Raw genomic sequence first — 273,675 nt, 5'->3', positions numbered from 1 at the left:
CAAATCCCATACACAAAAAGATAGATTGGAATAAAAGAACTTGTGTTTGCCTGGCTTATGACTACCAGGCAACCCACAAGTGTTCAGGGAACTGAAAGTGGTGGTGGGAGGGGGCTGTGAACTAAGTGTTGTTCAATCAGTTCTGACATGGCCGAAAGACACAAACGTGTTTGGACTAAGTTCATGATGTCTGTACTGACAGACATCCCAGTTGACAGGAAATCTGGGAGATGGAGGAACAAATTAACCAACATCAAGTGGAAATAATCAAACTGATTCAGATGTGGGCTATTACACAATTCAACTCTTCCAGCCTCACAGGAGGAAGCGGGAGGGAGACCATTTAAGAGAATTCAGACACATAATAATTAGCTGCACTGTGTCATTAGTGATTAGAGCCTGGTTTGAAAACATCAGCTAGAGAGGACATTGAGGGGGAAATTAAGAAAATTTACATATGGACTGTCTCAGTGGATGTCAGGGAATTACTCTTACTTTTTTAGGTGGGATAATATTGTGGTTATGTAGAAGAGGGACTTCCTCTTTTTTAAAAAATATTATTTTAAGAGACTCCTGACAAAATAATTAGCATGTCTTCTCTCTGCCATTGGGAAGCACCATTGTCCTCTGGCCACAGCCAGGCTTACTGCGCTTCCAGGACAAGTACCTGATTATAGTTTAAAAATCTGAGCTGCGCACGGTGGCATAGGGCTGTAATCTCAGCAGCTGGGGAGGCTGAGGTAGGAGGATCATACGTTCAAAGCCAGCCTCAACAACTTAGTGAGACCTTGTCTCAAAATCAAATAAAAAGGACTGCGGCTGTGGCTCCGTGGTTAGGTGCCCCTGAGTTCAATCCCAGGTACAAAAACAAAAATAAAGGTGTTGGTGACGACGTGGAGAACTGAAACCCACACCCTGTGCTGGTGGGAATGTAAAGTGGCGCAGCTGCTGTGGGAACTGTTTTGGCAATTGCTCAAAAAATTAAACATAAAATCACCGTATGACCCACCAAGTCCACTCCAAGGCATCCGGCACAGGGAAGGAAAGCAGGGACCCCAGCAGACATGGGTATTCACAGCAGCGAGATTCAAAAGAGCCAAAGAGAAAACAACCCCGATCCCATGATCCGATGAGCTGATAGTCCCGTTCAGCCTCCAGGGAGGGAAGCAGGCGCCCTGGCATCTCCCGGGTGAAGCAGCATCTTGGGAGACTGTGGCGCTTTTCAGGGCAGATGAGCAGCCCCCGGGAAGAGTCCGGATGGAGGACCATCGCCCTAAGCAGAAGGCATCGGGCAGGATGCTTCTGTGGGGCCAGGTAAGGTGAAGGTTCCTAGAGAGGAAAACAAACCTCAAATAAAGCGAAGACAATGGAAGTAAGAAAAGAAGAGATGACCAGGCGCCGGCCACTCAGGGAGCCAGTGGAAGCCAACTGGGAAGGGCTGGGTGGGGCTGAGGCAGATCTGGGACCACTGGGGGACAGCCAGTCCCTGAAACAGACACTCCTGGTCACAGAAGATGAAGATGCCAAGAACCGCGGGTTCCAGCAGAGACGGGGGCATCTCCAGCCCCAGGAGCCCCCCGCGCCCCTACAGAACTCGGTTCCCACAGACCCAGCTACATCGTCAGGTAGAAAACCACAGCTTGCTTGCACCACGGCTTGGCCCCTGCAGTATCACGTTCCCCACTACTGCATCCTCCCGTGCCTTAATGTACAAAAAGGAACAGGAGCGTGTGCACAAGCACATCACGCTGTTGCTATTAATTTTCTAAATGGCCAATTATTATTATTATTATTCTGAGTACTGGAGATTGAACCCAAGGCCTCGTTCATGTTGGGCAAGTGCTCTACCACAGAGCTACTTCCCCAGCCCTGTTAATTTTATTTTGAGACTAGATCTCCCTTAAGTTGCCCAGGCTGGCCTCAAACTTGTGATCCTCCTGCCTCAGCCTCCCGAGTAGCTGGGACTACAGCGGTGCCCACTGTGCCCAGAGGTGGTAGGTTTTGATGGTCAACAAATGGAAATGGGATGGGGAAAAATACTGGTTCTGTGAAAATAGCCCCTTTACCCATTAGTCAGCTGTTCATTTGACTCTCGTCTTTTTATTTCATAAGTTACTTTGCTCTCACTGTTTTTTTAAAATATTATTTAGATGTCACAGACCTTTATTTTATTCATGTATTTGTATGAGGTGCTGAGAATCAAATCCCATGCCTCATACACGCTAGGCAAGCGCTCTGTCCCTGAGCCCCAGCCCTAGCCACCCCCCACCTCACTGGTTTAACAAAACAACATAAAGGGGCCGGGGTTGTGGCTCAGTGGTACAGCGCTTGCCTAGCATGCAGGAAGCACTGGGTTCGATCCTCAGCACCATGTAAAAATAAAAATAAAAAAATAAAGGTATTGTGTCCATATATAACTAAAAATATTAAAAAAAAAAACATAAAAATGCTTACATCCTTTTTTTGATTGGAGCATTTTGATTTTTTTCAATCATCTTTGTAAAACCAAGGCCACTTGTATAACTCTTTTTCATAGTTGTTACATGAAAGGCAATCTGTTTTTGTTTGTTGGTTTTTGTTCTGCAGTACTAGGGGTCGAACCCAGGAGTGCTTTACCACTGAGCCACATCCCCAGCCCTCTTTATTTTTTAAGACAGAGTCTCACTAAGTTGCCCAGGCTGGCCTCGAATTTGCAGTCCTCCTGCCTCAGCCTCTCAAGTCACCCGGATTACAGGCATGTGACGCTGCACACAGCTCCATTCCGTCTTTAAGTAGAACAAATTACTTTTTTTTTTTTTTTTTTGGTACCAAGGATTGAACTCAGGGGCACTCGACCACTGAGCCACATCCCCAGCCCTCTTTTGTATTTTATTTAGAGACAGGGTCTCACTGAGTTGCTTAGTGCCTCAACTTTGCTGAGGTTGGCTTTGAACTTGCAACCTCCTGCCTCAGCCTCCCAAGCCACTGGGATTACAGGCAGGGACAAATTGCTTTTACAAATAAACTTAGATTTCTCTTCAAGTCAAGTATCTTTTTCTTCTTCTTCATTTTTCTTTCTTTTTTTTTTTTTGTGGAATTACAGTAATTTGTATAAAACAAGAACACTTAGATACATTTGGTTGAATCATATTTTTCTTTGGTTAGTGGAAAATGATAATAGAACATCTAGGGTGTATTTTCTTCCTATGCATAATGACAAAACTATACTACATTGCCTTTAATGCACAGAAAAATAAAATTATTTCCAGTCTTTGGGGCACTTAAGCTACATTCAGTTGTGCAAAGAAAATGTTATTTTTAAAAAATTTGTCTATAATAGATTCTGCTTGTCTCCTGAGCCCCACCCACAGGGTGGCAGAGAAAAAAAAAGCTACATTTCAGTCTAGTACAGAGATCTACTTCAAAAACATCCTTTGAACTGTTAGTTTAGGTTACACAGTCTTCTTTGGGTAAAGGCTTTATTGTCTCTTCCTTCCAAGTGGGCAGTGGCTATGTGACAGGGACTGATGTGGAACAACGGGTGAGGGAGATGGGTATAGACCTTTGCACTCCTTTTGCATTTCCCCAAATTCTCAAGCATCTTCTTGTTTAAACTTTTTTTTTTTTTAAGTAAGGAAGGAGTTGGGCATGGTGGCACATGCCTGGAATCTTAGCCACTAGGGGGGCTGAGGCAGGAGAATAGTAAATTCTAAACCAGCCTCAGCAACTCAGCAAGACCCTGTCTCAAAATTTAAAAAAAAAAAAAAATCAAAAGGACTGGGGATATAACTCAGTGGTAAAGCACCTGGGTTAAATCCCCAGTACCAAAACTTTTAAAAATAAGTAAAAACAGGCTTGGGGGGTGCTGGGGATGTAACTCAGTGGTAGAGCACCCGCCTCGCACGTGTGAAGCACTGGATTCGATCCTCAGCACCACATAAAAATAAATAAAGATATTGTGGCCAACTACAACTAAAAATATGTTTAAAAAAAAACAGGCTTGGGGGCATAGCTCAGTGGCAGAGAGCCCACCTACCATATGCAAGACCCTGGGTTCAATCCCCAGCACTGAAAAAAAAAAAAAAAATTCAGGTTAAGATATCTGATCTCCAGTCATTCCATTTCTCAGATAAGGAAACTGAGGGCTTTGGCTCAGATTCACTCCCAGCTTGGAAAGGTCCTCTGCTAATGCTGAAGAGTGCCCGGAAGTATCTGCACATCCTAACATTCTACAAGGAGGACTCCCTACCCGCTCCAGACCTGCTTGCAAGTTCCATGTGATTAAAAAAAAAAAAAAAAATCTACTCTATCTAGAAAAAGCAGAGAATAAGACCCAGATGTCTTGAACCTGAGCGGGCAGTTTTCCAAGGCCAACCCACTGCTGTCCAATACAGCCTGCTGGGTTAAGAGGAAGGTCAGGTGCACGAGGCTGAATCCATAAACTCACGGAAGCCCAGAGAAGGATGCATGACTAGGAGGAGGAACTCCCTGCTTTTCCCAGACAGGCGTTTCTAGGATGCAGGCCTCTCAGCACCCAAACAAGGAAAGGACATGTGACCACTTGGGACCCTTTGATGAAAGACCCACAGCAATGAGATGTGACGGACACTCCTTTGTCACCACCCCAGCGTCTGTCCCCTACCTTCCTCATTTATCATACTAGAATGTTCCAGGCATTAGAAATTGTGTGACACTGATCTCGCCTCTGGGTGGGGTGGCCACGAATGACTTATGTCCTCAACCTGGGGGCCACAGAGAGAAGCCAGGGGTCCCAGGGTGCATAGGAGAGTAAAGGTATCTTTGTTTTCACCAGAGGCTCACTGAAATGTGTGCTTCTTCTATTGTGAGTATAGGTAGCCAAGCACACTTTAGAGGGATTTGAGTCTTCTCACAGTGGCAGTCACAGATTGTTTATAGTGAATGACAGTCATTGCAGGCTTCCCCAAATGAAGGCAATTATTCGATTTGCTGATAAATATTCATGATCAGAACCTTTTTAAAAATTATTTTTAGTTGTAGATGGACACAATATCTTTCTTTTATTTATTAATTTTTATGTGGTGCTGAGGATGAAACCCAGTGCCTTACACGTGCTAGGCAAGTGCTCTGTCACTGAGCCCCAGCCCCAGCCCCTGTGATCAGAATCTTTTCATCCAATGATCCTGCAGCAGCATCACTACCCAGTGTCAGGCAGCTCTGTGTCCAGTTCAGTCACTGCAGGGATGTCCCATGTCCTAATACTGGACATGTTGTGCCGTCTGGATCCCCCTCCTGTTGTTTGTAGAACAATCAGTAGAAGGAGGTGAGTGGAAGAATACATCATAGTTTAACATTCTTTATTATTATTATTTTGTGCTAGGGATTGAACTCAGGGGTGCTTTACCACTGAGCTACACCCCCAGCCCCTTTTTATTTTGAGACAGGGCCTCACTAAGCGGCTGAGGCTAGTCTCAAACTTACTATCCTCCTGCCTCAGCCTCACAAATCCCTGTAATTAACAGGGAGGCACCACCATACCAAGTCACAGCTTAATATTCTTATTACACCAAAGGAAAACGATGACTACCCTCACTGACATGTCACTATGAAATAAAATTAAAACTTTGACTAACCCATATTTAAATATACTGTCTTATTAGGTAATATGTTAATAAAAACATGCATAGTACTTTACCATCAATTTGTTCATTCATTATTTTCAGACAATTTGTTTCCCTTGGGATCTTATGTATTTTGGCTGGTTTTGTTTGTTTTCTGTTTGTTTGTTTGTTTGGGTACCAGGGATTGAACCCAGAGGGGTTTTAACCACTGAGCCATATCCACAGCCCTTTTTATTTTTATTTTGAAACAGGATCTCACTGAGTTGCTGAGGCTGCCTTTGAACTTGCAATCCTCGAGCTTCAACCTCCCAAATTGCTGGGATTATAGCTGTCCACCACCGCACCCAGCTCGGCCTTATATATTTTGCACATTCTTTTTTTTTTTTCCAGTATTAGGGATGGAACTCGGGTGCACTCATCCACTGAGCCACATCCCCAGCCCTGTTTTGTACTTTGTGTAGAGACGGGGTCTCACTGAATTGCTTAGCACCTCCCTTTTACTGAGGCTGGCTTTGAACTTGCAATCCTCCTGCCTCAGCTTCCCAAATTGCTGGGATTACAGGCCTGCGCCACTGTGCCCAGCTTAAACACATTCTAAGAAAAGGTCTTCAGGCTTCGCCAACTGTCGGAGGCCTAGGGCACCTGGGCTCCTAGCAGGTTCCATGTTTGCCTGAAGGTCTTGGGCTAGCCAGGGTGAGGTGGACGAACCATGTGATGGAGGGTGGGGACCTGGAGGCTGAAATCACAGAAGGGGTTAAGAACTGCTGGCTTCCTCCATCCCCCAGTCTTTAATTTATTTTGTTATTTTATTTCTGCTGGGGTTTGGGGGGAGGGGCTGGGAGGAAGGGTTGTTTGTTTGGTACTAAGGATTGAACCCAGTGATGCTCTACTACTGACCCCCAGCCCTTTTTATTTTTTATTTTGAGAGAGGGTCTTGCCAAGTTGCTTAGGGCCTTGCTAAATTTCCGAGCTTGGCCTTGAACTTTCCATCCTCCTGCCTCAGCCTCCGGAGTCACTGTGATCACAGGGTCACTAGAAGTTCTACAGACTTTTACCTCGATTTTAGACATTTAAATATCTAGAACTCAGTCATTGAATTATTGTGACTATTCGATGATTTAACATGTTCAACACATTTAGAAATGTATTTATTATTATTAGATGCTTAATCCTAAATCCATTTGGAGATGGAGAAACTGAGGTTTAAAAAAAAAAGGAGATAGCTCTGCCAGAGAGGGAGCTGGGTGAGCACGCAGGTGACCGTTCCTCCCAAGCAATCTCTAGTCCTGGGGGGACCCAGTGAGCAATCTCCACACTGTCTGGAGGCCAACAAGGAGGGAGGGGCCCCGGAGAGGGTGTCTGGACTATCACCAATGAGGACACTGAGACTCAGAGGATCCCTGACCCAGCCAAGGTCACACTGCCTGGAAGCAAGTGAACTCAGAATTTGAACCCAATATATCTGAATCCAAACCCATGCTCTCTGAGTCTAAGAGGCAGCACAGCAGACAGTGTAGACCCAGGTGTCACCAGACCCATGTCCAATTCCTAGGCTCGGCCCCTTATGAGCTGCATGCTTTGGGTGAGACCTCCTCTTGCCTTGATTTTCTTGTATAAGAAAATGGGGCCATGAATATTTCTCCCTCGTGGAGTAGGTGGGAGTTGGGTGAGATAGAGCATGGAAAAGGTTGGGTTGAGCCTGTAAGAAGTCCCCGTTAAGTGTGATGTCTCTTTACCTTAGGTCCCCGGCTGCCAAGCTCTGACTACTGAGACTGTAAGTGAGGGCAGAGGCAGGGGATCCCCCACAATCTTCCAGGGGACAGAAGCTGACCTTGTATGTAGGATAGAATTTAAGCTCCTAGCAGGTTCCTGAAGACCTCCTAGCAGGTCTGCCTGAAGATCTTGGCTTAGCCAGGGTGAGGTGGCGTGGGTAGACCAACCATGTGATATAGGGTGGGGACCTACAGACTGAAATCAACCCTGTGGGTGATCAGCAATCTGTCTGCATGATGAAGGCCCAGTTAAAAGTGAACGCCAAGACTTCTGGAAACCTCCACGGTTGAAAATACCCCATGTATATGCTGGCACCTGGACACTGGGAAGGTAACACATCCTGACCTCGGGGACAGGAGAGGGAAGCCCTATGTTTGGTACCTACCCAGACTCTGTGCATGGCTTCCCTTGGCTGATTTTAATCTTCATCCTCGCCCTGTAATAAACCTTACCTGTGAGTACAATCAATTTTGATGAGTTCCATGAATTCCTCTAGAGAACTATGAGCCTGAGGATGGTCCTAAAAACCCCCTGAACTTGCCACTGGTGAAGACAGCAGAGAAGGTGGCTTGTGGACTGTGTTCCCTCTAAACTGGAGACACGGTTAAATCCTTGCACCCCGGCAGGCAGGTGAGCAAATCATGGCTCCTGGTCAAAGTGGAATAACGTTTATTCCAAGCCCTACTCATGTGCTCAAACCCTGCAGCTCCCTGCAAGGTGAGACTCTTGCCAACCCTGTCACAGACAAGAAAGCTGAGGCTCAGAGAAGCAAGGTCCACAGAGAAGCCAGGAAGGGAGCCCAGGCCCGACTATCTCCAAATTCAGGATCTGACCACTGCTGGGCACTGCCCCTCCCGAGAACCCTGCCACCTTCACAAGTCAGGAGGTCACCAACCTGGGACGCCTTAGGGAACTGAACAGAGAAAGGTGAGGGGTTCAAGCCTGTGGCCCCTGAAGTGTTCAGTTTTAACTGAGCAGGGTGGTGAGTGTCCTGGGGACATCCTTTCCCATCAGGGCCCTGAGTGTCCCCGGGACATCATCTCCCATCAGCATCCGGTTCCCAGACTCCTTGGCCTGTGACCCTGCATCAGGACTTACACATGCCGATGTCATCATGGGCGAGCAGGTAGGTCACTTAAATGACAAAGCCCGGGAGAACTGTGGAAGAGCAGCTGGAAATGGGGTGGGGAGAGTGGGGTGGAGAATGTGCTCCACGGCCAGGCTTGGCAACCTTTCTTTCTTCTCTGCCTCTGTCTGTCTCAGTGCTGGGGATGGAACGCAGGCTTCACACATGCTAGGCCAGCGCTCGACCCCTGAGCCACACCCTCAGCCATTCATTACTTGGCAATTTTGCTGGGATTCTTTTTGGGGGGGGCTGTGGGGTACCAGGGATTGAACTCAGAGTGCACTCGACCACCGACCCACATCCCCGGTCCTATTTTGTATTTTATTTAGAGACAGGGTCTCACTGAGTTGCTTAGTGCCTCGCCATTGCTGAGGCTGGCTTTGAACTCGGGATCCTCCTGCCTCAGCCTCCCCAGCCGCTGTGATTACAGGTGTGCGCCACTGCTCCTGGCTTGCTGAGGTTCTTGTTTTAAACACAGCGACAGTCAAACCAGACACATCTTGGGGTCTCTGCCTGTGAATCAAGGACACAGCTCAACTTTGTCTCCTCTGCTGCCTCACCTGTCACCACAGGGCTCCAGCTCCTCAGCCCCCTCACTCTGTGACAGCAGAGGTCTACTCACTGCAGAGACCTGCCACTCCTGCCCCAGCCACCTGTGGCTGCTCCATAATCAACAAATGCTCGTTCAGATGGTGGGTCAGTCAACTAACCTGCCTCCTGCCTTCTCCATCTGTTCTGAGCATCAGGGAAACCGGAAGCAGCTATGGTAGGTTGTCCCACCCCCAGACAATCCACAGCAAAGCGCACAAATGGATACATAGTTACACCCAGTAATAAAGGCCAGACACGGAGTGCACCCAGAGAGGGTCAACAGCCTAGGGGCAGGGCCTCCATCTTCCTCGTCTGTCCTTTCCTGTCCTGGGCACGCAGGCTGTGCTGGGGTGAAAGCTCCTTTTCCAGGTGGAGGACTGGGAAATGCCCAATGAACCCTGGATCCTGTCATCCTTGTTCTCTCCACTTCCTACTGCCTGTCACTCACAGCCACCTCCAGAGGGGCAAAGGGCAGGTGTTCCTGCAGGTAGAGGGAAGGCTAAGGTGACCTCATCTGACTGCCTCACCCTTGGTCTCCGTCCTCCAGGACTGAATGCCAGAGAAAGGAAGGAGCCCTGCTTTCTTTGTCCCCCACTCTGCCCAGCACGGGACCAGCCCTTTACACACGTTCTTACTGACCCGATGACACCCCATGGTGGGTGCTGCTACAGTCCCCTTCTGCAGACGGGGAAACAGACACAGGGAGCACACAGCAGCCGGGGACAAGCCGAGATGAGAACCTGGGGGTCCGGGGTCTGAAGCCCATGACCTGCCTATCACCCAGCCACCTGCCAGAAGCAGCCCAGTGGCTGGCGGCACAAGCACAAAAGAGCAAATGCCATCAGTTGGGACTCAGTTAAATTATAGAATAGTCCACCACGGAGCCCACGCTGCTGCTTGAGGACTCGAGACAAATGCCTTCCACGCTTGTGGGAGGCCATCCTCACACATGATTTGAGTTACCTCCCTGGCTGGGAGAGAGGCGCAACAGTGTCAGAGCCTTCCCCACCCTGTCTCAGGTACGAGGGCTTGTCCATGTAGAGGCGTGCCTGGCCACTTGTGAGCTCACGCACACAAACAGTTAAGTTTTGCTGTGCTTAACAAAACAAGGAGTTCTGTGAGAAAGTATGAACTCTTTGAACTGTGTCCTTGTTTCTATCTTAAGAAGATAAAAGAATGTTTTGCCAAGTGTAAAATTTATATATATATGTGTGTGTGTGTGTGTGTTTGCCTGGGAATAACTAACCACAAGTTAATTGATAAGAAATACGGAGCACTGTGGCCATAAACAAAGTTTTCCTGAGAATGTTTATCCATGCTTATAAGGATTAAGCTGCCAAAAGGATGTTTTTTCTTTCCCCTTGTTTTAATTAACAATGCTGTATAAAAGAAGGAGAGAAAAAAGTAAAGTCGGTGCTCATTTTCTGCTGAATGGGTGTGTGTGCATATGTCTTTCTTAAGCATCTCTGCTGTACCAGGAATTACAGATTGTCAGCGGGTCTGACAGCCACTGACCCGAAGACCAATCGCTGGCCCTGACCTTGCAATGCTGCCTCCCTTGACCTTCATTGGATGGGATTTTCCCTTGAATTTCTTGTTCCCCAATAAAAGTCCACTTCCTGGCGTGTTCTTTCTCTCTCTCTCTCTCTCTCTCCTCTCTCTCGCCTCTTCTGTAAACCTTGACACCACATTGGGTGGCTGAAGGCAGGAGCTAGAAGAAGCCGTCTTGGAGCTGGGAATTAAAGGTAAATGAGAGTATGTCTCTTTAATTTTAAAGCTCACTAGTAATTTTCTTGCATCGAACCTTCTTTTATGAAGCTCACGCACTGGTCACATGGCAGACATGCTCCTCTATTATTTGTACTTTTAAAAATCATAAACATGCATTATATCTAAAATTATTATTTGAGCTTGACTCAATGGTGTATGAGAAATGGGGTATTGGTTCACTTGCCTTGGTTGACTTTCTACCCAATGCCCCAGCCCCCCCCAGCCCCCCCCACCCCCCGCTGGATAGAAAACTCAGCCTCCACCAGGCACCGGCCCCTTCCCAGGGTCACATGTGTCCCCTCAGGATAGTGCAAAAGCCCTGGGATCACAGGGAGCAGCAAGGCCTCATGCTGAGTGTTGGAATTCCGTGTCATTGACACCAATCACATGGGTCACAGCCACTGTCACAGCTCACCAGAACCACAGACCCCTAAGCCATCCTCAGGGCTCGGGCACCAGGGCAGAGCTGGATTGGTTCCAGCCCCCTGAGGCCCTGCTGGCTCCCCCACTCCCAAGGGAGGGTGTGCCCACCCCTGCTCAGACAGCCCACAGCCTCACCCTCCTCCTTGATCACCGAGAACTCCACGGGGCCTGGGAGAAGACACGCCGCCCTCCTAAGTTCCTCAAGCTCCTTCAGGCCTGGCTCTCCTCGCCCTCATCAGGGTCCCCCTGCCCTGCAAGCCCCCTTACCCCACCCCCAACCTCACCTCAACAAACATCCTTTTGTGAAAAACCAAAGTAGAGGAAATATACTTTGCAAGTCCCCCCCCCCCGCTTCCCATTCCACACACCAAGCCAGAAACTTCTTCAAAACTCTTTCTTCTCACCTTCCCCCATTAGTGATCCTGTATGTACATTATATGAACCAATAGAAAAATACATATAAACATACACATTCACATGTGTATGTGGGCAAACTACGCTATTGCTACCTGATAATTTTTTAGTTATAGATGAACACAATATCTTTATTTTTGTGTGGTGCTGGGGACCACATGCCAGGCAAGTGCCCCCACTGAGCCTCAACCCCAGCCCCACTACCTAATCATTTTGAGTGATGGAAACGTTTCTCTTCTGTGCTGTTTTTCTTATCAGCAAAATTAATGGTCATCTCACTAATCAGATCAGTTGGAAATACATTCAGGTGCAAGGGACTTCATACTCAACTAACGGGGGCTGAAGTACACTCGGGCTTGTTCTGCTTGGGTGACAAGTGTAGGGCCAGGCACAGCAGAGCTAGTGCAGCTCCAAGGTGGATCAAGCCTGCAGCCCCTGTTTGTCTAAATTGCCATCCTCGCCATGTTGATTTCTCACCCACAGGTTTGTAGCCTCGTTGTTCAAAAAGGGCTGCTGCAGCTCCAGACATCATTTTGTGTTAAGTAAAGTGGGAGCCAGTTGTGCCTTGTAACAGGAAAGCAGATGCTCCCTGGAAATGTTCCTTAGCATTTCTACTTAGATCTGACTAACCCAACTGTGGTCAGGTGCCCACCTTCAATTCTCAGGGAAGCTACAAAGTGAGGAGTTGGTTTCTCCAGCCTTTATGAGGGAGGCAAGAGAGAAAGGGGTCAGGACTGTCACTTGTTAAGCACAGACTGTACATGAGTACACAGTGCTTTACAGTTTACAAACCAGCTGCTGGTGCCCTTTGATGGAAACCAGAGAGAGCAACTAAGCTGCTCACAGTCACACAGTGAAACAGCAATGAAGAAAAGGCAAGCTGGGCCCGGGGCTCTCCTCAGCACCCTGCTCCACTTGGCTTCCCCACATGGTCTAGGGGCTTAGTGGGCACTCTGCCAGATATCACTCCACCACCCGGGGCCAAGGCCACTACAGGGCAGGCAGGCGCACCCCTGCAATGACAACAGCCCAAGCCTAGGGACAGGGCAGCAGGTGTCCAGAGGCAGAGCCTAGGTCCTCAGAACCAAGGGCAGCTCCTTCCTCACTGTGCCCAGAAGGGGAGCCCAGCAGCCAGGGGCTGGCAGACAAAGGAGCCGGGGTATCACAGCCTCTGCACAGATGGACACAGGAGGAAAGCAGTGCCCAGAAGAGCATGTAGAGGAAGATAGGTGACCGAGAAAGGCGAGGGTCCAGGGAGAAGAGCTGGAGGGAGGATGGGGTGGGGGAGGAGAGAGAGGGCACACGGCAGCCCTGATACTGGGCAGCAGGAAAGGCGGGTGCACCTTCCCAGCCCCAGCGCCACCTCATGGACCACCCAGTCACCGGTGTGTGACCAGTTCCTTGCTGGAGGGAAGAACCAGGGCTGTGGGGATGAGGAAAGTCCTCTGCCCTAGAGGATCAGGCAGCTTCTCCGAGGGGGTGACCCCACACTGAGCTCTTCTGTCTGTCCCCAGCCTCCTGCCCCACCAGGACTGCGCCAGTCCGAGCCTGGCACATAACTCCTACTCGGCACAGGTTTGCTGGATGAATCACTTGGACGCTGTAAAGCAACAAGTTACAAAAGCAGGACAAAGCCAGAAGCCCACTGTGGGCTCCTTCCCCCCCAAAGGGGAAATAAAGAAATGAAGTCTATGCCAGGAGAGGATGCTCAGGTGGCCGTGGAGAGGGGGCTCTCCAGCCAGGGCACAGGGGACAAGAGCATCCTGATGCAAGTCCCCTCTGGCAGTGAGGAGCCTTCCCCAGCCCCTGCTCCAGCCCAGGCCCCGCCCCTCCACCCCAGGCCTGTCCCACTTCTGAAATAACAGCCCGGTCCCCTCACTCTGACTCTAAACCATCCAGGCTCCCCATGATCAAAGCACCATCAGTGCTTCTCCCAGTTCAAACGCCCCATGTCCCCTCTGTCTGTGGAAGGCCTGGCCTCCTCACCATGGTCCCCAGGGGCCTGCATGATCCGGCCCGGCCCATCGCCCGGAGCTCACCCCACGGTACACATTATTGGTCCTTGGACCCCACTCCCCCACTGCCATCCCTCTCTCCCTTGAGCACTGGCACCCCTCTTGGCCCAGCTGCCTCCACCTCATTCTCCATGTTCCGTCCTATCTCCCAGCTGGTCGGTGTCTCCTTGGTGACCCCACATCCACCACTGCACTCACCCCGTAACCATGGAGCACCTTAAAGGCGGGCTGTCCTCCGCCATCCCATCCTCCGGCCTCAGTAAACCACGTCAGTACCCATTCCTAGACCCACAAGCAGAAGCAACGAAGAGCTTACATCTGGTCACCACGGTGACAGGTCCTGGGCCCAGCCAGGAGCCTGTCTGTGCCCCTCACCAGCCTGTGCCCTTCCAGAGATGGGAGCTGACCTTCACGGAACCCTGTCAGCCTTGCCACCGGCTGCTCCAGGGGTCCTCACAACAGTGGGTGGCACTGCTCCCCTTTGGTGAGTGAGGAACCAGGAGCCAGAGATGAGAAGGACCCACCCAAAGCCCACAGGTCCCCATGGCTTCCTCTGTGTGGGCAGCAGGCTGGCTTGGTGAGTCAGGGCACGTGACCTTCCCCAAGGTGGCCTGAGGCCTGGGGCTCACTGGATCTTCTCTGCATTCCCCAGAGCACCTGGCCCCAGGCAGATGCCAATGCCCTTGCGAAGGGTGGTGCCCAAGTCCTCACTGTGTTCGCGGCCAGAGATGGGCAGGACTCTGGGGCAGTGCTTGGTAAGAGGGACCCTGAAGGCAGTGTCCTCAGCCAGCTGGCATGGCCCCTGCTCTCCAGGTGGCTCTCCACATGGCCTCCCTGTCCTCATGAAGGGTCCCCGCTGGTCCTACTGCCTCCTGGCTCCCTTTATCTGGCCCCCACACTCCCTTTGTCCAAGGCCCTGGCCTGGCCCTCCTTCCTTGCCACCCTGCACCCTGGGTTCTCCATGACTGGAGCCCAGACCCCTCGACCCTTAGCCCTGATTTTCCAGTCCCAGCCCCACACGACTGCAGCAGCAAGGATGAGGAGCACAGGCTGTAGGAAGGCACACACTCGGGCGTGTTTATTGGGCGAAGTCTTAGAGACTCATAAGGCACATGGTCCAGGAAGGGGATAACGGGCAGGAACACCGGCCTCGGTGCCAGGCACCCAAGATGGCGCGTGCTCACTGCCCTCTGAACAGCTCTGAGCTGCTCTCCCCTTAAGTCCCCTCTGGGCAGCCTGGGAACAAGGGGATGTTTTGTCCCCAGGGTGACCCTGGGTCACTGGGGTCAGGGAAGGAAGAGGCGGCTCTGTGACCCAGGGTGGTGGCCCGGTGGGGCACAGGTGTGAGCTCGGTGCTTCCTGGACCCTGAGGGCACTAGGACTGGAGGAGAGCCACTCAGGCCAGGCCTGGAGGAGGGTGGGTGGGGAGGCGGCAGGGTGGCTGTCGGTGAGCCCCGAGGCACGAAGTGGGGAGGCTCCGGGGGCTGCCTCAGCTGAAGTCACGGTTGGGCAGGAGCAGGGGGGCCACCAGGGTCCACAGGTAGAGGAACAGCCCTGCCCAGCTGGCGCAGATCTTCACCCACACGGCAGTCCACGTGCTGACCATCGTCTGCGTCTCTCCGGGTCTAGAACACACCATATTCCTCGTGAGACTGGCCCCATCCTGTGCCCTTGGTCCCATTCCCTGGCTTTACGACCCAGCTGTGACGCCTGGCTTCACGCTGGCTCTGACGCTGCCTCTGACGCTTGAGACACTTGGCCTCATGACCCTGCGCGAGGCTCTTGGCCTTGCACCAACCTCAACTCCGGTGTTGACCCAAGTCCTAGACCTTGACCAGACTGCTGGTGTCTGACATGTGATCCCAACTCTCTGACCTCATTCCCAGCCCCTGACCTTGGGACTCCTGACCTTAGTCCCAACGGCTCACCTTGACTCAGCCCACCTGACCCCTGACCTTATCACCCTGATCTTAGCTCCTTGATTCTGCAGCTTCGATCCCAGCTGTGGGCTCCAGACCCCAAATGACACAGTATGGTGTGTGGCCATTGCAACAGTCCCAAGTGACGGAGACCAGGTGCAACTCCAGAGGCCCCACCCCAGCCCTAGATGCCACCACTCTTACTCCTAACCCTGCACCTGAGCTTCTGGTCCTACCCTAACCCTGACCTCCAGCCACGAATCCCAAATCTGACTCCATGGTCACCCTGATTTGAAACCCCGTAGCCCTGCACAGGCCCAGCCCCCGCTCCTGTAACACCCCCCTCCTGTGACACCCACCCCATCACTTGGGGAAGCCGCAGGAGCTGGGCACACTGAGGCACCAGCAGAGAAACTGGGGCAGGGCAGGGCAGACACCAGATGCCCCCAGCCTTGAGCAGGCATCAGGGACACCCGGGGAGGGAACAGAGGAGACGGGGCACATGGCACCACCCTGGGCACCTGCCCACCAGGCTGCGCACACCTGTACCAGTTGGTGAGCGTCATCATGATGTGCAGGGAGGCCAGCACGAGGCAGAAGTGGAAGAAGGAGTAGCTGTAGGTGACACCGTCCTGCTCATTGTCGAAGGCCCGGCCCTCACAGACCTCCATCTGCTGCTGCTGCTGCATGACCTCCGGCCCGGCCGGGCACTCCTCTGTCTGCATCAGACTGTTCACCTGCCGGTGGTCTGAGGAGCGCACACTGTCAGGGAGAGAGGAAGGTGGGGTCAGGGCTGTTGCCACCAAGGTGGGCATACAGGTAGCAGGGTGGCCCTGTGAGCCATGGCACTGCTCACAACCCCAGACAGAGGGTCTCAGAGCTCTGGAGGCCAGTGACCCGATGGTCTGGGCCTGGAAGTTAATGAGCTGTTTTGACTCTCAACTCTAGACCAACTCCCTCTGTGACACTGAGCAAGATACTTAACCTCTCTGAGCCTCTGATGCCTCATCTGTACTTCCCTCATAGGGTTGCTAGGAGGATTAAATGAAATAAAGATGAACAGCCCCTGGCACTGTCCTGGCGCAGAGCATGAGCTAAATAAACAGTCAATACGATTATGCCTGCCCATTTGCTACTTCCACAAACATGTATTGAGTTCCTAGTGCTGCAAGCCACGGCACCAGGGTTTTAATGTTAATAATTAACAATGCTTTTATTGGTCTCAGGTAATCAATCATTTGCTCCCTTTCCTTCACGCTTACACTAAAAGAAGACAATGACAATCACAGAATGATTATATGTCATTGCTTTTGTTCTCTCTCTCTCTCTCTTTTTTCTTTTGGGTACTGAGGATTGAACCCATCAGGGGTCCACCTCTGAAATACACCCCCAGCCCTTTTTATTTCATTTTGAGACAGAGTCTTGCTAAGTTACTGAGGCTGGCCTCCAATTTACAATCCTCCTGCTCAATCTCCTGGGTCACTGGAGTTACAGGTGCCTACCAGCACACCTGGCTGTCACTGCTTTTCTACAATGAGGACTTAATGTTAAGACAAAATTTAGTGGTTCAAGACATACAATTTCGAAAACCCAACTCATATTCTGGAAAAAAGGTAAAAAGCCCAGGTATACTGGTTCATGCTTGTAATCCCAGCCACTCTGGGGGCTGAGACAGGAAGACGCAAGCTCAAGGCCCGCCTGAACAATTTAGTGAGAGCCTGTCTCAAAATGAAAAAATAAAAAGGACTGGGAATTTAGCTCATTGATAGAATGCCTCCGGGTTCAATCCCTAAAAAGAAGGAAGAGCTGGATTCTAGCCCTGCCCCATGGAACTAGAAATCTACCCTGGTGAGCCTCCAGAGCCCAGGCCCCAGCTCTCGCGTGGGCATCCAATGCAGGAGAGCCAGGCCCGGGGCCACCGGAGCTGGGCAGAGACTCTGGGTAGTCCTGGTCCTCTGGGCCACCGCTGCCCCTTGGCAGCGGATGTCCCGGGCCGCTGTGTGTTCACGGCCTCTGACAAGCAGCACCTCCTCCCTGAGTCATGGTCTCCCCATTTACAAAAGAGACTTCGTAACTTTCCAGGTTACACGAGATCGATTGTGACGGAGAAGAGAGGAGCATGGACTGCCCTGGCAGGACTTGGAGAAAATGTTGTGAAAAGGTTAAAACAAAACAAACTGCAACAACCTCAAAGCACGGAGGCCTGCCGGGAGAAGGAGAGGCAGAGGGGCAGAGCCCAGGGATCCTCCGGAGAGCGGAGCACAGGCGCACACAAGGGGGCCTGGGGAAGTGCTGGGCTGGGCGAGAGTTTGCAGAATTCAAAGGTGTTGACATTATGACCCAGAGCCTTACAAAGCAGCCGCTCACTCCACCCAGCTGTGCAAATGTCAGAGAGTTAGAACAACAGAGAACACTTCTTTTGCACCTGATACTTGGCAAGTTTCTTCTTACTGGTCTTTTATACTGTTGTATACACAATAACTCATGGCACCAACCTTCAACAATCCAATGAAGTAGGTACTATTTTTATCCCTATTCTGTAGATAAGGAAACTGAGGCACAGAGAGGGTAAATGACTTGCCCAAGATTACAGAGCTAGCAAGTGGCAGGGCCAAATTCAAAGGCAGGCAGGCAAGCTCCAGAGCACACACTAATAAGCACTTCTAATATGTTCCTTTTAATAAGTTGCTGTGTAGCTGGGCACAATGGTACAAGCTTGTAATCCCTGTGATTCAGGAGGCTGAGGCAGGAGAATTGCCAGTGCGAGGCCAGCCTCGGCAACTTAGTAACTAAGTAACTCAGCCAGACTCTGTTTCAAAATAAAAAATAGGGTTGAGGTTGTGGCTCAGTGGTAGAGCACTTGCCTAGCATGTGTGAGGCACTGGATTTGATTCTCAGCACCACATATAAATAAATAAAAATGAAGGTCCATCGACAACTAAAAAAATATTTTTTAAAAATATTTATTTTTTAGTTGTAGTTGGACACAATACCTTTATTTAATTATTTTTATGTGGTGCTGAGGATTGAACTCAGAGCCTTGCACATGCTAAGCGAACCCGCTACCACTGAGCCGCAACTTCCGCCAACTGAAAAAAAATTAAAATAAAAATAAAAAATAAAAGGGCTGGGATGTAGCTTAGCAGTAAAGCACCCCTGGGTTTAATCCTTAGTGACAAAAAAATAAAATAAATTAAAAGAATAAAAAGTTGCTGTGTGAACTTCAGCATGAGCTGCCCTCTCGGGGGAGATGAGGAGACTACAGTCAGCTCCTCCACCATGGACAGCACCGTCCTCCTCTAACTGAGGAGGAAAATGAGGCTCAGAAAAATTAAGCCACTTGCCCAAGTCACATGGCAGGGAAGAAATGGAGCCTGGGCCTGCTGTTCAACCCCAGTACTAAATAAATAAGGTATTTGCTGAATGAATGCTGGTTGCTGTGCGCAGAACAAGGCGGGGCCCGGGAGGCGGGGCCCGGGAGGCGGGGCCCGGGAGGCGGGGCCCGGGAGGCGGGGCCCGGGAGGCGGGGCCCGGGAGGCGGGGCCCGGCCCACTTCTGCTGCCCTCTCCTGCTGCGCATGCTCAGACTCCACCAAGGCAGGGGCTGGGAGTGCCGCTGGCTCAGGGCACCTTCCAGTTTGGTGCGGGGTTCCCAGGTCCTCCTCACTTCTGGCCCCCCACATGACCACTCCCCGGAGACTGGACCCCGTCATACCTGATGAAGAGGGTGCACAGGATGAAGATGATGAGGCCCACGATGCTGGGGGCGTCCCACCACTGGCTCTCGTAGCCCTCGGGGCCTGCCAGGACCGTGGCGTTGTCCAAGCGGGTCAGCAAGTGAGGGTTGCACTTCTGGTCTAGGAAGGGGGGCACAGTCACCCTCCACCCCCTGAGCCGCTGGGAAGCCCGGTGGCCCTGAGGATGGGTAGACAGACAGAAAGACAGAAACCCAACCCACCAGCCAGGGCCCAGCAGCAGACGGCACTCAGCACACACAGTGACAGAGTCAACTCCGGGAGCCGGTGGGCGCCCACTTCCCTGAGGACCCAGTCTCAGGATGGGCTGCAGCCACGTGTCCCTGTCACCTGTGAGGATCCCCAGTTCCCTGGCATGCCACTGTGGTCCAGCAACAAGGCCAGGCCTCCTCGAACCTGGGTCCATACTCACCAGGGACATTGGAGAGGGCGGACCACGTGACAAACATGGTGTAGAGCGAGATGACAGAGGCCTGCAGCAGCCCAGAGTTGGGCTGGGCGTCCTGCGGAAGGCCGTCATCGGTAAGTCCCCTGCCAGACTAGGGACACCCACGCCCACCCAGACCACTCTCACCAACTAGGGGACCTCAGGAATCCCCCGCCCTGGGAGGCCCATCCACCCCACATTGGGAAAACACACCAGCCAGGTCCCTCAGCACCCTCACCTTCCAGAAGTAGGGTTCTAATTCTCCCTCCTCTTCACACTCCTCACTCCTCAGATCACCCAGGCCCCTCCCTTCTGAAAACCCTTCAGGGTGGCACTGCCAACCAGCCTCCCTGGTGTGCCAGCCTTCTCCTCCAGGCCCAGCACGCTAGACGATGGCCTCTCCATCCCCAGAGCGGCCAACCCTCTGCTGCCCCAGGGCCTTCACCCCTGCTGTGCCCACTCTTTGTTTTGTTTTGGATGCCAAGGATTGAACCCAGGGGCACTTAACCACTGAGCCACATCCCCAGCCCCTTTTTTGTATTTTATTTTGAGACAGGGCTTCACTGAGTTGCTGGGGAACTCATTAAGTTGCTGAGGCTGGCCTTGAACTTGTGAACCTCTTGCCTCAGACTCCAGAGCAGTTGGGATTATAGGCATGTGCCATGGTGCCTGGCCCTTGTATTTTTTTTTAACATTTTTTTTAGTTGTTGATAGACTATTATTTTATTTATTTATATGTGGTGCTAAGAATCGAACCCAGTGCCTCACACATGCCAGACAAATGTGCTACCGCTTAGCCACAACCCCAGCCCCCTCAGCCCTTGTATTTTGAGAAAGAATCTTGCTAAATTGTTGAGGCTGGCCTCAAACTTGCCAACCTCCTGCCTCAACCTCCTGTGTGACTGGGATTACAGGGTTGTACCATCATGCCTGGCCTCTTTACTTCTTTAAGCCTGTGTTTCCTTGTCTGTAAAGTAGGGATAATGATGATGTGAGGACCAAATGACATACATGACAGATGTCATTAACTTACAGCCACTGTATCATACCTCCTATTCCTGGCAGCTGTATCCAATATACTTAGCAGTGAGCCTGAAAAGCCAGGCACAGTAGTGCACACCTGTAATCCCAGAGACTTGGGAAGCAGAGGCAGGAGGATTATGAGTTCAAGATCAGCCTCAGCAACTTAGTGAGACCCTGGGTTCAACCCCAGTACTAAATAAATAAATAAATAAGGTATTTGCTGAATGAATGCTGGTTGCTGTGTGCTCTGGATACTGTGTCTCCCTCTCTGGGCTTCAACTTTCTCACACAAATGGAGGCTCTGAGCAGAAAAGAGGTTCTCAGTCTTTCTGCTGAAGACACACAGAGACCACCCAAGCTACCTCGGAAACCCCTGGTGTGCTGAGACCCCAACTGTGAGGTACTGAGACCCCAACTGTGAGGTACGCCCAAGGGGGTCCAGAGACAGTCTGTGAAGGACACATATGCTGGGAGCCCCCACCCACTGTCTCAGAGGGTCTGAGGTGGGACACTGGAATTTCCCCCCAGCACCATCTCTTGGACCATCCAGGAATCACCACTCACTATCCCTTCCTGACGGTCTTCCAATTTGCATGAAAACAAAAAAAAATGACATCAATCACTCCAACAGCTAATGTCCGATGGTCCCCTACGATGCCAGGCACGGCTCCCTTTCAGTCCTGGGGTGTTATTATCCCCATTTTACATTTGAGGAAAGACAGGCACAGAGAGGTTACAGCACTTTCCCAAGGACACCCAGCATGTAGATGGGAGATGCTGCCTCTGGAGCCCACGCTCTCCATGTCAGGGCCTGCCCGGAACCTGGGTTTCTACAGGAGTCCCACCTGCCACGGGGCCAATAGCAGGCTCACCTGGACCTTGGGCAGGACAGCGACAATGGACAGGCAGACACAGAAGGTGAGGTTGAGGCCGATGAAGACCTTGCCCTCGTGGCAGTCGCCGGGATGGGTGTAGTAGATGAACATCAGCGTCACGGCGGCGATGGAGAGCGCGTAGAAGAGGAAGGTGAAGAAGAAGAGGCCTGGGAGGAGGGCAGGAGCGATTCAGGCGGCAGCAGGCAGCCTCCCCGCTGGGCCGTGTCCTCATTCAGTGTCTTCCACGGGGCCTCCGGGTGACTGCCTGAGCTGGCTGGAGGTGGCCTTGCCCTGATCACCGGTCAGCGCAGCGGTTAAAGCGCACTAGAGCAGCAGGCTTGGCGGGGCCCAGACCAGCAGCACCTGGGAGCACTCGGCGGCTCAGGACCCACAGGGGCCTGACAGGGGCTCCTTCTGCTCCCAGGGCTGCAGGGACCAGCTGTCCCTGGAAGCTCCGTGTGGACACCACCAAAAGGGCATCATCTGTGGCCTGCTGTGGCCGCAGCCCTGAGCTGTCTGGTCAGCTCTCCTCCACTGCCCCCCCCCAGCCCCGGGCCCTGACAGCCCTCCCCCGCCCCAGGTGCCACCGACTCCAGGCCCGAGCAGCGGGCGGCACTGACCTGCATACCAGGCGCGGGAGTCGCACTCCTCAGCCTTGCACAGCCACCGCTGGTTCCAGGAGTGCGCGAAGTCGATGAGCAGGACCAGCTGGATGAGGATGAAGAGGAAGGAGCCCACGGCGCCGAAGTAGAACCAGACTGCGTGGGGGGGGCGGGGTGAGGGGACAGGCCACGGGACAGGCCACAGGGACAGCCATGCCTGCCTCTCACTCACTCTTTGTTCAGTTGTCCCTCGTGCCATAGCCTGCACTGGGGACTTTAAGAAGCAGAGTCCCTGCCTCTGGGGAGCCTGGCCTTGCAGACATGCATGGCAGAGTAGGGGTCAGGGGCCGGGCTCCCCACCCCCAAGCTGCCCAAAGGCCAGGAAGCCGGGTGTTAGTACTGTCCCGTGGGGCGACCCAGCAGCCTGGGCTCAGGGGGCCAGGGCAAAGAGCAGCCCCACCAAGCTCCCCCACCTGAAGCCCCGCAGTCCTGCCACTCCCTGGCAACCCTCCAAGGCCCCCCCAGCCACCTACTCTTGGAGAAGGAGCCACTAGGGATGTAGAAGGCACCCACGGTGATGCCCACGAGGACCAGGAACTTAAAGAACCAAAACCTGCAGTGGGGAACAGACAGGAAGCTGAGCTGGGCACAGACTTCAGAAGCCAGACCAGGCCTGGCCCTAGAACCCCGCTCCCGAAGAACAGACCTTGGGAGAGGTGAAGGGGGACTATCTGATGGGCACAGAAAGCCTGTCCGGGCCCCTAGAAAAAGCCCTGAGGGGCAGAGAGGGAAAACCCAAGCAGTGAGCATCGTTGACCAGGCTCTAGCCAACTGCGTCACTACAGTGCTGTGTGACCTCAAGCATACTACTGCCTTTTCTGAGCTTTCTTCCCCCATCTGAAAAACAGGGATAACTAAATGAGCCGTTCTCTGTGCTATGAGCACTGGCTTCAGTGACTCCCGAGTCTGAGGGCAGGGTCTCGAGATCCCCGGGAACAGGCAGAGAAGGAGAAGGGTGCTGGGGAGAGTGGCAGGGTGCGCGGGTGTGGGCCCTCTCACCCGTTCTGGATGGCAGCCCTGGGGTCCCGGCTGCTGCGCACACACATCATGAGCAGGGTGAACAGGAAGAAGAAGGCCGTGGTGGAGAAGCACATGCGGTAGACAGCGCGGAAGCCCAGCAGGGAGCCACAGTTGATGTGGCCCTGAGGGACAATGGGGTTTCCGGCCTCCTCCTCACACACCCAGGGCAGCTGTGGGGACAGAGAGCAGCCTGAGCCCACCCAGGGCGCAGAAGGGATGCAGCAGCCCAGCCAGAGCCGGGGGCTGGCCCCTCACAGCTTGTTCCTGGCTGCGTGCTTTCCCGAGATCACCCGGCAGGGCCCAGGGACACACTGTGGGGTTTCCCAGCGTGGCCTCCCGCCACCTGGCTCGGAGTCACAGCGTCTTGGGGAAAACAGCTGTGGCCCAGCCGCTACAGACTCAGTCCAGGGAGCAGCCTGGACACCCGGGGTGTGCCCGCCACTGACCTCAGCCCCAGGGTGAGATGAGGGGGAGAGTCGGGCCACTCCCGGCTTCAGCACTGACGGGGAGCAGAGCGTCCCCGGGCCAGCTGTCTAAGGGACAACAGTGATCCCAGCATTCCCAAGGGGACCGCGGCTTATAAGGAACAGGACTCCCCGGAGAGGTCCCTGCCAGCTCACAGGGGCAGGCGCCTGGCGTCCTGCCACCCCTCGGTGACTGCTGAGGCCAGGCCAGGCCAGGCGCCCCGGGGCTCACCTTGTGCAGCTGACTCTCCACGCCGGGGCTCAGCATGATGATGGACACCAGCACGCCCAGGAAGAGGAAGCTCGTGAAGACCAGGCGGCTCACCGTGGAGTTGCGGCTGGCGGGGCAGCAGCCGCACAGGAGGCAGGGAGCCGTGCCACAGAGGCAGGAGGCCTGCGGGGCGGGAGGGCGCTGTCACTCACCACCCGCCTGTCGGGGGCTCCGCATCTGCACCAAGCTGGGCAGCGCCGGCCCTTCCCTGACGATACCCATCTAAACTGCAGGGGGAAGTCACACCGGGCCACCACAGCCACAGAAGCCAGAGCCAACCTGGATCCATCTCACGCACCACTGTGGCTTTGGTAAGAGAGCTGGAGCCAGGTGGGGTGGCATGGCCTTGTCATCCCAGTGACTCAAGAGGCTGAGGCAGGAGGATTGCAAGTTGGAGGCCAGGCTTGACAATTTAGTGAGACAGTGAAATAAAAGATTAAAAAGAGCCGGGGATGTAGCTGGGTGGTAGAGCAACCTGGGTCCAATCCAGTGCCACAAGTGTGGGGGGGAGAGCGCGTGCGCGAGCGAGCTGGGGTCAGAGTTTCTAACTTAAGTCGGGAGAGTGGCGCAAAAAAAGGGAAAAGCCAGCTCTGTGTGACTTTATACAACTCACTCAACCTCTCTGAACTAGTTTCCTCTTCTATAAAACAGGAATCATTAACAATACCTACTTCTCACAGGAAAAATGTGAGAACAAAACAGGATTTAAAATTTTACCCCTGTCCTTGGGCTTCCTTTTCCTGTCCCTTATTTTGTCCCCACAGGACCTTCTGTATCCTGATAGGCCTATATCTACTCCTCTGCTTCCCCTGCTCGCAGAGCATGTTTATGTATTTATTTATTTCCGTTGTCAGTAGACCTTTATTTTATTTACTTATATGTGGTGCTGAGACTCGAACCCAGGGCCTCACCCAAGCAAGCGCTCTGCCCCTGAGCCGCAACCCCAGCCCCGAGCATGGAGTTCGTCCGTTGTGCGCATGGGGTGCTATTACCAGGGCCAACAGTGCCTGGCACACAGTAGGTGCTCGTGGGCTCTCTGCTGAGTGTCCGAAGTCTTTGGCCAGAAGCAAACACAACTCAAAAACACAAGCGCAGAGTAAGCATCGGTTGAATGAACCAATGGAAACTCCGGCCCTAGCGCTGCACCAGTTTGGGACAACAGGTGGCGGCCTAATCCTTCCCTTCTGGGGTCCCCTGCCTGTGCCCTCCGCTCTGGCGGCTGAAATTTCCCAGGGACAGCGGAGGCCACACCCCTCACAGCTACCCCCCCCCAGGGGGACCCGCCCTCAGGCCTTTGAGGAAACAGGCCCCGCCTCCAGCCGCCCTGGCCACCTCTCCCCCCAAGTCCTCACCCAGGTATCTAAGAGCAAGAGACCTGATGGGTGACGATGAGAAGTACCCGCTGCCATGAGTGCCAACAGGGGTGGCAGGTCGGGGAAGGTCGCCTTGAAGAGGGCGCCTTTTAGCTGAGAGCTGAGGGGCAGGAGGAAGAAGGCCCCTGTGGCCCCCTGGGGAGGCCGCCTGAGCTGCAGGTGTGAGCAGCGAGTGGCCATGTGGCTGGCAGCCACGCACAGGACTGGCTGCATCCCAAGTGCCACCGGGTTCAGTGTCAAAGGAAGAGGGTCAGGAACAATCTTGCCTGGGAGATGACAGAGAGCAGGCTGAAGGGCCCGGCCCCTGAGGCTCCCTCCACCCCTTCCGGTCTGGACTGGGCACAGGCCCGGGGCACCCTCAGTTGGGTGGAGCTGCCTCCCTCTGCCTCTTTGATGACACCCCTGGAAGCCCTCCTTTCCCTTCTCTGTCACCTACAAGGCCAGGTACAGCATAGGTGCCACCTTGGATGGCTGGGGAATGCCCCCTCCCAGCAATTCCTGGCTACACCCTGAGCTGCCGCCACAAGCCCTGCCATCCACGGCCGTATTTGGGGAGCCAGGGGGAGAGCATAACCCGGGGCAGTGTTCTGTGGGCCACAGGAGTCTCCTGGTTATCAGACGGAGGGCTATAAGTACCATTTTATGGAGCTGGACACTGAGACCAGAGAGGTTAAGAAACTCACCTGGGGTCACGTAGCAAGTCAATAAAAACACTGCGATTCAAGTAACCCAAGTGACAGCCACCGCCTCTGAGGGGCTACTCAGCCACAGGCGCGGTGGCAAGCACTTCATCTACATTAGCCTCACTGACAGTATGAGGTGTGTGACAACCTCCCAGTTACAAATGGGGAAACAGAGACTCAAAAAGGTGACCTAGCAAGGTCACCCAGCAAGCAAGCTGAGGGGTCTGTGAGCTGCCCAAGAGCCTCGCTACTTCCCAGCGCACTGAGGGCGGCCTCGTTAACTTAAAAATACTTCAGAGAAGAAAACCATCCCTCCACGTCCACAGGAATCCCAGGCCAACAGCATTCGCCTCGGAAACCTACGTGCCCTGAGGACCTGGGGACCTGAGTCCGCTCATGACCTTTCAACCTGCGACAGGTAAGACAAGAAAAGCCGTCCCAATTTCAGGGAGTTTGACCTTTCAATTCGCTCCAGTTCTTAAGCGATCCGAATCCAGGTGTTCCTGACACCTGAGACCCGGGACTTGCAAGGCCCAACCAGCAATCGAGGGGCCAGGAGGAGGGGAGGCAGAAGCAGCCCCAGCTATCAGAGCCAGGTTGGTCCCCTGGACCCCTCTCTGCACCTCCGACAGCTCCCTTTAAGGACCCTTCCCAAGGCAGGGAGGCCAGGCTGCGGGAGCAGGGGCAGGTCGTGGGCACCCACACAAACAAGTTCCTGCTCATACGGGAAAGGCAGGGACATGGAGAAGGGAATGTCCACCTGTACATCAGGGAAGGTTCCCCGCCACGTGGGCGAGGGTGAGGGCAGGTAACACTTAACTGGAGAACACTTAATTATGTGTCAATGGAGTTGATTTTACAAATATGAAAAAATAAGATTTACAAATAAAGATAAAAAACTGAAATTGGCACAAAGCTTTTAGGTTTTACGAGCTTATTATCGTCTGGAGAGCCTGCAGATAATAATAATGTCCCACACCTGGGGACAGCGGTGGCCCGCCCACTCTTCGGATCACTACAGAGGTGATGGAAGTCACCAAGCTGCCGAGTGACATGGGTCAGTGCTCGGGCAGGACGAGAGGCCCAGGGAGCAGAAACCCCCCCCAGGCCTCCCACCACTTCCTGCTCCCCAGGGCCTGAGGCAGGATGGAAAAGCCCAGAAGGCCTAGCACAGAACCAGCCCGGCCACCAGCCCAGGGCCTCAGAGTCTTGGAGTTTCGAGGTTCCTGGGCATTTGACAGGCCAGCCAGAAAGCAGCCGGCCAGCCTCTGCTGCCTGCGCCCTGCCTCCCACAGAGAGCTCCCCACCGCACACAGCAGCTGGGCACTAGGGCGGAGAGGGTTAGCACGGTGGGAGCAGTGTCATCCAGTCACCCACACGCTCCTGGTGGCCCCAGGGGCCAGCAGCCAGCAGTCCTTAGAACCCTAGCCCTGGAGCACTGGGCAGGAGAAGCAGCTCAGGGCCGAGCCAGTTTTGAATTGTTTTGTTTGAAACAAGCTGGCCCTTCACTGCCACCTGCACACCCCAAAGAACTGAAAGTGGGGATCAAACAGATTAGTCCACAGCAGCCAAAGGCAAAAACCACCCAGATGTGTATTGATGATAAGTGGATAGACAGAACCCGGTCTAGTTACACAATGGAATAGCACTCACTCATGAACAGGAAGGACATTCTGCACACCACATGGAAGGACCCCACACACACACATGACACATCGAGAAGCCACCACAGGAGGGCAAACACTGCATCCTGCACTCACTGAGGAACCCCAAGCAGTCAAGTTCATTGACAGAAAAAGTAGAACAGACATTACCAGGGGCTGAGGCTGTCACCAGTGGTTACCAGGGTGGCTACTGTTTAATGGGAGCTTCAGTCTGTGAAGATGAAATGGTGTGCGGAAGGCTAGGGGGCTGGCGATGGCGGGACACCCACGTGACAGCACCGAAGGCCACTTGAAATGCACACTTTAAAATGGCCAAAATGAGACATTTTATATTATAGGTATTTCACCACAATAAAAAAGGGAGGGGCGGGAGCTTCCAGGGAGAGCAGGCAGCCAGGGGAGGTGGGAGGAGGGCGTCCTAGCCAGGGGAATCATACACAGATTCAGTCAGTATTTTATTTCCAGGGTATCTGGCGTGGTACCCAGAAGTGGTGGCCAGAGTCCCTTAGGTGAGTCTGAACTTCACCCTCTAGGCAATAGGGAACCACTGCCAAGAGGAATGACATCAGATTTGCGTTTCAGATATGTCACTTTGGCTGGGCATGGTGGCACATGCCTGTGATCCCAGGGACTCTGGAGGCTCAGGCAGGAGGACCGCAAGTTCAAGGCCAGCCTCTACAACTAATTAAGGCCCTAAGCAACCCTGTCTTAAAATAAAAACTAAAAGGGGCTGGGGATGTGGCTCAGTAGTTAAGCCCCCTGAGTTCAATCCCCAGTACAAAAAAAAAAAGATATATCACTTTGGCCGCAGAACAGAGGCCGGCTCCGGGGGTGGGATGCAGTGCTGTGGGAGGAGGGAGAGGGAGCCGGAGCCATTTTCTTAAGCCAGACTTAAGAAGCAGCTTCTCCCACATGGCTGTTTTCCTATTATCAGAGGAAACTCTGATAATGCCACTCACTAGGGATCCATATCATTATGGCTGCATTAGTTAAAGACCCATTTTGGGGGGGGCTGGGGTGTAGCTCAGTGACAGAGTGCTCACCTCGCACATGTGAGGCACTGGATTCTATCCTCAGCACCATATAAAAATAAGTAAATAAAATAAAGGAATTGTGTCCATCTACAACTAAAAAAAAACCTTTACTTTGTATATCTGCTGAAACAAAGGACAAGCTCCTTGAAGACAAAAAAAAAAAAAAAAAAAAAAAAGGCTAAAATGTAAATCTCATGTGTAGCTTGTTGCAATTTAAGAACAAAAACACTGGCCCAGGCAAAAATGCACCCTGTAGCCTTCACAGACCATTCACAGCTGCTGAGCCACCGCAGGGCAGCCCCACACAGGGAAGAGGTGGCCTGAAACCACTCAAGGCGTGTGTCCTTCCCCTGCCCAGTGCCAAGGATGCAGGTCCAGTGCTGGCCTGGCTGCCCGCTCACAGTTGGAGTCCAAGAAAGTCCCTCCTCCCTTCTGTGGGACTCGGTTTCCTCATCTATAAAATGGGCTCCTGAGGCAGGAGCAATGGCTCCGAGCCCAGGCTCCATTTGGAGAGCCGGGCCTCTCACCACTTCCTCGCTCGTGGTCTGGAGCAGTCTGCCACCCTGGGGTGCGTATGGGGCAGTCACAGCACACCGGCTTCATGTTAAACATGCTGAGATTTTCATCTTGGTTCCATCTAATCCTGCAAGGCTGCTGAACGGCAGGTACCACTGTTCTTTCCACTTCATAGACAAGGAGGGGCAGAGGGACTGCCCACGGCCTTCCAGATGAGAAGAGGCCAACAGGACTTGAGTCCAGCTGTTCTGCCCCAGCGGCCTTTCACCGTCCTCCATGTGGATGGCCCTCCCTTGATATTTGCTAACTATCCCGTCACACCATGCTGACTTGCCTGGCCACTCCCAGCTCTGGAGGACCCACCTTATGCCTATCCAAGGCTGGACTCGCCTCCTATCCAGCAATTGCTCAGAGAGGCAGATGGTCACAGCTAGGAGGGTACAGAAGTCTTCTCCAACTCGTGTACCCAAGACAGTCCCCTTAAGATGCCTGGAAACCTCCCATCAGGACCTCAGTCCTAGGGGAACTCTATTGAAACAGGATGTTGGTGTCCAGTAGGAGCCCATTGTACCAATTAATACTGTGTGGCCATGGGGAACCACCTGCCCTCTCTGATTCAGCTTTCTCATCTTTGAAACGGGACTATGAAGTGCCTCGCTCATCATCGTGCTGGGCTGCAGGACAGCTCTTTCCCATGAGCACTGGGCCTATATAAGGACACAGTAAATGGTGGCCATCGTTGGCATGGTGCATGTAGAATGAGACATCAGTGCCACAGGGCTGGGGGTAGGACCGGGGGGATGGCATGGGTGACGGTCTCAGCACAGCACCAAGAACAGTGTCAGAGGTCAGAACTCCAAGAGGAGGGAACTGAAAGGAGCGGCAGGTCCTGTGCAGACACTCACTAACTTTCCTCCCAATTCTACCTAGGCCAGCCCTGTCCCTAGGCAGCCAGGATGCGGGAGAGGGAGTGGGGGTGTGCACAGAAACCTGGACCAGGAAACAAATTTTAATCCCAACTGTGCAACCTCAGGCAAAGCAGCTAACCTCTCTGGGCTGCAGTTTCCATGTCTGCTCTCAGCATTGAATCCTGTGACTCAGAGACTTTCCAGATGGAGTTCTCCACACACCTTCTTCCCTCCGTGATAAGGGCACCCATGGTGAGCACTCACCAGTTAGCGGAGCTGTGCTGGGCACTTTCCATGCCTACCGTGTTTCTTGTTGGGTTTGTTTTTTTTTTTTTTTTTTTTTGGTGCTCGGGATTGAACCCAGGGATTGAACCCAGGGGAGCTTTCCCACTGAGCCACATCCCTACTTCCACATCCCTAGTCCCTATCTTATATTTTATTTAGAGACAGGGTCTCTCTGAGTTGCTGAAGCTGACTTTGAACTGGGATCCTCCTGCCTCAGCCTCTTGAGTCACTGGGATTACAGGTGTGCGCCACCGCACCCTTGCCCAGCCCCACATCTACCATTTAACATTCCCAACAGCATGGGGTGGGGGGGGACACTGCCATCATCCTGGACTTACAGACGGAGACCTAGGATGGGGATTAGCAGGGCTCCCCTCAACATCCCCTGCCCCACCCAGCACAGCAAAGCCGGCGCCAACCAGCAGGACCAGAAGAAAAGCCAGTCACCCTCAGGGAAGCTGTTCCTTCCTGACCGAAGGCCAACCCGCCAGCCCCAACCTTGAATTCTTTGGCCTGGGAGGGACTGCAGGTACCCGCGGAGCCGTCTTCCTGGGTGCGAACACACACACACACACACACACACACACACACTCACACACTCACTTCACAGATGGGAAATGGAGGCCCAGAGGAGAACAGAGAATTGCGTCGAGGGACCCACTCTAAGGCCTCCCTAGGCCGAGCTCATTCTCAGAAAATGGCTACCAAGTGAATCTGTCGCTCCCCAGCGCTCACCCCACGCGCCCCTCCTCGCACACACAAATCAGGGACAAAGGAAGGCAAGTTCTGAGCTTTCCTCCAGCAGCGCCGGCGCCCCCTCTCTCTCCGCCCCTCTTTGTGTGGGGCCCGAGCGGGAGGGAGCTGCTGAATGAACCTCAGATTTAATGAGGGGAAAGGGAAGAAAGAGGGGGCTGGAAGGGGGAAATCAGAAAGGGCCCCTCTCCTACGCTGGCCGCCCCCAGGTCTCCAACTCAGGTGACCAGGCACGCACACCCACACCTCCCTCAATTCCTGGGTTGCCCAGTCCAAAGTTTGGCTCGATGGTCAGTGACAACTGGCACCACCCCGCTCCAGGGAGGCTCAGAGAGACCGGATGGGGGCTCCTCCCAGCCCACTCCCATCTCAGCTCCGGAAGGGTCCAGGGCTGGCTGGGGAAGAGCCCGGAGTCAGCGGGAGCCGAAATGCGCCGAGCAGCCGAGGGCGCAGGGAGACGGGGAGGGATGGACAGACAGACGCACGAAGCTTAGAGACGCGTTCCGGGCAAATACCATGGACAAAGTGAGCCACACCGACAGGGACACATAGTCGCCAAAGGGACAGAGAAGGGCACCCGGCAGAGAGGGGCAGGGTCGAGGCAGGACACACAAAGAGCCAGAGCGTCCGGGAAACAGACGAGAGGCGCACCCCAGGATCGCCCCAAGTTGGCGGGAAGGGCGGGCGGGGGCCGCGACGCTCCCTCCGCCGGGCTCGGCCTCAGTCTCCCCGGTGCCCCGAGGCGCCGCGAGGGCGCTCCCCGCCCGGCCCGCCCCTCCCCCCCGGAACCCGAGCCGGGACACCAGCTGTCGCGGCGCCGCTGCCCGGGACGAGTGGTTGGGGGCGCGAGCTGAAAAAGGCGCCCGAGGGACGCGAAGGCGGGGGCCGGCCGAGGAAGACAAGTTTGGAGGAAGGAAAAAGAAGAAAGTACTTGGAGGAAGAACACAGGACAGAAGTGCGGGACGGGCACTCACGCAGCCGATCAGGGAGCAGGCGCCCAGGCAGGCGCCCATGGCGGCGGCGGAGGCGGTGGCGGCGGCGGCGACGGGCCTCGGGGTCCCGTCCGGCTCCCAGTGCCCGCCTGGCCCCGCCCCGCCCCGCCCCACCTGCCGAAGACGCTCGGCCCTTTCCGGCGGCGCTCGGGGCCTCCCGGGACTCACCTGGGGCAGGTGCGCGGGGCGGGACTGTAGCGGACTGAAGGGGAGGTGCAGATTCCAGGGCCGCGGGGGCCGCGCAATCCGACCCAACTCTGGCCCCGGCTGGGATCCTGGTCCAAAGCGATGATTGGGACAAAGACCAGGACAAAGACCGGAGTTTGAGCTCCCCCAAGACCACTGTGTGACCTCGGGACACTGTCATTCCTAGAGGCAGAATCCAAGAGGGGGTCCCGCTGACTCTGCGACCCTTGGCGCAGAGCCTTTTCTCAACGCGTGGTGCTGAATGATGAATGATAATTGGACTAAAAAACGTGGGCAAGTCACCTCGCCTCTCTGAGCCTCAGTTTCCCCTGCCGTGAAGCGAGGGTACTTGCCTCGCAGAGCTGTTGCAACATGTAGTAGATGCTTAATGAATATAAGTTCCTTGTCGAAGCCCCGTCTCATCCCTGTCCCTTCTGAGAGGTCAGCTTTACACTTTCAAGCCAGGTCCCTTCCTGTTCTTCAAATTCTACTGACTTGGAGCAGCTTGTCTAGGGCCACACACGCCCCACAGCCACCACTCCTGAGTGGTTTCTCACGTTGGAGGGATACCCAAACCCTGGACTCTCCGTTAGGAGGTCGGGGAGAGGGGCTTCCCTAGCAGGTGTTTCCCCAGGGGTAGGTGTGAGAGACTCGGCAGAGGGCTCTGTAACTACCCTAGTCACCCTCCAGCCCTCTCCTCCACCAGCTCTAGACCTAGGGAAGGAAGCCTGTGCCCCACAGCTGGCCCAGAGGCCAAAGATCTGGCCTGACTGCTTCCTCCCGTGATTCACAGGGCGTCAGGCTTAGCCATTAATTGTGCCAGTGCTGTTCTGCAAACAGCCTACACTTTCCCTCCTCCACACTTTTGCCCACAGGATGCTCTTCTCTTTAAAGTCCTTCTCCTTAGCCACTTTGTCCCTTTCAAACCCTCATTCACATCCATACCTTCCTGGTAGAGTACCACAGCCACCTCCTCCAACCCACTACCTGGCCAACTAGGAGTGAGTATGTCCCTGCTACGCTGGTGCTTCCAGAACAACAGGCCTCCCCTCTAGCCTCACAAATAACTTCCTGTGGACTCATCACAAAGCTTGAGCCCATGCCAAACTCTTTTACCCACATGGCACCATTCAATCCTCACAGCAGCCCACACAAGTAGATTAATTCCCCACCCCAACTTCCAGATAAGGATACGGAAACTCAAAGAAGTAGAGTAGCACACGATAGGCCCACTGGGCACTGACTAATGTTGGCTGTGACTCCAAGGATTGTGGATATTGTTGCTCAAGGACACACAGCTTCAGACCCCAAGACTTGTCCCCGCTAGCTTATGACTCTCTTGGAAAGCAAAAGTGATAAGATCTAGCCCACCCCTTTTCCTGCCCAGTATTATTTCATTTCTCTCCTGGTCTGAGTGTCTTCACAACCTGGGACTGCCCATGGACCCTCTGACCCATCTCTGCCACCCGCTGTCCTGCCCTGAGCCCAGCCCAGCCCAGCAGTGAATGTCTGTGGGATGAAGGGTGGCACTTTCACCACCAGCCTAGTTTCCTCCCTCTGCAGCAATGACAGTGTGACCCCAAAACAGCCCCCACACGGCCACCTTCCACCCAACAGTCTCCTATGCCTGAAATGCCACCAAGCAGCCCCGAGTGAGTCCTCCTCACTGCTCCCATCCCAGAGCGAGCTTCCGTTCACCTTCTACCCCTAGGACCTCTGGTTTTAGGTTGAAGTTTTTCAGAACAGGGGACTATACCGCCATTGTCCTGCCCAAGATGGAGGCCATCCAGGCTCTTACACCCTCCTTGTCACCCTCCACACAGGGCCTGCTGCTCTGCGGAGACTCACTGTGTAGCTTTGTCCCGGCGATCCAGCCTCTCTCAGCCGCATGCTTCTCATCTGTAAAATAGAGAGAAATCGGTTTTGTTCTCACTCTCTCGGGAGCTATGGAGGAGATGACACGAGGAAGGAGATAAAAGAGGTTTCTTTGCTTGGCACTCTGACCAGCCTGTCAGCCTTCCTTCCAGTCTCGAACCTTCTAGATGGGACCAGAATATTGCTATCTCACACACCTCCAATCACAATATCACAGTCAGTAACTGTGTCACCAAACCTCTCTGAGCCTCAATAAAAACCCGGGATTCAGAATTCAGTTCTTGTACTCGATACCAGGTAAACTGTGTCCTTTGAGAGAATCATGCAGGAGTCATTCAGTGCATGCCCCTGTGCCCATCACCCTTCCCAGACAGATACTCAACCGCCCAGTTCCCAAAGGAAACAGGCTCCGGCTCCGTAGGCTAGTCACCCTAGGGTTCTCTAATCTTACCTCCTCATGCCCTCAATGTCCCCTAATTTCACCCAATCCATTCTTGCCCTTTCCCCTCTCACCATCCTCCCATCCATGAGGACTCAGATGTGCTTCTGCTTTGAATCTCCTGTCCCCTGGGCCTTTCTTTCTGCACTGGCCTCTACTTCCTGCTTCTGACCCATTTACAGAGTGGGGCTGAGCCCATCCCTTATGAATATGCATGTGGGATAATGAGAGTGTAGGATTGGGGGAGCATCTGGGGAGAAGCATTCCCTATTCACCATCCCTGCCACTCTCCCCACGCAAACCCCCAGCCAAGGCCAAAGCAATGACAATCATAATGCCTACCGCAAGCTTCTTTAAGTGCCTACAACTTACAGTACTCTGCTAAAAGCATCTCCTGTAAGATGTGTTTCAGATAGGACCTATATTCTGACTTAGCAGAAAAGGAAATTGATGCTCCAAGAAGTTAAGAAACTCCTACAGAAATACATGGAAAATGCCCAGTGATATGGGCAGAGCCAGGGTGGAACCCAGAATATCTCCAGAGGTTGGAAAGGCTGGTGCTTTTAACCCTTGCAGCCCAGCTGTTCAGGGCTAAGCCATGGCCATGGTACCACATCTGGACCTCATATGCCAGCAGATGAACCTACAGAGGTCATAGGTGACCAAGGTCTTGGAATGGACCCAGTCCTGAAAGTGAGTCCACCCAGAAAGCAGGGAGACAGGCGGAAAGGGGCATGCCCGCATGTGTGCACAGATGCCACACGGCTGTCCTGTGGCTGCCCACAGGATGTGCCCCTGTGCCCATTTCTTGCCTTTTTTCAACCAACAGTTTCAGAGTGCCAGCTGTAGGCTGAGTGCTGTGGACAGAGCAGGAGCAACAGTGACAGTCCCCGCCCGCCCACATGGACAGCATGGTGGGGATGGTCTGGTGTGCTTTGCTCCCCACGTGCACTGATGCTCCAGAAGGATCCACGTCCTCCATGGGCAGTGGCCCCTGGGTGAGAGAGGACACTGTGGGGAGGTGGGAAGGGTGGACATGTGGGATGGAGCTGCAGGGTCTGTGGATTCCCAAAGGTCTCCGGATACTTTCCACACAGGTACTTGGGGTCTCTCATGAATGTGCACGTAGACAATGGTGGGGGACTGCGTGTGTGTGCATGGGTGACTGTGTGTGGTGTTTGCCACGTGGATACACATGGCTGTGTACAGGGAGTGTCCATACATGAATTTGGGACATAAATAAATCATTTGTGGTGTGTGCACATGTAGGTTTTACATGGAGGTGTGTGGGTGTGCATGGGTCTGTAGCAAGGCCTGTTACTGTGGAGAAGGAAAAAAATGTCTTTTGGCCCAGTCTTCACAGTCATAAGATTCAAAAATGCATTAAACATACGAGATAGATGGATGGAAGGAGGGAGAAAGGACAGGATGGATGGATGGATGGGTGGATGGGTTCATGGAGAAATGGATGGATGGGTGGATGGATGGGTGGGGTGGATGGATGGGTTCATGGAGAGATGGCTGGAGGGCTGGATAGAAGGATAGATATGAGAAAAGGTACATTCTGCACAATGGCGTTGTAGGCGCCAGTTGGTGGGTGCTTGGCTGTCTACTGAACTTTTTTTTTTTTAAACCAGGGATTAAACCCAGGGGACTTAACCACTGAGCCATATCCCCAGACCTTTTTTTGTATTTTATTTAGAGACCTGGTCTTGCTAAGTTGCTGAGGGCCTAAATTGCTGAGGCTGACTTTGAACCCGTGATCCTCCTGCCTCGCCTCCCGACCTACTGAGATCACAGGCGTGTGCTACCACATCCAGCTGAACAATTCTTTTAACTTTTCTGGATGCTTGAAAATTTTTATAGTAAAATATATCCTCAAAGTAGGCTGGATGTCTAGTTCCAAGGAATTTTGTGCAAGGTGGAAAGAACAGATTGTGCAATGATTTTTTTTTTTTTGAGACAGGGTCTCACTAAATTGCTGAACTTGCAATTCTCTTGCCTCAGCCTCCCAATTCTCTGGGATTATAGGCATGTCACTGCAGCCTGCAAACATTTTTTTTTTTATAATTCCTGTAATTATCTTGTGATCCTCTCAATTGCATTACATTGTGTGTGCATGCCCACTTAAAACGTTAACTTATTAAATAAGAATATGTAAAACATACCATAATGTGACCATGCTGTTTAGGACTTTCTTTATTTTAAAACTTATTTGGAGGGCTGGAATTGTAGCTCAGTGGTAGAGCACTTGCCTTGCAAGTGTGAGGCACTGGGTTCAATCCGAGAACCACATAAAAACAAATAAAGGCATTGAGTCCATATACAACAAATAAATAAAAACTTATTTGGAGCCTCAAAAAATAGAAGTGGTGCTGGGCACAGTGGCATGTGCCTGCAATCCCACCAACTTGGGAGGTTGAGGCTGGAGGATCACAAGATCAAGACCAGCCTCATAAACTTAAGCGAGACCCCCAGCAACTTAGACCCTGCCTCAAAATAAAAAATAAAAAGGGCTGGGACTGTGGGCTGGGATTGTGGCTCAGTGGTAGAGTGCTTGCCTCGCACTTATGAGGCCCTGGGGTCGATCCTCAGCACCAAATAAAAATAAATAAATAAAAATAAAGATATTGTGTCCATCTAACTAACAAAAAAATATATATTTAAAAGAAAAAAAGGGCTGGGACTGCAGCTCAGTGGTAAAGCACCCCTGGGTTCAATCCCTAGTACCCAAAAAGAATAAAGAAAGGGGCTGGGGTTGTGGCTCAGTGGTAGTGAGCTCACCTAGTAGGCATGAGGCACTGGGTTCGATTTTCAGCACCAGATTAAAAAAAAAAAAAGACAATAAAGTCCATCAACAACTAAAAAAAAATATCTAAAAACAGAATAAAGAAAAAAGAAAAACTGGAGGCAGTCTGAGCCTCCCCCTGCCTGGGAGTCCCTGCTGTCCAGCCTCCCATGAGGGTTTGCAGGCATGTGCCAGCGTTGGGGGTGTGAGCACACTGACAGCTTAGCCTCCTTCAAGTCCCCTAAAGCTAGCACCATTCCTGGGGTGAGGGGAATGTCTTGGGGCAATGGAAGGTCAGCCACCCGCCCAGGGCAATCTTAGGGACCCGGAACTCTGTCATCAGAGGCTTGGACACGCTCAGGCCAAGCGGCGTCCCCTGGCCAGCAGCGGGAGTGTGGGTGGCTAAGACGGGTATTTCCTAAAGGAAGATGGGGTAAAGTGGAGTGTGCAGAGCCTTCCTGGAACACAGCCCCTCCTCCCTCCCGTGTGTTCAACACCTCCTGCCTAGGCCACATTCCCCCCCCCCTCCATGCTCAGTGTCTGGGTGTAGGCCCAGGCTTCAGCACCCTCTCATTGTACAGATGGGGAAACTGAGACTGGAGAGAATGGAGTTGCTCGAGCCACAGAGCAAATTGGCAGCAGGGTCCCTGCAGAAGAGGGATTCAAGGCCAGGAGACCCAGAGAGTGAAGCCCAGAGTGTCCTCCTGTCTGAGCCGGTCACAACAGGATCCAGGAGGCCAGGTGGGGACAGGAAATGGCACCTAGTTGAGAAGTGCTGGGTTCTAATCCCAACTCAGAATGACCCTGGACAGCTTCCTGCCCCTCTCTGGTCTCATTTTCTCCCTCTGTAGAATAAATGGTCTGAACTACAGGAGTCGCTTTCACATAATATTTGAAGCAGAACCCTCAGCTACAAGAAGAGCTGCCCTGTCCACATGGGGAAGGCAGGTGGATATCCATCGCTTGACCACCGCCCCCTTACCTCACCAAAGAGAGTTCCACCCAACTGAGAACCTGTGGATGAGGGACCAACCTTCAGCACAGAACCAATTCTGATCAGGCCACTTGCCAACTGCATGGACCCAGGCAAGGCCCTCCCCTCCAGCCTCAGCTTGCTCATCTGTAAAATACCAGCCTCCCAAGACTATGTGACAAATAATGAGAATCCATATCCAGCGCTTGTCACACAGCAATGGCATTGCAACTTCAAGCCACGGTGAGTATTCTAGTTACCCCCAGATGAGGACACAAGTGGACTCGCTGCTTCATCATGACTCATTATCCCACCATGCCAGACCCCAATGCCAAAGCATCTAGGCAGCTGCTACTCCAAAGTTTTCAGCCGTGCCATCCTGTGCAGCTGCTTCAGAACAGCTGGGAAGGCTGGGGGTGCTGGGAGACTGGAACTGGGCCCTGGGGAGGGGAAGCACAGGGCTCCCTGTAATCAGGCCCGTTTCATCTGGACAGCCAGCCCACGGCAGGCCATCATTAGCTTCCACTCCTGGCCAGCCCCAGGCTCTGACCCCGCTACCGAAGCCCTAGAGAGAAGGCGGCAGGTATTTAGCCGAAGCCTTTCATTCCCAGAATGGATGAGTCCTCCCTCCCGGAGGACTCCCAAGTTCATGAGTTCAGGGAAGAGTGCCTAGTGAACCACAAGCAGGAAAGAAATTCAACCAGAAGCCTGGTCCCCACTCACCCCACCAGGCAGTCATCAGCCCCAAGAGACGCCAGAGCCCTGTCCTTGAGAATCCTGCAACCTCTGAAATGAAGGCAGCTCAAAAGCCATCTTGTGGGGTTGTGGCTCAGCGGTAGAACGCTCACCTAGCTTGTGTGAGGCCCTGGGTTTGCATGCGTGTGCCAGCTTAGCCTCCTCGAAGTCCCTTAAAGCTATCTGATCCTCAGCACCACATAAAAATAAATAAATAAAATAAAGCTATTGTGTCCAACTACAACAACAACAACAACAACAAAATATATATATATATATATATATAAATAAATAAAATACCATCTCGTGGCTACAACTCTACATAGAGTGAAATAGAATCCCACCTTAGAAAGGAAGGGGGCCCTGCTACGGGCAGCAACAGGGGAGAATCCCAGGCTTTCTGCCAAGTAGCCGTCAGCCAGTCACAGAGAGCAAACTGGCATAGTCCACCCATCTGAGTCCCTAGAGAGGTCGAATTCACAGACAAAACCCAGCGCGGTGGTTGTCAGGGCCTGGGAAGAGTGGAACAGGGAGTTACTCAAAAACACAAGACTCGGGGTGTGGAGAAAAGGGGAACCCTTCACACCGTGGGAGACTGAATTAGTGCAACCATCATGGAAAAGGCATGGAGGTTCCTCTAAACTTGAAAACAGGACTACCGCAGGATCCGGCTGTCGCGCTTCTGGGAATGCAGCAGGCCCTCCATAGGCACAAGTTCCATGTTGGTGGATTCAGCCAACCCCCATGGAAATGTTTGAAAAATAAATAAGAAATAACAATACAACAAAAAATTCAAATAAAAAGCAGTATAACAACCACTCGCATGACGGTTACATTGTATTAGGTATTGCACTGTAATCATGTAAAGATGACTTAAGGTATATGGGGAGATGTGCATAGGTTACATGGAAATCCAACAGCATTTTAGAAAAGGGACTTGAGCAACCACAGAAGTTGTATCCACTGAGGTTCTAGAACCAATGCCCCATGGATACTGAGGGATGAGCTAAAGGAAATGAAATCAGTGTGTTGAGGCATAATAGGCAAATACACAAACCTAAGCAGCCATCAGTGGATAAATGGATAGAGACAATATGGGATGTGTACACAATAGAAGGCCATTTGGCCTTTAAAAAGAAGGAGATGGAGGCTGGGGCTGTCCTCAGTGGTAGAGCACTTGCCTCGCATGCATGAGGCACTGGGTTTGATCCTCAGCATCACATAAAAATAAATAAAATAAAGATATTATGACAATCTACAACTAAAAAACAAAAGGAGAAGAAGGAAATGGGAAATGGTTATCTGTGACAACTTTGCATGAACCTGGAGGAGGATATCATATTACATGAAATAAGCCAGCCGGAGAAACAAAGCTGCTGCCTGAGCTCACTCACATGTGAGATCTCAAACAGTTGAACTCACAGGAGCAGAGAGTAGCCTGGGGGCTACCCTGGGCTGGGTGCAGGGGCTGGAACTAAGGAGATGCTAGCTAAAGGGTCACAACTTCAGTTAAACAAAAGGAACACATTCAAGAGATCTACTGTACAATGTGGTGTCTGTAGCTAATAACAGCATGTGGTATATTTGAAAACCTCTAAGAAAGGAGATTTCAAGTGTTCTCACCACACACACACACACACACACAGAGAGAGAGAGAGAGAGGAGAGAGAGAGAGAGAAAGCTATGTATGTGAGGTAATCTATATGTTAATTGGCGGATTATCCATTCTACAATGTATACATCATTCAAAACATCATATTGAGCTGGGCACAATGGCACACACTTGTAATCCCAGCAGCTTGGGAGGACTTGAGGCTGGAGGATCGCAAGTTCATGCCAGCCTCAGCAAAGTCAAGGCACTAAGCAATTCAGTGAGACCCTGTCTGTAAATAAAATACAAAATAGGGCTGGGGATGTGGCTCAGTGATTGAGTGCCCCTGAGTTCAATCCCCGGTAAACCTTCACACCAAAAAATCATCATCATCATCATCATCATCACATAGTGTATCACAAAAATATACATATTTTGTCAATTAAAATTTTTAAAGTTCTCTGATTTTAATGATTAAAAAAACACAGAATACACCCACAAACACACACATACCTGGTGCTTCTAGTTTAAAGGTGGGGGTAACCAAGCACAGTGGTGCGAACCTGTAATCCCAGCAACATGGGAAGGTTGAGGCAGGAATATTGCAAGTTCAAGGCAACCTGGGTAACTTGGCATAACCCTGTCTCAAAAATTTCAAAGGGCTGGGGTTACAGCTCAATAGTAATGTGTCCCTGTTCAATCCCAAGTACTGCACGACATATATTTTTTTAATTCAGAAAAAATTTCAAAAGAAATACCTGTGGAAATGTGGGCTCTCACCTTGACATACTTCAATCTACCTTGTTCTAATCTATTCTAATGCTTAAGGACTTTTTGCCCCCTTTGAGATGGGGTCTTGCTATATTACCCAGTTAATCATGAACCCCTGGGCTCAAGGGTAGCTGGGACTTCTGGAGCTCAACCTCCACAGTAGCTCGGACTTCAGACTCACACCACTGTGCCCAGACTTTAAACACTTTTGCTGGGAGGTGGGGGAAGGTTTACCAGGAATTGAACTCAGGGGCACTCAACCACTGAGCTACATCCCCAGTTCTGTTTTGTATTTTATTTAGAGACAGGGTCTCACTGAGTTGCTTAGTGCCTTGCTAAGTTGCTAAGGCTGGCTTTGAACTCGCAATCCTCCTGTCTCAGGCTCTGGAGCCGCTGGGTTTACAGGCGTGTGCCACTGTGCCCAGAGACTTTTAACACTTTTTAAGAAAAAACATGGAGCCTGGAGTGGTGGTGCATGCCTGTAAATCCCAGCTGCTCCAGAGGTTGAAGCAGGAGAATTATAAGTTCAAGGCCAGCCTCAACAAGTTAGTGAGACCCTAAGTAACTTAGTGTGTCCCTAAATTCAAAGTAAAAAATAAAAGGGATGTGGCTCTGTGGTTAAGTGCCCCACGACCAAAAAAAAAGGAAACTAGGCTGGGGCTGGGGCACAGTGGTAGAGCGCTTGCCTTGCACATGTGAGGCACAGGATTTGATCCTCAGCACCACATAAGAATAAATAAATAAAGATATTGTGACCATCTACAACTAAAAAAAAAAAAAATTAAAAAACAAGGAAGCAATGTGGAATCACTCTTAAAGTTTTGTGTCCTGTCTTTTATATGTGACACTCCTTCATAAGCATTTTTCCTTGTCATTGAGATGTTTTCTCAACAGCACTGAGACCTGCTGTACTCCGCGTAGAAGTCACCTTAGCAAGACTCCTGGCACCCCTTAGGCTGAATCGGCCCCCACCCCCATCACTTTCCTTTTCTTCATGACATTTATTGTTATCTGAAGTTATCTTACCCCTCCACTGTTCACTAGGTTATTGTCTGTTTATTAAATGGCCCATGATATAGTTTAAGGTCAGGGCGGTAGGAACCAATGCACCTAGCACGTGGCCCATGGTCCCCTCAACAAACCCTGAGTGCAGCAGACACAGCTCTAGGCTCTTGGGAATAAGCAGTGAACAGAACCCAAAAGAGCCCTTTCACTCCCAGAGCTTGTGTCCTGGTGCAGAATGAATTCCTAGATCTTCTCATCACCCAAGAGAAGCCCCATGCCCATTCCTCACCCACCTCTCGTTTACACTCCCAAGCCCTGGCAGCTGTGGACCTCCCCGTTGCTGTGGATTTGTGTATTTCTTACAAGTAGAATCATGCAACGTGGAGTCTTAGGAGACTTTCGTCTCTCACTGAACCATGTTTTCAAGGCTCACCGTGTTACTGCATGTTATCAGAACTTCATTCTTTTTTGTTGCCAAACAATATTCCAGGTCTGGGTGTTTACCTTTTGTATTATCCATTCATCAGTTGGGAGGCATCTAGAACACTTTGACTTTTGGGGCCATTATAAATAATGCCTCTGGGGACATGCCAATACAAGTGCTTGTGTGGACATGCTCTCACTTCCCCTGGGTGGAGATGTGGAAACTGAATTAATGAGTCACGTGGCAAATCAATGTTTCACTTTTTCTTTTTCCTTTTCTCTTCTCTCTCTTTTTTCTTATCTTTTTTTGCAGAGCTGGGGGTTGAAACCAGGACTTCTCACATACTCTACCACTGAGCTGCACCCCCAGCCCTTTTACATTTTAAATTTCATTGTGAATCTCCAGGCTGGCCTGAAACTCAGGAGCCTCCTGCCTCAGCCTCAAGAGCAGCAGTGATTACAGGCACGTGCCCCATGCCCAACTTCCTTTTCCCATTCTTTTCTACAGTGTTCTTTGTGTGTGTATGTGTGGAGGGGGATCCTAGGGATTGTACTAGGGAACTTGACCACTGAGCCACATCCCCAGCCATATTTTGTATTTTATTTAGAGACAGGGATTCACTGAGTTGCTTAGCACCTCGCCATTGCTGAGGCTGGCTTTGAACTCACGATCCTCCTATCTCAGCCTCCCAAAACACTGGTGTGCCACCGCACCCGGCTTCTACATTGTTCTTTTATTTCTCTGTAGACATTCTGACTATCTTTGTTTTAGGGTTTTTTTTGTTTTGTTTTTTTTTTTTGGTTTTGTTTTTAACTAGTGAAATGGCACTTTTTTTGTTTTTTTTCACTACCCTCTAATAAAGAGCCAACTCCTCTCTGGCAGACAGGCCCACGTGCTTTTATTGGATGCTCTTGGCCACTTCCCTCACATTTGTCTGGACCTCTCCCAGGATCCCAAAATAACCATGCGACCTCTCTCCTCCTGGCTTTGGTGGTTGTGGACATCACGTCCTCCCTGATGACCTCCGGGTTCACCCCCCACTCCCAGGTCTGATGGAATCACTTCCTGACAGGGCCAGCTCCACAGAAACGCGAGCTCTGCAGAGGGGCGCTCGGGTCAGCAAGGGCCCCGTTACTGTCATTGTCTACTGTTCTGAGATTCCTGAGCGTTTCTTTTCCTTTCTTTTTTTTCCCCCTTCAGTTCTAAGATTGAATCCAGGGGCTCTTTACCACTGAGATATATCCCCAGTCCTTTTATTATTATTATAATTTAATTTTGACACACGGCCCAAGTGGCCCAAGCTGACCTTGAACTTCTAATCCCCCTGCCTCAGCCTTCCAAGTCTCTGATATTACTGGTGTGTGCTACTGCACCCAGTTCATGATAATTTGTTTTATTTAGTAGTAGCAGTAGTACTAGGAATTGAACCCAGGAGCACTTTGCCACTGAGCTACATCCCCCACCCCTTTATTTTATTTTTTTGAGACAGGATCTCACTAAGATGCTTAAGACCTTGCTAAACTGCTGAGGGGGCCCTTAAACTTGCAATCCTCCTACCTCAGCCTCCAGAGTCTCTGGGATTACAGGTGTGCACTGTTGCTAAGAGCCACAGCCAAGTAATATGATGCATGGCATTTTTGGTTGAAAGATGACGCCAGCAAGCCATTGAGATGATATGATTATGTTAAGATCTGCATTCATATGGATATTGGACTCCTGCTGTCCACCTCGGCCTGCTACGAGACTCCTGGAGAGTTCCCATTGGTTGGGGAAGTGCGGTAGGAGGGAATTCCGGAGGAGGGACTTCCTGTTGGGGTCCGGGAGAACGCCGCGTGGGTCGGTTGGCAATCTTCCCGGGAGCATACCGGGCATTGGCGGCAGTTTCAAAAATAAAGTTTGTTCCTGCTTGAGTGGCTCGTGATTTTGTGCCCAGCCAGACTGCGGCACACTGCCACACCTGGCTCATGATAATGCTGCAGGTTCATTATGGGCTAGAACCTGACATTTAGGTAACAAGTGTGCTTGTTTGCCTTCTGCCTGTCACACAGTCTGATATGCTCCTGACCTCAAGGAGTCTGTGTCCCCATGCGCCCCATGCCCACCTTCCTTTTCACCATTGAAAAGGTGCCTGGCAGAAGCCAAATGAATAAATGAACACATGAATGTTCAAAATGTAGAAGTAAAATGAATGGATGGATGAAAAGAAGAAATCAAGAAAGAGAGAAAGGAAGGGAGGGAGAGAGGGAGGAAGAGAGGGTGGGAGGGAGGGAAAGGAAAGGAAGGAGGGGGTCTTGTTATGCCTGAGTAAGGCAGGTGGCATTCCTAGAGGCACCAGCACATGCAAGGCTTCCCGTGGATGAGAATCCACCACAGGCAGGACCAGGAGCCCCCGGGAAAGTGGTCACAGTGGCCTTAACTGAACCCTGGGATCTGGAGAGGGAGAGGTAGGGCAACGGCTGGTCTCTGGAAAGACCGGTTTCACTGACTGGGGGTAGGGAGAAAGCCCTGGAATCCAGAAGAGGAAGCACTAATTAGTGCCCTCAGAGGCCTTCTCCTGTCGTTGGGGAGTTGGTGCAAGGTCAGGCCGGGAAGTCAAGGGGGGCCAATGGGATAGCTTGGCTTAGGGTCAGGCCATCAAAGCATGGTGATCTTAATGACCCCAATCAAAGTGCCTTTGTTACCACTGGGGCTCTGACTCAGGGGTCAGCACCTCCTGTCCCAAATCCCTGCCAGCTGATAGGGCTTCTATGGGCCCAGAATCTCCATCCCAGAAACTGGATGGTCATCAGTCTCCCAGGAACAGTGGAACCAGAGAGAGGTGACAGTGGCCTCTGCAGAGGGTGCCCCAGCTGCTGACAGGAAGGAGTGATAATGACCTCTTCGAATAGGCTTGGCCTTGCCCAGCAAAGAAGCCCAAGTGGCTATAACCCCCTGAGAGGTCCTGACAGTATCAAGCATCCCTTATCCAAAATGCTGGCACCAGAGTGTTTTAGATTTTGGATTTTTTCAGATTTTGGAATATTTGCATATGCAAAATGATATATCCTGGGGATAGAACCCTAAACACAAAATTCATTATGTTTCTTATCCACCTTATATACATAGCCTGAAGGATTTGTTTTGCTTTGCAGTACTAGGGACCAAACCCAGCGAAGGCTTTTTTTTTTTTTTTTTTGTACCAGGGATTGAACCCAAGGGCACTTACCCACTGAATCACATCCCCAGCCCCTTTTATATTATATTTTGAGACAGGTTCTTGATAAGTTGCTTAGGGCCTCACTAAATTGCTGAGGCTGACTTTGAACTTGTGATCCTCCTGCCTCAGTCTCCCGAGTACTGGGATTACAACACTGTAAGCTCTTTTATACAATGTTTTTAGTGATTTTATGCCCAAAGTTGTGTACATCAAACTATCAGAGAGCAAAGGTGTCACTATTTCTTCTTCTTCCTCCTCCTCCTCTTCTTCCCCCTCCCCTCCCCCTCCCCTCCCCTCCCCCTCCCCCTCCCCTCCCCTCTCCCTCCTCCTCCCCCTCCCCTCTCCCTCCTCCTCCCCCCTCCCCCTCCCTTTCCCCTCCCCCTCCCCCTCCTCCTCTTCTTCCTCTTCCTCTTCCTCCTCTTCTTTCTTCTTTTCTTCTTCCCCTTCCCCTTCCCCTTCCCCTTCCCCTTCCCCTTCCCCTTCCCCTTCCCCTTCTCCTTCTCCTTCTTCTTCTTCGTGCTGGGACTTGTGCATGCTAGGCATAGCACTCTACCAACTGAGCTATATCCCCAGCCCCAGGTGTCACTATTTTAACCATTCTGAGGAAATCCATTGTCCCTGACTCTGAATTTAGGTGTCACTGATAAGCAATCTTTTTTTTTTCTTTTTGTTTTTTTGCACTGTACTGGGATGGAACCCAGGAGGACTCTACCACTTAGTTACATTCCCAGACCTTTTTATTTTTTTTATTTTTCTGAGATGCTCTCACCAAGTTGCTGAGGTTGACCTTGAACTTGCAATCCTCCTGGGTCACTGGGATCACAGGTGTGCACTACCATCCTGGTAATTGTTTTCTTATTACATACTTATTCACACATAAATATTTAACAGTAAAAAACATGACATACTCTTAATATAGTGAAAAAATGATGGATTCAAGGTAAAACTAATAAGCATGGTAGCATTACCAGAACACCTGTACCGGCTACAACAAGCAACATCAACAACAAACAATAGCCTTCAATCTCCACCTGCGATGCTCTGTTTTGGTTGAAAGGTTACCACAGGAGATGATGGGTGGTACAGCACTTGCCTAGCATACATGAAGCCCTGGGCTCAATTTCCAGCACTTCCAAAAAATAATAAATAATTAAACAAACAAATAAATAAATAACAGTCTCAGCACTGGTTAAAAAAAAAGTTAAACCATTCTTAGGTCATGGACCATATGAAAGTCTGTGGACCATATGAAAGGCTATGTGCACATTAAAAAGTACTTTTTTTTTTTTTTTTTTTTTGGTAAACGGAAACATCACACACAGTTGAGAGCAGGGCACCCACCCCTAATTCTAATTTAATGACTCAGGAGGCTGAGGAAAGAGGATTACAAATTCCCAGCCCAGCCTCTGCAATTCTGCAACTTAGTGAAACTCTGTCTCAAAAAAAAAAAAAGGTTGGGGGCAGGGATGTAGCCATGCAGCTCAGGGATAGAGCACACCTCTGGATGCAACCCCCAGCCCAGCTAGGCATGGTAGTGTGTGTGCTTTACTTGCAGTGACTCGGGAGTGTGAGGCAACAGGATCACAAGTTCGAGGCCAACTGCAGAAATATAGTGAGGCCCTAAGCAACTTAGTGAGACCTGTCTCAAAATGAAAAATAAAAGAAAGAGCTGTGGATGTGACTCAGTAGTTAAGTACCTCTGACCTCTGGGTTCGATCCCCAGTACAAAAAAAAAAAAAAAAAAAATTGAGAGCATATTTTTTAAATGTCAAAAGTTCGGGCATCTTTTTTCCTCATTTGACATATGGAATCTCTTTCAAAGTCATCAGCATCATTGTTTGTTCAGTAATCATGGCTGGACATAGTTGCAGGCCAGAGACTGTGTCAGGTATTCACAACTGTAGCTTTGTCACAGTGTTTCATACACTGGCAACAGTGTATATGGCATCCCTGGTGCTCACCTTTTTGGGGGGGCGGGGCCGGTGCTGTATACTGGAGATTGAACTCAGGGGCACTCAACCACTGAGCCATATCCCCAGCCCTAAGCAACTCAGGGTCTCACTGAGTTGCTTAGCGCCTCACCATTGCTGAGGCTGGCTTTGAACTGCAATCGTCCTGCCTCGGCCTCCTGAGCCACCTCTCCTGGCTCAGGCTCACCTTTTGCAAACTTTCCACAACCATGCCTCTGACCAGTGCTGCCAGGATGCTCTTCAAGGAAGTGTATTTATCCAGGCGCGGTGGCTCATCCCTGTAATTCCAGCTACTTGGGAAGTTAAGGCAAGAAGTTCAAGGCCAGCCTCAGCAATTTAGCAAGACCCTGTCTCAAAGCAAAATAAAACAAACAAAAATTTAAAAAATTTTAATAGAAAGGTTTCAGCCAGGCATCACTGTGCCATCCCAGTCCCTGCAGGCAGTAGGATTGCAAGTTTGAGGCCAGCCTGGCCAACTTGGCAGACCCTGTCTCAAAATAAAAAATAAAAAGGGCTGGGAGTGTAGCTCACTGGTGGAGTACTTGCCTAGCATGCCTAAGGTCCTGGGTTCGATTCCTTGAACTGCAACAAAAAAGGTTAAAAATGTTTTTGAATTGTGTTCACAACCACCACAACTGTCTCTCTAATGCTAGCGCCACCTCTAGCTCACTGAGCAGGAGAAGTGAGGTAATTAAGGAGGTCTTTCTACCATGGCTGGTGCAAAGCAGCCTGCCTACAAATGGACCAGGGGTAAAGCACCCAGGAAACAACTGCCTCAAAAGCCCTTTCCAAGGGGCTGGAGATGTGGCTCAAGCGGTAGCGCGCTCTGGCATGCGTGCGGCCTGAGTTCGATCCTCAGCACCACATACAAACAAAGATGTTGTGTCCTCCGAAAACTAAATAAATAAATAAATATTTAAAAAAAAAAAAAAAGCCGTTTCCAAGAATGCACCCTCTACTGGAGGGGTGAAGAAACCTCATGGTTACAGGCCTAGTACTGTGGCACTCTGTGAAATTAGATGAATTTCTGATTTGAAAACTCCTCTTACAGCCTCTGGTGCCAGAAATTGATCAAAACTTCAAAACAGATCTGCGCTTCCAGAGTGTGGCTCTTGGTGATTTGCAGGAGGCAAGTGAGGCCTATCTGGTTGGCTTTTTTGAAGACACCAACCTGTGTGCTATCCATGCTGAACGTGTAACAGTTATGCCAAAAGACATCCAACTAGCACACTGCACATGTGGAGAATGAGCTTAAGAATTCACTATGATGAGAAACTTCATTCTCAAAAAAAAAAATTTTTTTTTTCTCTTCTTCCTGTTATTGGTAGTTCTGTACATTAGATGTTTTTATTCCCCCTCCATGGGGTCAAAAGGTACCTAAATATATGATTGTGAGTGGAAAAATAGGGGACAGAAATCAGATATTGGCTGTTTTTCCATTTTCATTTGTATGCAAATTTTTAATTTAAATGCGGGATGTAAAGCATTAATGCAAGTCAAAATGTTTCAACAAGCAGTTCAACTTTATAACAATTATAGATAAAACAGTTGGTGGGGTTGTAGTGCAGTGGTAGCACACTTGCCTAGCATGGGTGAGGCACCGGGTTCAATTCTTGGCACCTCTCAAATAAAAAGGGTAGCTCAGACATACAGCCCTTGCCTAGCCTGCCCGAGGCCCTGGGTTCAATGCCCAGCACCATTATAAGAAAAAAAAAATTGTTCAGCTGAGTCGGGGTCATGCTGTGGCTTGCAGTCATTCTGCTCTGTCCCCTCTGGACTCTACCTACCATCTACTGGGCCTTCTCAAAATCAGAAATATCTCTGCATTTTCCACTGATCCGTTTTCCTCTGCTTCCAACTCAAGGAAGCCTCGGGTTTGTTGACATCTGCTTGAGTTGGGAGGGAGGAAAGAGAGGAAAAGGGCCCAAAAAAAGGGCACAGGGATCAGATGTCCCAGTGCATGTTTCTGGAATGCCTTTTATGTATGTTCCAGGACCCGGGGTTACCACTGTGAGCAGGGAGATGGTGCCCCTTCCCTCAATGGGAGCTTGTGGTGGCTGACAAATGATGGTTAGAATGGCTGTCCTGTGTGGAGGCCCACTATGTGCCAGCCTGTGTTGTCTCATTGACGCTTTTCAGCAACATAAGTGCTGCCACTATCCTCATTTTCTGGGTGAGGAAATAGAAGCCCAGAGAGGCTCAGTATCCTGCCCACATGGAGCTGACTGAAGTAGCAGGCTAGGCAAGGGCTCTATGACTGCGCTACATCCCCAGCCCTTTTTATTTTGAGAGGGTCTCACTAAGTTGCTTGAACTTGTGATCCTCCTTCCTCAGCCTCCTGAGGAGTTGGCATTACAGCTGTGCACCACTATGCCTAGCAGTCAGTTGCACAACTCTTACAGCCTTCAGCAGTACCCAGAAGGAGTACAAGATATCAGTCCCAGAAAGGCCATTCAAAGCAAAAATCACAACAGGTGTCACTAAGGTGACCTCTTCAGACACATGATCAGGTGACATGTGGACCACCAAGCCTTAGCTCCACAGAAATTCATCTCTCATACCAATTTCGTCACAAATCTGGACTGAAGCAGAAGAAAGTTCTCTTCTTTACACCCTTTGTCACGGCCTGGCGATCATGCCTGTCACCCAAATAGAAAGCCCCACCCTTGCTGCTCACTGCCAGGTTTCTCTGAGCCTCAGTTCCATCATCTGTAAGGTGGAGGCAGCTTCCTCTCTCCTGGGATTCTTGTGCAGGTTTTAATCATGATAAAAAGTTCGTGAGGACTTGGCATGCCATCTCATTTAATCCTCTCAACAACCCTCTGTGATGAGAACCATTACCTTTGCTTTGCAGCTAAGGAAACTGAGGCACAAAGGGATTGTGTAACCAGGGCTGAATTTGAGTAGCTTGTCTGGAGCCAGGTATCTAATCCCAAGTCCTTTGCACACAGACAGAAAGAAAAGGTAAGTGGAGAGTTGGACGGTGTTGGGTGAGCCTCCAAGCCCTGCACTGATGCAGGGAGCAAGCAGGGAGGGTGGGAGGGTCTTGAACAGAGCAGAGATGAGGCGGAGTGTGTACCGGCCCGTGTCCGTGTCCCCGGGTCTGGGCAATGGCCGTGCTAGGAACCCAGGGCTTTGGCTCGGTACAGCCTGACCCGGGAGTTCCTGAGCTGACAGGAGAGGAGAAACCTTTCCAGAGGTGGGGCAGGGGCACCTTCAGCAGCCAAGGGAATGCACCCAACTGGTGTCAGGAAGCCCAGCCCAAGTGTCAGCTCTGCCTCTAATTCTCAGGGTAACCTCCAGCAAATCCCTCTCTACCTGGGACTTCCATTTCCCCCACCCTCCCGATTGCAGGTGAATGAGGGCTTAGTGAGCCGGATCCACTGTCCTAGCGGGGTGCCATAGTGCCCCCTGGTGGACAATCTGGTGCATTCCTCTATCAACTCCCAGAAGAGGACTGGGAATAATGGTCCCTTGGATCTTTCTTTACCCAAGGCCCTAGGTGGTGGAGGATACAGCCATGAGCCTCATGTCCCCAAGAGGAAGAGGAGGTTCAATGTAAGTCTGGCTAGGACAGGAGGGACCCAGGCTCTGGCTTTGCCACTCATTCTATCTCTCCTTTCTCTGAGTCTCAGTTTCCCTATCTCTTAGAATGAGCCAGGCGAGGTGGTAGACTCCTGTAATCCCAGCAGCTCGGGAGGCTGAGGCAGGACAATCTCGTTCAAAGCGAGCCTCAGCAATGGCAAGGTACTAAGCAACGCAAGGAGACCCTGTCTCTAAAATACAAAATAGGGCTGGGGATGTGGATCAGTGGTTAAATGAGTGGCCCTGAGTTCAATCTCTGGCAAAAAAAAAAGAGTCTAGGAGGCCAGGGGTGTGGCTCAGTGGTGGGGCACTTAGGTGAGGGCATTTTCCAGTGCATTAATGAGCTTTGTGAGCTTAGGCAACTCCGTGCCCTTTCACTAGACCTCAATTTCCCCATCTGCACAAGTTGGTGGGACCAAATGGCCTGAGAACCCTCTGACTCTGACATTAACCCCAAGCGAGAGATATGAATTTGGGGGATTGAGAGGAGGTACAAAGCCCAGCATAGAGGCACATGTCTGTAATCCCAGCAACTCTGGAGGCTAAGAAAGGAAGATCACAAATTCAAGATCAGTCTCTGCAACTTAGTGTGACCCTCAGCGACTCAGAGAGATCTGGTCTCAATGTAAAAGGTAAAAAGGACTGGGGATGCAGCTCAGTGGTAAAGTGCCCCAGGTTCAATCCTCAATACAAAAAAAAAAAAAAGTGTGGTGGCATAAATGGACCTCAAGAAGAGTTACTTTTGGGCTGGGGATGTGGCTCAAGCGGTAGCGTGCTCGCCTGGCATGCCTGCGGCCCAGGTTCAATCCTCAGCACCACATACAAACAAAGATGTTGTGTCCGCCGAAAACTAAAATATAAATATTAAAATTCTCTGTCTCTCTCACTCTTTCTTTAAAAAAAAAAGAAGAGTTGCTTTTGTTTTTGGTACTGGGGATCGAACACAGGAGTGATTTACCACTGAGTCACGTCCCCAGCCCCCCACCTTTTTTTTTTTTTGGTACTAAGGATTAACCCCAGGGATGCTTAATCACTGAACCAAATGCTAGACCTTTTTATATTTTATTTAGAGACAGGGTCTTTCTGAGTTGCTTAGTGTCTCGCTAAGTTGCTGAGGCTGGTTTTGAACTCGCGATCCTCCTGTCTCAGCCGATGGGATTACGCCCAGCTCCCTTTCTTTCTTTTTTTTTTTTTTTGAGAGAGAATTTTAATATATTTTTTTTTTTAGTTTCGGCGTACCCAACATCTTTGTTTGTATGTGGTGCTGAGGATCGAACCCAGGCCGCATGCATGTCAGGCCAGCGCGCCACCGGTTGAGCCACATCCCCAGCCCTCCCTTTCTATTTTTTGAGATGGGATCTCACTAAGTTGCCTGGCCCAAGAAGAGTTTCTTGAGGGAAAGACCGGGTTGAAGTCATGTCCCAGAACAGATAGAAATGTGAATGCCCCTGGCATTGAATACACATTCCAATTTTTAAATTTGATACATTTATTGAGAGCATGCTGTGCCCAGCCCTGCCAGGCACTGCTCCTACAACAGACACAGTCCTTGTCCTTGAAAAGTTTATAGCCTGGTCCAGGGCACTGATTAATGCATAAACAGTCACACTCTAGGCTGAACAAATCTCAACAGGAATGTGGACACCTCAGCCATACTACTGTTGGAAGGCAAGGTTTCAGAAGGGAGGTGTCACACAAGTAGGGTTTGAGCAAATAGGGGTATAAAAGAGACTACATGTTTTTTTTTTTCCAGGGAGTGGATCCTGGGGATTGAACTCAGAGACACTCGACCACTGAGCCACATCCCCAACCCTATTTTGTATTTTTTTTAGAGACAGGAGTGGATCCTGGGGATTGAACTCAGAGACACTTGACCACTGAGCCACATCCCCAGCCCTATTTTGTATTTTTTTTTAGAGACAGGGTATCACTGAGTTGCTTAGTGCCTCACAGTTGCTGAGGCTGATCCTCCTATCTCAGCCTCCCTAGCCAGCTGCTGGGATGACAGGCGTGTGCCACTGCACCTGGCAAGACTGCATTTTTTTTTTTTAAGTAATTTTTCCCTTCTGTCAATCCTAGTGAAAGCTCTTCCTTTTGGTGGGACAGTGGACATGCAAATGATGATAGGGACGGGAAAATCTTAGGAACAACAAGCCCTGCTCCTCTGGGTGCCAGGTGATGAGTGGGGTGAGTCTCAGACACAGAGTGGGGACGGAGATGAGCAGAGGCCAAGGATCAGCCATGTCTGTTGAGCACTGAATGAAGAAACCACCTCTTATTTTGACCTGGAGTAATGAATATGGAGATCTGACTAGAACAGATGGGCGTTCCTGGACATTGGAGGGGTGGGGCATTGGCAGACTGAGCTTCAGGGGCCACACCTGGTGGGGAGGAGCCACTTTCTGGGAGGGAGGCTGGGGCCTGGCTGGGCAGGCTCCAAGGTCTGTGTGATTAAACTAGGTCATGAGTGAGGCCTGTTAGTAGGAGAGTTTCCATCAATTCCTGCCCATGAGAGAGTCCTGTAGACTGGGTAACAGGCCACTATGTGGACGGTCCATTATTTGACTATAAACACTATTAACAGGGAAAATGCTTCATTACATATTTGATGATTTTGTTTGTAAAGATGTAGAAAGTAATATGTCTCTTGCACAGCCATCTAACAAACACTGAGATTGTTTAATTATTATTTTATGATGATGATGATGATGATACCAGGAATTGAACCCTGGTTGCTCAACCACTGAGCCACATCCCCAACCCTTCTTATATATTTTTTTTATTTTGAGACAGGGTCCCATTGAATTGCTAAGACTAGTCTCAAACTTTCAATCCTCCTGCCTTCAGCCTCCAAATCACTGGGATTACAGGTGTGCACCTCCTGCCCGGCTCAAATACTGAGATCATAATAACAACCTGCTTCTCTGGTCTGGCTGCCATCCTGGGACTCCGGAGCCATTCATGGATCTTGGTCCAGGTGATGCTGCTTCCTAATCAGGCTTTTTCTTCATTTCTCAAGAGCCCAGGTGAGGGAAGGCAAGGGCCCTGTGCCCACCTGGCTGGGAGGCTCTGGCTGGGTGAGAGGCTATGCCAGGGCTGTGTCTGGGGGAGGGGCGGTATGCCCCAGTGGTGGGGTTTAGAGGGGATGATTGGCTCTGGGTGGGCGTGTGCCTCTGGCAGGTTGGTGTTGGTGCAGACTTGACTGTAATGAGCCAAAACTTTCTGAAGTACAAGTTTATTGCGCTGTTCCAGGTGCCAGCTGGGAAAAGGACAAGGTCCTGGAGCAAGTTTCACACCCTGCCAGTGGCAGGCCTAGGTGGCTGAGGGAAAGATGTCCCGCCCCCAGAAGAGAACATGAGCATTTTTTATATAATTCGGAGAAGAAAAACACCATCACCTCTGTCGGCTCTGGCTAAGACAGGGAAGCGCTGGGGATGGGGCTCCAGGCGGAGAATGGCCAGGATCAACAGTCCAGAAAGGTTACAGGTAAGCACACTGCAGTGGCCCTGGTGGTGACCCTGATGGATTTAAGTCAATCTTAACTTAAGATTTCAAGGTCCTTTTGTTGATTTCACCTGCAGCTGTTAACCAGTTAACTTTCCTTATCTCTCCCCCCCAACCCCCCACCCCACCCCTCCAGCCTTTGTAATGGAAGTTTTCCTGAGAATTTTTTTTAATCAGTTGGAATGTGTCAAGGGCATGTGTGACACATCTCTGCCCCTGTCCAGTCCAGCAGGGTCCTGTAATAATGGGCCCCAGCCAGCCTTGCGAAGGGAATGTGCGTATGTGCTTGGGGATGTGACGGACGTTGCGTGTGCATGTAGGTGTCTGAGGTCTCTCCTTCTGGACTGGGGGACCATCAGCACTAGTCTCTGAAGGAGTTCCAGGAACTCCAAGGCAAGCCCCCTTCTCCCCACCCCAGACAGGGAAGAATCTCTCCCAGCCCAACCTCATTTCCCACACCAGATGGGCAATGAGTGGTTATGGAAAATAATAATCCTACAAAACAGCCCCCAAAGAAAAGCAGAGAGACGATGCAGCTCGGGAGGAGGGGGGAACTAGCCCAGCACTAACCTTGCAATAAGTCCTCTTCTGATAATAATGAGCCCGAAGGAAGGAGGCAGTACCGAAACTCTGCCCACCCTCACAATCTGGACTTCTATCTCTCCAAGTAACAATGGGTCTCAACCTTTCACAGCTGCCCTCAGGTTAAAAGTTTTCACCTACAGGACTAGCCCCTGACTGTCCAATGTCACACCCACAAATTCCAATGATGAAACCACCCTAATTGTACCTGTAAGGATGGCCTTAGGCCTGAGCCTAAGCAACCCCATTTTAAAACTCCAGTCTCACCAGTATGGCCCCCAGGCCCAAACCAGTCATTTTTTCCCACCCTGACAAGCTCAAAGTGAAGTTTCTGTCCTGTTGTCCTCGCCCCATAAGGGGGAAAGGCAAGAAAATCAGAGGACCACCAGACCAGATTCTTTAACCCCAGGACAAATGACGTCACTGAGAAATTTGGGGGCAGCTGATAGGGATTGAAAGGGTGGCCAGAAGCTCCAAAATTTAGTATAAATGATGGAGCAAATGAGCAGACATGCAGCCAGCCCACACTGATGCCCTCACACTGGAGAGCCTGATGACATTCCAACCCTTCTCATCGTTTGACTGATCCTCTGCATCTTCCTCACCGCTCTCAAACTCTACAGCCACATCTTGACCCTGTGAGAGCCACGACTTCTCCCTACGACCCTCTCCTCAACCCGCCATCAGCTCCACCCCAGGAGAAGCCTGCCTTGGTTCCTGACCTGATCACCAGGTCTGAGTGAGTGTGCTTCTGTGGACTTAGAGCCTAAGGCTTGAGACTTTTGACCTGACACCTGAGCTTAGCATGCGAGGGAATGTCTGTCATGAGCCTGTCATGAGTAAGTGTGTTTGCAGTGCTTTAGAATTAACCTAGAATTGTTTGCTGTGGATTGATTATGTCTATTGCAGTGCCTAGAATTAAGGATTGTCATTTTTTTTGATGAAGAACCATAGAGTGAAACTGTATTGAGTGATTTCAGTGAATAAAGCATTGAAAAGGCAGAAGCACACGGACATTCTTTATTCACCCCCTTGACTGCATAAGTCGCACCTTTTGCCCAACGTGACAGTACCCTATAAAACCAAAATCCCCTCTGTAACCTATGGTCATTTTCACATCCAGAAAATGAGTCCCCACACTGCCCGAGTCCTGGAAGAACAATCAACGAATGGCTTCCCTGAATCTATTGAGGTCTGCACCCTCATTTTGCACTTACAGACAACAGTCCTGATTTTGGTCCTGACTCTGTCCCCAACCCATTCTGAGACCCTGGACAACTGGTGTATCCCCTGGGTCTTAGTTTCCCCACCTATAAAACAAAAAAGCTGGGTTATGATGACTCTTTTTTTTTTTTTTTTTTTTTTGGTAGTGGGGCTTGAACCCAGGTGTGCCTTACCACTGAATGCCCTCTTTATTTTTGAGACATGCTTTCACTAAGTTGCTGAGGATCTTGCTAAGTTGCTGAGGCTGGCCTCCAACTCACAATCCTCCTGCCTCAGCCTCCAGAGTCATTGGAGTTACAAGCAAGCACCACTGTATCCAGCTTATTGGATATTATGACTCCTCAGGTTCAGTGCCTCTGCACCTGTGTCTTGCTGGACTCTTGGTCTGTCTTTGACAGCCACTCCTGGTTCTGTGGGACCCTGGCTCTGACCCTAAGCAGCTACAGTTCCCTGCATCAATCCTGAGTCCAGATGTAGTCACTGCCTCCTGGATCTGGGAGTATCTGGTCCCTTTAGACGAATAGGTAAAATGTGGCCCTGAGAGGGGACAACATACACCAACTTGGTGGCAGAATCCTGAACCTACTAAACCTCCTGGCAACTCTCACCTATGCCTTGGCTGTAGCAGCTACAAGCAAGATTCTGTCTCTCATAGGAAACCAGCACCCATAGCACAGTCTCTACCCTGTCCTCACCCCTGTCTTTCTGCCAGTCACAATGACAAAGGGCTTGAGGATATCATTCATCCCTCATTGTGCAGGTGGGGAAACTGACACCCAGAGAGGTGCAGCAGCTGATCCAGATCCCTTAGCCAGGTGGTGCCAGAGCCCCCTGACTCCAAATCCCACCCCCTCTCCATCTTCCCTCCTCCCTTCCCCCTGCTCAGGACTCCAATCCCTGCTAAGCACCCAGAGGCCCTGCAATCTCAGGGCTTTCCCTGGGATCCCTCCCTGAGCACAGAGACCCAGGGTGAAAGCATCATCATAAGCGGGCTGGTGGGCCCAGGCAGAGTGCTAATGGCTCCCAAGGATTGAGGGGCAACCAAGGGAAGGGTATTGTTCACTCTTTGCCCAAGCTCCCTGGATCCACCCTCCCCACTGAGGCTGTAAAAGAACATACTGAGGCGGGGAGTGAGGGTCGGCCTGTAAGCTGGGTGGCTCCATCCGGATGTCCAGGCCTGCTGGAGGGGCAGAGCTCAGAGCACCTATTCAGCCACTTTTTTTCCTTCCCAGCACTCAGAATTGAACCCAGGCCTTGTGCTGACTACCTCTGACTACATCCCCTTAGCCCTTAGTTTTTTATTCTTACTTTTTTTTGTTTTGGATACTGGGCACTGAATCAGGGGCATTTTACCACTGAGCCACGTACCCAGCCCTTTTCTTTTTAAAACAGAGTCTCACTAAATTGCTGAGGGTTTCACTAAACTGTTGAGGCTGGCTTTAAGTGTGTGATCCTCCTGTCCCAGTCTCCCAAATCACTGGGATTACAGGACTGTGCCACCACCAATTTATTCGTCCATCTTTAGATCGGCCTCCTCAAGTCCCCAGACCAGCTTTTTTATTTGTTTTATCTCCTAACTGGTGGTGCTGGGCATTGAACCCAGGGCCAAGCACTCTACCAACTGAGCTATATCCCCAGCCCCCCACCTAAGAATCTGAAGGCAGGATTCTCTGATATAAAAATAGCTCTGAAACCATAGCCCCAGGAGATATTCAGATGGGGAGACAGCTCCAAGGAGTGAGTGGTTTGTCCAAAGTCACCCAGCAGGCCCCTGGGGGAACTTTGCCAGGGACCCAGTCTTCTACCTCCCAGTGGCACTTCCTGCCCTCAGCTCTTCCCCTAAGCAGGGGTTGGGAGGCCAGTTCCTGAAGGCCCAGTGGCGGACGGAATCTGGGGTTCAATCCACAGACTCTGAAGGCAGACCACTCGGCAGTGGGGACTTTCGATGTACCCTTGAAGGGACAGAAATGAATAAGGTAGAGCGCCTGCCCTGAGCAAGCTCCCCATCTGGCCTGAGAGTACGTTGCCCCCAAAGCTAACTTTGGACATGTCCCTTTCACCTTAAGCTTTCTACCAACCCCCAAGAGCCCCAATAATTTTTTTTTAGTTGTAGATGGACACCATACCTTTATTTATTTATTTTTATGTGGTGCTGAGGATGAAACCCAGTGCCTCACACAAACTAGGCAAGTGCTCTACCACTGAGCCCCAGCCCCAGCCCAAGAGCTCCAATTTTTCCTCTCTTTTCCCTGAGGTTGCTATTCTCCTTTCTCCTCCTTCTTCTCACCCCTGGGCTCTTCTCTCCCTCACGGATCATCCTCATCCAATTTTACAAACGGTAGCCTGGGGGAAGGGCTCAGTGGGACAAGCAGGTGGGGCTAGAAGGACCCAGCTGTAGTGCTTCTTCTTCCCAGGAGAGGGCGCACTGCCACCTGTGGCTGACCCACCCCTCCAAGGTGCTGGATCTGCCCAGTGCAACCCAACTCCAGAGCCAGAACTGACGTCTCATCTTCCCAGCTTCCAGCCTGAAAGACCAAGATCCAGAGAGGGGCAGTGGTGGCTCTGTCTGAGCTCTGCTGCCTGTGTCCTTGACTCACAAGTGGCCACCTCAGCTCCCTTGACACCTGTCCGGGGAGATCTGCTGTCTGGTGAACAGGATGGGGGAAGGGGCTCCAGGCTGGGTGACTCTGAAGCTCCTGGAGCCAAGGGTATCATTTCTTGAATCTCCCCCACCCCACTCGGCACCATCAACCTTCCACTCTTTTCCCCAGGATTCCTTCGCCCTGTTCCCAACATTTGCTACTTCAGCTAAACTACGGGGTTTGAAGGAAGGGGCTAAGGGACACAGTTCACAGACCCTGGCTGCTCTAGCCAGACATCTGTCCCCCCATGTGGGTGTGGAGACTTAGACAACAACATCCCCCAAAACTCCTTCTCTCTCTCTCACTGGGGATTAAGTCCAGGGGCATATTACCACCGAGTTACAGCCCTTTTTATTTTTTCACTTTGCTAAATTGCTGAGGCTGTCCTTGACCTTTGGGTCCTCCTGCCCAGCCTCTGAGTCATTGGGATTAGAGGTGTGCACCACCCACCTGGCAGAAACCCCCTTATCTTACAAACAGAAAACAGCTCTGGGCCAAACTGTGTCCCAGGCTCTCCTCCAGGACCTGGTGAGTTAGCCTCGGACACCCTCCGATGACACACCTGGGGCACCACATAGAGGGTAAGGAATTTCCTTGCCCTGCTAGCAAGTGCCAAGGCAGGACCTAAACTTCTAACCACTGTGTCAGAGACCATCAGTCCCCTGACAGCCATGTTTCCCTTTTACTAAAGTAAAGATCAATCCAGAATATGGTGGGATTTCCCAAGACCTTAACGTGTGGCTGGTCAGTGTGTGGCCAAGAGAGAAGAGATGTGCATGGCTGCAGGGTCACAACTTCAGTTGGGCGAGGTGTGCCCCCTTCCTTTTCCCCCTTCCTGCTGGCTGCCAGGAGTGTGGGTGTGGCCAGCCCTCCGGGAAGGGGCAGCCTGGCGCCCAGCCCCAGCTCCTAGGTGACCTCCCCCGCCCAAGCTCCCAGTGACTTTTTTCTCCTTTTTTATTTTATTTACTTATCTACTTACTTTTGTTTATTTACTTTTTGCAGTACTGGAGAGCAACCCCGGGCCTTGCACATGCTAGGCAGGCACTTCATTACTGAGCTCTGGAGCTGCTCTTTTCTTTTTTTGTACCAGGTATTGAACTCACTTAACCACAGAGCCACATCCCCAGCCCCTTTGTGTGTGTGTGTATTTTACTTATAGAAAAGGACTCATTGAGTTGCTTAGAACCTCACTAAAGGCTGGCTTTAAACTCGAAATCCTCCTGCCTCAGCCTCCTGAGCTGCTGGGATTACAGGTGTGCGCCACGGCACTCGGCACTCAGACCTACTCTTTTTCTTTTGAGACCTTTAGCTCAGTTGCAGAGGATGGCCTCGAACTTGCAATTTTCCTGCCTCAGCCTTAATGACTCTTGTTGGCCTTCAAAAGAAAGATCAGGCTTCTTAACAATGGGAAGGCCAGTCCCTGTCTGGCCCTGCGCTGTCTTTTGGAGGGATCTCCCCACTTGCCACTGCTACCCTCTGCCCTTCCCCCAGGCCAATCATCAGGAAATGCACATCCTTCAACTATTCCTTCTCTGCCTTCCCAAGTCCTCTCCCCACACCTATCAGACTCCTATGTGTCTTTCAAGACACAGCCCAAAGATGACCTCCCATGTGAAGCCTCTCCTGAGCCTCTCAGCAGGTGATTGGCTTTGTAATGCCAGATTCATGGGACCCCAATAGACCTCCAGGAGCTGAATCCGATGCAATCACACAAAAGTCTTTATTGCAAGCTCGAGCCTGGACTCACAACCGTTTCTGACGCAGCAGTCCCAGGGAGTGAGTCCCAGTCCTTTGTTCAGTGAGATTTTATAGGTTTTGGGGGGATACTCTATGCATCACAACATCAAACAGCAAATCATTCCATACAGGGGGGCGGGGGCGGGGATCAAACAAAACTCTTAACATTGATTAGCACATTCACTGGTGGGAACAAGTTGGGTAGGGGTGATTGGTTAGTACAAGAGGGGATTCCTTTGAAGTGATTGGTTTAAGCCAGGAGGGGTGTACGCGCTAAACTACATGTTTCTCATACAACCACCATAAACTACTGGGGGGGATCATCTGGCATCTCAGGTATTTTCCCTGTCTCATGCTGCTTGGTGGTTGCTAGGTGGTTGCTATGGGTCTTCACCTAACTAAGTCAGGGACACCTGGCACCGCAGGTCTCTCCTGTTATTTACAGACAAACAACTCAGCAGGGTGGGTATGTGCTTAGGAGTGCTCTGTGGGTTTTTCCAAGGACAAGGGTCACACCCCCTTCCTTAGGGCAGGCCTTGAGGTAAAAGCTGCTGTTATTTATTTATTTTCTTTTTCTTCTTTTTTTTTTTTTTAGAGAGAGGGAGAGAGAGAGAAAGAATTTTAATATTTGGTTTTTTTTAGTTATGGGCGGACACAACATCTTTGTTTGTATGTGGTGCTGAGGATCGAACCCGGGCCGCACGCATGCCAGGCGAGCGCGCTACCGCTTGAGCCACATCCCAGCCCCTGTTACTTATTTATTTTCAAAAGTGGAGTCACATCAGTTTCTCAGCTTCTTCTCTGGTTTTCCAAGGTGCATGGTCTACAGCTCTGTTAGCCAAGGCCTGTCTCTTGTCACAGCCCCTAGACGTAGCCCCCTCCCCCATCTCTCTCTGAGGGTGGGAACCAAGTCTAGGTCTTCTTCTGTTGGTTATTGTACCCAGGATGGGGCACCAAGCCAGTGGGCAGTCAAGTTCAATGAGTACTTGAGAGAGAGAGAGACAGACAGAGAAAGAAACAAACAGAGAGAGAGAGGGAGAGCGAGAATATGTGTGTGTGAATGGCCTGACTTGGCTAGAGGCCCAGGCCAAGGAGACAGGGAGAACATCTAGAAATAGCCCTAGGCCAGGCCTGCTGCCCAGATAGACTGACCGTGTGGGAAGGTGGGGCCCAGGCCAGGCTGGTGAAGACAGGAGGGGATTGGGCAGGCTGTGGCCCTGTTGCCTGGGCGCCCAGGCCCCTGGGCCTGTTAGCTAAAGGAGACCAGCCCTGCCTAACTGTTGGCCCGAAGTCCTGTGCTCAGACCTCAGTGACCCTCAGTGACCAATGAGTATTTCAGGCTAGGGCTGAGCATCACCTGTTCCCTTGGCCCCACTTGTAGGGCAAAGGGGAGCCTGCCAGCCTACCCACGGATGAGGGTGCAGGTTTAAGGCAGAGACACTGGAAAAAATTTGTCCTCTTTCCACTCTGCTCCACTTCACCTCTGCCCCATTTGGAAATGCCCTTTCTGAACCATGAGTGCCAATGCTTCAAGGACCAAAGAGATTGCCTGGCCTTGTCCTCTACCATGGGAACAAGGGGAGACCTGTCCAAGGCAGAGCGCAAGGCAGGGTGAAGACTCCCATGGGGAAGCCGGTGGAGTGGGGAGCAGCAGCTCACCCACCGTGCAGCCTCCAGAGCCCGTGGGCCTGGAGTTCAAATTCTGGTTCTCATCTGTAAGTTGGGGACAGGTCCAGTAGCACCTGCATTACTAGGTCATTATCAGGATCACGAGAATTGAAAGACAGAAGGCTGCTCAATCCAGCACTTGCACTTGGTAAGCGCCTAGCAAAGTTAGCATTCATGGTGGGAGGGGAAATCTACCAGCAGCTACCAGTGGTCCAGGCCCCGCCTCCCTTCAGCCCCCGCAGTCCTTCATCAGCTCTTATTTATTTCTGCAGTACTGGGGAGTGAACCCAGGGCCTCAAGGGTGCCAGTCAAGCCCTTTACCACTGAGCTACACCCTCTGCCCCAGACCTTCTTCAAATTCGGCTCTTCCCCTTGCTACCTAGTGTCTTATCCTGGACCTCAACACATCCCCCAAGACCCCAGGAAAGCCCATACCAGGCTGACAGCCCTGGCCCCACACCTGCTTCCTGGAACAGACCTGGGCTGACTCCTGAGTCAAGATCCACTCCCTGCCAGCCCCTTGCTATGGCTTGCCAGCTCGCCTCACCCACGGACACACAGTGGTCACCTGTCCTCACCAACCAGGCTCATCAGGCCTCCTGGAACTGCCTACATCCTTCCAGAATCTTGGGCAGGCTGTTCCTGAACAGAATGCACTCTGCAGTTGACCCCTGGGCCATCTGTCTGGTGCCAGGATCGGGGATAGAGCCATCGCGGGGGCTGAGGGGTGGAGGCCATGCCACATGGCACAGGGGCACGTGAGGTGCTGCTAGTGTAGCATCAGGTTTACCTTTCTAATTATAGTCTGTGCAATTTAATATCAGAGGTTATTTGGATTTCTTGCAAAAGCAAATTTACACTTGAAGAGGAAACTAGTCAGCTTCAAGTCTGGGACCTAGATACATACTCCCTGGAAACAGCTCTGTCGCTAGAGAATGTTGCCTTTGAGCTACACCAAGCATCCAGCTCTCACCTGGGAGGATTTGGGGTCCCACCACACACTGGTGTCCTGGCCCTGGATGGAGTGAGAAGAGGACAGGAGAAAGGATCCTCTGCAAGCAGGAGAGCTGAGAGTAGTGGGAGGTGGGGCAGAATTTTCAGAGAGAAAAACGAGGAGGACAGGGCCTTGCTTTGGTCTGTAAGGACCCTTCATCTACCACCACACAAATACTTGCTAGGCCCTGTGTACAGCAGAGAGCAACACAAACCTGTCTAACCCTAGAAGGGCCTCAAATGTATCAGCAAAGACATACTCTGACCCCATCAAAGCAGGATAGGTATCCAGACAGGGAGATAGAGACACCCAGAGACAAGACAGTTAAGCGAACAGTAGAAAAATCTATAGAGTTAACTAGGCGCTAGGCAGGAAGAGAACTGTAGGTAGATCAGGTGTGGGGTGGCACATGCCTGTTGTAATCCCAGTGACACAGGAGGCTGAGGTAGAAGGATTGCAAGTTCCAGGCCAGCCTCAGCAATTTAGCAAGAGTTGAGACCCTGTTTCTAAATAGAAAGAGCTGCGGGCGTGGCTCAGTAAGAAAGAAACATATGTTTCTTGGAAGGTACAAAAAGGTCAAAATGAAAGAATAAACACTTAAGGGGAAAAAAGTCTGAATGCAGCATGAGGAGCTTGGAGAGGCAGGCTGCAAGGGCCTGCAAAAGGGAAGTGCAGCTTGTGCCCAGGCAACACAAAGAGGTTGGAAAGGAAACAGCCCACGCTCCCAACTCACCCTTGTCCTCTCAGAGTCCGTGGGAGGCCAGCGAGGCAGGGACCCTGGTGTGTGTTTTTGTTTGTACACTTTTTATTGGTGCAGATAGCCGTGCGACATGATGGGGTCAGTTGTCACATATTCACACACATCCACAATCTAACAATATAATTTGGCCAATATCCTGGTGTTTTTGACAGAGGAATAAACTACACTCAGGGAGGTCATGACTTGCCCGAGGTCACCCAGCTGGAATATAAGTAACGAGGCAAGACTGGAACCCAAGTGAGTCTCTCTCCAGAGAACCTAAAGCTAGAGAGGTAGCTAGACGCCCTCCCTGCCTCATTCCTTATACAGAACACGATTACCTGCTAGGTGCTCTTTTGGGAGCAGGATTTCAGTACCAATTTAGGTCAAGGAACCGGGTGAGATCATGCTAAAGAATCGGGGCTTTATTCTGTCAGCAACAGACAGAATAAACATCTGGTTAGGGCTGGGGGGTGTAGCTCAGTGGTAGAGCATTTGCTCCCCATATACAAGGCCCTGGGTTCAATCCCCATCATTGCAAAAATAAATAAAAACCAGGGGCTGGGGTTGTAGCTCAGCGGTAGAGCACTTGCCTAGCACGTGAGAGGCCCTGGGTTCGATCCTCAGCACCACATAAAAAAAATAAATAAATAAACAAAAATCAAAAATAAATAAATAAAATAAAGGTACTGTATCCATCTACAACTAAAAAAGAAATTCTTTAAAAATAAATAAAGAAAGAAACACAACTGGTTCCTGGGCAGGCAGGTTGCCCCTCCAGCTCCTGAGCTGCCCCCTCCCTCGGGGCGGAGCGTCCAGGGCCTCTGTTCCCCTTCTAGGCAGCAGGCTGCCTTGGGCAGCGGTTTCTCAGAAGTGTTGAATAATAAACCTGTACCTGCTGCCATCGTTTGTCCTCTCAGTGTCCCACCCCCACAGTGACTCGTGAGGAAGATTTCCTAGAAACAGCTCTGTCCCCAGAGAAAGCTGCCTTTGAGATACAGATTACACCAGGCACCCAGAAGTCCAGTTCTCACCTGGAAGAATTTGGGGAACAAGGAAGCAGATTTCCTAGTGGCAGAAGGAACGTCCCTCCACCCTCTGTGGCTGCAGCCCCTCTAAACTGTGAGAAGGAACAGGGGTTGCAGCTTTCCTATTTGCCCAAAAGACCAGCATAGGGCCTGGCCTTCGGGTAGTTCAGGAGTAGTGCAGTGGACAGGTTATTTAAAGGAACAGAAAGGGAGCGGGAGGGAACTTATCTGCAATGTCTAATGTCCTCTCCATGACCTCAACAAGAAGTTGGCCAAACACTGGGAGCTTCTTTTTGATTCAGGGTCTCAAAAGTACTTGGCTCATTCAACTGTCCTAGGGAGGAAACCTGGCAGAGAGAGAGAGAGAAAGGAATTAGTATTTGATAATTATTCATGTTAGGTTTTCCATTTATTCTCTCTCTCTCTCTCTTTCTCTCTTTTGGTACTAGGAATTGAACTCAGGGGCACTGGAGCACTGAGTCACATCCCAGTCCTATTTTGTATTTTATTTAGAGACAGGGTCTCACTAAATTGCTTAGTGAAATCCCGTTTCCTGGATGCTTTTGCTGAGGCTGGCCTTAAACTTGTTGATCCTCCTATCTCAGCCTCCTGAGCTGCTGAGATTACAGGTGTGTGCCACCGCACCTAGCCTTATTCTCTCTTTTAACCCTTGTGACAACCCCAAGAAATTGAAGGCCTTCCTGCATTTGAAGGGGAAAGAAGATTCAGAAGAGAAAGGGCTTGCTGCAGATCTCTAGCTAGTAATTGATAGGCCTTGGATTCAGAATCCAGGCGTCTTTTTAAATTGCTGAGGCTGGCCTCGAACTTGTGATCTTCCTGCCTTTATTCTCCTGATTAGCTGGGATTAGGAGCATGTGCCACCACAGTGTCCTGCTTGAAAGAGGCCTCTTTCTAAGGAGAATGTGTCTGATATTCCATGCACCAAGGGAGAAAGAAGTATGGAGGGTGAAGAACAAAGGGTTATGAAAACCACCATGGTAGGCAGAGTCAGAGATCTACCACCCTTACCAGAAAGAGAGAAAAAATTCCAGTTGCAGGTCTTAGTGGTGGCATAGGGCAAGGTGGAGATGGTCAGCACCCGCTGACTTAGGTCCTGAAGGGACAAAAAGAGGGTCTCCACCTGCCCGGATCAGTGGACCCTCCAGCTCTGCTTCTTTGGCTCCACCTCTAAACTCTTTCCCATGCCAATAGCACAGTCCTTAATGGAGGCACCCAGATGGCAAGGGAGGGTCCAGGAAATAGCTGAAGATGCTGAGCAGGCCTCCCTCTTCCCCCACCCATGGCCCCACAGATCATCCGGTGCTGCGGGCCCATCTCATTGGCTCACTCCTCCTTACTCATCTCTCCCCTTCTCCATCCTCGTAGGCTGTGGTTGCTGTGGAAACACAGAAGAGTGACATCAGCATAGGGAGCCGGCTGGAGGGATACTGCTCTTGGCAAGCACTGGTTCTGCTGCCTGCCAGATGTTATAGCCACATCTGGATCTGCCAATAGCAAGAACAGGAAAAGGACAGGACTCACACATACCCCTCCCAAGACTGCTGTGAGCATAGTAGGGCAAGGAGGATGCAGGTACTCAGAGTGGGGAGGAGAGCGCTGTACATACTTCAAAGGGAGGATGAAAAATTTCTGGCATGGTGATTGTTCCTATAATCCTAGTAACTCGGGAGGCTGAGCAGGGTTTCAAAGTTCAAGCCAGCCAGGGCCATTTAGCCAGACTCCGTAGAGGGCTGGGGATGTGACTAGGCGGTAGTGCACCCCTAGAATCAATTTCCTGTAATGAACATCACACACACAGAGTCAGAAAGAAAGAGGGAGGATGAAAATCAGCAAAAGGAGGATGGGGTGTGACTTAGGAGTCAAACTTGGTGACATGGGTGAGAGCACGGGTAGCTCATGTGGGGTTTGTCAGAGTGCCTCAAAACCCAAGCTAGACCTCTTCTGTCCGTCTTCGCAGCTGTAATAGTTTCTAGTCTTGTCTCAGGATAAAGAAGTAAGGAGTGGGGCTGTGTGGCTCAGTGGCGGAGTGCTTGCTTAGCATGTGTGAGGCACTGGGTTCAATTTTCAGAACCACATACAAATAAATAAATGTCCATTGACAACTAAATATTAAAAAGAAGTAGTAGTAGAAGAAGAAAGGAGAAGCAAAGAAACCTGCCTTGGGTGACCGAGCAGGGGAGGGGCAGGGTTCAGACTCTTAGGTATCCTGTATCATTCACCAAGAGAATAAAAACCATGTATCAGCCAGACACCATGGCTGTAATCCCAGCTGCTTGAGAGGTTGAGGCAGAAGGATCCGGAGTTCAAAGCTGGCCTCAGCAAAAGCGAGGCGCTAAGCAACTCAGTGAGACCCTGTCTCTAAATAAAATACAAAATAGAGCTGGGGATATGGCTCAGTGGTCAAGTGCCCCTGAGTTCAATCCCCGGAACCCCGCCCCCCCAAAAACAAAACAAAACAAAAAAAACCCATGCATCAGGAGTGAATATTTATTTAGTGAATCATGCTTATCATTTTAAATGTGTTCTTCTTCCCCAAACACCTCTATTTCAAAGATGAAACAGAACCTCAGAGTGACTTAAGTGAATTGCTGAAAGGCCATAGACAAAATCCAGTGGAGTCAGGATGAGGACACATCTTTCTGTGGGCAGTTGCCAACCCAGCTGCAGCCCTCCCCCACTGCAATGTGCAGATCACTTAGGGAAATGGCTTGGGGACCTGGGTGTCTGTCCACTCAGTGCTTGAGAAAGGAGGCCCATGGGTGGGGGTGTAGCTCAGTGGTTAAAGAACTTTCCTAGTGTGTGCAAGGCCCTGGGTTCAATCCCCAGCTTGCAATAAATAAACATAAATAAAATGGCCACTAACCCTACCCACACTTAAAAAATAAATAAGAGGCCCTATGTCTAAAGGCTGTATGACCTTGAAGTGAGGTCACCAGGGCTCCATGCCGAGCCCTGAGGCCTGTTCCTATAGCTTTGGCATAAATGGGCCTCTCAGTCTTCTGGCAAGTCCAAAGGAATCAAGGCCTTGGTGGGTGAGGGAGAGGCCTCTTCCTCCTGGGCCTTCTTCCCAGAACAGCCAGGGGAAGGGAAGAAGAGATTTCCACTTGGAGAAACAGGCCCAGGGAGGAAGATCTGCCCCATTATAGGTGTGTGGCAGAGCTGGCCAGACCCCAGGGCTCCTGCTTGTCTACCCTGTGTACCCTGTGTGCCCTTCTGCAGTTCATTCCCTCCTGTGCAGGGCCTTTCTACTGGGAATTCACTCACACCTCTCTTGGGGGCAGGGCGTGGTGGGGTGGGGGGCAGGGTTGGGGAGGGAGCCTTCCCTGAGGCTCCAGGTCAGGATCAGGACAGGCCTCCTATCAATTCACCACACCTAGTTGAGTGACTGTTCCCCAAGACTAATTACTTGAGCATGGGTCCTGGTTCCTGTTGTCTCTCTCCACAGCAGTTCCCAGCACAAAGCAAGTGTGTGTTTGTTTTATATTTGTATTTGTAGATGGACACAATACCTTTTTTTTTTTTTTTTTTAGTTTTTTATGTGGTGCTGGGGATCAAACCAATGCCTCACATGTGCTAGGCAAGGGCTCTACCACTGAACCACAGCCCCAGTCCAAAGCAAGTGTTTTAATAACTGCTGAATTAATGAATGGGTTCCTCTGAGATTCCATTGTTCATCCGCAAAAAGGGAATAACGTCTACTTCAAGGACTTTGTTTACAAAGTTCAACGTGACAATGTACTTAAAGAATGCTACAAACATCAATATAAGGAGGGTCTTTTCCATATAAAAAGTGCTTTGTAAACTGTAAAGTGCCGAAACAACCGCACAGTGGGCTCTTTAAGGGAGGTGCCCAGGAGAGTGTTGGCAGGCTGGTGCCAGGTCAGGGAGGGCTGCGGGTTTCAGGCAGGTGGGGGAGGTGTCTTTGGGCCGCGAAGAACTTCTCAATGGACAGAATTTCTGAAGGTGGGTGAAGGGAATGACCTGAGCGCAAGCTCAGAGGTCACCGGAGGGTGGGGAGGAGTTGGGTCGCCGGAGGAAAGACGCCGGCGAGCGACATTCCGTAGGGAGGGGCAAGCACGTGTCGGGTGGGCGCCCGGAAGGGTCACGCTTTCTCCCGGAGCAGGTGAGGACGCAGGGACAGGTCAATCACCGACGGTGCCCACGGTGACTCTCCGAGCCCCGCCCCTGGGCAGTGGGAGGCGGGTGCCAGGCTTGCCATCTGGGCTTCAATTCGCTCCCCATTACAATGACCTTGTCCGTTGCCCCTCTGAGCTTCTGGCTCCTCACCTATAAAATAAAGACCAAGATGCCGGGGCCACCGGAGTCAACCAGCTTTCCCCAGCGGGGTCACCGGGCAAGGGCGAGTTTCCTTTGTCCTCTAGTCTCATCTCGGCCGCAGGGACAGGGGGACGGACGCGTCGATGGCGTGCGCTGTGGCTCTCGGGCCGGCGGGGCCCCAGCGCTTCCATCTCAGATTCCGAAGAGCGCCCTGAAGCCAGGGAAAGGAGCAGGTGTTGCCAGCGTGGGGATGGGACTCCGCGGCCGGGGCGGGGCTGACGCCGGCGAGCCGGGACCAACGGCCGGTCCCCTCCCGCCTGGCCGGTGGGGGAGGGGCGCCCAGCCCCCAGGCGAGCAAGCGCTGGCCCTGGGCTTCCTATTTCGGGAGCCGGGGGGCGTGGGCCACTGCTCATCATGTGATGCCAGGGCTATTTAAAGCGGCAGCTCGGTCGGCGAGCCGCAGTCTCGGAGTCTACAAGCCTTCCATCTCTGGCTGCTTGCTTCTCAGCCTAGCCCAGCTTCACCATGGTGGACGCCTTCGTGGGCACCTGGAAACTGGTGGACAGCAAGAATTTCGATGACTACATGAAGTCACTTGGTGAGCGAGCAGCCAGGCTCTGGATGCCGGCTGGGAAGGGGCTTGCCGCGCACCTAGCTCGGCACCGCGCTCTGTTGCTCTGGTTTCTTGTACGCCGGACGCATCCATTCCTCCTGGACAAGGTTGGATAGCCGGGCTCAGAGGTGGCAGCCTGGGCCAGGGCGTAGGGAGGCCTGTTGAGTTGGGGCTTTCATGGTCCGAACCTGCCAGGGGTCTACCCGGATAAGGAGGGGCAGGGAGGAGGCCGCTGTGTCCTTCGATGATGTCAGGCAGGGAGTCGCTTTCGAGGAAGAGGGGTTTATGACCTGGAGTTGGGGGCAGGGTTTGGGTAAGAGCACTGATCCAAGGCCCAGGGTGAGCCTGGGGAGAAAGAACGGGAATGGGTGGCACAGAAACCGGAGGAGTCTGAATCTGGAAAGGGAATGGGACAGATAGTGTACTGTGGCCTAAAGAAGTAGGAAAGACCGAGGAAGAGATTGAATGAGAAAAATCAGTGAATATGATATATGTAAGAGGTGAGACAGAGACAGAGACCCTGGCACAGTGAGCCACAATCCCCAACCCTGCCCTGATGTATTAGGGAAAAGGACTGTCCCAGGAGGTACTTTCTCACCAATCTGGCATTGGCTTGCAGTGATATGTAACCAAGTCTTAATCACCATCAGTGAGCCTGATGGTAGGGTGGGACAAGAGGCCTGTCTCTGCCACCTGTTCAGTTCAAGGGACAGTGTGAGAAAGTCTTTGGACTTCTGGGATGCAGCAGAGAGTTCTACCTGTTGAAGGGAGAGTCATTGGTCTAGGAGGGTATGGAGAACTGTGTGATTACAGAATGGGGAAGAATAGTTTCAAAGAATCCTACAGGTAAGGACCCTGGGAAAACTGAGGCCAAGATCAAGTAGAAATTTGTCCTATAAATTCCACAACTGAGTTGGTAAGAAAACCCAGGACTTACAGCTCTATAACCCACAGTTCTTCCCACTACCCTATAGACACTGGGAGTGAGAGGAACTGCTTATCCAAAGACTGAGCTCAGCCCTTCCTTTGCTAGTTTGCTTAGATGGAGGTGATAACCTTTCTGTGAAATTCTGGGCTCTGATCTAGCCCACCAGGCTGGGACAGGGAAGCCTGGGATGATGTTCATGGTTGAGCTAGGTTCCATGCCTTGCTTCCAAGGAAGAAGGGCTGCTTGCAGCAGATAGGCAATGGTTGTATGTGGGGGTCCCTCTCAATCTTTGCTCCTAGTCCTCCCTTGGAGCAGGTACTAAAAGTGTGGCTCTTGAGGTCAGAGCTCTCAGTTGCACCTACTCTGTCCTGGGGACATGCCTAGTGACTCCAGGAAAGCAACTGTTGTTCAGAAGAGAAACACAAGGCCTCACACAGCTGTTGGGGAATCTGGATTGCCCAGGTTTAGTTCCTCTTCCCAAAGCAGACATTTGGGCCAAAGGCCTGGGTCCTTGAAACTGGGCTGCAACAAGCATATCACTCGTTTCCTTCAACTCGGCCAGAAGCCAGGTCTCCCTAAGGACCTGTCATCTTTGGGCAGGTTTTGTTTTTGGGTGCTAGAGATCAACTCTGGACCTGAAACATACTAAGCACGTGCTCTAGCACTGAGCTATGCTCTTAACTCATGACAGCTTCTCATGTTAGAGGGCTGAGATTCTATTTATCCTGCTTTTCTCAGATGAAAGCCTGAGGCCCACTGAAGAAGGGAAAGATTAAAAAAAAAAAAAAAGAGTTGGAGTCTTGCACAGTTGGTCTCAATTCCTGAACTGAAGTGATCCTCGCACTTCAGAGTTGGAGTCTGGGGCTAGTGTTGTAGCTCAGTGGAAGTGTGCTTGCCTAGCATGTGTGAGGCACTGGGTTCGATCCTCTGCACCACATGTAAATAAAATAAAGGTACACTGACAAGTAAAATATTTTAAAGAAATCTAAAAAAAAAAAAAAAAGTATTGTCCATCTACAACTGGAAACATTTTAAAGAAAGAAAGAAAGAAAACAAAACAACACCTCAGCTGCAGGAGCTAGTTTTGGCTTCATTTCCTTTTCTTTTTTTGTGGTACTGGGGACTGAACCCAGGGGTGCTCTATCACTGAACTATGCCCTCAGCCATTTTTCTATTTTTTTTAAAGGTGGACACATCTTTATTTTATTTTTATGTGGTGCTGAGGATCGAACCTAGTGCCTCACACATGCCAGGCGAGTGTGCTACCACTTGAGCCACATCCCCAACCCATTTTTCTATTTTTGAGACAGAGTCTAAGTTGCTGAGGCTGGCCTTGAACTTGCTAATCCTCCTCTCTTCCAAGTCAGTGGGATTACAGGCATGAGTCATCTTAGTTTCTTGTGTCTCAGTCCCACACTCTATGTCCCTGGATAGGTCCTGAGCAAATAGCTTCTGGTTGCAGTGACAAGGCCCACTTCTGCACTAGGGAGTATAACTGGCCTGACTCACTCTGATACCAGGAGGTAAGGCCAAGTCCTTCAGTGGCCAGGTAGGGTGGGCTGGCATCAGTAGAACTGCAGAGTCAGTCCCTGCCCCTTGTGCCCTAGACCAAGGGTTCTCAGGAGGCAAAAAGGCCCAGCTTAGTCCCACTGACCACAGGCACAACTGGTAGCCTTGGTGCATACGTTTGTGCTGGCAGAATGGCATAGTGGGACCAGTGAACAGTCTGGGAGTCTAGAGCAGTCACTTGCTCTTTGTTTGACTTTGGAGAAGACACCACACAGAGCTCTTTGTTTGACTTTGGAGAAGACACCACACAGAGCCTCATTTGTAGACTGGGAACAATAAAACCTACCCTTAGGGCTGTTCCAAGCATTAAGTAAAACAACCTGTGTAGAACATGTACAAGGCACACTGCTTCCAGCAAGCACTATGTACTCAGGTACATTAGAAAACCAGACACCACTTCACTACCCTGGGTTGCCTCCGGCCTCACCTCTGCCTTGGGGGACAGCTCAGCACAGGCTGCTGGGGGCAGCTGGGCACAGCAGTCATGATCAAAGTTCAGTAGCAGAAGGACAGATTCCAGGAAAGCTACAACCTGAAGGGATGAAGGCTTACCCTAAAAGTTCTGTGTTCTTTTGCTTGTAGGACACTTAGGACTTTGTCCAGCACCCAGGGAAGCCATGCATAGGCCAGGAGAGTCCCCATAGGACCTCAGGCTAGGAGTCAGGAGATGAGTTTTTCTTAACTCATTGTGGTTACCACTTTAGGCTTCTCCCAAGTCTCCTAGATTTGTACCTGATTCCTAAATCGGTTGTGTGGCCACATTTGGGGGATAAGAGTACTAATGCTTCTCAGGTTTCAGGGTAAAAATTTCCAAAGGTGGAAAATTCTTGTTCCCAGGGCTTTGGAAGCCAAAGTCCACTTCACCTGAGCTTGAGCTACTCAGGTGTCCTGGAGGGTCGCCTGGTGCTGTGTCTTGGGAGGTGGCATGGAGGAGCAGATAAGTAAGCTCTGTAGTGAAACATTTAAGGCTTCAACTTCAGGTTTGTGATCCTGAGCTTAAACTCCATCTGTGTTTACATCTTTAGAGATACAGTGTAACTGTTATCAACCCTGCAAGGGGGCAGGAAGGACTGAATGAGGTACAGCAGTACTTACCACATGGTATACTTGGTACCTTATTATTTTTGGTACTGGGGATTGAACCTGGGGTATTCTAGTACTGAGCTACATCCCCAGCCCTAAGACAGGGTCTTGCCAAGTTGTTGGAAGGTTTCACTAAATTACCTAGTCTGGTTTCGAACTTGTGATTGTCCTGCCTCAGCCTTCCAAGTAGTTAGGATTACAAGTGTGTCACCGGGCCTGGCTACCTGATACCTTATTCCAAACTCAGTTCTGTCACTGTCTTTCTATGGCATGCCTGTTCCTTATATTGGGGTTAAATTTGTCTGCTTCACAGCTAAAAGGAAGACTGAATTTTTAAAAATAATAATGGGGGCTGGGGATGTGGCTCAAGCAGTAGCGCGCTCGCCTGTCATGCGTGCGGCCCGGGTTCGAACCTCAGCACCACATACAAACAAAGATGTTGTGTCTGCTGAAAACTAAAAAACAAATATTAAAAAATTAAAAAAAATAAAAATAATAATGGCAGACAGATACAGCAGCAACACCTGTAATCCCAGTGAGCTGGGAGGCTGAGGCAGGAGGATCCCAAGTTTGAGACCAGCTTTAGCAATTTAGTGAGGACCTGTCCCCAAATAAAAAATAAAAAGGCTGAAGATATGGCTCAGTAGTCAAGTGCCTCTGGCATAGAAGGCCACACAAAGACTTAGGTTGATCCTGGTCTAAGAATCATTCTTTGAGCTTGTGCAGTGCCTCTCAGTGGCAGCTCATATTCTCATAATCTTCCCCTGGCCCTCAGGTGTGGGCTTTGCTACCAGGCAAGTGGCCAGCATGACCAAGCCCACTACAATCATCGAAAAGAATGGGGACACCATCATCTTAAAAACACAGAGCACCTTCAAGAACACGGAGATCAGTTTTCAGCTGGGGAAGGAGTTTGATGAGACTACAGCAGATGACAGGAAGGTCAAGGTGAGTCAGGGAAGGGGGCATGGGGAACAAGGGTACTGAGACCCTTGTCATTGCACCCCAAGGGGCAGGCTCTTATAGGCAACTTGCGTGACACAAGGTTTCATAAAGCCTGTTCAGTGCTGGATGGTCCTAGGTGCTAAATACATATTAGTTCTGTCCACTTGTTTTCTTTCCTCCCTTCTTGGGACTCAACTACCAGCTGCCTCTGGGAGTGGGCGGCACAGAGCCAGAATGTTCTGACCTCAGTGCTCCTTCAGTTCCAGCTGGGTGACCTTGTGCAAGGTATGCCATAGCACTGGGTTTCTTTCCCCTTCCATAGATGGAGGAATTAAGTGGCCGTGGCTGTGATCTGAAGTGCTCTGGGATTGATACACAGGATAAACCAGGGCCCTCCACTAGTAAGGTTGTCCAGGCCTCCACAGCTAAGCAGGCAGCTGGGAACAAGAGACTGAGACCTATCCAGATGTTCCCTCTTCTGCAACCTGTAACTCCCAGGCCTGGCCAGTGACCCTGAAAGTGTTTCCAGTGTGGCCACCTGACAGGCAGTTAGAATGGTGTTCTGAGGTAGCCACTCAGCTGTCATGGGTGTTGTAGTGTCTTCCCACAGTCTTAACTCCCTCTTCCAGAGGGTGGGTAGCAAGCATCTACCCCCCAGTCTCAGGTCTCTGTTACCCCATGATGGTTTTGTCTTAGCAGCTTGCCTCAGGATTCCTAGCTCTGGACCAGGCATGGGAGAGAAATAAGGGGCTCCGACTTCTAGGGCTCTACAGCAGTGTCCTCTTCACCAGTACCCTAAAACACAACTTTTCAGCTGTTTTCTCTTTCTCACAGTTGCCTACAGGAAGAACAGGGTAGGGGCTGTTTTCCTTGCAAAGGGAGAGGAGTTAAAGCCCAGTGCAGGATTGCACAGCAGGCTGGCAGCGGAGCAGGGGATGTTGCCCTAAGAAAGAAGCTGACCTTGGAAGGTCATGGCCCCACCACATACCACATCCCTACCTCCTTAAGCTTGCCATATTCTTGAGGGGCAAAAACCCCATTCAAACACAGGGATGTGAATGTGAGGGTCAAAAATAATCTGCTCTGAGTGGGCAAAATACTCAGGAGGGATGAAAATGAGGAGTAAGGTGGGCTACAGACAGCACAGCAAGATAGAAGCAACCCAAACACATAAATATGACCTTCTCATCTCCTGCTGAATCTTGCTCAGCAAGGTTTCCAAGTCTGGACTATAGCCCCCAAATTCCTAGAGAAGAGAGACCTGGGAAAGTTGCCAAATGAGAACCAGCTGATGCAGGCTGGCAGCACCCAGAGGACTAAGTGGGCCTTTGAGCCAGGGCTGAGGAACACTCCAAGGACAACCAGTCCTAGGACCTTGTAGTTGCTGCCCTCTTGTCAGCTGAAAGGGATCACATGATGTGGACTGAGAAGAGAAGAGGGAAGCCTAATACTCCCCATCTAAGGGTATTTTAGGCACTGTGATGACCACGACGAGAAAGAGGTCCTCAGAACTCCTCCTCCTCAGCCAGTCTTTGTCAGGAATATGGACAGGTACATGTCTTCTGTATCTTGGAGGAAGCAAGGTTGTGGACATCACATAGCAAACAGGATAAGTGCTTTTCTTTCTCTTTCCCTTTCTTATCCTGTTCTTCAGTCCTGGCTCAGATCACTGCTCAGGCCTCTACCCTTTTTCCACAGTCCACTGTGACGCTGGATGGAGGAAAACTTGTCCACGTGCAGAAGTGGGACGGGCAAGAGACTACACTTGTGCGGGAGCTAAATGATGGGAAACTCATCTTGGTAAGATGGGCAAGTGTGGAGCCTTAGCTAACTGATTACTAACCTGTAAAAAGCCAAGGTCATCCCCAGGAGCCATCAAAGCTGGGATAGGAGAGGCAGAAGAAAGGTCACAGCTTTGGACTCAAAAGGTCTGGGTTTAAATCTGTTTATAGGCTACATGACTTGGACAAGTCACCTTCTCCAAGTGCAACGATAAAGTGGGTATTAATAACCACCTACCTTTTAGTGTTTCTGGGAAGTCTGAAAGAGACTGGGTACGCACAGCAGAAACCCTCATCGGGAGGGAGGAAGATAGCAGATGCTCCATAGCCCAAGAGGAGATGGGAAGCAGGGCCAATTTGATTCCAGGCTCTCCAGGATAGACTCCCATTTCCTATCAAAGCATTTCCTTCCCTCTCCTCTCTAGTGTTATGCTGTCACATGCAGGGGCAGCCTGGTGACTGGTGGGGGCACTGATGGACAGCACAACCCTTTCTTCCCCATTCCAGTAAGACCTCCTCTTAGAGTTAGTTCTAGGTCTGGACTCCTGCAAGTACCTGATTATTGCCTGGGTAGAAAGTAGCAAAAATGGCTGGCAGATCTGTTTAGACAAGCTTGGGGGCTTCACTTGGAGAATGTACCCTTGAGGGAACTCTTCCCCCAGATTCCGGGCACAGATAGCAGCCACTGGGATCTCTACCTTCTAACTCTGCAGGGCCTCAGGTTCTTACCTCAGCATCTTCACTGCAGACCTTCCTGGGGAGCATAACTTGCTACCTTCGTTCTTGCACTTAACATGGGGTCATTCTTGAATTCAGAGTTAGGAATGAAGTTCCTAGCTTTGGTGGGAATAGCACATACAGGACCAAATACTCACTGGCTGTTCAGACTATTGTGAGGCCATGGGCTTGCCTCTATGACACCAGACTGGTGGGGATCTGGCCCTGCCCCAACTTAGGGAACTTAGGGGAAGAATGGAGAGTTGGTAGCTTAGCACAGCCATTCCTCAAGTATCTCTGGTCATTTTTATTCACCTATTTATCTACTATGTGCCAGGCACCATCTTACCCATAAGGATGAAGGAAGCTGAATGATGTAAGAAAAAGAGAAACAAATTGTATCTTCTTTTAAGAAGATAGAGGTCTTCTCCTGTCTGACTCTCATCTTTCTTTCCAGACACTCACCCATGGCAGTGTAGTGTGCACTCGCACTTACGAGAAAGAGGCATGACTCACCAGCACTGTCACTGACTGTTCCTCTGTCAACTGGCCACCCCTGGACTCAACACCACATTGCCTCATTTTTTTCCTCTGGCATTTTGTATAAACCTACTTTGGAGAATTCTTCTGGGATCAGGTGACACCAGCCTGGATCCCCAGTTTCCATTGTGTATGTATGTGTTTCTTTTCTTTTTTTTAAACTGTATCCAATATGCTCTGAAGTCAATAAAGCAGAGCAGAGGCCATGCAGTTGCCTCTGGTGATGTGGTTCTGGGAGTCTAAGTTTCCCCAGGTGTCAATGGGCAGAAATAACTGCTTTAAGGTCACTTGAAACACTGGATGCAAAGCTAAAATGGACAATGTCAGGGACATTCAATGATGATAGCTGCACCTACATCTTGCCTTGACATTGCTCCTCCCTGGGTCAAGTCACCTATTCCAGTCATTGGAGCGTTGACCACTGAACTGTCACCCCTGGCCCATACTGCACTGAGTACTTTCTTTTGCCTGGCTTTTTGTGGGATGCTGTGGTTTCTCCCTTCCCAGAGTACAAGATCACAGGATCCAGGCTTGGGCTACTGTGGGAGAAGATGACCAATGGCCAAGATGACTGCCTAAGTTCTCATTATGCACCAGGCTAGTACTCAAGGTTATAAATTCTTACTGGTTCTCTAATCAACTCTGGGAAAATAGATCATCTGATCATTACAGAAGGGTTTATAAGTGATCATCTAAGAAAGCTGTGGCCTGCTAGTACCTCTAGCTTTGTACCAGCCCTTGGCTAGGCTTCTCTCCAAGGTCTAAGGGAACATATTAAATGTTTTTCTATCAACTAATGCAGATTCAGTTGACTTTAAATCTGTTATGTTAACCAAGAAGAAGGATTATAAGAATAAGAACTTTGAGCAGGTTTCAAACCAAACACATTTCCATTTAGTGCCAGGAATTTAAGCAGAGACCTGAAGTGGAACTAGCCAAATCATACAGTAATAAATAGAAAGTAGAGCAATCACCTTGGCTTCATATGTCTGGTTCAGTGGTCTGTTGGAATGTCATATACAAGATAAGTCAAACTGCAAATGACTGTTTTATGGCTGTGGTCACTGGCTGTCACTTCTAGCTTAGTAGAACCATACTAGGGAATGGAAAAAGTGAGCACCACTTCTTACCACGTTCTCCCTCTTGCTGCCAGTTTCCCTCTGCTTCCCCGTAGGCAGCATAAACTAACTCATCGCCCAGTTCAAGACAGACAACGGGAAGGCACCAGTCACTGTTCAGATACAGCCAGGCTCTCACCTCCATAGCAGTACTTGTGGCTTTAGCCTTGACTCCTATAAAGGAATCCAGCTCTGGCAGTGGTAGCTGAGGAGGATAAACAGACCTCCTGCTGAATGAAAAAAAAAATAGGGTGAATGAATGGGTGGGCCTCAGGGGTCAACTGCTAAGGGATCAGAAGCAGTAAAGAAAGAACTCATTCAGGCGGCTGCTTCTGACCTGTAACTCCCAAACCTGCTTGCTGCATTCCCATAGATGTCAACGGGGTGGGAGGCAATATTCTCACTATTGAGTCTTTTCAGGAGCCAGAGTTCAAGGCACAAAACTCCTGGTTCCTTATTCTCTCAACCACCCGTCCTCTTTTCTATTCTCATTCCTTGTGCTTCTTCTTATGCTTCTTCTTCTTTTTCTTCTTCTTGGCCGCCTTGCTGTCTTTTGATGTGTGCTTTGCTCTCTTGCCTGTATCACTCTCAGAGTCTGAGCTGTCGGAGTCAGATGACTTCTTGTCTCTGTGTTTCTTTTTCTTCTTTTCCTAAAAAGAAAAATTTTAAATTCAATATTGTGCGTGTATATTTGCTTTAAAAAAAAACTCACAGCTGGTAATGAAGGAAGCTATTTAATAAGTTAGAAGACAATAAATAAAAGCAATTAAGTAAAAAAATAGCCAAAACAAGTGAAAGAACCAAGACAATACAATATCTATTATAAATTCCAGTATATATAAAACATACATATGTTTATTTTTAAGTTTTTTTTTTATATTTTTGTGGTACTGGGGATTGAACCCAGGATCAATCTATGGCGAGGCTATATCCCCAGTCCTTTTTATTTTGAGACAGGCTCTCACTAAATTGCCTAGGCTGGTCTCAAACTTGTGCTCCTCCTGCCTCAGCCTCCTGAGTAGCTGGGATTGCAGGCATGTGCCACTATGTTGCACTACATGTGCACATTTATACATCATACATATATCCAGTATACACAGAAAACACTGGAAAAGACCCCACAACTGGTAACACTGGTTATTTCAGGAATGAACTCAAGTGGGGGGAGGACGGAGTTCCTTTATTTTTTGGTTAAAAAAAAACAACCATCTATCACTTCCTTTTCTTTCTTTCAGTACTGGGAATTTAACCCTGGGCCTCATGCATGGTAGGCACATGCTCCACCACTGAGCTATTTCCCCAGCCTTTTTATTTTGGGTCTTGATAAAGTGCCCAGGCTGTCCTCTAACTTGCAATCCTGCAGCCTCAGCCTCCTAATGGGATAATGACATGTACCTCCATGCCTGGCTCTATTACTTCAATTTTTAAAAAAGTAGAGGATATTAGAACTGAAAGAGATCTCTAGAGATTACCTAGTCTATCTAGAGACAGTGATTCACCTAATATCACAAAATAAAAGATTTATTAAGAGTTGTCTCCCAGGGCTGGGGATGTGGCTCAAGCGGTAGCACGCTCGCCTGGCATGCGTGCGGCCCGGGTTCGATCCTCAGCACCACATACAAACAAAGATGTTGTGTCCGCCGAAAACTAGAAAATAAATATTGAAAAATTCTCTCTTTCTCTCTTCTCCCTCTCTCACACTCTCTCTTTAAAAAAAAAAAAAAAAAAAAAGAGTTGTCTCCCAGTCTGTTTTCTGTTAGACTCTGTTGCCAAGAAAAAAAAAAAATCCCTGCCATCAAGGAGCTTCTGCCTGCTCTCCTTGAATATCTATCATGTTTAACTTTCACAACAACCTTGCAAGAGTATACTGATAAAGAACTGTCCCTAAACTAGACCCCCCACCCCACCCCTCTTCCCCCGTACACACCATGCTGCCAAGAGTAACCAGTACAAATCCACACCAGAGATGGAAAGCAGGCTCCTAGGCTTCTATAGGGAAGTTGAAGCAATTTAAGCATTACCTATGTCTTTTCCTTTAGTAAAGTTTTTTTTTTTTTTTTTTTAGTACTGGAGATTGAACCCAGGGACACTTTACCATTGAGCTACATCCCCAAATCTTTTTTTATATTTTATTATCCCCATCTGCCCCCACAACCCCCTTTTTGTACCAGGGATTGAACCCAGGGGCACTTAACCACTGAGCTACATCCCCAATCTTTTTTTATTTAGAGACAGGGTCTCACTGATTTGCTTAGGGCCTCACTAAGTTGCTAAGGCTGGCTTTGAACTTTCGATTCTCCTGCCTCAGCCTTCAAAGTGAGTACTGGGATTACAGGCATGCTCTACTGCACCCAGCACCTTATTAAGGTTTCTAAAAGTGGAAGAGACCATGGGAGGAAAAAAGGGAGAATACAGAAAAGGGTGAAGCCACTGCTCCTCTTGCAGGCTTCCAAACAACGTCCTGAGAGAAGCTGGCTGTGAGATCACAGTGAACTAGGTGTTCAACCTAGACCCAAGAAGTTAGTATTCTGTAACCTTGGCCAGTCATCTCACCTCACTGAGGCCCAGCCTCTGCAAATGGAAAACAGGTAAGAACAGTACTTATGTCACATGGATGTGGTGATTTAATGAGACAGTTATCTATGGCTTTGAGAAGTTGGAAACCACTTGTCCCAGATCACAAAGGCAGGAATGGGATATGCATATGGATGATGTGAATGAAAATCTCCTGAGTTATCCTATGTGTAGCACAAGGACCCCTCTTCCTATAGAATTATGGGAGGCATCATGGTATGATGAATGATTTTAAAGTAAGAATTAAATTCAAATTTTAGCTCTGCCACTTACTATGTCACTTGAATTGAATCTCAGTTTTCAGTGAATTAGAAATAATAAGTATCTTGAATAAGAATTAAATAAACTCTAACTATAGTGCCTGTGCCTGATTTGTTATGCCTAGGTAACCAGCAGTGTGTTTTTCAGTGCTGAGGATCAAGCACATGGCCTTTGCACATGCTACACAAGTGCTTTACCACCAAGCTATAGAATTATTTTTCTCTTATTTCAGAGAACTACCAGAATGTTCTTATAGTCTGACCAAGTGATTATAGCAGATGAGTCAAGTTGTAAAAAGAGGTTAAATCAAAACTCTTTCTTGGTAACTCCAATGGAGTAGTGAGTACTTACAAAGCTCCCTGGACCCACTATAACAAGCATGGCTGGGAAGAGCTGAGATTTAGCCATCTGATGGTTTGGCTTATGGTGCTGCACCTTCCTGGATGGCAAGACCACACGAGTCCATCATAGGATAGTATGGGCTTGGGAGTCTCACGAGTGTCTGCTCCTTATGTAGGGTAGGGTCCTGGGCAAGTAAGTAAGTAAATACAGTCTGGCACCAATTCCCTCTAAGCCTGGCCCAGTCTGGGTAAGGAAATAATAATACTGTCTTGTTAAAAAGCACTACCAGCTTCAAGTTTTTTGTTTTTGTTTGCTTTTTCCCTCTTATGGTTCTGGGGATTGAACCCAGAGGCACTCTACCATTGAGCTACATCCTCAGCCATTTTTATTTTTTATTTTGAAATTGGGCCTTGCTAAGTTGCTGAAGCTGGCCTCAAACTTGCAGTCCTCCTGCTCTGGCCTTCTAAGTCACTGGGATTATAGGTGTGCACCACTGCATACAGCTTGTTTCAAAGTTTTTAGTTTCTAATCATCATCATCATCATCATCTGCCGGGGTCAAAATAAATGATTTTTTTTTGAGATGGTGTCTCAATATGTTACCCAGGCTGGACTTTATAACTGGCAATTCTCCTGCCTCAGCCTCACAAGTAGCTAGAATTTTAAGTGCATGCCACTATCTTCAGATAAAACTCATGAATTATTATTCTCATTTTACAGATGGAAAAACTGCAACTCAGAGAAGTAAAATGAGTTCACCAAGGCTAAAGCAACAAGAACATTGTCTTTTCTAACAGAGTTCGACAGTATTTCTACTTTACTCTCAAGGACACCAGTTGAGAAGGGAAGAATCACTAGAGAACCCTGGCAAGCTGGAACACAGGCTCTAGCTAGTGAAGACTGGGGAGATGGTCTTCTCCTAGACCTCAGTCTCAATGCCAAAATGCTTTTGCAGCCTGAACAAGACAACCAAGGCTCCAGCAACTGGTGTCTTTTTCACTAGTCATCCCTAAGCAAGAGAAGAACAAAAGAACAGTTACTTCAGAAGCTGGAGTTTAGCAGGAAAGTTGAGAGTTTGGTGGGGGAAGACCTAGAGGGCTAAAAGCTGCTTCTGGTCCTGGACTGCATTCAAGTACAAAGGGGAACAGAGAATAAAGAGTAAGCTGAGCATGGTCTTACAGGTCTGTAATTCCAGTTATTTGGATGGATGAGGTAGAAAGATGGCAAATTTGAAGCCAAAATGGGAAATTTAGTAAGACCCTGTCTAAAAAAAAAAAAAAAAGATAAAGGGTGTGTGAGTCCACAGCTGACAAGTAGGAAGCACTGGAAAGAAGCCACTGCTCAAACATCTCTGAGACTCTCTCGAGGTAAAAACCACATACTGGTTACCAGAGCATTTCCTCTATAGTCTTGAAACAGGAGAGCAACAGCCCAGTGTGAGAGAAAAACAAAAATAAAAGCAAAGGGCTGGGGATGTGGCTCAAGCGGTAGCGCGCTCGCCTGGCATGTGTGGGGCGCTGGGTTCAATCCTCAACACCACATAAAAATAAAATAAAAAATAAAGATATTGTGTCCATCTAAAAACTAAAAAATAAAATAATAAAATAAAATAAATAAAAGCAAAGACTGAGAAAGGGGAATAACAGCAGTAAGCATTTATACAGTATATAATTTTCTAGATGCTGGGTTGGGTACTTTGCACATATATCTCATTTAAACCTTCATCAACAAATTTACCAGGTGGGCATAATTATCAGGAAAAGAAATTGTAACCTCAATAAGGATGACTGAGATGAAGCAACTGGCATAGGTGGTAGCACCTGGACATGACTCAGGCTGAGTCCCAAAGCAGATGTTTTTAGTCCTGTCTGTGTTAAAGGCAGCACCTAACAGCTGGAGGTGAAAGACTTGTATACTGAAAACTACAAAATGTTACTGAAAGACATTAAAGACACAAGGGTGAGGGGTGTAATTCAGTGGTAAAGCATGTGCTTAACGTGCAAGACCCTGTATTTGATCCCCAGCACCATAATGAAATAAATAAGAAAATAATTAATTTAAAGGCCCAAATGGAAGACTTGATATGGTTAAGATGTTTATTCAGGGGATACATATGTAGCTCAGTGAAAGAGCTCTTACCAAGCATGCACAAGGCCCTGGGTTCAATCCTCAGTATGGAGGAGGGGAGAAGGGATGTCCATATGTTCCTCCTACCCAAAGTGATCTACAGATCACTAGCTGTTTGACACTTCACACACTGCAACGCCTATCAAAATCTCAATGATTTCTGTGTGTATGTGAGTGTGAAACAGAAAAAATTCATACAGATCACAAAGGACCCTGTATAGTCAAAATGATCTTGAAAATGAGGAACAAAGTTGGAAGATTCACATTTCCTTACTATATAAAGCTAAAGTAATTGAAACATTGGGTACTGGCATAAGAATAGGCACAGAGACTCACAGAATAGAAATAAGACCCCCCCCCCCAAAAAAAAAAAAGAAATAAGACACCAGAAAAATCCTCATATATATGGTCAAATGATTTTTGATGAGGGAGCCAAGATCATTCAATGGGAAAAGGGTAGTCTTTTTAATAGATGGTCTTAAGAAAACTGGATATCTACATGCAAAAAAACTTTTGGACCAGTTGGGCACAGTGGCATGTGCAACTAGCAACTCAGGAGGCTGAGGCAGGAGGATTGTATGTTCCAGGTTAGACTCACAATTTAGCAAGACCCTTAGCAACTCAGCAAAACCCTGTCTCAAAATAATTTAAAGGAATGGGTATGTGGATCAGTGGTAAAGCATCCCTAGAATGAATCCTCAATACCAAAAGAAAAAAATCATTTTTTGTACTCTTCTTTTAAATCAATATGAAAATTAACTCAGAATAAATCAAAATCCTAAATATATTACTCTCTGAAGAAAAATAGGGGAAATGTTTCATGACATGACCTGGCAATGGTTTTTTGAGTATGACACCAAAAACAAAGGCAATGAAAGAAAAAAAAAAGGTCTCTTGCACTTCATCAAATTATAATTATTTGTGCAAGGAATGCTATCGTGAATATATTTTACAGTACTAAATTATGTATTTAAAAATAGTTAAGATGGGGGCTGGGAGTATAGCTCAGTGGTAAGTATTCACCCAGCATGTGTGAGGCCCTGGTTTTGATTCCTAGGACTACCAAAAAAAAGTTAAGATGGTAAATTTTTGCATAGTCTGAATGCAAAATATGTAAGGAGATAAAATATAAAGTAGTAGTGGAAGTAGGAGGGAGAAACAGAGAGGCAATTTAAAATGTGCCCCTGGCAGGACTTGGTGACTGACTAGATGTAGGATAAAAATGAGAAGAGGAGGTTTCTTTCTTGGGAAACTGGAAAGATATTGCTGCCATTAAAACAAGTAATATCATATTGAAGGATAGAAAAGGTTTTGGTGGGGGCAGTGGGGAGGAGGTAAAGAAGAGATTAAGGTAGTCATGATAGCATTAATTAGAAAATACTTGTTAGTGCTGAGTGAGGTGGGACACACCTGTAATCCCAATGGGTCAGAAGGCTAAGACAGGAGGATCTGAGTTCAAAGCCAGCCTCAGCAAAAACGAGACACTAAGCAAATCAGTGAAACCCTGTCTCTAAATAAAATATAAAATAGGGCTGGGAATGTGGTTCAGTGGTCGAGTGCCCTGAGTTCAATCCCAGGTACCCAAAACCAAAAACCAAAAACCAAACAAACAAACAAACAAAAAAAAAAAACAATAAGAAATGAAGATAGTATACCAGGGCATGGTGGCACCTGACTATAATCCCAGCGGCTTGGGAGGCTGAGGCAGGAGGATCACAAGTTCAAAGCCAGCCTCAGCAATAGTGGGTGCTAAGCAATTCAGTGAGACCCTGTCTCTAAATAAAATACAAAATAGGGCTGGGGATGTGGCTCAGTGTTCAAGTGCCCCTGAGTTCAATCCCTAGTACCCCCCACCCCCTCAAAAATAAAGATAATACTTAATTTGTAGATAATGCCCACCAAGTGCAAGGATTTCACCATAGTCGTTGTATTACTAGAGTCTGCAATGCCTGGCACAAAATTATCATTCAATAAAAGTGCCAAAGATCTAGAAACTAAATAATTGGTCACAGAAAAATCCTACATGAGCACTGTGGGCCACCATGTGGTGGGACATGCCTATAACTGCAGTGACCCAAGAGGCTGAGGCAGGATGATCCAAAGTTCTGGGCCAGCCTCAGCAACTTAGTGAGGCCCTGTCTCAAAATAAAACATAAAAAGATTGGGGATGGCCGGGTGCAGTGGTGCAAGCCTGTAATTCCAGTGGCTCAGGAGGTTGAGGGCTTAAGCAACTTAGCAAGACCCTGTCTCAAAATAAAAAATAAAAAGGGCTAGGGATGTGGCTCAGTAGTTAAACGCTCCTAGGTTCAATCTCTGGTATCACAGGGGGAAAAAAAGGATTGGGGATGTAGCTTAATTGTAAAGTGCCCCTGGGTTCAATTCCCAGTACTGAAAGGAAAATCATAGTGTACCATTTTCTGATCAAACTATAGCAGAGTTTGTTTCCTTTCTGTGAAGTATGCTATTGATGCATGGTTTCTTTCTGAACTACAATACAGTCTGTTTTATAAATTGGTCTCTGCTCTAAGTAGTAGACAAAGAGACAGAACTTGGTGAAGACAGATAATGTTTTACACTACTGGGGACATATAGGTACTTTCTAGAAGGCAATTTTTAAAATGTATAAAGTCTTAACTCAGTAATCTTACTTCAGAATCTATGCTTAGAAAATAGTATGAGATGTAGACAAAAATTTAGATTGTAAGTAATAAAAAATATTCAGTAATCACAAAGCAAATTAATAATCATATAGCCATGAGGTAGAATACTGTGTTGCTCTTACATCAAGTTTTTGAAGAACAATTAAAACTAGAAAGTAAGGGCTGGGGTTGTGGCTCAGTGGCAGAGCACTTGCCTATCATGTGCAAGGCGCTGGGTTCGATCCTCAGCACCACATAAAAATAAATAAAATAATGGCATGTGTCCAACAACAACTAAAAATAAATACATACATACATAAAAACTTGAGAATAAGATGAAAAAATTGGAGTATAAACTTTACCTAGTTTGACCATAATTCTGTTTCCATGTATAAACGCACTTATGTACATACATATATGCATGTATATACTTATTATGACCTAAAAAAGATTAGAAAATACTAAAAATACTAAAAAATGTCTTTCTGAGTAGAAAGATTACTGGAGATCCTCGATTTTCTTTGTTTTTCAGTATTTCTAAAATTTCTGCAAAAAGTACAATTTCATTTTAAAACTTGAAAAAGTATGATAAATACAAGCAAGAAAGCACTCACCTTCTTTCTTTTCCGGGAAGAATTCCTCATGGAATCAGGTTTCTCAAATTCTGCTGACTTTGTCTCTTCTTTCTCCTCTTCCTCATCAGGTATCAGAGAATATTTGGTCCCACCTGGTTGCATGAAGCAATCTTTTGCAAAGTGACCTGAAGAAGAAAAGTAGAAAAGGTAGAGAGGGAGAAAGAGTCTCTCCTCTAAGCAGGTGGATCTTCCCCAGAGGGTCTTGATAGGAACTCAGTGGTTCAGGAGATATTATTGAGTCAGTTCAGAGAAAATTTTCTGTCACCTCAAGATGGCTTTGTTCAATCAACCACAGCCAAATAAGCAGTCGACCTTAAGAGCCACAGGAAACACTGGTGCTGCTTTGGAAATGGCAGAGTATATGAGGATGCAGGCTTGGGCTGCCCTCCATTGGGCTTATTCATTTTTAAAGATCAGTTTGGGAAGTTATTCCTGACAATAAAAGGCTGCTCCAGATAGCAGGATGCTGATCAGAGGGAGCTGAGTGGCAGGCCAAGCCTTAAAGGAAGAAAGCTGGCAGGAAGTGGGCACTCACATCCAAGCTAATACACAGAGAGGCAGGCACAGTCACCTAGAGGCACTCAACATTCACAGATTGTCAGGCCTGGCAAGGGCCTTAGACATCATCAAATCCAACATCCTGAATTTGCAGACTGGGAGAGCCTACAGTTAAGAAGTAGCTCAAGGGGCAGCGGAAAGATGGCGGACGTGGCCGTGGGCAAGGACAAGTGTGGGGAGCAGCGGCTCATGTCGCTGCCCCTGTCTCGCATCCGGGTCATCATGAAGAGCTCCCCCGAGGTGTCCAGCATCAACCAGGAAGCACTGGTGCTCACGGCCAAAGCCACGGAGCTCTTTGTTCAGTACTTAGCCACCTATTCCTACAGACATGAGAGTGGAAAAGAAAAGAAAGCACTGACTTATAATGACTTAGCGAATACTGCAGAGGAATCAGACACTTTTCAGTTTCTTGCAGATATATTACCAAAGAAGATTTTAGCTAGTAAGTACTTGAAAATGCTTAAAGAGAAGGAGGAGGAGGATGAGGACGATGAAGGAAGTGACGATGATGAAGTGGAGTCCTAGACCAAGGAAGAAGGCTTCTAGAAATCACCTGGCCAGGACCCTCCTTAGTGACCCTCTTGCTCTGAAGCAATCATATCACCATGTGGCTTTGGTCTCCCTTTCCAGAAACTTCCAGTACAGCATATTCCTTCATGACTAATACATCTACACCATGAAGAACTGAAGGGAAAATAGTGCAACTGCGGTCTGACAGGCCACCCTGCAGCTGAAACCACTGTCCTTTCCTTTGAACTTGCAGATTCTGACGAGCTTCTGGATAAGCTATGGATTTATGATTTATATTCTGAAATTCTTATAAGAACTGGATTTAGTTTCAGCTAAATATGTAGTTTATAGTCATATGCTTCCTTTCAGTTATGTATTTTTATAAAATTTGACTATTTGTTCAAATTTTATTTTTTTATTGTAAAGAAATATACTTTTTCTTTTCTATTAAAAAAAAAAAAAAAAGAAGTAGCTCAAGGTCACACAGATAGCCGCAGAGCTAAAACTTCTTACAGGTCCCATGCCTCTCTGCCCTGTGCTCTTTTTGCTGCACCCAAACCAACAACCTTTGGCCTGATCTTTGCTGACTGGGACAAATTCCACCTCTCTGTATTCTTTTCTGCTTTAACGTGATGCCTGGTGTATACAAGTTGAAGGTAGGAGATTCCACTCTTCCTGAGCCTTCGGTGCTGTTGAGGGACTGTTAACAGATGCTCTGTCCTACACAGATAGTTTTGTTAAACTTCTGGTGGATCCTGTTTCAGGGCCACAGAGGAACTTCATGAGATAATTAAAAAGTTATGTTGGGGCTGGGATTGTGGCTCCGTGGTAGAGCATGCATCTTGCACGTGTGAGGCCCTAAGTTCGGTCCTCAGAACCACATAAAAATAAATAAAGGTATCGTGTCCATCTACAACTAAAAAAAAAAAAAAAAAAAAGCTATGTACACAAGCACTGCTAGGTCCAGAAACTTGATGGTGCCTGGAAAAGGAATATAGTACAGAGTTTTCCAAATATTTGGAATGTCTCCATAATTCCCCTGAGGAGGTATTCTTTCTCTCAATTTTACTTTTCCCTTCTTCCCTCTATGCTAATAATAAATAGGGGCTTAAACCCCACAACTTCAACAAGGGCACAAATCTGCTACTAGTTGTAGAAAGATAAACAAAGAAGCCTAGATGGAGGGCTAGGGAGAAGAGGTGACAAATTGAGGTCACTCTGAAAATGAGAAGCTGGCAGGCCTTCTCATTATAGCTCCAACAAGGGAAGTCAGGCTGAAAGAGCTTTTTAATATTTGAGTAAGACTAGAAGAAACCTGAGGAAATAGAGCTAAAAGGAAGTGACTATCCTATATTCTTTATTACTAAAAGATATTGTATTCAGAACTTTTTAGTTAAAGAAATAAAGATGAAAGAGTTTAACTTGGATCCTAAAGGAATGTATTTCCAAATCACTTAATTTTTGCAGAACAATAATTGTTCTTGGAGATTAAATTTTAAAGTATAAACCGTAATCAAACACTCTTGCCCCTCTTGGCATAGTAAAAAGGAACCTTGCCCAGTCAGGCAGGAACATCAGCTGTGGAGTGGTGGGTACAAAATGAGAGTATCTCACAGGGCCAGCATTCAGAAAGGTAAACAGAAAAAGCATCAAGCCACACACTCAGATGTAAATCTGGCAGGAATAAAAGCATGCACAGTTGGCTAAAACAGGGTAAATTAAACAACCACTGGGCTATGGTCTTCATCCACAAGGAGAGAAATATAGAAATGGCAGAGGCTTCACCTTACCTTTACAGCCACACTTCTTGCAGGTAGTGTTCAGGACTGCCTCAAGAGTGATCTTCTGCCCAGTGTAATCCTGGAAGGACCGCCTCCGCCTCTCTTCTTGCCTATAATGAAAAAGATACTGATGGTTGGCCTCCTTAAAAGATGCATCAGAGAAACTTCAAGGTTAGGCTGAATGTTGGTTTTTTATTTTGTTTTTGGCAAAAGAAGGAAGAAAGAACATGCATTGGGCAGAACAAGACAGGTGGTGAAAGCAATGAGGTGAAATAGCTGATTTTTTTTTCATTCAGGACAAGATTTGAATTAACAATTATGAATGAGTCTAGGCGTCATCTCGTTAATGCACAGAGAATGAAAATATAAAAATTACTCACCATGTTAACCATTCTATAACACTTACCAGGTCACTATTGGATTTAAAAGACCATCTAGGCTTTCTAGAAAATCAAGTCCAAATTTCTTCTCTTGGCATTCAAGGTCTTTCACAGTCTGTCTCTAACTACTTTCCCAGCCTCATTTTTACTTATACAATAAGTTCTGGCCAGATGTGACTATTTCACTGCTTTTGCCCAGGCAGTTCCATTCTGAAATGCTCCCACTCACCATCTGAGTACACCTAAACATTCCGAGGCTACTATCTATCAAGTCTTCTTCCCTCAGGCCCTCAGCTAGAATTAATTTTTTTTTTTTTTTTTTGTGGTGTGGGGATCAAGATCGAACTCAGGCCTTTGTGCATGCAAGGCAAACACTCTACCAATTGAACTATATCCTCAGCCCTAGAATTAATCTTTGTTAATTTTTTCCCACAGCACTTTTTAAAACTTCTGATCAAAGTATAATATGCATATAGAAAAGCATTTGTACTAAGAATACACCTTACTTCATTTTCACAATATGAACATATTCATATAACTAGTACTCCGTAAAAAAACAATTTAACCAGCACCTCATGGTCACTTCTTGTCACCATGCCTCCCCTGCATAACCACTCGTCTGGTTTTTGGGGGGGAGAGGAATGGCAATCAAATCCATCCATCATGGCCTGAAATCAACTCTTCCTCTTCCAGCTAATTCCTTTCTGCAAACCACTCCATGCTGCCTAAGTTTGTTGAATAAATGTGGAAATGAATGTACTAACTAAACAAATACTACACATCAAGCACTATGTGAGGTAAAAAGGACAAAACATGGCCCCTGTTTTCATAGGTTATACACATTCTTTCAAAAAGGAAAGGTGTGAGGCTGTGGTTATGGCTCAGCAGTAGAACACTCGCCTAGCACAGGTGAGGCCCTGGGTTCGATCCCCAACACCACATATAAATAAAGAAAGAAAGAAAGAAAGAAAGAAAGAAAGATATTGTGTCCAACTACAACTAAAAAATAAATATTAAAAAAGAAAAATCTCAGATATTAGAGGAAAAACGAGGCATTTAAAACAATAACTACAAGTAACTATCTATATTAAGTGTTTACTATGGACTAGACACTAAAATAGTTTCTGACCAATAAGATTTTACTTATATAATTTCATCATTTCTGAGATATGTCATTACTTTCATTTTATACTGAAAAAGCAGAGTATAGACTCAGTAATGTGCTCAAGGTCATATGCTAGGTTGGAACAGAACTAGTTGGAACAGAACTAGGTTCTTTTTCATTCAAATCTAACTTTAAAACCTAGAATCCTTCTCTTATGCTGTGCTTCTTTTCTGGATGCACTTACAGATACATTTTTATAACAAAAGCTATTGTTTCAGAAACTTGGTTAGTACTAGAAATAGCCCCCACACAGATACCTACAGCCCCAAACCAGAAAGTCTTTCACCTCCCCTACCTTTTTCTGAGAAACAGAGTTAGCTCTTTTATCTTACTTGTTTTATATATTACCATTTTAAGAGTTGCTTTGGAAAACTGCACTGCTTTTTAATGAGTCTATTTAGCATAGAATTCTTTAAAGCAAAAGCAATTTGTTACAATGAAATCGGTAAGGATCAGACTTAAAGAAAATTTCTGAGTTAGTAAAAATTTCTACTGTAACTAGAAAGAGTTTTGTTGATAATTAACAGTACAAACATGTCAATATTTAGAGACTAAACTACAGAACTATGAAAAATTTACATGAAGCAGCTAGAATTCTTTGGTGCAGAGAGCATTAGCATTATCAGGACCTAGATTCATATTCTTGATCCACTATAATTTGCCATATAACTAGAGGCTAGTTACTTATCATCGAGCACCAAGCTAGAAAACAGAAATATAAAATAAAATGGGGATTATGCCCACTCTGTAGGTTATGAGAATTATATGCATACAGTTAGAGCTAGAGCTCGGTGATCTAGCACTTGCCTAGGCTACACCACTTGTGCAAGGCTCTGGGTTCCATCTCTAGTATTGAAGGGGGTAAAAACAGGCAAGAGTTACATGCACTAATATGCATAAATTGCCTTCCATAATGCCTTGCACATACTATGTATTCAATAAACATCACTTCATATCCAGAGTGATTTTACTCAAAACTATAAATACAAGGGTATCCACACTTTTTGCAACCAAGATCCTTCAAATATCATTTATGAATTTTCCTAATGTTTTATTAGTCAGTGGCATAGCTGCCAGGGAAGGTATCTAATTATTATTAAGAGAAATAACAGGATATTTTATCATCAAAAGCAATAAATAACATCATAGTTAACCTGAAGATAAATGTTTGATTTTGGTTTACTTTCTGAAATACTGAAAAAAAAAAAAAAAAAAAAAAAATCCCCTAATATCCCTCAAGGGAACCTAGGGATTCAAGAACCCCTAGTTAGAAATTCTAAAAAGAATTTAAAACAACAAATTTCCCATATCACCAGACATTATCCTGGATTGATAGGAAAAATCTTCCATTTTTAAATATAAGTCAGAAGAACCAATGAAAGTAAGGTGCTGTGTTCAGAAGATGTAGGAGTCTAAATCCCAATGGATTTGCTCCTAGATCACTCTATTCTGTCACCTGGTCAATGCTCTTCTTTGACCCCAGTGAAGAAACTGCTAGGAGAGAGGCAAATAACAGTACTTTGTGAATGCTCATTAGACAAGGGAAAAGCAGAAAGATATTAAGAGGAAGTAAGCAGCCAGGCACAGTGGCATACACCTATAATCATAATGCCCAGGGAAACTGAGGCAGGAGGATCTCGGGTTCAAAGCCAGCCTCAGCAACTTGGCAAGGCCCTAAGCAACTCAGTGGTAAAGCACCTCTGGGTTCAATCCCCAGTAGCCAAAAAAAAAAAAAAAAAAAAACAGAGGAAAGAAACAAAACCACATATGGAGCACTCCTACATTATGAGATTTGTGTTAGCCTTTCATCTCAGATTTCTATGCAATAAAGTGCTATTTACACTTTTTACCTCTAAAAACCAAAGATCATAAAGGTTACATAACTTTTTGACATCACAAAGTCTATAAATGGTAGAGTTCCCAGTTCAGTCTGATTTGCTACAGTTTTCTGTGCTTTGGGAGGTAGGATTTTAGCCTTTCCAAACCTTTTACCTACTCAATGATAACATTGTTGGGATCGAGGTCTTTCCCAGTCCCTTGGTTGACAACTTTCATGGAGAGGGATACTTTTATCCTATCATTTTTCATCTGAAAAAGACAAAAGAAGAGTCACCAAAAACTCTAAGCACATAATTTAGACTGCCAATCTAAAATTAACGAAGAATTAAAGCTTTAACCACCCTAACAAACACCAAGACCCTTTCATGAACAAGGTACCGAGCTAGGAACACTGAAAGTACAAAGAAGCATAAGAGGAGACACTATGGCAGAAGAGTTGTAGGAAATGGTCTTTCTCTTACTCCTGTCCCTCTGGGGGAAAGACACAAAAGGTTGCTCAGAAATGCATGGCCAGGGGAGGTCACCAGACAGAAAAAAAAAGCTGAAAGAAGTTCTTATTTTAGAACATTCCTTCTGGACTTGGTTTAGGGCTTCTTTAAGCAGGACACTTGTTAGTCACATTGGTCTTCTTTTGCTTCCTGCAGCTCACATAACATCTTGTTTTACTTCAGCATCTTTGCATAAGCTATTTTCTCTGCCTGGAATGTTCTTTTGCCAGTTCTTCAAGTGACTGGTTCCTTTTCCTTTGGGTCTCAGCTCATGCACCATTTCTTCAGAGAGCCTTTTCCTGACAACTTTATTTAAATCTACTTTCAATATTGTTTGAACACAATACAATATTTGTGATACTTTACTTTCTTTCTCTCTCTTTTTTGGGGAATATCAGACATTGAATCCAGGGGTGCTCTACCACTGAGCCACATCCCCAGTGCTTTTTTATTTCTTATTTTGAGACAGGGTCTTGCTAGGTTGCTAAGAATAGCCTGGAACTTGAGATCCTCTTGCCTCAGCCTCCTGAGTTGCTGAAATTTCAGGCTGCACCCCCACACCCACCTTGTATGTTTCCTTTTTAAAAATTGTGCCTTCCACTTATATTCTATATAAGGCTTACAGAAGCTAGAATCATTTATATCTGGTTCAATCTTTGTGTCTCCCAAACCTAGCACACATTAAGCATTATTGTTGAATAAGAGGCTTTTTCAGGCCCATCTCCCTTGTCATTCCCTAGTAGAAGAGCACGATGTACGCATGTTCATTTATCTCCTGTGGTGTGCCTATACCCACAGCCCTCATGCCCTTCAATGAGTTATTATGAACAGGGTACATGAGATCGTTCTCACTTCTCCTGTATTGCATGAAGCCAGATATTAGGAAAAATGGTTATAAACACCCTCTGTCCTTTGTTGTGGCCCAACTGAAATATACCTGGCAGGTACTCTTTGATATTTGTGATAAAGACCTAACCCATAAATTTTAAGTTTCCTTCTCTTTTCTTGTTATTTTTCCCTTTTCTTCTTTTCCAGCACACAGAAGGACAGCTTTTTAAACACACATTTATTACAACACTCTTTCTCATAGTTCACTTCATTCCCTCTGGATTTGCAGGATAGGAAAACTGATTTAAATTCAAGACAGATAGGATTTAAAATAAGATAATCAGCCACAATTAACAACATTTTCACTGTCATAAAGTTTCAAGAAAACATCAGCTTTTCCTAACCCCTTCTATCCACAGAACCTTACCTCTCGACCAATCAGTTTCACCCACACTTTGTCTCCAACATCTACTATCTCAGAAGGCTTGTCCACCCGACAAGAGGACATGTGAGTTCGATGGACCAGACCTGGCACAAGAAGGAAAATTAAAATAAATCAGATGGCATTTCTGATATTTATATTCTAAATGACTGGGGAAGAAAACAGAGGTAGAGGAATGCAAGGGGAAAATGAAAATTTTCATTGAAAAATGTAAGTTTATTTACAACTACGAAATAATTTTAGATCGCATTTAATACCTAATTAACCAGCAAACATTCTTTAAAATACTGCTTGGCCAGGGATACCGCTTAATGGTAGTGCAGGCGCTTACTTAACATGATGGGCTAGGCCCTGGGTCTAATCTCCAGCAACAAAACAAATTAATAAACAAACAACCACAACAACAAAAAAACACTGCTCAATGTTAGTAAATATGTGATAAAATAACAGCAAAAATACTGGCAGAAATATAAGTTGGTAAAATTCTTTGAAAGCAAAGGCGTAAATATATTTATATTTTTACTCTTGAAATTTTTTCCAAAGAAAAAATTCAACTAGAGGCAAAAACCCATGGGCATAAAACATTTACAGTATTATTATCTATGAAAGTTAAAAAAATAAAAGACCTGTAATCTCAGTGGCTTGGGAGGAAGGCTGATATAGGAGAATTACAGGTTCAAAATTCAGCTACAGCAACAGCGAGGCACTAAGCAACTCAATGAGACACTGTCTCTAAATAAATACAAAATAGGGCTGGGTGTATGGCTCAGTGGTCTAGTGCCCCTGAGTTCAATCCCTGGTACCAAAAAAAAAAAGAATTATAAATCATGGGGCTGGGGATGTGGCTCAGTGGCACAGCACTTGCCTGACACACAGGAGGCCCTGGGTTTGAGCCCCAGCACTGCAAAAACAAACAAAAACCCATAAATAAATAATCATTTAAAAAAATAGCTTGACAAACTATGGTAAATCTGTCAAATGGGAACACAAGGAGCTATCTCAAATATAGTTACAGAAAATTAGCACAATATTTAAAACATAACAATATCCAATGTTGGCTAAAGGTAAGTAAAATAAACATTACTAAGGCTAGAATAAACTTTTTTTTTTAAAGAGAGAATTTTTAATATTTATTTTTAGTTTTCAGCGATACAACATCTTTGTTTGTATGTGGTACTGAGGATCGAACCCCGGCCGCACACATGCCAGGCGAGCGCGCTACTGCTTGAGCCACATCCCCAGCCCCTAGAATAAACTTTTAGAAATCACTAAACAATGGCTACCAATAATAATAGATGCAAGGCACAGTGACGCATGCCTATAATCCCAGAGGCTCGGGAGGCTGAGGCAGGAGGATCTTGAGTTCAAAGCCAGCCTTGGCAACTTAGGAAGGCCCTAAGCAACTCATAAATAAAGTACAATCAATGTCTCTAAATAAAGTACAAACAATGGCTTAAATGTGGCTCATCAGTTAAGTGCCATTGTGTTTAATCTCCCATACAAAAAAAATTTTTTAAAAAGAGATAAAAAGTTATTCCACTTTTCCACTCCCTTCTTTAAAAGAATGATAGGTCTAGGGGTGTTGCTCAGTGGTACAGCACTTGTCTAGCATGCAGAGGCTCTGAATTTGTTGCCCAATACCACACATATAAATAAAAATTACGTAACAAAAATAATTTATAATTAAATAGTAACATTTAATGAAACATTTATAGGAAATATCCCTTTCCTGTCTATCCAAGGTCCTTTCCTTGGGAGAGCCACCCTCCCTACATTCTAAAATAATCTGGTCAATCCATGTGATTTGCTGAAGCTTACTGAACCCAAATTGTGGGCATAAGACACAGGCTTAGTCAATAAAGGTATTCCAACTGTCTCCTGTCCTGTCTTAAGTAATTAACTGGTTTGGGGATCAATACAAGAAATCAGTTGACAGTCATCTTCAAATTTTTAAAATTATAAACTCAAAAAAACTGCCAGTGCTCATCTTTACCAGCAGATGGCAAGAGTCTGCCCGAAGGAAGTAAAGAAGAGCACTAGGAAACAAGAGACTTCTGAGCACCAAAGTTAGATTTACCCTGTAAGTCCCCAGCAAGATTGGCCAAAATGTTTCTTAACTGTGCTTCTGCCCTTCTCAAACAAGATTTCTAATAAGTAATTTCACCATCATCATTTCTGAAAATGTCCTAAGAAAACTTTTTCTTTTTTCTTTTTTTTTTTTTTTGAGATAGTCTCTATTACCCTGGCTGGCTTTAAACTCCTGGGCTCAAGTAAACCTCCTGCTGGGACCAGGCTCAATGTATTAAGACAGGAAAATTTAGAAACAACCTAATATCCAAAACAAGGGTAAGGGATTAATTAATTAGGGTATAATCACTTGAAGAGCCATTCAAAAGGTCACATAAAAACACATCAATGTTTCATTCTTTAGTAAATAGTGTGTGTTTACCATGAGTTAAGTACTATAGGCAGCTAGCATTTTCCTATGATAAAAACAGCATATAATACACAATTATATAATATGATTACAAGACTTAAATTAGAGCTGGGGATGTAGCTCAGTGGTATAGCACTTGCCAAGCATATGTGAGATCCCAGGGGTTTTTGTTTTTGTTTGTTTGTTTCTTTTTTGTTTTGTTTTTGTTACTGGGGTTTGAACCCAGGGGTGCTTTAACCACTGAGCCACAACTCCAGCCTTTTTTTATATTTCATTTAGAGACAGGATCTCACTGAGTTACTTAGGCTCTTACTAAGTTGCTGAGGCTGGCTTTGAATTGGTGATCCTGCCCAGCCTCCCAAACTGCTGGGATTACAGGACGGTGCCACTGCACCTAGCTCAAGGTCCCAGGTTTGACCTCAACCCAACAAACCTATTCTTAAAGTAAAAACTGGAAAGAAATGACTCAAAATTCTAACGATGATTACAGTTTAACCTTTTGATTTTGTTTTAATAATAGAGAAAATTATTTCTAGAAAATAAATTATTATGAATGATCATAAGCCAGGAATCAGTTATAACTGCCTCATTAAGGTTGCTTGGGAGACTTATTTTCCTATACGCCCCCCCCCCCTTACAATTTTCCATACCTAAAACTCAAAGTATCTACCCTTTCTGTTTGGCACTCCTATTAGAAACCATTGTTTTCTTTATCCACAATCACAGGATCTTTTGCACTACATTGGCTGATTCAGAAGGCCTATCTGAATAACACTTCTGTCTCCAAAATGTTTTATATACATTATGTAAGCTATGTTTTTAGTTTTAGATCAATATATAATCTCCAAATTGGGTAAAATTCATGTAGCTCAGATTTTATTTTTCCTCTGTGATGATGTAATGAGCAGACTTGCCTAATTGCAAAATTTGAAGAGGAAAAAAAACAGAAGGCCACAAAAAAATAATGACATCAATAACTTGTCCTTCTTCCACCTGAACTCATAGTATGATATTATTTTGAATCAGGCATCTCTCTCAAGTAAATATGGCATTTCTAGAAGCATCCATTAACCTTGAAAAATTGGGAACAGTTTAAAATGATTATGTGGTGCATCTGAATGGCAGACTGATGCCATTAAATGTTACAAAAGGTATTTTAAAAGATGAGGAAATGTTAAAGGGTCATTAAGAGTAAAAAGCTACAAATTTTAAATAGTATAATATTAATCTCAGTATTAAATTTTATATAGATATTTGACTAAAAAGAAATACACAACCAGGCATCATGGCACATGCCTGCAATCCCAGCTACACAGGAGGAGGATCTAAAGTTCAAGGCCAGTGTGAGTATAAACTTAGTGACACCCATCTCAATTCAAAAATTTAAAAAAAAACGGGGCTGGAGGGGTGTAGTTGAGTGACAGAGCCCTTGCCTGTCATGTACAAGGCACTGGGTTCAACCTCTAGTACCCAAAATAAAACCAAAATGTTAACAGTATCTCTGTGGAGTGGTAATATCGTATAATGATTGCTTTCATTACCCCCCCCTTATTTTTCTATAATAAGTATGAATTATTTCTAATCATAAAAATACTGTAATCCCAGTGGCTTGGGAGACTGAGATAGGAGGATCACAAGTTCAAAGCCAGCTTTAGCAACTTATCGAGGCCCTAAGCAAATACCCTGCCTCTAAAGAAAATATAAAATAGGGCTGGAGATGTGGCTCAGAGGTTGAGTGCATCTGAGTTCACCCTGAATTCAATCCAATATCCAAAAGAAAACAAAACAAAGTTTAAAAGCCAATTTTAAGTGATCTGTGCACTATGATTGAAATTATGTAAAACTATGTTTCAGGGGCACAGATGTGGCTCAGTGGTAGAGCAATTGCCTAGCACATTCAAGGTCCTGGGTTCAATCCCCTCCGCTGCAAAAACAAACAAACAAACAAACAACAACAACAACAAAACACACACAAGATCTTGGATCTGACAGAATAACAGCAGTGGAGTTCCAGATCTGAGTTTGATCCAAGGTGCACAAAAATAAATAAATAAATAAATAAGACAGAAACTCGTTGATAAAATAAGCCAAATAACATTCAGGCTATATTGTCATGCATTGTTTCTTTCAGCTTGCTTTCCTAAATCAAATAAAGAGAAGAGATAGGAAAACTATGTTTCATTTGAATACAGTCCAAAAGGGAATATATAGTAATAGTTACAGGAGGGTGCCAGACATTAATGGCTTATTACCAAAGACCTTAGCTTACACAGTGAGTTAAACAAGGGACATGGTCTACCCCTCAATCTAGATAGTTGCATATGTAAGTCTGTAGCTCAGGGGAGGGGTATGAACCAGAGATTCAAGTGTAGGAATTAAGATGCTTGGACAGTTGTCCCTTAGAATATGGGTGAAACTGGCTTCAGGACCCTTCTCCCTTATCAAATCTGCAGATGTGCAAGTCCCTCAAAAAAATTGCATACTGTTCGTGTATATAACTTTGGCACAGCCTGCAGTATATTTTAAACCATCTCCATGTTGCTCATAATACCTAATACAATGTAAATGCTATGTCAATAATTGTCATACTGTGTTGTTAAGGGAATAATGATAATAAAAATGTCTGTACATATTTAGTACAGATGAAAACTTTTTTTTTATATATTTGTTGGAAATTGAACCCAGGGGCATTTAACCACTGAGCCACACCCCTAGCACTTTTTATGTTCTGTTTTGAGACAGGGTCTCACTAAATTGCTGAGGCTGGCTTTGAACTCATGATCCTCCTGCCTCAGCCATCCAAGTCGCCAGGATTACAGGTATGCTGTGCCTAGCTGAAAACATTTTTAACAATATTTTTATTCATAGTTGGTTGAATCCATGGATGCAGAACCCATGAATACTGGGGAACAACTGTATACTAAAATATAGGAACAGGATTACCAGTTTAGTGATTGGTTGAGAAAGATACATAATTTAATGTATTAATTTATAACAGACAGGGCTGGGGATGTGGCTCAAGTGGTAGCGCGCTCTCCTGGCATGCGTGCGGCCCGGATTCGATCCTCAGCACCACATACAAACAAAGATGTTGTGTCCGCCGAAAACTAAAAAATAAATATTTAAAAAAAAATTTATAACAGACAACATGCTTTTTTTATGCCTGGAAGGTTCTAAAACAACCTATCAGTTGTCCCAAGTATCAAATACCTGAAAAATTAGATCAATGATTAGAAATTGCTTCAATAGAATCAGAGAGATTGATCATGTTTAGGGTGGTATGGTCATAGACCTGGTTTCTTTTTTCCTTTACTTTTTTTTTTTGGTGGTACTGAGGTTCAAACCCAGGGCTTTGTGGGTTCTAGACAAGCACACTACTGCTGAGCCACATTCCCAGTTCTGCTTCAACTGAATCAGAACAAAAAGGAAACATATGTTTTGAAAGACATCTCCATTCTGTCAAGGTTTAATGGACTATTACTTCCTCATTAAAAAAATCCATCTTGGTGGCGAGCGGTGGCACATCCCTGTAAACCCAGTGACTCAGGAAGTTGAGGTAGGGGAATTGCAAGTTTAAGGTCAGCCTTTTGCAATTTTGCAAGACCCAGTCTCAAAATAAAAAATAAAAAGGCTGGGGATATAGCTCAGTGTTAGAGCAACCTGGCTTCAATATCCAATACTTGGTAGGATGGGAGTATTGGGGAAGTAGGGGGCGAAGAATCCACCTCTTTAGAGCCTATCATCATGCCAACTTCAGACTCTCAGCCTCTCTTGTATTATGTTCTAGACTGTCAATTGACTTCCTGTTCATAAATCTGTCTCATTAGAATATGATGTAGTCAATTAATATTTTAGTCTCGAAAACTACAATTCCTTTCCAATCCCCTTTCCTTCTTTCTTTATTTTTCACGGTGCTGGGGATTGAATCTAGGGTTTCAAGATGGGCACAGTGGTATATGCCTAAAATCCCAGCAGCTTGGGAGGCTGAGACAGGAGGATCACAAGTTCAAAGCCAGCCTCGGCAAAAACGAGGTGCTAAGCAACTCAGTGAGATCTTGTCTCTAAATAAAATACAAAATAGGGCTGGGAATGTGGCTCAGTGGTTGAGTGCCCCTGAATTCAATCTCTGGTACCGCCCCCCCCCAAAAACAAGAATCCAAGGTGTCATTGAAGTCATACTCCTAGCCCTCCAATTCCTTCTCCATGAAATACACGCACATTATCTCATCAGAGTGCTCCATATCTTCAGTTACAGGTTTATAGGCAATTATCTGCTTTATTTTTATCTATGGCTAATCTCATACACTGCATGAGGGATTCACCACAGATTCATTCTCAGAAGGCAGTTGTTACAAAAACACCATGGAGAGTTGAATTAAGTGTATAGATATAATAGAGGACACCAATATTTATGTGTATAAAATTTAGGGCCCCTTCATTCGGTCCTAGGTGCCCTTCTAGGTAAACCATATCCATCCACTCTTTGAATCCTCATATCAACTCTCACTCATATTCATAGGAGAAAATAGTCTAGAGTTTTATAAATTTTGTTCGAGATTACAAAGCTGACAGTTGTCCCTTGGGTTTTGTTCCTCAGTAACTGTAAGGTATCGGTTCCAGGACCCCTCAGATACCAAATTCTTCAGTGTCTTAAAGGTATAGTATCTGAACTTACACATATTCTCCCATATATATATATATATATATATATATATATATATATATATATAGTGTGTGTGTGTGGGGGTGTACGTTTGTGTGCACACATGTGCATGTTAACCACAAACTCTGCCACTGAGCTGTACCATCAGCTCCCTCCCCATAGTTCAAATCACCTCTAGATTATTTATAATACCTAATACAATGTAAATGCTATGTAAATAGTTATTTTAGTCAATGATGGACTGCTGTACAATAATGGTCCCATAAGATAACGGAGGGCTGGGACTGTGGCTCAGTGGTAGTGCACTTGCATTGCATGTGTGAGGCACTGGGTTCTATTCTCAGCACCATGTATAAATAAATAAAATAAAGATCTATCAACAACTAAGGGAAAAATATTTTTAAAAAAAGATTATAACGGAGCCAAAAATTCCTAATGCATAGTGATGTCATAGTAAAGTGCATTACTCACATGTTTTGGTGATGCTGGTGTAAACCTACTGTGCTGTTAGTCCTATAAAAGTACAGCACATGTAATTATGCACCGTACATAACACAGTGCTTGATAATGACACTGTACGACTGTTATGATGGATGTAGTCATCGTACTATACCTTTTATCATTATTTTAGAATGTACTCTTCCCACTTGTTTTATCATAAAGTTCTCTGCAAAACCAAATGCACTGTTTGGCTGACACCAGCCTCATCCCTCTGGTGTTTACTCTCTCAACTGTAGGATTTTATCTTATGCCTGATTTAACCTCATGTTTTGCTCTTCATGGTCCTAGGAACAAGGCTATGTCATAATATATAGCCTAGGCATGTAGTAGGTGTTACCATGTAGGTTCGCCTTTCAATTACAAAAAGAAAAAGATGAATTCACCTAAAAATAGTGGAAACATACCAATTCTATGTTAGTAGAATTGATTAATTAATTAATGCTCCAGGATGAAACAGAAGCAAACAAAAATGCTTTGCTTACCATGTCGCATGACAGGGAAGCAGTTTGTATCTAGATTTCTGCCCCATTCCTCTCCCTCCCCACATTTGTAGTGCTGGGAATTGAATCCAGGACCTTGGGCATGCTAGACAAGTGGTACATACCTGGCCCATGCCTAGATTTTGGACATGAAGCCACAAATGCTCAAAGGGCACATCAAGTCCATCATCATGTTCAATAAACTCAACATGAACTTTACAAAATGAGTCCCATCTGAATGTCTACTGGTAAAAGAAAGGAGAAAACCAATCCTGACAAGTTGGAAAGCACTAGTTGTTCAATCACCATATGAGAGAAACAGTAAGCCCACTACAGTCCCCTTAAAAACCGTTCTCCCGGGGCTGGGGATGTGGCTCAAGCGGTACCGCGCTCGCCTGGTATGCGTGCGGCCCGGGTTCGATCCTCAGCACCACATACACACAAAGATGTTGTGTCCGCCGAAAATTAAACAATAAAAATAAATAAAAATTTAAAAAAAAAAAGTTCTCCCTTATGTATAATTTTAATGCACCAATAAAAAAGTTTATTGTGGAAAATATATATGTACCAACAAATTTAAAAAAACAACATTCTCCCAACTATGTTAGGCTTAACACATTAATTCCATTGGCAATAAAGAAAAATGGTAAAACTTTCAAATTACTACAGTATAGCTGCAACCAAAAATGCCAAAATAAAAGGTCTCGGGACTGCAATTGTAGCTCAGTGGTAGAGCACTTGCCTAGCACATGCGAGGCACTGGATTTAATCCTCAGCACCACATACAAATAAATAAATGAATGAATGAATGAATGAATGGTCCCTTTACCTTTGGGACTCTGAATTCCCTGTCCAGATTTTTCAAGTAAATCATCTTTAATCAACGGTATATATCAATAATGTAAGTACCTAAATCAAAGTGATTTCTCATACCCTTTAACTGTTGGGATTACAGAGTCACTCAAACAGTTACTAACACACACTATATTATAGGCAGAAATGGATTCAAGGATGAATAAAACATGTTTCTGTCAGTCAAAGAACTCAGAGTCTGTAATATCCCATTTTACAGATGAGGAAATGGAGGCTCAAAGTCTAGCCAACTTGCCCAAGTCAAGAAACCAGTAAAGGGCAAAGCTGGGACAGTTCATTTTTTCATTCAATGAGAATTACTGAATACCACTATACTAGGCCCTGATTCATCTGAAAAGTCTAAGTATTCCATAACTTAGTGCAAACTCCCTCATTTTTATTATGCCACTGTAATTTATTTATATTTCTAGACTGAACAATCTGAGGACAGCAGGAATTGTTGTTGTGGTGGTTTTAAATCTCTGGGTTACCACTGGAAAAGACAACTAGAAGATGGAATTCAATAATTATTTACTAGCTGGGTGCAGTAGTGACACATGTCTATAATCCCAGCTACTTGGGAAGCTCAAAAAAAAAATTTTAAAAAGCACTTTTTGCTAAATTGAATTCAATTAATTGTTAAACATAGAAATAGATTCATATTTAATCTATAAATTCATTTATATGTATACACACACACACTCACACACACACATTTTTCTTGGTACCAGGGAGATTGAACCTTGCTTAGGGCCTTACTAAGTTGCTCAGGCTGGCTTTGAATTTGTGATTTACTTGCCTCAGCCTCCTGAGCTGCTGGGATTACAGATGTGTGCCACCAATGCCTAGTTATTGCTAAATATATTTGAGTTTCCGCCATAAACAAGGAACATTAAAAGTGTAACACTAAATAATCTCTGCTCTCAAACTTATATAATTTAGTGCTGGTGAACAGAATACAGCAAAAAAAAAAAAAAAAAAACTTTAAAATTGTATAGTGCTGCATTATCTACTATGTTATTCACTACCTACATGACTATTTTAAGTTTAGTTAAAAAAAATAAAATTTAAATCTCGGGGCTGGGGTTTTAGCTCAGTGGAAGAGCACTTGCCTAGCATGTGTGAGGCACTGGGTTCGATTCTCAGCGCCACATGTAAGTAAACTAAAGCCCACCAACAACTAAAAAGTATTTTAAAAAAATTTAAATCTCAAGGCTACTGTATTGAACAGCACAGATGTGGTATAATATAAAAATATTGTCCTTGTTCCTGGCTAATAATCCCTAAAACCCTTGGGATTTCTTTTGTGACAGGAGTGTCTTTTGTTCATGAGAAGGCCCCCTCTGATCATACTTTGAGTTCATGCTAACAAGGTGACAGAGTGGGTGCCTTGATAACCTCCAGATGGAGCTGGTCATCAGAAAGATCAAGTGATTAGAAGGTCACAATGTTCAGACCCACCCACTGACTGACCATTTCCAGGAAAAGGGGTTTGGGAGCTGGAGGGAGAGCTCTATAAAAACTCCCCCACAGAAGATTTGTAGAGTTCCTGGGTTGGTAAATCCATCCTAGTGCTGGGAGGGCTTCACCAGAGAGGACATAAAAGCTTCCCACCCTACTACACTCATACGGGGCCCTGTGCATCTCTTCTATGACTTGGCTATTCCTGAGTTATGATAAGTGAAGTGTTTACTATAGCCCATAAAAGTGCTTTCCTGAGTTCTGTGGGAACCTAATTTACAACTGGTTGGTGAGAAGTAGAGGGGCATCTAAAATGCAGGCAATCTTACAGAACTTAGCCCTTCTAACTTGTGGGATTAAATGCTAACTCAAGGTAGGTAATGTCAGAATTGAATTGGCGGATACCTGCTTGGTGTCCAAAGACATGGAGAATTAGTGTCCAGAAAACAAATCAGAACAGAGAGAGATATTAACAGCATCACAGAAAGTTCTATTGAACAATACTATGAGAAGGAAAAAGAAAATCGTTATATCTAAATCCTAGGAGGGGGTCTTCAATTCAGCAGTGGGTAAAGAATTCAAAGAATAAAAGTCTGGGAAACTAATTCAACTTAGAGTCTTCTTCCTGAATCAAAGACATTAAGATTTGATCAGACTACAATTATTCCATTGTTCAGTCCTAATGATCATCTCCCTTACAGACACTAAGAGACTATAGAGAAATCAATAGCTTAAGTTATCCAAAAACCCCACAGAAAATGCCAGGATTAGAACTCAGTTTCCATGTAATAATTTGGTCCTCTGAGCTCCCTCTCCAAGGCTTGTTTCAGCACAGCTTCAGACTGACAGATTCACTTGTAAGCTGTCAGCCACAATCAGAGGCATTACCTGACAGAGTACAGACACAAGTAAGTTGAAAACTGACTGTTGAAGGGTAGCAGCCTTTAATCCCCAGATAGTTCCCAAAGTGTCACATAAAAGTCTAAGTAAAAATGGCACTTTCAGGCACTGGCAGTGGTAGGCAAGTACACTAACAAGAAAATCTGCCTTCAGACAGGAAGAGGTGCAGGTCCTATAGAGGTGGGGATGAGTTCCACCTCATTAAATCCCAGCCAACATAAAATGAGAAACTTAATTACAGACTGCTGACTGCCAGCTTGAAAACCACTGGTAAGCCATTTCTAATGCAAAGATGCAATCTGCAGCACAGTGGTTTCCAAGGCTAGAGGCAGGCTTTATTATCCAAAGATCAGCTGTTGGGCTTTTGAAAGAAAAAAAAAAAAAAAAATATATATATATATATATATACATATATATATTTTTTTTTTAAAAAAAAATATTTATTTTTTAGTTGTACACAATACCTTTGTTTATTTATTTTTATGTGGTGCTGAGGATCGAACCCAGGGCTTTGCACGTGCTAGACGAGCACTCTGCCGCTGAGCCACAACCCCAGCCCAAAAAATATATATTTTTTAAATATTTATTTTTTAGTTGTAGTTGAACATAATACCTTTATTTTATTTATTTTTATGTGGTGCTGAGGATCGAACCCAGGGCTTTGCACGTGCTAGACGAGCACTCTACCGCTGAGCCACAACCCCAGCCCAAAAAATATATTTTTTTAAAATATTTATTTTTTAGTTGTAGTTGAACATAATACCTTTATTTTATTTATTTTTATGTGGTGCTGAGGATCGAACCCAGGGCCTTACACATGCTAAGTGAGTACTCTACCCTCTGAGCCTCAACCCCAGCACCCCCCCACACCCAAGAGTATTTTTTTTAAATGGCAAAAAGTGAAAGTCCTTGGGCTGGAGCTGTAGCTCAGTGGTGGAGCACTTGCCTCGCATGTGTGAGGCACTGGGTTCGATCCTCTGCACCACATAAAACAAATAAATGAATAAAGATATTGCATCAATGTACAACTAAAAAATATATTTTTTGAAAAAGTAAAAATCTCTCTCTTTCATGTAATCCCTTCTTTAGCAAATCCAACTCCCCAAAGGCGATTATTATTAAGAATTTGTTAGCTGGGTATGGTGGTATACACCTATAATCCCAGCTACTCAGTAGGCTGAGACAGGAGGAGCCTGGAAAATTTAGCAAGAGGACCTGTTTCAAGGAAGAAAAAAAAAGCTGGGTATATAGTGCAGTGGTAGTGCACTTGCTCATCATGTGTAAGGCCCTGTGTTCGATTCCCAGCACTGGGGGCGGGGGGAGATAAAAGAATTGTTGAATATTCTCCCATGCTTTCTTCTAAACATATGCAATAACTTTAAAAAAATACATAGGCATGGATTGGGGTTGTGACTCAGAGGTAGAGCACAAATTAGATGGTGGTGATTGATGCAAAACCCTGTGAATATACCAAAAAACAATGAAATGTATTCTTTAGGTAAAATGTATAGTACGTGCATTATCCTTAATAAGGCTATTTTTTAAAGGGATGTTACACAAATGGAATTATAAAAAGTCTAACCTTTTGGGATTAGCTTTTTCCACTGAGCTTAATTATCTGAAGATTGATCCACATTGCCGCATGTATTGATGTTTTTTTTTTTCCTTTTTATTGTTGAGTAGTATTCCATTATGCAAATGGACCACTGTTTATGTAACTTTATCAATACTAAGAATGAATATCTTTTAATACATTGACCAAATGACTTACATTTTCTCCTGTGAGTTGTCTTTTCATATTTTGGTTCCTTTTCCTACTATTCCCCCCATTTTTTATTAGCTCTTTTTATCACGTGTATTACAAATTCTTTTTCCCAACTTAACTTTGCTAATGATTTTTATCACTGTCTTTTTACTTTTTTCTTTCTTTAATTTTATTTATTTATTTATTTATAATATATTTTATTTTATTTTTATTTTTATGTGGTGCAGAGGATCGAACCCAGTGCCTCACGCATGCCAGGTGAGCACGCTACCACTTGAGCCACATCCCAAGCCCTATTTTTTTTATTTTTATGTAGTGAAATATTCTTTCATATTTTTCTCTTATGACTATATCTTTCTGTTAAAATTTTTAACTTATTTTAGCATAAGTAGTTGGCAAGTTGAGTCTCTGGATTCACTAGCATGTTGTGTGATAAAGCAGAAAGCCCATGAAGCTAGGAATCTGAAGGTTTAGATTCTAGTCTTAGTTGTGCCATTATCAATTTAATTCACTCTGGGCAGGTCACCCATCTGTGGAATTCCTGTTTATACTTAACACAACTATTCTTACAAACAAGATTGTAAATATAAGAGGGAATCTCCAAAAATTATTCAACACATGTTTATGTATTATGAAGAAAATTTAAAGTATTGCATTTATAATTTTTTTGGTACTGGGGATTGAACCTAGAAGACTTTAACCACCGAACTACATCCCTAGCCCTTTTTATTTTTTATTTTGAGACAGGGCCTTGCTAAATTGCTGAGGCTGCCTTCTAACGTAAGATCCTCCTGGCTTGGGCTCATGAGCTGCTGGGATTATAGGCGTGCACAACCATGCCTGGCTAATATGTGTTTTGGAAGCGAGGCATGGTGGCATGTACCTGTTTCCCCACCGACTTAGGACACTGAAGTGCGAGGATCACTTGAGCTCAGGAATTTGAAACCAACCTGAGCAAGACACCAGGCTCCAACTCTTTTTTAAAATATTTTTTTAGTTATTGATGGACATTTATCTATTTATTCATATGTGGTTCTGAGAATTGAACCCAGCGCCTCACACATGCTAGGCAAGCACACTTCCACTGACTACAACCCCAGCCCCAGACTCCAACTCTTAAAAAATAAACACTGGCATTTGTGAGACCCTGAGTTCAATCCCCATAATCATGATCAATAAATAAATAAATAGATAGATAGATAAATAGATAAATAAATAAGTAGGTACTATTCTATTTCATGTACCATACTAGAAAATTCAAAATGTCAGCCTCAGAGAAGTAGTTTGCCATCTCCAAATTTCTATGTCCAAAGAAGTCAAGTGACTTGCCTAGTGTCACAGGTGATGTCTAGGGAGGAGTTGATTCCAGAAATAAATCCAATTAGCTATATCCTAGCCTTTTTCCCAAGTCAGAGAACAACATTTTTCTGAGTCAAGACCTTCAATGAGCCCAGTGCAATGGCACATGCCTATAATCCCAGCAACTCAGGAAGCTGAGATAGGAGGATTGCAAGTTTGAAGCCAACTACAGCAACTTAGGGAAGCCCTAATCAACGTATCAAGACCCTGTCTCAAAATAAAAAATAAGGACTGAGGATATATGGCTCAGTGTTTACGTAAAGTGCCCCTGGGTTCAATTCCCAGTACCACACACATTTAAAAAAAGACCTGCTAAATGGGTTGTGGGTATATAAATCAGTGGTAGAACATATGTTTAGCATGCATGAGGTTCTAGGTTTACACCTACACACACACACACACACACACACACACACAGATGCTCACATGTGAACCTGCTAAAAATTAACTATTACTACTTATCTGTATTCATATTTACACTAAAAACAAAATAAAATATAAATGCAAAAAAAAAAAACTCTGAAAAATGTAGAACCTACAATTATGATGTTGGTGGGGGTTACAGCAAAGACAGTGAAATGAGAGAGCTAAATTTCAAATTATAGACCCACCTTGCTTCCGACAGCCTGGGATTTTGATAAAGGCTCCATAATCTGTCACCATGGCAACCTATAAAGAAAAAAATAATAAATCAATGTCACACAAATGAGAATCTTTCTTCCAGAGTCTCCTAGACTCCTTGAATTTCTGCTTGGCACTGACTTGTCTCTGACTACTACGAAATTCCCTAATAATGTTTTGTCAAGCATTCTTTATTATGTTCTTTTTGAAACTTAGACTGACAGGTATATACATACACATTAAAAACAATGGTGAGGGCTGGGGATGTGGCTCAAGTGGTAGCGCGCTAGCCTGGCATGCGTGCGGCCCGGGTTCGATCCTCAGCACCACATACAAAAAACAAATATGTTGTATCCGCCGATAACTAAAAAATAAATATTAAAATTCTCTCTTTCTCTCTCTCTCTCTCCTCTCTCTTTAAAAAAAAAAATAAAAACAATGGTGAGATTGGAATGTCATCACATGGTATGATGGTAATCAAGGGATGCCCAAATCCCACACTTGTTAAAATCACCAAAGGAGGTGAGGCACAGTGGCGCAAGCCTGTAATCCCAGCAAATTCCAGCGGCTCAGACGATCTTAAGTTCAAAGTTGGCTTAAACAACTCAGCGAGGCCCTAAACAACTCAGTAAAACCCTGTCTCTAAATAAAATATAAAAAAAGGGCTGGAGCATCCCTGGGATGAATCCCCAGTATCTTACTTAAAAAAAAAAAAAAAAAGGAGAAAAGAAATCACCAAAGGAGTTTTATGAATGAAAGGGATAGCAGGAACCAGGTAATAAAGTTACACTTTATATTAGCTGGGCCTTAGGCCTCTAATCCCTATACAAACAACTGTAGTAGTTTGACATAGATCGTGTAGATCCTTTTTCTTAAACTTCAAACCAAAACAGTAGAATGAATTGAACATAATGTTCCTGTGTTCATATATGAATACATGACCAATGTAACTCCACATCATGTACAACCACAAAAATAGGAACTTATACTCCATGTATATATGACAAACCAAAATATAGTCTACTGTCATGTATAACTAATAAGAACAAATAAAAAATTTTAAAAAACACTGAGTCCTGGGTTTTATTGAGAAAAAAATCAATACATAGACATCTGACAGAACATGAAAAGATATAACCAGAGAGAAAAAGATTTGTTCTCAAGACTTTTGTAGCACAGACCTAACATCAGGAAGTTAGTGGTTTGATGGACTTATGTAATAAGTAACCAATGTTAGTGAGAAAGGCCCAGAGTCCCTGCCAAATAAATTATTATCTCCACCCTTTCAATCTTCTAGTCTCTCCCTTCCCTACTCACCTGTGTGGATTGGGATTAATGTTGTCACTACATTTAGCATTAAATTCATTATTTGTAAAAATTCAGTATTTTATTCTTCTCAGTGTCTTTAGCTAGTTGTTTCATCTTAAGCAATCACTGTTTCACCATATCTAAAGCTAGGGAACTGAATAAGACAATTCCCGCTGGACTAATATTTACTAACATATGCTAAATGTTCACTACATGCAAAACACTATTCAAAATCCTCATCACACCTTATAAAGTTGGTACTATTTTCATTTGACAGATGACAAAATGATGCAGAGAAAGGTTAGGTAATTTCCCCAAGATCCAAACCTGGCAAGTAGCGGAGCTGGGATTAGAACCCAGAGTTTAACTACACTACAGCTGTTCATGGGTTCCCTTTATTCTAATGACTACAAGTGGTGACATCTGATATCCTATCTGTTCCTGGCAACAATCCTAGGAAGTATATATGGTAGGTTCCTATGCTGCAGATGAGACAGAACAGTCTAGGTGTAGAAAGAACACTGCTTTGGAGTGAAAGATGCGGCTTCTAATCTCAGCTCTGCCATTTCCTACCTGTGGGATACTGAACACAACTTGCCTTTCAAGGTCTAAGTTCCCATCTGCTCTCACTTTGCTGCTACAGATAACAAATGACATACATAAAATGCCTGGCACTGGTATCTGGCACATACTGCACCCTCAAAGTATAGCTTTTTAATAATTTATAGTCCAAGAAACTGAAGCACAAAAAGATTAGTGACTAGTAGAAAGACATACAACTTAGATACAAGCTGGGGACAGAACCTCGGTCCCCTGACTCCTAGTTCAGTGCCTCCTGCTTCACCAAACATCATCATTATTCATTCCACGTTAGATGGAAATAGATAAAAACTTTCCTTCCCCTCACTTTTTTTTTAAAGAGAGAGAGTGAGAGAGAGAATTTTTTAATATTTATTTTTTAGTTTTTGGTGGACACAACATCTTTGTTTGTATGTGGTGCTAAGGATCGAACCCGTGCCGCATGCACGCCAGGCGATCGCGCTACCGCTTGAGCCACATCCCCAGCCCTTCCCCTCATTTTTTAATGGGTATATTGGAACAGAGCACCTGAAATAACTCTCCAAAAGATACAACATGAAGAATGGGTTTACAAACCAATAGTTCTAAGCTTCCATTTTACACTGATGAAGAATATCCTAAAGTAAGAACCAGGGGTGCTGGGGTTGGGGCTTAGTGGTAGAGCGCTTGCCCAGCATGTGTGAAGCACTGGGTTCGATTCTCAGCACCACACATAAATAAATAAAATAAAGGTCCATTGACAACTACAAATATATTTTTTAAAAAGTAAGGACCAGGTAGTCTCAAAGAAACAGTATAATCATGCAGATACTTAAAATCAAGGCAAGGTAGAGCCAGAAGAAGGTCTTTAAGGACTTTAGAGACTGGCTGGTCCAAACCTGTCATTTTTCAAATGAGAGAGAGAGAACCAGAGACACTAAGTGCTTACGCAAGTTTACAAAGCAATTTGTTTTTATGAAAAGAGTCCCCTGGATAAAGAAAATAAAGCCTTTCAATTTTTAATTAAAATAAGAGAAGATCCCTTCTCTATGGATCAAACAAAGGTACTTTGGCTTTTGCTCCAGGATTCTTAGAAAAAGGGCTTCTTGTCTCATACTGTATAACAACATTATTAAAGAGTATAATTATCTACCAAACTTAACAGCAGCATCTGGAAGTCAGAGCCCAAATCGCCTTGCTGCTGTAAATGAAAACAATCTCACTTTTCAATCCTGAAGCTCCAGTGTCACATTATGGTCTTTAGAGGTAATAATAGACCTTAATTTGGCCTCTCCCAAAAGAAAAGGTTAATGTGCTCCAGAATAAATGCACTCAACCATTCAGTTAGGAAAAGGTATTCTTGCCTATTTCCTGCACCAGGTGTTTCCATCACTGTGTCTCCTAGGGTACATTCAAAGTTGAAATAAACAGGATGGCACCTGCCGTAGATGATCACACAGACTGCCTGGTGTCCCAAGAATAATTACTCAAATGGCTCAGAGGAAAAAAATTCAATAATTATCTCAAATGAATTCAAGTCTTGGGTAAAATGAATTTCCTACCTTCAGATTAGAGTAGCAATGGCCTTGAAACTCATTCTCCCCACAATGTAAATGATGAGTTTGAAGCTCAGAGACTACAGTTGCTTGTTCAAAGTCACAAAGTTAGAAAGTAGCATAACCAGGTATAAAACAGATTTTTTTTAAGTTTTTATATCAATGGTATTTCCCCTTTACCACACCAACATCCCTGCAGCATTTTTTTTCCACTGTAGCAACGCTGAGCCAGATTTCAACTCCCACTGCTATGTTTATACCCGCTACCACGCTTAGTAGACACTGGCACATGATATGATGTCTTAAAGGATAAGAAAAGGATGAATGTTGGCTTCGTGTCTATTCAATCACTGGGACCAGCATCCCTGCTGAGCCCACTAAGAGAACTGCTAGGATATGAGCTATACCACCAATTTCTTTGAGGACAACTGGTCTTACAAGGTTTGATACAATTTTATTCCAGTATTTATAGTCCATCTACTATAAGATACAATCAAGGCACTGTGAAATAAAGACAACTTACAAAAAGATACTGATTGCTGGGCATGGTGGTACACATCTGTAATCGCAGTGACCCAGGAAGCTGAAGCAGGAGAATCACAAGTTCAAGGCCAGCAACTTAGTGAAGCCCTAAATAACTTAGCAAGACATAGTTTCAAAGTAAAAATTAGAAAGGGTTGGGAATGTGGCACAGTGGTAAAGTACCCCTGGGTTCAGTCCCCTGTACCACTCCCCCAAAAAGTTGCCCAGCCTATTAAAAACAAAAAAGAATATGAAGTATTTACCAAGATATGTGAGAAAATCAGAGAATCCTGGCCTCTACCTTCTAGTGACTCACAATCTATTGGAGACACATATACAAGTAATAATATTGCAAGATTGTGATAAATGCTATGATAGAGTACAAACAAATGACTGGAAAAAAAAAAAAAAACACATTTACCATCTACCTTCTTCCTATACCTCAATTCAGTCAAACAAATTTATTTAATTTTTGTCCTGGAGATTGAAGCTAAGAGCACTTTACCATTGAGCTACATCCCCAGCCTTTTTTCTTTTCTTGAAACAGGCTCTTGTTAAGTTGTATAACAACATTATTAAAGAGTATAATTATCTAACAAACTCAACAGCAGCATCTGGAAGTCAGACCCCAAATCACCTTACTCCTGGATCCTCCTGCTCCAGACTCCCAAGTAGCTGAAATTACATGTGTATGCCACCATGTCCAGCAAAGGTATTCTAATAAAATTTTGTTTCTTCATATATTTACATACAATTGGACAACCTCTGTTGTAGTTTAGCAAAACATAGACCTGAAGGGCTGGGATTGTGGCTCAGCGGTAGAGCGCTCGCCTAGCACCGGCGGGACCCGGGTTCAATCCTCAGCTCCACATAAAAATAAATAAATAAATAAAGGCATTGTGTTGTGTCCATCTACACCTAAAAAATAAATATTAAAACAAAACAAAAAAACATAGACCTGGAAAGATTTAGAATCCCACCTTTGGCATTTATTTATCATTGGGCCATTATTTCTGACAAGTTTTCTTATCCATTAAAAGGAGTTAATTCTAGAAAGATTCAATAACACAGAATGTGTTGGAGTGCTAACATATATTAGACTTTCAAAATTTTTTTCCATCTACTATTAGGTACTCATTTATTTTCCTTGTAAATATTAGGTACTCATTTGTTAATTAATTTATTTTGGTACCAGAGTTTGAACTCAGGGGTGTTTAACCACTGAAACACATCCCGGATCTTATTTGTATTTATTTAGAGATAGGGTCTCACTGAGTTGCTTATGGCCTCGCTTTTGCTGAGGCTGGCTTTGAACTTGCAATCCTCCTGCCTCAGCCTCCCAAGCTGCTGGGATTACAGGCATGTGCCACTGCGCCTGGCCCAGCTTCATTTACTTTAGTTGGATGAATATTCTGAAAAAAAGTTCATTCCTTCCAATTTATCATGAAATTTTTCTCTTCCTAATTCCAAGTCATTTCTAAAGCATTCTTTTCCAAAATATGCTTCTGAAATACTAAATTAGAACTCAAAAAATGGTATTTCACTGAACATTCAACCCGATAGTAATACATACCTTCCTTGATGGTAATATATAAAATCTATTATTTCAAGCCCTGTCTCATACAAGAAAAGGCTGCAGGCAGGATCCACTTTAGAAGAAATCTTAGTCTGTGAAGGGCAGAGAACACTACTCTTTCTTTTGTGTAGCATGATAAGTAAGGGCTTCAGGATCAGAAAAATCAACTTCACTTGCAATGTTACCATTTCCTTTTTCTGAGTTCTGGTACTTCACTCACCTTTGGGGAAACCATGGGCCATAAAGATAAAAGACAGAAACTCTGAACAGCAGAGTCATTTGCCATTTGTTAGAATGTTATTATCTTATACATTTACATTTGGGATCAATTTATCATCAACAGATATCCAGAACAACTGTTATCAATAACTGACAATCACAAAGTCTGTCCTTAAAGACCTCTTAACATTAGGAGGTGAAACTTTACCAACTGTAAAGTAAGAATGAATGCCAGAAGAATACACAGTTAAAATACTTCGGGCATTTTTAAGATATTGAAAAACATTTGGGGGTTTTATCTTCCCTTCAAGAAGAAGGAGACACCATTAATGAATTCCTATGTCTGTCACTTTTATAGATAACATCTTATTTAACTATTACAGTAATCCTTTGGAAGTAGTTATCTCCAGTTAATAAATGAGAAAATTGACATTTACAGCCTTAAGTATCCCACATTAGTAAATAAATAAAAGAGCTGGCATTAGAATCCAGGTCTGTCTGGTTCCAAAGCCTTTGCTCTCTAAAGAAATCCAATGCCTCAAAAGTTAATCATTCACTCAGTGATCAAGCACCTACTATTTTCTACCCATCTACCTGAAACTGAGATATACAGCAAAGCAGAGCTCTGCCCTTGTAAAGCTTAAGTATCTTGTGAGAATGACATTACACAAGTATGCAAATAGCCAATTAAATTCCAAGTTTTCTGGGGAACCAACCTAGATACCCATCAATAGATGAAAGGATAAAGAACCTGTGTTATATATACACAATGGAATATTACTCAGCATTACAAGAGAATAAGATTATGGCATTTGCAGGTAAATGGATGGAGCTGGAGATTATTATGCTAAGTGAAGTAAACCAATCCCCAAAAAACTAAAGGCCAAATGTTTTCTCTGATTAGTGGATACAGATCTATGATGGGGAGTCATGGCAAGAATGGAGGAACTTTGGATTGGGCAAGGAGGAGGATGGGGAGGGGTTAAGGGGATAGGAAAGATGGTGGAATGAGATGGACATCATTACTCTAGGTACATGTGTGATTGCTCAAATGGTGCATCTTTACATCATGTACAACCAGAGAACTGAAATGTTGTGCTCCATTTGTGTACAATCAATTGAAATGCATTCTACTGTCATGTAAAACTAAGTAGAACAAATGAAAAAAAAAAAAGTTCCAAGTTTTCAATTCTGTGAATATTTCAACAAAACTGAAACACGTTCATTAAAATCAGCTGGAAATCACACTCTAGAACTTACATATCCTTTATTATCATTAAGAACAAAAATAGAGATTATTATGTAAAAGACAACATCTTTTACATAAATATGTCATCCTATAAAATAGGACATTGACAAATATATCTTTATACATTAAACAATATACAAAGAAGTGACTTTCATGAACTGTTCATAACTAATTTTGGTAAAAAGAAGCAAGACTTCAAACAAATATTGCATGTTTTTTGCAATATGTTGTCAGTTTCACAGGACGTGGCTTACTTTGATACCATTGTTCTTGGCATTTGAGAATAATATGATTTCTCATGTCAAGTCTAATATCATCTTGGAAACAGTAGGTCTGGCAATATTACATTTTCTTCCTCCTTCCAGTTTCTCGTTGCATCATTTTAGGCATGCTAAGCAGAAATCTCTATCGAAATCTGATATATTTATGGGATCTTTCTTTCTTGTCTTTGTTCACAAACCAGTAAATAATTCATGGATTTATGACACACATACTAATTATTCAAGGGAACAAAAGTCAATACCATTTTTACCTCTAAAAGAAGTGGGATATTTAGGAACCAACCAATTTTGCTTATCCATACCACCACTGAAATTCATACAGGTACTCACTACTTTGGTTGAAGCACATTACCTATATTCTTTTTTGCTTCTTTTTTCCGTCACTGAATTTTGCCTAGAGGTTCAACCATATCATAGTTCATTTCAACAATGACACATTTATTAACTAACCATTTCTATGATGAGAATTTAATTATTTGTATTGAATCTGTAATCACAGATTATCTTGCTTGTTTTTTTCATCACTGTTGTCAGTTTTAGATGCTTATTTATTCTGTTTTCCCTCATGGTATCTGTAGTTTGGACTGCAATATTTCAAAGGAATGCCAGCAAGTCATATCCAGTGAACCAACTGTCAAAACAGTGTAATTGCCAGGTGTGGTGGCACATGCCTATAATCCCAGCAGCTGGGGAGGCTGAGGCAGGAGGACTGCAAGTTCAAAACCAGCTTCAGCAACTTAGCGAGACCCTGTCTCAAAGTAAAAAAAAAAAAAAAAGGCCCTGGGTTCAATCCCCAGTACCAAAAAAAAAAATAGGGATCCTAAAAATTCCTAAGAATAAGGGCCAAGTGATATGAAGATCTTGAACTAATGAGATGCCAAGATGTTAAAGAAAAGACAGGGCTGAGGTTGTAGCTCAGTGCTAGAGCACTTGCCCCACATGCATGAGGCCCTGGGTTTAATCCTTAGTACCACATAAAAATGAATAAATAAAAATAAAGATATTGTATCTAGCGACAACTAAAGAAAGTTTTTTTTTTTAAAAAAAAGATGTATTAAGACTTGTGGATGAACTGGAGATGGAGAGAAAATCAAGATCAAATTGAAAAGTGAAACCAAGGATAATATCCAGATTTCCAGCTTGAGTAGCTGAATGGATAGTGATTTCATTGGCTGATGTGGAAAAGAAACAGATTTGGTGAGAAAAATAAAAATTCAATTTAAAATATAAGCTAGAGACGCTATAACGTATACAAACGAGGATATCAAGCATGCAGTTAGATGCCTGCAGCTTAGAGGAAGATCATGTGGCCAGATGCTCCAGTGGCCCTTCCTATTTACACAGTAGTGCTTTAAGACAGTCTCAAGTATATAAGGAACATCAAATCCAGCTGCTTTCACCCTTAATCTATTTTTAACACACTGTAAAAGAGAGATTTGCAAAGAACAAAAGACTATACCTCTCCTTGGAAAATAGTGTAGAGAGCAGGTAAGTTTTCCATGGTCTCAGGTCTTCCTGAATTCATCCTTAATGTTCTATGGCTCCTCCATTTCTCTTCTGCTAAAGCTAACTCAAGTGCCCTGTTACAAAGAAATAAGCAACAATTAGAAAGACATCTACATTAAAGAAGAAATAAATATGCAGTCCACAGTTTGTCTCTATAAAACAAGATTTAACATCATGGACTTTAATTCAAATCTCTTTTGTCTCTTCTAATTTGGAGAATTTTGGAAACCTTTATCTTATTTTGTTTGTTATTGTTGGGTTTTTTGTTGTTGTTGTTGTTTTGTATTGGGGATTGAACCCAGAGACCCTCTACCACCGAGCTATATACTCAACCCTTCTTATTTTTTAAAAATTTGAGACAGAGTCTTGCTAAGTTGCTTAACACCTTGCTAGGTTGCTGAGGCTGGCCTCAAATTTGAGATCCTCCTGAGTCACTGGGATTACAAGTATACTATAAAGCCTGCTCCTTTATCTTGCTTTGTTACTTCAGAAGGCCTTTAGACTACTAGTTTTACTGTTTGTTCATTTATTGCTATTGTTGCTATTCTTTTGCCAGGGAGAGGCTTTTGAGGATGAGGGAGTACATTGGTCTGGACCTCACAAAAACAGAATAATAATAGGAGCCAACATATATCAAGCACTTACTATGTCTAGACACTGTGTTAAACGGTGAACATGTGATGTTATTTAATCCTCAAAACTTTCTCAAAATATAGGTAGTTTCTATTTTTATTATTGTCTTCATTTTATACATACATACGTATATGTGTGTGTGTGTGTATCAATAAGTGAATTCAAAACGAGAACTGGCTATCTCTCCCTCTGAAAATAGTCCTCATTCTCCCATGAATGTGCATCTGCTTTCCTAAATAAATGTGTCTCTTTAAAAAAAAAAAGAAAGGAAGAGAGAGAGTGCTTATTTTTTTCCTTGATTAAATTAAAACACATTTATTCATTTTGAAAGTTCAGACAAAGGTAATACCTGAATAATGAAGAAAATACCATTCATAACTCAATTTGGTTTATATTCTTTCAGGCTTTTTTATATGCAGAAGCAGTACTTTAATTTTATTTATTTATTTTTGTGGTACTGGAGATTGAAAACAGAGGCACTCTGCCACTGAACTACAATCCCAGTCCTTTTCTATTTTTTGAGATAAGGTCTCACTAAGTTGCTGAGGTTAGCCTAAACTTGTTTAAGTGTGGGACTGGGGTCGTAGCTCAGTTGGTAGAGTATTTGCCTTGCATGTGTACCAGTTCAATCCTCAGCACCATATAAAAACAAATAAAGTAAAGATATTGTGTCTTTCTACAACTAAAAAAAAAAAAAAATTATACAAGTTGTGCTGGTGGTGGTGGTGGTGGTGCCAGGGATTGAACCCAGAGGTGTTTAATCACGGAGCTACATCTCCAGACCTTTTTCTTTATTTATTTTTTATTTTGCAACAGGATCTCGCTAAGTTGCTGAGGCTGGCTTGAAATTTGCAATCCTCTCCTCAGCCTCCCCAGCTGCTGGGATTACAGGTGTGTTCAAATGTGCCTGGCTAAGAAGTGGGTTATTTTATTAAATCATTAATCACTAATAGCCATTTCCTTTTTTTTTTAGTATCAGGGATTGAACTCAGGGGCACTCAACCACTGAGCCACATCCCCAGCCCTATTTTGTATTTTATTTAGAGACAGGGTCTCACTGAGTTACTTAGTGCCTTGCCATTGCTAAAGCTGGCTTTGAACTCATGATCCTCCTGCCTCAGACCTCCCAAGCCACTAGGATTACAGGCATATGCCACTGTGCCTGGCTCTAACAGCCATTTTCTTACATAATATATTTGTAACTTTTATTTTGTGGTGCTAGGGACTGAAGCCAGGACTTCACAACTGCTAGGCAAGTGCTTTACTGTTGAGCTACATCCCCAGATCCTTGTCTATTATGATTATAGCAATTCATTCATACACATTCACACACACACACACACACATTTTTCTAATGCCTACATAATAATCCCATTGTTGGATACACCAAATTTAATATTTATGAATTGCATTGAAATAAATATTATAATTAATATGGTCCTAAAAACAAGTTTTTATTTTATTTTGGATGGTACTGAGGATTGGACCCAGGGATGCTCTACCAATGAGCTACATTCCCAGCCCATTTTAATTTTTATTTTGAGACAGGACCAGTTGAAATGGGCAACCGGTTGTTGTGCCTTGCCCTCAGGTGCACTGCTCAATTGCATCCACCACCAGGACTACTTGGGACACATATAGGCAGTCATGCCAGGGCAGTGAGAAGAGGGAGGCACAGAGGGGGATCAAGTTTGTGCCTTGCCATCTGGAATGACAGGCACCAATCCCAGGCACTACAATTGGGTCAGGGAAGGTAGGATCTAAATCAGCATCTTGCTGCTTCTGCAATTATCATGGCAAACTGAGCCCATGCCACTGCTTCTATGTAAGCATCAATTAGACTGAATCAATTCCACTACTTCTGCAGTGAAAGCTGCTCCACAGTCCCCACTCAGTCACCTGCCACTTCTGCAGCTGCTGCAGTAACCACTTCTATCACATTTGCCAAGGAGACATTAGTTTCAGGAGCAGCTGTACAAGATATACAGTAACTGCCCCAGAAGACTTCACTTTGGCCATAGTCATTCCAAATATCTCTGCCTACCCTACAGTCATTTCAGATGTACCCACTCCAGTCCTTGAGGAGGTGACTCATGACATCCAGGATAGGCCAGTCCAGCAATCTTCCCCAGATTGGCATCAGAGCAGAATTGTGCAATTAGCAGACAGAAGATTGTGCACATGATACCCCATTTAGCATACAAGCAGCATGGGGTCCACCTGGGAACCTCCATCCTGTGCACTGCTCTCCTTTATTCTGCAGCACAATCCAAATAAAGCCTCTTTGAGGTGGTTTTATTTTGCCCATTCATGGTTTCTATCTCAGATTGAGCAGGCTGGGTTGGTTGCATTAAAAACTGGAAAGGTGGGGGGCTGGGGATGTGGCTCAAGCGGTAGCGCGCTCGCCTGGTATGCGTGCGGCCCGGGTTCGATCCTCAGCACCACATACCAACATACCAACAAAGATGTTGTGTCTGCCGAGAACTAAAATAAATAAATAAATAAATAAAAAAAAAACTGGAAAGGTGGAATGTGATGGACATCATTATCCAAAGTACATGTATGAAGACATGAATTGGGTGTCAACCTACTTTATATACAAACAGAGATATGAAAATTTGTGGTATACATGTGTAATAAGAATTGTAATGCACACACACAAAAAAAACAACAAAGTACATGTATAAAAACATGAATTGGCGTGAACACACTTTATATATAAAGATATGAAAATTGTGCTATATATATGTAATAAGAATTATAATGCATTCTGTTGTCGTGTATTTTAAAAAAGTAAAATCAATTAAAAAAACTGGAAAGGCGGCCAGACAGCTGCTGAAAGTTGCTGAAGAGGTGCTGGGAGCTACTAGTTCCAGCTGCTGAGAGCTGCTAGGAGAGTTACTGAAAGTAGCTGGGATGGTTGCTAATACCATGAGCTGAGAGCCACTGGCACCCAGAGTTTAGAGCTGCTAACACTAAAAGAGCTATACTTTGCCTTTTTTGTAATTTCTATCCAGACTGAGCAGAAAAACCCTAAGCTGACTGGTAAAAGAAGCACCAGCAATTGGGACATCTAAAATGAGCTCAAACATATTAAGTCTATCATTTGTTCTTCTCCACATAAAGTTATAGAAAGTAAATAACATAAATGAACTTAAGTTGTTCCTTACAAATTTCTGCTATGAGAAGAGTACAGAAAGGTAGTATTTAAAACCCTCCTTTTTGTTACTCCTGTAGAACAGAAAACTAAGAAACCTAAACAATTTGTTATGAAGGAAACTGGCATGCATTTTTCGAATTGAGAGGAGAGTCCACTTATTAAAAATACTGGATATATGGGGTGGATTGTGGCTCAGTGGTAGAGTGCTTGCCTAGCATGTGCAAGGCCCTGGGTTCAATCCTTGGCACCACATATGAAGAATAATGACTCTAGAGCTTGCATTCTTATCCACCATACTAAACTGCCTCTAGAATTTAGAGTCCACAGCCAAACTTTGTAGAGTACAGCTCTAACACTACCAAGGTCCTTCATGAGATAAATCAGCGAGGAGTAATCAGAAAGAAATTGTTCATGAAAGAGTCTAGAGTGAGTAAGGTCTGAATCCATTAATTCAAGCAAAAAATCAACAACTATTTCTTATTTCATGTTTTCAGTGCCTGATATACTACAGGTACACAAAGTTATTTTGAGTAAGAGAATCAGGCCTTACTGTATGCCACCTACAAGTAGATAAAGAAGGAGGAATGCATTTTGGTCCCTAAAGGATATAGAAGAAGGACCAGGTGCCATACAATGTTAGATAGGTAAGCAAAAGGGAGACTTTCAAATGCTGAACTGATGGCTAAACCTTCCTCCTTCCCACCAAATTTCTAGAATGACTATTCAAACTCCAGTTGTGCACCTGTTGATGGTCAGATGTAGAAAACAGGAAGAAGAGTAAAAAGCTAGGATAAAACAAAAAGTAGGCTCATAAAATGTAAGAGCTGAAAGGAACGATGAAGATAATTAAGCTGACTACTTTTATTTAACTGAAACAGGCCAAGAGAAGTGAATTGATTTGACAAAGGCTTCTCATAGTTAGCAACACTGGCATTAGACCCCAGGACTAGTACTTACTCTACTACCATACACTACTCTTTCAGTCAATTATTCCTAAGGCCCCTTCAAAGTTCTCTAATAATTATAGCTAATATATGAGTGCTTAATTAATTTAATTCTCTTTCTGACCACCTCTAAGCAATTATCATTACCACTTTAAAAATAAAGACATAAGGACTAGGGTTGTGGCTCAGCAGTAGAGCGCTCACCTAGCACGTGTGAGGGTCTGGGTTCGATCCTCAGCACTACATAAAAAATAAAATAAATAAAATAAAGGTGTGTGTCCAACTACAACTTTTAGTTTTAAATATTAAAATATTAGATATTTTAAATAAAATATTTTTTAAAAAATGAAAACATAAGTGAAGCATAGTGGCATACACTTATAATCCCAGCAATTTAGGAGGCTGATCACAGGTTTGAGGCCAGTTTGGACAATTCAGCAAGACCTTGTCTCAAAACAAAATTTAAAAAGGGCTAGGCGCTGGGGCGCACACTTGTAATCCCAGCAGCTGGGGAGGCTGAGGGAAGAGTATCACGAGTTCAAAGCTAGTCTCAGAAACTAGCAACTCAGGGAGACCTTGTCTCTTAAAAAAAAAAAAAAAAAAAAAATGTTGGGGACGTGGCTCAGTGGTTAAGAACCCCTGGGTTCAATCCCCAGTACCAAAAAAAAAAAAAAAAAAAAGGAGGGGGAGGATAGAGACATAGCTTAGAGATAAGGCATTCAGGGTTCAATCACCAGTCACACACACACAGACATAAAAGAAGTTAAGTAACTGCTCAAGATTGAAAAAAACTATGAATGATAGAGATGGGAGTCAAATCATATTAATGAACAGCTTTCCTCCCTTCTAGATTTTCAAATTCTTGCAAGCATGCTCTTGTCCTGCATATCATCATATTCTTTTTCCCCAAATCTCCAGTGACTAGCACCATGTAAGTGAGGCACACTGAATTGTAAAATCAAATGTTTGATCCTTATTACCACATTTAAAATTTTAATTTTAACTAAAATTAAAAATACTGGGGCTGGGGATATAGCTCAGTGGTAGACGGCTTGCCTGGCACGCAAAAGGCTCTTGGTTTGATTCCCAGCACTGCAAAAAAAATAAATAAAATAAAAATAAAAGTATTTAATTTTGCCCTATTGTTAATTAATTCATCAATTCAATACATTTAAGGGTGTTTATATATAATGTTCTGTGCTTTATAAACCTATTTAAACCTCTGAAACAACTCTACAAAATATCTAAGTGTTTATAGGATTGAAGTAACTTTTCCATATCACATGGCTAGAAAGAGACAAATTTTGGGCCATTCCAAGGGCCACATACACTAAGTCACCTTTTAAACACAGTCCCTGTCCTCAAACAGTTCTTAGTCTGACAGGAATGACAACAAATTATAATTCAGTGAAGTAAGTACTAAAGTCATAGTGAGGAAGATGGGGAAGGAGGGAAATTTCAGAGATGGCAACTGTGTAGGCCTTTTAGGATAAATGGAAGTCCACTAACAGAGAATACTCTTCTTCAATCCCATTAGAACCCTAATTTATTTACCTCTATTTTCTTCTAACCTATCAGTCCTTTCTTTTTTATTTACTTTTCTCTCAATCTACCTTAGATTCTACAGCGCAATTACTTCAACAATACCCTGAACCCTTTAACTCTGTTTCTATAGCTTACCTATCTGGCAATATCCCCAGTATAGTTGCAGACACACTATCCACTATAGCTCTAAAGCAGAGAGGAATTTACCGCAGGTATTACCAAAATTATTGGAAACACTATAGTAACAGGGCTTTGGCAAAATGTCCCTAAACAATTCCTAACCCACAAAATAACAAGACTTTTGCATGATTAAGAAAGTGATGGCCAGGTGCATACCCCTGTAATCCCAGCAGCTCTGGAGGCTGAAACAGGAGGATCACGAGTTCAAAGCCAGCCTGAGCAAATGCGAGGTGCTAAGCAACTCAACTCAGTGAGATCCTGTCTCTAAATAAAATACAAAATAGGACTGGGGATGTGGCTCAGTGGTTGAGTGCCTCTGAGTTCAAACCCCCAAACCCCCACCCTCCACCCCCACCAAAAAGGTTATGGTTCCACAATGAAGTTAGGTCTGGGATTGTAGCTCAGTGATTGAGTGCTTACCTTACACATGTGAGGCACTGGGTTTGATCCTTATTACCACATTTAAAAAAAATCAATAAAATAAAGGTATTATATCCATCTAAAACTAAAAAAAATTTTAAAAAAGAATGGAAAGTTATACTCCATGTATGTATAATATGTCAAAATACACTCTGCTGTCATGTATATGTAAAAAGAACAAACAAACAAAAAAAAAAAAAGGAGAAGAATAAGGTTATGGCTGTCACCACAGAAAGTTACCAAACCAGAAAACTGGTAACAGGAGAAACTCACTGCCACTGCCATCTTTGTCAGCAAAACTGCGTGCCTTATACCCTTTGTCTCTGCATTTAACTCAGTTCCAAATTAAATTCCCATCTTAAGTACAAAGGAGTCTAGGAAACAGTTTTTAGCTTTCCATCTCTTTCAATAAGTGATGGCACTAGAGGCTAGAATATGTATTGAAAAAGCCAAATCCACAGTCCTTGCCATATGTAGATAGGTTTTCTCCATGCATGCACTGAACAGTCTGATGTGCTGGAAAATTTTGATTTCCAACCTCAAATGGGCCCTTAACTCTGCCCAGCAATACTACATAAGCTCATTATCCTGTATTCTACAATGACTTCCATATCTGCAATACTCATAAATCTCTGATCTTCTCTAAGTATATGATCCCACTTCCTCCTTTACAGAGAAAATAAAAGCCATGAGACAGGGAACTCACTTTATGAATATCAAACATACAACCTGTATCTATAGTCTTCATTTCCTTCTTCCCTTGTACTAAATGAAGAAACTATTCATCTTTCTCAAACTAATCCCTCTATCTATTCATTGGGTCCCACCCATTACCATTCTCAGAAATCTTATACTACTAGTGACCCAATTTCTCTCTTGTTTATTCAACTTCTCCACTACTCTCTCAATTAGATCCTTGATAACCTCATCCTCTTCAGCTACAAGATTCTCTCCTCCTGCTTACAATTATATCTATAAAAAAAATACTGTCTAGGAGTTTCTATCACAGATCATTCATTTACTCCTGAGACATTCTTAGGGTCTTCCTCTCTATCTTCTCCTTTTACACTTCTTCTGTAGGTTCACTCATTTGTTCTTTGCCATGTTGGAAAAATTCAAGGTTCTTTGTTGATTTTATCCACACCCATGGCTCAATTATCACATATATGCAAATTACTCTCAAATTTATATTTCCAATACAAATCTCTATACTGAGAACCAAAGATTTATTTCAAACCACCTCCTCGATGTCATCAATTACCTCCCCACAAAAAACCACAACAGACAAAAAACCTAGTGTTGGCCAGGCACAGAGGCACATTTCTATAATCACAGCAACCTGGGAGGCTAAGGCAGAAGGGCACCAAGTTCAAGGTCAGCCTCAGAAACTTACAGGGGTGCAGCTCAGCAACTTAGAGGAAGAGCGCCACTGGATTCAATCCCCAGTACCAAAAACAAACAAAACTGATCTCTAGTCATCTTCTGGTGAAGATGATCTCAGTGAACACTACCATAATATATTCAACTGCATATGTCAGAAACCTAGAAGCTATCTTTGTCTCTTCACTCTATGAATCCAGTCCATCACCAAATCATTCTCATCCACTCACCCCCTATATACCTCTAGAATCTAATTTTCTGCAGCTCCATCTCAGTCCTGTTGACCTTTCTGACCAGGATCACTACATACTCTAAGAGATCTATCTGTATCCTCTAGGGCTCCCTTCCCTCCAACCTGTTCACACCATTAAGCCCCACTCCCCAGGAGAGGGAAAACTCTCTCTCCCTTTAGAAGTAAAAGCTACAAATCCCTGCAAGGCCTAATCTCTACCACCTCCAACTTCATCTTGTATCATACTCCCCTTTGGTTTCTTTATACCAGCCACACTGGCTCTTTGTTTTAATATTCCTAAACTGATATGAGACCTGTGTCCATGCTGTTCTGTATGGAACGCTCTGCCCTCCCCTCTTCCCGTATAATTAGAATTCTTCCATCAGATATCAGCTCAGGCATCTTTTCCTCAGAAAAGCCTTCCTGCTTACTTCAGGCGTGAAAAGCATCAGCAGCACTTCCATTTATTAGTGAGCTCACTGTTTAACATTTGTTTTTCCCAACACACTCTAACCACCTGAGGATAGGGGCCATGTTTCGTTCATAATGTATCCCCTAACGCTCTGCACAAGAAATAGCAGTAGGGCGACTGAGAAGACTTGGCTCCGGGGTCTGAATCTCGCTCAGTAAAGCTGTGCTCTGGAGAAGGAGCTGGACATGTCCTTCATCGCTGTCTCTCTCAGGAGAGTACAGGAGGCTCTCATAAATGACTGCAAAATCAGTGGTAGAAACAAGTCGGCCTCCTCAGCCAAAGGGGCACCCCACGTAGGCTGGGAGAGTGGCCTGTCTTCCCGGAACGCCAGGCACAGGGCTGGACATAGCAGGCGCCTGTCGAAGGCAGCAGCCATCAACGACCACCAGCAGCTGGGTCTCAGTCCTGCCGCTAGAGACCCCAAAGCTCTGCTCCTGCCCGCAAAGGGGCTATCAGAACTCAGAACTCGGGGGCCTCCCGCCCCCTTGCAATCAGAGCCTTCAGCTGAGAAGGGCAGGCTCAGGCCGCACAAGACTGGCGTTGCCTCTAGATTCGAGGAAGCACCCACCCCGACTCTCCCTCAAACTCACTTGGCGTCAGCTTCAGATCTCCCCAGCCGCCTTATTGCCCGAAACGCCAAACCCAGTCAGAGCGTTCCCACCCACAAGACCCAGCGCGCCTAGGAGGGACGCCAGCCGCGTTCACCAATCCTGGAATTGCACTCTCGTGACGTCAGGAAAAAAATGACCAATAACAAGAGAGTATCCAGAGGGCGGTGCAAGAGGGAAATACTGAAAGCCTATTGGCTTCTCCAAATCGGAAGTTCTGGAGGAAGGACTAAACCGGAGCCAATCACAGGCCGCCCGAAGTTGTCAGCGCGGTCAGTGGCGGCGCTGAGGACAGCGGGTACCGCCATGATAGAACAGCAGAAGCGCAAGGGCCCGGAGTTGCCGCTGGTTCCCGTCAAGCGGCAGCGGCATGAGTTACTGTTGGGAGCAGCGGGGTCGGGCCCCGGAGCCGGGCAGCAACAGGGGACTCCGGGAGCTTTACTGCAAGCGGTAAGTGAAGAGGCCGGCGGCCTTCGGCCCTCAGCTCATCCCGGTCTCTTCCTAACGCTGGTACCTGATGATCCCGCACTGCGGGGGGAGAATGCACCTGAAATTAAAATAGATAGACAATAAAGGCGACCAGTATCACGTGGATGTTCCGTACATGTTTCTATGTTTGCGGCACGTTTTAAATCTTTCGACTGCCCTGTGAGGCAGCAGTGAAATTAGTTTAAAAACCTTGGGCTCACAATCAGGGCCCGGGCTTCTGCATCCTAAATATCCCGGGGATCCGGCATAAAAATAAACATTCAGAGACATTTGTAGAATGGACGAATGAATAGTGAGGGAAGGAGGAAGGGAAATAAATAATATTGGCTCTCTTTGGGGTTTGGGGCAAGTTGCTTTTCCGTTTACTTCTCTGCACTTGTGTTATTAACAGCAACTGAATGAACTCATTGATCCTTGTACTAAATGTTTTGTATATGAAGTTTACATTAGTCTTGGTGTCAGCATAAGAGTTAGAAACTGTTACTTTTCCATTTTGGAGGTGGGAAAACAAACCCTTATCCAATAAGCAATAGATTTCGAATTGGGATCCGTTCTCCTAAATGTGTTTCTTGTAAAATAGAAATGATCACACTTCTGTTACCATGCTAATACGATCAGCTTGTCAGCAAATCCTGATGGCATAGACCCCAATAGATCTGGATAATATATAGAATTACTGCCACTTTTTTTTTTTTAACTCTATTACTGTTACTACTCCTGGTCTTACATTTTGTTGTTGTTACTAGGGATTGAATCCAGAGGAGCTTTACCGCTGGGCTACATCCCCAGCCCCATTTTTTAAAAAAATTGTTGGTTAGAGCCTTGCTAAGTTTCTGGGCTGGTCTTGAACTTGAGATCCTCCTGCTTCAGTCTCCTGAGATGGGATTGCAGGCCTGAGTCAACCACTAGGCTCTAAAGTCATTATCTCATATGGCATTATTGCAAGAGGGGCCTTGTATTTCTGTTTTTATCCTTGTGTAGGCACTCTATTATCAATCTAACAGCCAGGGGCATCCTTCTAAACATCAAATTATATGACTGCTGAAAACTTTCCAGTGACTTTCTATTTCATTCAGAGTAATCAAATTCCTTATTTCTATTGGAATGATCAGGTGGGTATCAAAATAGAGGCATGAGTTACTTGAGTAGAGCTGCCTTTCTCTAAAGCATTTTAAGCATTTTCCTGATCTTTTCCCTTCACTCTTTACCCTGCAATTTTGCAGCCTCCTTTGCCATACAGCAGTGGCTACCTCATACTTATCTTTTGTTTAGGGACCTCCAAGATGTTCCTCCCTTCAAGCCCCAATCATGCTGCTCTCAGGACATGAAGGAGAAGTGTACTGCTGCAAGTTTCACCCAAATGGATCCACCTTAGCATCTGCAGGATTTGACCGACTGATATGTGAGGCATAGTTTGTTTTTTTGTTTGTTTGTTTGTTTTGCAGTGCTGGGGATTGAACTCAGGGCCTTATGCATGCAATGCAAGCATTCTACCTACTCAGCTGTATCCCCAGCCCAAAGCATAGTTTTTGAATCTGGAATAATTGTTCTCTGCCAAATAGTGATTTTAAATTTTTTTTTTTTTTTTTTGGATAGCACGTAAGTTATGTGTCTAAATTGGCAACATAAACTGCATGGCAAACATGCTAAAATCCAGGCATAAAAATGAAGAGTGATCACTTGGGTGTAGAATTTGGAGTCCATGTGGTATAAATACAGAAAGAAGGAACTATTCTACTAATTGGAAAAGTGAATTGGCTGTGGTTTAGAATATATTCCTCATAAAGGCAGATTTTAAACTAATTTAGGCAAGACAATATAGGATTAACAGATTGATGATGGTTATGAGGAAAGAGAGAACTTTCCTTTCTTAAAGGTATGAGACCTTCTTCTTAATCCATACCCTGAATCTTAGCATATATGAAGGAAGGAGGGGATCCTAAAATAGTAACTCATTCAGATAATTGACCTGTACATCATTAGGTACTGCTATCAGATTCTTAGCTATTACTCAGGAATACCCATTGTTGAAAAATCAGGCTAGGACTATAGCTCAGTAGTAGAGCATTGCCTAGCATGTACAGGCCATGGGTTGAATCCCTAGAACTGCAAAAACAGGAGTGGAGAGAAATTACTTTGAAGCAGGGAGTCAGCTGAGCATAGTGGCACATGACTATAATCCCAGCAACTAGGGAGACTGCAAGTTCTAGGCCTGTCTCTACAACTTAGACCCTAAGCAATGTAGCAAGACTCTCAAAATAAAACATTTAAAGGGCTGATGATCTAGCTCAGTATTAAAGCAGCCCTAGGTTTAATCCCCAATACCAAAAAGAAGAAGAAGAAAGGATGAGTGGGGGAGGGTTGAAAAAGCAAGAGAGAACGTAACAGAATTATCTTACTTTTTTTTTTCTTGTGGCTTTATTCTTCATTGTCTTATAATCAGATGATTATGAAGTAAAATGAGTCCTTTGCCTTTTTTATTTTTCTTTTAACTCTGCCTCAGAGTGGATCATGTATGTTTTACTACCCGCTCCTTTTGTAAATTTTTTGTTTATTTTTATGTGGTACTGAGGATTGAACCCAGTGCCCCACACATGCTAGGCAAGCACTCTGCCACTGAGCAATAACCCCAGCCCTTCACTGCCCATTTTGATTTTGGTGTTTTAGTCCTGTGATCCTTATTCTTACCAGTAGCTAAGCATGTGGAAGACTTGGGGATCTTTGTTGAACTTCTATGATGATCAATATTGATATGCATCTTACCTAGGTAGGTAATCCATAATAAGACTCATAAAACATCAATCCTTGCGAGACCATTCTCCCTGAAGAAAAGAACAATGTCTTCTCATTTATTCTAACACTTGACATGTAGTAGTTACTTACTAAGTGTGGAATCAGGAATGTAGTACAGTGTCATAGCTATGTGACCCTCAAGTTGTAGATTCTATAAGTCTTATCATTTTCGCAGACTCAGAACATGTATATAGAAGTAGGTGTCAACTTTTTTAAAATTACAGGGAAGAAAATTAAAATTTTCAAGAACTGTCTTTTTTCATATTATTAGTTATAAAAATATGTCATCGTTTTTATTTTAGTGTCAAGAAAATTGGTTCACTTTGTCAAACCAGCAGTGTTCTAAGAGAGTATAATTTCAGAACTATTCTGATGGTTAATTCACAACTTTTTGTGGAGGGGCAGGTACTAGGAGATTGAACCCAGGAGCACTCTACCACTGAGCTACATCCCCGGCCCTTTTTTATTTTGACAAAGGGTCTCACTAAATTACTGAAGCTGACCTTAACCTCTTAAGTAGCTGGGATTACAGGTGTGCACTACCATGCAAGCTATGAGTAACCTTTCACAGCCAGTAGAGTGCTTTGTTTTGCATGTTAATACCCATAAAACACCTCTCTCCTTAACAGTGTTGTGGAATGTCTATGGTGACTGTGATAACTATGCTACATTGAAAGGACACAGTGGAGCAGTGATGGAACTGCATTATAATACAGATGGCAGGTGAGTATTATGCATAATGGAATGACAACTGCTTCTCATACTAATACCTCTTAGAGTCCTTTCACCTTTTGACCTTCAGCTAGCTTCTATTAAGAAACCTTTTTATCAAAAATGGCTACATTTTAGATAGCCACTTTATTATCCTTATTACTGTCACCACAAGTTAGGAAGTTAGGTGTTTGTTATCTATGTATGCAATTATAAATACATTGTCACTGTCATCTAACAGTAGTCCAGATAAATTTGTTTTGTTTTATAAGACTCAAAGCAAAATGTAATTTTATCTGTAGAAATGAGCTACTTTTATTATGAAAGTAACAAAATACAATTTCAACAAACCAAAAAGAAAGCATATAGGTTTTTCTTTTAATTTTTTATAATTGTAGATAAATGGTGTGCCTTTGTTTTATTTGAGTTATTTTTTTATGTGGTACTAAGAATCAAACCCAGTGCCTCATACATGCTAGACAATTGCTCTGCCACTGAGCTATACCCCCAGTCCCAGATAGGTTTTTTTTTTTTTTTTTTTTTTTTTAAGTGCATGTTCCTGCCATCCAAAAATAGTCACTATTAACGTTATATATTTTTCTAAAGCATTTTTCTATCCCAACTATTTCTTTTTGTTTGGTGTGTTGGTGCATATCTGTAATCCCAGCTACTTGGGGAAGCTGAGGTAGGAGGATTAGAATTTTGAGGCCAGCCTGGACATCTTAGCAATACCTTGACTCAAAATAAAAAGAGCTGGGGATGTAGCTCAGTAGTAAAGAACCCCTAAATTCAAAGTTCAGTTAACACATACCACATATACAAGTAGAGTTTTTTGATTTTGTTTTTTATAATTTTTTTTATGGTTGTAGATGGACAGAATGTCTTTATCTTATTTTTATGTGGTGCTAAGGATTGAACCCAGTGCCTCACACATGCTAGGCAAGTGCTCTGCCATTAAGCTGCAGCCCCAGCCCACAAGTTTAGTTTTGATATATTTGTTAGAGATATATACAATTTCTTTTTTTGGTACCTAGGATTGAACTCAGGGATGCTTAACCACTGAGCCACATCTGCAGCCTGTTTTTTATTTTTTATTTTGAGACAGGTCTCACTAAGGGCCTCACTTAAGTTGCTGTGAGGATGGCTTTGAACTTATGATCCTATTGCCTCAGCTTCCTGAGATTCTGGGATTACAGGCCTGTGCCACCCTGCCCAGTTTGTATGATCTTATGTACTGATTTTTTGCCCCTAACATTGTTCATTTAATCTCTGTTAGCATAAACATAACTGCATGCTTTTAGAATATCTGTAGATAATATAGAAATTTGGTTGTAAAAGTTTGGTAGGCATTTTGGTTAATGTTGATTTATTTTACATTTCTGATCTCTTAGCCTGTTGGGATGCTCCCATCTACTGGTGTATAGCATTGTGTATTTTAAGTAAAAATGTGTTTTAAGATCAGGCTTAACTTAGAATTAATCCTTAGAGACAAAATAAAAACTAGTTTTTAGAGAAAGGATTGGAGTTACTCAGATGAAGAATTGCTGCATTCTGTCTTACCTCTACTGCAGCAGGGAGTGACCAGACATTTCCAAGTGAAAGGATGAAAGGATGTCTTATCTGTAACATGTTAGCTATCACAAAGGAGGAAAATCTGCTGTAATGGGCATGTGATATGTCATGGGGACTCCAAAGGAAACTTTTTTTTTTTTAACATTTATTTTTTAGTTTTAGGTGGACACAAAATATTTATTTTACATTTATGTGGTGCTGAGGATCGAACCCAGTACCTCGTACATGCTAGACGGATACTCTACCACTGAGCCACAACCCCAGCCCTGAAACATTTTTTTTTAATGTTTATTTTTTTAGTTTTAGGTGAACACAATATCTTTATTTTATTTTATTTTTTAGTTGTAGATGGACACAATACTTTTATTTATTTATTTTTATGTGGTGTTGAGGATCAAACCCAGGACCTCACACATGCAAGGCAAGCACTCTACTGCTGAGCCATAACCCCAGCCCCTCTTTATTTTATTTTTATGTGGTGCTGAGGATCAAACCCAGTGCCTCATGCATGCTAGGCGAGCACTATACCACCGAGCCACAACCCCAGCCCAAAAGGAACGTTTTTAAACTTCATTGAGTGTAGAACATGAGTAGGAGTTCCATAAATAGTGTAAGGCATACCAAAAATGACAGCATAATTGGAAGAATCTGTCTCATTTTGGCAATTGGGAAAGACAGATTATTTTTGTTGGTTTCCACTTATTTCTTTTGTGTTCTTCCTCTTACCTTCTAGTATGCTCTTCTCAGCATCTACAGATAAAACTGTGGCGGTGTGGGACAGTGAAACAGGAGAGAGGGTTAAAAGGCTGAAGGGACATACTTCCTTTGTGAATTCCTGTTATCCAGCCAGGAGGGGACCCCAGCTTGTCTGCACTGGCAGTGATGATGGTACTGTAAAGGTAGGTATTCTCAGTCTTTATGAACCTTATCTTGCCTTCCCACCTGTGCTGTACCCTCCTCTGCAAAACAGTTTTAGTAATCAGTTCCCATTTAAAATTATATGCACTGTTTTAATTACCCTAATTACCCTACAGAATAATATTAGAACCATAGAATAAATTACTACCTGGAACAAAGTGGACCATGAGGATTTGATCCTTGGCTCAAGCTGGTAATTGTGTGACCTTGAGCAGTTCACTTTTCTTCGACTCAGGTTTTCCCCCCCCGCCCCTACTCTTTTTTTTTTGCATTTTTTCTATTCCTGTGCCATAAGTTTTTGTTTCTTGGGGCTGGATTGTGGCACAGAGGTAGAGCGCTCACTTGGCATGCATGAGGCAGTGGGTTCAATTCTCAGCACCACATAAAATTAGAATTAATTTTCTATAATTATAACTAAATATTGTGTCCACCTATAACTAAACAAAACCTTTTTTTTTTTAAATTATGCTACTTCAATTTGCATAGGTCTATACTTTATTTTTTTTTTTTTAGAGAGAGAGAATTTTTTAATATTTATTATTTATTTTAGTTCTCGTCGGACACAACATCTTTGTTTGTATGTGGTGCTGAGGATCGAACCCGGGCCGCACGCATGCCAGGCGAGCGCGCTACCACTTGAGCCACATCCCCAGCCCAACCTTTTTTTTTTTTTTCAGGAAAAAAAAAAAGGGTTTTATTTCTTTAGTTTCTTCTGGGATATCTTTTTCTTCTGTATGACCTCCTCTTCTGGTTTAGGAACAGTTTGTTCCTTTTCAGTGAGGATCATCTCGCTGTGGCAGGGGGAACTCATGTCTGGATTGATCCGACCATGAGCTCTGTAAGTACAGCGGCACACTTTGGGTGCTTTGTTCATCGCTATATGTTCAATGACCAGAGAATCTGTGTCTAAACCCTTGAGTTCAGCATCACTCTCTGCATTTTTAAGCATGTGCAGCAAAAATTCAGCACTCTATGGGCTACCATCCCTGTGTCCAGCCCCACTGTTTGCCTGGGCATACTTCCCAACTCCAGCATTGTAATGGTAGAATGGCACACATTGCTTCTTTAAAGTGACGTCTTTCTGGTACTTGGTGGCTGCACAGTTTCTTAAAGTGAACACCAAGATTTGAACCTCTTGATTTGCGTGATTTTGTGTGGGTTTTCCAGGTCAAGAGAGCAAACCATTTTTACAGATCACCTCAGGCCACTTACAGGAGGAGGAAGAGCTAAAGCTTAGTTTCTTGATCTTTAGTAATATAAATGTCTTACAAGATTATTGTGAAATTACAGACATATAAAAAGCCCAGTAAAGGGTTTTAGTAGCCCAGAAACATAAAGGTCATTTAGTGTAATAGTTCCCCGCTATATATGTATGTATATTAGAATCCATTAAATTACCTAAAGATTCCAGTTCAGTGGCTCTGAAATGGGAATCAGAATTTTTAAAAGGGTTCTTCAAGTGTGGCTTGTTAGAGCTGGTCTGACATTTTAGGAGCCACTGATCTCATCCAGCAGCATCATTTTACAAATGAAGAAAATGAGACCTAAAAACATCAACTTGTGTCAAAGGTACACAAGGACACACTGCTTCATAGTTCCAGGGGGTCCATCTTTGTTGCACTAATTGGTTCTTAGTTTCATTTTAATGGTTAAACAGGGGGACTTGAAGGCATACACCTGAAAAACAATACTAACCTTTTGATTGTTGCTTTTTTACTTTTTTTTTTTTCCCCTTGAACCCAGCGCCTCAAATGCTGAGCAAACACTGGGTATACTCTTGATGTTTGGCTAAAAGGAAATTCTGGTTTAGGACTGGTTTCTAAGCCCAGAGTCCTAAACTAGGTATACTGTAGTTGGATAGGTATATGTTTGTTTATTGCTGCGTTATATCCCCATCTTTTTACTTTTAATTTTGAGACAATCTCACTACATTGTCCATGCTGGCCTCGAACTTGGGATCTTCTGCCTCACTCTCCTGAGACACTGAGATTACAGGGGTGTGCCAGTTGGAAAGTCCTAACAGTGGCTACTTGCTAATTGGCATTGCAAAACACAAGAAGAGGCAGAAATGCCTTAATGGATTTTATTAACAAACATTGAGGGCCTTCTATTATAAACATCTAGAAACTTGTTTTTATGCTTTCCATTTCCTCTTAGTTACTTTCACTTTTTTGTCTTCGTTCTCATATTTATCTTTATATATATATATATATATATAATATATATATATATATATATATATAATATATATATTATATATATATATATATATATATAATATATATATTAGTTGTAAATGGACATACACCTTTATCTTTCTTATTTTATTTTTGTTTGGTGCTAAGTCTCGAACCCAGTGCCTCACACATGCCAGGCAAGCGCTGAACCCCTGAGCCACAATCCCAGCCTCATCATATTTATCTTTCTGTCCTTCTTTGGCCTTTTATTTTCTAGTACTGCAAAAAAAGAGTTTTATATCTATACTGTCTTTCTTTTTTTTTGGTGGTGACTGCTGTTTATTTATTTATTAGTTACACATGACAGTATAATGATCTCGACAATTCATACATTTGAATCAAATAGGTGTCTTTCTTTTTTTTTTTTAAGATTTATTTTTTAGCTGTAGTTGGACTCAATACCTTTATTTTATTTATTTATTTTTATGTGGTGCTGAGGATCGAACTCAGTGCCTCACATGTGCTAGGCGAGCGCTCTAGCGCTGAGCATGCATGAGGCACTGGGTTTGATCCTCAGCACCACATAAAAATCATTTACTGGGCTTTTTATATACCGTTTTATATGTCTTTGTTTTGGTTTCTTTTTTTAATTGAACCTGAATTGGAATCATCTTTATTACTCAAAATAATATTTTTTTTAATGGACAGTATATCATATCCCTAGATGACTGCTTTTTAATACGTTTTTCTTATTTTGAATTTTTGTATATTATTTGTATTTAAGGCATCATCAAGCAACTTTTTTTAATGGTTTATTATTTTATTGTATACTTTATAAAAACAAAAGCCTGAACATGCATTCTCCCAACATCAGGGAAAAAGCTTACATCTTTCTTATGCAGCCATTTTCTAAAGCAGGTTGTGTTTTTTGTTTCTATATATAGCCATACGTACTTCTCTCCCCTCAAATATTTATATCCTAGCTACAAAAATGGAACTGCAAAGGGATTGTACAAATGAGATCATCTTGGGGCTGGGGATGTGGCTCAAGTGGTAGCACGCTCGCCTGGCATGCGTGCGGCCCGGGTTCGATCCTCAGCACCACATACAAACAAAGATGTTGTGTCCACCAAGAACTAATAAATAAATATTTTTTAAAAAAATGAGATCATCTTGCTCTTGTTATAATACACTCTTGAGGTGACTCAAGAACCATGGAAAAAACACCTAATGGAGGTGTGGAATGTCTGTTAGCTGTACAAAGGAGCTGTTATTAATTTGTTGAACTGGCTCCTCCCTGACATAATCAGTTTATAGGGGCATGGGCACGTGAATCAGTGAGACAGACATGGGCCAAGTGATTGCTTCTGTTTGTTTCCAGAAGGCACGTATTTTCTATACCCTTTCTTAAATAACTGAAGACAAACTACGGGAGAACCCAGTATTTTGATTCCTCCCACTCGGGGGTATTAAATGCATAAGGAAAAGATTAGTTATATCCAAGTAATACTTTATATTTTTAAATATAAAAATATTTTTAAGCCAATGTGGTTTTAAGTGTTAGGATTTTTAGAAATCAAAATATTTTTTCACATAATTTTCAAACTAAAGTCAAAGCTAATCATATTCTATGGTAATGATTTAAGTGCTGGTGATACGGTTTTCAACATTTGTTTCCCTCAGAGAAAAAAGTTCTTCTTTTGCAGATTCAGAAAACTGCAAATTTCTGGCAGGTTGAACAACTTTTTATATATACTTTTTAGCTACTTATCAAGTTGAAGGCTTTGCTGTTTTCTTTTACTTGGTTTGTAAGTATAAGAATAAAATAAATAATTTCATTTTATCTAAGGGGAAAAATCATGTTGCTTTGTACTTGTCACAGTTCTTCACAGAAAGCAAAGATTTCAGATAGCACTATGAAGGAGCTGCACACCCAGCCCCTATTTTTAGCAAGTACATTCTTTCCCCTAGTTTAAAAAAAAAAAAAGTTAAAGTGAGGGCTAGGGATGTAGCTCAGTAGCATGTGCTCAGCATTTTTGAGGCCCTGGGTTCAATCCACAGTGGCAAAGAAAAAAAAATGTAAAATACAATATACGTGGTAAATTGTTTCCTTTCCTGAACTATTCAGTCCTAAAGACTGAATAGTTACAGGTTAAAGAATGGACCGTTTTCTGATTAGAGGTGGGAATGGGCCGAAGTAGCCCAAGTGAGGTAAGGAGAATATCTACACCATGAGGGGCAGTTCATTGTAGAGAGTCAGTACAAAGTGCATCCCTACAACACAGGATAGTTAGCTGAGTGCTCTCATGTGGTGAAAGTGTCATCTATACATAGTGGTGGTGGTAGAGGGGGAATGTGGCTTTCAGAGCCTGAGCTCAAATTGTCAAGGTCTTGAATTCCAAGATAAGCAATTTGGCTTGACTCTTGGGCTAGAAGGGTTGGGAAGCAGGTGTGTTCTGTAGGAAAGAAGTGAAGCACTCTTTGGACCATTTATCTGAGTAACAACCTAAGACTTTTTTAGTTCATGATTCCATGAAGTAGGAGCTACTTTCCATCCTAAGGCACGAGAATGGGAGGAGAAGCATCTTGGCACACTCCTACTCAGACTCTACCTTTTGACCACAAAATTAAATTTAAGCCCATTAGATCTTTTCTGAGATACCATGGCTGATTCCTTTCTTTTCAATGACAATCCTTTAACACTTCAAACATAATCAGCTAACATTCTTTCTCTTCTAAATGAAATGACCCATACTCTTAAAAAATTTCCTGTGGTTCATCTTCTCATGTCTGTCAGCCATTTTTTTTTTTTTTCCTGTCAGTCATTTATTGAAACATCCCTGGGCTCTTGCTGTATTATCCACACTTTAAAAATATACAGCTATAAGCCTTTTTTTTTCCTTTAATGCAACTAAATTGTCTAGCTGAGTACAGAGTTCTAGAGTTGTTATGACATCTTTTCCTCCCCTATTATTTATGTATCAAGTAGCTGTTTGAAAAGAATGTAGGATCTAGGAAAGGTGGCACACACCTACAATCCTAATGACTCTGGAGGCTAAGGCAGAAAGATCACAAGTTCATGGCCAGCCTCAGAAACTTAGGAAGACCTCATCTCAACAATAAAAAGGACTGGGGATATAGCTCAGTGTTAAAGCACTCCTTGGGTCAATCCCCAGTACCAAAAAATAAATTAAAAAGTTTAGCCAAACATAGTAGCCCACACCTGTAATCCCAGCGTCTCAGGCTGCTGAGGCAGACGGATTACAAGTTTAAGGCCAGCCTCAGCAATTTAGTGAGGCCTTCTTTCAAAATTAAAAATAATAAGGGCTGAAGATATAGGTTAATGATAAAGCACCCCTAAGTTCAGTCCCCCCACCAAATTTTTTTCATGAAAATAAGGTGTAACTTTGTAGCAAAGCACCTGCATAGAATTTTGCATAAGGCCCTAGGTTGGATCCCCAGCACCGCGCAAATAATAATTATGTATGTGTTCGTTTTTAAAAAGAAGCATATATTAATGTAAAATTAACCATACATTTCAATACTTTTAGGTTAATACAATATTTAAATAGTAAAATCTGACTATTAAATTCTGGTGTTCATTTTACTGTTGACTTGCTGGGATTCTTTGTCAAGTCACTTCTCTTTAACCTTTAGTTTCCTTATCTATAAAAGTTGGGGTTAAACTAGATAGTCTAAACATGGTAACTTTGAAACACTTTTTATCCCAACCCACATTAAGGAATATATTTTATATTGTGACCCAATATTCACCCCCTTCCACATAATGTATCTTTTATGAACCAACCCTTTCTGCATGACATTCTGATAATCTTCTGTAATATTTTTACCTGAGATAAAATGTAGCTAACATAAAATTTGCCATTTTAATCATCTTTTTTTAAAATTTTTTAAATACATTTTTTAGTTGTAGATATACACAATACCTTTATTTTATTTATTTATGTGGTGCTGAGGTTACAACCCAGTGCCTCACAGGTGCTAGGCAAGTGCTCCACCACTGAACCACAACCACAACCCCCATTTTAATTATCCTAAAAAGCATACAGCTGTAGGGATGTGACTCAGTGGTGGAGCACTTGTCTAGCATGTGTGAGGCCCTGCATTTGAATCCCCACTGCCAAAAAACAAACAAAAAATATGCAGTTTAGTGACTCTTAGTTCATTCAGTGTTGTACAACCATTGCTACAATCCATACCAGAATGTTTTGTCACCCCTAAAAGGGTATATGGTGATATAGTAATTAACCAGTTTATCACCCCTATTTTTGCCTACCTCTGGCAACTGCTGACCTGCTTTTCTTCTCTTTGATTTGCCTAATCTGGACATTTCATATAAATAAAATAATATGTGGCCTTTCATGTCTAGCTTCTTTCATTTAGCAGGTTTTCCAGATCTATATGTGTTGTAAGATATATTGATATTAGATTCTTTTTTATGGCTAAATATTACATTGTAAGAGTATTCCACACATTTTGTTTTATCCATTGGATAATTCAGTATTAGAATTATTCATTGCCATGAGTAATGCAACTATGAGCATTAATGAATAAGTTTTGATATGAGTACCTGTTTTCATTTCTATTGGGAGTAGGACAATTGGCTCATGTGACAATTCTTGTTTAACTTTTTGAGAAACAAACAGACTTTTCCAAAACAGCAGCACCATTTTATATTCCCACCAGCAATATATGAGGGTTCCACATGCTAGTTATTGTGTGTTTTTTTGTTTTTGTATGGAAGTTGAGGTTTTTGTTTGTTTGTTTGTTTGGTTGGTTGGTTGGTTGGTTGTCCTGGGGATGTATGTAACCCAAAGCCTTATACATGCTAAGCATGCACTCTACTACTAAGCTATACCCCTTGCCCTATTGGATTTGGGGTTTTTTTTTTTAAGATATCCTAGAGGGTATAAACTGGTATTGTAATCAATCAGTTTATCATCTCAAGAAATGTTTATTCAAGTTCTCTTTCCATTTACTGATTGGGCTATTTGTATTTTTGTTGTTTAGTTAATATGAGTTCATTATTCTGGGGCTGGGTTGTAACTCAGAGGTGGAGTGCTTACCTATTATGTGTGAGAGTTCATTATTTAAGTCCAGTTTATCTATTTTTGCGTTTGTCACCTGTGCTTTTCCTTTTTTAATTTTTTTAGTTGTCAATGGATCTTTTATTTTCTTTATTTATATGTGGTACTGAGGATCGAACTCAGGGCCTCACACGTGCTAGGCAAGTGCTCCACCACTGAACAACTACTCCAGCTCTATCACCTGTGTTTTTGATGTTGCATCTAAGGATTTGTTGCCAAATCCAAAGTCACTAAGACCCCTATGTTTTCTTCTGAGAATTTTTATAGTTTCATCTCTTATATTTAAACTTTGATCTATGTTGAATTAAATTTTGCAAATCATGTGAGGTAAGGGTCTATCTGCCTTTTTCTTTTCCTTTTTTCCTTTGGTGCTAGGGAATGAGCCCATTCTCAAACTTGCTAGGCAAGCCCTCTATAACGGAGCCATACCCACAGCCCTAGTTTTATTCTTTTTCCATATGGTTATCCAGTTGTCCCAGAACCATTTGTTGAAAAGACTATTTCTTTTTTCTTTTTTTATTTTCTTCTATTGTGTTGCATACTCAATTTTTTGTTGAAAACTAGATATTTAAACATATAAAGTAACAACAATGTTTGTTGTTGCTTATTGCAGTTATTGTTTGTGATTTTTTTTAAACTAATTTTGTAAGATCTGTATTTTTTCTTCTGTGTAGCTACTGAAGTCTTTTTCCATAAGCATTCGAATAAGGTAGTAATTGACACAGGTTTCCTTAATCATTTAGAATGACAAAAATTCTGCCAGTCTTTGCAGATTGGCCATGTGTCTGTGTCAGAGACTACCTTCAACTCTGAGCTAGGCAGTTTGTAACCCTGCATTATCATTCATTTCTTGGTCTTACAGAGCCTGAAGGTCAGCTGGAGGTGAGAGCTTAGGGCCTTCTCAGATCCCCAGGAATATATGAGAGCTTTTCAAAGCACTTATTTCCCACATTCTCCTTCCCTATCCTTTCCTCCCAAGCTTTTTGGTTTGTCTGTCATTTGCCCTATTCCCTGCCCCAGACAGCAGAGGCAAATGTGTTTGTCTTTAAATGTTTTCAAGAAGAGTTTCATATTAGGCAAAATAACTGCAAACCCTTTGGACTCATCCTTCAGAAAGCCACAGACATAGGTCTATAATTCCAGTGACTTAAGGCTGAGGCAGGAAAATTGCAAGTTCAAGGCCAGCTTCAGCAACTTAACTCATAACTTAGTGAGACCTTGTCTCAAAAAATAAAAAGGGCTAGGGATGTGACTCAGTGTTAAAGCATCCCTGGGTTCTGTCTCCAGTACCTAGAAAAAGAATATGAACAGGGTACGGTAGCTCAGGGATGCTAAGGCAGGGGGATCCTAAGAGTCCAAAAATACAAGTGAAATGATTTATTACTTATTTGTTTGTGTTCTAATAATATCTTTTTAGTTTCTAAGAATCAGTGTAAGCATTTTAAATGCTATTTATTTGTTTTAATGCCTAATACATTTTGTTATGATTTTAAAATGACCTTTGTGTCCCTGTTATAAATGTGTTGTCTATGTATACAGGGTCCTTGAATTTAGGGGTATACTGTGTGATTACTGGTTTTTTTTTTTGTTTGTTTGTTTGTTTGTTTTTTTGGTATTAGGGATTGAACCCAGGGGCACTTAACCACTGAACCACATCCCTAGTTCTTGGTTTTTGTTTTTGTTTTTTTTTTAACTTTTTTTTGTTGTAGATGAACACAATACCTTTATTTATTTATATGTGGTGTTGAGGGTTGAACCCAGTACCTCACGTGTGCCAACCAAGCACTTTACCACTGAGCCACAATTCCAGCCCCCTCTGGTCCTTTTTTGTATTTTATTTAGAGACAGGGTCTTGCTAAGTTGCTGAGGCTGGCTTTTAACTCCCAATCCTCCTGCCTCTGCCTCTCAATCCATCTGGATTCCAGGCATACACCACCACACCTGCCAGTGTGATTATTTCTTCTATTTTAATTCATTTTTTAGTTATAGTTGGACACAATACATATAGGATTGAACCAGGGCCTCACATGTGCTAGGCCAGAGCTCTATTGCTGAGCCATGCCCCCAATGTGATTACTTCTTAAGAGTGACATTACTGGGCTGGGGTTGTGGCTCAGTGGTAGAGTGCTCCCCTAGCACTTGCGAAGCCCTGGGTTCGCTCCTCAGCATCACATAAAAATAAATAAATACAATAAAGGTGTTGTGTCTTAACTACAACTAAAAAATAATAAATAAATAAATAGTGACATTACTAATACACTCATCTTTTCCTCTGCTTCAGCTTTGGGACATCCGGAAGAAAGCAGCCATCCAGACATTTCAGAACACTTACCAGGTGTTAGCTGTAACCTTCAATGACACAAGTGATCAGATTATCTCTGGTGGAATAGACAACGATATCAAGGTATGTTTGATGTTTATGTTATAATTCTTTTTCACTTGTATACACTCCTAGAAGTAAATCTTTGCAAACTGAGATTGTGGTGCCTTGGCACTCAATGCCAACTAATAGGAAGGTAGAAACTTAAAACTAAGGACCAGGCAGTTAATTTGAAGTGTGAAGTCCCTGGGAGAGGGTCTGTGTGAAAAATACAGAATGCATTACATTCCTTCCCTGAAGACATTTAAAATCTTTTTTTTTTTTAATTTTTTAAAATTTTTTTATTTTACCTGTCTTGTTCTAATGAGATAACTGTGAATCAGTTTGTGATTCCCTGCCCTCATCTCTCGATGTGTTTCTTTTTGACCCTGTGAAAAGGAAATTTCCTAAACTTCTCTAAGAAAGAGACAATAGACCATGAACTCAAGTTTTCAAGTAATTGACTTGGATTCTGATCCCAATTCCATCAATTTCTAGTTTTGTGACTTCAAATAAGTTCTTTTACTTTATTTCCTTAAGCTTTTGTTGTCTCAGGAGAATAGCAAAGGTAGTAATAATAACAAACAGTAGCATCTGCCTCATAGGGTTATGGTGGTTATTAACTGAGCCTGGTCTATTAAAGCACCTGGCAGAGTTCCTAGACGTAGCCAGTGCCAGTAGTTGTGCAGTGTTTTTTTGGAGCTACACAGTTCATGTCTGCCTTTATCTGTTGGCTTCCTTGAGGCTCTCAGACTTTGACCTTACCTTCTGCTTTATCATAAGAATGATACCTGTTAGTTAATACCCAACTTCCTCTGTTGTCCCTACCTGGAGATTGTACTATATTCCTGTCCCTCCTTGCTTCCTTTGGAGTTACTGTAGATAAAATTTCCTTGTTTTTATCCAAAGGTGGTCCTTTAATTGGAAGGGTTTCAACTCTTCTTTCATCCTCAAGAAACCCATGCCATCAGTTTGCCCAGATCCTTTTTTTAACTTCTATGTTTCTCCTTCTCATCAACATTTGATCATGCTTAGGTCTCTTCTAGGGAAGGTAAGTAGTATCATCCTTCAGCCACACACCCTCTCTTGCTATTGCCCTGAGGGTCTTCCCCTTCATAGCCAAACTTTTTGGAAAGGATGATGGTGGTGATAATGTTGTTATCATCTAACACAAAGTGCTTGCTTTATGTCAAGTGGTGTTCATAAGCTTTGCATCATTCATTCGTTTAGGTTCACAGCTGTCTTCTTGAAATAGACCCTACCAATTCCATTTTATAGGTGAAGAAACTGAGCTAAAAGAGGCATAATAATATAACCCAAAGTTCTGCTGCTATAAGAAATGGAAACTTAGTTCAAACCAAGAATTTGGTTCCAGAGTCATACTCTTTTTTTTTTAATTTATTTTTTAGTTTTCAGTGGACACAACATCTTAATTTTTTTATATGGGGCTGAGGATCAAACCCAGCGCCCCACGCATGCCAAGCGAGCACGCTACTACTTGAGCCACATCCCTAGCCCCCAGAGTCATACTCTTAACACTTAAGAGAAAAGCCCTGAAGATTTTCATGGACTCACTGTCTTTAGTTCCTCACTTCCCTTTTATTTCTCAATTCCATATCTCCCCATCACCTCTAACAGTCTGGCCTCTGCTTTCATTATTTTGTGGGCATTGCTCCCTTTAAGACCATCTCTCTGTTGCCAAATCCAGTAGATCCTTTATAGTCTTTTCTCGTGTGTGTGTGTGTTGGGGGGGTGGTTATATATGTTTTACTACCCTAACCATTCTGAACCAGACATGACTTCTTAAGTTCTATAACTACAGCCTCATCCCTCTGTCTTAAATGCCCTCGTGAGCTCCTTTCTTTAGGCATGTTTTTTTGTGTTTTTGTTTTGCCATGCTACATATCAAACATAGGGCAGGTACTTACTTCTACCACTGAGCTACACTCCCTACCTTCTCTGCATTCTTTTCTTTTTTGATGGGCACAATATCATTCTTTTATTTATTTACTTTTATGTGGTGCTGAGAATTGAACTCAGTGCTTCACACGTGCTAGGCAAGTGCTCCACCACTGAGCCACAACCCCAGCTTCAGTCCTTTTTATTTTTTATATTGTGACTGTATCTTGCTAACTTGCCAAGATTGGCCATGAACTTATGATCCTTCTGCCTCAGCCTCCCAAGTTGCTGAAATTACAGGCATGTACAACCACACCTGGCTAGTTTTTATGCTTTAGAAAATGTAAAAAGAAAAAGAGCCTGGCACAGTTACACACCTATAATCCCACCCACTTGGAGGCCTTGCAAGTTTGAGGTCAGCCTGGGCAATTTATTGAGACCCTGTCTCAAAATAAAAAATGAGGGAACTGGGATCATAGCAGGGGTAGAGCACATGCCTAGCAATGTGTTGGGCACTGGATTCACTTCTCAGCACTGCGTATAAATAAATAAAGATTCATTGACAACTAAAAAATAATAATAAAAATTTTTTTAAATAATAAAAAAAGAAAAAGGGCTAGGGATATAGCTTGATGGTAAAGTGCTCCTGGGTTCAATCCCTGATACCAAAAAGAAAAATAGTAGAAATAAAATCACTGTGGTATAATCATCCAAATTCATTCACTCTTGATATTTCATTATACTTTCCAGTCTTTTCTTTTAGATAAAATCTTATATGCTGCTTTTTGTTTCCAACCAGAGATGAAAAATTGTGCTTTATGTGTGTAATAAGAACTGTAATGCATTCTGCTGTCATATATAACAAGTTAGAATAAAAAATAAAATAAATCTTACATGCTGTTTTTTAAATTTATTATCCTATAGCTAGTTCCTTTGTCAGGAACCTGCCTACTTCAGATCTTGCTATGACTGACTTGCTCTTGTTCTTATTTCTTGGCTCAGACTCCTGCTTCTCTGAGAGGACTTCTAAACTTGAATAGGTCCTCCTCTAGTTGCTCTCTCATATCCCTCTTATCCTTCTGGACAATATGTTGGGGTTATTTTTCTGATTCTTCCACTTAATTGCTCTGATTTTAAGAAAGTTATTTGTGGCCAGATGTGGTGACAACTATAATCCCAGCACTTAGGTGACTGAGGCAGAAGGATCACAAGTTCAAAGTCAGCCTCGGCAACTTAGCAAGGCCCTAAGCAACTCAGCAAGACCCTGTTTCTAAATTTAAATATATATATAAAGGTATGTACTGGGGATGGTTGAGCTCCTTCCTTGGTTTCAATCTCCAGCACCAAAAAAAAAAAAAAATTTTTTTTTTTTTTTGTTGTTGTTGTTGTTGTTGTTATTATTGTTATTTTGTTTTTGCAGACAGGGTCTTTCCATGTTGTCCAGGCTAGTCTTGATTTCCTGGGCTGAAGTGATTCTCCTTCCTTGGCCAACAGAGTAACTGGGACTAGAGATGTGTGCCAGCACACTTAGCTAAGAAAGTGACTTTAACTTCTCTGAATCTCCATTTCTTACCTCTAAATGGGAGTATTCAGCCTACCATGTGTAATTGTTACATGAATTAAATAAAGATGTGATATTCCAGCCCATGGCAAGCTCATAGTAAATGTTTAATACATGTCACCTGCCATTATCATCTTTTTTGTCGTTTTGCCATGCTGGGGATTGTGCTATACCACTAAATTATATCCCCAGCCCATCAATCATTTTTATTATTGGGATATTCTACAATTTAGTAAGTCACAACCATGTCACTAGACATTGATTTATGTTGTATGTACCACTGTCACAAATTAATGCTGCTATGGTCATGTTTCTATAAAACTTTTTCTGCATTTGTTTCCTTAGGATAGAGTTCCAGGTGAACAGTAAGGTATCAGAGGCTTGGGGTGTAGCTCAGAAGTACATAGTTTGCCTAGTAAGGCCCTGGATTTGATCATAAGCAACAACAAGAAAAAATTATGATGATAATGATAGTGGTAATATGCTAACAAGTATAAGAATGTTGCCAATTTTGAATACAAATTGTTTTTTGTTGTTGTTTTTGTTTGCTTTTTTTTTGTAGTTGTAGATGGACAGCATGCCTTTATTTTATTTGTTTATTTTTATGCAGTGCTAAGGATCAAACCCAGTGTCTTACATACATGCTAGGCATATGCTATGCCACTGAGCTACAGCCCCAGACCTATTGTTTTATTTTATGGCAGCAGCAATTAATAGTATGTAAAGTTAGGTTGCTATAATTAGTTGTCTTCTTTTTTGCTCCTATATGATTAAGGTATGCTAGAGAAATGTAAGACCTTATTAGAATTTAGAATTTAGTTAGAAGATAAATTGAGCTCCTTCCTTAGGTTTCTCCCTACCTAAATACCCTGTTGTGACATACTTAGGGGAGAGTAATTACCCCTGGACCCAGAAGCACTCTTATGTTGAAGTTGTCCTCGGGCCTCATAAATTTCTTTAAATATGGAAAAGAGAGGCTCCTTTCCAATCAGAAATAGACTCCAGGAATGTCAAACCTGCAAGAAACCTTAAACTTCTGGTTCATCTGTCTTATTTTATGGATGACTAAAGTAAGGCCCTAAGATGTTAAATGATTTAGCCAAGATCACATAGTCAATCACTCAGTCAATGGTAAAGCCAGGATGGCAGCTGTATCCTCAGAGGGCTGATAATCTTTCCAATCTGTCTTGTTGCCTCTGGTCAATTAACAGGTTTCTTTTAAGCACTTAGGGACTCAGCATGCTTTAGCATTTAATTGCTTGACAAGTCCCTATACTGCCTCAGCACATTAGTAGGTATTCCTAAAAGAACTTGGTTCTTGGGCTGAGGGTTTAACTCAGTGATAGAACCAGTGCTTAGCATGCATGAGGCCCTGGATGTGATCCCCAGCATGGTTGAGGGGGCCAGGTGTGACAAGACACTTCTCAGCACAGCCTGTTTTTAAAAAGGAAGAAGAAATGAGGAATGGGAGTCCCTTTTGTGAGTAAATATGCTGTCTCTAGGGACTTTGATAGGATCTGGAAGTCAGAGGAAAAATGAAAAAAGAATAAAACATATCCCTGCTTGAGGGCTTGAGGGTCTGGCTGGAAGTTCTTTAGTGTTTCATGTAAACCTGAGCTCTGAGCCACATGGGAGTTTAGTTGGTAGTTTTGTTTGTTTAAAGGAATAAAATAAGTGTTTTTTGATTTCTTATCCTCTGGTCTCATCTCTTTGATTATCTAAGCCAGAAAGATCTTTTCAGAGTACAAATCTAACCAACTCATTGCCCTACTTTGAACCCTTCTGTGACTCCCTAGTGAAGGGAATAAAATCCAAGTCAGGCATTCAAAGCCTTTTGTGTGCTCACCTCTGTTATATACCTCTCAAGCATGATCTGTTTCTTCTCTACGCTTAATTCCCTACAATCTAGCAATTTTATCATGCTCTCTGCTTTCACACATCACTTTTCCCTTGAAATACACTTCCACTTGGTCAAAGTAATTAAAAAAAAAAAAAACCTCTTCCAGCGAGGTACACGCCTATCATCCCAGCTACTCAGGAGGCAGAGACAGGACGATCCCAATTTTTTTTTTTAATATATCTTTTTAGTTGTAGGTAGACACAATACCTTTATTTAGTTTGGGATGGGGGGGTTGTTTTTGTGAGGTACTGGGGATTGAAAACAGGGCCTTGTGCATGCAAGGCACACTCTACCAACTGAGCAATATCCCCAGCCCTATTTAGTATTTTTTATGTGGTGCTGCGGAACGAACCCAGTGCCTCATGTGTCCTAGGTAAGCGCTCTACCACTGAGCCAAAACCCCAGCCCAGATGATCCCAAATTTGAGGACAGCCTGGACAACTTAATGAGAGAGACTCTTGTCTCACAATTTAAAAGGGCTGGGGATGTAGCTCAGTGGTAGAGTGCCTGTCTAATATGTGTGAACCTGGGTTTAATCCCTAGTACCACCAAAAAAAGAAAGAAAGAAAAAAATCTCTTCCTTCTTCTTTACCTTGCTCAAATACTTTATTCTCTGGGAAAGCTTCTCTCATCCCTGTTCTACAAGAGTTAAACCTTTTGCCCCCTCTGCTACTACACTGAAAAAATAGGCCTTTCAATATTTGTTTGCAAGACTGTTTTCATTGCTAAACTAAATGTTGCTTGAGAGCAGGAACTCTGTCCCTTTAAATCTCCAATAGTGGTTGCCACTGATCAGATACCCAGATGTTCATTGAATAGCTGATTAGGACATTTGCAAAATGTTTTGCTTAAATTAGTGTCCTATTCATTCTTTCTGTGGCAAATCCCAAATATTTTTTGTCCCTACACAAACAAGGTATAGGCCTCAAAGGAGAAAGTCTGGAAATAGCACATAAGTGCTGAGATTGGTGGCAAGTGCATTCTCTCCTACTTGTTACTAAGGTAAAGATTTCAGCAGTGCCTTCTCTGAAGAGAAAGGGCAAAAACTTTAATAGAGTGTCAACCATTTCAAGCTCTCCTGATTACTGAGGCAGCAAACATCCTGACACAAAAAAATGATGGTATATGAAGTGTGTTAGGCTGTACACATGAATGAGTTATGGATGGAGAAAGTAGAGCTGTCTGCCTTATGTATTACTCCAGCATACAATACCTAACTCACATCTGGATGAGAGAAAGTGCCTAGCTTTAGAAGACAGCAAAAATTTTATTCACTTAGAAAAATTACATGGCAGTGTTAAATAAAATTTGGGAAGAGTTTTGTATAATACCGATGACCTTCACAAAATTACTGTTTTGCCATGTGACATCCAGACTATTGCTGGCAGTGTTAATAATTATTTTACATAGTTGCAGTTTATGTAAATATAAATACTGTTTTGTATTTTCCCTTTTTTGCTTATTATGTAAATATTTTTGCATTTGGATTCCAGAGTTATTTTTAGGAACTGCTCAATAATAGCTGCCAAAATTATTGAGGGCCTGCCAAGTGCCAGGCATATGCTAAGCATTCTTATTTGTAATTCCTATAACAGCCATAAGAAGTAGATGTTTTCCCTGTCCTCAAGAAAGGGTTAGTGGCCCAGTGACACATAACTACTGGTTATTCTTAATCCTAAATTGCCTCTCTTTCCGTTCTGCCATGCTAGCTCCTTTGTGAGAATTCATAATGTTCCAATGTGCTTATGAATCATAATTTAATGTCATATCTTTTACCTTATTGACATTTAGGTTATATATATATAGTGTGTGTGTGTGTGTGTGAATATATATATATTTACATATACATGACATTAATTTAAGCATCAATATTCTTACATATTTTCTTAAACACAATTTACATGTACTCATAATGTCTTTAAATTACATGTTTACTTATTTTTATGTAGTTCTAATAATTTCTCTTTTTTTAATATTTATTTTAGTTGTAGATGGGTACAATATCTTTATTTCGTTTTTATGTGGTTCTGAGGATTGAACCCAGTGCCTCATGCGTGCTAGGCAAGGACTCTACTACTGAGCCACAACCCCAGCCCCTAATAATTTCTTTTTAGTGACTAAGAATCAATATAATCATTTTAAATGCTATTTATTTTTTCTTTAATGTCTACTACATTTTGTTATGTTTTGAAAATGACTTCTATGCAAATTTTCTTACATTGAACTTTATCTTAATATTTGACATTAATTTATATCAAGTCAAATATAGTCACTTTGACTCTTTTTTTAAAAGACAAGGGTTTTGGGCTGGGATATAGCTCAGTTGGTAGAGTGCTTATCTCTCAGGAACAAGGCCCTGGTTCAATCCCCAACACCACCAAAAAAAAAAAAAAAAAAAAAAGACAAGGGTTTTTTTTTTCTCTTTGACAGAAATCCTGTATTTTGTAGTTAAAATAATATTTTGCCCTTTAAGAAAGGATACCAATTTCTCCGAGCAAGTGACTCTTGAATAATTCTTTCTCTGCTCTTTCTCAGTTTGATTTCTGGGAGCATTTTTTTGTTTTTGCAGGTCTGGGACCTACGCCAAAACAAGCTAACCTACACCATGAGAGGCCATGCAGATTCCGTGACTGGACTGAGTTTAAGTTCTGAAGGCTCTTACCTCTTGTCCAATGCAATGGACAATACAGGTAACTTTGAAGAGGAAAGCTGTCCCAGTGCCCAGTCTCTGTAGACCCTAAAGAAGTGGGCATTGGGTTTTAAATGTGTAGGGGTATGGGGGATGTAGCTTAGTGGTCGAATGTTAACCTGGTATGTCCGAGGTCCTAAGTTCAGTACCCAGCACTGCAAAAAGAGAAAAAATATGTATACTGGGATACATGAAAGTCAAGGAAAGAGTCAAGGATGGCTCAAAGAGTCTACCAGTCAATGAGAATATTGTAGTGGGAAAAGCTTTAGATGATCAAGAATCCAGGACGCTACTCCCAGATCTGCCATTATAGCTCCTAAACAACTTTGAACTATATTTATCCTTTCTGGACTTCAGTTTCTACATGGATAAAATTAGAGGAAATGGGCCTTTATCGTTAGGGCCAATTTCTGCTCTGGTATACTGTAAATCCAAGAAGAATATAAGAAAAATTTTAACTGATTAGTTCCATGAGAAAAAAAAATCAGAGTCTTATAATCCAAATAGTCAGGACAGTTCTCAGATGTTTGCAGATAGTACCAAGTTTGGGCAATCGTAGACCAGTATGCCATGTATCTTACCTCTCTACTCCAAGAGCCCTAGTGTGAGCAGGGAATAGTGGCACACAACTGTAATCCCAGATATTTTGGAGGCTCAGACCGAAAAATAACAAGTTAGAGGCCAGTCTCAGCAATTTACCAAGATCTTGTCTCAAAATAAAAAGTGCTGGAGATGTAGTTCATTGGTAGACAATTTGCCTAGGTTCAATCATCAATACTGAAAAAAAAAAATAGCCTCAACATTCTGGACTTACACAAACACAAACTCTTGTTGCCCTATTTCTTTGCTTATTTTGTTGATTGTTTGATTTGGGTTTTTTAGTTGTAGGGTGGGAGAATGGGTTTACCATAACAAAAAAGGAAGGCAGTTGTGGGATTATGTGCTTAATATTAGAGGTTGGAAATGCTCCTGGTATCCATATCATGTTCTTGGGCTTGTCAAGAACTAAAATGCACTAACTGACATTTTTTAGCAAAAACAGTACCTGGCATTTAATGGGTACTCAAATATTTGTTGACTGAATGGAAGTCCTTACTTCCTGACTGCATTATCATCTCAATAGCAAACTTCCATGCATAGCTTTGCCTTTTTATGCCTGTCTGACTCCCAAGTGTTGGTATTACCTTTTCACACTCAAATAAAATGACATCATTCAGATTCCTCTATAAGATTAGCTTCTGTTAAAACAGCATTAGCTACTGCTTACATTGTATATTTATATGCATATCTCAAATTCAGTGGATTTACCCTTGACTAATTCTAGCATCCTTTATAGTGAGAAATGATGAAGTTCTGTGAGTGGTTATTAAAAGAATAGTAAGAAGAATTTCTGGTTTTGGCAACATAATAAAATTATAAATTCTCTATTTTTATCACCTCCAACTTTTTAGACTCTTTCCACATATATCATCTTGCTCAATTCTTAAAATGGATTTATTTATTTCAAAGAAAGAAGGAAACAAACAACAGGCATGGTAGCACACACCTGTAATCCTAATTATTCAGGAGGTTGAGTCAGGAGAATCAAAAACTTGAGGCCAGCCTGGCCAATGTAGTGAGACCCTCTCTCAAAATAAAGAGTTCTGGGGATACAGCTCAGTGGGAGAGTATCACTGGGTTCAATCCCTACTACCACTAAAAAGAAAAAAAGTGATTTTTTGTTTGTTTGGGTGCCAGGGATTGACCTCAGGGGCACTCAACCACTGAGCCACATCCCAGCCCTATTTTGTATTTTATTTAGAGACAGGGTCTCACTGAGATGCTTAGCACTTCACTGTTGCTAAAGCTGGGTTTGAACTTGTAATTCTCCTGTCTCAGCCTCCCAAGCTGCTGGGATTGCAGGCGTGTGCCACCACAGCCAGCTGTTTGTTTTTTAATAGAGCAGAAAATCAAGACACAAATAATTGACTATTTACCTAACATCCCCATATACAACAAAACTAAAATTAAATTCAGAGTTCACATTTTCTAAGGCTGAGGATGTTACTCAATAGGAGAATGCTTGCCTAGCATGTGTGAGATCCTAGAGTCGATCCTCAGCTTCTGGGGTACTGGGGAACAAAGTTCACTTTTTCTAATTTTTTAATACAGTTTTCTCTTGCTACATTTGACCTTGTTCAAGGTTAGACTCTCATGTGTCCAAATGAAAAAATTATAAAACATGAATATTAACTTTGGTTTTTATAGACTCATTTTTACAATAGTCATTGGTATTTTGATTGTTATATCAAAGTTTGAGTTTTGTGACTCAGAATTGACAGAGGAGTTATTTGAAATTATTATCACAAGCAGCTGCATTCTGTTGCAATTTCTCAATGTATTTGCCAATTCTCCTTCCTACCCCTTACTTTCCTCTGTGAGGAAAAGTGCCCTTAGCACCAGTTAATAGAACTTTGATGCATTATATTCCCATTAGAAAAATAAAAGAGCCTTTACAGGTAGCAGTGTGCCTGTTGGACCACCTATAGCCAGGAGGCAGTGTTTGTCATTAGCATGATACTAGTTTCATTTTCGTTCTCAGGAATTCTCTGGCTCATATTTGGTTTGGTTGGTTAATTGGATTAAATTTGTTTTGCAGTGCGGGTCTGGGATGTCCGACCATTTGCCCCCAAAGAGAGGTGTGTGAAGATATTTCAAGGAAATGTGCACAACTTTGAAAAGGTGAGTGCTACATAGCAAAGGGGTTTTATTGTCTATTTGATTCCAAAAACATTTAAGGTGATGCTAAGGCTAAAGAGAAGTAGTTTTGCTAAGAATGGGCTGCATTCTAGTGGCTGTTCTTTATCAAAGTTGTTCTTACCAAAATAAAACTAATACAAGAATATCACAGAAGACACTTAGCCAGATAGCGATGAAGCCAGCTCTCAATCTGAGAGCTTCTAATATCAGTCCATCCTCAACAGGACACTCCTAGTTTTTTTTTTTATTCCATAGGATCTTCAACCCTTTCAGATCAATGTTCTATAAGGGACCCAGGCTCCCATGGCTATTATCCAAATTGTTTCATTTACTTTCCGAGTGACCATGTGTTAGAACCCTGGAAATATATCCCTCTTCTCAGTCAGCACCATGCCCCAATTTGTGAGAGACAGAAATTTTTCTTAAACCCTCAAATTCCCAGGTCAGCTCTGTTGGAAACAGCATTTCCCCTCAAACAGTTGGTTAATAAAGATTAAATAAAAAAAAAAAAAAATAAGAACAAGAGGGGGGAAATTTAATGAGGATCAAGATAAATCAAGCAAAGGAGGCCTCCATTTATTGGCAAAACAAATTTTGTTGCCAGGTCTAATCTAACATAACTTACTAATAAGCATTTTCTAGTTAGTGTTTATATGGTATAAAATAATGAAGTATTTTATTTTTGGTCCATAGAAAATAAGATAATTGCTGATCATCTTTCTGGGGAGAATAATTTTAAAAGTCCAGTTAGGATGCTTAAAATCTCCCAGTGATTCTTGGGTGTGGCAAAGAGAAATTTGATATGTTACCATTCAATAAATTCTTGCTTATTCATCATTATAGAATCTCCTGAGATGTTCTTGGTCACCTGATGGAAGCAAAATAGCAGCTGGCTCAGCCGACAGGTAAGGATTACTGGGTGTGAGGTAGAGGATGATGTAGCTCTGCAGGTCTTCTCATGTTTAATACATGACATGCAGTTATGGACTAGAGCAGCCAGAGTTATAGCTGTACTTGGAGATGAAGCCATTTGCAGTATGAAAGATTAAAAAAGCATGTTGGACAAACACGTTATTTCTCTCTTCCTTGGATATTTTAGACCTAGAAGGTCAACCATTTCTTTATCCTGTTGGATTCACATTGCCATCAAAATAAAATTCAGTCTCATAATTTTCCCAGTCTCTCATGAGATTCTTCTGCTGCTTCACTTTGTTTCAACACATTAAGTACTCATCTCTCTGACCATCACCACAGTGCTGCACTCTGTATTCTAACCCTTCTGCATTCTCAACTCGGGTTCTGTCTCATACCCCCTCTTCCATTATCCAAGCTCCCTTACCTTTCTAGTAACCACCCCTGTGTTGTATCTTTTTTTTTTTTTTTTTTTTTTTTTTTTTTTTTTGTGGCTGGACACAGTATCTTTATTTATTTTTATGTTGTGCTGAGGATCGAATCCAGTGCCTCACATGTGCGAGATAGGCGCTCTACCGATGAGCTATACCCTCAGCCCTGTGTTGTATCTTTAACTGTTCCCTGGCCTTTCCTCTCTTAACTCTTGGGCATAACTAATTACTTTTTGCTGTATTTAGCACTTTGTCCATCTAATCCTTATTAGTATTTATTACACCTCACAACCAGACAGATATTTTGGGGCAACCCTACTAAATTATTTGCACCCAGAACTCAGGGAATGAATCTTAGTCATCTCTGTGAACCCAGGGAAGTGCTTGTCAGCCCCTGCATTATCTTATACTAAGCACTTGTTAATATTATATGAATGAATTACTAACCCAAAGATAGTAGTCAGATTCTACCCCACATAACAACTCAGCAATATGTGGCAGCTGCCAGGGGCAACTTTTGAGACAAGTTGCTAAGATTGGCCTCAAGCTTAGGATCCTCCTGCCTCAGCCTCTCAAGTGACTAGGATTACAGGCATTTGCCACCATGTCCAGCAAGTGAGACTTTCTTAAGTATGAATTTAACTGGCCCATTATGTGGCTTGTGTGAGGAAATTCTTCCATCAGATACTATTGTATTTGGTGTGTCTGTAGTGGCCTATACTTTGAAGGGAATCAGGTTGAATAGTGATGTCCAGGTGGAATAGTAAAGAATAAGATCTTCTGGTGGCAGATTCAGATTTTAGCTTTCATTGGGCAATGTGTTTACTCTTTTTCACTTAACCTCACTCTTGTCCCCTTCAGATATTCTACTACTACCCTGCTGAAATAAGCGCATCATCTATAAATGCGAACCCTTTCCCAAGCTTGCAAAAGCTTTTATCATGCTTCAGGTTTTCCTTCTTGGAACCCTAGCCCTGCCTGGAGAAGCTTTACTGTGGTCTGCCCCACACCTTGTGATTAACTGAACATACTTGAAACATTCAAAGTCCACTTTTTTGTTTTTCTAACAAGTTTAATGGCAGGAAAGATGGAGAATTAATCAGGTTTTTTTTTTTTTTTTTTTTTTTTTTGAGGGGAAGGGGCTTTGATGAAATAGTAGCACATTGATGATTTTAGTCCAGGTGGTATAGAGAGCTGCCTTGAAGCGGGAATCTAAAAGATTTTCAGTGGTCAAAAGAAGACCTTAACAGACTAAGGTGTCTTGCATTAAAATATTAAAAATGTTTTTAAAATATTTTTTAGTTGTAGATAAACACAATACCTTTATTGTATTTATTTATTTTTATGTGGTGCTGAAGATCGAACCCAGTGTCTCACACGTGCTAGGCAAGCGCTCTACCACTGAGCCACAACTCCAGCCCAGTATCTTGCATTCTTTACAGACTAAGAACCATTCAAAGTAGTTTTGTATACTTTTCAGCAGTGTCTTTCTTATGTAATTAGTCTTTTTAAATTACGGAACAGGGTGCAGGGGATGTAGCTCAGTGGTAGAGCACTTGCCCAGGATGCATAAGTTCCTGGGTTCAATCCCCAGTACCACTAGAATTCAAAGGGAAGATTGGTAAGTCTTATTTTTTCGGGTAGGAGGAGAATAATAAAGGGGACAGACAGGGTCTCACTAAGTTGCCCAAGCTGGCCTTGAACCTGTGATCCTCTTGCCTCAGCCTCCCAAGTCACTGGGGTACAGGAGTAACTTGGCATGGTCTCTTTAAATTATATTTACATATGCCCTTTTCCCTGACAAGAATGGTTTGTTTCTAACATTGGCCCTTTCTGATATGTAGTGTCCTTCCTTCTCCCTTTTCCTCCTCTCTATTCCTTTAAATTTTATATGTGGAGGCTTGGCTCTGGCCTGAGTAAAGCCTGCCCCTCTCCCTGCTGGGGTTGTCCGGATTTTACAGGCCACCTCGCCAATTAGCCCCAAGTCAGCAAGCAGCACTGTTACATAAGGACCTGGTTCCTACTGAATGTTGCCATGCTACAGTGAGGAAAGGCAAGGAATCCCTCTAAATTTAGCATCTAATTGGCAGCCATCAAGAATGAGGCCTTGAAGTAAACCCTTGGAGATCTGGGGTTCTGTCGTCTTTCATGTGCCTGGGAATCTAGCCTTCCTTTTCAGGAAACTGCACTTCATCTGGGCCTGGGTTTGCCAAGCTCTGCCTTTCTACTTAGAAATCACCTCCTCGTCTTCAGACCTGAAACCTTAACACCCCTAGTGAGGACACAGGGAGACTGGCCAGGCTGGTCCAGGAAGGATTGATTCAGCCCATGGGGTTCTTGTGATAGTAGCTTGATAGCAAATGTACTCCTAATAGCAACAACCATCATTAATACTATGTGCCAAGCACTTTGCAACAGAACAAGGAAAAAAGCTCAGAAACATTCAATTATTAAATTTACTTAACTAATAAGTAGCTGCACTGAGACTTGAACCCAGGTCTTTCTGGCTTCTGGTGAAACAGCACTCATACTCTTTTACCACCACCCCCCGCACACTGCCATTACCATGATGAATGAAGACCAGTTATTTGAGCATGGCAGGAAAAAAGCGCAGAGAGCAAGGGTGCCAAAAAATCAAAGTATTGTGCTTATATACAACTAAAATTTTTTTTTTTTTTTTTTTATTTTGGAGAGAGAGAATTTTTTAATATTTATTTTTCAGTTCTCGGTGGACACAACATCTTTGTTTGTATGTGGTGCTGAGGATCGAACCCGGGACGCATGCATGCCAGGCGAGCGCACTACCGCTTGAGCCACATCCCCAGCCCCAACTAAAAATATTTTTAAAAAACAAAAAACAGCTCTTATTTATGTGCTTTTTTGTTTTTTGTGTTTTGTATGGGGAAGTCAACTCAAGAGTATTTTACCACTGAGCTACATCCTTAGCCCTTTTTATTTTGAGACAGGGTCTCAGTAAGTCACTGAGGCTGGCCTTGAACTTGGAATCCTCCTGCCTTGGCCACCTGAGTTGCTGGTATTATAGGCTTGTGCCATCAAGCCTAGCATTTACTTGTATTTATACCCAAAGTTGTTGTATCAGAACTAGGCCTGCTTTTTTTGTTTTTGTGATGTAGGAGATGAAACCTATGATTTCACACATGCTAATAAACATATGCTTTACCACTGAGCTGCATCCTCAGGCCCAAGAGCTAGGAATTTTATATTCAAGTACTAGTATATTTTTTATTGAAACAAATATATGAATAAATGTTTCTAATAACTGCTTCAAACCACTAACCATATGAAGATGGTAACTATTTTGCCCTTTACCTAAAATGACTCAGGCAGGGTTGAGGGTCAAAGAAAATTTGTTGTTGGTGGTGGTGTTTTAACCGGGATGTTTGAAGGTGTTAAGGGAGGTGAATCCTGGAACATATATTAAGACTTCTGATTATGTTTATATAGTTGAAATTTCCCATTTCTCTTCTGGGCTCAGCTTTGAGTACAATACTAAAAGTTAAATACAATAAATACTAAAGTACAGTGGTTTAAGTACAGTAGTAAGAAGTTATACTTCATCTCCCAACCTGCAATAAATCAGTTTACTTTTAAGACATTCCTGAATGATTTTAAAGTTAACTGTAGCCTAATTATATTTGATGCTCTTTGAGGAAGGTTTTTATGTGGGGTTCATAGGGAAAATTGTTTCTTTTCTTCTCCAAGACCTCTCCCATTCTAGAGGCTATGTTTGAAAATACTAATAAAGCTTATATTTTTAAGCTATTCCCATTTACTGAGTTCCTCAAGATCAGGGTCCATGTCTTCACTCAAACCTTGTTCCTAGTTTCTAGGCAAGTGCTCTACCACTGAGCTACACCTTCAGCCTCTGTCTTAGCTTCTAAAAGCCAGAATGCAACTCAGTAAATTTGGAGTAATAAAATAGCATGGTTTCCTTTTCCATTAAAGAGCCATGCCTCTGTCCTAGCCCACCTCTAGAAGGCCTGATCTTTGCTATTCCTGATACTTGCAGGTTTGTGTATGTGTGGGATACCACAAGCAGAAGAATTCTGTATAAGCTGCCTGGCCACGCTGGCTCCATCAATGAAGTGGCTTTCCATCCTGATGAGCCCATCAGTAAGTCTGTCCTCACTATTGGGGAAGGGGACCTGTTGTAATCTCCCCAGGGCGGGGCTGGGAATACAGAGACAGAAATGTGAATTTCCATAAAAACGGCCCTTCTAAGTATCAGTGACTATCTCACAGTTGCTGTCCTAAGTGACAAAGGTAGGAATAATGTTCCATTTTTCTTCTCTATCTCAAGGGAAGGTAGGTTAGCCTTTTATTTGCTTCAGATCTGTGCTTCTGTGGTATATTGGGATAAGAGAATCATGGGGGTTTTATTGTTATTGGTTTTTTGAGGCAGGGTCTTGCAGCGTTGCCCAGGCTGGCCCCATACTTGAGCCTCAACCTCCCTTTGCTGGGATCACAGGCAAAATGATATTTCTGCATATTTAGATATAAATTGCAACTTAACTTTAAGGATAAAATGTAACTTTCTCCGGGACTTAACAAACAGAAGCACATTTACAAAACTATGATTATAGATCACTTCCTGTCTCCTAAAGTAACTAGGAAGATCTTTTCCTTGGGGTTTGACTGACAAGGGACATCAGAATTTTGAGCCTGATAATGTATTTCTCACGGTACAGTCAAACTCATGGTTTTGAGAGGACTTGGATTGAAAAGCCAGACTACAATTTCCTGTAGATGCTGTTTAGAAGGGGAATTCAAGTTACATCCAATTGCTCTTATATACCAAAATTGGCTCTTGACACAAGAGCCCTTGAGCACCCAGTCTCCTTGAGCCTTCATTATTTCCAGTTGTCTTCTCTGTTCTTTTACCTCAGTTCTTTCAGCATCCAGTGACAAGAGACTGTACATGGGAGAGATTCAGTGAAGCTATGGAATGGAAGACTCCAGGACTGCTTGACCTTGAGACCTCAGACTGCATAATTGGCGTCAAATGGTGCCCAGGCTGATCTCCTCCCTTCAGATGACCATTACTAGCAAGACAGAGAGGAGGTGGTGTCCATATTCCAACCACCACTTGTACTTCATGTGCCAGGATGATTGAGGCAAGCTCCCAGTAGCCTCTAACACCACCTGCCAGATTTCAGGGACTGGTTTCTCCTTTCCTGCCTTTTTTTTTTTTTTTTTTTTAATAAGATTTCTTCAAAGGGACAGACATTTGGTTTGTGGTTACCTGTTTTCTAATCTGGGCAGAAGGCAGGGAATATCAACTGAAATTTGTTGGATGGGCTTGGTTGTTTTGTTTTTAATTCAGTAACTGGCTTGTATGATATTTTCTTTCTGTTTCTGAGTCATTTTGTATTAAAAGCCAAATAGATGCCTTTTTACAAGAGCCATGGGATTGAATTTATTGCTCTCTTTTCTTTGAGGCTTGATTGCTACAAATCAGAGCAGAGCATGTTGTGGCCAGGGGATACGATCCATTTAAACTTCAAAGAAAAGCCAGGCGTGGTGGCGCATACCTGTCATCCCAGCAACTCAGAGGGATGAGGCAGGAGGATCGCAAGTTCAAGACCAGCCTCAGCACTTAGTGAGACCCCTGAGTAACTTGACAAGACCCTGTCTCAAAAATAAAAGGGATAGGAATGTAACTCAGTGGTAGAGTATCCTGTGTTCAATTCCCAGTACTTTGGATAAGGGGTGGAGACTTCAGAGAAGATGTTTACTTGGGACTTTTTCCCCCTTTTCTATGTTTTCAGGTTTCCTTATTCCCTTGAAAATGACAAACAGAATAATAATTTATCAGTAACAAATGCCTTCCTCCTACTAGAAGTGGTAAGATCTAAAAGAACCTGGCTGCTGTGCACTTGTACACAAATGTCTTCTCTTCCTCCTACCCAAAGCACTTTTCTGAGCAGCAGTCTCTGTACTCTGGGCTCCTGAAGTGAACAGACTTGCAGTGATCTTTTCTGGTAGAAATGACATTGGCTGGAATGCTGCTTCGTAACTCAGATGGAATATGCAAATGTTCTGATGGAACTTGGTCATGACTGTGTCTGAGACTTTATGATTCTGTTTACTTGTCTGCTTTTTCCTACACTGACAGGGACATTAAGAGATGTTATTGCCGGGTATGGTGGCACATGCCTATAATCCCAGTAGTTTGGGAGGCTGAGACAGGATGATTACAAGTTCAAAGTCAGCCTCAGCAACTTATTGAGGCACTTAGCAACTCAGCCAGACCCTGTCTCTAAATAAAATATTTAAAAAGTGACTGGGCAGGGCTGGGTCTGTAACTCATTGGCAGAGTGCTTGCCTGGCATGTGTGAGGCACTGGGTTCAGTCCTCAGCACCACATAAAAATAAACAAAGACATTCTGTCTATCTACAACTACAAAAAAATTTTTTTAAAAATGGTAGGGGGTACTGAGGATGTAGTTAAGCATCTCTGGGTTTAATCCCTGGTTTAAAAAAAAAAAAAAAGAAAAAAGAAATGTTAATATCTGTCTTCTACAACTAAGGCAGGTTACTATATCCCAGGGTCTCCAAGTGACTGTGCCCACATTCAAACAGGCTCTGACGAATCCCATCTGGATCTGAGTAGTGAATGTTTTTTCTGAATCTCCTAATGTCAAAAAAAGGTCTTCACATCTCCAACATATTCTGAGCATGTTTAATTTTATACTTTTCTCACAAACTTGAATTTATATTACCCTGGATTTGTGGCATAATCATCCAACAAACACCAATCCCTGTTTTGTGACAGGTGAGGTAGTTGTTGCTGAGGAAAGAGATAAATGAGGGGGTGGGGCTGTGGCTCAAGTGGTAGTGCACTCACCTAGCATGCGTGAGGCACTGGGTTCAATTCTCGGCACCACATAAAAATAAAGATATTGTGTCCACCTAAAACTAAAAAATATTTTTAAAAAAGAGATAAATGAGATATTGTCCTTTTTTTTTTTGGTACTAGGAATTGAACTCGGGGGCACTGAGTTCAAACCCTATTTTTTATTTTATTTAGAGACAGGGTCTCACTGAGTTGCTTAGTGCTTCACTTTTCCTGAGGCTGGCTTTGAACTCACAATCCTTCCGCCTCAGCCTCCCAAGCTGCTGGGATTACAGGCATGTGCCACCGTGCCCTGCTGTCCTTGCCATCTTGAGAAATGTACAAACTAGTAGAAAAGACTATCTCACATCAACTACTTTTTTTTTAAGTGAGCACATGCCAGAGATTTATTTAACTCATTAATGAAGGAAGCAGCAGGATGGTAAAGCTCTCAAACCAATTACTTTTAATACAGTGAATGAAGTTTGAATAAAGTGCACTGGAAACACAGGAGGAAGCAATTTATTGTGCCTAGGAGAGATGAGGAAATTTCACAGATTATGTGATTATGCTTGAATTGGGATGTAGAAAATGAGCCGGGCTTGCCAGGTGGACAAAAACCTTGCACATTCCAAGAAACAGCAGGCAGGAGCTTGAATGCATGATACGTTTCAGGAACCAAAGGACTTGAGTGTGATTAGAGATGGGGAACAGCAAACAGTTGAAGAATTGAGTTGGAGCCAAATCCCGGAGAGCTTGAGCAGGTACTGGATCCTGCATTTCCTAGAGTGTATGTACTCCACACAACACCAAGCCCCACGTAGGTTGTTACGTACGTTGAGGCATAAAGATGTCATGCTCAGGTAAATTTGAGAAAAACTGGGTTAAACAAAATGAAATTGGCTTCTTCACTTGGAACCTGTAATATACAAAGTACTGTGAGATCTCCAAAGGGAATGGTGACTCTCAGACTTCTGGCCTGAGAAAGTTATTCAGAAGAGATGTGGCCAAACATGGCATAGGAGCTGCCCTTCGTGCCCCCAGATGCTCTCACAGGTGACTCCCTAATCCTTTGTTAAAGCACCAGGTTCACATGTCTCAATTTATTTTTTCATTTTTTGTGATACTGAGGATTGAACTTAGAGGTGCTCTACCTCTGAAATACACTGCCATCCCTTTGCATATTTTTTGTTTTGAGACAGGATCTCATCAAGTTGCCAGAACTGGCTGCGAACTTGCAAACCTCCTGAGTCACTGGGGTTTCAGGGGGCCCATCCCACATTCCTCAGGCCAGTCCCTTCCACCCCTCTCACCTTTCTTGGCTTGGGATAAAACCAAGCTTGAACCTTGACACTGCACTTTGGAAACCCACCAATTCATGAGATGTTACAGCCTGCCAGGGCTCTCCTCTGACCTCAGCCTCTGCAGTCCTCCAAGCGTTCAAGGGTTCAAGTGGCTGGGTGGAGCTATTAGCAGGAAATAGCAGTGCCACTTAGGATTTGAAGAGAAGTCCCAGCCCAGCCTGGGGAAAAAAGATTTGAGTATAAAACATCCCCAGAGGGTGCAAATTGTGTTCTCACTTTGGGAGAGATAGATTGCTCCCGAATGAGTAATGGCATCTCTGGTTTTCAGTTAATTTCCCTTTATGACTTCTACAGTCTCTAGCGCTTAATACTGTTGGCACTTAAAGAGCAAAAAAAAAATTTTTTGTTGTTTTTTTATTTTTTTTCCTCCTTTGCTGGGTGGCTTCTGGTGGGCTGAATTGTTAGGGAGGTATATTTTCGTGTTATTTTTTCCTTTGTTTGACCTCTCCAGTGTAATTATTTTTTTCCCCTAGCCTATAACCCCCACCCCATCTGGTCCTAACCCCCTAAGCAATTTATTTACAGACTAACCAATCAGAACACAGGTGGATGCTATTATTTTCCCTCACCTGCTTCCCTTGGTCGTGCAGGGATGGGTGACCCCTTTTTAAGTGGGAGATGTGAATCCCTGGAGACCTGCATGGTAGAGGTGCACAAGGATGAGTCCTGTAGGGAGACAGGACCAGGTGGCTGCGATTCCCAGTAAGCAGATCACAGGCAGGACTGCTGGCTTCAAAGACAAGCATCACCTGGTTATAGTTCTGGTTAGTAGCTAAAGTATTTGCTTCTTTTCTCACTGATAGACCTAGAGTCTGCTGCTTATTAATAATATCTCAACGTGGGGGATGGGAAGCTGGTGAAAGAGCTCTCAGCGATTTGGGGTTGCAGGCAGTTGAGCCTTGGAGAAAGAAGGATGTTATATTATTTGGGTTATGACAGGATTGCTACTTTCAGGAGATTTGGGCTGTGGTTAGGGGTAGAGCATGTGCTTAGTATGCACGAGGCCCTGGGTTCAATCCCTAGTACCAAAGAAACAAAAACGAATCAAGAGACTTTGGAGCTTAACAGCTAGTGTCCCAGGACAAGGGAGAAAACCAGACTTAACTTCAACAGCCCCTGTTCCTAGGGGACCAAGCGAAGCCCAGTCTGAGTTCCAGGTCTACCCGCTGGCCAGTTAGTTGTCTTTACCCCTCAGCCATAGTGATCTTCTCTGGAAAAGTCCAAGGTTGATACCCACCCACTGCATCAAACTATGACCTCTACTAATTTTTCCTAGATTTCAAGTTCTTTTCCTCACTCAACTCTGCAACCCATCTAGACTCTTGCATTCTTTAACTTAACTTGCATTCTTTAACTTATCCCTAAAGAACATTTGACAATGTTTGGGTATACACTGTGTGGTGCTACAGGTGTCTTAATGGGTAGAGACTAGAGAGCGGGGATGCACAAGGAATTAGCTGCTCCAAAATGTCATTGTGGGCTGTGGAGATGCCTGTATTACATCAGTGACTCTGGAACAGCGAGAGCAGCAGCACCTGAGAACTTGCTAAAAGTACAAATTCTAGAGCCCCACTGAGACCTACTGAATCAGAAAGTGGGACTGGGGGTGTAGCTCAGTGGCAGAGGTCTTACCTAGCATGCCCAAGGCCCTGGATTTGATCCCTAGCACCATGCCAAAAAAAAAAAAAAAAAAAAAAAAAGGAAAGGAAAAAAAAACTTTGTGGGAGATTGTGGGAGAGAGGTGTTTGGTAATCTGTTTTAAAAGACCTCCAGGTAATTCTGTTGTGTGTTTGAGATCGGTTCTACAAACCCAGAATGTTTCAATCTTTCCTAGGGGAACTTCAGAGGCTTCTTCTTTTTGGTCAATAGTTGTCCTTAACTGTTAGCCATTCTCTTTGGCTCAGTGTCAGATATGTGCCATATCTGACTTGATACTCACACAAGGGGCAATAGTAACTTGCCCAAGATCATCCAGCTGGTAATTGGCAAAGTCAGGTTGTTAGCCTAGCTGGATCTAAACTCATCACCACAGCATGGGCCTTACTGACCCCTAACCTTGAATGCACGTTAGAATCACCTTTAAAATCCAGATGCTTAGGGCTGGGGATGTGGCTCAAGCGGTAGCGTGCTCGCCTGGCATGCATGCGGCCCGGGTTCAATCCTCAGCACCACATACAAAGATGTTGTGTCCGCCGAAAACTGAAAAATAAATATTAAAAAAAATTCTCTCTCTCTCTCTCTCTCAAAAAAAAAAAAAATCCAGATGCTTAGGGGCTGGGGTTATGGCTCAGCGGTCAGCGGTAGAGCGCTTGCTTACCACATGTGAGGCAGTGGGTTAGATCTTCAGCACCACATAAAAAATAAATAAATAAAGTAAATAAAGATTGTGTCCATCTTTAAAAAAAATCCAGATGCTTAGACCTTTATCCCAGACCAAATTAAATCAAAATCTCAGAGGCAGCCTCAGTGGTTTTTAAAGCTTCTTTTGGGGGAAAAAAAAAAAAAGGATAGTGGAAGTTGGCAACACTGGTGCTGCCCGTGGCTGTGACTACAGCCAGGAGGGCAGCCTGAAGCCTGGCCAGTCAACTTTGCCTGTGATGCCAAGCTCCATGTGAATTTCAGAGCACTTGTATTTATTTATTGTTTAAGTTGTAGATGGGCACAATATCCTTATTTGTTTGTTTGTGTGTTGCTGTGGATTGAACCCAATGTCTCACATATGTGAGGCAAGCACTCAAGCACTGAGCTACAACCCCAGCCCCTCAGAGCACTTTTAAAGCCTCTTCTGAGCTTAAATTTAGGAGCTCAGCCAGAGAGCCACCATGATCATCTCTGCCTGGTAGTCTTGGGACTTTATGTTAAAAAAGAAAAAAAGCTCCTGACTTTCCTTCAAAGTCCCAAGTACAGGGCTGGGGCTGGGACTCAGCGGTAGCGCGCTTTCCTGGCATGAGTGAGGCACTGGGTTCGATTTTCAGCACTGCGTGTAAATAAATAAAATAAAGGTCTATCAACAACTAAAAAAAATGTATTAAAAAAAAAAAAAGGCCCAAGTACAGGGCTGGGGCTGGGGCTGGGGCTGGGACTCAGGGATAGAGCACTTGTCTAGCATTCATGAGGCCCCAGTTTGATCCCCAGCACCAGAAGAAGAAAAAAGCCCCAAGAACAGCATAGGTTGGAAAATGACCTTGTAGGTAGATCTTCAGGTCATCCATCCAATGTCACTTTACATAGAGGAAACTGAGAGGAGATGGAATGTTCCCAAGGCCACATGCCTATGTAGCTAGTGCTTTGGCTCATTCAGAGTCTGTCTCGTTCCTCCCGCCCTACCTCCCTCCCTCCCTCCCTTCCTTCATTCCTTCCTTCCTTCCTTTCTTTTCCTTTCTTTCTCTGCTGGTAACTAAGCGCAGAGCCTTACTTATGTTAAGCATGTGCACTACCACTGAGCCATACCCCCAGCCCTCTTCCCCTTTTTTATTTTGAAATTTTAAGATCGAAAGATTAGTATATTGAACATCTATAGACAGAATATACATCTATTCCACCTGATTTCAATAATTCTAGCTGGGCACAGTGGTGCATGCCTGTGATCTCAGCAACTCAGGAGGCTGAAGCGGGAGGATTGCAAGTTCAAAGCCAGCCTCAGCAACTTAGTGAGACTCTGTCTCAAAATAAAAATCATAAAAAGGGCCAAGGATGTGGCTCAGTGGTTAAGCACCCCTGAGTTCAATCCTTGGTACCAAAAATAGAAAACTAAACAGCAATTTCTCAATGCCATTCAATGATCATATCAAATTTTCCCAGCATTGAAAACTTTTGTAGCTGTTTTTCACTCTGGAATCAATTAAGTTGTATGCATTTGGCTATTATGACTCTTTTTTCTCTTCACTTAGTACAGTCCCTCCCCCGCCCCGTCCTTTTTCCCCCGTGAAGTTGACTGTACATGTATGTGTACATGTATGTCATAGTATAACTGTGCTTGTTTTATATTAATAAATGCTTTAAATGACTGAGCATCAAGTAAAATTGACTCTCCAGGAAGATATACCACATTTATCCCCTGCTTTCTGTCTTCTCATGTACTTGTTTTAGAACAAGATATAAACAAGCAGTTTTAGTACAACCTAGAAAAAGGTGTCAAAGGCCTACCTATAAACTAGGATGCAGTACCCAGGGAGGAGTTAGGGAAAGCTTTATTGAGGAGATGACACCTGAGGTGAGCCTTACAGGAGGACTGGAAACTGTAGAGAAGAGAGGGAGCTAAGGGTGAGAGCAAAGACCATCTAGGTAGTGGGAATAATGTGGACAACAGCACAGATCACCAGATCGCTTGGTTCATCCAAAAATGTCACCCGGAGCCTGGTGGTAATATCATGCGAGGCAGTATAGATGAGCAGGCTCCTTGAAATTGTTGGAGATAAAATACAAAGAGTCTTGAAAGCCAGATGGGCAGCTTTGGCTTCACCCTATGGAAACAGAGCCACCAAAATTTCTTGGTACTCTGTGCTGTAGTTCCATCACACCTGAAGATGATTTTGGTCCTGGGTGTCCTCTCAGGAAGTCATTGTGGGGAACAGATGTGGGAACCAGAGACGACAGAAAGGATTGTGTCTCTAAACATCAAAATCCTCCTTAGGCTAGGTGTGGTGGTGTAGTCCTGTAATCCCAGCTACATGGGAGGCTGAGGCAGGGGGATCACAAGTGTGAGGCCAGCCTGGGTAACTACAAAATCTTGTCTCGAAATAAAAAAAGACTGGGGATGTAGCTCAGTGGTAGAATACCCTGGGTTAAATCCCCAGTTCCAAAATAATTTAAAATAATTTTTAAAGCCACCTTGGAAAAGAATGCTTTTATTGATGCCTCAAAGTGCAGAACCAAGACAAATGAATTATAAGAGAGCAGATTTATATTCAACAAAGAAAGCGACTGAATCAGAGCTGTCCACAGGTCGAATGGGAGGGAGTCCCTCATCTCTGGAGTTGTGCAAGCAGAAACCAGGGGACCATTTGATAGGAATTCCTGAGGTATGCTGATTCAGAGGATTAGAACCGCTCATCAGAATCCCTGGGGAGTGTATTAAAAATACCCATAATGAGGTCCCACCCCAGAGACTGCTCTGCGGAGCTGGTGTGGGGCTGATGCAGATGCAGGTGTTCGGTGCCCTGACATTTGGGAACTGCTCACACAGGAGAGGTCCTCCAGGGTCCTTTCAGCTCTACTGTTTTATGTGCCTTAAGATGGCGTTTTTCTTCAGACTCTAACATGGTAATCTCAGGACTCTCTGGCCTGTTTGTGAGAAGGGACATCTGGGAAAGGGCTTATGGAAAATGACAAGAGAGCCAGCCATAGGAATTGAGAATATTGTTGGGGCACTTGGAACCTGCTGAGGGGCCGGGCCTGAGCGGACTCCATCTGTCTTCCTATCCCCTGTTGGCCCCTGGACAAACCCAGTGCAGCATAATGAAGGCCCAATGGCAGTATGAGGCCGATTGGAGAGGGCCTTTTCTCATCTCTCAATGTCCCCAGCTCAGCTGGCCTCAGGGCAGACTTGAACTGAAAACCCATGTGGCCTCCAAGGCCTGGTGGAAAGAAGATTTGTCTTGGCTGTCAGCACAGAGGCTGGAGACTCTGCATCCCACAGCCCTGGACGAAAAGAGCAAGTTTCCACAAACTTTGCTGCCATCAGAGCTATTTAAGATGCCTTGACCTTGACTCAGCTAGTCCATATACAGTCCATCTTATGCTCTTCCTGTTCTCAACCATTCCCTCCCCACCCCTACTCCCCCAATGCTGGGGATGAAGCCCAGAGGTGCCTTACCACTGAGCTACACCCCAGTTTTTTGAGAAAGGGTTTCACTAAGTTTCAGAGGCTGACCTCCAACTTGCGATCCTCCTGCCTCAGCCTCAGTAGCTGGATTACAGGCACCCAGCCTTTTTCCCCAACCCTTCTTTCCTCTCTTGAGCCTTTTTCCCCCTTTTCAGATTTGCTCCAGGATTGGGATTTTGCAGGAAGCTGTTTGGAAAGGGGTGGATACTAAGGAAGCAATAGGAAGTGCAAGTATGGGCTGGGCAGAAGTTAAAAAAGGGCCACAGCTCCGGAAGTGCACCTTGCAGCAGTACACACCGCACATCTCCTGTCTCGCAACCTGTATTTCTTTCTTTCTTTTTTTTTTTTTTGGTGGTGGTGGGGATTGAACTTAGGGCCTTGTGCATGCGAGGCAAGCACTCTACCAACTGAGCTACATCCCCAGCCCCTCACAACCTGTATTTCAACCACCGTCTTTCCTCTGGAATTTTCCATCGCTACCTATACCCAGGCAAAGTGCAAAGTTAATCCTTCTTCCCAGCATCCTGTTTCTGTTACAGACACATTGCCATTCAGTATGTGGCTCGTGACTACCAGTTTGTGAGTTCTGCTTCTCCAATGGACCTGAGGGCCACAAACTCAGATGCCATCCAGGAAAGGGCAATAGGGGAAGCTGAAGCATTTAAGAAAATAAGCAGCTGGGTGCAGGACACTCACCTGCACTTCCCGGGGCTCAGCAGGCTGAGATGGGTGGATGACTTGAGCCCAGGAGTTGAGGCCGGCCTGGGCAGCATAGCAAGACCCCATTTCAAAAAAAGAAACAGAAATAAGCAATGTTGGCAGTGTGCTGACCCTGCCTTCATCCCAAGCTCCCTCAGAGCACTTGTCCTAGTCATGCTTGGTTCCAAAGGCTCTAGCTCAATGCCTGGCACAGTCATGAATTGAAGGAACCCAGAGTCAGCTCTACCTCTGAGGTGCTGTGTGACCTTAGAGGATTCACTCACCCTCTCTGTCCTTCAGGTTCTCTCTCTCTTTATCTCTCTCCCTCTTGGATAAGTAAATAGGTGGCGTCCGGAAGACCATTGAAGCCAGTGTTTTTTCTACTTTATTTCTTAGAGACCTTGGATTGACCTTAGATCTTCAGGGGAGATAAGGACCAGTTGAGAACAGGTCCAGTTGTATTTTCATCTGTTTAGAAATGTATGATTTCTTGAAGCTGGGGACATAGCTCAGTTGGTAGCGTGCTTGCCTTGCAAGCACAAGGCCCAAGCACAAGGCCCTGGGTTCAATCCCCAGCACCACCCAAAAAAAAAAAAAAAGAAAGAAAGAAATGTATAGTTTCTCCTGAAGGAAGGATCTACTGCTTAAAAAGAGAAGGAACAGTAGAGGTGAATATCTCTGCCTGGAGTCAAAACCCAATTCAGCCCTTTCTGGTACATCCCTGGGCCAATGTAACTTCCTCTGGCTTCAGATTCCTCATCTATAAAATGGAGATGGCAGTGGGGACATCTGTCTCATAAGGCTGCTGCGAGGGAGGTCAGATGAGTGAATGCGCAGAAATTGCTCAAACAGTGCCTGGGTATGGTGCGTGGTAAATGGCGGCACATATTTGGTCTTTGTTCCTGGTTCCTGGCACAGAAATCCTAAAACCCTTGGAGTCTCCTGCGAGACAGAAGTGTCTTTTTGTCTTGGGGTGCTGGGGTGGAGCCCAAGGCCTGGTGCCTGCTAAGCACCCACTCTACCACTGAGCCTTCTCCACTCCAGTCCGGCGGTGTCTTGATATTTATTAGTCTCTCACTATCACACCTGGGTTTACACTAATGAGGTGACTTAAGGCAGCCCCTAGTTAGCTTCGAAACAGGACTGGTGACTAGAAAGACCACATGCCAACAGGTGGGAACTCTGAGCTCCACCCACGGTCCTGCGGGGAGGCCTGGGGTTGTTGGGAAGCTGGATAGAGAGCTCAGCGAACACCCTTGAGCAATGAGGTTCAAGAGCTTCCAGGTTGGTGAGTGCATCCACCAGGGGGGTGGGACACCTCATCTCTACAGGGACAGAAACTCCTGCATGTGCGACTCTTCCAGACCTTTCCAAATGTAGCTCTTCACCTGGCTGTTTATATCCTTTATAATAAACCAGTAGGTCAACCTCTCAGGGTCCTGTGAGCCACTCTAACAAATCATGGATCATTTTGGGGGGCAGGTACCAGGGATTGAACTTGACCACTGAGTCACATCCTCAGCCCTATTTTGTGTTTTATTTAGAGACAGGATCTCACTGAGTTGCTTAGCACCTTGCCATTACTGAAGCTGGCTTTGAACCCACCATCCTCCTGTCTCAGCCTCCCGAGCCACTGGGATTACAAGCATGTGCCACCACGCCCAGCCAAATCATGGATCTTGAGGTGGGTTGTGGGATGGACAGCCCATGGGCCAGTGTTATGGGTGGGTGGCCCCAGACTTGTAACCGATATCTGAAGTGGAGACAGTCTCAACCTGTGGGGTCTATGCTAACTCCTAGTAGTTAGTGTCAGAACTGAATTGAATTGTCAAGACACCCAGCTGGTGTGCAGAATTGGTGACAGAAAATGTCCCAGAAGCTATAATTAGCGAGCCCGTTCACTCCTCCAACTTGAAAGAAGGGGAAATTATTAGTTTTAGCATTCAGCTATCTTATGAGTGAACTTTCTCAGAAGCCCGCAGTGTTTCACCCACAGAGTGAGGTACTGCAGACTCTGCCTAGCCTAGGGGACTTCTTCAGAAGGGACTCTTCCCCTTGTCACACCTACTGGGCCTCCCTCCAGGGCTGACCATGATTCCAGGAAGCGTAGGCATGTTCTGAATCATCTCTGTCCTTTATGTCCAAATCCTGTTCCACCTTCCCCACATCCCCCTCGCCATCCCTGGGTTAGTCATCCTTCTTGGTGATGACACAAGTCCCCTAACGTCATCTCCAGTACCTGATCCCCCAACCTCTTGCCAAAGATGGTCCCATCCATTCCTACAGAGGATTCCTCCCCCTAGAGCCCTGCACTTGCAGGTGACAGAGGTCCAAGGTCTGCTGGGCCCTGAAGCAGGGAGGATGGGAGGGACATTCAGGCAGAGAGAACGCGCCCAGAGCAGGGAAGAGTGAGACTGTGACATGGCATGGCACAAGCGGGGACTTGTTAGAGCAGGACACCAACTATGTGGGAATGATTGGGGCACAGGTTAGTTGGACAGCTGTCTGACAGGCTGGTCCCACAGTCAGGCTTCCCAGTGAGGCAGCCAGGTCTTGAATGGGATGTCACAAGCAGGATGTGATACAGTCAAGAGCCTGGCAGGGCTGGGCGTAGACCCAGTGGAATCCACTATTTTCGTGAGGATTAAATGAGATAATATGTGTCAAGTGCCTGGCTCAGAGTAAGCACTCGATAAATTATTACTGTTATTACTCTTACGGAATTGCACACTGTTGGCCTCACGGAGGAACTGGCAGAGACTCCTCTGGAAGAGGCCCCAAGGATCTTTTAGAGAATGGTGACATCTAGGCCGAGCCTCTGCTGCCTGGTTTTCTTTCCTGGGAAGCAGACTCCTTGGAGAATCTGATGAAAGCTGTGGACCCTCTCCCCATAAAAAGCACATCTGCTCACATTCACTTTGCATATTATTTCGGGACTTCACAGAACTACGGAAGCCTGGCCAGCCACAGAACCTGGGTGGACACAGCTGTTACTCGCCAAGCATGGCTGAGAAAGTTCCCACTGTTATCCCAGATTATTATTCCAAGTGGGAAGCTCAGCACATATAGGATGTTCAACTCAGAAAGTGTCCTGTGTGTTGGGTTCATTTTTATTGGGAGGGGGGCCCTGGGGATTGAACTGAGAGGCACTTTCCCATGGAGCCACATCCTGAGCCTCCCTTTTTGTTCATATTTACTTTTTAATTGTAGGTGGACACAATACCTTCATTTTACGTTTCTGTGGTGCTGAGGATCGAACTCAGTGCCTCACACGTGCTAGAGCTTCTACCTTGGAGGCCAGGATGAGAGAAGAGCAGGAGGCGAGGAGTGGGGAAGAGTTCTGGTAGGCCTGGCACCGTGGTGCACCCCTGAAATCCCGGCCTCCAAGCCTAAAATGTGCCCCTCTTATTCTCTCTTTTCCTTTGTTATCCTTAAGGCACTCATTAGAATTTTAATTATGCACTTAGGTATTTGCTTGTTTTAATGATGATCCCTCACTAGACTGTGTCTGGTTCCTTCCCTCATCCCCAGTGCAGAGCACCTAGTATTACCGAAATACTGCTTAGAAAGTACAGTCCACAGAACTCGGTGACAGGCCAGATGGGATAGGGAAGCCTGGAGGGAGGGGGCCCTAGGGAATCCCTAGGTGATGCCAATCACCAAATTGGATGGGGGAAGTTAGGACCTGGGCAAGCATGATGACACAGACTTGGGATGGTTCACTTTGGTGCTTTCGGGAGTGGTTGAAGAAGGCAGTCTTTTTGCTAGCAAACCTGTTGACTCCCTCCTGGATCCAACCTGGGTTAGGAAGCTGCGGGAGCCTCCTGGGCAGACCTGTGCCGCCACCCACTTCATCCCACTTCATCGCTATCTTCTTGGAAGCCTGTCTGTCTGGTCCCTGGGCTATGAAGGGACCTAGGACAGTGCTGTAGGCATTAGTCTGGCTTCCAGCAGCATGAGTGGGTATGCAGTCAGGGCTCAATAAATGCCAGTAAAAGGAAAGAGTGAAGGAGGAATACATGGCCAGGCACTTAGGAGGGAGGCTGGGATGAAGAGCAGAAATGAGAGTTAAACTGGAACCCAGGACCAAGGAGGCAGGGTGATGGAGGAACGCTCCAGCACCCTCAAGAGGCCTGACTCAGGGCTAAGCGGGTTATTGTTATTTACATGATGCCGGTTATGCTCACATGAGCACTGAGACACTATTCGTACTTTGTTCACGAGAACCCCCGAGGTCCAGAGAGGTGTTGTGATTTGTTCAAGGTCACACAGCGAGTGAGTGGCGGAGTCCGGATTTGACTCCGGGCTGCCAGCCGCACTCTCCCCGCTCCGGCCTCTCCGCACCCTCCCCCACCTCCGCGGCTCCCTCTCCTCCCTCCCGCGGCCGCCCCGCCCCGCCCCTCCCTCCCCTCCCTGCTCGGTGGCGGCGGCGGCGGCAGAGCCACGTGGTGGGCCGGGAAGCGGCGGCCGCCGAGCGCCCGGGCGGCTGCCCCAGCTGGGCAGTGCTGCGCCGCGCCGCGCCCGGTGCCCGCGCCGCCCGCCCTGCGCCTGCCGCCCGCGCCCGGGGCCGGGGTGAGCCTGACGGCCGGCCGCAGACAAAGGAGGCGCGGCGGCAGACCTGCGCCGGCGGACCATGGACTCTCAGCGCGGCCGGCCGGCCCCAGCCCCGGGGACCCGGCGCTCCCGGGCCCGGCCCTAGGCGCCCGGCCCCGCCGCCCCGGGCGCCAGCGGGAGGCCGCGGAGCCCGCGCGGCGCGAGGAGCGGCGGCCGCGGAGCGAGAGGGGTGCGGGGGACGGTCCGCGCGGCCCGGAGCCATGGGCAAGTGCAGCGGGCGCTGCACGCTCGTCGCCTTCTGCTGCCTGCAGCTGGTGAGCCGCGCCGGGCGGCCGCGTGGGGTGGGGCGCGGCGGGGCGGGTCCGGGCGCGCCGAGGGCTGGGTGGCCGCGTGTGGCGGTGGAGCGCCCGCGCGGGGGCTCCGAGTCGCGCAGCGGACGGGCGGAGCCTGCTCCTGCTGGCCGGGCTGTCTCTTTGTGTGCGCTTGTCGCCGCTGTGCCCCGCGCTCCCCCGGCACCGCGCGCACGGTCCAGCGCGTCCTGTGTGGGGCCCCGGTCCACCCCGCGCCCTGGGCTCCAGGCATCCGGCCGGCACTGGACTAGTGGACGCCTGTTGGGGCTGCGCGGGGGACAGTGGCTGTCTTGGGGCGGGGGGTGTGTCTGTGGACCCGCTGAGGTCCCTGCCGCGTGTTTCCCTCCAGATCGCTGGGTCGCGTGCGCTCCCTTCCTCTGGGTCTCTGCCCCCTGCGCGAGTGTTTCGCACAAAGTCCCGGCTGCTGTGTGGGGCTCTCTGGCTTTCTCTTTGGTGCGTCAGTGTTTCTGGTCAGGGTTCATCTGTGTGTTGGGATCGTGGACTCCCAGAACGCTCAACACTCCTTTGTGCTGTTTCTGCCTCCTACACCCTCCCCACTGGGCGGCCTGGAATGGAGCGGCACCTCTCCGGAGAGGGTCCCCAGGAACGGCCGGGTCCTGGGCCAGCCTGACCACCTTCCCTGCTTTGGCCTGGCCACTGTGGCTACCCACGTTCCAGCAGTCATAAGATGCACTAGAGCAGCAGGGGTGGGGCCAGACACGCTAGGTCTCTGCTAGGGCTGGCACCTACGGAGTGGGGAGAATTGGGTGCCCTGGGAAGGATCAGAACACTGGGGGACACTGCCTGCCCCAGCTTTGGGAACTCAGGTCCTCTTCCCAGGGAGGACAGAGAAGTGAATTTGGAGGCTGAGGGGAACCAGCTGTACCCTTCAAGAGAGGCTCTGGCAGGTGAATTTGGGAGAGTGGATAAGGAGAGACCAGTGTCCAACTAGGGGCTATGAGACTATGCTGCTTCTCTAGGGGGAGACTCATATCGGCCACCCACCTTGGTGTGGCAGCACTCAGGTTTGAGTGCCGATTGAGGGACACTGAGCCTCCCTCATGCTAGACTCCATCATCTGGGTCTGCATTCTAACCTGCATCCTCTCCACAGGTGCAAAGGATGATGTAGAGGGAAGCTTTGGGGTCTGGGCACCCCCCAACTCGCTCCTCCCTTTTATATTACTCCCTCCTCTTAGGGACACCAGTCCCAAACATGCCATCCACAGACAGGTTCTGAAGATTGTAGCCTTCCCTGCTCCCTGCTGGGGGAGACAGGCCACCTGGGGCTGCCCAACCATCAAGTGTTCATCCTTGAGGATTCAGGGGGAGATTAATTATGATCAGGTAGAATGGAAGCTCCAGAAAGGCAGAGATTGTCTGTTTTGTTCCCTGCTAAGTCCCCAGCAGCTGGAACAGTGCCTGGCACTCCATTAATATTTGCAAAATAAATGAACAGATCAGTTATTTGGCAAATCCTAGCTCATAGTAGAAACCCCTTTCTTTATCTAGTCTACAGAACATGAAATTCCAAGAAATGTTGAAACCCAAAAGATTCTTTTGCTGGGTTTGTTAATTTTTAAATTTCAAGCTAGAAACTCGGTTGTTTTTTGTTTGTTTTTGTGGTACTGAGGCTTGAACCCAGGGCCTCACACACGATAGGTAAGCACTTTGCCACTAAATGACATCCCTAGCCCTTATTTTATTTTTTCATGGTATTGGGGATTGAACCAAGGGGCATTCTACCATTGAGCTACATTTTCTGCGCTTTTTATTTTTTATTTTGAGACAGAGCCTTCCTAAATTGCCCAGGCTGGCCATGAACTTGCAATCCTCCTCCTTCAGCCCCACAGGTTGCTGGGATTATAGGTATGTACCACCACACCTGGTCCTCTGTTGCCTTCTTAATTATAGAATAAGTAATTCTGGCCCTGGTGTGTCTGGGGCACCTACAGAGGTGCCTACCGCCCTGTGGAGGTGCAAAGTGGCAGAGGAGGTCTGTCTCCCTGCCTCCTGCCTCCTGCCTCCTGCCTCCAGAGCTCTCTCCTGCTAAGCTGAGCCCATTCTTCCACCAGCAGCTGCCTCTGGAGCAGGGTGGGATCTGGGTGGGGTTCTACTTCTTCTGCATCTGGGCTGCGTGGCTTGGGCAGCTTGTGTAGCTTACAGGAGATCATTTCGGAGGTGCTCTGAGGAGGAACTTGGAAATTGTTCTCTTGGCTCGGTAGCTCTGTCTGAGCTGATTACAGAGGGTCCCTCCAGCTGTCACTAAGCCCCTGGAGTCCCCACTGCCTGGCAGTTTCCAGAATATGCTCCCAGGATGCTGAACTCACGGGCCTGAGGGGAAACGGGAGACTTGGTTTTCTTATCCAACAGACTGAGGGATAAAAGAGGCCATTAAATATTTTTCGGCTGAAAACTTGAGAAATGGTGTCATTTTTCTTTTTTGAGTGGAATTTAAGCATTACAATGAAGCAGGCCAATTGTAAATCTCTTCTATATAGGGCTAGTCTTGCTTTGGGTGAGGGACTAGGGCATGGGGTGGGTGGGGGAGTCAGAGGGAGTAGTAGGGATTGCAGTATGAAGCAGTAGGTGTCACTCAGGTAGACAAGAGTAGGGGACTATTAAAGGTCCAGAGTATGACAGGACAGATTGGGTCCAACTCTGTTAATTCCCGGCTGTGTGATCTTGGGAAAGTTGCTTACCCACTCTAAACTACAGTTTTGTCATCTGTTAAATAATATCAAGAGTCACTAATTCTTAGGGTTCCTGTGGGAATTAAGCCCATGTGATGAATCTAATGCTGTGCCTGGAGCAGCAGGCAGTCAATCAACCGTTGTTCTTTGTTATGATCCTGATGATTCATAACGCGAATGGCTTCCCTGGAATTGGGGCCCAAACACTCCAGGTGCCCCCTGCACTGTCTGTTGTGGGAAGCAGGAGGTCATTGGGCACAGAACTGGGAGGCAGGAGGCCTGGGTCGAAGCCCTGCTCTGCCGCTGGCATCCTGCAGATTTGAGCAGGTGTCTGTTCCACCCTGAGTCTCTGCTTTTCCATCTATAAACGGGAAGGACCAGTGGCCTGGCCCCCTGGGTTGCTGTCAGCTCTGCCTGTCTGGGGCTTGGGCTGGCATCTGGGCTGGAGCGGAGGTCTGATTGCCCCTTGCTGTGGTTCCGTTCTGTAGAACTTCTTGGGTCCCTGCTCTCCCAGGCCTGTTTGCTCTTCATTTTGACATTATTAAACTGCTTCTTAAGGTTTACTTGTTGGCCTTTATCTCTCATCCAGCCGAGTCCACCTCCTTCCTGAAACTTCATAGGCCACTCCAGCCTTCCTGTAAGGGGATGGACCAGGGACACTGGCCCTAGGGAATCGGCATCAATTTCTTTATCATCATCATTATCGCTCCCCTTCCAGGAGTCCTGTGCTAAGCACTTTATATGCATTACCTCATTTAACCAAATGAGCTCACATATGTAAAGTGCTTGGCCGAGTGCCTGACACATGTTAACGATCAATAAACGTTTAGCGATTGCACTGTTTTTATCCCTCTTATTATTGTAATTCCACACAAGGGGATTGACACTTTTATGATCCCCTTTTTCAGATGAAGACACTGAGGTTCAGAGGGGTGATGAGGTTTTCCTGAGGTCACTCAGATAGTGATGGATCCAGGAGACAGCACGGAGCTGGCCTCTCAGCCCTGTGCCCCTCGGCTGCTCCCTGTGACCAATGTGTGACCAAGCCCCAGTTTCCTCAACTGAAAGTGGAAAGGATAATGTTTCAACAGTCACCACCCATAGTGCCTTGGCCCTGTGACAGCAAGCGCTCAGTAATACATCACTTGTTTTTGTCCCCGGTCTGTGTGACCTTGGACACATGCGTTCACTTCTGGGGCCCCCAGCTCCCTCCTCCCTGGAAAGGAGAGTCACCTTCATTCACAGAGGCAAGAAGGGGCTTTCCTTAGCCAGGTGCCAGGCACATAGTAGGTACTCAGGAAAAACCGGTGTCGTTCTGTTTCCTTTCTAGAAAGCCCTTTTGCTTTCTGGAAGGTGGTGGGTGGGTGAGGGGGAAATATGTCGCTTCCAGCTGAGCGACGAGTAATGGTGTGAAACGTGGTCACCCTGATTGATGTCGTTATTAGCGATGGTGATGTGCAGACGGGAGGAGGTGGCTCTGTTGGGTGCCTGGGCTCTGAAGCAGCTGGGCTGTGAGCTCATGGATCCACGAGAGGATCTGGCTTTGGGCTGGGCTTCAGAGTCCGGAGCATGAGATTGTCCAGGCCACTGACCCCTTCTGATCCTCAGTCCCCTTTGGGTGGCATGCAGCTGGGGGCATCACCTCCTGGATAGACTGAGGCCAGAGGACCGTTGTGACTAGGCAGCGCTAAGTGGAATGAGAGGGCTGCAGGGGTTCTGGGACGGCGCTGGTCCTGCTCATTTGCAGGTAGATGACTTCTAAGCCGGGACCCTGTAATGACAGCTGCTCTGAATGCTGGCGCAGGAGTCAGGAGGACCCTTCTGTGGTTAGGCAGATATTGCTGCCTTGCTTGTTACTTCTGGGAAATTCCTCACCCCTCTGAACTGCCACCTCCTTACCTATAAAGTAGTCCGAACAGCCACTTCCATCCCCTGGCAGTTTGGGGGATTCAGTGAGATGATGCCTGACATTGCCCAGCCCAGGGAGGTGCCTCCTGTGGCCAGCTGTTATTTGCTCTGAGTCTTGGACAAGTCACCTCAGCCCATCTCTGCCTAGAGTAGAGGTCTTAGTGATCAAGGTCATTGCCATAAACATTCCAAATCAAATCATCATTTCTTTTTAGTATTATTATCACTTTTATTTTTGTGGTGCTGGGGATCAGACCCAGAGCCTTGCACAAGTACTCTACCCATGAGCCACCACCCAGCCCAAGTCTTTATTTCTTTATGTGGAAAATGTGGGGCTCAGGAAACATGAATGTCCTTCTGTTTGATGTCTGCTGCGAGCCTGGCACTGTCCCTTGATGCCATCTGGCCTGACCATAAATAGTGGGTACAGAAGGAGGATTCACACCCAGATCCGAGCCTCTGCCTCTTTTGTCCTGTGTGACTCCCACTGTGGGGTGGGGGACATGCTGGGGTGGAGCAGGTGGAGAAATCCAGGTCTTTCCCTAGGCATAGCAGGTCTTATCAGATGCCAGGTCATCTACGGTGTCTCTTCCCCCCATCTCTACCCACCCAGCTCCGTGGGGCTAACTGGAGCTGTGATGCAAATAGAGAGGAAGTTCCCCAGGGAAGCAGCTACCTTGTGTGGACAGCTCACCAACCGGCACAGCTCTGAGATAGGTGTGGTTTTTACACCCATTTACTGGTGGGCATAGTGAAGCTCAGAGGAATGAAATGACTTGTTACCAAGGAAATAGGAGATACAGTCTGGGCCTCAGATAAGTCATTAAGGGGAAAGGATTTGTAAAATATGGACCAAGCAGAGATAGTCAGAACTGAACACTGGAACATATTCTCTCCACTAATTTTTTATTTTTATGTGATGCTAAGGATCGAACCCAGTGCCTCATGCATGCTAGGCAAGTGCTCTGCCACTGATCCACAACCCCAGCCCTCCACTAATTTTAAGGAGGGTGAGTGACAAGAGGACAGACTGAGACCAGAGATAACTTTTTTTTAATTTTAATATTTATTTTTTAGTTTTTCCGGCGGACACAACATCTTTGTTTGTATGTGGTGCTGAGGATGGAACCCGGGCCACACGCATGCCAGGCGAGCACGCTACTGCTTGAGCCACATCCCCAGCCCCCAGAGATAACTTTTTAAAATGAATTCCATGCCATATGTGTGGAGCTGGCTTGTCCCAGCACCTTGGCCTTGGCCTTCCCCTGCCCTGGCCTGCAGAAGTACACTAATTGCTTCGGAGAATGAGGGGGAGCCTCAGGCAGCAAAGCAAGCCTCCCAGAGACCCTTCTGCCAGCAGGGAGGGAGAGTGGGCATCCAGGTTTAGGAGAGCTGTTAGCTGTGTTTGCAGGTGTTAATGGCTTACCTTGGCCTCCTGGCCCTGCCTCTCACAGCAGCTGGCTAGTGGAGGAGCAAGGAGGTGGACTGGGGAGGGCTTAGGCTTTGGGTTCAGACTAGGGTTTGAGTTCCAGCTCCATGGCTTTGTAGCTGAATGACCTTGGGCAAGACACTTAACTTCTCTGAGCTCCCACCTGCACTTCTCTCCATCAGGATAATAATTACCTTAGAGTTGATGGTGGGTTCCTACCTGAGCTCAGAGGGTTGCATAAACTAGTGCAAGGCCCAGGATGGAGCTGTGGTTCTGTTGAATCCTTGTGGCCCTGACCTTGCTGACCCTTGATCTATAAAATGGGAATGATGATAGCACCCACCTCACAGCACTAAGCTGAGTGTGACCTGAGGTGCTGCAGGGAGAGGTCTGGGCACAGGGCCCACTAAGAGGGAATGCGGGATGGGGTGTGGTCCTCTCCTGGCTTTCTGCCTCTGTAGGTAGATGAGGTTGAACTCAGCATCTCAGGGACCCTTACAGCTCTGTGTAAGCAGCCAGCACTCTCACTTCTACGGTCAGTGTGGCCACCTCATTGCCCCTGGCTGCATGCAGCATTGACCGATGGGTCTCAGAGCCTGGGGAGAGGAGACTTCTGAGTACCTGCCCAAGGCTCCACACCTGGTTGTCCAGTTTTCAAAGACTTAAATGACTCTTCTTTCCTCCGTCTCTTTGAGTGTCTGTACTGTCCCTATCCCGAATGCCCATGTGGCATATTTGGTGTGAAATCAAGTCTCTGACCACAGAGATTCAGCACTGGGAAGTTTTGGCCCACCACTAACCCCTGGTCCACACAGATGAGCTTCCCAAGGACTAACATTCTTGGGTCAGAGGCTAAGAATTGCCACAGCTAACCTTACCCAGCAAATACTAATGAAGTCCCACAAAGCACCAGGCACAATTCTAGGTGCTGAATCACCTTAGGGTATAGACTACACCCTCATTTGCAACTTAGAATACCAGGGTTCTGGTACTCAGTCGCTGTGCAACTTTGAGCTGCCCCTAACCCTCTCTGGGCCTCATTTTCCCGGTCTGTGAAATGGAAAATCGGAGGAGGGTGTTGAGCTTCATCAGTGTTTTTCATACTCTCCAAAGTCTCTGCAGGGGTAGGGGCTGAGACCAGGTGGTGAGTTTCCTGTCTGTGGCTGTGACTGAGAATTTGTGTGTGGCTGGGTGACTACTTGGACATGTAGAGCATCTAATGATCCAGGTCCCTGGAACCACCAGATGCTGGTCCTAGGTCTTCCAAAGACAGGCCAATAGTATGAGATGTTATCTATAAATAATGGGAAATATGGACATCGTGTGCTCTTGTCCGGTCCCTTTGCCTCAAGCTTGCTCCTCCCGACCCCCTCCCCAAATCCCGGGACTTGGCTAAGCTGCTGACCCAGGAAGCAGGGAAGTGGAGTGTCCTGGCTCTCCCCTCCTGCTTGCCCTGGCCACCCCACGCCCTGAGATCTCCAGAGTAAGGGGGGCTCCTGAGCCCCTTTTCTTTGGGGAGGGGGGTAGTTTCTGCGGCCCCAGCCTGAACCAGAGATGTGGGTTTTCAATTACACAATTAAATGCACAATTAGGCATAATTACCAGTGCTCAGAGCCTGAGACTGCTCATAATAGGCGTGTAATCTACTGCAGCCTCTGTTTATACTACTCCCTAATGATGCCAGGATGCCTTCACACTGCACCGTTGCCATGGAGACGAGCCTGCCGCCACCATGCAAAGCTGACAAATAGTGCTCTGGTCCTGGGCCCCTGGATCCTTTCCAAGGCCTCTGCAGCGGGCTCTGGCGTGGAGGGCCAGTCAGGTGGGCCGGGAAGGCAGGTCAGCCCTCCATGTCCTCTGACACTCCTCGCTGGTACTAGACAGCCTTGGAGCCACCAAGAAGCACCAGAGGAAGGGCACCTTAGCCCCCCAGAGTCCTCGAGCCATGATCAGGATGGACCGGGTGCATGTTGTCGGGGGTCGTGAGCATCTCATACCCCCTGGGAGCCCAAGTCTTGACAGGGACCTTGCCCCACCTGGTTCCCAGGTAGGCCTAGCTCTGCCCAAAGCTGGCTCTGTGACCTTGGGCAAGTTCTTGCCCCTCTTGGGGACTCTGTTTTCCCCATATGTGATGGACCTCAGGGTCTCTCACACGGTGGTGTCCAGTAGAGATTTGCTGAGCTCTTGGGACCAGCTTCATCCTGTGGGGGTGGCAGTACGGGGCTGGTCAGCTCGCCACGCCCTCCATGGTGGGCACAGGTGTCCCTGTTTTACAGGAGTGGAATCTGAGGCCCAGAGCCCTTCCTCCAGGTAGCAGCAGGCCCAAGAGGCAAACCTGAGCCCCGTGCTCAGCCCCTGTGCCCTGTAGCTTCCCAGCGGCTTCCCACGGCAGCCTCACAGCAGCCCCAGAGCTGGGGCCTCGCCATCCCCATTTCATTTCCTAGACAAGGACTTTGAGATTCTAAGGACTGAAGTCACCTGCCCAGAGTCGCACAACAAGGCAGAGGTGAAACGGGGTCTAGAGGCCAAAGGCCAGCTTTCCTCACTCCTTGTTGGAATCACGAAGGACTAAAAGTATTTCCTTCAGTAAGTGCACACCAGGGACCCCTGCCCTCCATCCGGCTGGTCCTAGCCACTCAGGAGGCAAGGAGTCCTGGGCTCCTGCAGACCCAGCACTTCACTGTGACCTTGAAGGGAATTTCAATCTAGTCCTTTCATTGGTCCCCCTTGGTCAATAGAAGCAGGGCCTGTTTTTATTCTTCATTATTATAAAGAATGTTTGTTTTCCTGGTTCTACAGATCGAACCTACGCCTTGCAACTGCCGGGCAAGCACTCTACTACTGGGCTTTTTATTTATTTATTTATTTTTCATTTGAAACAGGGTCTCACTAAGTTCCCCATATTGGCCTCAAATTTATGATCCTTCTTCCTCAGCCTCCCAAATAACTGGAACTAAGGCAAGTAGGGGGATGGCAGGGATGCACCACCAGGCCAGGCTGCTTCTTGTTTCCCCTCCGGGTTTCTGTAACTCTGGGCATTAATTATGGATACCTATCATGTACCAACTCCTGGGGACAAAAGTGCACCAGACAAAGTAGACCACTTCATGCGTGGTGTTGGGCAAGTGGCTTGACCTCTCTGTACCTTAGATTCTCTTTTTTTTTCCTTTCTTTATTTTCCTCCTCCTTTTCCTCCTCCTCCTCCTCCTCCTCCTGTGCTTCCTTTCTTTGCTCTTTGCAGTGCCACGGGTGGAGCCAGGGCCTCACTGATGCTAGGCAAACGCTCTGCCCCCAAGCTACACCCCCGCCCTCTATCACCTGTCATGCTGGCAACGGCCTGTACTCGGCCTGTACTCTGTACTCGCAGGGCTGCTGGCAGCGTTGGCACTCCAGCTCCCCTTCCCACACACTTACGGTGTGCAAGGCGCCAGGCGAAGGACGTCAGGTGCCCGGGGCGAACCTTCCCGGCCCAGCATCTGCGGCTCCCCTTCAGCAGATGGAGCAGCTTGAGGCTCGGGAGGCTTCAGTGCCTTGCCGGGGCCTCCCACCCAGCCTGCCAGGGAGCAGCAGAGCCGGCATCTACCAGGTGTCCCACTGCACAGAGGTGTCACCAAACGTGGTGTCCTCCCACCACCTCCCTGCAGTCTACAGCCCCCTAGAGAAAGAGGTATTCGGGTGGAGGTTGGGATCGAAGGCTGGGGCGCTGGACCTCTGAACACATCCCAGCCCCTTTTTATTTATTTTGGTGCTGGGGATTGGAGCCAGGAGCTTAACCACTGGGCCACACCCCCAGCCCTTTTTTGGGTTTTATTTAGAGACAGGGTTTCTCTGAGTTGCTTAGGGCCTCTCCAAGCTGCTGGCTTTGAACTCCCAATCCTCCTGCCTCGGCCTCCCTAGTCGCTGGGATTACAGGCATGGGCCACCGCGCCCGGCTCTTATTTTTTTTTATTTTGAAACGAGGTCTCCCTAAGTTGCAGAGGCTGGCTTTGAACTTGTGATGCTCCCTACAGGACTCTTTGTGGCTCTGTGGTTCCCTCATTCACATGCTGAAGCAGGGCTTTCTGAGAGGGACTGTGACACTATCGGGCAGGGGGCAGGGAAAGCTAAAGCCCAAGAAATGGTCAGTGAGTGCCCAAGACTACAGGGTAAGTCCAGGGTAGTGTGGAGACTGAGAATGTCCCAAAGCCAGTCGAGGACACTCTGGTAACTTCCTTTTGCCCCCATCCCCATCTGTTTGTTACAGGGAGAGAGGGGCTGGGCTTAACGTATTCAAAGTGTCACAGCCGCATGGCCGAGCATCTGTGGGGCCGGGGCTGCACATGGAGATTTGTGGATCAATAAACATCCCTTCCTGCTTCCTCCCTCTTCATTTATTCATGAACTCTGAACTCCTGGGCTCCCAGAAGCTGCCTGGAAGAAAGCAATTAGCGCATAATTAGAACCACTCCTATTATCAGCTCTCAGTGGGAGGGGCCGGGGTGGCCCTGGGACTTCCCTGTGGTCCCAGATCCTTCTGCTGCCACTCAGCTCCTGCTCACCCAAGAGACCCTGACACTCAGGGTCCTGGACCGGGGACTCCCTGGGCAGGGCTAAGGACCTCTCCCTGGAGGCAGGAGGGCTGCCTGAGTTAGAGAAGACCTCCAGCCCCTCCTGGCCGAGATCCTTGGGTGCCCTCTGCCAGAAACTGGCCAGGGCCTGGCAGGAAAACCGAAAAGCACGTGGCTTCTGCTTTCCAGCAAGCATCCGTCTAGCAGACTGTAGTGTATGAAGACCGCAAGGAGCATAGGAGATATAAATTACCTGGAGGAAGCGATTTCCCAGGCAGGCCTCCATCCATCCATTGCCCCGTGATTAATGGTGAAAACAGCAGCACCCGCAGTCAGTATTTATGGGGCATGTCTGACCCCAAAGCTGCTGTTATTCCCCACAAGGTGTCCCACCAGCAAGGAGAAGCCACCCAGGAGTGGACATTGCCTCCTCCCCTAGAAACAGGGCAGGGCTCAGGGAGGCACCAGGCCTCTGCCTCCCCCTGAGGGCGCGTCTCCTGGCCTGATCCTGGGGTAACCCCGGGAAGCAGACCTGGTTGTTCAGATACTGTCTCTGGTGTACAGATGAGGAAACTGAGGCTCAGGAGGGGGTGAGGCCTGCCCAAGTGAACATTATCAGTACAGGACTCTGACCCAGACCGCTTGAACCTTGCAATCTCCCGGGTTTGGGGGTGTGGTGGTCTCTTGCCTTCTTCTCTCCTGAGGGTCAAGTTGGGCCCAAGTTGCCCTGGGCTTTCTTTCTGAATGTTTTATTTTATTTTATTTTTTAATATTTTTTTTAAAGAGAGAGAGAATTTTTCAATATTTATTTTTCAGTTTTTGGCGGACACAACATCTTTGTTTGTATGTGGTGCTGAGGATCGAACCCGGGCCGCACGCATGCCAGGCGAGCGCACTACCGCTTGAGCCACATCCCCGGCCCCCCTGAATGTTTTAAAAAGCAGTGAGAGGGCCCTTCTGCTTGGGAGGGGACAACTGTCCTATTCTTCTTCCTCTGCTGATCTGGGTCACCACCCCCACATGAGTCGCTGCCCCTGCACTAGTTGGCCAGAGAAGGTGAAGGCTGGCTGAGGAGAGGCCCTGGCCTCTGGAGGGGAGGTCACACAGCTACTGAAGCCCAGGCTGTAACCCCGGAGACAACCCAGCCCTTAGGCTGTGACCAGGAGGCTGTAGAGCAAACTGAGGAGGAGGGGAGGGGAGGAAATTGCCACCGGGGGCCCAGATGCACAGAGGAGGGGACAGTGGGCTAGATGGGGGGCACTGAGGGCTGTGGGGTCAGTAGATTCCTCCTGGGATGGGGGGTTTCTGGGAGCAACCAGCCTTCCTTCTTCCCTTTCCCTGCCCCACCTGAGGGGAGGTTGCCATGACAACCAACTCCCCATCGTTGACCTCTCCATAGGACGCTGACCCTTTCCTCCAAGTGACAGGTGGTCACCCTGACAACAGGCCCTGTGCCAGCAGGGGTCTGTGGCTTCCCTGGGGGCCCCACTTTCACCTGGGCAGCTACATTGTTCTGCAGCACACAGAGCCTCTGTCCAGCTGGAGGTGAGGGTCTGTGGAGGCCCCCCTTCAGATGGGGGCCTTTTACCTGCCCCTCTCCAGGCTGCCCTGGATGGATCCTCACCAGATGACCTGAAAGTGGGGTGCTGACCTGCTTCCCTCTGTTGAAAAGCCAACGTGGCTCCTAATCGCCTTCCTCAAGAAACCTAGAGCCATGGTTCTCCAGCTTCAGCATCTTCAGACTCACACGGAGGCTTGTTAAAATCCAGAGTTCTCTGCACACCTCCAGAATTTCAGATTTAGTAGGTCTGGGGCGGGACCCTAAAATTTGCGTTTTTAACAAGTTTCCTGGGAGTGCTGCTGCTGCTGCTGGGCCAGGGACCACACACTGAGAATCACTGGTCTAGACAGTGGGACACTGAAGGGCTGCCCGGGCCTGCCCACCCGCCCTGACTCACCATGGCCGTCTCTGAACTCGGCCACGGTGAGCTAAGCACCCGGATCCTCATGCACCTTGCGCCTTTGTGTTTGCTGGTCCTGCCTCTGGAAGTCCTCTCCCCCTTTTATTTTTCTGTACTGGGATTGGACTCAGGGGGACTGGATCACTGAGCCACATCCCCAGCCCTATTTTGTATTTTATTTAGAGACAGGGTCTCCCTGAGTGGCTTAGCGCCTCACTTTTGCTGAGGCCAGCTTTGAACTTTTGATCCTCCTGCCTCAGCCTCCCGAGTCACTGGCTCAGTTCTCTCCTTTTTATCTCTAGGGCAACTCATCCATCATTTCCTCCTGCAGCATCTCGCCCCCACCACCTCTGTCCACCCCGCAGGTGTGCTGTGGTGCTTCTCTTCCTAGAGCTCATGGAGGCCTAGAGCCTGTCCCTGAGGGTGGTCCCCAGAGGTGCGTGTGAAGGTGGGATGCTCAGAGTGCAGATGGGCAGGGGGGAGGGGCGTGGGAGTGACTCGGCCTCGAGGTCCTCTCAGCCCGTCAGACATTCGCTGGGTGCTCACTCTGCCAGGCATAATGCTAGGTGCTGGGGATTCAGTGGTGTGGGAGGCACAGTCCCTGCCGTGAGGACTCAAGCACTGTCAGTGACCATGTTGGGACCTGGTGAGGGCTGTGCTGGAAGACAGTAAGAGACCCGGGTGCTTTTGTACTAGAGATCAACCCAGGAACCTCAACCACTGAGCTACGCCCCCAGCCCTTTTTATATTGATTTTGAGACAGGGTTTTGCTAAGTTGCTGAGGCTGGTCCCAAACTTACGATCCTCCTGCCTCAGCCTCCTGAGTCAACTAGGATGACAGGCTGCGCCGCCGTTAGCAGTGAGAGTGAAGGTGAAAGTCCCCGCGAGTTGGGCACCAGCCTCTCCTCACTACCACGCTTCCAGGTGAGGATACCTTCCCTGTTTTATAGAGGAGTAAACAGGACCCAAGAGAGGAATTCACAAAGCCACTTGTCACAGCCTGCACGTGGCAAAACTGGGACTGGAATCTGGATTTCCTGGTATTAAATCCCATACTCTCTGTCCTCCTGGGATGTCCCTAGAGTCCAGGCAACTATGTGGCCCGAGACTCTCCTTTGCAAACATGTCTCTAATGAGTACTTAGCAGTTTGCTTACAACAATCACCAAAGGGGACCTGAGCAGTATCGGGGTGTTAGGGGCCCTCCCTGCCCTCCTCTAGCCACATCTTTTACTAGGGGGCAAGAGGCCCACAGGGTCAGGGGGACATGCCTGCCAGAAGCCTGTGCACCCTCCCACCCTAGACCCAGTGCAGATACTCAGGACCCCAGAGACTCCTGTCCTACCTTCAGGACTGCTGGGCTTCTCCAGGGGCTGGGCCATGCTGCTGGTGTGGCACACCTGGCTCAAGGGATAGAGAAACTGGCTGCTTGTGGAGCAGGACAGATGTGACCAATGCTGACAGGTGTGTCCAGACCTGGGTGTGAGGCCCCACCAGAAACGGGAGTACGGGTGCTGACTTTCCCAGATGCTGGAGATGCCGCTGCCTTCTGACTGCAAACTCCACGCCGTCAGAGAGACCAGACCGCACAGCCTGGCCTTCCAGCCATCGGGCTGGTCAGAGGACAGGGCTATTTTATTTAAGAGGGTGTTATCTTGGTTTGTAACTCTTGCATAGTTAGACAATTGACGTGGAGGCCTCCGCTGGTGCTCTTGTCCTGCGCCTGCTGGTCCCCAAAGTGAAGTGAAGAGCCTGGACTTGGAGGCAGGACGTGGGCAGAGGCTCCCCTGGGTGCTTCATCAGCCTCGGGCCCTGCCAGCTGCTCAGCCTGTCACTGCCTGACTGTGGTCAGCAGCCCCATGGGCCATCAGAGTGGACCGCCATCCCCAAGCTGCCACTCGCTGTCATCCCTAAGACAGGTCACCAGGGACACTGGGATCCTTGGCTGAAATACAAGGCTGTTGCTGCAGCCTGGGAATGACACTGTGGTTGTCAGCTGTGACAGGTGGGACTTGGTGGCTGGGCTCTGCAGGACAGGAAGTGGGACACAGTTTATCAGGGCCGCTTTGGGCAGCTGCTTAATCAGCCTGCCGCTGCCCCAGGAGTGGTGGGATCTCCCCATCTTGCAGAGGAGGAAGAGGGAGTGCAGGAGCCCCGCTTCTGCTCCCCGCAAGTGTGAACACAGGCAGCTCAGCCTGTCAGCCCCATTTCCTCATCCGGAAGTGGAGGTGGTGACTGTGCGTGCCTCTCAGGGCTGCAGGGTAAGCATGCTCAGTGGAGGACACAGGAAGAGCACTCAGCACAGCACCTGGCACTTAGGTAAGGATTAGGAAATGGTAGCTGCTGTCGTGGCTCATAGGACCAGGCCCCAGCCCCAGGGAGGCAGGCTCTCTGACACCGCCAGCCACCACTGCCTGCTGAATGGGGTCCTCCAGGCAGGAATCCTGGAATGAGGGGAGGGTCCCGAGAGTAGCCCTCCAACCCCTGTTTTGCACCCAGAGGCCTGGAGAGGCGGTGGGCCCTGGGGTCCAATCCCTGCCTCCTTTCCTCGCTGCTGTAGGAGAGAGCAGGGAGCCTGGCCATCGGGGCCTTTCAAGGACTGTTTTAGGGAGGGATTTGATGCCACTTGGAGGATCAGGATTGTGTGTGTGACTCCAGACAAAAGTACCCTGAGCAAAAATAAGCTCCCCCAGGTGGGTGGGCACTGTTGGCTCCTCCCCTGCACTCAGCTCTGGACAGCCATGGGCCAGAGTCTGCGGTGGAGTCTTCCACAGGGTCTCAGGTGACATGTGCTCCCTGGAGAGGGGATCAAATCACCCTGTGACCTCAGAAAGGGTCTCTTCTGGAGAAAGGGTTGACCCCTTTCCTGGCAGCGTAGTGAGTCTGGGGCATCTTGAGCCCGAGGACTGTGGCTCAGGGGAGGAGCCCTTGCCTGGCACGCCCAAGGCCCTGAGTTCTGTCTGGAATCCCCCGTAAAATTCCTTATCTCCCCCGTAAAATTCCATATCAGCAGGACAAGTTACCCTGCCCTAACGTTGCCCGGCATCTCGCCTGGGGAATTAAATGAGTGGGACGTCCCTGGGCATTAGACAGATGCTTGGCGTATAATAAGTGCTAGCTGTTACTGCCTCTTCCTGTCGTTCTGGGGATGAGATGAAATGCCACCTGTAAGGAGCACTGGCCAGTGCGGCCAAGGGTAGGTCCTGAGAACCCTTCCCCCCTCCCCCGCCCCCACTTAGCCAGCTCTTCCTCCAACAGGTTCTGCGCCCCTGGCCCAGGCCCTTCTACCCCCTGCTCCTGGCCCTCCCCGTTAATCTTCCCTGGTGGGGTGGGGAGAAGAGGCAGGGGGAGTCTGCCCTGGGGCTGGGGACTGCAGGTGGCTCTGGGGTCCAACAGCCTGGTTGGCGGCACTCTGCCTCCCTGAGGCCTTGAGTTGAGACTCTCTCCCTAGATGGATGGGGCCGTGACCCATCCTTCATTTGTGGTTGTGAGTGCCAGACGAGTGGGTGCATGCCAAGTGCTTGGCCCAGAGCTGGCACAGAGTGCAGAAAATGCTAGCCGTGGTCCTTAATGCCCGTGCTCAAGTTCAGAGCTGCGCATTTTGAAGAGAAACCTTCAAGCCCAGCCCCTGGGGTGTCCCTCCAGAGATGCCCTCTGCAGTCCCTCCTCCCACAGTCCTTCCTACCACCCTAATCTCACAATCCCCAAATGACCTCTCCCAGGGCTCTAGTGGGCCAGACAGGGACAGAGCACAACGTCCCCAAAAGAGAGGTTACCAGGGGGAAAGCAGGGGTGGGACCCTCCCCCTCCCCCTCCCCCTCCCCCTCCCCCTCCCCCTCCCCCTCCCCCTCCCCCTCCCCCTCCCCCTCTCTCCTTTCGTTGATGGCTCCTGCCCTGTGACATCAGCACACCTTAGCACAGGGAGGACACTGGGTTAGCAGGCCCCCTCCACCTCCCCGAGCCTCGGTGTCCTCATCAGTCCCAGGGGCCAGTAATCCCACGTCCCAGGCTGCCGTGAATCACAATCTGAGCCATAAAAGACTGTCCAGATGTTAGTGGCTGCTGTGACTCTCCACTGGAAGGAGAAGCAGGGAACCTGGGATCCCAGCCAAGCAAGTAAATGACAGGGGATCCCCAGGCCCCTGCTGGGGGCGGGGCTTCTCTGCACCTTTGCCACTGGCTCCTGACACCCACACTGTTGCCAGGCAGACTTCCCCACCTGGCTCCTCGGGAGGAGGAGGAGGAGGCAGAAGTGGCTGCCGTTGCCATGGCAGTGAAGCGGTTTCCATCCATGCATCCTTCCCGGGAGCATCAGGACAGGGGGGGGCTGCAACAGGAATTAAGGATGCGGATGTGTCCCCCCTGCATAGGTCACAGGAGGAGTGGCCTCAACCAGGAGGAATGAACTCCTGATACCTCTAGGAGGATTGCAGAGGGCTTGGTGCTCTCCCCACCTGCTTTCGAGCTCAGCCTCCCCCACTTCCAAGCAGGCCATGGGCACAGTCAGTCGCCCTTCCTGCCCTTCCCTGAGTGCTTCTCCTGTGCACCCCACTACCATGCCCGCATGGATCTCTCCACCAGTTCTTTGCCCCTGTTCTTCCTTTTTCTGCCAGTCTTCCATCCTCTCTCTCTCTCTCTCTCTCTCTCTCTCTCTCCACCCTGCCCTGCCCCATCCCTTTCTTTCTTTTTTTTTTTTTTAACTTCTGATACTGGGGATTGAACCCAAGGACTCTACCACTGAGCTACGTTCCCAACCTATTTTGAGACAGAGTCTTATTAAGTTGCTCAGGTTGGCCTCAAGCTTGCGATCCTCCTGCCCCAGCCTCGTGAGTCTCTGGGATCACACCTGGCCGCCCTTTCTTCCTTCTCCCTAACTGCAGATCCCTGACTCGGGTGTGTCCTCCTTGACATGGCAGCCCTCTTCTTGGAACCCTTCCTTCAGAGCACTTGACACAGAGTCAGTTTGCTCTGTAGGGTGTGTGTGTGTGTGTGTGTGTGTGTGTGTGTAGGGGTGTGTGTGTAGGGGTGTGTGTGTGTGTAGGGGTGTGTGTGTAGGGGTGTGTGTGTGTGTAGGGGTGTGTGTGTGTGTAGGGTGTGTGTGTGGTGTGTGTGTGTGTGTGTGTAGGGTGTGTGTGTGTAGGGGTGTGTGTGTGTGTGTAGGGGTGGGTGTGTGTGTGTGTGAATGTAAACTCCCCCCAGGGCAAGAGCTGTGCCTGTTTGTTTTTTTTTTTTCCTTGTTCAAAAATTGAAATATAATTCTCATAAATTTTCCATTTTAAAGTCCGCAATTGGAGCTAGAGGCGTAGCTCAGTGGTAGAGTCTGTGCTCGGCATGTGTGAGGCCCTGGGTTCCATCCCCAGCACCCAAACAAACAACAAAGTTAATAAATAGACAAAGCAGACAATTCATTGTTTTTTTTTTTTAAAATACATTGAAAAAGTTGTGCGTTTTCTTCACACTTAAAAGAAACCCTGTACCTATTAGCAGTCAGTCCCCATTTCCCTTTGCCACCAGCCCCTGGCAACCAAGGTATATATGGACACACACACCCTACAGGAGGAACGCTGGGCCACGGCGTTCTCTGTTCTCTGTTGGTTCTCTGTTCTCTGTCTGGGGAACCGGCCCATTTTCCACAGCCAGGCCCCTTCGCATTCCCACCGGCAATGCACAAGAGTTCCAGTTTCTCCACGTGAGCGTCACACTTACTGTCGTTTTATCTTGTTTTGTTATCCGAATTGCAGTGCCGAGGCCCAAACCCAGGCCTTGCACGTGCCAGGCCTGCACTCTGCCACTGGGCTCTGTCACTGGGCTCAGTCCCCAGCCCCTTAGCTCCCTTTGGGTTATAGCTGTCCTGATGGGTTGGATTTGCATTTTCCTAATCACGAGTGGTTTTGAGCATATGTTCATGGGCCTATTAGCTACTTGGATCTCTTCCTTGAAGAAATTTCTATTCAAATCCTTTGCTCACTTTTTAATATTTGGTTATTTATCTTTTTGATGATGAATAGTAAGTTCTTCATATATTCTGGATTTTATACTCTTACCAAATACATGATTTGCAATAGTCTCTCCTGTTTTGTAGGTTGATCTGCCCTTCCTTCCTTTTTTTCCTTCTTTCCTTCCTTCCTGCCTTCCTTCCCTTATTCCTTTGGTTGTGAGAAACAAACCCAGGGTTTTGGGCACACTAAGCATGTGCTCTACTAACACCCCCCCCCCAAATTTAATAGATGTTGTGTGTGCCCTGCTGAAGTCACTTTCTCTTTTTATTTATTTATTTAGTTGTAGTGGACACAATACCTTTATTTTATTTACTTTTATGTGGTGCTGAGGATCAAACCCAGCGTCTTGCACATGCTAGGCTGAGCCACCACCCCAACCCCCTGAAGTCACTTTCTTGATAGTGTCCTTGGGTGTACAAATTGCATCATGGTATCCAGTTTATCAAGTTCTTCTTGGCTACTTACACTTTTGGTGTCATAACTAGGGGAGTGTTGCTTAATCCAAGATCCTATAGATTAGACCTACATTCCTTCTAAGGTTTAGTAGTTTGGGCCCTTCCATTTTGATTTTTGAGCAGTTTCGAATGTATTTTTGTGTATGGTGTGAAGCAGGGATCCTGCTTGATTCCTCTGCTTGTGGTGCCCCATTGTCTCCACACCATCTGTTGTAAAGGCTGCCTTCTCCCTTGAACAGGTCTTAGCACCCTTTTTGACGATCAGCTGACCCTGAGTTTGTGGCTCCATTTGGGTCTGTTCTACTCCATTTATCTATGTGTCTGTCTATCCTTACTCCTGCACTAGTACTATGGCTTTGTCATAGGTTTTGAAATCAGGAAGTTGGAGTCTTTTTTAACATTATTTGGCTCCTTGGACTGCCTTATATTTCCTTATACATTTTAAGACCATCTTATCAATTTCTTCAAAAAAATGTAGTTGAAATTTTAATAGAGATTGCATTGAACATGTAGATCAACTTAGAAATATTGCCATCTTAAATGTTATACATATATATATATATTTAAACTGGAAATTGAGCTATACCTCAGCCCTTTTTAAAAAAAAAAAATTCTGCAGCTAATTAAGCCGACTGGGTTCCTTTACTTGTGGTGGCCCAGTGTGCAATGGCTGCAAACAGCAATCTCCTTGGTAGTGTATGCAGCCTGTTGCTTGTATAGGTTGCCCTAAGGGACCTTGGAGACAGCACTTTGAGTAGATGTTCATATTTCTGATCTCATGATGTCCCCCATCTAGGCTCCAAACAGGTATGCAGGGTGCCTTTGGGAAACCCCAGGGAAAGGTGGCCAGGGTTCACATTGGCCAAGTCATCATGTCCATCCGCACCAAGCTGCAGAACAAGGAACATGTGATTGAGGCCCTACGAAGGGCCAAGTTCAAGTTCCCTGGCTGCCAGAAGACCCACATCTCAAAGAAGTGGGGCTTTACCAAATTTAATGCTGATGAATTTGAAGACATGGTGGCTGAGAAGCGGCTCGTTCCTGATGGCTGTGGGGTCAAATATATCCCCAATCGTGGTCCCCTGGACAAGTGGCGGGCCCTGCATTCATGAGGGTTTCCTCTATGCTGTCCCCTTCTTAATCACACACAACACCAATAAATCCTGTATTGTATCAAAAAAAAATTTATTTTGAGACAGAGTCTAAGTTTCTGAGGCTGGCCTCAAACCTGTGATCCTCCTGCCTCAGTCTCTCAAGTCACTGTTTCGGGCCCATCTTGAAGTTTTAAGTTTTCCCAATCCAGGAACACTGGATATCTTTGCATGTATTTAAGTCTTTAATTTCTTTTAACAATGGGTGGTGATTCTTCAGTTTACAAGTCTTATACCTCCTTGGTAAAGACCTATTCTAAGTGTATTCTTCTTTTCAATGCTATTGTAAATGAAATTGTTTTCTTAATTTCAGTTTAACTTGGTCATTGCTAGTGTATAAAGATGCAGTTGATTTTTATACATTGATCTTGAGTTTTGCAGCCTTGCCTCCTTTGACAGTTTAGACTTTTCTGTGTTTGAGGTCAGGTCAACTGCAAACAGATTGGCTTCTTCCTTTCCAACCTGGATGCCCTTGAGTTCCTGTCCTCCCCTAACTGTGCTGGCTAGAACCTCCAGAACAGGGCAAACAGTTGTAACAGGTGTTGACACCTTTGTCTCCTTCCCAACCTTCAGGGGAACTGTTCAGTACTTCACCATAAGGATGAGGTCAGCTGCGGGTTCTTCGCTGATGCGCTCGGCCGTTCCCCGTGTAGTTCTTTGCGGGGCCACTGCATCTGTCCTTGCTTTTGTCCACCACTTGGCCTTCACTGTCCAGTGCTGTGGCTCTTTATTGGTTGAGCAAATGAGATGGGAATGGAGAGCACTTCTGCCCCACAGAGCCCAGCTGTCCCAGGACACTGCTGCGGTGCCTGGACGGTCAAGTGTGATTTGCCAAGGTCTCAACGTCCTAAGTCTTCCAGTGGGTCAGAGGTTGTGGACCAACCAATGTCAGAGTCCCTGAAAGTCCGAGGTTTTGGGGGGAGACCTCTCCCATGGTGGTGGTTGGAGCTGCTGGTGAGGGCTGAGCAACTCGCGGGCGGGTCAGCTGCAGGCAGCTCTGGAGGGAGCCCAGGAACCAGGCTGGAGGGTGCCCACCCTGGGCTCCCACCCACCAGGGGCCTGCAGGTGGAGTGGGCTGCCTGCGGCTCCCAGGAGCTCCGGGGCCTGTACTGTCCCCACCCCAGGGGTGCTGAGGACACAGGCCACCCTGCTCCAGGAGTTTGCAGAGGAAGGTCTCCAGGAGGGCGATGGAAGCTTGGTGGAAGGAAGCAGGAGGGGATGGTTTGGGCAGGGTGGAGCTAGAGCTGACCCCAGGTGCAGTCTGCAGAGGTGGGCAGAGGAGGGGGACCTGGACTTGGAGAGGGAGGACCATCACAGCCCCTCCAGAGGGAGGCACTGCTCTTGTCCTTTTCTAGAGGGGGGAAACGAGGCTTAGGGAGTTTGAATGTCTGCCAGAGCCACACAGCGAGGAACCACAGGGCCAGATTGGAACAAAGCGCACCTCGGCCATCATCGGTGGCATGATCCAGACCCTTGGGACAGTTCTCTGCTTCAGCAGTGCTGGGAGCTGGCCATGGTGCGATGTCCTGGGGGCCAGGAGCCATCCGTGGACCAGAAGAGCTAACAAGGAGACGCTGTGGGGTGGCAGACAGGTCTGTGTTCGAATCCGGTCTCTGCCTCTGATTTGCTGAGTGACCTGGGGCTTGTTGCTGTACCTGCCTGGGCCTCCGTGAGGCAATGACACCTCTCCAGGAGTTGAGAAAAGTCACGACTTGCACATGAAGTTGTTCACGGGGTGGGCTCCGTACACCCCTGCCCTGCAGTGGGCCATGTCCTTTGCCATCTTTGTGCTCTTCTCTAGGAATGTGGGAATTGATACTTGAAGTCGGGGTCTTGTCCCCACAGACTGGGAGCATCCTGAGGGCAGGCCAGGCTGTTCCTCTGTGCACCCGGCATAGGCCTGACACAGGTGCGGTCAGGTTCCGCGAGTGAGCACCTGGGCCAGCGGGCCAGCTGCTAGCCTAAGGAGGCTTGTGGGGGAAGGTGCCACCTGGCCTCAAAGCGCCTCTGCACATTAGGACAACCTATGTTTGTCCTATTTTCAAAGCATGAGTCCTCTGAGCCCAGAGTTTGCTTTGTAGGAACAGTAGTCACAGCTGACACTTGCCTAGCTACGAGCCAAGAAGTGGTGTGAATATTTTACACATATGTCCTCATTTGTACCTCACAACAACCCTGTGTAGGTAATATTATCATCGCCCCCATTTTCAAGATGGAAAAATTAAAGAACAGAGAGGCTCAGCAACTTGCTGCAAGTTATACAGCTAAATGTCAAAGGTAGGATTCAAACTCAGATGGCCTAACTCCTAGGCCACACATTTTTTTTTCCCCTGAAACCAGGGCCTTGCTCATGCCAGACAAGCACTCTACCACTGAGCCACATCCCTAGCCCTCTCTGCCTTATTTTAAGAGAAATTCTTGCTAAGCTACCCAGGTTGGCCTCAAACTTGTGATTCTCCCACCTCAGACTCCCAAAAGGCTGGGATTACAGGTGTGCTCCCCCATGCCCAGCGAGGCCACACCTTTACTACCTGTGGAGCTTCTTGGGAAATAAGCAGCAAGAGTCTGATCTTAATATGAAACCAAGCAGCAAGGTGTGATGGAACACACCTGTGATTCCCCCGGCTCAGGAGGCTGAGGCAGGAGGACCCCAAGTTCAAGGCCATCTTCAGCAACTTAGGGAGACCCTGTCTCAAAATAAAAAAATAAATAATACTTAAGCACCCCTGGGTTCAATCCCTGGTACAAAAAATAAAATAAATAATAAATAATAAAGTATAAAAAACAAGGATTTAATAATGATCTTAATAATGTGGGCATGGCACTTTTCTGCTTAGAAAGCACATTCTAGCTTATATATAGTTTTCATGGTGTGATCTCACTTGACCCTCCAGCTTCTCTGGGAAGAAAGCAGCCATATTATCACTATATATATATATATATATATATTTTTTTTTTTTTTTTTTTTCTTGGCAATGAGAAATTAAAATCCTAAGACAGAAAGTGACTTCCTCAATCCATAATAATCCATTGAACATCCATTACGTGCCATGCAAAGTCCTTTGTTTGCATTACTTCACTGAATCCTCACAGAGATCCCAGAACACTTCGTATTATTCCCATTTTACAGATGAGAAAACTGAGGCTTCAGGAGGACGCTTCCCCCAGATCCCACAGCTTGTGAGAGGCCGGATTCCGTTGCAGGTCACCTGCCTCCGAGCCTGAGCCGGTGACTCGGCTCCTGGCCTCAGTCCCATGCTAGGCAGGGTTGACTCCTGGTTTCTGGTTTGGGCCCCGCGCCTGTTCCTCTAGGGGCTCCTGAAACCCTGAGCACTGTCGTAATTAATTATCTGCCTAAGTGTCCGCTCCATTAAGGAGCTTTCTGCTGCAAGTTTTTGGCTTAATTATATGGTGGTGCTGGATGTGCTTAGTCGGGAATCTGATTAATCACCATTTTCTTTGTCCAAGTGTTCAATTGTCTGCACCCTGCGTCTCCCGGGAGGGCCGTGTTTGTGCTGAGTGTCCCCACCTGCCTCGTCTCCCCCTCCGCCCCTGCGCCCAGTGCTGCTCTTGGGAGGGCACCCTCCTCCAGGCCTCGGCTGCCCACTCCAGAGCCTGCCAGGGTCCCTGCTTCTGGGAGATGAGGCTGGGGTGACCTCAGCAGTCTGTATCTGGGGACATGGCAGAGGTAGAGAGGGCATCAGCAAGATGATGGGAGTCCTGGGAGAGGGGGACCCAGGCCCAGCCTTCTCCAGGCCCTGTCCTCAGCTTGCAAAAGAGGTTCAGCCTCTCCATGTCCTCCACACCCGGCCCAGCCTCCTCCCCAGGCTCAGCTTCCGGGCCCCTCTGCTTACCTGGCGGCCACAGAGGGACCAACAGGATGGAGCCCCAGGACTTTTGGGTTTTGTCTTGAAGTACGCAACCCCAAGAAGCCGCATGGTCCCAGGAACAGCTGGTAACCCTACTGCCGTTCCACTCGCCCAGCTGGGGGCACGCAGCGTCACCCATGCTTGTCTGTCCCTGGTGCGTTTCTTCTTCCTGTTTTCTGTGCAGTGCTGGGGTTAGAATCCAGGGCCTCCCGCAGGTTCAACAAGCCCCATTCCTCTTTGTAAAAGTTTGTCAGACAGGGTCTTGCAAAATTGGGTAGTCTCACCTGGAATATGATCCTCCTGCCTCAGCCTCCCACGTGGCTGGGATTCCAGGTGCGCACCACCATATCCAGCTTTGGTGTCTTCTTTTAATGCCTTTATTTTATGTTCTTATAAAAGTATTACTCTTCAGGTGCCGTGACAGACACCTGTAATCCCAGGTGCTCAGGAGGCTGAGGCAGGAGGATCACAGAAGTTCAAAACCAGCCTCAGCAATTTAGTGAGGCCTTAAGCAACTCAGTGAGACCCTGTTTCTAAATAAAATATAAAAAGGGCTGGGGATATTGCTCAGTGGTTAAGTGCCCCTGGGTTCAATTCCTAGTAGCCCCCCAAAAGGATTACTCTTCAAGGTAAAAACCTTAACAGAAATATATCTGGTTGAATCTCAAAGCCCTCTGTCATCTATGCCCCAGAGTTAATTATGAACACTTGGATCTATTCTTTCTTCCTTCCTTTCCCCTCTCTCTCCCCTCCCTCCCCCCTCCTGTCCCTTGGGTGGCTCTACAGCCTGCCTCTCCACCCCACATCACATGCAGTTACCATAGTTCACCACGTCCCCTCCTGAGGGACGTGCAGAGTGTTTCCAGTGTTTCAAAGCCAAACCTGAATGTCCCCTGCTTAGTAAAGCCTTCCTTGACCTCCCTGTGGTCCAGAGTTTCTTCTCATCACTAGCCTTAATTTAGTAAGAGTGGCTAACACGTACGGAGCGCTTCCTGTGCCAGGCACTGGAAGGACATTATCTCATTTCATTTCGCAACTCTAGAAAGTATGGAGTTGAGGCTGTTGTGATCCCCATTTAACAGATGGGGAAGCTGAGGCTCATTAGGAAGATAAACCCAGGCTCACACAACAGTGAGTGGCAGGACCCAGACCTTAACCCGAGCAGTCTGCCTACAGAGCCCCCTCTGACTCGCTACCCTACACTACCTCTTGAAGTCATTCAGAGCTTGCCGTGCTGGGGCCAGAGCCTGGACAGATGCACACAGCTCCTTGAGGATGTACCAGCCCAAGGGCAAAGCCATAGGAGGTGTTGTTGACAAAAGGTCAAATGTACAAAGCTGGCAGTTTGTAGCTTCTAGCCCACTTTCCGCCAGAACCAGAAATTAGGGATGGCCAAAGCCAGGTGGGAGGAGGTGGCAGAGTGACCCCAGATCCTGGAAACTGGCTCCACAGGGCCCACAAGAGGGGCCTGCCCCTTGGTAGAAAGCCAGGAGCCCCAGGGTAGAGAGGGGAGGGTGTGGCAAGGCCCAGGCGTGGGGTGAATCTAGGAGACCCCCTTCCTAGGCTTCTTCAAACAGCCAGGCGCAGTGGAGCATGCCTGTAATCCAGCAGCTCCGGAGGCCGAGACAGGAGGATCAAAGCCAGCCTCAGCAACAGGGAGGCGTTAAGCAATTCAGTGAGACCCATCTCTAAATAAAATACAAAATAGGGCTGGGGATGGGACTCAGTGGTTCAGTGCCCCTGAGTTCAATCCCCGGTACCCACCCCCCCAAAAAAAAAAAAACATTTAACACAGGCCTCTTCAAGCTATGCGTCCCTGTCCCCATCTCCAGGGGAGGAAACTGAGTGACAGAGTGGTGGCCTGAAGGCCCTTCTCTGCTCTGCCTGCCACTGTGGCCCCTGTGGATTTGGACCAGATGGCTAGCAAGGAAGCAGGCCCAATGGGATGGGGACTTTGGAGTTTTGTTAGACTTCTCCCTGGTAGCAGTACCTGGGGCCTGCTAGGCCCAGGATTTATGCAAATTAATGTAGATGTATGCTAATTGGATTGCTACCAGGCACTTCTAAAGAAGCTGCCAGCTCAGAGGTGTAGAGACAGATCTTCCCAGAAGGGGCCTGCAGAGCCCCCCAGCTGGGCAGGGGTGGGAATGGGTCAATGGTCACTGAGATGAGGGACGGGGTTGCCATGGAGACAGAGGCCAGGCCCCTGCCTCCTGACAGGACTGTGACTGGCCAGATCAGCCCTGTGAGGCCAGCCTGGGCCTCTGCAGCTCCAGGCTGGTCTCTGAGGGCTAATTATGTGAAAGGTAGTGACCAGCTGCTCCCTGGCCCCCCAGGCCCAGCTGAGGTGGAGGGCTGGGCCACAGTGTGTGGGAGGCCTGAGGACAGACAGATGGCAGTCTGTGACTCTGGGTTCAAGGACCTGTCCTGAGGAGGAGGGAGATTAGTTCTCCAGAGCAGAAGTTCCCTCCAGCAGGGAAGTAAGGCCTAGGGTCCCCCAATGCTGGGGCTCAGTGCCAGCCTGCACAAGTCCCAGGGAGCCACGTGGTGGGGAAGGGGAGGACTTGGCCCCAAACACCCTGGCTGGAGTCTTAGCTCTTTGCAGAAGCACCTCCGCTGCTCTAGGCGCCGCGGCGCCGCTTCCTCACTGTACCTGGGGCTGGGATTGAAAGGGGTGACGAGAGTGTGAAGTTTCATACACAGGAGGGGTTGCAGCACAGCTCAGTGGTGGGGCACCTACCTGCACGCATGCGCGAGGCTCGGCGTTCAGTTCCCCACAACACAAAATAAATAAGTAAATAGGTGCTTATTAAATATAGGAGATGGGCCCATTGAGAGAGGCCACGGTCTCCTGGGGGTGCTTGTCTGGTGTCTTTTCCTGGGGGATAAAGAGCGCCCCTCTTGCCCGTCTTCCTCTGTCCCAGCTCTCTCTGCAGGGACACATTACCAGTGTCAGCTGAGGAGGGCCACCATCCTCGACAGGACAGGACGTCTGTCCACTGTTTTCATGGCTGTGTTCTCGAGACTTGGCCACCAGGTCCTCTAGAGCTTTTCGTGAACTACTGCTCAGAAGCGCGTGCAGCTGGGGAGGAGCGCTGTTCCCTTGCTGCCCTCGGGAGGCGGTGACTCAGGAGAGGCCCCTGATTCAGAGAAGCCGCCCCCAGCACCTCCCTCCTGACCCCAGATCCCAGCTCTGCCGCATCCTGGCCGAGACTTAGAAGACTAGAGTGACATCTCCACATCAGTCACCCCCACCAGGGCTGCGGGGGAGGATGCCCTGGGAGGGCGGGAGGCATGGGGTAGTCAGGCCCCAGGGAGCAGGGGTGAGCACCCACGCAGGACCTGGGGCTTGCAGAGCCAGCATCGGGGGAAAGAAGAGCCACTGGACCCCTGATGGAGGTCACAGGGCTCCAGGGCCAGTCCCCTGCAGGCAGGAAGGCTGCAGCAAACAAACCCAGACAACAGTTCAGAGCTCCTGCGGCCCCACCCGAGGCCAGAGGAGGGGAGGGCTGGCCACCTTCACCTCAGGGAAGGGAGGCTTGAGGTCCTCCGAGCCCTCTGGTGTCCCCTCTGGTGCCCCCTCTGGTGCCCCCTGGTGACATCTGAGACCGAATCTCATAACTTTCTCAAGGATACAGCTCTGTTGGAAAACATCTCAGAAACACAGGAGCGGGCACCCTGAGCTTCCCTGCCTCCGCCTTCCCGTCCCTGGAGGTGACGTCTCACAGCCACCATGCGTCCTTCTCTGGCTCTTGATTCTGCACTTACTGTCACACACATTTTGTGTCTTTGGGGCCTTTTGTCTTTTGACACATGGCGTCCTGTCGTTCCGCAGCTTGCGGTTTCCACCCGACGGTCACGGCCGAGGCCCTTGTCCGGTGGGGTTGGGGCTGGCATGGAGAGGGCAGAAGGGCCTCTCTGTGGGAGCCCTGGAAGGAGGGGCGTGTGCGGGCCCGGCCTGCCCATGTGCATGTTGGGGCACCCAGAGGCGTCTCCACAGGCCACCAGGCACAGAGGAGGGGCGCCCGGCAGAGGAGACCCTGTTCTCAGCCCCTCTGGACTTGCCCCGATGGCAGGGGCCACACCGGCTCGTTCACAGCCACCTGTCATGTACCTAGCCGGGCCTGCGCAGAGCAGGTGCCCAGGAGATGCTTGCTGAGTCCCTCCATGTCCTATAGGACCCACCTCCCTGCGCCCCCCAAGGACCACCCGGCCTCCGTGACTGTTCCCTTGAGGCTGTTTTTGTGCTCACGTGGCCCTGACCCCCAGTGGAGCTGGAGCTGGGTGGGGCCCTGGAGCCGGGAGCCACCCCCTCTGTGGTCGCTGTGCTTCTGCCCTGACAAGGGGCTGGCCTCAGCTCTCCAGGGCCCTCCAGCCTGCTGCCGCAGCCTCCGTCCCACCCCGTCATTTCACGCATGAGGGGCTCAGTCGAGTTTAATTTTGTCAGCTGCCTCAGAAACCCACTGGGAAAGCGGGGGCTCGAGTCTGGGGGTGCAGGGGAGGCTGTTGCTGTGCCAGGCGACAGGCTGAGCGGGCTCTGACACAGGCAGAGGGGACACTAAGGCCCAGAGAGGAGGCACAAGCTGCCCAAGACCCCACAGTGAGTGGTGACAGGTGGGGCTGGAACTTAGCTCTGCTGGCCCCCCAGGGGGGAGTCTCGCCCCTCAGTGAACTAAAGTCAGTGAGACACAGAACCAGGCTGGAGGGAACCATTCTCCAGAAACTTCAGGAACACCTCCCTCATCCTCCGCAGACAGCCAGACTTGCGTCTGAGGCCTCTGGCGACTCGTCTGGAGTTTGGGCCAGGGAAGCCGTTGACGGGCAGATCTGCCTGGCCAGGGCTTGGGCGCAAGAGGTTTCTGATGGGTTCCTGGCCCTGAGCCCAGCCCCCTCCCTGCCCTGCGCCCCCGCCGGCTTCCTGGGGCTGGGGTGGTTCCCATCTGTATTATTCATCCTCTGTCCCCCACCCCCCAACCTGGAGTTGGGCTCCTGGGGTTGGCGTCTAGACAGACAAGAGCATCCTACTGAGAACAGAGGCAGCCCTGACTGGGGCTGAAGGTTCCCATGGCAACAGCATCCCCCTCAGCTGGCAGCTACCCGATAAATAAATAATCAGGAGTGGGGGTGGGGTGGGGAGCTAAGGGCAGGGGGAAGGGCAGTGGGGAGCTGGGGCTTCTCCCTGGAGAGGAAAGAGACGGGTCAGGAGTTGCCAGGTAGAGAAGAAGGTGGCTGGAGACAGTAGCTGGATGTGAGGGACTTGGAAGATCAAGAGCCAGCACTCGGTGACACCTGGACACGGCTGAGATGGCGGGAGGGAGGCCTGGACCTGAAGCTGAGGTTTCCAGGGCCCCAAGCACTGGGCATGGACCAGGTTTGGGTGTCATTCTGTCCTCAAGGACCCCCTGGTGAGTAGCTGGCTTTGAAGGGGCTGGAGCAGGCACATGAGCAGGCAGCAGGCTCTGGAACTTGGGTGGACAGGTATGTCCTGGGACATGTGGAGCCCAAGAAGGGCCTGCATGTGACCCTGAGGCCCTCTGAAATTTAAGGGCCGGACCACACTGGAAAACTAGCTGCTCCAGAATCGGGAGTGGACAGGGAGGGCCAGGGTTCGTCAGTGAGTGTGTCAGGCACTACTCTGGATGCTGGAAGTGCCACAGTGGACAACAACAAGCAGAGCTCCCTGCCCTCAGGGATCTCAGCATCTGATGCAGGAGAAGGACAATATACAGGAGTGCATGGCACAGTGGAGGAGAAGTCCCACAGAAAAGTCAGCCACGGTGGTACACACCTGTGATCCCAGCAATTCAGGAGGCTGAGGCGGGAGAATTGTAAGTTTAAGACCAGCCTCAGCAACTCAGTAAGACCCTGTCTCAAAATAAAAAATAAAAAGGCTAGGGATGTGGCTCAGTGATAAAGTGCCCCTAGGTTCAATCCCTAGTACCAAATAAATAAAAAATAAAAAGGGCTGGGGATGTGGTTCAGTGGTACAGCACTTGCCTAGCATGTGTGAGGTCCTGGGTTCAGTCCAGTGCCATGGAAAAAATAAACCTGGCAGGAGGCGGGGACTTCAGTGAAAGAGTATAATTACATAATGTTAAATAATACTGGCTCGACTCTCCTTACAACCCTAGGAGTAAATCATACCCATTTTGTCAGCAAAGAAACTGAAGCACATAGGTTAGTGACTTACCCAGAGATCTGTGATATTCAGTGGCACCAGGGTTCACACTTGGGTTCTGCTCCTGACTAGGGCATCCTGCCTCTAGGACAGAAGCCAGAGAAGAGTGTTGCCTGCAGGAGAGGACATCTGGGGGCAAGAGAGGTGGGGAAACTGAGCTCCGAAATGCATCTGCTGGACTCGGTGACATGCAGTTGCAGTGACCTTAGGGAGAATTGTTTTGGTGGCTGAGCAGAAGGCCCCACTGTAGTGGGCAGAGGAGGAATGGCAGGGTGTGGAGATAGAGCTGAGGTGGACAAGGGACCAGCAGAGGGATGGGGCTCAAGAGGGTCCAGGACAGTGAGAAGGAGGCTGGGAGAGGGGAGCGGAACTTTGGGGAGAGAAGGGACGTAGGTGGTGTGGCTCCTGAGGAGCTGGGTGTGGCGTGCAGGTGCAGGGACCAGCCCAGGCTGCCAGCAGTCAGGGAGGGGAGACCAGGCCACCAGAGAGGGCGCTGGAGGGGGCCCAGGAGGGCTGAGCCATGGGAGGGCCTGAAGCCGTCATGGGAGGGAGAGCCCCGGGAGGCCTGGCCGGGTAGTGGGATTACCAGGAACCCTCTGGAAGCCATTGAGTTCAGGTCTGCAGTGGACCCTGAGTGCCCCTCCAGCTTGCTGGGCTGCCGTCCAGCCCCTGGGGAACCTGGTCTCTGGGTCTTTCCAGCGGTGGGCTCTTCTGGACAGCTGTGATGGCGAGGTGGAGGAGGACGAGCTCTGGGCTGCAGGCAGGGCTACACTGAGGAATCACAGGGTCCCAGCAGCATGAGATGACCTGTCACCCTGAATGGTGTTTGGAACCCAGCCGGGAGGTCCTAGAGGGGCTGTGGGATTGGGGACATTAGAGACAAGGCAGTTGTAGGTGGTGACATGGTCCAAAGGGCAGCTGAGGATGACGAGTGGAGGGGAAGGCCATGGTATGTTAGGGGTTTTTTTTGTCACTGTGACCAAAATACCTGACAAGAACAATTTAGAGGAGGAAAAGTTTATTTTGGGCTCACGGTTTCAGAGGGCTCAGTCCACGGTCACCAACTCCATCGCTTTGGGCCAGAGGTGACGCAGAACAGAGGAGGGCGGCAGAGGAGTGCTGTTAGCTCTTGGCAGCCAGGAGAGAGAGCAGGAAGGGCCCAGGGACACAGTGTATAATCCCAGGGCACGACCCAGTGACCACCTCCTCTAGCCACACCCCACCTGCCTACAGTTACCACCCAGTAGTCCAGTCAAATTACTAATCCACCAGATGGATTAGCCCACTGATCAGGTCATGGCTAATCAAATCAGCGGTGTCATCACCTGTCGTGATCTGATCATTCCACCCACTGCACTAACAAGGGAGCTCTGGGGGACACCTCATAGTCACACCGTAACACACGGGAAGGTGTCTGAGAGACTGAAGCCGAGGTGCTGGATGGTGTGGTTGTCGATGTCAAAACCAACCAGAAGGATGCAGGGACCAAATTCATTTTCAAAGAGGGGACAAAGCCAGCCCTGGTGGACCACACCTGTAATCCCAGCTGCTCAGGAAGTTGATGCAGGAATATCACAAGTTCAGGGCAATTTAGCAAGATCTGTTTCAAAAATAAAAAGGGCCGGGGATGTAGCTCATGGCAGAGCACCCCTGGGTTCAATCCCAGTCCTGGGAAAAGAAAATAGAGGGGCCCAAGGTTGTCAAGAGCCAGCAATTGACAAAGGTGCAACGCCACAGGACCGGACCTCAGGGCCATTTCATGCATACTGAGAGCAGTGTGGGGAGCATTGCACCCCCAAGAATATGGGAGGAGAGAAGAGAAATGGGCTCACGGCAGGAGGCCTCGCTGGCCCTGGCTGCAACATGTGAGGATCCAGGGACGTGCTAGGAAAGGGGTGAGGCCAGGGTCAGGCGGTGCAAGCCTCCTGGAGATCAAGGGTAGACAACTGCTGGGCAGGAGTAAGGGGCTCACCCTGTAGGTGTCAGCAGGGCTGCCAGGCCACAGTGACTTGACCTCACCTGTCGTTCTGGGACTCGTGTCCAGGGACTCATCTTCTAGGCTTGTGATCCTGCAGGTCTGGGGTGAGATTTGTATTTCAGAAAAGGCACGGGGTGGGCTGGGGTATAGCTAGGTGTAGAGCACTTGCTAACCATGTGGAAGCTCTCTGGTGGCAGGGATGGTGGCCCACCTTCCTCCTCATGAGTTGTCCCCTGTCCCAGGAAGGAACTCTGCTACTGGCCCCCTTAGGAGAGATTCGAGAAGCCTGCTCAGCCTGGCTTGCATGCCGGCCAGGTAAAGACGCCCCCAAAGATGCCTTTTTTGTCGGTGCATGCACATTTGGATTCTTTGCAAAGGGCTAGGGAGCTTCTGCACAATTTCTCCCCTCAAAGGAAGACACACGCGCTGCCTGTGATTTACAATCACATCCTTCAGATTATTGTTTTTAAGCTGGTGCGACCAGATGGGGAAGATGGTCCTCCTGTTCTCTTCTTATCAGTACTTACTAATTAGCAGTATAGCTCTGCCACACAAGCAGAGGTTCTGGAATATCTGACATGGTTTTCTAATAAAAAACAACTTTTAAGGGTTGGGGATATCACTTAGTGGTAGAGTGCTTGCCACCTTGCACAGGCACTGAGAATAATAATAATAAAACTTTAGAATTGATACTCTTTTTAAAATCTTTTTTTAATTGTAGATGGATACAATACTTAACTTTTTTTATTTTTATTTTGTTGTCTTGCTTGGGATTGAACCCATGGCCTTATAGCATGCAAGGCAAGCCCTCTATCAACTGAGCTATACCCCCAGCCATAAGTTCAATTTTTAAGAATGTATATATATATATATATATATGCCTGTAATTCCAGCAGCTGGGGAGGCTGAGTCAGGAGGATTGCAAGTTCAAAGCCAGCCTCAGCAACAGCAAAGTGCTTAGCCAATCAGTGAGACCCTGTCTGTAAATAAAATACAAAGTAGGGCTGGGGATGTGGCTCAGTGATTGAGTTCAATCCCCAGTACCAAAAAAAAAAAAAAAAAAGAATGTATATATGTATTTTTTTTTCCAGTATTAGAGATTGAATCCAGGGCCTTGGACATGCTAGGCAAGTGCCCTACCATTGAGCTACACCCCAGCCCTTTTTAAAAATCTTGAGACAGGGTCTCACTAAATTGCCCAGGCTGGCCTTAAACTTGTGATCCCCCTGCCTCGGCCTCCTGAGTATCCGGAATTATAGGTGTGCACCACCATTCCCACCTTAATGTGTTTCCCTTGCCATGCTGGGCATCACACCCAGGGTCTGCCCATGCCAGACAAGTGCGCTACCACTGAGCCACAGCCCTGGCCAAAGACATCCAGGTGTCTCCCCCAGGCCTGCCTGGCTTCTGGCACTGACCAGTGTGCTTTGTAGTGACTTCCTATCCTCCTCCTCTAGGACTGAGTTCCTCACTTCAGTGGTCCAGGGCCCGCCACAGACTAAGCGTTCTGAATGCATCACAGACGAAGAACCCGGATGGATGAGGGTGCATGAGGCACCCGGTGGAGGGATGAATGGGCTGTGGGTGAATGAGGCTGTGCCTGTGAGGGTGGAGGGAGGCTGAGGCGCTGGGGCAGCAACTGCCAGTCAGGAAGCCTTCCTCCCAGAGGAGGGGGTTAAAGGAAAGGGAAGTACAGGTGAGGCTTGACCATCACATCAGCCGCTGGAGGCAGGAGCTGACAGGAAATAAAGGATTGCAGCAGATCCTCCTGGGCCTTTAGGGCCAAACTAAGAAGCTTACACTGTTCAGACTTCTGTTAATTAGCCACCATTTATCACATCTAATTGTATTAGTTTATGGGATGTCTGTGTATCCTCACTGTGACTTCTCAGGGGAGGGATTATCTTCTATATATAGTTGAAGAAATAGTTTCAGAGAGGGAAAGAGACTTGCCCTGAGTCACACAGCAGAGCTGGAATTTGAACCTGAGTTTGAGTGACTCCAGAGCTGCTGCTGCTCTCAAAACAAAACAGACAAACCCACCAAAAGAAATCATGAGGCTCATAATATCAGTGAGGTCACCGCTAATGAGCAAATACTGATAAGAGAGGGGTTTTGAGGAGGGGTCAGGGGTGACCTCATCTCTCAAGACATATTTGGGCAGGATGTCTCCCCAGCTACACCGTGAGCATGGGCAACTCGGTCATAGCCCTCCTCCGATAGGGACCTTCCTCCCCTGGACCACGTACCAGCTGAGTCCAACACCGAGCTGGACAGCAGTCATCAACATGGCTGACGCAGGCGGACTCGGGTGCAAGGGGAACATGGAAGGGGAGGAGGAGTGGTTGGGAGGGGGAACGGCAGGGAGACCGTGGTAGGAGCCCGTGGAGTTTTGCCCCCAAGCTCGGCAGACCACCGAGATCCGGGACGGATTATCTCATCCACCAAAGGCTGTGTGGGCGATGAGCCCAAGACCTAAGAGGGAAGGCGACCTGCCCAAAGTCACCCAGCTGTCACAGGCTGATTTTCCGTTGGAACACTCACCCCCTGACTTCCAAGCCAGTGCCAACCAGGAAGGGCGGGATGTGGTGCCAAGATAGGACAGGTGGCACAGAAAGGCCTGTTTTGCCACCAACCTGCTGTGTAACCTTGGGCAATTCACTTCCCCTCTCTGAGCCTCATGTTCTCTTTCCTCAAAATGAGAGCATAACCCCAGCCCTGCCTTTCCGTCAGAGAGGGCCCAGCAAGCGCTGAACTTGGAAGGCTCTTCAGACTCTGCAGAGCCCTGGGAGGGGAGCGACTACCAAGAAACAGGCTGGCTCCAGGTAGAAAGTGCCAAGGCTGGTCCTGGTCCCACCAGGCTCCACTCAGCCCTTGCCCAAGCCTGCAGCTTCCTTGGTCTCTGCCCAGACTTCACCACCGGGTGGTGGCAACAGCTCACCTCCACCTCCCTGCCAGGAACAGACGCCTCAGTCAGAAGTGCCAGCGGGAGAATTGCCTCGGGCGCTGACCTTGCCCTTGGATCTTCCTCCCACACTCTCTCTGACCCTTCGCCTGGGCTTCCTCCTCAGACAGGCCTCTTCCCGGGTGGCAAGGTGGCCACCAACAGCTCCAAGCTGATACCATCCCCCATCCAGGTATCCTGGCAGGTAGAGAACGGCTCTGTCCTGATTGTCCCAGCAGATACCCAGAGTGCTCACGAGGGTGAGTGCCATCCCTGAGCCCAGCATGGTGTCTGATTACTTGGCCAGGCCTGAGTTACCTGCCCTCCTCAGAAACTAGAAATGGGGTCAGCCCTCCCCAAACCACATGGACAGCACAGGGGGAGGTAGCTCTCTAAACAGAGATAGATTCTGTCACCTGAATAAGGGACATCAGACAGGGTCAAACATAACAGTTATCCAGGCACCTTTGTTCCTGAAGACTGTTCCTAAAAGATTTTGTGTGTGTGTGTGGGGGGGGGGGTTTGAAAGGCAGTGTCCATCGAGTCCTGTGTGTATCAGTTAGCTCTTGCTGTATAACAAACACTCCAAAGTGTCTTGGTTTAAAACAGTCATTTTGTTTAGCTCATGATTCTGCGGGCCAACGGGGCAATCCTGCTCTGGGCCATGTGTCTGAGGGTGACTGGCTGTCAGCAGGTGACCCTCGTCCTCCATCAAGTCAGCTCGGGCTCCTTCACTGGGTGGTCTCTGTTACAAGTGAAGCAGGTGGGCAAGCGCCAGGGCACTCCTTTCTCAAACTTTCACATGCGTCATCTTCTGAAGTTCATTGGGCAAAGCAACCAATCTACCATAGCTCCCTCAGGGAAGGGGAGTAAAAAAAATCCCTTCTCTGCGGCCTGGGGATTCCGTGGGCCAGGACAACTTCTAATTGGTGACAGACTCCGGGCTTTCCCTAGGGCTGGGGTTCAGTCCTCTCCCTCACCTGCTGGGGAGCAGCCTGGGCCCTGACCCCAGCAGCCTTCCCAGGTGGGGAAGGGGCAGGAGCTGGAGCCCCAGTGGGGAGGGTGTCCTGAGCAGGGTGGGGGTATCCTGGCTCCTGCCTCCCTCCAGCGCACCCCGAAGTGATGACCAGGCTTTGGGGCCCCTCCCTCGCTCCTACAGATTTGCCCCCACTTCCCAGCATCCCTCTGGTACTGAGGAGCTGGATGTCTCTGAGACTTGCCTCGTCGCCATGGTAACTGGCATCACCTGCTCCACAGGTCAAGGGGGCGTGTCTGACCTTCCCTCGCCAGGACCACCGTGGGCTCAGCCTCTCTCTCCCACAGGTGGCTGCGCTGCAGCGGCAGATCTTTGACTTCCTGGGCTACCAGTGGGCTCCCATCCTGGCCAACTTCCTGCACATCATGGCCGTCATCCTGGGCATCTTCGGCACCGTGCAGTACCGCTCCCGGTACCTCATCCTGGTATGACTCACTGCCCCTTCCTGAGCCAGCCCCTGCCCTCACCCCTGTCCACCCAGCCCTGCCTGCTCCTCCAACCCTGGGTCCAGATGGACTGGCATTGGCCTCCACCGCCGAGGGGCTGAACGTCCAGGTCCCAAAGGACCTTTGCTCAGAGACCAGGTTGATATTTTTCTCAAAGAATTTTCCAGAGAAACAGTCCCAGCATCAACAAGATATTCCATTTAGCAAGTACCCAGCATGCACCGGGCACACTACTGAGATTTTCGTGGGCCCCGTGAGGTGTGTCCTACCATCTCCATTTTCCAGATGAGGAAGCTGAAGCTCAGAAAGGTCATGAGGCTTCCTAAGGTCACACAGCTAGTGAGGCAGAGCCGGGATCAGAACTTCAGGTCTGGAACCAAGGCTCTTGCCCCATCACGCCTCTGTAAGCCCTGGGGACAGCCACAGGAGGGATGGGACTCAGGCTGTTTCTCAGAGTGCTGAGGGGGCTTTGTGGGGCTTGGGTTTTGTCCTTGCTGACTGATGTTCATCAAGGACTGGAGCCACGAGTGTGGCTTTGAAGTCAGTGGCTCCCTGCCCTCTAGCCCCAGGGGTCTGACTGTGTCCCCAACACCCTCCCCCACCTCCTCTTGGCCTCTCAAACTCCTGCTTTCAGTGAGACTCACCCATGTGCCCTGCTGATCCTCAGTGACCTCCTTACATGGCTGTCTTGAGGGAAAAGCTTCCTATGAAATTGACCCTGTTGGTACCTACAATGACGATGGCATGCAATGTCACCAAAGCCCACTCACTCTCTAGGACTTCTCCCCACCTCCCACAGGCTCAGCTCTCAGGAGCCAGATAACAGGGCCCTAACAAAGCTCTGTCGCTGGCACCGGGAACACTTCTCCCAGCCCTCAGGATGGCCCCAGGCCCCACAGGCAGAGCCAGGTCTGCGAGGGGCAGCCGCTGGAGTTGCAGGCCCAGGCCTGGCCTGGAAACCGCAGCTCCCAGACCTCTGTGCTCTGCCATAGCTGGCGGCCCGGGTAGGATACTGTTCTCCCCAGAAGTGGTCACATTTGAGGTGTGGGGAACCTGAGGGGCTGAGAGGTCCCTGGGCCACCCTAAGGCTTGGGCCCTTCGTCGATGCATCCTGTTCTCGCTCTGTAACTGCTCCTGAATGGCCCAGGTCCACAGGGCAGCTCCAGCAACCCTTCCACCAGGCTCGGGGAGAGGCAGGAGCAGCAGTGTTCAGGTAGCCCTGGGCCCCACCTGAACCCACCTCTGCTCTCCCCAGTATGCAGCCTGGCTGGTGCTCTGGGTCGGCTGGAATGCGTTCATCATCTGCTTCTACCTGGAAGTTGGACAGCTGTCGCAGGTAAGCCTCAGGCCTGGGCAGTGCCGTAAAGCAGAACCTGACCCTTCCCATCCCTGACCCCAGGTCTGTGGTATAGACCTAGAGCATCATCTCTTCAAGATACCTCCCTCCCTCTTCTACACACTCAAACCATTTGGATACCCCATTTCCCTCCTTCCCCCCGCCCCCACACACAAATTTTGTTTCTGGCCTCCTTTGCATTTCTCAAAGGCTGAAGAGCAACTGAGGGTCCCAGTTGATCGCAAACTTAGTATAAACCAAGAGCATGTGCAGGCACAGAAAGTAGTCTTAAGCCCTATAAATAGCAGTAGAATATTCAGAGCAAAGGAGGTGAAAATTCCATGCACATTGTACTGTTTAGACAAAGATGTAGGTCCAGGGCTGTTCAATATTTTTCAGGAGGGAAACAGAGTAGTTTGTGTTTATTCAGGAAAAATTGAGCAGATCCTATTATGTGAAGAACTGCTAAAGAAAGTGGGGTTGTCTAGCTTTAAGAAAAGCAACCCCGGAGAGACACTACTTCTACTTTGAGAAACGAAGGAGGCAAAATATGTGAATAAGAGCTTCATCTTTGTGATTTGTCCCAGCAGTGTCACTCTGGGCAATGGCTTGTCCTCTCTGAACTACGGTTTCTTCCTCTAGAAAGTGGAGATAGTAGCAATCCCAAATTCATGTGGTAGCTGACGAGATCCCACATCTAAGTGAATTTTGACTTGGCTGAAGGAGTACGAGATCAGTGAACCCAGGGCTGCACAGCCTGGGTAAGGTCTGATCGTGGCCAGTCCCTTCTCCATGTGACAAATAGGAAGGCTAAGGATCAAAGAGAGGAGCGATTTGCCCAGGGTCAAACAATGGGGAGAACAGTGAAGAACCCATCAGCTGTGAAAGGGTCTCATTAAGGGTTTTACCAATGCTTGGGGAATTGTTCCTTGTCATTGGTAATGTCCCTTCTGGAGCTCTGAAGTTCTGAGGCTCCTGTAGGATCCTCTTTCCATCTTCTCAGTGGAAATGAGGCCTACACGGTCATCGAGCACCACCTAGTGGCAAAACGTGTACTTGCAGGCTCAGTCTTCTCTGTTCCCTTACAAACCAAACAGGAGGCTCTAGGTCTAAGTCCAGGTGTGAAGTGGAGCCTGGAAAGGATACCCCCTGCCCTACTCAGTGTCCCAGGCCCCTCTGCCCCCAGGACCGGGACTTCATCATGACCTTCAACACATCCCTGCACCGCTCCTGGTGGATGGAGAACGGGCCAGGCTGCCTGGTGACCCCTGTCCTGAACTCCCGCCTGGCCCTGGAGGACCACCACGTCATCTCTGTCACTGGCTGCCTGCTTGACTATCCCTACATCGAAGCGCTCAGCAGCGCACTGCAGATCTTCCTGGCGGTGAGTCCTGTGCCCAGCCCATATGTACTCCCAGGGTCAACCCCTTTCTTTACCCCTAGTTAGGGGAGGACAAAGGTGGTTCTTCCAGCCTACTTGTGCTTCTGCCTGGATCTGTTTCCCTCTCATGACTCCTCCCTGTCTCCTGCTGCAGCCCCCATGAAGGGAACAGGCTTAATAAGCAGGATGAAGCATCAGACCATGAGTCCAATATCTCCCTGTCACCTTAGGCAAGCCACTTGCCCTCTCCTAGCTTGTTTCCTTTATTCACAAAAGGGAATGACAGTGCTGAGCATCTTGGCAGACACTTGTAATCCTAGCGACTTGGAGAGGCTGAGGCAGGAGGATTATAAATTGGAGGCCAGTCTCAGCCACTTAGTGAGATCCTGTCTTAAAATTTTAAAAAGGGTGGGGGATGGGCTAGGGATGTGCTCAGTGGTAAGTGCTCCGAGGATCAATCCCCAGTACCAAAAACAAAACAAAACAAAAAACAATACCAACCTAATAAAGTTGTGAGAATAAGGGGCTCCAAGATAGTAGGAACCCTGTCCTAAGCACTTTACACCCACACAGTCACATAATCCTCTTTCCTCTTAAGCCATTAAAGCATTTCCCAGGTCTAACTGGGAAAACTGAGGCTCAAAGAGGTAATTACTTGCCTGAAGTTGCCCTCCCAGAGTGAAGAATGGGATCAGGTATGTTTGACTTTTAAGCGTAGGCATTTAACTTGAACTTGTTGGCCTGGATCGGCTGGGGGTTCAAGGAAAAGCTTCCCTATCCTGTCTGAAGTGTGGTCCCCTCCCCCAGCTGTTTGGCTTCGTGTTCGCCTGCTACGTGAGCAAAGTGTTCCTGGAGGAGGAGGACAGCTGTGAGTAGGGCGCCCCAGGGCGCTGAGCCTTTCAGCACCCTGGACAGGGCCCCCCTGGAACTGGACGTGGCGGGGGTGGGGGAGCAGGCAGGGTCAGCCAAAGGCCCCCTTTCGAAATGTTGAAGAGCCCGAGGGGTGGGTGGGGGTGTGTACAGGCAGCCCATTCTAGGTTCAGCCCCAGACGTCCAGGTGCCCGATCCAGGGCCCCAACACGCCCTTTCCCAGTTTGGCCCCCACCCCATAGGAGGTATTGTCTCGCCCCAAAGAGCCTTCTCTCCTATGGGACCTCTGCCTCCGGCTGGAGAGTTGCGGGGACTTGACCCCCTGCTGGGCAGGCTCCCCCTCCCTCGGATTCTGGCCCCAGGGCCCGGGACCTCCTCAGCGCCCACCTCCCCGAGTCTCTAGCCGGGGGTAGTGCCCTGATCCTTCCCTTTCAGGACCCAGCCCCTCCTAACTTGTCCTCTCCCCTCCTGCAGTTGACTTCATCGGTGGCTTTGACTCCTATGGATACCAGGCCCCGCAGAAGACGTCGCATTTACAACTGCAGCCTCTGTACACGTGGGTCCTGGCTCTGGCTGGGTGGGCTGGAGGGACTGGGACGTCAGTGCCAGGGAAAGAAAGGGACGGAGGAGTGGGGATCTTCCCGCCCCACGCTCCCCCGTCCGCCTACGTCCTCCCCTAACCCGCCTTTGTTTCCTGCAGGTCTGGGTAGCTTCCGCCCCGCGCCCACCAGGACGCCGCGCCCTTAGCTGCTGGACTGACCACGGCTGCCGCGAGCACCCGCCAACATGGGCAGGCGCGCCCCCTGGCGGCTCGCGCACCGCCTGCAGCCTGCGCGGTCCCGCCTGGATCTGCAGCCAGAGGAGTGGACTTGGCCCTGGCCCTTCAGCCCGGATTTACCGGGTGGGGCCGGGAGGGGCGGGGCGGGGGAGGGGGATCGCCGGGTTTGTATTTTTTTTATCTTAGCCTTGGAGTGCGCCGGGGCCTTCCTCCCTTCTTGAACCTTTCCCTTTCACCCTTCACCCAGCATCTTGCCCCTTGTCCAGAGAGAAACAGCAGGACAGACAGGCTCACCCCACCTCACCACACATTCACCAGCCCTGGGGAAAGCTAGGGGGAACTAGGAGCAGGAGTCCTCCTTTCCAGTCGTAGCTCCATCACTGACACCCTGTGTGACATCTAGCAAAGCTCTTGCCCTCTCTGGGTCTTGGTTTCTTCATCTCCAGTGATTAAAACGATCCTTAGCAGATGGACTCTTCTAATTTTCTCATTTAACTCAATCCCCTGGGTTAGGTTGGGATTATAAATTCCATTTTGTAGGCATGCAAATTAAGGCCCAGAGATGTGAAGTGGTTTGCTTGAGGCCACACAGCTAGGTTTTTGGTGGAGCCAGGCCTTGAACATAGTGGACTTACTATAGTTTCTGATTCCAAAACCCAGTGTCTGGTCTCTGGATTCTGTTTCCAAGCCTCCTCCCAGCTTGGATACTCCACCTCCACACAGCGCCTCTCTTAAAGCAATATGCCCATTTGTTCTATTGTTGGGAACCTGATGGACATGGCCACAAGCCCTGAATTCAACCTGACTTACAGGGAAGGCTTTCTAGACTCACAATCTACAGGCCCTTGGCAAACCTTCAAAGCTCTCTCCTCCAGGAAAGTGGGGTGCAACTCACCCCCCTCCCTCCAGGTCCCTCAGGCCAGGTCTGCACCCAGGAACCCATCCCTCACAGCAATCCCACCAACCCCTGATGGCTCCATTCACCTCACCACCTAGAAGACCCGTGGTTCCAGCTGGGAGGAGGATTGGTGGCGCTGCCCAGCCACTAGTGTTTACAGACTACCAGCGTTTGTGACCACCACAACATCCAGAAACTACCCCTAAAAAGCCCAGAAGGCACTCTGAAGGGACAGAATGGGGCGTGAATCATCGGGGTGGGGCGTGAGGAGGACCTGCACCCATCTTTCTGAGACAAGTAGAGGCAGAGCTTTTCTTTCCAACCTCCCTCACAGATACCCCTGAGGCCCCCACATTCTATGCGCTGGCTGGTGAGTCCACAGAAGAGGATCAGCCTCTTAGTCTGTGAAATGGCAGCCTGGGTGGGAAGAAGGATGGGAGGGAGACCTAGGGTGACCGGAGGGAAGCCCAAACAGGGGAGGCGGTTGCACACACCTGAGCCTGTCTACAGTGCCCACCTCCCTCTGTGATCCCACTAGGAGGGTGACCCTGCGCACTAGCCCTTATGCAGTGCTGTGCCAAGCACCAGCCCCAGGAGTAACTGGCCACCATAGACACCGAGGTCCCAGGTGGTCAGCCTAGTCAGCTGGTGGGTACAGCTCCAGAGAGGGACAGTCCCCTTCAGGCTGGGCTGTCCCCCTGCCAGTGGGTCACTCCTGCTTGCGGCCCTCACTTCTCCTACACCCCCACCCCCAGGCCTCTTTCTACTTGGACGGGTCTAGCCACTGGTGCTTTGAAGCCTTTTGTTTTTATAAGCTGGTTTTTGCAAGGGGACCAGTTTCTCTTCTCATTGGGACCTTGCAAGGCTAGGAGTGCTCTCCTGGTTTCTGTGCAGGTGGGTTGATTAAAGATGGTGTTTTCTTCTCTGTTTTCCTGTCCTGCCCTCTGGGTCAGAAAGACCTCTTAAGAGAAATGTCCCCATGGGGGAGAGCCAGCAAGGCTGGGAGGCCATGTCATCATTAGTATACATTCTGGATACTGACCTGTGCCTCGCAAGATGCTCTCCCTCTTTCCAAAGGAGAAAGGAAAAAAAACCCACCAAGGTCACACTAAATCAGTGGGTTCCCAAACCTGGCTTCACCATCCCTTGGAAAGCTTTCTATTTATTTTTGTGATTAAGTGCTAAGTTGATGCTTCCAAATCCTCTTTGTGTCTCTGCTGTGCCTCTCCCTACAATCCAGTTCCTGGCTTGGACCAAGCTGGCAGACAGAGCTTTCCACTTGAATTCCTGCATCCTACCCTCCCTGTCCTGGATCCTTTTCTGGTGATACAGCCCAGAAATTAAAACTTAATTTTTTAATGACACGTAGTATGTTACAAAGTTCAGACGGTTCCAGGAAAGTATATCCTACACCTCTTTTTCATCTTTCCAAACATAGTCAGTTATATCTCTATACAAATATTCTTTTCCCCCTGTGTTCACACAAATGGCAGCATTCTGCTTCTTCCACTTGGAAGCAGTCTTGGAAATGTTCCCCCGATAATACATGGGGAGCTGCCACCTGCTCTTCCACAGCACCCCCTCCTGATGTAGGGGATCTTACATAAGGATGCCCCAGGTCTGCTGCAGCTCCAGTGGACCATGGCTGGTCATGGGGCCCCTGGGGAAGATAAGTCAGGCCCTGCCTTCAAGGTCCAGTGGGAGCTCACTGGAGGTCAATGCTAAGGACAGGCCAAATGAAAGGCCATTGTTCTTAGGAGCTGGGAGGGAACTATGGCCCCAAGCAGGGGCAACAGCAGGGGCAAAGCAGGGGAGGAGAGGAACCACGGTGCCTGGAGTGAAAGTGGAAGACTTCCACACTAGTTTCCTATTGCTTTCCCCACCCTGGTGCTGGGGATTAAACCCGGCCGCAGCATGCTGGACAAGCCTCTAACCCTGAGGCACATCCTCAGCCCTTTTATATTTTGAAACGGGGTCTCACTCAAGTTGCTCAGGCTGGCCTCAAACTTATGGCGATGGGTTGTTGTTTTCTTTTTTAAAAAACAGGGGCGCTGAACCACTGAGCACATCCCCAGCCCTTTTTTGTATTTTATTTCGAAACAGGGTCTTCTGAGTTGCTTAGGGCCTCGCTAAATTGCTGAGGCTGGCTTTGAACTCACGATGTTCCTGCCTCAGCCTCCCGAGCCGCTGGGATGACAAGGCTAAGTGGAATTTTATGTGAACATTTTTCCTTTCTCCGCCCCTCCCTCCCAGGACCTCGAGCACTAGACCGGCCATCTACCACTGAACTACATCTCCCGCGAAAGTGCAATTGTGTTTAATCTAAACTCATTTGTTACTGATGTCCTTCCCATCTTTCTTAGTGGACTACCCATTTCGATGACTGTGACCAACTTTCTAAACTAAGCCGGACCTTCGCTCCGCCACCAGGGCGGTTCCGGAGACGGGCTCCCTGCGGGGCGGCGGGTGGAGCTCCGCCAGCCTCTCCCTCTTCCGGCCTCAGCCCCAGTCAACTGGAGGGGGGCGCAGGTCCACTCCCACTCGGACCTGGTGGCCACGCCCGCCTCGGGCCAGGTTCCAGTGACTCAGCAGTCCCCATCTCAGTCGGCCCGCGTCCTAGCTGCCCGGGCTCTGGCAGCATCTGCAGAGAGCCCTGCACCCAGGTGCTAGAGCTTCCTCCCCCACCGTGACCTTGGGCGGAGGCTCCCCACTCTGGCACTGGTCTGTCTTGGGTGAAAGGAGAGGGCTAGATTTTGTATGATGTTCACAGCTTCTTGTCTGCCCACATTCTGAGGCGCTGTACCTGGGGTGCCTTCCTGAACGCAGATTCCCCAGCTCCACTCCATCTGTGTATTGGGTCCTACTTCACTGAGGTCCATACTTTAGTATTTATTAAGTACCTACTACATGCCAGGAATTGGGGATACAACAATGAACAAAATAGACAGTACCTCCTGCTCTTATGGAGGATGTCTTTGTGGAGGAGACATAAGAAATAAATTAGAAAAATGTATGATAAATACATGTCCCAGAGCCAGGCACAGTGGCCCATATCTGGAATCCTAGTGATCAGGGAGACTGAACCTGAAGGATCCCAAATTCCTTGGCCAGCCTGGGCAACTTAGTGAGACCCTGTCTCAAAATAAAAAAGGCTGGGGATGTGACTCAGTGGTAAAGTGACCCTGGTTTCAATTCCCAGTGTCAAAAAATTTATAAATAAATAAATTGGGTGTTATGCCGAGAAAGATTTTTTATTTATGTATTTTTTCCAGTACTGGGAATTGAACTCAGGGGACCTTTTCCACTGAGCTACATTCCCAGACTATTTTGAGTATCTTGCTAAATTGCTGAGGTTGGCCTCAAACTTGTGATCCTCCGGCCTCAGCCCCCTGAGTTACTGGGATTATAGGTGTGCACCACTTGCCCAGCTGCTCACAGTTTTGTTTTTGTTTTAATATTTATTTTAGTTGTAGGTAGTCACAATACCTTTATTTTATTTTTATGTGGTGCTGGGGATCGAACCCAGTGCTACGTGCATGCTAGGCAAGCACTCTACCTCTGAGCCACAACCCCAGCCCTGCTCACAGTTTTTGTGGACCACAAATTCAGAAGCAGATTTGCTGGGTGGTGCTCCCCACCTCCCCATCCCCAAAAAAAGAGCAAACTGAAATTTAGGTTAAGTATCTTTCCCAAGGTCATACAGTAAGTTGCAGGGCTAGGACCTGAACCAGGATGCTTCTGACATAAAAGTCTGTGCCTCTAACCTCTGCATCATACTCCCTCTGTGGACACTGCTAGGTGGCTATGTCAACTGAAGTGACAGGAAGCCTACTGCATCTCTGGCAAGGACATAGAAGCTGCAGGACCTTTCACATACATGCCCATCCTGGCCACAGCCTAATTGAAGCAAGAGGTCAATAGACCAGAAACAGGTGCGACCTTGTATTTCAAGCCAACACACATTTATTGATACCAATCAAATGCCGTTTACCTGAATGGCTCTGGTGAGAGGTGGCACAATCAGCATATGGTTTGCAGGACAGCTGGTGGCTGCAGGGGCACCTCTCCCAGGTGGGGACTCAGGAAAGGGCATGGATTTCTCTAGACCAGGATTTTCACACTCAGCACTACTGCCATTGGGGGTTTATAATTCTGTGTTTGGAGGCTGAACTGTGCACCAGAGAGTGCTGGACTCTACCACAACATGCTCCTCTGGCCTCTAGTTGTGACAACCAAAAATGTCTCTAGGCATTGCCAAATGACCTGGGGACAATATCCCCTGTTGAGAACCACTGGTTTGGGGTTTTTGTTTTTGGTACCAAGCATTGAACCCAGAGGCCTTAACCACTGAGCCACATCCCAGCCCTTTTTTTGCATTTTATTTTGAGACAGGGTCTCGCTGAGTTGCTTAGGGCCTCTATAAGTTGCTGAGGCTGGCTTTGAACTTGTAGTCCTCCTGCCTCAGCCTCCTGAGCTGCTGAGATTACAGGCGCGTGCCACCATACCCAGCTAGAACCCTTGTTCTTGATTAAGGAAATACACTGAGCCACGGTATCTGGGGAAGGATTGAGATTTTAGATAAATCACCTTAATGGGAGCCTTATTTTTCTCATCTATAAAATATCATATTTAAATTATTGTGAGAATGCCAATAAAGCACCTGACACACAACAGGCTCCCAATAAGTAATAATTCCTTTCTAGCATAGGACAATGACAACAAGCCCTCATCCACAGTCTCAACAAACTAAGGGTTGCACCCAAGAGTGTGATCTTGGCAACTTGGGCCTCAGTGTTTCTGCCTCTCAGAAGGCATTGGGGGAAGGGAGGAATATAAACTAGGGTCTCCCAACTTCCTATCCAGGTCCTTTTTTTTTTTTTTTTTTTTTTAAGAAAACAGCTTTCACTCATAATTCATTTATTTTCCACTTGCCAACATGGCTCTGCGGGGCAAGACTCACCCCAACCTCCAGGAGAGTTGAAGATCCCAGTCAAAACTCTTAAGCAAACTCTTCTCAACTGATATGGGATGGTTCTTTGGCTTGCAGAAAGACCACAAGTGCATTCTGCCATCAGAAGCTCCTGAATATCATACTGGGAACCACAGCTGGAGGCTCTCTGAGTCCTCAGTGGTGCAGTGCAGTGCTCGCCTGACATGCAGGGGGCTCAAATATTAAAATTCTCTCTCTCTCTCTCCCTCCCTTTAAAAAAAAAAAAAAAAAAAAAAAAACATTTCAAAAACTTATTAAAAAAAAAAAAGAAAGAAAGAAAGATGAGAGCTCCAGGATCAACACGGATGTGGATGGGGAGGTTTCAGGACTCCAAGATGAAGGTGGTACATGGGGACCCTGAGGTTGCAGAAAGTCAAGGGATGGGAATATGGGAGGAGTGGGAATGACATAGAGCTCTGGGAGTGACCCAGAGGCTGTTTTGTCTCTGTTTGGTTGCTTTCCTAAGGCAGCTTAGCCTGTTGCTCCAAGCCTCAGTATTCCCACCTATAAAATGGTGTGAATAATCTATACCTCAGGGCCATAGAAAATAAGGATAAGGACTTTGAAAAGTATGAAATCTATACACAGGAGAAATACTCTTAAAATTTGGGAGACCTGAGACTTCATTATCAGATCACACTGGAACAGTTTTAGAGGCATTTGAGAGTAGGCTCCGGAGTCCAGGGGGCTTAGAGAAGTCTCTCTGGCCTGGAACTTCTCTGAGAGTTGCTTCACATTCCTTCCAGTTCCAGCCTCCCTCCATCTGTCCCTGCAGGGATGGTGATGGGCAAAGGGCCTGTTCCTATGACACAATCTTGGCCCCGAGAAACAGCCATCATCTCCTTCTGCTACCTCATCTGTGCACTTGCCTACAGACCCTAATGAGCATCCCCAAGATCACTATAACAAGAGCTCCTGTGATCCCAGCGGCTCTGCAGGCTGAGGCAGGAGAATCGTGGGTTCAAAGCCAGCCTCAGCAATGAGGAGGTGCTAAGCAACTCAGTGAGACCCTGTCTCTAAATAAATAAAATACAAAATAGGTCTGGGGATGTGGCTTGGTGGCTGAGTGCCCCTGATTTCAATCCTCATTATCCCCCCCAAAAAGAACTCCCACACCCACAAATTGAATACAACACATGTAGCCTCAATTCCTACTGCACCCAGCTATGTACAGGGCATAGGAATCGGGTTTGGCTTTGCAAGGGTTTAGGACGACTTCAAGGAGGTTAGAGAAATGGTCCCCAAGGTTATTTTTTTTTCATGCTGCAGCCATTAGGAAATATGCACTCCCTTTGAGACCGAGAGCTACAAAATCAATGAAAGTCTAGAGCTGCTCATAGATAGTCACTGTGCTTGGATGCATGGAAAAGATGAGGGAATGATAGAGTTGACGCCCCAAAACTTCTCTTGTTCACTGTGTGCCTTACATTCAGCACATGACCTAGCAGAGTAGGCTGCCACTATTTTTTGAATGAATGAGTGATAAGCAATTTGGTAATCATATAGTGGTTAAGACCACTGGTTTTGAGGTGAGGACTAAAAAATACTAACTCAGACCCCATATTTAAGTCCTGGTTCTACACTTACTAGCTGTATTAACATGGGTGTGTCAGCGCATGTTTTTCCAAGAACTCAACTGTAAAATGGAGGAGAATGGTACTTATTTATGGGATTGTTGTGGGGGATAAATGTAAACATTGAGAGAATTATTAACACAGCTCTTAGTACAATTCTTCCTAATAAGAACAAAGTACATGTTAGTTCCAGATTGTCTGGCTGGAATCAGAAGAGGCCACTGCTTTGGACCATTCACCTGCCTAAATTCTTGGAATCTAAGACAAACATTTCTAATGTGAAGATATATAAATAGAAGGTTTCTCCTGATAGTTACTTGAAGCTTTTGGCTCTTATCAGCAAAGAATAAACAAGCATCGTCATTATTTTGTTCCATTTTGTCCATCGTTTTACCAGAATAAGAAGAAACTTGGCGCGGTGGCGCATGCTTGAAATAATCCCAACTACTCCTGGCTATACTAGAGGCTGAGGTTGGAGGATCCCAGGTTCGAGCTAGCCTGGGCAACTTAGCGAGAGACCCTGTCTCCAAAAAAAAAAAAAAAAAAAAAAAGGAGGTGGCGGGGCGCTGGAGATATTGGATGAAGTAAAGCACCCTGGGTTCAATCACCAGCACCAAAAAAAAAAAAAAAAAAAGTATTTGTTAGTGAAGGGGATGGTGAAAGAGCCCACTTTACTTCCAATCTCTCATTTCAGTCTCCTACGACCCTGCGCAACAACAAAGGGTCCTAGAAGAAACAACATCCAAGTGGATTAAGAAGTAGCCCAGGACTTAGCCTGCAGCCGCAGAGCCCGAGCTGCCGGGCGTCGGAGACAGACGGGGCGGGGGGAGCAGCGGGCGGCGCAGCAAAGCAAGCCATTGGCTCAGCCGAATCCGCCCGAGCCAACCAGGTGCTCACAGCCTCCGCCGGCCCCCAGGCCCCGCCTCCCGCCCCCGCTGCCTGCTTCTAGCTCGCGTCTCCGGAGGTAGAGCCTCCCCCGGAGCTCCGGCCGCGCGCGCACCCTCCCGCGCGCTCCCGTCCTCGCGCTCGAGGGCCCCCTCCAGTCTGGCCTCCCGCCGATAAGGGCCACCCCGCTGGGCCCCGGACCCGCCCTCTCTCCCCACCACCCTGCCCCCGCCCCGCGCTTCTCCACCCCCCACCCGCCGGGGCCCGCCCTGCCCTCCTCTCACGACTCCTTCCGCGGGTGGGACCTCAGCGCACGCCACACTCGACCCCGCTGCTCCCCCTCTCCCGGGGCTGGGCCGCGCTCCGCCCCGCTTTGTTCCGGAGCCGGTGAGCGCGGGCTGCGGAGCCTGCCAGGCCGTGAGCGCCGCGGACCTGGCGCTCCGCCCCTGCATCTCCCAGGGCGGGCGGGCGCCCGGGCGCCGCCTTTTGTTCGGTGGCACCTTCTTGTCTCAGACCTTCCCCACGTGGAGTGTCTGTGGTCAGCATCCAGCTGGAGAAACGGACACCCAATATGCAAACCTAAAACCTGACTTCTTGCACGTCCTGTCTCCTCACTTGGAAAATGGGAGCTCCAATACTGATATCCAAGGGTCACTGTGAGATGATATGTGAAAGCACAAATACAAAAGCTGCTTTTTGGAAGGTCTCCACTTAAAAAATTAACGGTTTTTTTTTTATTTGTTTGTTTTGTATTGAGTTTACTTTCCTTCCTCCTTCCACTTAGTACAGACTGTACGAACTCTCACCTTATCAGTAAGGGCCTTTCCTAATCTAAGCCCTCGTGGAATCACTCTGTGGCACATTCCCTAGTAAAGTGTAACTTCCCCCATGCGATTATTGCATTTCTCTTTTTAATTAGGTAGATTTTTACGTTCAGTGAAAAGCACAGGCCAGGAAGGAGGGTCGCGAGTTCAAAGCCAGCTTCAGCAAATTAATGAGGACCTAAGCAACCCGTGAGAACTTGTCTCTAAATAAAATATCAGATAGGTTTGGATATGTGACTCAGTGGTAAAGTGTCCCCTGGTTTAATGCCAGTACAAAAAGAAAAAAGTAAATCAGGGGGCTGGGTGTATAGCTCAGCTGGTAGAGTGCCTGCCTAGCATGCACAAGGTCCTGGGTTCAATCCCCAGTGCCACACAAAAGAAAGGAAAGGAAACTAAAAACTTAAACATGCAGTTCTACCTGATGAGTTGCTTTTTTTTCCTTTTCTCAGAGTACCAACTTTGTAATTTAACTTACCATATATTTAATTTTTAATTGAGGCATAATAAGTGTACACATCTGTAGGGTACAGTGAAATATTTCAGTACCATCTATAATTAGTTCCATGAGTTTTTTTTTTTTTAACTTTACTTATTTATTCATTTATTTATGTATTATGTGGTGCTGAGGACCAAGCCCAATGCCTCACACGCGATCGACTAGCACTATACCACCGAGCCTCAGCCTCAGTCCCGGTTCAGTGAGTTTTGATGAGTGAAAAATCTCTTTTTAATTCACGCCCTTATCAACATGTAGAAAATTTCCAGCTCCCTAGAATGTGAATCCCCACCTTCCGCCCCAGGCAACTACTGTTTAAATTTCTACCATCTTCCATAAGTTTTAACTTAAGATAAATTAAAACCAAAGACATAGATTTTTATTTCTCTGGGTAAAAGCAGAATTGTTGGATCATGGGGTAGTTGTATGTTTATAAGAAACTACAGGACAGTTTTCTTCCTTACTTCCTTTCTTTCTTTTCTCCTTGAGGTGCTGGGGATTGAGTCCGGGGCCTTGTGCATACATGGCAAGCACTCTACCAACTAAGCTACATCCCCAACCTCTACTGAACAGTTTTCTAAAGTGATTGTACTGTCTCACCAGCCATGTAGAAGGTGCCAATTGCCCGACGTTATTCCAAGCTTTCAACATTGCTCTTTACTTTTAGCCATTCTACTGGGTGTAATTCATTCTGGCATTACATTTTTTAAATGATCAACGCAGCCAGGCATGGTGGTACTTGGGAGGCAGTTAGGGAATCGGCTCAGGAGGCTGAGGCAGGAGGATCACAAGTTCAAAGTCAGCCTTGGCAATTTATTAAGGCCTTAAACAGCTTATAGAGACCCTGACTCTAAACAAAAAATAAAAACGTGGCTCAGTAGTTAAGCACTTCTGAGGTAAACAAGGGGGCGGGGAATCAATCCCAGGCACAAAAAAAAGAAAAAAAAAAAAGAAACCTCACCCAGCCAAGTACACAATTTCCAAAATACAAAAGGCTACTCAGTAAAGAAGAAACCCAAGATATTTAGTTTTTCTTCCTGGAAGTCGTGTTTTATGGGGGCCTATGTGTGTTTAAATTGAACTTTCTTTTTAAATCCCTTTTTCCCCACTAGTATGTAAGTCCCAGGAAGAGAGGGCTTGTGCTGCTCACAGGTGTCAACCAAGCTCCTAATAAAAGCCTAATAAATATTGTTGAATGAATTAATTCCAGGCACTTCCCTAACAAAGTCACATCATCTAGGATATTATTACATTTTGATCCAAGAGAGTAACAGATTCCCTTTGGATAAAGCCTGGAAATGAGCGCTATCAATAAAAAGTTGTGAAATGAATGAAGGTTGATGAAGGAAACCCCCAGGGGTTCTTGCAGGCAGTGCAAGCTGGTTTGTTGTTTTAGTCACTTTATTTATTTATTTTAGACACTTCCTATCTGTCAGCTGCTGGGCAAACGCTGAAAACACACATCTGTTATTTTTGCTGCCCAGCATTACTTCACCCTTCTGGTAACAGGACCTTGATCTTTCTGGGGGTGGGGGTTTGTCTTCCTCCACTCAGCCCAAGTCTCAAGCCTAACCAATCAAGGCATCTCAGCCCCTTGGCAACAGTGACCCAACATTCAAGGGGTTGTGCCCGGCCAATTGGACCAATGAAAGCCAGCCCTGACTTTTATTGGTCCAAATTGGTTGGTCACAGTTCAAACTGTTGGGTAAGAGAGCTGTTTTTCCTGCTGGATTCGCTGTTGTGAGGCTAGATGAGATCAAGGGGATTGAGTCATGAATGAAAGGATGTAGCAAACCACAAGGATGAGTTCCTGGCAGAGGGGATATCTCCCAGTCCTCCCTGATCCGCACCACTTCCCACACGAGGAAAACCAGAAAGAGGGTCTGTGCAGAGTGGAAGAGGAGGAGGAAAGCAGGGGATGAGTACAGCCAGATGTTAGGTGGGTCATGGAGAGACACTGAGTTTTACCATGAGAAGATATTCAAAAGTTTTGAGTTTGGGCATGGTGGTGCACACCTGTAATCTCAGAGACTAGGGAGGCTGAGGCAGGAGGATCCCGAGTTCCAGGCCAGCCTTAGCAACCTAGTGAGGCCCTAAGCAACTGAGACCCTGTCTCAAAATAAAAAAAAAATTTAAAAAGCTGGGGGGCTGGGAATATAGCTCAGTTGGTAGAGTGGGTTCAATCCCCAGCATCACAAAACAAAAGGTGGGGGAGGGGCTGGGGATACAGCTCAGTGGTAGAGTGCCCCTGAGTTTAATCCCCAGTACCAAAAAAAAAAAAAAAAGTTTTGAGCAGAGGAGTCATATGTCAAATGATCTGTTTCAAATTTTAAAAAATGACTATGTGGATATGAGCCTGGGAGTGAGGAGGGCTGCTGGGGGAAGAGGGGAGACCGAAGCTGTTGTAGTCACCAGTGGAGAAGATGATGGTTTGACCTAGGCCTAGGGATGTAGCTGTGGTGAAAAATATTTGGCATGGCTTCTTTGAGAATGGAGCCAGAGCAGAAGAAAGCATGGTCTAGGGACTCTGCTTCTTTTTCTTCTTTTTCCTCCCGGTGCTGGGAATTGAACCACATGAGGCAAGCACTCTACAAACTGATATATCCCCAGCTCCTAAGGGACATGCTTCTGATGTCACAATTTGATTCCCTGGATCTTGCTATACCATATGTTATTTCTCCCGGACTTTACAATTACGTGAGCCAATACATTCTTTTTTTTTTTAATGCTAAAGTCAGTCCGATTTGGAATTCTGTCACTTGGAAATGAAAGGAATCTTAGTGTATGTGCATTATCTCATGAATCCTCAAAACAAATCTATGTGGTTGCTACTATTAACCCAATCTGCAGTTAAGAAATCTGAGGCCTAAAGAGTGAACACGAGGACTGGGGCTCAGTGGTTGTGCAGTCACCTAGCACATGTGAGGCACTGGGTTTGATCCTCAGCACCCCGTAAAGATAAATAACAGTATTGTGTCCATCTACAACTAAAAATATTAAAAGAAAAAAAAAAAACAAAAAACGAGTGAACGTGAGCCTGGTATGGTGGCACACCCTGTAATCCCAGATATCCAGGAAGCTGAAGCTGAGACAGGATAGCTAATTTATTAAAAAAAAAAGAAAAAAGAAAAGAAAAGGGTTGGAGATGTAGCCCAGTGGTAGAGAACTTGCCTAGTATGTGCAAAGCCCTGTTCAGTTCCCACTTCTGCTATTAGTGGTTTGGGAAAGCTAGGGCACAAGTCTTCTCAGAAAACACTGGCCATTTCATTTTGAATTTGTTTACAGCTGGGCCTGGGCAGTTGTGTCTCAGTTTGTATTGGAAAGAGGCCAGACTGTGGAGGCAAAGAGGCCTGGGTTCACGCCCAGGTCCTGACACTGAGCTCTTGAGCTTCCGTTGCTGACTCCCAGCATTGTTTTATAATAGCAGATCATTCTTGAACTTTTTATGTTTACTTCACATTTTAATTTTTAAAAAATTGTTGGTGACAATCAGGGTGCTGACACATGCCCGTAACCCCAGTGACTCTGGAGGCTGAGTTAGGAGAATTCCAAGTTCAAGGCCAGCTGAGACGAATTAGTGAGATCTTGTCTCACAATTTAAGAGAGGCAAAAAGGGCTGGGGATGTAGCTCAGTGGCAGAGCACCCCAGGGTTCAATCCCTAGTATCAATACAAAGAAGAAGGAGAAGGACAAGAACAAGGAGAGGGAGAAGGAGAAAAAGAATTAGTGGCAATTTTGAAAGGATTGAGACTGAAAACCACAGTGCAGTAATTAGAAGCAATTACAGTGCAACTGTGACCCCAGAACTCTGACATTGCACAATGTCTACAGAATGCTCACAGATATCATGCTGGGTCAGGGGTCTTCAGCACTATTTTACTGTCTGAGAAGAACAGTTTCCTGCCTTTACCATGTTCTCTTATACACTCTGAAGGCCAAGGTCTTGCATGTTACATTCACTGCTGGATCTCTCCAGGGTATCAGCTGATGTTGTCACAATTCTCAGCCAGCCAACTGTCTGCAGGGTGTCAGTACAGCTGTACGTTTTCTCAGAGAAAGCATAGTGAATGCATTTTACCTGGTAATCTGAATCAGGCAGCACACCTGTGAAGACTGGGATGCGGGAGAGTAGATAGCATCCACCTGAATCAGGTATAATGCACAAAACAGAAATCCCAGTTCAAACCTTAAATTACAAGGACATTTATTATTTCACAACAAAGAAGATCCAGAGATAGGAAGGGCTTCTGGGTTGGCTGATGACTCCATAATTCCATCTAGGACCGAGGTTCTGGCCACACCTTTGTTCTATCTGTCTTGATGGGGGGGGCTTCATCCTCAGACCAGTTGAAAGTCAGGGCTGCAGTTTCTTCCATCCTGGCACCACAGTACTCATAAAAAGAGGATCCCACGTCGTCATTCCATGGCCCTTTTCTAGGAGAAGACACCTCTTTTAAGCCCTTCTGCAGATTCATCCAGGATTGCATTTCACAGAATTGGGCCACCTGGTTATTCTAGAACCATCCCAGTCCAGGGAGTAGAACTACCATAGTTAACTTGGGACACACCATCTAGATGTGAGATGGATGTGAGAGGTGGGGAATAACCACTTTTTTTTTTTTTTAATTGAACCCAGCAGGTCTTCATAACATCCTCAGCCCTTTTATTTTTTATTTTGAGACAGGATCTTGCTAAATTGCTTAGGGCCTCACTAAATTCCTGAGGTTTGCTTTGAACCTGTGATCCTCCTGCCTCAGCCTCAGGAGGAGCTGGGGTTAGAGGCATGCACCACCACGCCCAGCCCTAGAAGCATCCAACCCTGATTATCAGGGAAATTGTTATCACACAGAAGGGTGTGTAGGTGACTCCACCCTCAATGACCACAGCAGATTGGCCCAGGGCTAAACACCTAACTCAAATCGAGCCAATCAGAGACTTTGTACTGAGAATACAGTAGCTGGGCTCTGTGGGTCAGTTTTGTAATCTCAGTGACTTGGGAGGATAAGGCATGAGGATCACAAGTTGGAGGCCAGACTTAGCAATTTAGCAAGATCCCGTCTCAAAATAAAAAAATAAGAAGGGCTGGGGATGTTGCTCAGTGGTAAAGTGCCCCAGAGCTCAATGCTTACTACCAAAAAAAAAAAAAAGGTTGTCACAGAGTTCTAGAACAACCTGCAATTTACTATCAAATGCTCAGAAGCAAGGAGGGAAAATGAAAGCAGTCAACACAGAGAAAAGGACACAGACTTTCATTCACCCAATATTTATTGAGCAACAACAGATGTGCAAGCTGCTCTTCTCTGTGCTGGGCATCCGTGGACCATAAAGGGAAAATCCTTGCCCAATGCAGGTGGCACTCTACTGATGGAGAGAATAAGCAAGATAAACAAGAGAAATGAAAAGTAAGGGCTGTGTTGTAGCTCAGGGGTAGACATCTGCTGGGCAAGCACAAAGCCCGGGTTCAATTCCCAGCACAAAAACAAACAAAAAACAGGTAATAGGACCTAAGGAACAATAAAAAAGAAGAAGAATCTCAGTAGTAGGATAGTTAGTGTTTGGGCAAGAGAGGCAGGAGAAGGCAGCGTAGAAATGCTCTGGAAGGTGTCCAGGAAAGTCTTCACGAAGAACCTAAAATTTGAGTAAAGAAGATCTGAAGAAAGGGGCTGGGGCTGGGGCCCAGTGGTGGAGAGCACTTGCCTGGCACATGTGAAGCCCTGGGTTTGATCCTCAGCACAACATAAAAATAAATAAATAAAATGAAGGTATTGTGTTCATCTACAACTAAAAAATATATATATTAAAAAAAAAAAAAAAAACTGAAGAAAGAGAGGAAGAAGGCCACGTGGTCCCTGGGGCAAGAACCATCTAGGGAAGAAATGGCAAAAGCAGCCCCTGAGGGAGCGTGCCTGGGGACCAGTGTGGCTAGAGCCAAACTGGCCAGGGGAGGGGTGGTGTGTGTTGGGGGAGATGAAGCCAGGGTAGCCACAGGGGCTGGATCTGTAGGGCATGGCGGATGAGAAAGCCACTGGGAAGATCTGAATAGAGGAGTGACACCACCTGACTTACCCTCTAGAGAAGAGTCATTCCCACGGCTGCACGGGGACTGGACTGTTGGTGCCCCAGGAAACCGTGAGCAGGTTACTGCGATTCCAGGCTTGAGGGGAGGGAGGGTGCCTCGGGTTGCAGATGTTGTGGCAGAATAGGCAAGAAGGGTCAGATTCTGGGTAAAAATGGTGTGTTTGTGGCAGCCAAGCCCCGCGCCTAATGCACACTGACTATGCTCTCGACCACAGAGCTCCACCCCGGACCGATCTGGGTCTATTTTCAAGATAGAAACAAGGAGAAAAACAAGAAAAATCAAGGAGGATTCCAAGGATGACTAGCACAGATCACACAAGGGACCCTGTGACACCAGAAGACAAAAGCAACAGAGAAGTGGCTTTGCTTACTGAGGCTTTGCTGGATTCTGTGTTCAGGACCCTGTGCCTACTTGTCCTGGGACTCCTTCCTTCACACACACTCCTATGACTTTTTGTTTATGTTTCTTTTCTCCTTCTCTCTCTCTCTCTCTCTACTAGGGATTGAAGCCAAGGGCACTTTACCACCAAGCCATATCACCAGCCCTTTTTAAATTTTTTATTTAGAGACAGGGTCTTGCTAAGTTGCTTTAGGGCCTCGTTAAATTGCTGAGGCTGACTTTGAACTTGTGATCCTTCTGCCTCAGCCTCCTAAGCTGTTGGGATTACAGGTGTGCACTACTGTGTCCCATGTCTGGCTGAGATTTTTATTTATTTATTTATTTTTAATTTTTTAAATATTAATTAATTTATTCTAATTTCTTTTTGTTGTTGTTGTTGTTTTTAGAGAGAATTTTTAATATTTATTTTTTAGTTTTCGGCGGACACAACATCTTTGTTTGTATGTGGTGCTGAGGATCGAACCCGGGCCGCACGCATGCCAGCCGAGCGAGCTACCGCTTGAGCCACATCCCCAGCCCTGTTCTAATTTCTTATACATGACAGCAGAATGCATTTCAATTCATAGTACACACATGGAGCACAATTTTTCATTTCTCTGGTTGTACACAAAGTAGAGTTACACCATTCACGTCTTCATACATGTACTAGGGTGGTGATGTCCATCTCATTCCACCATCTTTTCTACCCCATTCCCCCTCCCATCCCCTCCCTCCCCTTTGCCCTGTCCAAAGTTCCTCCATTTCTCCCACCCCGCCAATCATGGATCAGCATGTACTTATCAGAGAAAACATTCAGCCTTTGGTTTTGAGGGAATGGCTTACTTCACTTAGCGTGATATTCCCAACTCCATCCATTTACCTACAAATGCCATGATTTTTTTTTTTTTTAAATATTTATTTATTTATTTTTTGGTGGACACAACATCTTTGTTTGTATGTGGTGCTGAGGATCGAACCCGGGCCGCACGCATGCCAGGCGAGCGCGCTACCACTTGAACCACATCCCCAGCCCCGGAAATGCCATGATTTTATTGAGGGTTTTTTTTTTTTTAAAGAGAGAGAGAGAGAGAATTTTTTGATATTTATTTATTTATTTTTTTTAGTTCTCGGTGGACACAACATCTTTGTTTGTATGTGGTGCTGAGGGTCGAACCCAACGCCTCACACGTGCTAGGCAAGTGCTCTACCTCTGAGCCACAACCCCAGCCCTGAGGTTTTTTTGTTTTGTTTTGTTTGAGATCTTTTTTATTATCTCACTTTCATAAGGTCTTGCTAAACTCCTGAGGCTGGCCTCAAACTTGTGATTCCCTTGCCTCAGCCTCCTGAGTAGCTGGGATTACAGGAAAGCCTTTCTTAATAAGACAACGCATTACCTGACTCTAGAGTTTTCCAAAAGGAGTTCTTGCTATGGAGCAACACACTTTCCTGTCAAAGCCACAAATGCCCAGACTTACACACCATTTCCAAAATATCTCACGTTTTTCAAAATATTTATTACCACTTTGAATATTTAATTCCCAGCAGATTGTTTCGGGCCTTTGGATGTTCTTCTAGACATTTCTCTTTTAGGATTCTAATTGGTACCAAATAAATACAACAGTCACTAAGTCTGTAGAGTCATCAGTCTGCAATGAAAGCATTTCTGAATCTAGCAGTTTTCTGGATTAATGCCAAGTCATCTGACATGTTGTCAATGTGCCTCCTAATGGTATAGTATTGATCTAAAGTGACACTTTTTCCATGACCATTGCTTCCAAATGTGGTTTTCTTTGGTCCAAACTGTGGCATAGACTTAGACCCATGTAAGTCAGTAGAATGAGGACTTTGGTCTTTGCACAAAGACATCTTGGTTTTTTGGCTATCGACGGGGTGACGTTGAAACTACATTCGTAAATTGGATGTGACACCGTGAAAACTAATCTCATGGAAAGAATTTTGTTCTTCCTTTTGCTCACGCAGAAGCTTTCTAAAAGCTCAAACTCTTTTTCTGTGTAAAATGATGCCTTACACACAAATGAAACAGGGCTTGGAATTAAAATTAATAATTGCAATGAAAATTAGAAGAGTTGTAATAAAGTTAGCGAGACTCTCACAGGAGAACACAGAGCTAAATGTCAGAGAGGGAAAACAGGAGAGGGATTATCAGAAAATTAGAAGGCCAGCCTAAGGGGCCAAGGTGAGTTTCAAGAGTCCCAGGAAGAAAAGAGAAAACACAGAGCAGGATATACTTAAGGAAACAAGTCAGGAACTCTAAAGAGAACCAGGGATGTAGCTAGGTGCTAGAGAAGTTGCCTAGCAGGCACAAGGTCCTGGGGTCCATTCCCAGAGCCAAGAAAGGAAGAAAAGAAGGGCGGGGGGGGGGGGGGGAGAGAGAGAGAGAGAGAGAGAGAGAGAACACGTACGAGCTCTAAAGAACACTGGTTGTGCTTGGTGTGGAGGTGCACACCTGTAATCCCAGAGTCTCTGGAGGCTGAGGGAGGAGGATTGGGAGTTCAAAGCCAGCCTCAGCAATGGCAAGGCGCTAAGCAACTCAGTGAGCCCCTGTCTCTAAATAAAATACAAAATTGAACTGGGGATGTGGGTCAGTGGTTGAGTGCCCCTGAGTTCAATCCCTAGTAACCCCCCCCCCCAAAAAAAAAAGAACATTGGTTGCTGTAGCAAGGCCCACTACAGTTCCCAGTAAATGGATGAAAATCAGTCCATGTCAAGTTCCACTGACATGAAATTTCAGAACAGGGACAAAAGAGAAGATGTAATAAGATTCCAGAGAGAAAAACGAATTTTCCAGACCCCTGGTCAGAAGAGAGGTGCAGACACAAACGCACAAGCAGGCGTGCACACACACAGCTGGGCGTGCAAGGGTGTGCGTGTTCTGATTTGGGCTTTGGTTTTCTGTTTTGCCTCTGTTTTGTTGCAGGGGATCGAACCCAGAGTCTCACCCGTGCACTCCACCAGTGAGGGAAGGATGTAGTTTTTTGGAAGTGAGCAAAGTTAGGGTGAACTTTGCCATTTGTCTACCAGACCTACCCTTCACGCTTCTGGGAAATGGTCCTGAATCCCTCTCCTCTACATGGACCATGAATTTAGAATAGGTGCCCCCCCCCCCATTCTAGAGCCCACGCTTCTTTGGCCATGTGATATCAAAGTTTGTTTAATAGCTCTATTGTTAAACCCAGAGACAGGGAGAATGACTCAGACTTCCTGGTGGGTGGGAAAGTGGGAGATGCTGTACTGACCACCATGATTTCCAACAGGTTTGAAAGAATCAGGTTCAGGCAGCAAGTAGAGGCTTGGCAGTTTCTGAGACCCTGGATCCCGCTGTTCCTGAAACTAACACAAGCAAGACCCTCCGTGGTGATGCCAAGTCTTCCAAAGAAAAACGAAAGCACACTTTTCTGATCTGGGTTTCTATCACTTGGAACACTGAGTTGTACTAATGTAGAAATGTGGGAGGGTTACTACTCTAGCTGTGTAATAACTTACAATTACTACTAACATTTCTGGAGACTTATGGTATGCCAGGCACCGTGCAAGTGTTTTCATTTAATCCTTGAGTCAGCTCCTATTATCATCTCCATGGCACAGTTGCAGAATGAGAGGGAAGAGCAGGCATTACTCATTCATAGTCTGGAAAATAAAACTCAAGGGCATAAGAGAACCTCCCCTTAAGGGGACCTTCTCCACTTGCTCACCTCCACCCTTCCTGCTCCTCACACAGGCCACATCCAACCCTGCCATCTTGCTCTTTCGTTGTCTTTATTAGAATACTCCTTCTCTCAGCTCTGCCTGGCACACTCCTATGGGTCCTTCGAGGTCCACTCAAATGTCTCCTGCCCTGTTCCTTCCTGAACCCCTCATCTGTGTATGCAGTTTAACCCTGTTATGGTTTAGATGTAGGGTCCCCTAAAAGCTCACGTGTGAGAGAATGCAAGAAGGTCTGGAGGAGAAATGATGGGTCATAGCCTTAACCTAATCACTGAATTAATCCCTGATGGGATGAACTGAGTGGTAACTGGAGGCAGGTGGGGTGTGGCTGGAGGAAGTGGTTCATTGGGGGTGTGGCTATGGGGTATATATTTGGTATCTGGAGAGCAGAGTCTTTCTATGCCTCCTGATCACCACGGGAGCTGTTGCCCTTTGCCACATGCTTCCGCCATGATGTTCAGCCTCACTGGAGCCCCAAGGAGTAGAGTCTGCTTTCTATGGATTCAGACCTCCGAAACCGTGAGCCCCCAAATAAACTTTTCCTCCTCTCCAGTTCTGGTTGGGTCCTTTGAATCACAGCAGTGAAAAAGCTGACTAAAACAAACCCCATGCCTCTTTATGTCCTACCTCATATGCAAAAGATCATGAAATTGCTGGGTGTGGTGGCGAATGCCTGTATTCCCAGCAGCTTTGGAGGCTAACGCAGGAGGATTGAGAGTTCAAAGTCAGCTTCAGCAATTTAGGGAGGCCCTAAGCAACTCAGCAAGACCCTGTCTCTAAATAAAATATAAAAAAAAGGGCTGGGGGTTGGGGGTCCTGGAGCTGTAGACCAGTGGCAGAGCCCTTGCCTAGCATGTCTAAGGCATTGGGTTCGATCCTCAGCACCACATAAAAAAATAAACAAACAAAACAAAGGCATGCTGTCCATCTACAACTACAAAAAAAGTTTAAAAAAGAAGGGGGGGCTGGGGATGTGACTCAGTGTTTAAGTGCCCCTGGGCTCAATCCCCAGTACCAATAAATAAATAATGAAATTAAAAGCACAGGCTCAGTTCAAGTGCAGTTCAAATCCTGGCCCCACCCCTTACTTGCTTGGACACAGATCTTAACGTGTTTGGGCTTCATTTCCCTCATCATTAAAGTGGGATAACGAGTTTTGCCTTATGGAGTTAGTGTGAAGATGAAATTATTAATAAACGCTTATGTCAAGTTCTTCGGATAATAGAAAAGACAGTAGAATTGAATTGGACATTACTTTCCTATGTTCATATATGAATACACAACCAGTGTAACCCCACATCATGTTCAACCGTAAGAATGGGAAGTTATATTCCATGTATGTAGGATAAGTCAAAATACATTCTACTGGAATGTAGGACTAAAAAGAACAAATAAAAATTTTTTAAAAAAATTCCTAGAACAGAGAGCTAGGCATGGTGGCATACACCTGTAGCAATTTGGGAGGTTGAGACAGGAGGATCAAGAGTTCAAAGCCAGCCTCAGCAATAGCGAGGCACTAAGCAACTCAGTGAGACCCTGTCTCTAAATAAAATACAAAATAGGGCTGGGGATGTGGCTCAGTGGTTGAGTGCCCCTGAGTTCAATCTCCAATACCAAAAAAAAAAGTTCTTAGAACAAACAATATGTATTTTGTACTGATCATTCTGTAAGCGTTAGCTACTATTATTACTAACTTTGACACCTTGTTCTCAAATAAGTACCTTATTCTTTCCAAGCCTTGGTCTTTTTACCTTTCTTTCCTTCCTTCTTTCTTTCTTTCCATTTCTTTTTCTGAGAATGTCTCTTCCTGTTTTGGATGCTGGCCATGAACTCCTAGGCTCACATGAGCCTCCCTCCTCAGCCTCCTCAGCAGCCAGGACTATGGACATGGGCTGCAGTCTGGCTTAGAGTCTTTATAAAATGGAAGTAACCGTAGACGGGGCTTTAGGATTGCCTTGAGGTTTAGATGGACTACGCTTGTCCTGTAATCAGGAGCTGGTGGTGCCAGCCCTTGATGTCCCCCTTACTGTGGAGTCTTCACAGTGTGCTTTCTGTGACTCTGTCTCCGCCCCTAGGCTTTGGCTCCTTGAGGGCAGACATACTACATGATGATTCAGGTGGCTGCTCAGTCAGGACTGCTCTCCCTGGCTTCCAAGTGACGGGCATCTCGGGTAGAAACTCAACACTTAAGTGGGGTTAGATTCATTTAAAAATAGTTCCTGACTGCATATAAAATGCACAGATCCTGTCTCTTCATAAAAAATGTATGTGTTACAGCTAAGGCTAAAGCCTGCTATGAGCATCAAACCAATCCCAACCCTATTAGAGGGTCCCTCTGCTGCTAGTTTGCTGTGCTTGATGACTTACTTGTGTGTGTGTGTGTGTGTGTGTGTGTGTACGCACGCGCGCACACACATGGGCACTAGGGATGAGAGTCAGGGCCTCACATGGGCCAGGAAAGCACTCTATCCCTGAGTCACATCCCCCACTCTTCCTCCTCCTCCTCCTTTTTTTTTTTTTTTTTTTTTTTGATTCCCGGGGATTGAATCCAGGGCACTTAACCATTGAGTTACATCTCCAGCCCCCCTTTTTTTTTTTTTAATATTTATTTATTTTTTTTAGTTTTCGGCGGACACAACATCTTTGTTTGTATGTGGTGCTGAGGATCGAACCCGGGCTGCACACATGCCAGGCGAGCGCGCTACCGCTTGAGCCATATCCCCAGCCCCCCTTTTTATTTTTTTTGAGACAGGTTCTCACAAACTTGCAGAGGCTGGCCTTGAACTTGCTGCCATCCTACTGCCCTAGCCTCCCAAATAGCTGGAATTACAAGCATGTATGCGCCCAGTTTAGAACAAGTTTTCAAAGGCCCTTAATAACATTGATAAAAGAATATTGATCTGATTAACAGAAAGTGGAGTCAGGGTGAAATGGGCCATTTTATACATAACCGAGGGACTCCTCTGTTTCTGGTACTGTCCCCTGCCCTGTCCCAGGCCCTGCCTGCTGATGATAAGCTCACTCTCCTTCCTCGCTCAGGAATCCGAGCACCATGATTACAAAATTGTTGCTCAGATTACACTCAGCCCTGAGAGTCCAGGGTGAAAACTAACCAGGGTCAACTGCTTCCACCAGAAACAAAGAGCTGCATCACTCTGTGGCAAACTAAATTACTTTCTAAGACCTCCTTAACCTGGGACCATAACTATATAAGCTCTTTTTATTGCTACTCTTGTTTACTAATTATGACTGCAAGAGATCTTTTTCCAGATACGCTCAATGTGTTTCTTTCTCCTAAAGGACAAAGAATGCTTGCCCCACACAGTGTCACAGGTTATCTTTTGTTCATTTTATTGTACTTTGGTCTGTTAACCATGAGAGCATATTTGGGCAGAAAGAAAAACTAGGAAGTGGATTGCAACATACACATTTCTTAAACTGAGTCACCTTCAAAAACAAGATCTAAATCAGCCTCTTGTTGAGAAATTTCAAGCAACTTTGATGTAGATTCAGTGTCAAATTCTAGCATAAATTACACATGACCATTCCAAAGGAACATGAAAGCAAGTCATTTAAAAATAACATTTTTCTAAATGTCACTTTGTGAATTTTTATATCAACTTGAGTCTCAAAACTGTATCTGAGTTGTTGTTATGGTGTTTATTTATTTTTCTTCCCCCTCTTTTTTTTTTTTGGTGGTGCATCAAACCCTGGCTTCACACAGTAGGCAAGTGAACTACAACTAAACTGTACCCCTAAGCTTACCCCTAAGTAGTGTTCAAATGCCCCTGAGTTTAATCCCCCAGTCTTCAGATCAAATCCAGGGGTATTCTAGCCACTGAGCTACATCCCAGACATTCATGCTTTTTATTTTAAGACAGGAGTTTGGTTAATTTGCTGAGGCTGGCCTCAAAATTGTGGTCCTTTTGCCTCAGCCTCCCGAGTAGCTGGGATTACAGGCGTGATCCCCCATGACTGGCTGTGTCTTATCTGAAAAGCAATAATGAATTTATATTGCAGTTTGTTCCCGTGGATACCATTGTTCCCCTTGCAGATTTTTTTTGGATCCGGATTAAACTTGTAGAAATGAACCGGGAGAACAGGGGAGGGGGGGAGGGGCGGGAAAGTGGATGTATGGAGGACTGAAATGGAGCAAATTATATTCCATGCAAGCATGAATGATATGTCAAAATGAACTCCAATATTATGTATAGCTATAAGGCACTAATAGAAACATTTTAAAATTCTAATAAATAAAAAAATAAAAAAGCAAGGAGGTAACACAGGGCTGGGGTATATATAGCTCAGTGGCTGGAGTGCTTGCCTAAAAGAATTTACACTGCCTTCAGTTGAGTATCTTCTGGATGGTGGGAAAAGGAGGTTCTGCTTATTTTCCTAATTACTTATTTTTCATCTTGTAGTAACTGCTGATTTCTTGTGTATTTGTGACATTTTTTTGGGGGTGGGGCTAGGACAAGATATAAACAGGGTCAATTGTTGGTTTGAAAGAATTATTTTTTTTTCTGACATCTTTTTTTATCTTTTGTGTTAATATTGCAGGACAGGTTTTGGTCGGGCTTCCTCAGCCTTTGGTCTCTTGGCAACAGTCTTCAGGCAGATCCCAGATCCCGGTGGGTTGGGGAGGGTGGAATTTTGGAGCAGTCCGTGAGGCAGCACTGGTTGCAGACAGGGACACAGGCAGGTGTGGTGGTGTGCACATGTAATCCCAGTGACTCAGGAGGCCGAGGCAGGAGGTTCAATGCCAGCCTCAGCAATTTGAGCAATTTAGTGAGAACCTGTTTCAAAAAATAAAAAATAGGGACTGGGGTTGTGGCTCAGCGGTAGAGCACTTGCCTAGCTCGCATGAGGCACTGGGTTCGATCCTTAGCACCACATAAAAATAAAATAAAGGTTATTGTGTCCACCTACAACTAAAACAAATAAAATTGTATTCAAAAGACTGATTTTTGAAAAATAAAATAAAAAATAAAAACCAATACAAATAAATCTATTTTTTCCTAGAAAAAACAAACAAACATAAAAAAGGGCCAGGCACAGTGGCGCATGCCTGTAATCCCAGTGGCTCTGGAGGCTGAGGCAGGAGGATCACCACGAAAGCCAGCCTCAACAAAAGGGAGGCACTAAGCAACTCAGTGAGATCCTGTCTTTAAAGGAAATTCAAAATAGGGCTGGGGATGTGGCTTAGTGTTCAAATGCCCCTGAGTTTAATCCCCGGTACCCCCCCCCCCCAAATAAATAAATTTAAAAATAAAGAAGGACTGAATTGGGGATGTAGCTCAGTGATAGCACTTGGTTTAATCCCTGTACCAAAAAAAAAAAGCACAAAGCAGGAAGGTGTAGCTTAACAATCTTCAAAGGCAGGCTTGGGTCCATTGCTGTGTCTGTGGGGTGAATTTCATTCAGCAGCTGGGTCTATGAGGTGAGATGTCCCAGGCTTCACCCATACTGGCTAAGTGCCCTACCGCTGAGCTATACCAGACTTTTAAGAAATCTTGTTTTTTTCAAAAAAAAAAAAAAAAAAGAAAAGAAATCTTGTTTGAGGCAGGGTCTTGCTAAGTTGCCCACGCTAGCCTCATACCTGTGACCCTCCTGCCTCGGCCTTCCCGAGTCAGTGCTACCAAGACCAGCCTAGGTGAACTTTTTCAGCTGAGTCTCATTGTCTGGGCTGGGCATCCATGGACGCTTCTATGCCGGAGACAGATTCAGGTCACCTCCCAGCAGACTCCCAGAAGGGTTTTGGCTTGGTGTGGCCTGCTCACTCAGATCTTTCCCATCTCCACTTGTTAGTTTATATGGTTATTTCCCTTCTTCTTCCTTTTTGGTACTGAGGATTGAACCCAGGGCTACTCTGCCACTGAGCTATATTTTCAGACCTTTTATTAGTATTACTTTTTTTTCGTTTTGAGACAGGGTCTTGCCAAATCACAGAGGTTGGCCTCAAATTTGTGATCCTCCTGTCTTAGCCTCCTGAATTGTTGGGATTACAGATATGTGCTATAATACTGGCTCTTTTTTTTTTCTGATAAGTCTTTTTTTTTTTTTTTAGAGAATTTTTTAATATTTATTTTTTAGTTATCAGCAGACACAACATCTTTGTTTGTATGTGGTGCTGAGGCTCGAACCCGGGTCGCATGCATGCCAGGCGAGCGCGCTACCGCTTGAGCCACATCCCCAGCCCCTTTCTGATAAGTCTTTGAAGTCACTTATAATCTATAATCATGTCTCTTTACTACTTATTTCAGTTTGGGATTTTATTGTTTGTTTTTGTTTTTTGTAGTACTGGCGATTGAATTCAGGTGCCCTCTACCACTGAGTTATATCCTCAGCCCTTTGTAAACTTTATTTACAGGGTCTTGCTAAGTTGCTGAGGCTGGCCTGGAACTTGTGATCCTCTTGCCTCAACCTTCTGAGTCGCTGGGAGAAGAGGTATGTACCACCATGCCCAGCTAATTTTTAATCCATTGTTTATTTATATTTATTTATTTGTTTATTAATTTTGGTACCAGGGATTGAACTCAGGGGCAATTAACCACTGATCCATGTCCCTGTCCCTTTTTTGTATTTTATTTAGAGACAGGGTCTCACTGAGTTGCTTAATACCTCTCTAAATTTCTGAATCTGTCTATGATCCTCCTGTTTCAGCCTCCCCAGCTGCTGGGATTACAGGAATGTACACTGAACTTGGTTGACATGGACTCTTGTCTGGGATGGTCCCAAATTCCTGGTCTCAAGTGATCCTTCTGCCTCAGTCTTCCACGTAGCTGAGGCTACAGGTGTGGCAACATTTTTTTAAATAGAGGTATAATTTGCACAGAACAGAGTCCTCAGGTTGTAAGTGTACAGTTAGATGAGTTCTGACGAAGGTGCATGCCCCTGTAGCCCACACCCTTCTCAAGATAATGCAGTTTCGGGCTTAAGTATGTAGCTCAGGGGAGGAATATGTACTTACTATTGGCAAGGCCCTGGATTCAATCCCCAGAACCAAATAAATAAATAAGCATATAAATAAATAGATAAATCATCGCCCTGATAAGGCCATTATGCTTCTCTGCTGTTCATTTCCCATACCCTCACCCCAGCCAACGAGTGCATCTCTGCCGATAAAACACAGGAGGAGATTGGTGTTCTGATTTTTATTTATTTTATTTTATTTGTTCATTTTTGTTTTGGTCCCAGGCATTGAACCCAGGGTCACTCAACCACTGAGCCACATCCCCAGCCCTATTTTGTGTTTTATTTAGAGACAGGGTCTCACCATTGCTGAGGCTGGCTTTGAACTTGTGGTCCTCCTGCCTCAGCCTCCCTAGTGGCTAGGATTACAGGCGTGGACCACCATGCCTGGTATGGTATTCTGATTTTTAAACATAGTGTTATATATAAGCAATTATTCATGGCAACATATAGAAGGAAGCCCTCCTAACTGAATTTCAAGTGTTTAATGAATATTGTCTCTCTTATTTCTCACAACAAGTTTCTCAGGTGTCATTATCCCAATTTCACAAAGGGGCAACTGAGACCCAGAAATAGGAAGCTGCTTAGTTAGCTAAGTAGCACAGGTCCTAGGGGTTGGGACAATTATATTGTTACGAACCAAACCTATTGGACTCTCGAATGTTTGTCCCTTGCTGTCCATGTTGCCTGAACATAAATCCTTATAAAGGACATGTTGCGAAATACCAAGGCTCTGCAGAGGTGGGACAGAAGCAAGACTTCATCTAAACTTAATTAGAATTCATTTCCCCTCCTCCTCCTTTCTTCTTCTTCTTTCTTTTTTTCCTTCCTTTTAGTACGAGGATTGACTCTAGGGCTATTTGCATGTGCAGCAAGTGCTCTACCACTTAGTTACAACCTCAGACTTGTTGGTTGGTTTGTTAATATTTTTAATTGTAGATGGACACACTGCCTTTATTTTACTTGTTTATTTTTATGTGGTGCTGAGGATCAAAACCTAGTGCTGCACACGTGCTAGTCAAACCCTCTACCACTGAGCTAGAGCCCCAGCCTGTTTGTTCTGTTGTTTTGAGACAGGTCCTTGCTACATTACCAAGACTCACCTCAAATTTATTATCCTCCTTCCTCAGCCACCCGAGTAGTTGGGATTACAGGTGTGGGCCACCATGCCCAGTTTTGAATTAATTCTAATTTTTATAGAATGCTCTGTAGGGTGTGGGCTACAGGGAGTACACCTCTGTCAAGACTCACCAGGACGCTGCGTCTGTACGTCCTCGGGAAGAGCCCTGGGTTTACTGTGGTGTTCCGGAGCCTGCTGACCTCAGCTCCTGAGAGCTGTGTAATGTATATTCAGGTTGACATCAAGTTGGGTGGCTTGAATCAACCACAGTGAGGTATATTCCCACCAATGAAACCAGCAAGGGTTACAAACCGACAGCCATCTTTGCACCCAGAGCTGGTTATGAACTACTTACCACTGACCACTTTTTTCTCTGCAGAATCACACATAAACTGGTACATCTTCCTAAATATCTGAGTGAAAAAGGAAGAGGAGATTTTGGGGAGGTCTGTTTTGTTACCCACTAGATGCCACTTGGTCCTCCATAGTCTTGGAGAGGGCAGCCAGGGCATAGCATGGTAGGGTGCAGGTAGCACATCTGCGCACTCCAGGCTGTGGGGTGGGATCAGGAAAGGGCAGGACTGAGCAGGATTTAATGGTCTCTTAGCTGTTAATAATATAGAAGGTCGGCTGGGGCTGGGGCTGGGGCTCAGTGGTGGAGCACTTGCCGAGCACATGGGAGGCACTGGGTTCGATCCTCAGCACCACATAAAAAAATGAATAAAATAATAATGGTATTGTTTCCATTTACAACTAAAAATGTTAAAAAATATAATGTAGAAGGCTGCCTAAAGAGACAGGTCTTTCTTTTTTTTTTTTTACTTTTTTGTTAAAATAAAATAAACAAAACTGCTGTTTAAAAGTTGCTAGTTGTTACTCAGCTCAGGACACAAAAAGTCAAGTAGGGACTGAAGCTGTCCAGGGAAGGTTCCCTGGAGTGACCTCTCTTAGTTACATAAATGTACTGCAGTGTTTGGTTTGCTCCCAGTCCGTGTGCGCCTGCGTGTGTGTGTGTGTGTGCGTGTGTGTGTGTGTGTAGGTAGGCATCTTTCTTGGTCTGATTGAGGGTGCTTCTCCAAATGGTATAGGATGGAGACAGGAAGAAGGAAGGGAATTTACATTCTAGGAATGACCAGATTGAGACTCTTAACACCTTCCCTTTGAAAGTCAGTGTTGTTAGGTTATTAAACATCTTTATTTGGAGATGAGATCTTGCTATGTTGTGCAGGAAGACCTTCAACTCTTTGGCTCATGGGATCTTCCTGCCTCAGCCTTCTGAGTAGCTGAGATTACAGGTGGTTAACACCATGCCCACCTATTCCACCATTCCTGAAGGAAAAAATTATTTTTATCTTTCTAGTCTCTCATTCTAGAATTCTTATTAGATAATGTCTCCACTTCTGGATTTATCTATCTCTTATTTTTCCTCTCAGGTATGAAGTGAATTTGGAAAACTTAGAAAATATAAGCAAGCAAGGCTGGGGTTGTGGCTCAGTGGTAGAGCGCTTGCCTTACACATGTGAGGCCCTGGGTCAATCCTCAGCACCACATAAAAATAAATAAATAAAATAAAGGTGTTGTGTCCATCTACAACTAAAAAAATAAAATAAAATAAAAAGAAAGAAAAAATAGGCCAACAAAATTAAGGCAGGCTTGGAGACTAGGTGGGGGATGACCACTCTTAATCCACAAACACAGAAGCCACCAGAACTTTCTTGCCTATGTCATTCAGCTTGCCTTTTTAAAAAATTGATGCATTATAATTACACATGATAGTGGGATTTATACCAGACTGCCTTTCAATTACATACAAACATAAGTAAGTGAAAGACAGCTTACTATATTATGTGCTATATGAAGCCTGTTATTTCCACTTGAAATGCATGTCTTAGACACATTCAGATTGTAAATATACATGGATAGAAATGGATAATCATGAATAAATTAATATAAAATACATCAGGGGAGCTGGGCACGGTGGCACATGCCTGTATTCCCAGTGACTCGGGAGACTGAGGCAGAAGAATCACAAATTCAAAGTCAGGCTCAGCAACTAAGTGAGGCCTTAAGTAAAAAATAAAAAACCAAAAAGTTGGGGCTGGGGATGTGGCTCAAGTGGTAGCGCGCTCGCCTGGCATGCGTGCGGCCCGGGTTCAATCCTCAGCACCACATACAAACAAAGATGTTGTGTCCACCAAAAACTAAAAATAAATATTAAGATTCTCTCTCTCTTAAAAAAAAAAGTAACCAGAGAGCTAATCTTTGTACTTTTCTAATTATTTTTAGATGTGGTCTTGCTGTGTTGCCCAAGGCTGGTTTTGAACTCCTGGACTCAAGTGATCCTCCTGCTTCAGCCTCCTCAGAGCTGGCACTACAGACATGCACTACCATACCTGGTCAGAGGGGCCATGTTAGATGCATTTTTTGAGGAAGACCACTCTGATCGGATGACATTGGAGCAGTGACATGTGTCACGAGAAGCACTAGAACAAGAATATTCCTGGTAGAGGTAAAGATCCTGGGGTTAGTATGTGAGTTGGTGCACTTTTGGGGGTAAGCAGAGAGATGACAAGTTTTAGAAGGACCACTGGGGGCTGGGGACGAGTGGCAGAGTGCTTGCCTAGCATTACGAAGCTCTGGCTTCAATCCCTAGCATTGGAAAAAAGAAAAAAAAAAAAAAAAAAGATTCATTACTGGCTGTTGAGTGGAGAATGTGCTATCCAAGGACAAAGGCAAGCAGGAGCCAAATTGAATAATCCAGGTGACAGGTGATGGTGGCTTACACTAGGGTGATGACAGGTGATGGCAGTTTGCACAAGGATGGCAACTGTGGAGGTGTAAGATGTGTCCAAACGGAGGCTCGACTCTGGAGACAGAGTTGACACCACGACTGATGGACTGGAAAGAGGAGACGATATTTTGGGACTGAACAGTGGGAGGAAGGGGACTCTCACTAAGAGATGAGGAATGATGGGGAGAGGAGCCCGCTTTGCATCCAAAGTCAGAATTCAAATCTGCCACTTTAAAAAAAAATTTTTTTTAAGTTTAACTGTTAGCACCTATGGATTGTACAGGTTAATGGGTTCCATTGCGACATTTCCATACAGGCACATAACCTGCTTTGGATCCACCCTCCCCACGGCCCCTCCCACCACACTCCCCTCCCCCAACCCCTTTCCCTAAAAGTTTCCCTTCTGCATTTCAATTTATTTATTTATTTTTAGATTCTGCCTATGAGAGAGAACACGTGACAGTCACCTTTCTGAAAGTTTGGCCGTGTTAAGCTGGAGAGGACCACTGGACTACCCAGTGGAAAAGTTCAGCTGGTGGGTTCCTTGTCTGGAGGTCAGGGCAGGGGGCAGAGCTGGGGTGATAGGAATCTGGAGCTCTTGGAATAGTAACGGGAGGATAAAGCCACACACTGGATGATGTCACCTGCACTGGGAGCAGAATGTAGATAAGAAGAGATCCCAGGCCTGTGCCCTCAGAGGTGGAGGATTCGGTGAGGGGACTCAGTATGGAGAGGAAGAGCAGTCAGAGACTAGGAGGACTGAGAGCTGATCTCCAGAGGGAGAAGCCTCCCTGGGAGGAGGAAGGGATCCCCTGGGCAGATGCTGCTGATAGGGCAAGGAGGACACAGAGAGGTGACCACTGGAGCTGGTGGCAGGAAGCTCATTGGCAACCTCATTTCAGTGGAGAAGTGGGAAAGAGGCCCACAGAGCACGGAATCAAGAAAAAATGGAGGAGGAAAAAAAATGGAGACGATAAGATGAGGCAATTATTTTATGACAATTTGTGATAGAAGAGAAAGAACCGGAGCAAAAGCTCCAGGGGATCTGGAAATGATACTTTTGTCTTGGCATTCCTAGTATTTACACTGATGACTTCATTTTCTTATCGAGTTGAAATTGATACAACCACTATGACAATGTTGAATAATAACACGTACAGCAGATGTCCCTATCTTTTGTGATAGCATTTTGATGGAAGTGTTTTTAGAATTGATACTGGCGTAGATCTGCAGTAAATAGGTTATTAGACTTTTTTAAAAAATCATACTTACACAAGATGTGGTGGTGCACACCTGTAATGTTAGCATTTGAGGCAGGAGGATTGCAAGTTCAAGGCCAGCCCCAGCAATTCAGCAAGACACTGTCCCAAAATAAAAAATAAAAAGTGTTGAGGATGTGGCTCAGTGGTTAAGCACCTGGGTCCAATCCCTGATACTTAAAAAAAAAAAAAAAATCCAGTAGCATAATATGGATACATAAAATATAAAACTTTAAATGTATCTAAGTTTTAGAAATAAACATAGCTGTGGAACAGGTCTTCCATCAAGATTACAGTGCATTTCTCCCATGGTGGTGCATACTTGTAATCCCAGTGGCTTGGGAGGTTGAGGCAGGAGAATTATGAGTTCAAAGCCAACCTCAGGAATTTAGCAAGGTTTTAAGCAACTCAGTGAGACCCTGTCACTAATGAAAATATAAAAATAGGCTGGGGATGTGGCTCAGTGGTTAAGTGCCCTCAGTTCAATCCCCAGTACTAAAACAAAACAAAACAAAACAGATCACTGCAAGCGTCCCTGAAGCTTTCCTCTGTTCCCTCTTGTCCCTCCCAGATACACCTCTCCAAAAGCAGTCACCTTCTGTCTCACTGGAACAGTTTCGCCTATTTCAGATTTTCTTTAAAATGTATTTATGCAGCATGTGTTTTATGTAGATATAAAAATTCTTTTTTTTTTTTTTTGCAGGGCGCGGTGTCACATGCCTGTATCCCAGTTGCTCAGGAGGCTGAAGCAGGAAGATTGGGTGTTCAAAGCCATCTTCAGCAACAGTGAGGCCCTAAGCAACTCAGTGAGACCCTGTCTCTAAATAAAATACAAAATGGGGCTAGGGATGTGCCTCAATGGTTGAGTGCTGCTGAGTTCAATCCCTGGTACCCGCTCAAAAAAATTCTTTTTTTTTTTTTTTTTTTTTTTGTACTGGGGTTTGAACACAGGGATGCTTTACCACTGAGTCACATCCTTACCCCATCCCTCAACTGTCTCACTAAATTGCTGAGGCTGGTCTGGATCTTGCAATCCTCCTGCCTCAACCTCCAAACAGCTGGGATTACAGGTGTGTACTACCATGCCCTGTAAGATTTGATTTTTAATAATTAGAAAAAAATCGGCTTTGAAACCTTCTGATCTGGTGTCTTTTTAAAAAATATTTTAAATTTATTTAAATGTAATCTTTAATTTTTTTTTTTAGTTGCAGATGGACACAATACCTTTATTTTATTTATTTTTATGTGGTGCTGAGGATTGAACCCAGTGCCTCACACATGCTAGGCAAGCGCTCTGCCACTGAGCCACACAACCCCAGCCCTTAAATGTAATCTTAGATGTACAGGAAAGTTATAAGAGATTTCAAATTTAACAAATTTATTTAGATTTCTCCTATATATTATAATTCTTTTTCATTCTTTGCATACATGTACCCAGCACCTCTGGGTTCAATCCCTGGTACCAAAAAAAAAAAAAAAAAATTACTGGTTCCAAGTTTCATTTTTGAAGACACGCTGTTCTTGTTTAATGGATAGAACCACTTCCACTTCCCCTAAGGACACTAACTGCTTCTCCTTACTGCTCTTTACCTCAGAGGACCTTTCCCTGCTTGTCTGGTCCTCCTCCTCCCAGCAGGCTCCCTTGACTGTTTGGCAAGCCTTGTCAGGATGCAGTTTTGAGATGGAGGTCATGTAAAGGCTCTCTGGGGTTCATGTGAACTTGCTGGATTTTTGGAGAAATTACATTTATGGTGCTAGGGGACTCCATAGGAGGAATTTATTTGAGACAGTAGCTCTCACTCCAACTGTCTTTACTGTTACCAAAGAGTGAGTTCAATTTCCTTAGTGAAGACCCCTCACATTGCAACTAGCTGTTTTGTGTGGAGGAAGAATGTTTGAGGATGGGGTGGGGTGGGGGACATTCAATTAATTAGGGGTCTTTTCTAACTCCAACTTTCTATCCCAATTCTCATTTCCCACTTAGAAACTTCTCTAGAATTCTGCCAAAAAAGGTGTCTCTTTTGTACTCATGATTAAAACCAGGGGTGCTATACCACTGAGATACATCCCCAGTCCTTTTATTTTGAGACAGGATCTTGCTAAATTGCTGAAGGCCTTGCTGAGTTGCTGAGGCTGGCTTTGAACTTGCAATCCTCCTGCCTTACCTTCCCAGGTCACTGGGATTAGAGGCATGTGCCACCACACCCAATGGAGGCTGTTTTCCTACATCATCCAACCCACATTTTCTAATTTGTTTCTTCTTTCTTCAAAATACTTCACCAGTTATACCTTTTTCTTTCTTTCTCTCTTGCTCTCTTTCTTTCTTTTCTTCTTTCAGCCCTGGGGATTGAACCCAGGGGTGCTCTATGGCTAAGCTACATCTCTAGGCCCTCCATCTTTTTCTTTTTAATTTTGAGACAGGGTCTCACTTATTTGCCCGGGCTGTCCTCTGACTTGCCATCCTCTAACTCGGTCTCCTGAGTAGCCGGGATTACAGGTATGAACCACCGTCCTTGGGTTTTTCTTTTTTTGAGACATAGCCTCTATGTTGCCCAGGATGGACTCCAATTCCTGGGCTTAACTGACCCTGCTGCCTCAATCTCCCAAGCATTTGGGACTACAGGCTCCTGCAGCTGCAGCTGGTTCAATGGGTCAGCTTTCTGCCACCCATTTCCCATCATAATGCAATGTGTAGAAAGCACTAGTGCACTGCAGAATGACTCTGCCCCTCCCCCTTTAAGATATACCAGATAGACAACTGGCAGGGGCATACCAGAGATTGAACTCAGGGCACTTGACCACTGAGCCACATCCCCAGCCCTATTTTGTATTTTCTTTAGAGATAGGGTCTCACTGAGTTGCTTAGCACCTCGATATTGCTGAGGCTGGCTTTGAACCCGCAGTTCTCCGGTCTCAAGTCTCCCAAGTCCTTAGGATTACAGGCGTGCACCACTGCACCCAGTTTATTTTTTTCTTTTGAATTGATAAATACAATTGTATATATTTATCATCACATGATTTTTTTAAGTTGTAGATGAACACTATACCTTTATTTTATTTGTTTATTTTTTTTATGTGGTGCTGAGGATCTAACTCAGTGTATCACACATGCTAGGCAAGCGTTCTACCACTGAACCACGCCTGGCCCCATCACATGATGTTGTGTTGCCAACATTAAAAAATCTGGTGTGTTGACATAACGGTAGTTACTTTTCAGCCAGGTTCTCTTAACTGCTAAGACTTGCTGAAATTTGCATCTGTTACTTGTAACCAAACTTGAAACCAAAATGTTTCTAAGATTGAGGGGCCTTGTTAATCTATCTGTCTACTTGGGTTTAGGATGCCTCTTCCTTCCCCCCCCCCCCCAGCCTTTCTGCAAAATAGATGTGATGTCATCGATGAGGGCCCTGCTATTTTGTATGAGATCACTTCCAGCTCCCCTTAGGTCAGAGCTTTCCTAGCTCCCCAAATCCTTGCTCACATTTACTTACGCCAATGTCCAGAGGAGTCAGATGACATCAGTTAATGAAGTAGGCCAGATGGGGACTGGGCCAAATTGATGTCATTCCCCCTCCAAAACAGGAAGCTGCCACCAGACCACCCTTAAGATCCCTGCCCTGGGACATAGTTCAAAGGATTTTTTTTTTTCTTTCTGTAATGGGGGTTGAGAACCCAGGGAGCGCTACCCTTGAACCACATCCCCAGCCCTTCTTGACTTTTATTTTGAGACGGGGTCTCCCTAAGTTACTTGAACTTAGTAACTTAGTTAACCTTAAGTTCAAGGTTGACCGTGAACTTGTGATCCTCCTGCCTCAGTATCTGGAATAACAGTCTTGTGCCACTTTACCTGGTGGGTCTTTAGATTCTTAAGAGAAGCCAGGTACCCTGAAATTATGTAAAAACTCCAGATTATTAAATATTGGCAACTATCTTTAAAAAATCAAAATATTTTTCTGGCAAAAAAAAAAATTCCTTAAAGCCACACTTGTTACTTCTGATTTATTCCCTTAGGAGTCAAATCACATTTGATTTATCTATGACTCCTATTACTGAGGATAATTTCTGTTTTAAGAGGCTTGTGATAATTTTATTTCATCTCTGCAGCAACACTGAGACGTGAATATTATGTTCCATTTTATACGTGGGTGCTTGTTGGCAGAGATTTGTGGTTTTGTTTTGTTTTGTTTTTGGTGGTGCAGGGTATGAAAACAGGGCTTGTCTTGTGCAGATTAGTCCACCAAGTTATACCTCCAGCTCCCAGAGTGATCTTTTTGAAACAGCTCTTAAATCCTCAATTCTTTTTTTTTTTTTGGTTGGGGGGGGGGGGCATTACTAGAGATTGGACTCAGGGGCACTTGGCCACTGAGCTACATCCCCAGTCCTATTTTATATATTATTTTGAGATAGGGTCTCACTGAGTTGCTTAGCACCTTGCCATTGCTGAGGCTGGCTTTGAACTCCCGATCCTCCTCCCTCAGCCTCCTGAGCCACTGGGATTACAGGCAAATCCTCAATTCTTTTGGCAGCTGTTACCCTCTGAATAAAAATCAAACTCAAAGATTCCTTCACTTGTTTATAAGAAACTCCTGCCATGTCCCTACACCTCCCTGACCCCGCCTTGTATGCTCTGGGCTGGAGCACCACTGGGCGGTCCCTGTTCCCTCCACAGGGAGTGATTCTGTCCTGGTGTGGAGTTTCCTTCACCTGGCCACTCCTCTTCCTGCACCTCCTGCCTCCCCTTCCCCCTCCCTCTGCCTGGCTCCCCTTTGCCCTGTATTCCCATCCCACCCTGAAGGGATCTTGGTGGGTTGCTCCTAGAGCAAGTTTCGACAGCTCTTGCTCTATTTATTGTCATTGCTGGGGTCAGACACAGCCCTCCACTACTTCTTCTGTCTCAGCTGGGGAGAGAAAGAACCCCTCATGATATCCAGGTTAGATTCCACATCTTCCCACTTTCAGATATTAATTATGTGTCCAGCTTGACGTGTGACAGTAAACAGAACACAGTGGAAACCTAATCTCAGCGGCTCAGGAGGCTTCAAACATCCGTAGTCTATGGCCTATGGGCCAAATCTTCCCAGCCCTGACTTTGTAAATAAAGTTTTATTAGAAACAATCACATGTCTTCATTCTGTATTGAATGACTGTGTTCACACTACATTATCAGATGTTAGGAGCTGCCTGGACCTTTATAAAGCATTTGTTTATTATCTCGTGTGTGTGTGTGTGTGTGTGTGTGTGTGTGTGTGTGTGTGTTCGTTGTAAATTAAAACCAGGGCCTCATACATGCTCATCAAGTTTGTTCTACCACTTGTCTGTGTTTCCAGACCTTGCTAGAAAAAGTTGGCCAAGAGACTGAGGTTATGGCTCAGAGGTAAAGTGCTCGCCTAGCATGCGTGAGTGAGACACTGGGTTTGATCCTCAGCACCACATAAATAAATAGATAAAAGATTGCGTCAACCTTTAAATAAATAGAATTGTGTCAACCTATAACTAAAAAAAAAAAAAAAAGTTGGCCAACCCCTTCAAGAAGATGATAAACAAAAAGACAAACAATAACAAGTGTCAGCTAGGGTATGGGGAAAACAAAACTCATACAGTGCAAGTAGCAATGTGAAATGAAGGAGCTGGTTTGAAAAACGGTCTCAAGATGGCCATGATCATCGTGGGTCTTTTCAGATTGGAGGCAGTTGGCACTTTTTGGTCTTACTTTGGGGCTGACTATGTCTCAAATCCTAATATCACAGAAAAATGTCCACTCAGTGTCCTCTTACGCATCGTTGGCAGAGCCTGGTGCTTGTCTCCAATACCCATTCCAATCTCTCTCTGAAGACCAGATGCCCCACAGTCAGCTGGCCACAAAGGCTGTTTCTCAGGCTTCTTGCAGCACATGTGGCTGTGGGACGATGTTCTGCCCAAGGGGTGGAGAGGGAAACGGGAAGTGTGCTATTTTTAAGTGACTTTTTCTGTTGTTGTTTGGTTCTGGGTATGGAACCCAGCAGTGCTTAACCACTGAGCTACATCCCCAGATCTTTTCAGGTTTTATTTTGAAACAGGGCCTTGCTAAGTTGCTTAGGGCCTTGCTAAATTGCTGAGGCTGGTCTCAAATTTGACATCCTCCTGCCTCAGCCTCCTGAGCCACTGAGATGACAGGCAAGTGCTACTGTGTCTGGCAAGTCTTAAATGTTTTAAGAACTCTTCTTAGGAGACTGTGTGGTCACACATACCCTTTCAATGATTTTTCTTGATTTCTTCCTTGGATGTAGATATGACATCTTGGATCTTTTTTTTTTTTTCTTTTTTAGTTGTAGATGGACACAATACCTTTATTTGATTTATTTAGTTTTTTATGTGGTGCTGGGGATCGAACCCAATGCCTCATTTGTGCTAGGTAAGCACTCTACCATTGAGCCACAACCCCAACCCCAACACCTTGATCTTGAAGTTAAAATCACATATGATGGTGGCCACTCCTGGTACATGCCTGAAATCCCAGTGTATTTGGGAGGCTAAGGCAGGAGAATTGCAAGTTTGAGGCCAACCTGGACAACTTGGCAAGACCCTGTCTTAAAAAAATCCAAAGGGTTAGTGGTGTCACTCAGTGGTAGAGTGCTGCTGGGTTTGATCCCCCACTACCAAAAGCAGAAAAAAAAAGAAAAAAAGAACCAAGCATTGTGGAGCTTGGGAAAGTTGATTTAGACTTCATTGTATTTGTGGATAGACCTCACCCTGAATGTTGGTGCTTCTGCAACAAATTCATATGTTGAAATCCAATCCCCAATGTGGTGGCATTAGGAGGTAGGAGAAGTAATTAGATCATGAAAATGGAGATCTCATGAATGGGATTAGCATCTTCATAAAAGGTACCCCGGAGAGTTCTCTCTCTCTCTCCCTCTCTCTGTTTTTCTTTCTTTTTTCAGTCCTAGAGATTGATCCCAGGGGCACCGTACCACTGAGTGGCATCCTATATCTCCAGCCCTTTTTATTTTTGTTTTTTTGAGACAGGGTCTCACTAAATTGCCCAGGTTGGTCTCAAATTTGTAATCCTCCTGCCTTAGCCTCCTGAGTCTCTGGGATTACAGGTATGCATCTCCATACCTAGCTCTCCTTCTGCTCCCTACTACGTGAAAATACAAAAAAGACAGTCATCTGTGACCCAGAAGAAGGCCCTTACCACAACCCAACCACACTGGCGCCCTGATCCGGACTCCAGAACTGAGAGTTATTTCTGTTGCTTTTGAGCCACGCAGGTCGTGCAGCTTTAGTGTAGGAGCCCAAACTAACTGTGGTGCTGATGAGCATATTTTCCTCCTAGTGCTGGGAATCAAACCCAGGCATGCGAGGCCAGCACTCTATCATGGAGCTGCCTTCTGGCCTCACAACTTGTTTTCTAGTCTGTCTGTGCCTCTAAACTTTAAGCTGTATGAGAACAAGAACCTGTTAGCTGTGACTGCCTGTTCACCATTGTACGATGAACACCCAACATAGTGCCCAGCATACAGTCGGTGCTTACTAGTTGGGGGGATGAAAAAAAATGTGGATACTGAAGAATAGAACAGATTATGGAGCTGCCCAAAGTCAAGCAGGATACCTCATAGGAGGCAATTTTTTTTTTTTTTTTTTTTTTGGTACCAGGCAGGATTGAACCCAGAGGCATGTAACCATTGAGCCACATCCCCAACCATTTTTTTAATATGTTATTTAGAGACAGGGTCTCCTGAGTTACTTGGGGCTTCTCTAGGAGGCAATTTGGTTCTGGGTCCACCTACCTTGAGAGTTCATGCTCCTATCCTACCGCTCCACTGACCAGGCTAAATTTTGGGGGTGACCTCACTTCTCCTCTCTCCACTTCCTTGCAAAACTAACACTATTCATTAACTTGCACTTCCCCAAACACATCTTTCTGTTTGACGTCCTTGGACTTTGTTTGGCCCAAGCCTTTCCTTCTGTGTAGAGTGCCTCCCCACCCCTCCCCGCTCACCCCATGAGCATCAGGAACACCCAACCACCTTTCCAAGTGCTTCAGAATATTTCACCTCTTACCTCCCAGGAAGACTCAACTTTCTCTTTCTCTTTGCTTCCACTCTGTATAGATTTCTTTTGTTATTAATTGTCTCCATTAAGGTATATAACTCATGATTTTTTTTTTTTTTAATGGTGCTAGGGATCAAATCCAGGGCCTCATACATGTGGGGGTTCGCTACACTGAGCTATACCCCAGTTCACAACCTGCTATTTTGCTATACACACACAGTGAAGTGATAACTACAGTCAAGTACACTGACTTTTCATTTTATATAGTTACCTTTTTTTTTTCCTTTTCTGTATAGATTTCTCTCAACCCACTGATACTCTTCCACAGCACTATAAATGGCAACAAAGTCACACTGTCCTGACTCCAGTGTGATCTCTCAAGGGGAAGGAGCTGAGTTTTATTCATCTGAGTTCTCAGGGCCTGGAAGACAATAGGTGACTGAAATATTTGTTGAATTAATAGAATCATGATTCTATAGTATGCAAGAAAATATTGAGCTTAAGTCAGAATTAAGTACGGTTTCACAGAGGACTTCTAGTTGGAGCTCCTGGCCTGTTTAATAATTTCTCTATTAGTTGGCCAGAGTTGCCAGGACAAAGGACCAAAAACCAGGTGGCTCAAATAACAGAAATGCATTGAATTATGAGGCGTGGCAGCACATGAGTAATCACAGTGACTCTGGGGCTAAGTCAGGAGGATTGCAAGTTCAAGGCCCCCCTGAGTAACTTAGTAAGGCCCAAAGTAATTCACTGGAAGCCTGTCTCAAAATAAAATCTAGCCAGGCATCTTGGCGCACGCCTGCAGTCCCAGCAGCTTGGGAGGTTGATACAGGAGGATCATGAGTTCAAAGCCAGCCTCAGCAAATTAGTGAGGCACTAAGCAATTCAGTGAGACCCTGTCTCTAAATAAAATACAAAATAGGGCTGGGGATGTGGCTCTGTGGTTGAGTGCCCCTGAGTTCAATCCCTAGTACCTAAATAAATAAATAATAATCTAAAAAGGTTTGAGGGGGGCTGGGGATGTGGCTCAAGCGGTAGCACGCTCGCCTGGCATGCGTGCGGCCTGGGTTCGAACCTCAGTACCACATACAAAGATGTGTGTCTGCTGAGAACTAAAAAATAAATTAAAAATAAATAAATAAATAAATAATAAAAAGGGTTGAGGATGTGGCTTAGTGTTAAGGTGCCCCTGGGTTCAATCCCCAGCACTAAAACAAACAACCCTAAACAAAAGCCACATATTGACTTTTTTTTTTAATATTTATTTTTTTAGGTGTAGATGGACACAACACAATGCCTTTATTTTTATGTGGTGCTGAGGATCGAACCCGGGTCCCGCCCATGCTAGGCAAGCGCTCTACCACTGAGCCACAATCCCAGCCCCCCACATATTGACTTGTAGTTCCCAAAGCAGAAGTCTGATATCAACATGCCCAGGGCGCTTCCTTCTGAGAACTGCAAGAGAAAATCTGCTCCATGCCTCTAGTGTAGGTTCTGGTTTTGCTAGTGATCTTTGATTTCCTTGACTTGTAGAATTATTACCACAATCTCTACCTTCGTTTTTTTTTTTTTTTTCTTTTTTAAATTTTTCTTTTTTCTGAGCTGGAGATGGAACTCAAGGCCTCGGTAGGCGTGCTGTACCACTGAGCTGCCCCCCAGCCCCTCATCCTCTGTCTGTACATGGTGTTCTTCCTGCACATCTATCTCCAAGTTTACCCTTTTATGTCAACAATGGTCATGTTGGATTATAGCCCACATGTCTGACCTCATTTTAACTTGATTGCCTCTGTAAAGACTAATCCAGGCTGGGCACCGTCACGCATGCCTGTCATCCCAGTGATTTGGAGGCTGAAGTAGGAGAATTGCAAGTTCGAGTCCAGCCTTGGCAACTTAGCGACACCTGTCTCAAAATAAAAATCAAAGGAGTTCTAGGAATTTAGGCCTGGCCTAGGGTTTAGATATTGATTGTTGAACCCAGGGCCCCTTGTGGAGTGCACTGAAATGTGTCTCTCAATGATAGGAACCCATTCCTGTCTGTTACTGGATTTTCTTCCTTTCTTTTTTAATGGTGCTAGAGATAGAACTCAGGGCCTTGCACATGCTAGGCAGGTACCATATCACTGAGCTACATTCCAGCCCTACGACGTGTTTTCAAATATCTAGACTAACACCGGAGACAGAATAGACTGTCTTAGGTATTTTCTGTTGCTATAACAAAATTCTGAGACTGGGCTATTTATAAAGAATAGAAGTGTATTTGGCTCATGGTTCTGGAAGCTGGGAGGTCTGAGAGCCTGGCACCAGGCTGGACATGTTCTGAGGGTGATCTTGCTGGATCACAACACGCAGAGGGCATCAACACGGTGAGATGGCAAGATGCCACAGAGAGCTGCTTTTATACCAAGCCATTCCTGCAACAACCCAATATTCTTTTGATGCATGGTTAACTTAATCCATTCACGAGGGCGAGATATCATACTCCAACCACCTGCTAAGGGTCCTACCCCTCAACACAGCTGTATGGGGCACTTAAGGGCACCATATTTCCCACAACTGAATTCCAGAGGACAAACCCAAACTGCACCATAGATTTCCCATAGATATTTCTTTTATGACTCTATGGTAAGTGGATGATGATGGGTTACTAGAATCCCACTGGTTGAGAGGAAATTCATGAGTAAAAAGAATTTGTACCCCATCTCCCATGCTAAGTCCAAAAGGTGTTTTGTTTTTCTTTGTTTTGCTACCAGGGATTTAAGCCAGGGGCCTTAACTACTGAGCCATATCCCCAGCCCTTTAAAAAAAATCTTTTTTTAGGTGGGGGATACTGAGGATCGAACTAAGGGCACTCAACTACTGAGCCACATCCCCAGCCCCATTACACTGAACCAAGGGCTGGTAACCTCAGGGCGCCTTCACAGAGTCCCAAACATCTCAGAAAGGTGCTGCAAACAATCAATCACTTTTCATCTGTAGTCTTCAATTTCACCATCTCTGAACTATAAAAATACCATTTATACCAGGCACGGGCACGATGGTGCATGCTTGTAATCCCAGAGGTTCCGGAGGCTGAGATAGGAGGATCAAATGTTCAAAGTCAGCTTCAGCAATGGTGAGGCTCTAAGCAACTCAGTGAGACCCTGTCTTTAAATAAAATACAAAATAGGGCTGGGGATGTGGCTCAGTGGCCAAGTGCCCCTGAGTTCAATCCCTGAATCCCTGGTACCATACACACACCAAAACAAAACAAAACAAAACAAAAAAAACCCAAAATATCATTGTAATAAATAGTTAACATTTATTAGGTTATAGAGGGCCAGGTGGTAAGCATTTTAAGATTTGTAATCAAAGAGACAAAACTGAGGATATCATGCAGGTACTTACAGAACAAATAAATAAATAAATTAAATAAACAAAAAACACAATTTTCTACAAATTTATCTGGTGAAATTTAAAATGTAAAAATATGAACCAGATTTTGGGTGTGGTGGCACAGGTGTATAACCCCCAGTGGCTGGCGAGGCTGAGATAGGAGGATCATGAGTTCAAAGCCAGCCTTAGCAAAAGTAAGGCGCTAAAAACTCAGTGAGATGCTGTCTATAAATAAAATACAAAATAGGGCTAAGGATGTGGGTCAGTGGTCAAGTGCCTCTGAGTTCAATGAGTTCAATCCCCAGTACCAAACAACAACAACAACAACATATATATGTATATATATTGTTGAACAAGGTATGGTGATGCACATTTGCAATTCCAGCCACTGGAGAGGCTGAGGTAAGAAGACTGCAAGTTCATGCCTGGCAGGGACAACTTAAGGAAATCCTGACTCATAATTAAGAAAAATAAAACTTAAAAATTCTGGGGTGTAGCTTGGTGGTAAAGCACTTGCTAGCATGCATGAGGCCTTGGGTTCAATCCCCAGCAAGGCAAACAAACAAATGAAAGAACAATCTTATTATCTCATGAACTGTATTAAAAAAAGGCAGCAGGCCAGATTCGGCCCATGGGCTCCAGTTACCTGAACCCTATTCAAAACATATTACAATGAATCTCCATATCAGCACTATGAAGTCTGTGCTGCGGTGATTCTTGTTTTGTGAATGAGGAAACTGAAAAAGCCCTGGAGAGGTTAAATAACTCGCGCAATTTCACAGAACTATTAAGGTAAAGCTGAAATCTGAACAGGCAGTCTACTCCTGGTGTTCCTAAGGGGTGGGTGTGTGTGTGTGTGAGTGTGTCTGTGTGTGTAACTAAAGATTGAATCCAAGGCCTGGGGAGAGGTTCCTGGTAAAAAAAAAAAAAGAATAAGAAACCCCAAGAGGGGCTGGAGATGTAACTCAGTTGGTAGAGTGCTTGCCTCCCATGCACAAGGCTCTGGGTATTTCAAAAGCTGGGTGGGTCCTAATGCAGGGGGTTCAGGGTTGGTGTGAGGGAGTGGTGAGCCTTTCTCAGAAAGGCCCTTGGGCGGGAAAGTGAAAACTTTTCCTTAAAATGGCAGCTGTCACTTAAGATATCCATCTAGATGCTAAGCAAAGACCTTTTTTGTTTTTATTGGGCCCCTTAGGGAACAGGGACTAGGTCAATCTTCCATAACTGCTTTCTCCTGGGAAGGGGCAGATTGAATCACAGGTTGAATCCCTCATTAGGGGTGTGGGATGTCATTGGAATGAGGAGGGAGGTTGAGTGGTGGTGGAATGCTGTCCCTAGAGCCCCAATTTTTGGTGAGGGATTGTTATTCCTGTAACAAAAGCTGGTTTATAGTTTGATTAGAGATTTTTGGATCTGGTCTTGAACCAATCTAATAACTCAGGGGGCAGGCATTAACAAGGCCTATGACAAGGAGAGGGGTCAGGAAGGAAGTGCCCACTGGAGAAGGGGGTTGCTTAGCTGCTATCCTTCAGGAGAGGAGAGCTGTAGTTTCCGGTGTTCAAGGTCCTGTTGGAGTTGTTTTATCTTGTCCTTTACTATACCAGATTGATTGACATAAAAATAGCATTCCTCCTGTAAGTACAAAGTCCACCTTTTTCAGAGTAAAAAGATCAAGGCCCCTTAGATTCTGCAGAACCACAGCAGCTAAAGACTCAAGCCGGGGTGGTATGGTTAGTATGGTTTGAGCACGTTGCTGTAGGTCTCCTAGAAATTGGAATGGTAACTCCTGGTAATGGACCCCCCGGGAGGTGAGTGCAGGATGAGGGAAGAGGGCAAAAATGAAGAAGGGAAGGATGGTACCCATGGTTCTGCTGTGTCCTCGTGGTCCTCAGAGACCGAAGGAAGATCGGGGGTTCCGGCCTTGGAGAAACACAGCTTGAGAGGACCTGTGGGTGTCACTGTATAAAAGGGTGGAGAAAACTGTTTTAAATGGGAGTTATGAACCCAATATGGGAGGCCCTCAAGGCTGGCCGCCAAGGGAGTGGTAAGAATGACCCCATAAGGTCCAGTCCATTTTGCGGAGAGTTGAGAGGAGAAGGGGGGAATCTGTTGGGGGGCTAAAAAGTACCAGGTCGCCAGGAGATAGAGAGGGAGAAGGGGAAGAGGCAGAACTAGGCTTTGCCAGAACAGCATCACTGTATTGCCAAAGGAGGTTCTTAATGTATGCAAGAAGGGGCCAGAAAAGATGCCAAAAAATAATCCCACCTCCAATCTCCGCCCACCGGCCTTCCCTTTACCCCCAGGCAAGAGGACATCTCCCTTGCTCTGATTGGCAGCTGGATGTCACCTGTAGGCCCAAGCCATACAAATTTCTCTTGGTACTTGTCAACACCTTCTTGGGATGGGTTGAGGTTTTTCCTACCACCAATAAATGTGCAAGGGGTAGTGGAGAATCAGAGGGTGGTGCCCTGAGCAGGGAGACAGGCCATCCATATAGAAGGTCAAAAAGGGAGATGCTGAGTGGCTTCTTTGGGAGGGCTCCAGACCTATGAAGAGCCAAGGGAAGGAGTTTAGTCCAATCTAAATGTAATTCAAGGGATAGTGGAGTGAGAATGTTCTTCACGGTACGGTTGGTAGTCTCCCACCTTGCCAGAGGACTGGGGATGGTAGGGGATATGAAAATGCCAGGAGACGTTGAGTGCCTTAGATAAAGACCATGAAACGTAGGGAGTAAATTCAGGACCATTATCAGACTGGAGCTAGGAGGGGAGGCCGAATGGGGAAGAATGTGTTCAAGGAGGATGTTGGCCACCGTAGGGGCACATTTATTGGTGGTAGGAAAAGCCTCAACCCATCCCAAGAAGGTGTCCACAAGTACCAAGAGAAATTTGTACTGCTTGGGCCTACAGGTGACATCCAGCTGCCAATCAGAGCAAAGGAGATGTCCTCTTGCCTGGGGTAAAGGGAAGGCAGGTGGGCAGATATTGGAGGTAGGATTGATTTTTTGGCAGACTTCATGAGGCAGAGAGGGTAGGAGAAATTGTAGGTCCTCTGGAGAGAGTTTAAGGTGGGAAGTGAGAAATTGTTTTGAAGATGTGGTGTTAGGGTGAAGGAGGTTGTGAAGGAAGGTGAGCAGCATCTGTTGAGTGTCAGGGGAGGAAGAGTGGGGCGGGGGCTAGCAAGGAAGAGGACCGCAGGTGGAGGAGGCTGTGGGAGGGCGGTGGCCCTCGCCTCAGAGTCTGCCTTGTTGTTGCCCAGTGTCATGAAGGAGGTGTCCATCTGATGGGATTGGGACGACCACAGAGTTGATGGAACGGAGGTCTTCCAAGCGGTAGGAACCATTAGCCTTTTTTACTGCCAAGATGGGGGTGTTTTAAGGGGAATGAGTAGGTCTAGGGAATCCCTTTCACAAGAGGTCTTGAGTGACCGGCTGTAAGCCTGGGAGTTTTCGTCAGGACAGCAGGTATTGTGATTGGACCAGAAAATGGAGGGGGTCTCTGAGACGGAAGTGAATGGGTTCATGGTGTGAGGTGACAGAAGGACTAGAAACAGCCCAGACAGTAGGGTCCACCTCAGAAGCAGGTAATGGAAGGCACTGGCAGACGGAATAGGGGATGGTCCTAAGGCGAGGGTGAGGATCGGGGGAGCGGCAGGCGAGTCTGGATAGAAGGGTATATGAGGGGAGAAGGAAAGTGTAGCCCCCAACTTTGCGAGGATGTCCCCTCCCATGAGGAGAACAGGGCACTGTGGGATGGCCAAAAAGGTGTGAATAAAAATCAGAGAGCCAAAAGCACAAACAAGGCTAAGTGTCTGTAAGGGTTGGTAGGTTTGCCCTCTCCCCTGACAATAGAGGTCATAGAAAGAATCGTGTAGGCCCCCAGAAGTCCCCGAGGACTGAATATATAGCCCCGGTGTCTAGGAGGAAGGAGACAGGCCTACCTGAATATGCAGAGTTGCCCTGGGTTCCCATGGAGTGATGGTAGTGGCCCGGTGACGGGGACCTGGGCCTCATCAGTTCTCTGCAGCCAGTCTTAAGAGTTGGAAAGGGGAACCAGAAGGTCTGGGGGCCACTATAGGCTCAGTGTCCCTTCTGATGGTATTTAGGACAACGGCCCAGAGACTTGTGAGGCTTAGGACATGTACGAGCCCAGGGACCCATCTGACCACATTTAAAACAGGTTCCAGGCGGTCTCAAGGGACCCGTCCATGGGCCAGTGCAACCAGGGACAGATGCTGAGGCTGGACAGACGGCTTGACCAAGCATCTGATATTTCTGCTTCTGGGTCTTCTCCTCTTTTCTGTTATACACCTTAAAGGCCACTTCCAGAACCTCAGCTTGGGAAGTTAGGGACCCCCCTCTTCAGGCACCTTAGTTTGGCCTTAATATTGGGGAAATTCTGGAGAAAAAGTAGGTCATTAGTAGTTGTCTCCTATCTGGAGTCTCAGGGAATAGGTTAGTATATTGTAATAAAGCCTCAGTCAGGTGATCTAAAAATGCTGAAGGGTTTTCATTCTTATTTTGGAAGATTTCCTGGAGCCTTTCATAATTGATAGCCTTATGGGCTGCCTTTCTAAGTCCTGCCATGAGGCAAGTAGTGAATTGGTTTCTACTAGTTACTCCTCTAGGTGAATTTAATCCCGATTGGAGTCAGGAACCCCTTCAGTGCCCATCAGATGGGCAGGGGAGGTCTGATGTGCCTCATCAGCATAATTTCAAGCTTGCTCCCAAACTTGCTTGCATTCCTCAGGCAGGAGGGTGTTAGACAAAATCATATGGACATCAGGGAAGGTCAAATCATATGATTGAGTCAGATATTGAAACTCTCTGATCTATGTGGTGGGGCTTGAAGTATAGGACCCAAGCCACTTTTCTATCTGTGAAAGTTCTGACAAAAAGAAAGGCATAGGAACCCAGATTACACCATCCCCCCAAGCCACCTTGAGTAGAGGACACAGAGATGAGGGTTGGGCTGCGACAGCCTGTGAGAGTGTGGCAGGAGGAGAGAAAGAGAAGGGCGGAGGGACCCAGGGGACAGTTGCTGAGAATTGTGGTATGGCGGGGCCTCATCTGCTGGGTTGAAGGAGGAGGAGTCCTGGGTAGGGTCTTCTGTCCCTTTGGAAGCAGGCGTATGGGAGGTGAGAGCTAAGAGGACTTATGTGGGAGAGCAGGAGTTGCAGAGAGAGGGCTCAGAACGTAGAGAGGAGAAGCCTGAATGTATGACGTCTTTTTCCATTTTCCTAAACGCTCACAATAGTTGAAAAGATCCCTGATAATATTGGGATCTAGAGTGCCATTAAGCGGGTATTTAGAGTTGTTAGCCAAAGGATATTGAGGCCAGATCTGATTGTATAAGCAGATAAGTTTCTGGGGGGTTTAGGTCTGGGGTGAGAGAGAGAGAGACCCTAGGTTAGCCAGGAGGCAGTCTAAGGGACCATGGGAAGGAATGGATGAGGAGCCACCTATGGTGAGACGTAGGAGATGAGTTTAGAGGTGGGGTGTCCCCCAGTCTCTAGTATCACCTATTTGAGAGGATGGTTGTGCTCAGGGGGTCATCACCACCTCTGGGTAAGCGTAGGGGCAGGAGCCTGTAGAGGCACTTTGGTGCCCAGCCAGGGCTATGTAGTAGGGGCAGAAGCCATAGAGATTAACCCAAGGCCCAGGTCTCACCAGGAGCAACTCCCACTTATCCTCGGTGGTTATTTCTCAAACCCAGGACCCAAATAAAAGACCACCTATAGACTCAGTTGATAATAGGGATCAGTCAGAGCTGTGAAAGCTGTGGCTGGGGGTGCCCCTGGCCACACAGTAACCCTGGGAGTGCTGGACAATCAACGGTCACTTCCCTGGAACCGTAGGTCATTTAGGTCAACTGGAGACAGAGATCTTACTGGGTTTAGAGAGGGCATTTGGCAGAATGGAGGGCCTGGTCCCATGATGGAATCCGGATCTGGGCCCTTGGACACTCAGTGACCCTCGAAGAGGGGAGCAGGTATACCGGAGAACCTGATCCTGGGTTTTGGCACCAAAATGAAGGGAAAGCGAGGAACGAGAGCCGGGTGAGCGAGAAATGAAAGATGGAGACCAGGCATAGAGCTGACAAATAAAGGCCATCTCTCTGTAGGAGAGAGAGGCAACCAGGCTGGGGTTCTGCGACTTTTATGGGGGAGGCTCAGGAATCAGAGATTCAGGGTTGGGTTGGTGTGAGGGGGTGGGGAGCCTTTCTCAGAAAGGCCCTTGGGCCAGAAAGTGAAACTTTCCCCTTAAAATGGTGGCAGTCCCTTAAGATGGCCATCCAGATGTTAAGCGAGGACCTTTTAATTACCCTGCGTGCCTATGTGATTTCATGACCTGCGTCACCTACGTCATGTACAACCAGAAGAATGAGAAGTCGTACTCCATTTATGTAGGATGTTGCAAAATGCATTCTACGGTCGTGTGTCACTAATTAGAACCAATTAAAAGTATATTTAAAAAAATAAGTTGCAGTGGCAGAGCAGCAAGGGCTACCCTCCAAAGCATAAGGTAGACCCCTGTCATGATGCTTGACCTTCACACACTCCTCAGGGTGGGGCAGAGACCCCCAGTGACAAGGAGCACCTTCCTTGATTCCTGTCATTCTTTCCTTTCTAGTTAGGGTGGAGAGGGTGGGGTTGGGGTGAGGTTAACCCTTCAGGGCAGCTGGAACAAAGGACAGGGTAGAGACCATTACTTTGTCCCTCCCAGTGCTACTGTGGGAAGGGACTTTGTGAACAGTGCCTGGACCAGAGAGCCCACTGGAGCTCCATCCCCCTGCACAGGGAGGCCTCCTGTCACTGGACACAGCATAGACTCCTACTTTCTTATTTTTATTTTTTTGGTACTGGGGATTGAACTTGGGGGCACTCAACCACTGAGCCACATCCCCAGCCCCCCTCCCTTTTTTTTTTTTTTTGTATTTTATTTAGAGTCAGGGTCTCACTGAGTTGCTTGCGGCCTCACTTTTGCTGAAGCTGGTTTTGGAGTCACAATCCTCCTGCCTCAGCCTCCAGAGCCACCACAGCATCCGGCTTCTTCATTGGCTTTTAATATGTATCCATGCAGGGGCTGGGAGTGTGCTCGGCCTATGCCCAAGGCCCTGTGTTCCAGCCCCAGCAAAGAATCCATTCCTTCACAGGTTCTGTATTAACAGACCTCACCCTGCGCAGCACAGCAAGCTTCAGGCCTGGCCTGCTCCCTACAGAGTCAGTAAGTCACAATGAACAGCAGGGATGTAGGAAGAGAAGGGTGGGAAAGGACAGGAGAAGGGAAGACATAGCTGAATAGCTTTTGTATTTGGGAAAAAAAATTGCAAAAACAAAACTTTTCTTATTTTATTTTATTTGTCATCCTAGGGATCCACCCCAGGGCCCTCGCACATGCTAGGCCAGTGCTGACCACTGAGCTACATTCTCAGTCCTCCCCCTACCCCACCCCACTTTTTTTTTTTTTTTTGTCAATGGAGAGTAAGGTGTGAGGAAATCTGGACCTGGTGTGAGAGAGGGGTAGGGTCAGTGAGAAGTCAGGGCCTATCAGGAGCAGGTGGAGGTGACCTCTTTTTTAGGGGCAGTGTTAGTAAATCCAGCTACCTGAGGATGGGGGAAAGCAGGTATTCTGAGAGGCAAGAGGAAGTTCTTGATTAGGAGCCTAAGCATCAGAGCCTGGCGGCCAAAGGGAGAGTTGGCAAAATCTGAGACTCAAGGAGCTGGAGGGGAAATAGGGAGGGCCAGGAGCAAAGGACAAAGCTGAGAGGTCAGCCAGGGTGCAGAGGACCCTGAGTCCTGGCTAAGGTTTCTGACTGTGTCCCCAGGGCCATGGGAAACCAGAGAGGGAGCTGCTGGTTGGGGTTCTTTGGTTATGTTAAAGGCAAAATTACAGCAAATTTAATGATAGATTCCATTGGCTTCTATTCTACAGACTAGAATGCAAATCCCCTGGGCCAGCCGTGGACTTTGTAAGGTGGGAACAGGGAAAGAGAACAATAGAAAACAAGAGCCTAGTAGTTAGGATCAGGTTGCTCCAGGCTGCTACATTTGATAAGGTTTGAAGCCCCGGGGACTTCCTTACTACCCTGACTCAGGTAGGCTGGAATCTCCCGTTTCCAGGAAAACTTGTCTGTTTGGGGATCTAACTGCCTCCTGAAAGTCCCAGTTTGATTACATGGTATGTAGCATGAGTCACTCCATTTTGGTTTGGCCTGGCCTTTTGGGACCCAGTTCAGGAACTCAGTCCCAAACAATGCCCAGGCCCTCCCTCCCATCATTTTTACCTTTAACAATGAAAAGCAATAAAAGTTGTTTTGGGAGTGTAGCCCAGTGGTGGAGTGCTTGTCTAGCCTGCAGGACTTCCTGCCTTTGACCCCAATACCACAACAACAGAAGATAAAAAGGCAAAACCCAAGGCTGGGGCTGAGGCTCAGGGGTAGAGCACCTGCCTGGCATATGCGAGGCCCTGGGTTCCATTCTCAGCACCACATATAAGTAAATAAATAAAGTAAAAATCCATTGACAACTAAAAAATTAAAAAAAAAAAAAAAAGAAAAAGGCAAAACCAAACAAAAATAGGGAGCCAAGAGAAGAATTTGGCCTGCAGGCTGTATTTGCTGATCTCTATTTCAGACTTTCCTTTTTTCAGTCCTGAGGGTTGAACTCAGGGTCTCACATAGGCAAAGTAAACACTCTACCACTGAGCGATATCCCTAGAACATTTTCATCTTGAGACTGGGTCTTACTAGGTTGTCAGTTGGCCTCCAACATGGGATCCTCCTGCCTCAGCCTCCCAATTAGTTGTGGTGATACATACCACAGATCCCCCTGATCCTTCTTTTAGATAATTCAAGTCATCCCATCTCTTTGTGATTTTTTTTTTTTTTTTGAGACAGGGTCTCCCTATATTGCCCAGGTAGGCCTCAAACTCTTGAGTTCAAGGGAATCTCCTTCTCCTTCTTTTTTTTTTTTTTTTCTGTACCAGGATTGAACCCAGGGACACTTAACCACTGAGCCACATTCCCACCCCTATTTTGTATTTTATTTAGAAAGAAGGTCTCCCTGTGTTGCTTAGTGCCACGCTTTTGCTGAGGCTGGCTCTGAATTCGCAATCCTCCTGCCTTAGCCTCCTGAGCTGCTGGGATTTCAGAGATGTGACACCATGCCTAGCTCCCAGCCCTTTTTTATATTTTATTTAGAGACAAGGTCTTGCTGAATTGCTTAGTACATTGCTAAATTGCTAAGGCTGGCTTTGAACTTGCCATCCTCCTGCCTCGGCCTCTTGAGCAGCTGTGATTACAGGCATGCACCATGGCACCTAGCAAGGGAATCTTCTTGTACAGGCCTCCTAAATAACCTCCCCATTAGCTACAGACCCATGCCTCAGCACCCAGCATATTACACATTTTTGTTCGTGTTTGTTTTATCCAGTGCTCAAGATGGAACCCAAGCCTTAAGCATGCTAGGCAAGTGCTTTACCACTGAGTTACATTTCCAGCAACACTGCCATTCTGTATAAATTATATAAACAAAATATTGACCAAAAAATAATAGAAAATAATCATTGCTGCAAATATATTGCAATTATTCAATGGTAGTTATACTAGATGTCAGAAAATAATTCAAACGTTTTGGTGTATCTGGCATGCATGAGGCCCTGAGTTCAATCCCCAGCAATAAAAAGAAATAATGGTACTAATTAAATTTTTTGGTTCTTGTTATCTCATCAAAATTGCTCTCTTCTAGGTACCTACATTTGGTTTCAATTATAATTTTTTTACAGAGTTGCAGTAGCTCATATTTCCCATGATTTTTCATATTATGTATGTTGTTTGCATGAGAAAACTGAAAAGGCTGGGCCATAGTGGCATGAGACTGTAATTCCAGTGACCCTGGAGGCTGATGCAGGAGGACTGCATGTTCAAGGTCAGCCTGGACAACTAATCAAGACCCTATACCTAAATAAAAAGTAAAAAGGGCTGTAGATTTAGTAAAACATAACAAAGCATCCTGGGGTTCAATCCCTAGTACTCCAAACTAAAACAACAATGGTAAAACACCATTAAAAAGACGCTGATATTTTTTCATTATTGTATATCTTTTAAAAATGTCATTAATAAAATTGGTGCAGCCAATTTGGAAAGCAGTATGGAGATTTCTTGGAAAGCTGGGAATGGAGCCACCATTTGACCCAGCTATTCCCCTTCTCGGTCTATTCCCTAAAGACCTAAAAAGAGCATGCTACAGGGACACTGCTACATCGATGTTCATAGCAGCACAATTCACAATAGCAAGACTGTGGAACCAACCTAGATGCCCTTCAATAGACGAATGGATAAAAAAAATGTGGCATTTATACACAATGGAGTATTACTCTGCATTAAAAAATGACAAAATCATAGAATTTGCAGGGAAATGGATGGCATTAGAGCAGATTATGCTAAGTGAAGCTAGCCAATCCCTAAAAAACAAATGCCAAATGTCTTCTTTGATATAAGGAGAGTAACTAAGAACAGAGTAGGGTCGAAGAGCATGAGAAGAAGATTAACATTAAACAGGGATGAGAGGTGGGAGGGAAAGGGAGAGAGAAGGGAAATTGCATGGAAATGGAAGGAGACCCTCAGGGTTATACAAAAGTACATACAAGAGGTAGTGAGGGGAAAGGGAAAATAATACAAGGGGGACAAATGAATGACAGTAGAGGGGGTAGAGAGAGAAGAGGGGAGGGGAGGGGAGGGGAGGGGGGATAGTAGAGGATAGGAAAGGCAGCAGAACACAACAGACACTAGTATGGCAATATGTAAATCAATGGATGTGTAACTGATGTGATTCTGCAATCTGTATATGGGGTAAAAATGGGAGTTCATAACCCACTTGAATCAAAGTGTGAAATATGATATATCAAGAACTATGTAATGTTTTGAACAACCAACAATAAAAAATTAAAAATAAAATAAAATAAAATAAAGTTATAAAAAGCTTTAAAAAATGTCATTAATAATTTCAGTATGGAAAAATAAAATAATTTTGAAATTTACTTTTGGATCTTGAAAATCACAATAAAGTAAGTCCTCCTTTCTCTAGAAATTTTCTACATGAGTCATGACATCAAAGTAAAAAATTCTGTAATTTTCTGGGCGGCAGAGGTGCATGCCTATAATCCCAGGGGCTTGGGAGGCTGAGACAGGAGGATCTTGAATTCAAAACCAGCCTCAGCAACATTGAGGCATTAAGCAACTCAGTGAGACCCTATCTCTAAATAAAATACAAAATAGAGACGGGATTTAGCTCAGTGGTTGAGTGCCCCTCAGTTCAATCCCTGGTATCCCCCCAAGAACAACAACAACAACAACAAAAACAGAAACTGTTGAGGCTGCCCTCAAGAGTGCAGTCCTCCTTCTTCAGCCTCTGGAGTAGCTGAGATTACAGGGGTGCATGACACCTGGCTTTGTACTTAATCATTTTAGATATGACTTCAGGAGCAAGCTATTTGGAACAAATAACGATTGTTTTAGATTTGTTAATTTTCAAAAGTATTTAAATGTGAATATTTTGGGGGTTTTTATTTAGCAGATGACTGCAGTAGAAAAGAATTTCACTTTCTCAGTAGATTATTTAGAAAAGCTGAATGTAGACAAAATAATCCAAGAGCCCAGGGACATGAAAATGGAACAAAAATGTGGGGGAAAACCATAATAGATTAAAATAGAAAATCCTCCAACAATAATTTTAGGGATACCTATCTTACTTGCTTTGTATGTTCTTTAAATTTGGTAGCGTATGACATGGTAAAAACATCTTTTGAGCTGCGTGCAGTGGCACATACCTGTAATGCCAGCAGCTCAGGAGGCTGAGACAGGAAAGTCAGGAGTTCAAAGCCAGCTTCAGCAATGGTGAGG

The 273,675-nt window shown here is 46.3% G+C and overlaps 5 protein-coding genes, 2 long non-coding RNA genes, 1 other non-coding gene and 1 pseudogene across 9 annotated transcripts; 6 read left to right on the top strand and 3 right to left on the bottom strand.

Moving 5' to 3' along the window:
• Positions 1-14,742: 14,742 nt before the first annotated feature.
• Positions 14,743-32,377, bottom strand: Serinc2 (serine incorporator 2). Its single transcript, XM_034636209.2, has 10 exons — positions 32,297-32,377; positions 24,068-24,229; positions 23,351-23,541; positions 22,825-22,904; positions 22,310-22,447; positions 21,687-21,856; positions 19,777-19,867; positions 19,325-19,466; positions 16,154-16,372; positions 14,743-15,316 (listed from the first exon to the last, which is right to left on the bottom strand). The coding sequence occupies exons 1-10, from the start codon at positions 32,333-32,335 to the stop codon at positions 15,181-15,183; spliced, it is 1,368 nt and encodes a 455-aa protein (XP_034492100.2). The 5' UTR covers positions 32,336-32,377; the 3' UTR covers positions 14,743-15,180.
• Positions 32,378-70,714: 38,337 nt separating this feature from the next.
• Fabp3 (fatty acid binding protein 3) lies at positions 70,715-78,651 on the top strand. The gene is made up of 4 exons (XM_027937470.3): positions 70,715-70,867; positions 75,238-75,410; positions 77,106-77,207; positions 78,363-78,651. The coding sequence occupies exons 1-4, from the start codon at positions 70,795-70,797 to the stop codon at positions 78,414-78,416; spliced, it is 402 nt and encodes a 133-aa protein (XP_027793271.1). The 5' UTR covers positions 70,715-70,794; the 3' UTR covers positions 78,417-78,651.
• Positions 78,652-79,316: 665 nt separating this feature from the next.
• On the bottom strand, positions 79,317-129,581 carry Zcchc17 (zinc finger CCHC-type containing 17). The gene is made up of 8 exons (XM_027937469.2): positions 129,501-129,581; positions 119,898-120,018; positions 111,160-111,217; positions 96,117-96,217; positions 94,531-94,622; positions 90,999-91,099; positions 88,120-88,265; positions 79,317-80,213 (listed from the first exon to the last, which is right to left on the bottom strand). The coding sequence occupies exons 2-8, from the start codon at positions 119,961-119,963 to the stop codon at positions 80,052-80,054; spliced, it is 726 nt and encodes a 241-aa protein (XP_027793270.1). The 5' UTR covers positions 119,964-120,018; positions 129,501-129,581; the 3' UTR covers positions 79,317-80,051.
• On the top strand, positions 88,261-89,417 carry LOC114094340 (chromatin accessibility complex protein 1 pseudogene; annotated as a pseudogene).
• A 200-nt stretch (positions 129,582-129,781) lies between the features above and the next one.
• Snrnp40 (small nuclear ribonucleoprotein U5 subunit 40) lies at positions 129,782-163,198 on the top strand. The gene is made up of 10 exons (XM_027937556.2): positions 129,782-129,968; positions 131,280-131,409; positions 133,430-133,523; positions 135,817-135,982; positions 145,568-145,690; positions 153,575-153,695; positions 156,333-156,415; positions 157,277-157,338; positions 161,807-161,910; positions 162,684-163,198. Exons 1-10 carry the CDS (start codon positions 129,825-129,827, stop codon positions 162,731-162,733), a joined length of 1,077 nt encoding a protein of 358 aa, XP_027793357.1. The 5' UTR covers positions 129,782-129,824; the 3' UTR covers positions 162,734-163,198.
• Positions 163,199-177,333: 14,135 nt separating this feature from the next.
• Nkain1 (sodium/potassium transporting ATPase interacting 1) lies at positions 177,334-218,845 on the top strand. The gene is made up of 7 exons (XM_027937576.3): positions 177,334-177,387; positions 213,857-213,994; positions 215,271-215,351; positions 216,538-216,735; positions 217,540-217,600; positions 218,077-218,158; positions 218,303-218,845. The coding sequence occupies exons 1-7, from the start codon at positions 177,334-177,336 to the stop codon at positions 218,310-218,312; spliced, it is 624 nt and encodes a 207-aa protein (XP_027793377.2). The 3' UTR covers positions 218,313-218,845.
• Positions 197,027-197,161, top strand: LOC114094567 (small nucleolar RNA SNORA70). The gene has a single exon (XR_003583074.1). It is a non-coding gene; the product is annotated as a small nucleolar RNA SNORA70 (small nucleolar RNA).
• Positions 213,127-215,475, bottom strand: LOC117794778 (uncharacterized). The gene is made up of 2 exons (XR_004618644.2): positions 215,256-215,475; positions 213,127-214,743 (listed from the first exon to the last, which is right to left on the bottom strand). It is a non-coding gene; the product is annotated as an uncharacterized lncRNA (long non-coding RNA).
• A 19,808-nt stretch (positions 218,846-238,653) lies between the features above and the next one.
• Positions 238,654-251,289, top strand: LOC114094044 (uncharacterized). 2 transcript variants are annotated; one of them, XR_003582974.2, is made up of 6 exons: positions 238,654-238,749; positions 244,601-244,677; positions 244,894-245,024; positions 248,609-248,831; positions 249,547-249,648; positions 251,076-251,289. It is a non-coding gene; the product is annotated as an uncharacterized lncRNA (long non-coding RNA). The 2 variants fall into 2 exon arrangements; XR_011709008.1 differs by lacking the exon at positions 244,894-245,024.
• Positions 251,290-273,675: the final 22,386 nt, after the last annotated feature.

Source organism: Marmota flaviventris, chromosome 10 (genome assembly GCF_047511675.1).
Source record: "Marmota flaviventris isolate mMarFla1 chromosome 10, mMarFla1.hap1, whole genome shotgun sequence".
Taxonomy (NCBI): Eukaryota; Metazoa; Chordata; class Mammalia; order Rodentia; family Sciuridae; genus Marmota; species Marmota flaviventris.
The sequence above is the reverse complement of the archived record's forward strand: the minus strand, read 5'-3'. Positions and strand labels throughout refer to the sequence as shown.

Coding starts and splice junctions, on each gene's coding strand:
- Serinc2 (XM_034636209.2), bottom strand. CDS start 32,335: ATGGGCGCCTGCCTGGGCGCCTGCTCCCTGATCGGCTGC. Junction 24,230..32,296: donor CCTGCTCCCTGATCGGCTGC/GTGAGTGCCCGT, acceptor CCCGCCCCGCAG/GCCTCCTGCCTCTGTGGCAC. Junction 23,542..24,067: donor TGGAGAGTCAGCTGCACAAG/GTGAGCCCCGGG, acceptor CTGTCCCCACAG/CTGCCCTGGGTGTGTGAGGA.
- Fabp3 (XM_027937470.3), top strand. CDS start 70,795: ATGGTGGACGCCTTCGTGGGCACCTGGAAACTGGTGGACAGCAAGAAT. Junction 70,868..75,237: donor TGACTACATGAAGTCACTTG/GTGAGCGAGCAG, acceptor CCTGGCCCTCAG/GTGTGGGCTTTGCTACCAGG. Junction 77,208..78,362: donor ATGATGGGAAACTCATCTTG/GTAAGATGGGCA, acceptor CTTTCTTTCCAG/ACACTCACCCATGGCAGTGT.
- Zcchc17 (XM_027937469.2), bottom strand. CDS start 119,963: ATGAATTCAGGAAGACCTGAGACCATGGAAAACTTACCTGCTCTCTAC. Junction 111,218..119,897: donor ACACTATTTTCCAAGGAGAG/GTATAGTCTTTT, acceptor TTTTCTTTATAG/GTTGCCATGGTGACAGATTA. Junction 96,218..111,159: donor CCCAGGCTGTCGGAAGCAAG/GTGGGTCTATAA, acceptor TTCTTGTGCCAG/GTCTGGTCCATCGAACTCAC.
- Snrnp40 (XM_027937556.2), top strand. CDS start 129,825: ATGATAGAACAGCAGAAGCGCAAGGGCCCGGAGTTGCCGCTGGTTCCC. Junction 131,410..133,429: donor AGGATTTGACCGACTGATAT/GTGAGGCATAGT, acceptor TCTCCTTAACAG/TGTTGTGGAATGTCTATGGT. Junction 133,524..135,816: donor CATTATAATACAGATGGCAG/GTGAGTATTATG, acceptor CTTACCTTCTAG/TATGCTCTTCTCAGCATCTA.
- Nkain1 (XM_027937576.3), top strand. CDS start 177,334: ATGGGCAAGTGCAGCGGGCGCTGCACGCTCGTCGCCTTCTGCTGCCTG. Junction 215,352..216,537: donor AAGTTGGACAGCTGTCGCAG/GTAAGCCTCAGG, acceptor CTCTGCCCCCAG/GACCGGGACTTCATCATGAC. Junction 216,736..217,539: donor CACTGCAGATCTTCCTGGCG/GTGAGTCCTGTG, acceptor CCCCTCCCCCAG/CTGTTTGGCTTCGTGTTCGC.